Genomic DNA, 252,587 nt, shown 5'->3' with positions numbered 1-252,587 from the left:
ACCGGAGACGGCTTCGGCAGACCCCGAAATAGATTTCAGATATTCGGGCTGTTCCCTCCCCGACGTCTGACTTGCGAATTTTGGTTTAGAGCGACGATTGATTTTAATCAATCCAATTAACGATTGATTGTGGCCTATCAAAGCGCATTGATGGGGTCCGTGGCGATTTTTACTTGTCCAGAGGCGGAGGTTTTATATTCGATGTTGAAATTGAATGTATTAGGTGATTGCACGTATTTTTAATCGACTTCGAAAAAGGAGGAGGTTCTATGTTCGGTTGTATATAACAGGTCAATTGAAAAGTCCCCGGCCTACCATAGTAAAACACAGTTTTTTGGCAAAATTAGTTTTTTTTATTCAAGATAATTACTTTCAAGGGTGATACACCGATTATAGCGACCCTCCAACTTTTCGATACCATTTTTGTAGTACGATATGTCCTTTGTTTCAAAATAGGCCTCAGTTTCGGCGATCACCTCTTCATTCGACGAAAATGTCTTCCCACCAAGTATTCTTTTGAGATCTGAGAACAGGAAATAGTTGCTGGGGGCCAGATCTGGAGAATACGGTGGATGTGGAAGCAATTCGAAGCCCAATTAATGGATTTCTGCCATTATTTTCACTGACTGGTGATATGGTACATTGTCTTGGTGAAGCAGCACATTTTTTTCCTTCAAATACGGCCGCCTTTCGACGATTTCGTCCCTGAAACCGTCCAATAACGCTATGTAAGAGTCGCTGTTGATGGTCCCGCCTTTTTCAAGGTAGTCAGTGAAAATTATTCTATGCGCATCCCAAAATACAGACGCCATAACCTTGCCAGCCGACTGTCGCGTTTTTCCACGCTTTGGAATTCGGATTCGCACGATTGGACTTCGGAGTGAAATGATATAATATGTTTTAAAACGACAACGACGTAAATGTGAAAATAAAAGAGTAAATTCTAACAAAAACGAAAACTACAAATTCGAAGGATAAAATTGAAAAAATCTGCATTGCAAAATCCAAAAATTAGATACTGTTTTTTAATGTTTTTTGATTTTATTTAGTGGTTTAAGCAGTGGTAAAGGCGACAAGACGGTCCACCTACTGTAGTGATAGTCGCGGGTTCGAATCCTGCTGGGGCATGGCCGTAAATTTATGTTTGTGATTGTTTAATATTTGTGATTGTCTTAAGAAAGAGTGCAAAATCCGACAATGAAAATGATTACAGTCACGCCAGTAACCAGACTGGGTAAGACCGGATGTCTTCTGGGATGATTTCTAAGTTGGTCACTCGCCAGTCCGTAGGCTTATTGCCGAGGACCGTAGTTCAGAGCCTACGTTAAACTGTAGGTCCAGTCCAGATAAAGCGCTAGTTGGCAAAAGGAGACTTCAAGATATTGAAAAAAAGTATTTATATTGTGGCGACCGCCACGACCCTTTAGGCCACCACCAATTCACCATCAACAACTACAAAGGTTGGCAACGCCGGTGGATTGGTACCATGCAATTTCCAGGGTATAAAAGACCATCACGACGACGTCTCGCTCTCTTTCGTATCACCGTCCCCCTGTAACAGTACCACTTCCACAGCGCTACCGTACTTCCTTCACCTTAACCTAATATCCTGTCAATTATCCCATCGACCACATGTATCAATCGTAAGTTAAAATAAACAACTTTGATTCAACCAGTGTTTTTAGTTCCCGTGCAAATTCCTTCCAAAAATAGTAGTGAGTGTTCTGACAAATAATCGCAGCGGCAGTCACACATTTCGACCGATTGACCGACCCGACGAACATTCCTACAATATTGTTTTTATTATTTATATATTTTATCAATATAATATAATGTTTCAATAAAATATATTTTTTAGATTTTCCGCGAAAAATATTCCCGTTAGTGGCTCTCTCTGTAGATCTGAGGCGCATAATTTAGTCACCACTCTTTATATGGGAGACCGCTTCCTATATATATCTGACTATTCTATCGATACACTTCAGATGAACTTTTATATATTAAAACTATCTTAAAAACTCCGTCTCAGAAGCTCTGTGTCATTTTTTATTTTTATACCCATACGAAGTAATTGAAATTATTTGTAATGCAAATTACAAAAACGGATCGCTTCCATGCAAGGAAGTATTTAACTTTTTAAACGCACAGCGACCGAACGAGATCAATCAATATTACGTTAGGTTAGATTGGTTTTTAATATCATCCGAAGCCGCCGTCAACTAATTCCGTTTCAATAAAACTTTTCCGGGCACTCTTATATAATAAAACAACTACGTGAAAAACTTTTCAATCTAAACGCCTAGTCTGTCACCGTCATAGTGCCGAGGAAAAAATAACAAGTGAAGAGCGAGAGGCAATTATCCTCTGCTTCCTCTAGATCTAGTTACGTGGGACGTTTGGACGAATTATCTCGTAAGGGCTTGTTAGGAACCACTAAAATGGTTGTTGCTTAAATAATGAGCGGTAAGAATGTAAAATTAAGTGCTTGAACATATTCTGTTCTATCATTTTTTCATCAGGTACGTTTGTAACCTACTTCATGTTGCAATTTCGACGTTCATTGATTTTGCTGTTCTGTTGACGTTGATAAATTTTCTGCCAAAGGCCGTAACACACTTTTGAAAACTTATGGCGAACCTTCTCCTACATATCCCAATTGTCGATTTTACTTTCAACGATTTAAAAGTATAGTTTATACAAAGTAGCAGCGAACTAACGGCATCAAGATGTTTAACGCATAGCATGCCGATATTGGCAAATTCGTTTTAGAATCAGTATATGAAAAATCCGAAATTTCTTCGTTCTCAACTAAACTACTTTTTGATAAACACGCCGCACCTAAGTTATATCAAGCATTTGTAAATATCTCGAGTACAAAATATGTGTAAACACTAGAATCCTTAATTTATAAAATCCCCAGTGTTACCAAGTGCAATTTATTACTTAAATAGCATTCGATGAAATTTGAGAATTTTTCTGACTTTCTTTTCTTCATAGAGGTATGCATATCGACTCTGAAGCGGAATGCCCATGACCATAAAGCCTTGCTGTTCATTTTATGAAATCAGCAAGATGTCGAATGTATTACGAGCTGGTAAAATCGAATGCAGATACAACAATAATAAGTAACAGAAGCAAAGTAATCTTTTTGTATGACAACACTTGGTCGAACGTTCTAAGAGTTGTGCAATATACACTGTTGCAGCTCGATTGGGAAGTTCTGCTGCATTCAGCTTACCCATCAGACATAGCTTCTTCTGGTTACTAATTGTTGAAATTTATATAACGTGACTTGGCTGGCAAAATATTTAGAAATGCTGAAGAAGTAGAAAAATGGATCGATGATTGGGTCTTATCACCATGCTCCTAGAAAGATGGGAAAAAGTTGTAGCAAATGATTTTAATTAGTAAATGTTGTACGTAACAAATTCATCCAAAGTAAAAGGAGATCAGAATTCATACAATCACCTAATATAATTATTGGAAATAGAAATAGTTACACAAGCTTTATTCTTTCATTGTTAAACGTATCTAGGCAGTATCATACAAATAACACCAGGTGTCCGAAAAGAAAGTTTATAATTAGTAGATGATCAAAGAAATAAGAGATAAGAGATATATTCTTCAATTAAATGAATGGATTCTATTTTTCTAAGTAAACCAAAGTTTATGTTAATTAATTGTTCCTATAGTATCTGGGTGCATCCACAATACTTCTGACTACTGATATTACTGATTTTATTCTGAAATACGTGTGTTATGTTGATGTTACTCTTCATAGAATATTCCCATAACCAAATTCTATAGGTCCATTCGAGATTCGAGCTGTTTTATTTCGTTTCTCTTTTAAATATTTTAAAGTCTCTTTTTTACCTCGTTGAATTTCTCTCTTTCACAGTGTTTTATGTTTTTACGGATAATTATAGATGTTCCTCTATGTGCTTTATCATCTGGGTGTTTTGTGTGATACAGCTTGTATTTTGGAGTCCGTAAATAATTTCTATCCGTAAACATTTTACCTTATAAAACAGCTTTTGGTTGCTCAGGTCCAAAATCGTCTATACTTATGTAATATATTAATTAAATAAACTGATTAAGATTGACAAGTTTGTGAACGGTTGTCCGAATTGAATGGCGGGTATGTGTTGATTTCGAACAATATCGCCAACATTTCTGAATTAGACTTTTTGATCTAAAAGGATTTATGGCAAAAATTAACATTCTTGGGAAGTTCGGAGCTATCGATTTTCGAGGAAATTAAGGGTCCAAAAAGGCGTTTTATTTCGGCGACCGCTTGGTAAGTCGGCCCTTTTTGTTCTACGGCCTAATTTAATATTCGGACGATATTTCAGGCATCAGGGAGATAGGCGGCGTCCGGAATCCCGAGTTTAATTTATAATAAAAAGTGTCAGAATGTACGCGGCAAACTTGTAATAGTCCATTGTCGGCGGCGTTACACAAAACTTGCCGCAAATGAGAAAATATAATGGGCCATGATTATAATAATTCCTGTATATTTTATTCATCAGGGATCTGTTTTGAGTTGCTCACTTCGTTGAAGAATTTCAGTCTTTGTAAGTTTGTATTTTACCATTATTGTAATCTTTTATGATTGTTAATAATTTATATAAATTAGAAAATGTGAAGGCGTTAAAAATACAAACATTTTTATTTTAATTTTACAAATAAAATGTAAACAACTCGACAGCAGGCTCCATAATGAATTAGTTAACTAGTTGTTATTCCGATTTAAGCAATCACAGCAAACGACACGCCATTCAGTTATGGGACGACACAACAAGTAACACCAATATTGAAATATTAGAAAAATTCCAGAGAAAGGCTTTTAGGAATATTCTCAATATTCCTCAAAACATGAGCAATAGGTCTCATTGCTCATGTTGCTCATTGCTCAATAGGAGCAGCTCAATAGGAGCATAAATCTCAATTTGAGAACAATGAAGCAGCAAATAAGTCAGTATACGATAACATATTAGAGTAGACTTGCTCGATATACAAACGAGCTGGCCCTTACGCTGAGTGGAGTGCACCCACAACAGCACGCGAGGCTTAAAATATGCGACATCTTCAGTTCTAGCAATACATTCATGTAGAGGGATAAGAGCTGAGCCAATAGATTGAAACTCTCTAATAAAAAATACTTCTTCATCATGACAATGCAAGCTCTCACACATCGGCTCAAACAAGAGAATATTTGAGCACTCAAAATATCGAATTGATGGGTCTTCCGCAGTACAGCCTTGATTTGGCACCCAATGAATTCTTTTTGTTGCCATCCGTGAAGAATAAACTGCGTGGTGAACGATTTTCATCGTCCTAAGAAGCTATTCGAAATGAAATAAATGCTTTGAAAATTGGTGTAAGAGTTTGCAAAAGTGTATCGATCATCGTGGCGAGTACTTTAAAAAATAATAAAAATATAGTCGCAGCTTAACTGTTTTTATTCCTATTCCCGAAATATAAATAGTGACCCTCGTATATGTTGTTGACAGCCAGCACTAGTGCGAAAAATTATGCCGTCCCTGCGTCAAGATCACTATCCAATTTTACCGTAAAGGTCTTTTCTCGTCCCTGGTGTGTTCTTTCCAGCATACCCACTCGTACTCCGTCCGGTCCAGTACTCGCGTCCACTCATTGAAATGACCATCTAGTCTCTTAATAAATTCGCTTCGAACATCATGAAAAGAACCGAAATAGCTTTTTTCACAACGCATTACTTAAGAATTAACCAGTGTCTTGTCCAATATTCACCGTTTCCAATGTGACTTGTCGCCCAAACACACAAATATGATCGCCAATGGTGAATGTGATCGAATGAACGAAGCAATTTTAGCAACTTCCTTGCGCAGTCTCAGAAAACAAAAATAGGACACAAAAAACACAAAAACTACAATTTTGCTTCATCTCATTTTACAAGAGGCGACTTGTGTGCTAGGTCGCGATTCCTCGAATACAGCCCGTAGTCAGGACCCTAAGGGTTGTGTTATAGATGATGCCGAATATATTTCCAGTTGGAGTGCGTAAAAATGTTAAATTCGTGTTAAACTCGTAACCGATTTTTCCTTCCCATTTTATCCTTGTTAAAAATGTTAAAAACAGAATGATGTCAGATTCATTGGAGTTAGTGTATAAAATTCGATTTCGATTGACACTAGTGGGTCATGTTACCAAATGCTTTTATCACCCAGTCATTTCTTCATGTTTTAAAATAGGAAATAGTGACACGGCGTTAAATCTGTTGAGATTAACCATTGAAATTGATGTTGTAGAGTTTCCATATTTTTCAAACCTTTCCTTGGGTTCTTTGGACAAAACCTGCTTAATTGGCATACGAAAATAGCTTAGCTTGCTGCCAATGGCTGTTAAACACAAATCAACAATGCGGCTTGCTCAAACTCTCGCTGTAGTCTATTAATATATCGTAGTTGTTGAATTACTTGTTTAATTTAATAAATAATTTCCAGAACGCTGGTTTAATAGTTACAGTTCTTATAGTCCCAATAAGTCCCAGTAACCAATAGTCCACTTATAAGGACTTTCCCTTTCCCAAGTAAACTGGAGTCCAGGTAGTGGCAATAAAATATTCTGCCAGAAAGACCCAAAATACTGTCATAAATCTATAAAAAGGCAGATGTTATGAAAATGGTATTATTTAAAAAAATTAATATATATAATAATTTTATAAACATATTTACCCTGCGTAGAAGAACATGTCCACCAGTAAATATCAATCATCGTCAACTCCCCCAAGCAGAGCATGTTAAATATCTTGGTATGCATTTAGATCGACGCTTAACCTGGAAGAAGCACATACTCTCTAAACGGAAACAACTAGGACTAAAATTATATCAAATGTACTGGCTCATTGGGCGCAAATCCAAGTTATCATTAGATAACAAAGTATTGCTGTATAAGTCTATACTCAAGCCCATTTGGACATATGGAATTCAACTATGGGGTACCGCTAGCAAATCTAATATATCCATCATTCAACGGTTCCAAAATAAGGTGTTGCGTGCCATTGTTGATGCTCCGTACTATATTTCAAATAAAGTGATACAACGCGATATTCCTCTAGAACCTATAACGAGTGTAATCCAACGTGTTTGTGTGAAGTACTTCGAAAGAGTGTCAGTGCATCCCAATGTACTCGCTAACCAGCTAAATATGCGACGTGATAGTGAAGTGCGTAGACTAAAACGTTTAACACCACCTGATCTGATTACTGGACATATGTAGAGTTTAGAATAATCATTAGAATAAGACTAATTAATTAAGATAATATTTTATACAGAAGATTGCTTAATGAAGTGATTTTCTACATGCCATGTATATATAATATAAACAGAATAAATACTTATTGCCAATAGGGCAGATTGTGGACTCACGAAGAGTAATAAAAAAAAATCTCTCTGACATCTTCAACAGTAGTTGAGGTCAGTAGTGATGCATTTAATATTACTTCGTGAGAAATTCACAAAGTCACTGATTACTAGCCTCGTATTTAGGGAGCTATAGCGACCTTGAGGCCTGTCGACTTTACATTTTAGAATAGTGGCCTACAAAATACCCAGAAAATATTATTCCGGATGATGAACAAGTGCGGGGTTCCAGCAGCGTCCACTAGTAAACGATAACGAATATCTGGCAACCCCGAGACATTTATCTGGGATATTATTGAGGGGCACTTTCGATCATTCAGTCACTGACCATCGTTCAGTTCAGACATACCGCTATCGACTGTCCAAGCCTGTATAGGTAAACCCAGTAGTTTATCCATTTGTATTTTCACATTTTATATTACATCAATAAATAATGCGACCTACCTCTATTCACCGACCCATAAGCATAAGCCATAAACATAGAGCCATACATCTGGGAGAAATAGTAAAAACATTTCTAGGAAAGAGGATGATGATTTTATTGTTTTTGGAAACAGGGACAGTGAGCTATCTCATATTGTTGGGAATGCCCAAACCTAGGGATGAATCTATCTTTCTTTCATAATTCCTTTATCCAGTTACAATTCTATTCATTCTGTGTTATATTTTCTTAACACCTCAGCTCATACACCTGCTGGCACCGTTTCTATTTCCAAAGTTATTGTATCGACTTATGGATTATTCGTTTACGCTCACTTTTTTTCGAAAATATCGATAAAGTGTAAGTAACGGGACATAACCGGAAAAGAATCAGACGTCTTCTTTTGTTGGACATAAGAGACTTATTTGTAAACCTAATATTAATGGAACACTCCAACATGAATGTGTGTTTCTTACGGCATCTTCTATTTCCCGAGAGAATAGAAAAAAGATCTATTTTAGGGCCGAACATACTGAGCCGTATAAGAAACAGTCACTTCACAATGAAAATATAACGATTTTCTGCTTTAATCGATATCTAAAAAAATATATATTATTTCCGTCACATAGTGACAGAGAAAAGCCGTGAAAATTGTTCCGTTCCATAGCTTCGGTTATTCGCTGTCACTCAAACGTCTCCGCCCATTCCGAAGGAAAGATATCGACAATTATGCTGACCCCTTCCAGCCGTTGGAAAAGTCTAAAATTAGTTTTTATTATCATTGTCGATCGTCCTTGTTTTCTTAACATATTACTGTGTGCTCATCGGCCATAGCAGCTTCTAAATAGATTTTGTACATCATTCAATGTGACATATATAAAATATATGACGTGGAGTCGTTAGTTTTTCTGGGTTGATGTTTCGAGTTGATTGAAGCTCAATTTAATGGAGAAAATTCGTTTTAAAATGTTGTTTTTTCCAATGTATTAATACATTATTACTAGTTGTTACCGACTAATTTACATTTTTTCTCCATAGTTACTTAAAACTATGTACTTATTTAGAAAGACCCATTGGGCTTTGTTTAGTCTCTAATAAAACAAAAGTTTATTAACAACCATTCAACAATTGATCAGGTCCATAGAGTAACAGATGTTCTTAAAAAAGCATACAAGTTAAAAAGTATGCTCAGCTATATTCTTAGATGTAGCACAAGCCTTCGATAAGGTTTGGCACGAAGGCTTTGTTCATAAACTACAGAAAATGCTACCAAAACAACACACCGAACTATTAAAATCGTACATTATAACCAGAATGTTTAGAGTCAACATTCTTGAGAAGAAGCTTACTCTATAATAAAAGAAGCTAAAGCAGGTGTACCACAAGGAAGTGTACTGGGACCTATGCTTTATCTACTCTAGCCTTGTGATATACCACAAATGGAGAATATTATGATGCCTACATTTGCTGATGATACTGCGACTATAGCTGTCGGAGACAATAGTGAAGAAGCCTCACGAAAATTACAACAGGCAAGTGACAATCTAAATAATTGGACACAAGCTTGGAAAATAAGTATTAATGAAAGTAAATCTATACATGTGCAGTTCACCTATAAACAGACCGTACAAGCACCAATAACATTAAGATATCGACAATTATGCTGACCCCTTCCAGCCGTTGGAAAAGTCTAAAATTAGTTTTTATTATCATTGTCGATCGTCCTTGTTTTCTTAACATATTACTGTGTGCTCATCGGCCGTAGCAGCTTCTAAATAGATTTTGTACATCATTCAATGTGACATATATAAAATATATGATGTGGAGTCGTTAGTTTTTCTGGGTTGATGTTTCGAGTTGATTGAAGCTCAATTTAATGGAGAAAATTCGTTTTAAAATGTTGTTTTTTCCAGATGTATTAATACATTATTACTAGTTGTTACCGACTAATTTACATTTTTTCTCCATAGTTACTTAAAACTATGTACTTATTTAGAAAGACCCATTGGGCTTTGTTTAGTCTCTAATAAAACAAAAGTTAGTAGTGCTTTTCAGTGTATTGCACTACACAACTACAAAAGTTCATACGGTTTGGTTCTCTTGAGTTTGCATCCTAGTTTAGTGTTGTCCAAAGGCTGCAACACTTCAGTGTTTACATGGGAGTGGAGTCTTTCCTTATGACTTGTTGCGAATCTCTTAATTTTCTCTATGATAGTTGGAATCTGAATGTCTCGATGTAAGTAACTGTTTATGTAGTATCTGGATGCATCCAGAATACTTCTCAGGACTACATGCTGAAATAGCTGTATTGTGTTAATATTACTTATTAATTGTATTCTGTAGGTTCATATAGGTCTTAATAATTTAATTAATAGGTAATTTAAGATTTTCTTCCAAATACCCACTACATTTCTGCATTTTAATTCTAGTTTTTGATATATTCCTTTTTGATATGGTTTTTGAATGAAGTTTTGCGTTAAGAATCATCCAAAGTTACTATTGTTAAACTATCGTATGGAAAAAAAAACATGAATAGTGTAATTCATATTTATTAAGTGTGGAAGTTGAAAAGTTTGGTTGAATTTAATTTGTACTGATTTACTATCGTTGACTTTTTTCTCCATGCCTTGATATATTTGTTTATATTGTCCCTATTATAGTTTTTTGGCTTTTTCTTCGCTATTGTCTCCAATAGAAAGTAGCGCAGTGTTTTATGGAATTTATACATGAGTTAAGGATTTGTCGAAGTCCAAGAATAAAGTTTAGCGAACTATGTCTCTTTATAGGGAAAACATAAAAATACATGTACACATAAAATAATACATAATTAATAAAAAAATACATCATACACATTTTTCCTATCAAAATGGAATTAAAAAAAGTAGAATAAAAGTTATAATGGAAGGCAAAGAATCAAATACCAATCACAGGCAGACTAATCAGAAATATTTTGGTCAGTAAAATCAATAAAAATGGCGAAAAAGTGTCTAATATTACTTACAATATCATCAATGAGAGCCTGATTAGTCTGTCTGTGGTTGATATTTGGTTATTTGCCTTCCATGATAACTTTTGTTTTAGTTTTTAAATTCTATTTTAATAGGAAACAATGGGTAGGTAAAAAACAAGATATACTCTAAGAGGCCATACCACAAAGAAAACCATGTTAAACATGAAACATTTTTATTTTATAAACATATATATATATATATATATATATATATATATATATATATATATATATATATATATATATATATATATATATGTAATTTTTGTATATACATTATTATGCTACTTATAGCACAATTCACACATTTTACATTTACAAACTCCATATAAAGTAAAATATACTTAAAACATTCTTCAACAATACTTAGTATTATTTACTGTTAATAATATTAACATGCATTTATATGAAAATTTCTTAATGATAATATTTTATATAAAATACTGGAGACACCTTGGCATATTGACAAACACCTTACGGTATTGTTTACATTTAGTAGAATAAGCGCTTTTTGTCTCCCATTAACTCTTTGTTTTTGAAACGTTTTGTGTATAAATATTCGGAAAGTTGACGTATCATTAATGACACACAGAACATACAGAGGAAATAAATGTATACGGAATATATTAAATATCTATTGCCTAGCATGTTAATAGATGTTCTTATTCAGGCCACCATTAGAATATAAAATTTAGATGATGAATATTTGTAACATTTTCTTTTCGTTAATTTTTTATATGATAATTGTTGGACCACTGTTATTTTGAATACGGTATAATTTAGAATGTCTATTGTTTCATATGTTAATAGACTATATTTTTATTGACGTACAAAAATGTAGACGTATTATTTTATATTTTATATTACGACACACTATCTATATATAAAAAAAGGAAAATGAAAGAATTCTACAGATTTTAACCTAGCCTATTCCTAAAAGTTATATATAAAGGTATAACTGAATCACACTGTATCTTATGAATTTGAGGATGCCTCAATTTCATCTAGCTCACAAGCCTTTTGTTTCATTCTGCGCCATCTTTATCACACATCATTTCAAGTCAATGTTAAGTGTTTAGTTTTAAGACCAAAAAGACTAAAATATTGTTTCATTATATTTAAAAAAAGTTTGATGGTTTATCTAATATTTTAATTTAATTCGGTAGTGTTTTGTTCGATAGAAAAATATGTTTTATGTTTTTTCTGTCTTATAACTAAACACCTTATGCCTTTTTTTAATTAATATATCATCTAACAGTACCCCATCCTAATGTACATATTTACAGATTATTATTTTTAACATAATATAATCGCACATTATTTTCTAACCCCAATTGTTTAGTGTTAACGCTAGGGTAGAAAATGTAGTAATTAAAACAATTAAACATGAGGTAAAAACGTGAAATTTCTTATGATTCAAAACATTATTTTACTATTTTATATATTGATGGGTAATTTCTTTTTATTCTTATTTAAGTTTATCAATATATAAAATATATAGAAACACTACTAGTTAGTATAATTTTATGTAAAAAATTATTTAAAAAAATCATTAGAAACTTCATATCACAATTAAAAGATACCTACAAATAATTAATATTTTTATACAGGGGAATCTATTGTACGGTGATTTTTTGAAGTCTCGGGTTTTAAAATAAAATTAATTGTCTATGGCAGTCCAAGGATCTCTTGCCAATTCTAAACTGAATTTAGTTTATGATTCCTATAGAAAAATTGGTTTTTTGACCCTATTTATAGCCTATAAATAGGCTTATAATTAACATCTATTTAGATCTCAATCTTATTTTATATAGGTAAAAGTTGCTGTAGGTGTTCGAAGTTGATTTCAGTTTCATGTGTGTATGAAGCTTGTTGAAATAAAATGCGATATTGTTGACTACTCAACTGACTATGTACCTTGACATTGACCAAGATTTGGTTATGCCCATCACCAAACCACGTGGCATCTACCAAATTATTTTTTCGTACCTGATATTCTCAACCTGTGAATTTAGTTAGACTTTTTTAAAATATATTTTTCCTTGTTATCAACGAGGGATTATCTGGACTGGATCTAGTGTTTAACGTGGGTTCCGAACTACGGTTCTCGGCGAGTGACCAATTTAGATATCATCCCAGAAGACCTTACCCAGCCTGGTTCCCTGAGTAAATGGGATCATTTTCCTTGCAAATTCATTGCATCACAGGCCAAATATCAAGTTTATTGTTTCTTGTTTTGAACACACCAGTTTGGGTTTATTAGCAACCATTCAACAATTGATCAGGTCCATAGAGTAATAGATGTTCTTAAAAAAGCATACAAGTTAAAAAGTATGCTGAGCTATATTCTTAGATGTAGCACAAGCCTTCGATAAGGTTTGGCACGAAGGCTTTGTTCATAAACTACAGAAAATGCTACCAAAACAACACACCGAACTATTAAAATCGTACATTATAACCAGAATGTTTAGAGTCAACATTCTTGAGAAGAAGCTTACTCTATAATAAAAGAAGCTAAAGCAGGTGTACCACAAGGAACTGTACTGGGACCTATGCTTTATCTACTCTAGCCTTGTGATATACCACAAATGGAAAATATCACGAAGGCTACATTTGCTGATGATACTGCGACTATAGCTGTCGGAGACAATAGTGAAGAAGCCTCACGGAAATTAGAACAGTCAAGTGACAATCTAAATAATTGGACACAAGCTTGGAAAATAAGTATAAATGAAAGTAAATTTGTACATGTGCAGTTCACCTATAAACAGAACATACAAGCACCAATAACATTAAATAGTACTATCATTCCATACAGCAACAACGCCAATGAATGAATCTTGATGGGAAACTTCGCTGGAAGGAACATATAAAGAAGAAAAGAAAAGAACTGGAATTGAAATATAGGAAAACGTACTGGCTAATTGGAAGAAAATCACAATTATCAGTACATAATAAATTGCTATTATATAAGCAAATACTCAAAACCTATATGGACATACGGAGTTCAATTATGGGGATGCAAAGAGTAACATAAATAAAATACAAATTTTTCAGTACGAAGTCCTGAGAGGTATTCTATGTGCACCCAAATACTATAGAACTGATTACCTATATCGAGACCTTCAGATACCCACAGTCACGAAATCAAGAGAATTGTAAGGGGACATGGGAAAATACTCCATTCTCATGAGAATATTGAAGTATTGTAACTTTTGGATACCAACAGAACAGGATACAAACTCAAAACAATCAAACCATTTAATCTTGTGTAGTGAGGTGCATATATTAAAAAATACAGCAGTGATATGCCTAAACATTCTTACCAGTTTTATAGTTATCATAAAGACAAATTGTAGGTTAGACAGAAACGACTAGTAACAATGTTTAATACATTAAATAATAAAAAAAATTGTTTTTTGGAGAGATTTACCTTTTTCTAGCAGTTTTCTTACCAGTTTTATAGAATTTTTTTTGAAAAATGTTTCATACTCTCACTATTTTTTAATGAATATATTAGACTGTGTTGGATACAATATATTCCCCTATAATATCTGTTATTGTTTTCTTATCATTGTTATTCTAATTCGAGAGAGTCAAATTATCCTGAGTATATTTCCATTTTTCATGTTTTGCTTATATGCTAATGATACTGTAACTTTGTCACAAGGGATACAAATGTTTTGATACAATTAAAAATAATGACATTTAATTATGACTGTATTGCATTAAACTTCATCATATTTGTTCTATAATTTTATTTGTTTGTTAATGATATTGACTATATATTAATTGGTTTTTTTTGTTGGATGATTGTTGATGATCTAAAAATGACATACTTTTGAAATGACATTTAAGACAGCAATTATTATATATATTTCAAGCTTAAAGATATTGAAAAATACTATTTTCAATCGAATATTTTTATCTATTATTTAGTACGTTAAGGGGGCATTGTAGTCTAGAGATTTGTAAAAATCTTTTTTTTTCAATATTTTCAAAGCAATTAATAAAATCTTTTAAGAGAATTTTTCGGAATTTAAATTATTTTCGGGGCTCTAGCTGATTTGGTGGCATATAAAAACCAGATAACTTAAATGCGATTTTCTCTAAATTTAAATTCCGAAAAATTCTCTTAAAGGCATTTTATTATGATTAAGCTTTGAAAATTTGAAAAAAATCGATTTTTTTTCAAATTCCTAGACTAGAATATCCCCTTAATGTTCCGTCGCCATCGACGTACCAATCTACAGACTTAGAGTAATTCGTTGACCTGTTGCATGTGTTTAACCAAATCGGCGCACACAAAGTCCATATCGTCTGTGTCCTTCAGACTAGAGTTGCTGATCGTGTTGGAATCTTTGTTAAGCTTGTTGTTGCCGTAACTTTGGTTTAGGCCCGTCTTAAAGAAGCGCAGAAATCGACTTTTGATCGAGGCGCAGCTCGAGTGCGACTGATCGGATATGGGCATCATCTCCCGATTAACGCATCCTTGACTAGCGTCAACCCTGGACGAGGAGAAGCTCGTCTGGCTGGTCTGGGGGCTGAGCTTGGCGAATTTGGTGGACGATTTCATCCACTGGCGGTTATAAGAAGTTTTCGCATCGACCGTTAGGGGATGATGCTGCACTTGCCCTAAAAAATTATCCGGTGCCTTTTTCGACGCTAGGCGGAGCGGTGCCGCCGCGTAGTTCCTGGTTCGGTTCTTGCTGGACGAGCAGAAGTTGTGAAATGTTTTCTGAAACAAAAATTGCAGTTTTAGATGTTAGTATGTCGATGGTTCAGGTAATAATTATCAGGTGATTGCATTTATTCTGATCTTCTTTCCGTTATAACAAGGAATTTGTTGAGAAAAATTGGCACAATATAGTAGGCCTATAAATTAGTTTTAAAATATATTTTTTTATTTGAAGTTTTATTGCGTTGGCCGCTACTTTTTTCCATCTTAGAGGAAATTTGCTGATTTTATCTCGAAAGAACGATGTATCATTTATCAACAAATTGATTTTTTACATACAGTATCTTAAAATGAAGATTTATATGTCGGATCTGGTAGTAACCAGAAGGAGCAATGTCTGGAGAATAAGTAGGATACCTCTTCGTTCTTTTTCATCGTATTTGCAAAATGTGATCGAGTTTAGTTATGCTGAAAATTAACACTACTATTTTGTTGCTCGTATTTCGGCCGTTTTTCGCTCAATATTCGGCTCAAATACATCAATTGTAATCGATACCGATCCCCATTACACGCTTCGTCGAGTAATGCCTTAAAATCCTTATCTTTTACTATATGGTTTTTTAGCGTTTTTCCATTTTTGCCCTTTTCTGGAAAAACCACAATTCCATCACTGTAGATCATTTTTGGGAGAGGAACTGAAGAAAATGTTTTTTTTCCAAACATTATTTTTATATTTTAAAGTCTCCCTTTTACTAACGATGATTTATCTGGACTGGATCTACTGTTTAACGTGGAATACACACGACGGTCCTCCGCATTAAGCCTACCTACTGGCGAGTGACCAACTTCCAGAAGACATCCGGTCTTATCCAGCCGGGTTTTCCTGATTTTCCTTGTTGGATTTTGCACTCTTGCCTAGGACATTCATAAATGTTAAACAATCACAAACATAAATTTATAACCATGCCCCAGCAGGATTCGAACCAGCGACTATCGCAACGGTAGGTGCACCGCCCTGTCGCTGTTACTATTGCGTCAACCAAGCCGGCTTACCAAACATTTGAAGTTAAATCTACACCATTAAACAGATTTTGCAGAGGCTAGAACAATTGGTAGTCTAACAGGGCCAGGTCTGGTCTGCACGATGGATGTATTAAAATTTACGAGCTAATCTCCCTCAATTTGTGCTAAGCTACTAAAAATGTATGCGGTATAACGTTGTCGTTATGAAGGACAACTCTTTTCCTATTCCAACACATGTATTGAGCTTCTTTCTATTGTTATCCAATCTTATATAAATATAAATGTTTAAAAAGTGTTTTATTTCGAGACACCTTGTATTACCTTAAACTATATTTAGACTGGACAATGCCCTTATATTGGCAATTCTCGTTATTTCTTGTTATTTCTTCCTATATTTCGTTGATACAATAAAACTGAACGATTGTAAGGACGCCGAGCAATTTCTTCGGTGTTGCTTTAATTTAAAACAAACACGAAACCTGTTACACGGTTCTGACGTTGTCCTGATGAAAATACCGGTGAAATGTACACGGGAAATATTGACCGAATTTATAGACTTGGTAATCAGCATCGCTCGCTTTTATTTACTTCTTTTTTCTCTCCTTCAATATTGAACTTTATGCTGTCTATATATAATTTAATGTTGTTCTTGCGTTGTCATTTGTCGTAACTAACATTTCAGTTCGTTTATTATTTGAAACAAAAACATAAAATGCTTAGTGTAGTTTTTTTTTGTTAAACTACTGTAAATATAAGATACAAAACATAAGTTATAAACATGTACAATATATAAAATTATTAATAAAAACTTTTGTTATTTTGTATGACGATGGGAAATTTGGGTATGAGACAAAAATAATATTTTTATTTGCATTGCAAAATATATTTTCTGCATTCATATATTGAATCTAGGGGGCCACAGGAGCGACAAGCCAGGTGAGCGTATATACCAAGTTACAGCAAAAATCGAAAATAGATATAAAGGATTCTGGGACGAAGGCATGATGTGCGATTACTGTTGGACCCTAATGCGTGTGTAGCGACCTTGAGGTATATCGAAATTTACATCGTGGAATAACGGTCAACAAAGTACCCAGAAATATAATCCCAGATGTTGAACACGGGCGGGGTGCCAGCAGCGACAACTAGAACACGAAAGCGAATAGCTGGCGGCAATCCCGAGACGTTTATCTGGGATGTTATTGAAGGGTATTTCTAATCATTCAGTAACCGACCATCGTTTGGTTTAGACGTGCCACCATCGACTGCCCAAGCCTCGTCTCCAGGTAACACCGCTGCCATCCGTTTTATCTATCTTGTATTTTCTACATTTTTTATATTACCAATAAATAACGGTCATATAATGTAAACACCACTGTTTCGTTTCGTTTTACCTCCGTTCACCGAGCCATAGCAATTTACCCTAAACGTGAAACAGATCGCAAGTAGTATAAAGGACTAAGTTCAACCAGTGTTCATTTCGGATATATACTTTTTAATTCAATAAATGACCGTTAAGAGTTAAAAATAATAAAATAACGAATTTATTGAATATTTTGGAAAAATGAACCAATTTATATAAATTGGCTGCGAATTTGTTTTCAGGCCTCTTTATAAACAGCTTTTGGTTGCTCAGGTGCAAAACCGTGTACACCTATGTAATTATTCTAATATACGTTATAATATACAGTAAATATTATTTCACTTCAAGCTAATAGTTAATATCTAAGAACAAATTTAATTTAATTTAATACAGTTTTATAGAAATTTAAAACTATTTAGAAAACTTAACGCCAAATGATGCAACGCAATATTTTCTCTGGAAAGCAAAAACAAAATTAAAAAACCTCAACAACATAATCCATCCATTAAAATTGACAACAATACCTGGGCTAGGAATGATAAAGATAAAGCGGAAGTTTTCTATAAACATTTAAAGATAGTATTTAATCTGTATTCGTCTGAAATATCCGCGATAGAAGAAAATAACATAGTTGACTTTCTTAACATTCCATTTCAACTTAAACGATAAAAAATATTGCTCCGTTGCATTTCTCCATATTTCTCAGGCCTTCGACAAGGTGTGGCACACTCGACTGCATGTTAAATTGAAAAAGCTTTTACCCCATACGCACTTTCAACTGCTGAAATAATACCTCATAGACAGATATTTTACTGTCAAACAGGGTGACGAATACACTGACCTACACCCAATATATTCCGGGTCTTCCGCAGGGCAGTGTTCTTGGCCCATTATTATATCTATTGTATACAGCTGACCTACCGACCTCAGGAAACTACTGTTGCAACATATGCTGACGATGCAGTGGTTTTATCATCACACGAGGATCCAATATCAGCCACAAGAAACCTCCAACTTCATCTTAACAAAGTCGAATTGCGGTTGAAAATGTGGCGTATCAAAGCAAATGAGACAAAATCTACCCATATCATATTCACCCTTTGTAGAAGAACATGTCCCTCCGTAAAATTGAATAATCATGAACTTCCGCAAGCAAACAACGTCTGGGATATATTTCGATCGACGTTTGACGTGGAAAAAACATATAGTGACAAAACGCAAACAGCTTGGGATTAAACTAAACCAAATTTCTGGCTGATCGTAAATCTAAATTATCATTAGATAACAAAGTTTTTCCGTATAAGTCAATACTTAGGACCATTTGGACCTATGGTATAGAACTGTGGGGTACTACTAGCAAATCTAATATACATATTGTCCAGACGTTCCAGAATGAAGTGTTGCGAGTCATAGTCGATGCCCCATATTACGTGTCCAACAAACTGATTCAGCACGATATCAGCATAGAACCTGTAACGAGTGTGATTCGGAGTGTTAGTGCGAAGTACTCTGAAAGACTATTAGTGCATCCTAGTACAAACAATTAAATGTGCGCGATGACAGTGTAGTACGTAGGCTCAAACGCAAACTACCATACGAACTGATTAATAGACACAGAGAGTGAGATTTCATATTCTCTAGAATAAGTTAGAATAGTCTTTAGAATAAGCTAGGATGACTTTAAGATAAGTTAGAATAGTATCTAGAATTAGATTTAGATTATAAGTTGTACAGTAGGTCGGTCACTTACTGAAGTGATCTTCTACATGTCAGAATAGTTATATTATATAATGTAAATCATATATTAATACTTATTGCCCACGGGTAGATTATTGACATTCTACGAGATTAATAAAAAAAAAGTTTTGTGAATCACTGATATCATTTTGGAACAACTTAATAAATTAATACAATTGAAGCAGCGTTCTTAGTATTAGTTAATAAATTGCAAGAAGTAATTTAACAATTATTTCTTACGGGAAATATTAATACTTTTAAAACTAAAACTAAAAGTGATTATCTCGAACGGTGATTGTTTTGTCGAATAAAAGTTGATGAGAATTCAAAGACGATGGATTCAGGACGGTTTCGAAACACCTAACAGATTCTTTGCACGTCACCAAACCGATCACGTATTATCGTTTAATACCTCTAGACGTTTAAAATTATGGAAGTTCTCTAAAGTAATTTTTACAAAAGCTCCACAGGCAACTTAGCCGAACATTTGTTTAATAAAAAAAGTTATCGAAAACAAAGACGGAAAGCTCGTTCTCCTCGAGAACCAATTACCGAAGAGCTCGCAATGGCAAGATCAATTGAATAAGCGTAGGGTCCTCTCTGGTTTTTCTTGATGCAAAAATTAAATATAAATGGCTTGCTGGAGATAATTAAAAACTGAGACAACACCGCGGCGAGCTCTGGAAATTTGCCGGGCTCCCACTTGCGAAAATATTGAACATTGGAGTGTTTAACAACACTTTTGTAATTTATCGGCAAAGAAGAGAGAAAAAAAAAACGATCAGGTTTTAATATCACTGAAACGAGTTCGGTGTTATTTCTAATGAATGATTCAATTTTATTTTTAATCATCGTGTTTAGTACATTTAAAAGAAAGTCTCTAGTCTGATCTAACGAAAATACAAGTATGAGAAAGGATGAGTAGGTAAAAACCAATAATACTTTTGAAATATTCCCGTTGACTTCAATGTTAAATAATAAATTGAGTAATGATAAGAAAGATATACAACAGAATAAAAACTATTTATTAAAAGAAACGATTAATTCATATACATATAACAACCTAAACGAATATTTCAATACCGATAACTACTTTTACTCAAAAGAAAACTATTCTGCTATTTTAGCTGCTGCCGAAGAATTGAAATAACTCTGTATAATACTTCTTGTTTTCAATCCAATCTAAAAGTTGGCCAAAAGCTTTTATAGTTTGCGCGTCAGTCTACACTTATAATTGTAATGGGAACGTCCTGATCATCCTCGATCATGCTGTCAAGTGGTTCAAATTATGGAGGTTGCAAATCAAGCTCCTGAAAACCCAGGCCATCATTTGCCATAAGAAAGGTTCCAACAATTCTATGGCTGGATAACGTCACGTACCTAGGTCTTCACTTCCGGTTCGGTTGGCATTCCTAAATCCAGAAAGAAATCGAGAATCTTAAACGTTCCATGGTTTGTTAAAAATAATCAAATTCTCAGGGAAACTGACACTCCAGAAATCAAGCACTTTATAATCCTTCCACAAACAACTCAGCTCAAGTTCTTCTGAAAACGTGTTTGTTCGCTAGCTGGTTTTGGAACATGCTTAACACCGCGTCACCGTTAACCTTCCCTTTTCTCGGCTGAAACCACTTCATCCGTCGCTGCAGTTGCCCTCATGCGACAGCATCCAGTCGTGTGCTAACTCAAGTTCGCGAATCTATAGTTAGGTTCACTATCAGTTTTTTCACTATCAGTTGGCAGGTGCCACATCCCAAAATTGAATGCAGTAGCAGTAGTGATCTACAGGAACCAACTGTGAGGCGGTTTCGGTTCAGTATATTGGTAAGCCTAGAAGCAGTCCCACATATGTTAATAAGTCTCCGCGTCATGCATTCCACCTCATTCCATGCATTCTAGTTTTAGGCCAGAACAAAAAAAAAACAAAAAAAAACTCATCATACTCAGTGTCCATATATTCCTCGTATATTCCTCTATCCTTTATCGTATATATATATATATATATATATATATATATATATATATATATATATATATATATATATATATATATATATATTCAACAAAATTTGCAGCAAAAAGTTTAAAAGTTCAAGAAAATCTCAAACTGTCGCAACTATATATGATAGTTAAATGAAATGAATAATAGTGTCCAAATATGCACATTTTGAAGATGAAGAACCGAAAATCCATGTTAAAATGCTTTAGGATTTATACTTTATGAAATATGTGACATAACAGAAATCCACTTATTTTTAGAAAATATACTTCTCATTATATAACATAAAAACTATAGGTACAATTACTAATAATTTATAATAATTGTAAGCAATTTATTATACCATAAATCGATTCGCTGTAAAACTATTCATAATCCTTGTAATTTTCATTATTCTGTTATATTGCTTATATAGCTACCTTATATAGCGTCTTTCAATGCCTGTGCCTGTAATTTATGAAGTACACGTATAGTATATGACACTTCTTTTCTTTTAGTCCAATCTAAAACTATAGTATAGTTTAAACTATAATATGTATACACTGTCCCTATCTTCCTCCTTATTATCAGTCCGTTTAACTTCGTTCCATAAAATAATATCAGCTGGAGTACAAGCAATGTTGGGATTCACCATATTCAATAAGTTAACAACATCTAACGACGCACTGCACTAGGATCACAATTGCTCTCTAATTACACTTACAAAAACATTGTCATCTTCAATATTGGCCCAAAAAAGATTGTTTCAACATTTCTGAATAGTTTCTTTCTTGGTTAAAAACATTCCTGGCTATATGAAAATTTAAATAGCTTCTCGTAGTATTCTTTGATAGGGCATATCAAAGTGGAAACATTCGGTGGTGTAATTTGGTACGTCTTATTATGTTCTGGTCCATTTTATTTTAGTTAAAAAGAAATAGAATACTATATGATGCATCGAAATATGTATGGTGCGATATGTTGCCAAATGTCTGCAAAATTCCCCAAAACATTAATGATAATAATTAGAGGTTATAAGCTGGAAAACGTTGAAAACCTAAAGTCATATTTGATGTCAAGCAGAATTGGCTAAATTCGGAATCCATCTTGATGGTAGATTAAATTGGAAACATCATGTTAGACAAAATGCAAAACACAATATACTGGTTAGTCGGAAGATTGGCAATTCTCAACTTGATCTAAAATCAAAGAGGTTGATTTATAAGACAATTTGGATCTATGGGGTGCAAATATGGGGTTGCAATAAAAATTCAAATCAACAAGTCATCCAACGCTGTCAAAACAAGGTTTTTCGATTGATTACCAACGCTTATCGCTACGCAATCAACGAATAACTGCACGAGGACCTGGAAATCAAATGGATTTGCGAAGTTATCCAAGATTTCGCATTGAAACATGAAAGAAGATTACTAAATCATACTAACGTGCAATACAACTGCTGGACAGCGCGCAGGATGTTAGGAGATTGAAGCAAACCAAACCATACGAACTTATATAAAGTGTATATCTTTAGTGTAAACTATAGCTATAAGTTATTATAATTTTATAATTGAAGAATACTGACAATATTGATGTATTTTCTCGCACCCATCTTGCTTGTGAATTAATCCAAGTACAAATGAAATGTAGTAATAAATTAATTGATAATTAAGATTGTACTAAGCGTATCTAATAAAAATGTTATAAAAATGTTTGATGTGACAACATTGCGACGTTCTGACATCATAAATTTTGATAACGGATATAGCCTGTTTTATTGGACGCGCTATGTATACTTATTTATAAGTCTAATTATATTAAAACTATAAATTAAGACTTAATTTTAAATAAATTCTTAAAGGGCCGAAAGCAGCAGGAACTATCCGGTAAACATCTTAAACGAACTACTTATTGCAGAGTTTCTATTAGGAATTACAAAGTTTCTGAGGAGGAAATGAGATTTCTCTCGGCATCGCAAAATTGGAACCATAAGCTATTATTATAATAGTTTAATAATGTGCAATTTGTTCAAAATATTTGTACATAGAAAATATTAAATTATACATGAAATCCTAAGCAAAATATTAACTTAATATACCTTTAATTAATTTTAGTTGTAGTTTGTGTGCCTTTGAAATTAATCCAGTAAAAGCAAACTAAATTATGTAAGAACAGTTATTTTGTTAGGTGTTCGAAGAAGGAAGACGGAATATGGTCTAGCTCTAGTTAATCCAAAAGATAATTTCGTTAATTACAAAGTTAACTCTAATAATCGTTAGGGCGTTAAATTTTCGAAATTTCAAGGCAAGTTAAAGTTAATTGTTCAAAATTAAGCTTCCAAAACGTACACCTGTTTTTTTATTAGGTTACAAATGTTAGATAAATAATAATTACTAAAGAATTAGTTATATTTATTGTTACTTCGGTTTTAATGAAGAAGAAAGTTGTGACTTAATCTTGCAAGGGCAGAATCAGCACTTATATCTTAAATATCAGTAATGTGTTTCTATAAAGATCATTTGGTTGTAAGTATCTACTTTAATTACTACCTCTTTAATGCATAACGACACGTATTGTAAATACGTGTTCACTATAATAGCCAATGAACATCATCAACATTTATTGCTGGTTTATAACCTCTAATTATCATCACTAATATTTTGAAGAATTTTTAAGACATTTGGCAACATGGCCGACCCAAATCGCATTTCATGGGCTGATTCGGTTACATGTTCAGACGCTTCAGACAGCATTAGTATTTCTAATCGTGTATTAATTACTGTATGTAGAAGAAAAAGAGAAAAAATTGTAAAACTTATTTTGTACTTCAGAGAAATGCCTTTTTAACGTACCTATTATGATATATCTTTCTCACTATAATTTTCCAGATTTATCCAGAAATGTATCCAGATGGTTGTGAAGAAAATGTAACTTTATGCTTATATTTGTCCCGAAAGTTTTATTATTATAGTTACCTAAATGTTTTTACAACCAACACAAAACTCCTTCAAACTTCTCAATACCCAGCTGATAAATGTATTTATAATTCTTCCTTATACAATGTTTTGAGGAAGTGTTTTATTGTACTTAAACTGTTATATAGTGAATTTTACTGGAAACTTGTAATATAATGGTAATATAACTCAGTTATTAGGATATCTTAAGACATGTTTTCAATATACTGATTAACAAGACTTAATTACTTTGTTTCTATATATTTATGGCAGTGTTAATCATATTGCAATATTATAAGTGAAATAATTTGTGACTTTATTTTGATACATTTTTAATAAGCTTGATCTATTACCTAAAAATTCTATTGTATTTTATATTTATTGGTGTTTTTAAAGAAGTTTTTCTCCAGCAAGTGTAACCGTATAAATTTGCTCAATTTAGTTGAGGAAGTTTTATATTGTTTTTGTGTCTGTTTTCTTTGCCTGACTCCAGTCGGAGAACGGAAGCGAAAGTAGAAGTGTTGTTAAAGAGAAAGGGAAACAGAAAGTGATATTGTTTGATATTGGAAATAGTAATAGGGTTTAAAAAAAGTTTTATATAATGCTAATTTTCATGTAGTTCTGTATTTATGAATTTAATAGTTTCTTTTTTAAAATAAACATGTCCAATAGCAGAATAATGGTAAATATAATTATGATATTTTTTGTTCTTGTTAAAATTGGAACTCAATGGTGCCATGCTATTGCGATTGCTAGTGGCTTAACATATTGACTGGTGTCACATCTGATATGTGATATATAGCCATCATATATTCAAATAAGTCTTGAAACTAAACTACTTCAGCTATAATAATATGTACACTAAAGTGTTGTGTGATGCTGTATATTTGTTTATATTATTAATTGGTTATTTTTACTAATTTTTGTCTCGTGAACTTGTTTTAACTATTAACAGATATATTAATATTACACAGAACTGTTGTTTTCTGCAAAGACCTTCATATTTAATGAAGTTTTTAAAATTAATTTCCTAATAAGATTTCTTTCATCATCATGCATTTTTTGTATAAATTAAATGTAATTATAAATTAGTTAAAAAAAATTTATTGCGCAAAATATTTTGAAGCTCATATTCATAGAGAAAGATCATATAATTACTATGTATAGATACTAACACTAAGACATGATATATAGCCAATTATCCATCATACTTTCCAGATTTAGTATACAGAGATTGTTCTTTAATTTAAAATTAAAACAAAAACAACTCGTGAACAAGTACTCTTTTGATTATAATATTATTGCGAAAACAAATATCTATCATGTTGTTCAGTAAGTTTTTAAACCATTAAAATATTTTTTTCTTATCGAGTGACAAAACTTCTTGAAGAACCTGGAATTGGTTGGGAGATAAGGTTTATATTTACTAGAGAAAATTAAAAAAATATTGAAAAATATACGAGAAATTAGGAAAGTGTATTACGTCGAAAACTAATACATTTATGGCACTAAAGAAATATGAAAAAGGGAACAGGCGCTATAGACAATTTTGATTATAATTGCCAGGATATATATTGTGTTTTCAATCAGGTCGCAGCTTTTATTTATATTTTATTTACATTATGTTTTATTTACATATTTATAGTTAATTATTTTTATTTATATTGTAATATTTCACTCTAATAATCATTTAAATTAAAAAAATATTTTTGAGAAATTACGTTCGTGTTTTATTTCAAATTTAATTCGTCAGTAAAATGTAACGTCAGGGGTTGGTCACGTGATATATACGAAATCCTCAACCAATGCAATGCCTTCCATATAAAATCTTTTCATTACAGGTGTCTGCAATGGTTATATAAATTACCAATGAAATGCAGCGAAATAGCGTTCTCAGCGACTTTCTGCTAAGACCACGCAAAATAATTCTGAAATTGTATGTATTAAGGGAGTCATTTTTTTATTTTCTTTTGAATTTGCTTCTTCAAAATTAGATCTACTAACTTAGGTCGCAGAACTACCAATACGTTTGTGTATTCTTTGAAAAACTTATTGGGTGCCATAGTAAATTAATAAATTTGCTTTGTTGAAACACTTTGGCTATCGCATAATTCCTCGAAAAGTTCCACGTTAGAATTTTCATTAGTTTGCATGTTTAGTTGTAGTTTGACTGCCGAATAAGTTGTTGGACCATCCTCCAACATCGTGGCCAAAATCATTGACATTAAAAACGGTTTTCCATCTATACCAGGACCATCTAAGAAAAATTCGGACAGTTCCATTGTTTACTGCCTTCATGAACGTATCGTCCGCATGTTTTCGTTGCTAATTTATAAAGCGTGCGTTACTTTGAACGGTTTCTCGCAATGCCTTGGAATCGTATTAGTTTTCGGGTCTCAACTCTTCATTAAATGCGTTGTGCATTGGTAGTTGTCATTCCTAATTGTATTAATCCTTTGATGAAAAGCACCAAGAACATGTCCTTAATTCAAATTAATGCTTCATTGTGAATGTCTTCGTTCAAAACAATAGAAACCCATTGACTTTACTTATTTTCGCGCCAGAAAACCAATGTTGTGCTCCAAAAAGCATTACAATAAACACACTTTTTGAAAATATTTTGTTTAAATGTTTGTTCCAGTTCTAACTGAATTTTAATTGCTCAGACATGACAACGATATACAAATAATGATATAATAAGCTATACTTATCATAATTTAAATGTGACATCTGACATAAACCCAATCTAATGTTATCTTTAACATTAAACGTTACGAGACGAAAAAGTTTAGCTATTAATCTATAATAGAATTGCATTAGACAAAGTAGAACATTAACAAAGTTTTCCATAATTTTACTGAAAATACCGATAACGAAATATCAAGTTTTCTTCCCTCTGAGAAAGTAGGACATTAATACCGTTCTCCATAATTTTACTACATATACCGAAACGGTTGATAACGAAATATATGCGGCATTTATTTTTTCAAACTCGTGGTATACGATAGAATCACAAACATAAACCCAAACTTATAACAGGGGATTCTCGGTTATTTGTAGGCAATCTGCAGACAAATCGCAAAACTTGACAATATCGAGATGGGGAAATGAAAAAGTTAAAATAAAGCAATCCGACCTGATACGTAACGGTTTCTAGTTGGATTCGCCCAAAATGTTCCACCGATCCTAACATAAAAATGTAATTTGTAGTCCTTCCCTTCTATAAAAAATGTATAAGATTTCACCGGTCATAACCGCCAGCCAGTTTCCATTTTTTTTCTATTTTTATTTGTGACAAATTTCATTAATACATTTACTTACATTTTGTGGAAAGTATTAGAAGTACGACTTCATTTTAACCAATTTTTTTTGTAACCTTGCGGATATAGTCCATGGTTTTCTATGATTTTGTGTCATATTTCAGGTAAAAAACGAATGCTGTTGCGAAGGAGATCTGCTGCAAATGGAGAGAAAGTTGTTGGCGAATTTATATACATCATTCAGTGTTGTGGTGACGGTCCGATATTTTCTTGTTGTTTATTATAGCAATCTAGCGAATTAACACTAATAAGCCTATTTGTTTTTATCCTAATTTACTATGATTAAAATTCAAAATTACTTATACTATGATAGACACTTTGAGCTTAACATCTAAATCACTATTTTTAATGTGCACCATGTTTTTCTCCTAGAAGAAGATCAAATAGCTTTATTCTCTTTACTCTTGCAAACTATCATTATCTAGGAGTTGAAAACTTCAACATTAATGTGAACATTATGATGAAGCCTCTGTTCGTGTCTTTAGTTATAGTCAGTCAGTAGTAGTTATGGACAGTTGCTACCTTCAGATCCCTATGTAGATTATTGTTAGAAATGCGCCATAAAACGTTAACGATAGCTTGCAGTACCTTGCTTTAGAATCTTTATATGATATTTCTATTGCTTTGGCTGGTATATCCCCACAGTTGAACACCATAAGTCCACACTTGTATCAAGACTTGTTAGTTACACAAAAGCTACTTCAGCTGAGTGTAACAGCAAAGAACATGCCAATATATTTAGCTGTATTTCCATATGGGACTACTTACTGTTTTATATATACTAACCTGTCCTTGATTATTTTGTTGCTGAAATAAATATGCACTAATTTATTTTTATTCATATTCATGCGTCGTTTTTCTGTCCAGCATTGTATTTCGGCAATAGCTGCTTGTAACTTTACGGTTGATTCAGAGTTGTTCAATAACATTTTCATTAAATGTAGACAAGTGTACAGAACTAACTGTATATGTGGTAATACTGCAATAATTGTTTTACTTATGTATTTATGATTATACTATTATGTTATATTATTTAAATCTTATTTAATGGTACTACGAAACTACATCAATTCGTTTTTATCCGAAGCTGACTATTGACTTTTTTATTTATTGGCAAAATACAAAAAAAACAAAAACGAATTTAATGAACGTTTTCATTCAGATTTTGTTAGCAAAAGGCAATCTTTTTAAAATTATTAAGCAAAAGGCAATGTAATAAGGAAATTAATAATTAGGTGTTGCTTGTTATGGTAGATGAAACAAATAAATATGATTGCAAAAGGTAAAACTAAAAAAAATTGCAAAGCTAAATTTAATATGTATATTGTTCAATTAAGTATTTAGAAAAATACATAAAAAGTAAAGGAGGTTTCGGAATCAAAATTGTAACATGTAATTACTATATTCAGTAAATTCAAATATTCTATTTTTAAGTACATTTCGGACAATGATTTTTTAATTTATAGTTTCTTACTTTATAATATTTAAAGCAATAACAATGTACAATTAGAAAATAAGTCATCAGTTGTTAGATTAGATATTTGTTTTTGATATATTTTGAAAGTGTTTTATACAAGTTTTAACTAGTAGTAAAATAAAATATTTTATTAAAATTGTATTTTTTAATTTCCTCTTGTAGAACATAAATTCGCATGGCGCGCCTCACCAAAGATTCGTCAGCAAAATGACAAATGTCACACACTAAATTTTATATTAGTTAACTAGTGCCCGCCTTCTTTTGATAATCGAAAGAGACTTATTTGTGCAATCATTAGGAGAATGATCTACGGTAACGAGTGGCCAGATACTATCAGTTATAAATACAAACAATCGTTGTTGTTTTAGATAATGTAAACAAATTTAAAATTTGCTTAAAAAAGTGTTTTTTTATTTGTTTGATAAAAATACTTCAGAATATATATATTGTTTTAAAAGATGTTCTTGTTTAATTATCTACATAAAAAAATATTATGCATCAATTAAAAATTTCCGTCAATATGGGGTAAATATTTTATATATTACACGTACAAAGGAACACATACGTTTTATTATTTTATTGATGTAAATTTTTTTTTTAAACAGCGAAAACAAAGCCTACTAAGATCAGTGAATTAAAGTATGAATTGTTTCAACATTCAGCTTATTCAACTCATTCGTTTTCAGATTCAGCTCCCTCAGAGACTTCTCCCACAGCATCACCATCGGTTTCTACAAGTGTTTGATAGACTTCGACTGCAGATTTCTTTGAACATATGTAAGGACACAGAGTTATCCGTTTTTATTGAACTATTGTGTATATAAGTTAAATTTTGTGAAACTGTATTAAACAAAAAAACTATTATTTTTCTTAAAAACTGATTTATTTAAGAAAAGGCGATACAAAGTGACACTGAGGGTTCGTATCTATTAGAAAATAGACCCCCGTCCCACTCGTTCACCATTCAGTTAGTAAGATAACACCTCCTTCCTAAAGAAAAGTCCACAGGGATGTACGTGGTCGTTATTTCGTCTGGACAACTTCTAGTTGTTATAAAAAGTGTTTTTGAGCATCGAATGTATATTCGTCCGCCAGTTTGCCTTTGAGAACCTTCAAAATGGCATTGTTTCTACTCAAAATTCCATGGTATCCTTCTGAAATGGTTTTTCAGCTTTGACAATTCCAGATTCCAATAGTCTATGGCTAAATAAATTGAACAATCCGCCTTTGTGGCCGCTCACTCCGAATTGCAGGCTTCTGTAGATTATTTTAATCCACAGAAACGTTAGTCCGCCTTTGGTTGCCTTACACTTTGAACTGTGATGCGTGTGCTGGACGGAAAATAGGAACTAGGACTGTTTCTCAAAGTTTGAATGTTTCTTACTTGGAATTGTGTATGGCTAGTGGCCATTGAGCACCTTCAATCAATGTTTTGTGATCTTACAGCTTCAACTCCGATACTCTTGACCGAATTTCACTTAACTACACTAAGAAAGGCTTCGAGTAATTGCGGAACGATTGCAAATCCAACCTCAACCTGTCTTCTTTTCATGATTAATAATTTGATTCTGGTTAATTGAATGAACTCAAAAGAGAACAGCCTTATGATCTACCCGAAATCATACCGACTGCGTCAACACAATTTTGTGAAAGGGTATTAAACAAAAAAAAACTATTATTTCATTTAAAAACTGATTTACTCAAGAAAATAAGAGGCTGGTTCAACGGCGATACAAAGGGACACTGATGGTTTTTATTTATTAGAAAACAGACCACTCCGTTTCAGTCGTTCACCAATCAGGTAGTTTAAGTAATACTAACAGTAGCAGATGGCTGGATAGTGTGGGTCGTATTATATAACATATATTGTGTAGTTACATTAACTTTTTTTGGCATTATGTAATGAATTGTGCATCACAAATTTCCTTAACAGTTATACGTTTTCATCACTCTTTAATTTATTTAAATAGTTTCTTAAGAAAACATTTCCAAACTATTTCGTCTATCAAAACAAAAGCAGATGTTTATACTATGGTTTAAAAATAGCCCACTTTTTTTAGATTACATACCGAATCGAACCTAATTAAACACATTTTAATATAAATGAACATAAATTCCATTAGATTTTTTTTTATAAAACTTCAAACTTCCCCAGTTTGTTTGCCGGATGCCGTTACGAAAACAATGTTCACTGTTCTAGGGTGAATTAGAGATGTAATAAAGCTTGAAATTGGAAATAACAGCATGGAGGCACGAAAACGGCGATAAGGAAACGTAAATATTGAATGTGTTTATTGGGAAAAATCGCTCTAAATTTCGCAAACTCAATGAATGATACTCATTCAATTTTCCATGGCTAATTCATGTTAATCCCCTGAAGGATACGGTCGAATTACATTTGCATTAAAATTATATTTGAAGTGCATATATATAATGGATTCAGGGAGAAGGATTTTTTTCGTGTTTTTCAAATGCAATTCATTCTTATAAAATATCAAACACTAACAGGTCAATTGAAAAGTCCCCATTTGAAATTTGGAAAATCCACATTTTTTTTTGGCAAAATTAGTTTTTTTTATTCAACATAATTCTCTTCAAGGGTGATACACTGATTATTGCGACCGTCCAACTTTTCGATACCATTTTTGTAGTACGATTTGTCCTTTGCTTCAAAATAGGCCTCAGTTTCGGCGTTCATCTCTTCATTCGACGAAAATTTCTTCCCATTATTTTGAGATCTCAGAACAGGAAATAGTCACTGGGGGTCAGACCTTGAGAATACGGTGGACGAGGAAGCAATTCGAAGCCCAATTCATGGATGTTTGTGAAGCAGCACTTTCTTTATATTCAAATATGGCCGTTTTTCGGCGATTTCGTTCTTCAAACGGTCCAATAACGCTATGTAATAGTCGCTATTGATGGTCCTTCCTTTTTCAAGGTAGTTAATGAAAATTATTCCATGCGCATCCCAAAATACAGACACCATAAACTTGCCAGCCGACTGTTGCGTTTTCCCACACTTTGGAGCGGGTTTATCGTGTGCAGTCCACTCGGTTGACTGTAGATTGGACTTCGGAGTGAAATGATGGAGCCATGTTTCATCCATTGTCACATATCGACGCAAAAACTTACGGGTTTATTATGCTTGATTATCTTCAAACACTGCTCCGAATCATCAACTCGTTGTTGCTTTTGGTCAAAAGTGAGCTCGCGCTGCACCCCTTCCTTTCGTACCTTTTTCATACCCAAATATTTGTGAATAATGTGATGTACACGGTCAGTTGATATCTTTAGAGTGTCTGCTATTTCAGTCTATTTCAATTTACGGTCATTCAAAATCATTGGAAATAGGTCTCAAAGAAGATACACAGTATTTCAGATTGCAGAATAACATGGCCACAGAGGGTAACGTCTTCCTACCTATCACTGAATTTCAATAAAATGGAATTGTATGGGATGTGGTAAAGAATTATCACAATAAATATACAGATTGAGAAAGATGTACCAGCAATAACTGTTTAGATATGTGGAAAGGATTGTCTGAAGAAATTGATAAATGGTAGAATTGTGAACTAGTGTTAGGTTAGAAATTAACACCTTATCTATTATCTTGAATAGTGGCTCAGAATTGGGTTAGGTTACTGGTTACTAGTAAATGCTGGTAATACCAGGATAGGGTGATGAGAGGTGAGTGTATAATTAATATAGGACTACTGTAGAAAATTGTAGAGTGTGAAAGATTTATGTGCATAAATATGTGTGTAATTGTTCAAAATATATAGGAACATTTGGTTGAAATGTAGGGAGAGAGAATGTATACTAATTGTTTTGCATATATGGCAAATACATTAAAGAGAATGCAATGATAAAAAATAATTTTGTGAAGAAAATTCTACACAGGTAGTAACAGAATAAACTAAGGAGAAATACAGTAATATCAGAATGACTTGACAAGGAAATACCGCAACGAAAGAAATAAGAACCAAACATAAATATGTAAATATGCTTTCTAATGAAAATAAAGTAAAGTACATTACTTGGATATACAGTTTTTAATTAGTTGGATTAGGCCTATTAGGGGATATCAAAGGTCGTTTAGAAAAGAGTTAAATGTAAATATAATAAAATAACTCTAACCTGAACTAATGTGGTTCATTAATTAACTTTAGTTTAAGTCTTTCGATAATATATGCATTAAATGTACTATAATGTTCAAATTAAAATATATTTCATAACATTTTTGTTTCATTATTTTATGTACATAAGAATATTGTTATATATCAAAGCTAAAATAAACTAAAAGTCAAAGTTAAATACGGCAACACTGCGACGTTTTAACGTCATAAATTGAGATTACCTAAGTTCACTACTATTTTGGACATATGTGCCATTTTGATCGATTTTGTTTTGTAATTTCTCTACTAAAACCATAATTTCGTCACTATACCTATGATATTGTGATATTTTCAGGGTTTGGCAGTATTTGTCAAATACATATCTTGTATATTTTCTTTCTTATATGTCTGAGTATGTACCTTTATATTAGTCTAAGGTAATTTAAGAATATAATCTATTAGCTTACATAAAAGTTATATTTACGATCTATTAAGTAAATCAAATGACTTGTAGGAAATTAACTGGGATAAATATAAACACATGTCCATCTCGAACGTTATCCCCACGTGTATGAACGATTAAAAAGGGGCGAATATTGTCGTCATTCGAACCCGATATCAATAACACTCTTAAATAGGTAGGACTGCGTTTGAATATAGCGAGGATTTTACCTTTTTATTTAATAGCGCACGTCTCCATTTAAAAAAAGCTTCTTTTGGGCGCCTTTCTCTCTCCATAAATATGAACGAATCGGGTGGTAGAAAAAGGTAAAAAGATCCAACCTTCTGAAACACGAGACTGAATTATAACACTTTCTCGGCCACAGGACTGAAATACTTGGAGGAATTCCTTGGAGACTAGAACTAATTGCTGTAGGTTTAGATTATCTTCAGGGCAACAATTGTTACTATGGCGAACCGGATTAGATCGACTGAAGCAGTGAAATTTGAAGCATTTTACTGTTATGCTTATGTTTATAATTAAAAAGAGCTTAGAAAAGTTTTTTAAACTGTCACCTGAAGTAGATGGAACCATTTTGGTGTCATGCTATTATTTTAGTTACAAAATGCGTTGGATTCAACAAATGGTAGGCAAATAATTCAAAATATTACAATCCATGTCTTAAAGGTAAATTACAAAAAACATGAAATAAAACCTGGGAGTCACAGGAGCCGCAGTACTAATAAAACATATTCTGATTTTAGTGTTTGTTGTTGTACAGATCCCAAAAATTGAGTTATTCGACATTCTAAACAATAATAGCAAAAAGCTTACCATTCTTGAACGCTCTCCAAATATAAAAAATATGTTCATATAATATAACACAAGTTTGTGCTCATTAGAATCTATAGAAAGATAATTTTCTTTAGCAGATTTTATTAATTCCTCAATGAGAGACTATTTGTTTGTTAATACATTTAAAAATCTAATTTCCACGGAGGGCAATTCGTCTTTTATTGAGTAAGACATTAGCCGAAAGGTCCCGAGCCTAATATAGCGCCAGTTTTATTGCATTAACCGCTTTTTCAGTTAGTAGATAGATAATAAGTTTGTGAGCAATTTCGTATTTTAATTTATACTGCTTCTTGATGGGAAAACTACCACTCACGCGAAGCAATGGTTTGAAAACTGTTATAAGGACTCTTCTCCATCAGAAACAACAATAAAACGTTGGTTTGCTAACTTTAAACGTGACACCGATAATGGGGTGGTAACACCAGAAAACATCAAAAAAATCTGCAAAATCGTTTTGAGTGATCGAGAAGTGCAGTTGCGTAACTTAGCTAAGATCGTAAAGATATCAAAATAACGTGTTGGTTTTATATTGCATGAGCGTTTGCTCACTGCTGACCAAAAACAATGAAACGTTGATGATTCTGAGCAATGTTTGGCCATGTTCAACAGGCGTATTTTGAGATTACGTTGATGAACAAAGCTAATTTTAAAAAACGCGTTTTCTTTGTTATGTTCCGGATTTTTCAGTTCATGTGTTAATAGGCTGTTCTGCGTTAGTCTATTCTACTTATATAACTTAACATATAACTCTATTATGTAAATTGTATTTTTTATTTAAAATAAAAATAGTTAAAATACTGTATATTATATTTTAAGTATACGATTTCAAAGTATTTCCTATTTTATATACGTGCGAGACACTATGTTGTAATTTGTATTTTAACTAAAATGAAGAATGTATTTTGCCCCGCTCTGAACATACCTGGGTGAATACCTTAAGTCTTTTTGTGTCGAAACAAGCATCATAAAATGAAAATTATTTTTCAAATAATAAATGGTATCACGAAAGGATTAAGGTCAGGGCTAAATCTCTATTTTATTCGAGAAAAATGTGTATGTAGCTTTGTGTTGTCGTGATTGAAGACACCACTTTTCTTATTGACCATGGCTATCTTATGGTTATATATGTAGAATAAAAATACTATTTCAATGCATAACTATTTCATATTATTTTATTTGATTTAAATTATGATTATTTTCCATAAATTCTAATTTTAAAATCGAGCCCATGGCCTCTAGAGGATACCAACTCAATACTGACAAAGTCGTAGGTAATACCACCTGACGTTATTTCAGCAGTTCCCCCGTTGGATGTCTTTTGGTTCACCGCTTCGATACAGTAAATAGCTTTAGAACCAGAATAATTAACCTACAATGAAGAAGAAATAGTTGTAGGGGAATGCTCGAAATCTTAAAAAACTACTTACATTGTCTTTTCTAATCACGAAGATGAATCCTAGTTTGTTAACTTCCTCGTTAAAAAGCAAATCGCTTTCGATGGTTCCAGTACAGTCTCCTTCTACGATAGAGTTACCGCTGGTGTTGTTTAATTTGCTTGAGAAAATGGTTGGTGTGGCGGATACCACACCGACGATGAAAAGAAGTGCAAAAATCGAACGCATGTTTAAGGAATGTTGTCGATACTATCGATTTTTAATTGTAGAGGGTCTTTTATACTTACGGTATTTGATGTTATTAATATTTCTCAAGTATCAATTAAAATTATTACGCCTACGAGGCATATTAAAAAAATAACGAGTTTTTACTTTTTAAAAAGAATTTTATTTATTCAGTTGCATATTTTTTTTAATACAATTAAATTTTAGTCTCGTTTAAAAAATAACCAATATTGATAGATTTCTTGTGGGTTTACGATGTGGAGTTTTAAATATTCCTCGACCTCTTTTCCTTTAAATTTTAAATAATTCAGATCCCTATGCCGGAATCCAAAAATCTATCAAAAACCTTTCTCTTGTCAGAAGGTATCAGTTCTGTACAATGTATAGCACACAATGATAACTGTCACAACGAGCGCGACATTAGTTTCGAAATTTTGAAATAGATTTCCTCTAAAAATATTTTTTTGTTATGAGGAAAAAATTATATTTGAAATAATATTCAGTTATATGTGTGACGTGACAAGTTCGTAAATGTTAGAAGTTTCTGATGGTATATTATTTTAATTATTTTGAGTTACAATTATACTTTCCAATGGTGTGCACTTCGTCAACGTAATTACGAATTGGTAAAAACGTCGGAAAATTGTTTATTAGCCTTCTAATAACTTCATAAAAGTTAATAGAAATAATCAAATTCGAGTTTAAGTTTAATTTCTTTTGCTTATTTTAATAATACTGGTGGAGCTGAAAGTCATTATCCGGTTTTCTTTTTTTTTGCAATGTAATGATTTGACATATATGTTATTTTATTCCACGGATATCAAGCTTCAACGATATACATGTTATATTTTGCGAAAGTAATACCGTCATATTTTACCTCTATTAAAATATCAACTTTCGTGTATGATCGTAAGTCATCTCTGAATCGAATAGTGATGGGTTATGAAAAGTGGATTTATTTTGAAAATGCTAAGCGTAAAACAGCATGGTTATCAGTTGGTGAAGCCGGCCGATCGACTCCAAAGCCAAATCGTTTTAGATGCAAGACAATGTTCTGTATTTGGTAAGACCACAGTGGCGTGGTGTATTATAAACTATTGAAACCTGGTGAAACAGTTGTGGTGTTGCTCAAAGGACAAACAGTTTTTATGAGATGCATCCATAAATTGTCTGAAAGATAGGCAAGATCTATAGAATCAAATGGCCAATACCTTGAATAAATAAATGTTTTTATTTTCTGGAAAGTAACGTAGTCTTTTTCGAAGAATCCTGTAATGACTTTCCGGTACATCTGGTAGCACTGCCTGTGCAGCTAAGTAATTATTTTATTCTTGTTACAGTCAATTTAGTTTTGCAAGTGAGCATAAAGTCAGTACATATTCATACAAAATTAGAATACCAACCGGACAGAAGACAAAGTTTGTAACACTAACAAACAAACTACATCTCTCCAATAAAACAAAGGAATCTATTAATTGCAATTGAAAAAACATTCAATAAGGGCCAATCAAATTCTATCATGGTCATATCATCAAATATACTTCACCATGCCACGGAGTAATTGAAACATGTGTTATGTAATACGACCCAGACTATCCGACTAACTGTTTTTTTCTAACTACCTGACTATGAATGAGTGAGACGGGTTGGTTTGTTTTTACCCTCAGTGTCGACTTGTATCGCCATTCAACAAGTGGCCGTTTCTTTTCGTAAAATAAATAAGGTTTTTAAATAAAATAATAGTTTTTTTTTGTTTAAAACTCTTTCACATCTTATTATTCATATACATTGATTCATTTTGAGAATAATGTCACTAACGTTCGATGTAATGAGGGGAAACATATTTAGCTTTCTAGGTAGCTTTCAATTATCAATTTGGGAATTGGGAAATACCTAGTCAGGCTGCTTATTGTTTTATTTCATTATGATACTGAAGTGCTATAATCAACTACATAGAGATAGAGCTATATATAGGTATTTCTAGTAAACATGTAAAACATCGTCGAAAAAATTGACATGTGCACGTTTTAATGAGTAATTTATTTAATGTAAATGTGGGAGTCAAGTGTTGATAATTGATAAAATACTTAAATTTAGTTTGTTTTCTTTTAAATTGTATGCAATTACGTGCCTATATAGAATAACCCACTCCTATATAGATTTAACTTTAAACTGATAAAAGATACAAGACCAGGTTGATAATTCAATGACTTCGTGAATTGCCTGCGTAGTAACTTTAAAATGATGCCATCAACTGCCATCTATTAATAGACTATTGAGTGATTTTGAGCAAGCTGCGTTATTTAATTGTGTTTGACTGCAGGCAGGTCCTCGAATTTTAACAAAAAAGAGAAAAATGTAAGTTTCGTACACTAATCAAACATTTTTTTGCGTAAAACCAAGGGAACTTTTTGCACCATCAATTTTAATGATTAAGAAGTAGTTTACTGAGTTCCATTGTGGTTATACCAGCATAACTGACGCTATGATGTTCTGATCATTACCTCAAAAGAGGTCAAATATAAGAAAAGCAATTTACTGAAAACGACAAAACATTCCTCTGATTGTTAACAGAGGGTATAAATCATATCTGTAGAAAAAGGGGCCACAATTCTTCAAGATTGGCAGTTACCTTATGCCATGTGAATGGGAAGTAAAAGCCATGAAATTGATAATGAATGATGATGAAAAAAGATGAATTAGTTATTAATTATTTAAAGTTAAAGTTGGTTTATAAAGATATTCTGTTTATTTTTGTTGATTTTTAGCGAGTTATTATGTAAGGAAGTGTTATTTGGCCGTGGATAAAAAATATTGCTATCCAGAGCAACTGTGGAGTTTTAAAACACTACATTTTATATGAATAATTATAATTATAATTCGTACAAAACTAAAAGGTTGGTAATTGTTAACTATTCCTGTTGCAGTATTTGAGTGTAACAACATTCAAGTCATTAAGCCTTATTTCTGATGAGTTCAGTTATATCAGCTTCATCTATTATTACACAATATCAATTTTAGAATTTTACAAATATTGCTCAGTAGACAAGTCAGTATATTTTTTGATGAATGTTTTTTTTTTGAAGAACTATTTGTAAAATACTTAAATTTAAATTCTCTAAAGTAATTTTTGGGAAAATATTAAGAACACTATTATCTAAAATGGGATTATTGGTACAATGAAAATTGACTTATATGTTTAAAAATAGCTCTTCACAATTTATGACTCGAAAATATAATTTTAAGCTGATATTATAACATCCTTAATTAAGTAAAATTGGAGTTATTTTTACGACTATGTTTATAACAACAATGAACAAAAATACTAGTTTCTTATTAATTTTCCCTTATTTTGAAAATAGACCGACATACGTGTTTTATGACCACAAATGTTACTTCACCGTCAATTTTTAATACTTTAATGTCTCGTTTAAATCAACGAAGGTTTATCTGGACTGGACCTACAGTTTAACGTGGGATCCGAACCACGGTCCTCAGCATTAAGCCTACCGACTGGCGAGTGACCAACTTAGAGACCATCCCAGAGGACATTCGGTCTTACCCAGGCGGGTTACTGGCGTGACTGGGATGGTTATTCCTTGACGGATTTTCTTGCTTATAACAATAATGTTGTCAATAAAGATATTTACAATTTCAATCACAAACATAATATACATCCATGATACAGCAGGATTCGAACTCGCGACTGTCGCAACAGTAGGAGGACCGTCCTGTCTCCTTTTCTCCTGCACCAAGGAAGCCGGCTGAGCAAGTAAATTTTATTTCATAGTATAAGTTCACCTTACGGGGGTAATGTGAAAAGTTCTTGATCTGAAGATGAGACTTCGATTTTCCGTTAAAAATTATTTCCTCCGGTATCAGTTCTATCTTAAAATATTGAAAATTAGAGGTAGAAATTAGGTGGCACCATGTATTTTGATCAGCGATACCTATTGGTAAAATGCGAAATATCGCTGTAATAAACCTAACCTAACTGTTAAATTTGATAGTTAACATTTCATGTTTTTTCATTTCATTTTATCAGAACTTATTGGACGAGACCTCAGCTTAAACTGCTGAAGTCAGTTGAACATTTAATAGGTCAATTTTCTCAATAAATACCTTTTTATAGTGAAAAAATTATCAGATAATATGTGTTTCTTTTGTTCAATATGCCCTGGTTGTTTTACTATAAAAGTTATATTGTTGGATCAAAACATAACCCTCAGATGTCTGTTTTTGAAATTAATTGGAAATTCTCAGCATTACAAAAGTGTTTATTTTTGTTTCCTTTCAGTTCTACGATACAGGAATATTCAGTAAGAAGTTCGATGCATGTTTGTAGGAGCAATATACTGGCAGTAGAGATAAAAAATCAGAATTGATTCGGTGGAAGAGTAAACAAGTAAACAGAAAGCAAACAAGACAGTTGATGGTGAACTGAGAGAGCATGGAGGGCATAACACAGGTAGAGAGAAAAAGGGGAAGAATAAGGACACAGAGAAGAAAAACCAAAGCAAACCTGGGATAAATGTATCATGGAAATACTTCACAACAGAGGAAAAACCTCGTCAGAAGCAAGCTGACAGAGCAGAGAAAAAATGAGCCGAGTTTTTACATGGAAAAAGAGAGAACATATAGTCTATTCAAAGATATTTTGTACTTACGCCATACGTTTCATTCGGTTTTAGAAAATGTTTAGGCTAGTTCTAGTAGATTAACTTTTCATCGTGACGGAAAACTTTGAATATTTTTCATCGCATCTGAATACCTGGAAAATCTTTATTCATCAACTGCTAAGCTGTCTCAAAGTTATTTGAATGTTTTCTTCGAATTATTTACGTATATGACGTAACTGGTTGGGCAAAAATCCCGCTACCATTTTGATTGCGCGCCATCTTGGTTTTGTGACGTTTAGCTCAGTTTCGCTTTAACCATTGTGTTGTGTAGACGTCCAAATTTTATTATGGATAACAAAAACGAGCAGGAGGAGTGACAATATTTATTGAAAATAATCGTTCCATTATTGGCACTCAGCGGAAATTGCGTCAAAAATATCCTAATCCTCTAGTGTCTCACAAAACCACAATTTTCGACAGTACGGTACGACAGCAGACAGGCCTCGTTCTGGAAGACAACGGACGTCTCGTAACGCTGAAAATGTGGCTCTGGTGCGCGATAGTGTTGCAGAGTCTCCAGAAACATCACTTCGGAGACGTGGTTCCCAGTTAAACATTACTGCACACAGTTAAAGGCGAATTTTGAAAACTAATTTGAACATGTTCATGAGTACAGTAATGGTACAGTAATCCTAAGGGTGTGTGGTGAAATTGAAGATTTTTCGTCTAAGCTGTATAGTACTGCATGGTGTGGTATTCATGCTGGGAACATAATTGGTTCTTTTTTTGAAAATGACCAAGGTGTTGCTGTTATTGTTACTGCTGAACGGTACCAAGATATGATTCGAAGATTTCTTGCATCTGAAAGGGAAGAGCAAGGACTAGAGAACATGTGGTTTCAGCAAAATGGGGAATTGAAATTCAGCATTTAAAATCAAGAGTGTATGGGAATAAGGCCCAAACGATTCAGGAAGTCATGAAAAATGCCTTAAACAGAGGCGAAAGTCGCATAGCGAATCGAGATCATCATTTAGTTGATATAATTTTTCAATCATAACAAAAAAAATATAAAGACCAAGTAAACTTTCTATGAAAACCAAACTTATTTATCTTTTCTTTGACCGAAGTTATAGGCAATCGAAATGGTAGCGGGACTTTTGCCCCACGCTGCATTTAATGGGCTTCGTGGGCAGTTTTTTAAAATTAAACAACAGTCGTGAATGTCGAAAATATAATTTTGAGCTTTCCATTTTTAGCGTTTGCATACATTGAATAATTCAATAATACCAAGTGGAAAACGGTTGTTTTGTGTAAATTAATATCCAAACCGTCGAATTTAACAGTTGTTTGAACGACTTGAGTGTATTACCATACTACTAATGACATACTATTAACTTCTGAGCCCTATCCCATATCCTGACACTATCCTAAGGATTGTTGGAATACAATTTGGTTAATGACAGCTATAAATCTCAACCTGAGGCAATATCATGGATATGAGTCAAACATTTTCCATTTTTGAAGAAAAAATATAATCCTGATTACGAAAAAACGAGCATTGATTAGGCTCCGAACATCTAGTATTATCTATCTATGTTATCATATGTAAATAAGATTATATTAAAATAAAAATTGTTCGCAAAAAAATCCCATTATTATTTGAATTTGCATTATTTTTGTTATTCAATTATCACCTGCTAAAGTCTAAATGATAACAATGGAATTAAATAAATTAATGATTCAAGTGTTTACTTGTTGAGTGTTTTCGATGAATTTTTATTGTATTACATCTTACCCATACATTAAGCTATGGCGTATTTATCGTAATATATTTTAATATTCAATTATGAATACATAAATAAGTCTCTTATGTTGAACAAAATAAGAGTTAAATAACGTAAAATATATGATTTAATATGTCAAGTATTCAACAATTGTATCTGCTTCACACATTTTTTGTTTTATATTATTTTTCAGTTTCTGATTTGTTTCCTCTCCGTCCTTGCTTTCCATGCTCTTTTTGTCGGTCTTGTGCTGAAAGCTGAAAATCAACTGAGTTGTCTCTTCTCTATCTATTCATCTATTGATTCATTTCTGCTGATTGTATATTTTTTAAATATTTCTTTGACAATCTTTGACAATTTGTTTGATATTTCCTTTTGTTTAACGAATTTGCTATTGATAAGGAAGTACAAATTCATGGTTCTTCCAATTGTGGCATTAATTTTCCTCTTTTGGTTTCCATTATTTTCGATTTTTATACTCAAATATTTATATGCACACTTGTTCCACTTTCATACCTCGTTTTGGATATGTGTTATTTCTGGCTCTCCTAGTGTCATTTAATGTTCTCTCAGTGCCATATTTTGTTTGTTGAAGAAGGTGGATCGGTCTATCAGTTGTTATTGAACAAATCTTCAAAAGGTCCTACCAATACTTTTTTTTCCAAAGTTTTATACCCTATATGTAGACCTGTTTGGTCCATTTGACATCCCTTTATTATTTCATCCATTAATATTATAAAAAGGGTTGGGCTTAAACCTGCTTTTAGTCATGCTTGAGTTTTGAAGTAGTAACTCTATTTTTGAGTTAATTTTTTAAGGAAGCCGTAAGGAATTGATCATAATGAACTGCTTGCATCTAGACAAACTCTTAATTCGACTCACTGCTATCAAATACTAAAACTATTGCTATTGAAGCTGTCAAGTAAACACTAGACCACGTACATATTTTGTATGTCGGCAAATATTAACTGGGAAGTTTTTAAATTTTCATCCACTGTATAGCCCACACTTTGCCCTATGCGATTATCATTTATTCTGTTCTCTGCAAAATACTTTTAGTTGTGTAATCCTTGTAAGAATCATTTAATTCAGTTTTTCATCCCGGCATTTTAGAATTTCTACAGTGACGGACTTATGGTTCTACCAGAAAAGGGACAAAGTTAATTGATCAAAACGGCCTAATTTCAATAATTAGAGTATGAAATATTTATATTTCAATGACTGATAAAACCCTTCAAGAGAGATTACTTTGAAGTGGATCAACTAAACTTGAAAAAATATTTCACTCATAGTATTTTTATCACTATTTGGTATGTTTAATCAATAGATTATAACAAAGTGGTAAAAATAGTACAATAATAATGTTTCGCCAACGTACGTCACGTCGCCATTTTTGTATATATTTCAGCACAGACTAAACATTTCTATTTGTAAAAAAACACAAGAGTCAACGCGCTGTTACCATAAAAAAAGTTTCATTTATAGCAATAACATAACATTCAGGAGGTTTCGATAGTATAAACTATATAGATAGACTTATTGGAGACGCTTGGTTAATAGAACCAACAACAGCGGAAAATATACAAGCTAAAAAACGCACTACTGTCGATATTATTAAATTTTAGCAAAAAAAACCCGGGTATTGACATTTCTGTATTTGTATTTTATAAAATAATACATGAAAATAATAAAAGAATAAAATATATGGCTTTAGTTTTGGTTTAAATGTATAATTAAGCGCTTTTATGTGGGCTTTTATTTATTTTTCAACATGTGGCCAGGAATCCTGTGATTAATTAAAAGTATATTAATACAGTGCGTGCAGCAGGAAAGTCCAAACTTCAAAGTATCACAAATAGAAAAAAATTGTAGGAGAGCATCTACATATAAAAAAAAATTCCGGATATTATTTTCTTACGTTATACTTCTTTTACCAAAATGATTAAGTTGTAAAGCGTACAAAAGATCTATGAACTCTGATCTATATCTCTGAAGCTTGTAAAATTATATGATGTTCCTCTTTTAGTACCTCAATACCTATAGTATTGCTTTTTTTGCATACTTTTTGTTTGGTTTTAACAATGAAGAAATACTTACAAATTCGGGTTAGCTACATGATATTTATTAATAACTCAAGAACGCCTGAATAATAAATATCAAACTATCGAAACACATATAATAGAAAAAGTAATTTATTTTTAAATACATTAAGTGTGTAAGTCTGCTATCTTCCGTGATTGTCACGTTTATAGCTTATTTAAATTAACACGAGTTTTCACATTTGGGTAAACTTTTGAACCTGAAGAGATGATAATGATTCGGAACGTTATTTGATGTCCTGAGCTCAGATTTTCAATTCGTGTGTTAATTTTGCTTCAAGTTCACAAGATCCTGCATGGTAGTACACTGTAGTCTTACAACGGCTTTCAGGTGATGATGTTGCATTAAAGATCATCATGCAGAAGATTGTTACTGTTGCTCGTTGAATATCGTCGATATAATTGTGAAAAATAGCACAGTAACAATACAATTAAAATGTCCCCGCCCTGGCACATAGATGGCGCTACTAGAATTAAATCCATACGTTTTTTAGTTAGCCCTAACCGTCCAAAGATGCGTGTATAAATTTGACAGCTGTCGGATTATTAGTTTTAATCGTTAGTTTGAATGTCATGTTCATTAGTGAATTATAAAATTTTGAGGCAACTTTTGTTATTGCGAAAAAAATGGATAAAAAGGATTTTCGCGTTTTGATAAAATATAAAATAATAAATTTAGACGTGGTGAAATGAGCACTGAAGACGGTGAACGCAGTGGCCGCCAAAAAGAGGTTGTTACCGACGAAAACAAACGTAAATTGAAATTGAATGAAATAGCAGACACTCTAAAGATAATAAATGAACATATACATCATATCATTCATGTATATTTGGATATGAGAAAACTCTGAGCAAAGTGGGTGCCGCGCGAGCTCACTTTTGACCAAAAACAACGACGAGCTGATGATTCGGAGCAGTGTTTGATGATGAACAAGTGTAATAAACCCGAGTTTTGCGTTGATATGTGACAATAGATGAAATATGGCTCCATTACGTCACTCCGAAGTCCATTCGACAGTCATCCGAGAGGACTGCACGCGGTGAATTCGCTCCAAAGTGTGGAAAACGCAACAGTCGGCTGGCAAGGTTATGGCGTCTGTATTTTGGGATGCGCATGGAATAATTTTCATTGACTACCTTAAAAAAGGAAGGACCATCAACCCCGACTATTACATAGCGTTATTAGATCGTTTGAAGGAAAATTGAAAAAATGGGAAATTGCCAAAAAGTCCGCATTTGAATAAAAAGAAAGTGCTGCTTCACCAAGATAATGCACCGTGTCACTAGTCAGTGAAAACGATGGCAAAAATCCATGAATTAGACTTCCAATTGCTTTCTCATCCACCGTATTATCCAGATCTGGCCCCCAGCGACTATTTCCTGTTCTCAGATCTGAAAAGATCATCAGATCATAAGGCTAATCCTTGATTATTTCTGGCCTGAATCTAGAAAATTCATGTTTTTCTTATGATGAATATGGAATATGTCGTGTGTCACAAGGTGCTTAACTAAAGATAATTGCTCGACTGTAACTCATGCAGCGAAATACATAGTTTTAATAAAGGGAGACTTGCTAATACTTTTATCCTTGATTGTTATTTATTTTCTTTATATATGATATTAAACTAAACACAATAATAATTTAATAATAATATTAAACATAATACATTTTTTTATTCATTTTATTACGTTAATACAATTCTAATTAATGTTCAGAAGAAAGGAAACACATTATTCATTTAGTATTTTATAAATAACAACTTAATGATATACAAGAACAAGATCTCTTATTACTTTTCGATTTGGCATTATTTCATCAGCTAAGTAACATCAAAAAGTATTTTTCTCCTGCATTTTAGACAAGGATCTTAACTCAATTAGAACTTCCATAAGTTATTTCAAAAAGAGGATTCGTTGTTTAATATTTAATGCATCTCCAAAGTGATACATGATTGTCGAATATATAAACTTGAAAGATATTAAAATCATTGTTGGAATGTTTTCATTATCCCTGGTATGACGGGTTGAAACTTCCCGACCACATTTATTGGCGAAAAGCAATTTATGTCGTCCATTTGTACGGATTTATGTTGATGTTGGTTGCTAATGCATATTGGGGTTTATGTCTGTTTAGCTAAATAAACAATGACAGAGGAATGGGGTAATAAATCGGACGCAACAGAAAGGAAGGGGTTTTGATTGAAATATCCATATATTTTCATATTTCTTGAAGTTCAGGATTATGGAGCGATAACTGAAGAATTATTTTCCTGTATAATTTCCCTTAACTTCAATATACTTATTCTAATGTTGAAAATTAAAAAAATGCAACATGTAATATTGTATGCAATCCATGTTATGTCAAACATGATCAGGATTAAAAAGCAGGATTGTGAGCATTTGTTCACGATTGTGAAGGAGTATGTTAAATAAAAATCCTAATATAGCAGCATTTTGGAACTCTATTTTTTCAAGATTATTTATTAATATAATAAGGTAAAAACCCCTCGTTAAACTGTAGGTCCCGTCTAGGTAAACCCTCGTTGGTAAAAAGGAAACTTTAAAATATGTATAAAAAAAACAATAATACTTCTTTTATTTTTTATGATAAATATTCAACATCTGTTCGTTTTCAACAGATGTAATATCATTGTCATTCGTATACAATATTTATACATTATCAATATTCAGTTAATATTTTTTATGTATTTAAAACTTAGGATCGCATTTATCTGGGGTAAATAACTGTTCGTTAACAACTAAATGCTGCAAAAACTTTTTCTGTAATATACACAATGTAAAGGTGATCGTCACGAACAACACGAAGCATTAATGGATCGTCTGTCATTAGCAACTGCATCATAATATTGACCGAAGTAGAATCGCCATAACTGTTTCGAACATCGTTTGTAAACTCGTAAAGTAACATTGCAAAGTTCTCGCCCCACAAAATTAATCCGAACCTTCCGTAAACGCGGGCAATATTCGAATTATTCGAAATAGAAACATCAACAATGTTTAGAGAGATTAATTCCAACTTGTATTTCATTTTATAGCACTATAACATTAAAAACTACTACATTAAAAAATATATTTCAAACCTAGTCAAACTGTAATTAAATATTACTATATATCTGTACAAATCAATTCTATTTGTATACAATGTATTTGTGTAAGTTTTCTCCATTCTTCCGAACAGTTGGCTCAAAATGACGTCCTCGAAATGGCCCAACGGAGCTAAATCAGACGAATATGGTGGTTGCAGAATGAATGATATACAAAAAAGCAATGTAATGAGCAAAGACTTAATGTGGTGATTATAAAATAAATATTTTGAGCACAAAACTTTGACATCGTAAGATTTTAATAAGAATTCTGATATAGAAATATCATTTGATGATATCATATTATTAATTGTTGTGTTGTTTGCCACCAATCACTGAAGAACACCTTGAAGGCCATACAAAGACAATGAATTGCAAGACTTAATTGCAGAACACTCAAACTCAAACTCTCCAAGAACTTGAGTACAGAGTAGCAGTTAACAAATCAGCTGTTTCCGGTCGTTTATGTATATAAAATCAAAGAAAAGATAAAGTGGACATTATTATAGGCAACCTATTTAACGATATGAGGTTAATCAATTTAATTAAATTGGCAGCGTCATCTGTTGGCGTAACATGTAACAATACAGTTAATAATCTTATTGACTATGTTGTTACTGATGTATAAATATAGTCAATGATACTGATTAGATATTATAAACAACTTAAGGTTGTTTTTATAATCATCCATATCATATCATATCTATCTCGTCAAATATATGTTTTAAATTTGGTCTATTATATAATAGTATTTATTATAAATAATTAATTGATTTAATCAGCCGTTTTCAAAATAATGGGCGGAAAAAAGTATTGGCCCAAAAAATATTTACAACACACGATGTTATATTCGTAACCAACTTAATGTTGGAGCTTCACTGACCGGCTTCACTTTTTTACTTCAATTGAATAAAAAGGCGGCTGAAGCCGAATGCGGTGTGACGCTAATGGCAATCATGTTTTATCGATTTCGGAATATGAATATTGGTTTTGACGACTTAAAAGTGGTTATTTCGACACCGAAGACGAAGAGAGCGAAAAAAAAATTAAGAAAGCATTACTTGATGATGATCCATATAAAACTCAATAAGTATATGCAAAATTATCTGGAGTAACACAAGACACCATTTCTAATAGTTCGAAACACATGGGACTGACCCAAACTATTGGATATTTTGTCCTGTATGAATTGATGTCAAGAAATATTGGAATGCAAAATATCGAATGAGTTTTTTTTTTGATTATATAGCTACTGGTCGGAAAGTGGTCCATTACTTTTACATTAATCTAATAATATACAAATTAATGGCAAAGCTGAATATCCATGAAATGACGGAGCTTGGTGTGGTATACTATGAGAAAAACTGACGAAATACCAGCAATAACATAACAATATTTAATATTCAACAAAATTATTCTTCAGCATAGCAAGGCTCGATGAAAAATATACTTGAAATATTAAAATGAGAAGAATTATACCGCCTGCCATATTCTCCAGACGTTACTTCTTCCGATTAGTACTAGTTCCGACATCTGAGTTGTAACCTGTTTGAGTAGCGTTTCACTTCCTATGAAAATACCAAAAATGGGTCTGTTCTTGAATAGGCTCAGGAGATATATCGGTTTTTCGATATGAATACTGAACATTTTCTAAAAGGTGGGAAAAAGTAGCGGCTACTAAGGGACATTATTGTAATGGAATACATGGTACCGATTTGTAATATAGTACAATAAAGCTTAGAATAAAAAATTCATTAAAACCAATTTATAGGTTAATAATTTCGGCTTTTCATGTTTTTTTAAAGTGAACTTACTCGAATAAATTTCAAAGGCTAATCGTTTTCGTGAAAATGAATGGCCTTCATGACTTTTAGAGTGGCCAAGAAAGAGGCTTCATTGCCAAGTAAGTTGTTCCATACACTCTTGTTTAGATAATAATAACTTCAAATTGGAAACCTCAGAGGGAGCCTAACGATACTTAATGCTAAGCCAAGAGTATGCCAAGAGTGAAAATATAAATAGCGACCCCCGCATACTAACTAATAGTATCTTGTTCTAACTGAATATGTCTATTGAGCTGATGATTGATAAAGTAAGGTATTGACTTAAAATATGGAATTAAAATAGGCTTACGGTATTATTAATTAATATTAATTAAGTACGGAACTATTAAACTACATGTTGAGCTGGAAAAACCAATAAGTACCAAACCAATCATATCACTTATGAATATCTTATATGTTATTCACATTTTGGCATCCAGAGATGCATCCTACAAAATTCAACTGATACGATAATTAAAGCCCTAGGATATAAGTCATAGGCTTGACATTAATATCAGACACTACTTCATTCACTTAAAGTAACCGTACTTGTTGACGATGAAGTTTAACTTCCGATGGTATTATTACTAAGAAATAAATAGCTAAACTATTTTTATATAGATGGTTTACTTCTTTTTGTCAATGCACTAAATATAAACACTCTTTTTAGAAGAGCAGTTAATAATGGCTATTGCTATGTGCAAACAAAAATTAATCGTCATTTCAGAGAATCTAAATTATTTAAGGAATAAAATGAAAAAGCGTTAGTCATAGTAAATCAATATGAGTACACTATGCATTAAAAATCAAATGATTCATGCAAGGCCGATACGTTTAAAGTTGTACTTATCTATTTTCCGATAACAGAATAGCTGTGTATATAATCTCCAGAATTTCAAACTAATAACGTTCATAATACACGTGAAGCAACAATGATTGTGGTTTTTGCATTCCTGTTTTCTGTGGCTGTGATAACTCCGGCATCGACCAATGCCCAGGGTGACAATTATGTCACGTCCATCATTGATGGGAACTGCACAACGACACCTGACCAAGATATACTATTTAATGATCATGTTCATAAAGTAGGAATACCATTGTTCACCAGAAGCGCCACCGTGAGTAACGAAAACATTTTAAGATACTTTTCTGAGTGAAACTGATTTTGTAGTCTACTTACTATGGGGATGGGATAATCTATTGTGTAAAGGCGATAAATCAGCAGTCAGAAGAGGTTGGTGGACACGTTAACATAACCAAAGGTGGCGTTGGACATACATTTGTTAACATCGAGATGAAATCCTTTGTGAGTCATGGAATTGACTTTAGGATCAGTATCTATGGGAAATAATGTAATATATAGAAACAGAATAAAATGTGTTATATATATGTGATCCAATTGTGACTTCTCCTTCGTTAAAATAAAGTAATTTTTAGTAAATTCAAAGTATTTGTTTTCATTCCTACGCTTTTATTAACGCAAACAGTGGAAACATTATTAATATAAAGTTTATTTTATTCATATGCATTAAGCTTATGGTAAGAATTAGTGGTGTATGGTATTGCCAGGGTTGCCAATGCCGATTTATCAAATTCCCCAAAATCTAAGTCAAAGTCGTTAAATTTGGGAGAAAAATTTTCTCCCAAATCCCCTCAAATTCCACAAATTCCCCTCAAAATAATTTAACTTTATAAAACAGGTCGCAACCATTTAAATAATGTTTATATTTTATCTACTCATAACACAGAATAAAGTGTAATTAATACTTATAAATAATTAATCAATGCAAGCTTTTTGGCGAAAGGTTTAAATTTGACACTGTCGTCCAATTTCTCATGTCGTCTTCTATCACTTCTCTTGTTGTCGTCAAACACTTTTAGAAACTGTGATGCTGCTCCGTCGTATTCCAATTATCGGTTTTGGTTTCAGCGATTTGAAAATGTTGATTTTGATGTACATGACACAGAATGCCCTGGAGTCCCAAAAGAGTCCCATGACGACAATTAATGTCAAGGCTTATTGGATGAAAATCCAGCTCAAACTCTCGAAGATTTTTCAGACATGTTAATAGTTGACCATTGAACTATTGACCATTTCTAAACGTTTTCGTACGCAGGTAAAGATAGTAACATTAATAAAGTATTAATATACAAGAACAAGCATTAACTAACTTGTATTAATTAAAATATAGGTATAAAAAATCACAGACACATTGGGAGTAGAATTGGCAATGACAATGTTCGAACATTTTACCATAGCAAAGTCCATTATTGCAGCGGTTACCATGGTAATGTCACGTTGTTATGGCATTATTTTGTGGCATTTAAGGTAAATATTATTTATTTAAATGCAAAATCATAATATGAGTGTTATTAACCAGAATATGAAGGTTCAAATGAAGTTAATTATTTTCCAAAATATTATGCTTTAGCACAGAAGGCGTCTTACAAGAACGGTTAGGAAGGAATAATTAAACCAAATTTCAATTCAATGAGGTATATAGTATCGGAGATTTCGTGGTTATGTTTTAGTAACTCAGTGGTATTTCGTTCATATATATATATATATATATATATATATATATATATATATATATATATATATATATATATATATATGTATATATATATATATATATAAAGTATTAATATACAAGAACAAGCATTAACTAAATTGTATTAATTAAAATATAGGTATAAAAAATCACAGACACATTGGGAATAGAATTGGCAATGACTATGTTCGAACATTTTACCATAGCAAAGTCCATTATTGCAGCGGTTACCATGGTAATGTCACGTTTTTATGGCGTTATTTTTGTGGCATATATATATATATATATTCTCTAATGTAGTTTTCTTAGGATGTTGATTTTCTTTTGGTTGGAATGTGAACGCATATCAAATAATGAATACTTTTAAACAGAAATAATACATATTGTTGGGACTATAATTGATTTAATGTATATAAAACATAATAAAAAACAGTGACAACAAAAATATATATACTAACAATAGAAAAACATTCCACTCTGTCTTAGATTAATTCCTTTGATGTCTACTTTCCATAAATCTTGATGATAAATTCAATTCCATGATCTACATAGGATTGCATTTCTATGTCGACGTAGGTATGTCCAATACCGCCTTTAGTAATGTTGGCATTTCCACCTCTTTCTTCTGCTTTCTGGTTCATCGCTCTTATACAGTAGATTGGTATATCACCATAATAAGTTGTCTGAAAATTTACTTTTATGTAATAATACTTAGGTTGGAAAAAAGTAATTTAATTAGTAATATTTATTTAATATTATAGCTGATTTTCATCGAGTCATTGGTTTATTCAGCCGAAAGTTACGTTGACGGAAGTTTTAGAGGGACAGAGTTATGATTTTACCAGGAAAGTGGTAATTGGTTGATCAAACTATTTTTCAACTTCCTGCTTTTAACTGACGTTACTTAGGTGATTAAAAAAAACTAAAGTTGAACAATAAAAAAGACGTTGGATTCCTTCAGGGTAACTCTAAAGTATACAGAGTTTAATAACAAGACAAAAATTGAAAGAAACTCTTTGGGGATTATTGATACATCCACCGTAAGCACTTTCTTAATGATGTAAGGCTGGTTTCAAGAAAGGATTATGAATATCAGAAGTTCTACAATGACATAACTATGGTCTTACTAGAGAATTAGCGAAGAGTCATGAATAGAAACGTGAACATCTTCCCCAACTTACTATGTTCCCGTTACTCACCGTGGCGCTTCTGGTGAAGAAAGGTATCCTGGTTTTGTGAATGTGATCGCTGAAAAGCAGATCCTGGTCCGGAGTTACCGTACAGTTACCTTCAGTGATAGACGGGCCATAGGTGTTGCCTAGCTCCTGTTGGACATCTGTGGGTGCTGATGATATGAAAGCAACTCCGAAGAGAAACACTAGGACCGCAATCATTATTTTTACAAAAAATATTTGTTTATGAATAAGGACACTTTCTTTTCGTTGTTCGTATATCTGTTAATTGTTTTATTGTTGCTTATCGCGGCTATGAAGTCAAATATTACTATCAAGGCAACTAGATTATCTAAATAAGATTTTCCTTATGTTATACCTTATATATGTGTGTGTTTCGATGGCACTTGTACTGGAGAAGTTCTAGATAATATCAGTAAATGTTATTGTCGATATACTTAAAACGATATTTTGTACTAATAATAATTTTTCTTGGGATTTATAAAATGTTATTGTTGGAACGTTTCTATGAATTAATTTTGAAGATTTTTTGAAGGTTATTTAGTTGTTGTTTTTCAAATTAAGGTCGATTGCAGCTGCTATCCCAGTTCAAAGCCAATAATCTGGAATTGGTTCAATAATTATGCTGTGTATCTATGTGTGTCTAACGACCCACATTATGGACCATTTCATAATTTTCTTGAAAAGCCATATACGCGCTAACTCAGGCATGGTCTATTCATGACCTAGAAGTGTACTATCTTGATTTGTAATTTGAGGTTAGTTAAAATTTAGTAGCATTGTTGAACGAATCTAACACTAACTGTGTCCTTTATTAAGCCACGATTTATAATAAACATGGGTATCGTTCTATAAGGCTTTAGGCAAAAGTAGGAAAAGAAATAAATGGTTTGAGTTAGATTTATCTCAAATTTTCAGGTGTTTTGTCGACTTTTTTGGCTCCCAAAAAGTATAATTAGTGATAGTGCTCAAAATAGATGTAGTTACTTTTACGTACTATTTTCGCGTAAAATGTCTACATAGTAACTTTTAAGGTTTCCAATCAATTGAATAATTCAAATTAAACAATGTGTTGAATGTAGTTAAAACTTTGACAACTCTTTAATGATATAAATTTTTACTAAGAACAAAAGATGTTGTTCTAAGGATTTATTAAGTGATCATAATAAGAACATTTTAAAACTAATTCTTATATTTAGATTATTAACGTATATGTATATATAATTGATTAATTTAAAATTTCATATTTTTAACTTAAAGGACTTAATAATATTAAAAGAAAAAAAGTAACAGTAGTAGTAATGGGATCGTGGACCAACTGCAATTTGATAAGCATTACTTGGAAATTTTTATTATGTCTATCAGATACCAGAAACTACTTGAATGAGGATGAATCAATATTTTTAATAAGAGTACACAGCTGTAGCAAACAATGACATTGTATGATTAAGTTACACAAAATTCTAATCCGTAAATATATTCTTCCTAATTAGTTCGTTTAATATTTTTTATACGATTTAAAACATGGTTTTCACTATAAAGTGTACCAATTGGCAATCTACTATCATTGAGACTAACACTGACAGTATACCTAAAAATCACCCCCTTAATTCTGTCGGCTTGCCCTTGGGATAAGGGGTGACAGCTCAGTGAGAGATGACACGTGACGTTGTTTGCAATTACTTTTGCTTGTTTGTTTCAATTATTACAATTGTTTCTTGTCGACGAAACATATTATTTTTTTAATAAGAAAAACTTTTACCGTCAAATTAGTATTTGTTATTCTGATGTTTTCTTATAACGTATATCTCTGTGTGTATACATTTTTGGTATTTATATAAACAATTACAACATAATGACGATATTTTAAGCTTTACGATTATAATTTTTTTAGTTTCTATATTTGTCTTGATTTTGTGTAAGATTTGGCAAGGAATAACTTTGACGTACATTAAAATAATTTGCATTAATTATTGTTTTCTAGAAAAGATTTTACTACGAAATTAATGTTACAACTTGTTATTTTAGCAAGTAAATTTAATGGTTTTAGCTAAGTTTTAAGCTAATTGTGCTGGTATTATTATTTCTTAATAGACTGCTATTATATAAGCAAATTCTGAACCCACCAGTGTGGATCTATGGCCTGCTTTTGTATTTATCATTCTACCTTCTGAATAAAGTTACTCACCTATCATTTGTTATTCAGCATTTATTATTTTTAAATAGTGTAGGAGTACCGACACGCAAAGTGATCAGTTGGTAGTAGTAAAAATAATATTGTAAATAGATAATTAGGTTTAGGTAGGTACTCGTATTAAGCTAGATAGTGTATATATATTATAATATAAAATAAGCATACTAGATAGGTTAAATAAGGTTTTTGTTTATTTCTATTCACTTATTATAACTATTATGTACATATTTTATTTTAAAATGTTTTTTTTGTGCGAAAAATGTAAGTTTCAATTTTTAGTGAGTTCGTTATTTATTTTTTGCAGTTGGTTCAAATTTTTGTTAAAAATATTTTATTTTTCTCTTTTTAGTGTTGGATATTTACTCAATAAATCACACAGTTATTTTATTTAATATTACAATGAGCAGGCCAAGTAAAGGTGCAGCTCGTATCAGGGAAAATAGGAATAAAACACAATGATTGAAATTAAATAGCGCTTCAGGCCCCCGAAGCAGCTACCTAGTCTAGGTGATTTGATAAATGTTACTAATAAACAACAACAAAAAACTTTGTCCCCGGCGGGAATCGAACCCCTGAATCTGTTTGGGAGCTAAACGCCTTAATTATTACACCATAGAACCAGTGATGTACAGTATTACGTCTACGACGTCATATGTGCTACAGTTTGTGCTTAAAAATAAACTGCACGGCTTTTGCACTGAACAACTTCCGATTTTCCGTCACATCAGCTCAGTAATAACATTATAAACAAATATCTGATTATTGTAGATAAAAAATATGTAGTAACAGTGTACGTGCCTTAGAAATTTAAGGTTTTCCCTCGATTTCCGCCCCTTCCCTCAACAGATTCTGATTTTCTTCCAATGGGACCACCTCGGAAGTGCACTCTTTCGAATAAAAAATTTTGAAAATCGGTCCATAATTGACGGAGAAATCGGCGAACATACATTAAAAAAATATACAGCCTAACATGAAACCTCCTCCTTTTTCGAAGTCGGTTAAAAAAAATGCTGTATGCAATTTATTATACAACCATTATCAACATAGATTTCTTCATAATCCTTCCAATTTTCGCTAAATTGTGATTATCTGAAAGGAAATGGCACGGTTGCAATTGTACCAATTAGGGCGTGGCATTTTTTTGAAACTTTTAAATTCATCAGCTTGTAATTTTTTGTTTTAATATTAAGCATTGGTAGGTATCTGGTAGGAGAAAAATAGTAATAATATTGTTTTATTTTAACTCTCTTAAAAAAAACCTAAAATATATGTCTCTGTTAATATTGAATTTTACAATAATATATACACGATAATATAAACAAAGACCTTTTTGTTAATTTTTAACGTACTTTTCATGCTTTGTATCTTGTTCGGTATGTACTCTCATTCATTTGGATACAATATAAACTGCGTTTCAACCGTAGAATAAAGGGTAATAAATAATTCCATTTGTATTCGTTTAAATAACACACAGCCGACAGCTTTATACAATTAAAGCTCGCCCGTTCCTTTCCGTTCTTTTCGAAAATCCTACGTGAGGTTCGCATCCGATTACATAAATTAGTTAATGAAAAACCAACAGGATAATTTAATCTAGTTCTGGGGTCTAAACTCCGCGAACGAATCCATCAGGGTTGGAAATATTTATAATGTAACACGGCGAGAGCCACACACGTGTTACATCAAGATTTAAAAGTAAATAAGCTTTTTATACGCTTTTAATTAACAGACAAAGTTACCAATGAAATATTGTATCTTACAACATAATAGGATTGGTAAATATCACTTTTGGCTATTAACGGCCATTTATTTAATTAATATGTATAAAGCAGAAATGAATAGAGGTTTTTATACTGCTTGGGATGTATTTTACGCATTAGGATTCAATAGTAATGGCTCATCATCCTTTCGTCCCAAAATCATTGGTATCTTTCAATTTCAATTCAAGTTTTCCAGGAAAATATATGAATGTAAAACATGTATTTTGAGAGACATTTGAGCTGTAATCTTTTTTTGTACTTGTACTGTACTTGTAACTGGATAAATTGGCAATGGAATCACTGTTCGTACGTGGAACTGGTTTTAGGACATGCTATATTATTTTGATTGCATTTATACCGACGACATTCATCGAGCGAAAGTGGCAATGATCTACATGATCTTGCTGTTTTCTTCATAAAGTTGACACAGAAAATGAAAAGTATGCATTTTCATGATGCTTTGTTCTGCATGCTTTACAAACACAAATACGTATATTTGTGTCATAATTTTAACAAAAACACTTTGAATTAACTACGTTATATCTGATATTTGAGGAAAGGTTTTCAGATGGCAACCAATGTAACAGCGCAGTCATGCCTACAGGTGCGAATTCAAAAACTAGAATCAATCTTGACATATAAATTGATGATCTGAGCTCAGGGTATTAAATAATGTTCAATAAATATTGTTTAATGTTTTGATCTGGTTGTGTTCTAGTGTTGACCCAAATTTGTAAACTTGTAGATGGATTATCGTATTGTGTATAGCCATAAAAATATACGAGAAAATTATCCAAAACACACCTAACAGAATCGCTCAGTAGAATTAAATAGGAAAAAGTTTAATCAAAAACAAATATATATCAAGCATTCATTGATGTGGAAAAGACATTTTACATAGAAGGAACTGAAAGAAGTGAAGAAATAAAGGTAGTATTAGAACAAAGAGAAGTACGTTGTAAAGAACAGTACGAAAATTGAGCAGAGATAGAAAAAAAAATGTCGGAATTTATATATGGAGAACGAGGGAAAATACACTTAACATAACATACCTACACTATTTAGTGGCACAAAAGGTGTTTAACATCAATATTTATTCCAAGAAATCATATTTTTTGTTTTATTATTACTTGAGTCATGCAACTTTAAAGCCATCTATTAGAAAAAACCGAAACTACCTTTTCCCAACGTTAGATATTGTATACAGGCTTGAATATATAAAATTGTGTAAAAACATACCATGTAGGTAGGTATGAAACACGAAACACATGACAAAAGGCGTAGTGTAGCATAATACCACCAAACTCACAACTAGATCCTAGATCCGGTAACACAGAGAGTAACACTTCATAGTCAGGAAACAAATCAAACGAATTAGACTCGGTTTTGGTCTAGTTAGTAGAATTGGGCTTCTTCGTGTAAGTCTTTTTTACATAAACGTTGACAAAGTAAGCTTTAGATTCCTCTTACTGCCTTCCTTGTTTAAAATGAACTTATCCAATTGCCTAGTGCCAACAGTTTGATATAATGTATACAAAGTACTCGTTCGCAAGGAACTCGGTGAGTTTATTCCAGCTGATGTTCACATGAGAGAGTGCCGACTGAAGCAAATTTTGCCCATGGCTAAATATATATATATATATATATATATATATATATATATATATATATATATATATAGCCTGTGATTATTTTAACGAAAATGGAACTGAAAAAATTATATATTAGAAAAAACAAAAATTTCAAAATTTCACTACTATATATATGGAAAAAGTCTGAAAATATATGTATCTTGACGTGAAATAAATGAAAATGTATTTGTACAGATAGTTTGATAATATTGAATAGCAAAGTAACTGTCTAATTTTCTAACAAGAATATTATATGAAAATATATCGATAATATAATTAAACGAATATGTTGTAGACGTGTTTAACCAAGTTTTCTGATACATGCCTTAATTTCTGTTAATGTGACTAATATCATAGCTTCAGCAATTGAAAACGAAGGTAAATAATCCTTAACAATGATTACAGGCCAATGAATTTGTCAGTAAAAACCAACATTCAGAGCATTTAAAGATCATTTATTGTATATTTCTAAGTTGACACTTTCTACAGAAAGGTAAGAATCATAATGAAAGAAATTGATATCTAGGAGTGTCAGGGAACAAATGATATATATTACAGCTTGCTTTTGCAGTAATGTTTTAAGTTTGCTTAGTTGTTTGGTACATAGTAACTGAAATAATATGTAATATCTGTTTTGTTTATTTTTTTCGAGTCTCCTTTTTACAAATTAAAGTTTATCTTGACCGGATCTACCGCCATACCAGGTTTTTTTGAAAAAAAGGGAGTAATTATTGTGTTTGTGCAGTAGATTATCATTTTCCGAATAAAAATAAGCCATTGCTGGTAAATAAACACAAAATTGTTCCACTACACCACTGTCTCGGTGGTATAAACGTACTTAAAATAAAATTATTTGAAAAAAAATTAATGGATATTTAAAAGCACCTATTTTTAATATATTTAATAATAAAAAAAACAAACAAGATAATTACGGCATATCAAATATTTAATGAACGTTTCAAATAACAACATCAACATGAACAACTTAAGCGGATCGAGTTGTTTAGCTTGCCACACATTTTATTAGGTACGAAATCAATTATTGCTGACAGCTCCTGTTGGCTAACACCATTTTAGATGTTTGACGTTGGGTCTTATCGCTGATTGAAGTTCAAATAAGCAGCACATGGCGATTAGAATAATATCAGAATGTCGAAAATAAGGAAATGAATGGCCACGATAAATAACACGTTTACGTTATCACTATCAGAAATGGTTTTCAATCGTTTCTCATGATGAATTGTCTAGTAAGTTGGGAAATGTTCTCTAGGGAAATTCGAATTCGAAACATAGTTGCAGTAAATATCAATACAGGACGACTGTAATGTACATATGTTGATGTGTTTATGTTAAGACTGAATCGTATGATGAGTGGGACGTCGAGATGTAGGGGTTTGATTTATAATAGGATATATTTAGACCCTCAGAGTCGTTTTGTAGCACCATTCAACAAGTTTTCATATATTTTCGTGAAATAAAATAGTTTTTAAAATGAAATGAAGAAATGGAATGCTTTAGGAACTTAACGAAATTCATAACTGGTGCAGTTGGTAGGATTCCGGCGGGATTGTGAGGCTGTTGTAAAAGAAGACAGGTTTACGTTGGATTGGTAATCGTTTCACGGTTACTCGAAACATTCCTTGGTGAAGTTAAGTGGATTTCAGACCAAAGTATCGTATTCGAAGCTGAAACGCTACAAAAGGCAATTCCTAATCCCTAACCATAAACTATTCCAATTAGAAAACATCCGAGTTTTGAAAAACACCCCTAGCTCGTAGCCAAAAATAATGGTTTATTAGTAAGATGGGTCGATAGCTCCACATAGTTCAAAATTCGACAGAAAGCTCCAGTTCTAGAGATACAGCTGACATTTCTTATTTTATATATTTTCAGTTTGTGGGAAATTCATTTTTCGATGTTGCTACCATTGTTATCTGTCGATCGCTTCACTATCAATCGCTGCGACGGTTAATTTGATAGCACTTTCGATATAATTCGATCTGGTTAAAATAATTTTTGGAGCGTACAGTTTAAGCTTTCGTTTTTTTAGGTTTTCCCCAAACAAAATAGAATAGAATAGTTATAGAATGTATTTTTGTTGAGTCAAAAATAGTAGAGACAAGCAAGGCTAGAAAATTCGGAATATAGTTGAATTTTAATAATTTGAATTTTATAGATAGATTTGCAGCGACCGCTACGACCCTTTAGACCACGACGCATTCATCTACAGCAAGCTTAACGGTTGGCAACGCTGGTGAATTGGTAACATGCGGTTTTTCTCTTTTATCTACCCCTTGTAACGGTACCACTTCCATAGCGCTTCCGTACTTCCTTAACCTAACCTAATATCTTGTCCATTCTCCCATCCATCACATGTAGTAGTTAACACATGAAATAAACAAGTTCTTATTCAACCGGTGTTTTCTGTTCCCATGCGAAATCCTTCCACAAAAATAGTAGTGAGTGTTCAGACAAACAATCGTGTCGAGAGCCACAGATTCTGACAAGACGAACGTTCCTATAGATTCATATACATGTTCCAATGTATCATACAGCATTCTATCTCTTTTTAACTATGCTGAAATGAGAAGGAAAAAAAAACAAACTGCAATTGTAAACAAACTGCAATTGGTTATATATTTGGCGTCGTCTATGACGTGCATTGGCTGTTTTATTTGACGACCATTTTAAATTTGATCATTTTCCGATGAAATTAGTAGCAAAATGAGACTGAGATCCCCCAAGGATCTATACAGTCATGTTGTGGAAACAGGGGATCCAGCCAATATAGAAGACGCTACCAAACCAAAACCTGCGACTTAATAAAAACTATTCAATGTACAGTTCATTCTGTTAATACTGGTCGGAGAGGTAGTGCTGTTATTAGCAGTAGCAGAGGCTGTAAGGGGCTCAACCAGGAAACTCTAATCTTCTCTTAATAAAGTTGCTACTTGGATTAGGCAATAGCGAATCAAATTAGCTGGAGCAAAATATATACAAATAAAAATTACATATAATATTGAATTTAAAATAAGTGGATCTAGCCACAGGGTGCCTTAACATGAAGGAACATATAAAAAAGAAGTGTGATGAATTCATCATCAAGTTAAGGAAAATGTATTGGTTGCTTGACCGAAACTCCCAGTTATGAACCTGCGAGAAACTTATTTTATATCAGTAGATACTGAGACCAGTGTGGAGCTAGGAAATTCAGCGGTAACTCAAATAACTCCAATGTCTAAGTGACTTTCTTGAAACTTGTGGTTCCAAAACAAGCTGCTGAGGTGTATTCTGAATGCGCCTAGGTATGTTTGCGTTTGTGTCCTCCATTGTGAACTATATATTGATATCGTTTCGGACACTATCAGAAGATTTACCCATTCTCATTAAAGACGACTCCAGAATCACGTTAACACAGATGTGTCCAGACTTCTAAATGCGTCATTAGAAAGCTCAGAGGGAAAAACCCTTTTGGCCTTGCAAATGTTTGAGCACTCAGTGATTCAGTGGAACATCTATTAGTTGTAGTTAATAGGTTAAGTCAGATTAAAGTTAATTGTGAGTTGTATACTAGTTTTAATTAAAAAAAGCCTTATTACAGTTGTACGTTGCTATATGAATGTCGCTCTGTAACATCACAATAACATAATAATGAACTTGTCATGTAAAAAATACTCAAATTGAATCTGGTTCTATTACATAAAGCTTTTTTGCAATTTCCGCAAAAAATATCTCATCACAACGAGAAAAGGCTCTTTCCGACCAATTTAACACAATTGCGTATTGACTTTTTACAGCTTCCTGTACGGACTCGCTTTAACAAAATAAAATACAATTAAAAACGCTCAAACAACGGTTACATCAAAGCTCGATATAATTACCACGAATGCGGAAGACATCTGAAAACCGAGAAGGAACAACGGAGAAAACGGCGGGTGGTTCTTAGCCGAAATGAAATTGTCTGCGATACGCTGCTGGATTATTTTTCGTAGCCATGTCAAAAAGATGTTTTTTTTCGGCGTTTTTGTATGTAATTTTAAATTGTATGTATCAGACAAGTTGAGAGAATGAAAAAGTCTATAATGCCCTTTTATTGTTTGAGTAAAAAATTTTTCCGGGGGCGGTGGAAATTTAATTCGATTTCCTAATTTAAGTTGTAAACCAGAAAAGTTAAATTGAAATAAAATAAAAAGCACCCGTATATAGGCAACCAAGCATATGTGTCAATTTGACTTCTCATAGCTATTTGGTTTTGACTATAGTATAATCAGGCGGTGCTGCCAGTTTTACCTTTTATAGGCGAGAGGAATGTTCGATCTATGTAGTTCGTGATTGGTTTAAAGTAATTCTGCGATTTTCAATGACAGGTTTCTTTAAAATTTTAAACTATTATGTATTATTTCAGGTTATTTTTGTATTCAAAATAACAGCGAACTCATGTCATCGCGATGCCTGGTTGTCAAACATCCGCAAAATTCTTATAAACTGTGGTGATAATAATTATAGGTTATAAATCGGCAAACGTTTTGACGATTTGCTTATTTTGAGAAATTTCAACACGTTGCTTATTACTATATTAATCTAAAATGCCGAAGCAATTAGATAGAGTCAAAACAGATGGCGTCTCTCAATTACTTCGGACAGGAACGAGACAATATATGCATTAGCTGCACTATAATGTTAAAATAAATTATTTTTGTTTCATTGTTTTATTTAGGTTACAAATTTGTTATATGTCAAAGTAAAAGTCAACTAAAAGGAAATGTTAATTTCAAACGAATAGGAACAAAATGTAAAAAACAAAAATTCAAAAGGTTAAAAACATTTGTATAGAGAAAAGCTGGAAAAAGTAGCTGCTTAAGAAATGGTAAAAATCGAGGTGGTTCTGGGATATCTAGATCATAGTTACTACCTTAAGCGTATAGATGGAGTTAAATAAATTGTAGAAATAATAAAAAATAAGGAAAATAATAAAGAAAAAAAAAAAATATATATATATATATATATATATATATATATATATATATATATATATATATATATATATATATATATATAATTATCCATTAATTAAGAATGTCCTCCACAAGGAATGTAAAAACCTGTAGTTTTATTGACAAAATACATGAAACAAGAATATACTCTAAACTAACCAATGTAATTTGGTAATTCTTGTAAAGTGCAGATAATTTTTTCTATTTTTTCTATCATTTATCTTTCTATCATTTCATTTCCATGGGCCAGTCCGTATTAAAACACTGTATATGTTTAATTCTTCTTTTTACAGATAATATTGTTATGATTCTTTTAAACATTATATTGTATTAAATACTTTTTCTTCATATATATCCTAGGGATTAAAGTTGTTGGTGCTATAAGTATTTTGCAAGTATAGCTTCTAAAATACCTATCTATATATTTATTATATTCAATTTATTTATGAGATTTTGCTTCTTAAGTTAACTTGACTAATCATAAATAGAGGCAAAAATAAAATAAATATAGGAAAGTCTGTTAATTTTGATATATTTATTATATAGCATATTATATTATTATATAGCCTATATATTTATATAGCATAAAAATATGTTTATGTTTAACTCACCTTGAAAGCATTCCGATATTTGTTGGACATGATGTGATATAGCAATGGATTGATGCAGGTTGATAGGAAGTAGAGAACTCCACTGGTGTACATCAGGTACAGGTACATCTGGAAGTATGTATTCTGGGCTTCAGGAGAAGCTTCGGCAAGATAGACAGCTAGCAGACGTTGAGCGTGGAAGGGTGCCCAGCATACGAAGAAGGCAGCCACAACTGCAACTATAAAAGAACAATAATAAAAATATATTATTTAATGTTTGGGTATATTTGATCTCTACTTTTTTATTTCAAATAGGTTTTTGCCAATTTATTTTGTAATTTTGTTAATTACAAAATATAATTACAACAAAACTACACCATGTACATCTTTTATAACTTTTATAACGTTCATCGTATAGACTACCTCAGACTATACTTTGTATTGGTCTCTAAGAAACCCTCTGAATGAGTGTAAAACTAGCTTCAAAAGATACCATTAATAAGAGCTATTAATAATATTCTTGATATTAATACAAATGTAATTTCAATAGTATTGACTAAATACTTTTTCATTCTTTTTGCTTGAAAGTGAAGAAGAGGATCGAGAAAATAACCAAACTTTTGTAATATGTGTCTAATAGGAGTCGAGGAGAACCATTCTGTATTCTTTGTTCGCGCATCGAACTTTGAAATTGTTTTGATTGTTGGGACTTTTTACATCTTCGGGATGGTTTTGCACATAAAATGCTGAAAATTAAATGAAAAAAAAACCGATTTGAAAAGTGTTTTAGCAGAACCCATTATTTTTTGTCCGATTATAATCATGAATATTAATTAATTATTTAATATTGGCGAAACTGAAATGTTAAAACCATTATATGTCAATGAGTATCATTTCATATTATATTTATTTAATTAGCTTTTTTATATCATTTACTTTAATTAAGTATATATAATTTATCAATATATAGTAAAAGTGACAATGCGCAGGATATCAGAAGATTGAAGCAAACCAAACCATACGAACTTATATAAAGTGTATATATACCTTTAGTGTAAAGTATAGCTTAAGTTATTATTATTTTATCATTGAGGAATACATATTGATGTATTTATCTCGCACTCGTCTTGCTTGTGAATTAATCCAAGTACAAATGAAATGTAGTAGTAAGTTAATTTATAATTAAGATTGTACTCTTTGTAAATTGTAAAATATTTAAATCATGTTCTTTGTTCATATTTTATGCTTGGGTTCAACAATAAAATGTTACGGCATGCCCAATGAAAATCTAACTGTTGCTTCATGTAACATATCATATATATAGTGATAATATCCCAAATGTTTTTCTTATATTTGAACCTCTATTTGTATTCATGATAAATATTTTCTACGCATATAAAGGACTTTCTCCGAACAGAAAAGTATTTTATTTCCTACTGGTTGTTTAAGTGTTTTGTCCTTTTAAAATGTCACTTTGTGTAATCCTTCGACAAAAGGGGAATACGAAGACAAGGAATAAGAAGGCTATTGAGTGGGTGAATTCTTCCAGTATCATTTTTTTTTTAGTATTTTCTTGTGCGAAATACAATTTGCTACATTTAAATTGTTTGCAGCCTGGCAGATATCAGCTTTTAACTGTAATTATTTATTTGCAAACAAAGCTTTATTGTGTTTATTAATAATCTATTTATTCATAATTTTAAGATTAATCTTTTTTATTTACGTATATTTTTTACCTATACAGTCCTATATAATTTAGGGTAAAATCTACTTTGTGTACGTAATGAGTAATTATATTTGTATTTTATATTTGTTGTTGGTTGTAGCTTGATGGCCTGTCTTGGGATTCATTATCTACTAAATGATCTATAAAATCCTTTATAATTTTCCATTTAATCCATACAGAACATTCTAAGCATCGTTTATGAGGTCATAAGAATGCCATTAAAGCAACGATTAAAGCATAGGTAGAGATAAAGTCTTTATGACAAGAGGATGTTTTCGTATTATTCAAATGAATGCCCTCTAAACAGATATTTAGAAGAAATAAGAAACATGACAATAGAGTTAATTTAGATGGAAATTTTGTGACTTTTTTCATGAAACTATTTATCTAAGAATATAGTGAGGATGATATGTATTAATTTTGGTTTTTAATGAATAAATAATGGAGGGGCAGTAGTTCGCGGTATTAAAATGGGAATTCTGAAAAGTTGGCTTGATATAGAGTTAAGCACAAGGGACTATATTTATGCATATATTACATAAAAAATGCGAAAAGCAAAATGCGAAACTCTTAAACTCCTTTATCTCAACTAGGACGTTTAAAGTTAAATAAGAAGAAGTTTACTAATAAATTAAAGAAACAAAAGTAGGTGTATTACTAGGCAGTGTTCTAGTTCCTGTTCTTTATTTACCCTATACATGTGACGTACCATAAATAGAAAGTATTACTATATCTAGAATTGCTAATAACTGAGATACTTACTATTAGAGACAATAGCGAAGAAGCAACCAGAAAACTGCAACACGTAAGTAGTGACATAAAAAATGTGGACCCAGGCGTAGACAATAAAAGTTAATAAGAGTATATCAGTGCATATTTAATTCAGTTACACACAAACTGTTCATTTAGCCATAAATATGAAAAATACTAAGTAATGTGGAATTAATCTTGTTACTTCGTTGGAAATAGCATATCGAAAATGAAGGTAAAGGAAATAAAAGAAGAAAAAAAATAAAAGAAAGAACAAATATTTCAGAATAAAGTTCTGAGAGGGATTGTGGATGCAGCCAGATACTATTAAAACAAGTACTTACACCGAGACCTTACCATCTCCATTGTCATAGAGGAAATTGCGGGATTCGCAATAAGACCTGAGGAAAGACTGATGTTAACATCGAAGTGTATTCTTGGCCATCACTGAACTAGGATGCAGACTCAAAAGGACCAAAACGTGTGAAAGAGCAGAGCCAGTGGATCATCCTAGATAAGTATCTAGATTTAAGTCACTGTAATTTTAATACACTTTCAGAAGTGTAAGAATAACTACGTATTATAATTATTAGTTAGTAGGAAGTCAGAGGAAGCTAAATCTGGTGAATAAGCTGAATGCTAAAATAGCTCATACCTTTAACCCAGTGATTTTAGGGATGTTTTTTTTCCTTCCGAGAGAGTAGAACGTTATCTTCATGGAAATCGATATTTTGGAATGTAAACCTTCTTTTTTATCAGTGCATTGAAGGTACCATGACAAATATTGCTTTTGAAATCCAAAAAGCCAAAAACCGAGTTTAGGATGACCCTAAAGGACAAGAGGCTGTGAGGAGGACAAGGTTCAAATTTAGATTTTTTTGATAAATAAAGAATGAAGAATAATCTGGAGAATAAATGTTGCGTGTGGTTTCACCTACAAATAAATATATTACTGGCTAGTAGTAATTTAGTCTTGAGTAATCCTATATGTGGATAGAGTAATGGATGACAAGGCGAAGTAGAAAGAGCATGTAACAACAAACGAACCTTGCATGAATTTCAAAAAATGTGACCTTTGATTGTATGACAATCAGAATTAACACTCCGATGGTTATAATACACACAAAATTTGAAGCCATTGTGTAAGTATGGAGTTGCACAAACAATATCAATAATTTATAATAAATAAATAATTCAATATCAATATGATTCAAACTTATCAAACATAAGCTCTTCATGGCATTATTGATGCTCCATGATGTGTTAGGAATGATGATATCCACAATATCTAAGGCTACCAGGAGTTGGCGAAGAAATTAAACGGCTTGCGCAAAAACACCAAGATATGTTACGTCGTATATAACTTAAAAACGTCGAAGTACTACAAGTGGTCGACAACAGTGGACTTATCCGGATATTGAAGAGTTAAAAACGCTTTGAACTTGTAAAGTGGAGCTATGTGTGGAAAAAATGCAGCATTTTAAAATTGTGTGGAATGCACGAGTGGGATTATATATGTCAAACACCACATAAATTTGGGTGTGAAATTTTAGATATGTGATTTAAGAATAATAATTCAAAAAACCCGGAAAGTCATTACCGGGTTTTTTGATGACATCCCAAAAGTGACTCGAAAAGTTGATAGTCGGACGAGGCAAGGTCTGAAGTGTACGGTGGGTGCGATAGTATGTATCATCCAAGTGCTCTCAATGCTTTATGGACCGGTCTTGCTTTACGAGATGGCGCATCATTGTGCTGTAAAATCGCCTTACGGTGTCTTCAGGCCCATTCAATTTTTTTAGATCAAAGCATGGTTCAAATTGATCATTTTTTGTTAGTAGCTATTACTATTAGACCACATTTCGTAATACAATACGTCTTGCGGCCAAAACGATTTGGCCTTGGAGTCGATCGACTTCGCCAGGTGATAAGTGTGATTTTTGCGCTTAAACTTTTCAAAACAAGTCTACCTTTCATCACACGCCTATATTCGAGGCAAAAGTGATTTTTGATTATACCTTTAAAGCGGATTTCACAGACGATTTTTCGGTTTTCCATCTGCCTGTCATTCAACTGATGAGGCACCAATCTCCCCATCTTTTGGATTTTCCCCATTGCTCGCAATCGGTCGTCAATATTTTTTGGGTCACATTAAACGCTTCTGCTAATTGGTTTCAGTTTGGGTTGGGTCTTGATATAATAACTCATACGGTTTCGCATGGTCAAATTCTTTCGGCATACGAGAACGTTCTTTGTCTTGTACATCGAAATTACCACTTTTGAATTTTCGAAACCGCGTCATTGCCAAAGAGATATAAATCTACTTTGGCAAAGTATATGTATAGCTTAATCTGTGATATTATAATATTGCATACATAAGCTTTGTTGACGTGACTAAAAACAATAGAATGTAGGAATGTTCGTCTGGTCGGAATGTCTAGCTGTCGATGCGTTTGTTTGTCCGAACACTCGCTACGATTTTGTGGAAGGAATTTGCACGGGAACTGAAAACACTGGCTGAATAAAAACTTGTTTATTTCGATTGTAATTGATACATGTGGTCGACGGGATAATGGACAGGATATTAGATTAGGTAGAGGAAGTACGGTAGCGCTGTAGAAGTGGTACAAGGGGGTAGAGAAATGAAAATAGAACGAAACGTCGTCGTAGTGGTCTTTTTAGCAAGAAACCGCATGGTACCAATCCATCGGCGTTGCCAACCTTTGAACTCGCTGTAGGTGAATGCGTGGTGGCCTAAAAGGTTGTAGCGGTCGCTACAAGAACTTATTAAGCTTAGCGACATCTCTTAGAAACACCACTAATGACTTTCCGGTACACTTGATAAATACCAATTATATATAATTTACAATTAATACTTAGGATTCATTTAAATTTATTCACACAGAAGATACATCCCAAGATATTCGCTTCAGATCATTTACCCCATCATTACATCATTATGGCTTCGGACAACATTAACTTTGCTATTACACTCAATTTATTAAAATGGGCCAATTTATTTTGCGTAACCCCACGTACCCGACAAATATTGATTCTCTTCTTTGGTCTTATATTATAGAACGCACGTGGTAGCCTTATTAGTATATCTTTTTGGCTTTTTTCCTCGACCTTTTTTATAGGCGATTTGTCAATATCAGTCTGTATGTTATCTTCCGGTGACAGTGTATTTATTTTCTAGATTTATTTTTCGGTCGCCTAGCGTTCCTTTATCGAAGTCTATGCAAATGAATAATATAAAAGTTTAGGGGATTATAGTTTTTGAGTGTTGGGCCTATTAAATGTATTTCAAATATAATTAAGAAAATCAATTCTAGTAATGGAATGAGTATTCGATTAAATTAAATTTTATGCAACTAGCAATACACTATATTACGATACCCAGTTGTAAACGCTTTGGTCTTTCATTCATTATTTTTCAAGCCATATAGCTCTAAAGTGCAAACTATACCTTAAAGATTGGAATCAGATTAATTACAAAGAGGTCAAGCTGAAAAGCCACAAAAGCTGTATTGAAAGTGCTCAAAGACCGCTAGACATGAATTATTTCAAGTAAGAAACATTTAAGCTTTAAAAAACACCTTTATTCTGTAGAATCTCGGCATGTACATTACAGCCCAAGATGTAAGACCATCAAAGGCGGACTGAAGTTACACTCAGTAATAGTAGAATTTGGACAGAAGCTACAAGTTCAAGGTGAACGGCCACCAAAGGTGGATTGTTGTACCTCAATTTTTATAAGCTGCCCAGATGGGACAACGACCACGTCCATACCTGTGTGACCATTTCACTGGAGGGATGTATTATAAAATACAGCAGTACGGTCTTGACAATCACGATCATATGCAAGGTCCATCTGTTTTAAGACTATGACTGGTGACCTGAATGGTGAACGAGTGAGAAGGGGATGGTCTGTTTTCTAATAGAAAAAACCCTCGGTGCCGTTTTGTATCATTGTTCAACAGGTTGCTTCTGTTTTTTTACTGAATAAATCAGTTTATAACAAAAATTAATTGTTTTGTATTTTAAAACTTATACGCTTAAATGCTTCCGACAGCTCTACATGTTTTTGTAGCTTTCCGGGCTTTCTTTCCGTTTGGTTCTTTAGAAGGACCTTTCACAATGACATTCAGCACAGACAAAAAACTTTGCTCAATTCTCACTTCAATTTTCATGTTACTGTTCTATGCCATAACTGTGAAAATCTTTATGTAGGACAAAATAACAGAATAATATGAGTTCGTAGAGAAGAACACTAAAATATGGAAGATCGCAATAAAAACTGACGGCCTGGATATTATAATGTTGATGAAATTGATGGAAAATATCGTAATTAATATTGTAGCGACCTATGTGTCCACAAAGTACCCGGAAATATAATCCCAGATGTTGAACATGGGCGGGTGCCAGCAGCGACAATTAGAACACGATAACGAATAGCTGGCAACTTCGAGACGTTTATCTGGAATGTTATTGAAGGGTATTTCCATCATTCAATAAGCGACCATCGTTTGGTTTAGACGTGCCACCATCGACTGCCCAAGCCTGGTAACACCGCTGCCATCCGTTTTATCTATTTTGTATTTTCTAAATTTTTCATATTGCCAATAAATAACGGCCACATAATGTAAACATCACTGTTTCATTTCGTTTTACCTCCATTCACCGAGCCATATCATTTACCCCAAAATATAATAAAATATATAGTCTATTTAAAGATGTTTTGCACATACGTCATCAAGATGTTTAATGTATTGCCTATTGTAATTTGTAAATTCGTTTCAGAATCAGACAATATTTCTCATTTTATTCCAGTTAAAAAGATGCAATGTTGTCTGATTAGTTCGAACGCGTAAACGAACGAGCCTGTCAAAACCGTCTGGTTGTCAGACGTATACAAAATTCTTGGAAGCAATAGTTATAACAGGTTATAACTTTAATCTGTAAACTATTGTGGCTGTATAATTAACTGTAGATTTAGATGTACTATAATGTTAAAATAAATTATATTTGATAACATTTTTGTTCAAATATTTTATTTAGATTAGAATTTTTTGTATGTCAAAGCCAAACTGAACTAAAACTCAGAGTTGATGCGGCAACATTGCGATGTTTTGACGTTACAAATTTAAATAACCAACATTTCTCGATAAATGCCTTTCTAAAGGAAAATCACCTAGTATAATGCACTGATTCGATATGATTGTTTTTTGAACCACCCTGTATTGTAACAGTGTCAATATAGATCAAACGAAAAATTAATATATAAATGACATAATAATGCAAATATAACATTTTATACTGTATTTTAAAGGACTGAACGTTACATGTGGGGAAATATATGATATTATATACAGGAAGTTTTTCAACAATGCTACTTATCGACATTAGCATATCAGTCGATTTATATGGAAATTTGACGTCTCACACCGAGCAGAATTAATGTAAAATTTGATTTTTTTTTGACATATAGGTCACACTCGAGGTCCTGTTAGAACAATCTAATTTTTGGAAGCTTCTTTTGTGTTTTTTTTTTGCTGTCTTATTCGTAAGAATAGTAGCTATACTCACAAGATGTTTTAATTATATGCTATTTATCGTCAAATGCAAAAATAATTCCATGTATACTACTTTATCTATAAAGTATTTCACAAAAAAGTTTATAGTAAATGATTACAAACACGCAGGTCTATCGAAATCTTTATAAAAAATCAGATACTAAGATGTGGCGATATTCTATTTTGCCTTAACGACTGAAAAAATAATTGAAAGTTTTTATATAACTATAAATAATAATAAAAATTATTCTGTTACAAAAGCACTACACATACGCTGAAAAAATCAGAATAAACGCGGATTTATTTCTAACATTTTATCTGATCAGGTAATTTGTTTTTAAATTTATTTATTAAAACTAGTATACAACGAACAATAAACTTTAATTTGACTTACAAACAACAAACAAGCAACTACAATTAAGAATTTTTCCGATGAATTACTTAAGTGTTTAAACATCTGCAAGTCTGGATGTTTCCGTGTTGACGTGGTTCTGTAGTCTTCTTTGATGGGAATCGGCAAATCTTGTACGTTAATCTTATAGTGTCCACAATCATGTCACTTTCTAGATCTCGATGGAGGTTACAAACGCGTATGTAACAAGGCATTCTGTTTCATTTAATTTGATTTTTTTACAGCAACTTTGTTAAAATAATATTGGAGTCTTCGTGTCTCTACAGTCTTTGCTACTACTAAGCACTGGTACCAACACACTTCACTGAGGCATGAAGATTATTAAGATCAGAGTATGTTCCTTCATGTTTAACATGGAAGTATCAATTAATCAAATAAGATTTTAATAGCAATTAGAAGTACTTAGGGATAAGTGGGTTTATTTTATATAGAAGGCCTTTATTCCATACTCTGTCAAAAGTCTGTACAACGTCAAGGAAGACAGTAGAGCATACACCTTTATTTTCTAGAGATTTTTCAATTATATCTGTGATTCGATGGCCAATTGTTGAGTGGAAATTCTTGAAACCAAACTGGTGAGATGTTATCACCCTTCTTTACTCGAGATTAGGTTTAATTTCTTTAAGAGTTTAGACATAACTGGCATTTTAATTTAATTTTCATAATGTTGGTGGCACAAAACTGATTTATTAACTATGATATATAACCTAAATATAAGTAAAATAGAAGTGCACTCAAACGTTCGTACGTATGCAAATTGCCGAAGTGATGGCTAGGAAAAACTAAGTTACGTCAATGTTCTAAGGCCAACTTAATATGAGGAATTAAAATTTGTGTTCTTGTGTTTGCTGTAATTTAAAAACTATTTTATTACGAATCATTCTATCCTAGATTTTTATTTATCAATGATATCATTTTGATTATTTTATATTAAAAATAATATTCTCTATCTGAAATATCCCAAAAATCTAATTATACCAAACTATTATTTAAATTAATAAACATTAAAATTTGATAAAACCTACGATAAATGAAAATTCGAATATAAAACGGCAATATTTCAAGAGATTTGCTACTAGTCTACTTATCGATGATAGCATAATAAACGATTTATATGGAAATCTCCAGTCTCGTATCCAAAAAACTAAGGCAAAATCGGCTTTTTTCTCTTCCACCATGTAGATCGCATTTGGGGACCTTGTTAGCGCAATGTGTTTTTTCCACAACGTTTTATGAATGATTTATAAATAATGCCACCATAAATGATACAATAAACTCGTTTATGCTGAACTAAGGAGATTGTATGTTATAAATATATTATTGTATTAGTGCACTGATAAATTATATGAAGTTACTTCGGAAAATTTAATACTGATCATCATTAAACGTGATCGTAATAACATGAATATTCTATACAAAATCTAGCAACGCTTGGCGGTTAGCTAAACTTGTTCTAGCTTCAGACTGCGCTTTCTATGACCTTGGTCCATGTATATTTCGGAGCTGTTAGCTTTATCTTCTGCTTAAAAGGCCAGTTTCACCATATAACAGGTCAATTGAAAAGTCCCCGGCCTACCATTCTAAAATACATTTCTTTGGCAAAATTAGTTTTTTTTATTCAACATGATTCCTTTCAAGGGTGATACACTGAATACAGCGACCCTCCAACTTTTCGATGCCATTTTTGTAGTACGATTTGTCGTTTGCTTCAAAATAGGCCTCAGTTTCGGCGATCACCTCTTCATTCGACGAACATTTCTTCCCAGCGAGCATTCTTTTGAGATCTGAGAACAGGAAATAGTCGCTGGGGCCAGATCTGGAGAATACGGTGGATGAGGAAGCAATTCGAAACCCAATTTATAGATTTTAGTCATTGTTTTCATTGACTTGTGACACGGTGCATTGTCTTGGTGAGGCAGCACTTTCTTTTTCTTTAGATGCCGCAATTATTTGGCGATTTCGTCCTTCAAACGGTCCAATAACGCTATATAATAGTCGCTGTTGATGATCTTTCCTTTTTCAAGGTAGTCAATGAAAATTATTCCATGCGCATCCCAAAATACTGACGTCAAAACCTTACCAGCCGACTGTTGCGTTTTTCCACGCTTTAGAGCGCGTTCATCGTGTACAGTCTACTTGCATGACTGTCGATTCGACTTTGGAGTGAAATGATGGGGCCATGTTTCATCCGTTGTGACATATCGACGCAAAAACTCGAGTTTATTACGCTTGATCATCTTCAAACACTGCTCCGAAACATCTCAATATTTTATTGACACGCGAAATTCCTTTTTGTCCATTTTTTTTCACAATAACAAAAGTTGCTTCACTCAAAATGCTATAATTCACAAACTAATGATTGGACAGCTGTCAAATTTATACACGCATACTTTTCGGAGTTAGCGCTAACTAAAAAACATATGGATTTAATTCTAGTAGCGCCATCTATGTGTTAGGCCGGGGACATTTGAATTGACCTGTAAGTCTGAAGGGTTATACTTTACCACATTAAGGATAAATGACACATATTTGTTTTGACAGTTTGATGTGTATCATGGCAAACATTGTTAGTGTGTCTGGAATACTAAGTCACTTCATGACAACGCTGTAAAAGTTCTAGTATTCTTTTTGAAATTGTTATTTCAGGTAAGGTCAGAGAGTAAGTCATTATGGACCGACTGTGGGCAAACCTAGATTATTTACGTTGTGAAGTCTCAGTTAAATTTTTTCATTTATCTTTCTTTCCGTTGGTTGCATAAAGCTAACTTTTTAAACTGTGAAAAAAGATAGATAATCCAAATAAAGTTGAAGCGCGCTAAGATTTCAAATGTTGGATTGCGGAAATTAGGAAACGGTAAGTGACGTCAATGTTTCGTAGCGCTTCTGAGGTGTTTGTTCTTGATTTCTAAATAAATGTATTTTTAATAGTCTCTCTATGGTATATTATTATTATAAATTAATATTTTTGTCATTCTTTATAACAGTGATCAAGCCTATTACAGTGTTTTATCTTTATCATTTTTGTATTATACTTACTTAACATTTTCACCACTCGATTTTGGGCTTGAGTCTGACGTCTTCTCCTGGCTATATCGTTGTTATGGCAGGAATATCCCGTGGATGTCGAATTACTGTTATGCGAAGTGAGGGATGGTCGTTTGGCGGTGGATTTTTTCAACTGTCTGCCTATTAGGAGGTATAGAACTGTTATGATGATCATTGGGGTGACGAAAAATACTATGGTAGACACCTGAAACAAAAACATATATGTATCTTTACGTGGACAAACCAAGAGTTGAGACTCATGCTGGAGAGACTTTCGAATTTTAACCAATATTTTCTAGTGGTAAGGTGAACCATCAAAGCTTATTGGAGCAATCGGCATTTCAGGAAAGTTGAGGGATGTGCCAAAGCGATATCAGAAATTATGAAATTTATATCAGAATATAAATCTGCAGCTTTATTAATTTCATATACATCTTTAGGGAATGAATATAAAGGTGAATTCATCATTCATGACATCGGGAAATCCTTAAACACAAATTCTTTATAGTAAGGCCTTTCATAATCTGGCTATATGGAAATAGACTATAAAAGTTATTGTTTTTATGTTCTAGGGCCAGTACAAAATACTTATGTCACAACAATAAAAACGTAATTTTTATACTAAAAAAATACATCGTTTTCAAGAGAATGTAAATATTTATTTAATCAAAGAATTGGCCATTTGTATCTACATATCCTACCCATCCTTCAGGCAATTTATGGATGCCATCCCGAAAAAACTGTTTGTCCTTTGAACAAAACCATTCTGCGACTCATTTTCTAACTTCTTCGAACTTGTAAAGGCAAAATGCTGCTCTGCAAGCGCGTGTTTCATTTATGCGAAAAGTTTTATAATCTGACGGGCCAAGATCTGGAAAGTACGGCGGGTGATGTGTGTACGTTACCGTGCTAAAAAGTCACTTTACTGTGTCTTGGGGCCATTTTTAGACGTTTTTTCGATTAATTTGTGGTTCAAATTGATCAGTTGTTGTTGGCAGTTGTCTCTATTAATTATTTCATCAGGTTACTCAGGGCATTGTCTTGCGACCAAAACGATTTGGCCTTGGGGTCGATCGGCCCATTTCACCAGGTGATAATCATGATTTTATGCATTCTTTTTTGCTTTTGACTTAAGGTTTTCAAAATAAATTCATTTTTCACCACCCGTCACTCTTCGATGTAGAAATGACTCTCAACTAAACCTTTGAAGCGGCATTTCCCATCTTTTGAGTTTGCTCGACTGCTTATAATCAGTCGCTAATTGTTGCTTGGCCCTAATTTAACGCTTCTACCAATTCTGTTTGAGTTTGGGCTGGGTCTTCAACTAATAACTCTTGCGGTCTCGCATCTTCAACCTTTTTAGTTTTATCAGAATGAACGTAACGAATGGAAATCATCATTTTTAGAGCATGCTCTTATATAATTAAGTTTCTACCGGCAAACGATGACTTTCAGCTTTTACGCTTGTTGTTAGTGACATCAATTAGAAAAACTGGTAATAACTTTCCGGTCCACCTAGTAAATAACCGATGAATACGTTAAAACAAAGAAATATCTATATATCGGCGTTCCTGTTCAATTTCAACTTAATTCAATATGTATCGTTATCGATAAATCGATAATACTTACACCTTGGATCCCTAAACATATGATCAAATACAAATAATAATAAAATCTAAACTTTTCTTTAGAAATCTGAACTTGAAAATCACTTCAAAGACTACATACGAAGTTGTTAAGAATAGTTTTTATACAATCTCTATTAAAAATACACTTAAAGTTGCGCAACTTTATTATAAATTTCATTTCAGTCTGGCGGGTCTGAATCTGACTCCAGAAAGATATTAAGAATCATATTCCCATCTAATTAAAGCAATTTCTCTGGCGGCGGGAGAGAGCGAGAGAAACAGAAAGTGAATCTACAACGCTCTAAAAGAAAGTTAATAAGGAATTTAATTAGGAAGCCTGAAAGACCGACCGAACAAATCTTTAATTAATCATCTGTCTAATTGATTTCGAGAGAGGATGAGCGAGGGTGACGAACGTTCACCAGAAACACGTTTGGAATGAACCCGTCAAATTTTGATTGCATTAGTTATTAATATCTATTCCGTCAGCTTGTCTGTTATGCGCTATAAGGAATAGGACAAAACTAGAACTAGCAAATTAATTTAACTTAGTTCATACATTGCTTGCACGTATTTTGATTAACGATATCGATTTTTTCCTCGCTGAGAGTGGCGATGTTGCATCTCTTGAGCCTCGCGTCTTGTATAGCCAGAATATTTAAAAAATATTTATTTTACAATAAAATAAGCTTAATCATGTGTACTACAAGCAAATGTATTGTGGTCAATTTTTTCTCAAATTTGCACAGTGATATACGACAAATAAATGCCACGATGACTACATATGATGATTATACTGTGATGATGTTGTCCTAGATCTGTACATCCACAGTTCATCTATAATCAGGTCGCACAAAGACTAATAAATCAATAAATAAATAATAAGAAAAAGAAAGAACTAGAACTAAAATATGGGAAAATATATTCATGCTCCGTAGAAGGAAATATAAATACAATAAATAGTCTCAGAAGTACTGAAAGTGCACTCAGATACTACAGGGCTAATTACTTACATCGAAGCCTTCAGATACCAACCATCACTCAGGAAATCAAGAGAATCGCAAGGAAACATGAGGAGAGACTTAGTCCTCGTATCAATATCGAAGTATAACGTGGGGTAAAAGTCCCGCTACCATCTTGATTGCCTATAAATTTGCTTAAGGCAAAGATAAGTAAGTTTGGTTTTCATAAAAAGTTTATATGGTCATTACATTTGGTTTCGTTTTGATTGAAAAATTATATCGGCTAAATTGTGACCGCCGATTCACTATGCAACTTTAGGCTCTTTTTAAGGCATATTTTTATAACATCCTGCAACATTTGAGGCTTAAATTCTTCAATTTATTGACGAATATTGTCTTTAAGATGTTGAATCGTTTGTGGCTTATTCACATAACCTTTTGATGTCAAAAAACCCCATAATTGTTTGGTGCTGATTCGCCATGCTAAACCGCCACTTTGCACCCAATTAGCCAATTGGTCTTCGTGGATAAACGTCATTCAATAGTTGAATTGTTGAATGAGCTGTGTGTGCTGTGACCCCATCTTGCTGAAACCACATGCCCTCTAGCCCTTGTTCTTCCACTTCAGGCGCAATACAATTTCGAATCATATCTTGGTACTGTTCAGCAGTAACAATAGCTGCAACACCTTGGTCATTTGCAAAAAAATAGAGACCAATGCTGTTTCCAACATGAATATCACACCTTACACTGTTTTGTTTAATGACGTGGCCACTAAGAAGAAAATGGGCTTCATCGCTCATTATCAATTTAGACGAAATATCTTCAATTCGCCAGACAGCCAGGATTGCATTACTGTACTCAACTCGTTGATCAAGATTTCTCGGTACTAATTTTTGGATTAATTGAATTTTGTGCGGAAACATTTTCATATCAGTTTTAAAAGTTCGTCTTAAACTCTGTACAAAAATGTGTAACTGGGAACCACGGCTCCGAATTGATATTTCTGAAGACTTTGCAACACTATCGCGTACCAGAGCCACATTTTCAGCGTTACGAATTGTAGTTTTGTGAGGCATTCGATGATTAGGACATTTTTGACGCAATTTCTGAGGGGCAATAATGGAACGATTATTTTCAATAAATATTTTTACTATTTCTGCTCGATCTTGTGGCGTATATTAATCCATAATAAAATTGGACGTTTACATAACACAATTGTTAAAGCGAAACTGAGCTAAACGTCACATAACCAAGATGACGCGCAATCAAAATGGTAGCGGGATTTTTGCCCCCGCTGTTATGTTTCGTCTGTCTTCAAGTCTGTTTCGCAGTCCAAGAGAAACATTTACCTAGATTCATTGCATCTAAATCAAATTCCTTTAGAGCGGATGACGTACATTTAGAAATTAGAAAAATAAACCACCCGTTAAAAATCTTACTATTTTTTGATCGCCTCACCTCAACAATTTTATCAAAGCTCGAGTGTGGGTATCCAATTGAATTAAACAGATAAACTTTAAATACGTTTACTTTTGACAACTAAAACCATTTAACTTTGGTGAAGCATTGCATATGTATTAAATTTAGCTAATACAGCTGTTATAGGTTTGCCTCTAATCCTGTAAAAGCAGTCCCGAATAAATTGAAACTTCCGAAATTAAGTTTATATATATCTGAAGGTTATTAGAGGTTTCGGTACAATTTATATTAACATAAATTAAATCAATAAAAGCAATAATTTTGCTTGTAATTGGAAATTCAATGTATTGTAAGCCATTAGATTCATACAACAATAAATATTTTTCTAACTATAGTCTGTCCAAAATAGCAGTGAACTCATCATGTGTACGGTTATGTTGCCAAATGTCTGCAAAATTCTGTAATGAAATTATGTTAGTGGTAATAATAAGACGGTATAAATCGGCAAACGTTGTAAACTAAAAGTTTGGGTATATATATATATATATATATATATATATATATATATATATATATATATATATATATATATATATATACAAAATATTAATATCACGACATTCAATTAACGGTATTCACCTAAAAGAAAATAAATTACTTGTGCTCCAACCATATTATGATTGCATAATTATTAACAAATAAACTACACCAATACTCACTTCGAACGCATGAGCAAATATCTTCCATACTACAGTGCAGTGGCTCGAGTATTTTCCATTCTCGAATGAAACGTCAATCCCAAACTGGGCTGCCTGCGGAATAGCCAGCGCCAATGCTATCGCCCAGATGATGATGATGATTCGGATGCATCTAGACAGCTTCGACATCTTGTGAGATCTGAACGGGTGGCATATAGCTAGGTAACGTTCTACCGTGAAGGCTGTTATGGTTAAAACCTGAAACAAAAATGCAGTGAGAGACGGTTTAGCGTTGTTCTTTTCTATATATTTTAAATTCATTACGTATCTTGGATTAGTTCTTGATTTATCTGTTTGTCGATAATATAGTTTTCTATTAGAGAGTATTTATACATAAATATAGCTAAATTATTTAAATTTAATTGTATTACAACCTCAGTATTGCACTTATTTATTGTAAATCTGCTTAAGGTTTTGAGTTTAAAATATTGCCATAAAGTTTATATATATATATATATATATATATATATATATATATATATATATATATATATATATATGTCAGATGCTTGGTAACAAGAACTAATTTAAAACAAGTGTGGTTGGAATGGAAATGGAACGGAACATTATAACGCGTTTGAATAATAAACGTCTTATTAAAATAAACTATTATTACATATACATATATTTATAACAAACTAACCAAATATTTCAAACGACAATTATTTTTTAGATGGAAGAAGAATAATCAGTTCTTAATTGAAGAATGTATGAATTTTGTGCTTACATTATCGAGAGTTTCCTCTATTTCACATTAAGAATATATTTTAAAAGCTTTATCTCATTGATAATAATCTAATTAAATTCAATAGATCATAATACAAGAAATATACAGTGTGTGGGGGGACTCAATAAAAATGAAATATTATAACATATTTCAAAAGCCTTGGAAATAGCCGTCGTGTCAGCCTACCCATATGTCTTCATATAAATAAAGCAAAAACGTTGTAAGGCTTTTTATAAGACCAAATTGACATAAAAGATAATTTATATATGAATATATATATATATATATATATATATATATATATATATATATATATATATATATATATATATAAATATATATATATATATATATATATATATATATATATATATATATATAAATATATATATATATATATATATATATATATATATATATATATATAAATATACTATATATATATATATATATATATATATATATATATATATATATATATATATATATATATATATATATATATATATATATATATATATAGTCAACGGACTTTTACATGTGGTCCTAAAATTGAATATTGTCAAAGTTTTTTAAAGTAATTAGCTAGCTAGAAGAATAATAAACCTGCCGGTAAGTTGATTACACCGTCTAATATCTTGAACCCCACCAAGAGTCTCAAAATCTTTCTTGTGAGCCATATTCCGCACGATAATTTTATGAAAAAGAATATGTTAACGTTGATAAAGTATTAACTGTACTATAATACTCTAAGAAATACTATATTATTTAATAAGATATACTAATTTTACTACAAGATAAAGTATTAATTAATCTATAGTAATTTAAACATCTTTATAAGAACTCAACCACATTATCATTATCATTATCAACCATAGAGTCACGCTGACAAATTATTTGTTTAAACTTGAAGATTTATTGTGAAAAATCGATATAGTGTATTTTATTCAAAGTATTGTCCATCGATAGCCGCTACTTTTTCCCATTTTCATTAAAGTTACGGATTACGTTTCGAAAGAACGGCATATCTTTTGAAGGTACCCACAAAGCTTTAAACAGCATCAGATGAGTTTTCCGGCAGTCGTGTTCTTCTTTCCTTTAAATGCAGTTAATTATTTACTATGTATAAATTATACATACTTCGACGAAATGACACATACTGAAAAGTACATTCTACATGAAGTTGGCAATATATATATATATATATATATATATATATATATATATATATATATATATTTATATTAACTTATTAACTGCTGGCCTTATGGCTGGAGAATTAATGAAGAATATATAAAACTATTGACTTCTGTAAATTTAAACGGAATTTAGTCCGAACCAGTGCAGTGGTTTAAGTATATGGGATCAGTGATCACGATGATGATCTAGCGCTAAAGTAATAAGCAGAATCAGTCAAGTTAAAGGCGCTTTTGATTCTCTAAAATTGCGTGTGTGAAAGAGAAGAAATATCACAATAACAATCAAGACTAAAATCCCTCATTCTCAGCCTCATTCGGACGCTTATCTCGCAATCCTTCCATATACTCCAAGATTTTTCAAGGTCTTTCAAGTGCGATGCCTGCTAAATGGCAAATTGTAACTTTCTATACTAGGTATATTTATAACATCGATTTAGAAGGTAAGTTACTGGTTTAAGATTTGACAATCAGTACAAAACCGAGGATCAAACTCAAAGGCGGATGTGATGATGATGATGATTGCTTGATATTGGGTATAATAAGTCAATTGAAAAGTCCCCGGCCTACCATAGTAAAACAATTTTTTTTGTCAAAATTAGTTTTTTTTATTCAACATAATTCAAGGGTGATACACTGATTATAGCAACCCTCCAACTTTTCGATACCATTTTTGTAGTACGATTGGTCCTTTGCTTCAAAATAGGCGTCAGTTTCAGCGATCACCTCTTCATTTGACGAAATTTTTTTTCCAGCGAGCATTCTCTTGAGAACTGAGATCATGAAATAGTCGCTAGTAGTCAGATCTGGAGAATACTGGATGAGGAAGAAATTCGAAGCCCAATTCATGGATTTTTGCCATCATTTTCACTGACTTGTGACACGGAACATTGTCTTGGTGAAGCAGCACTTTCCTTTTTTTCAAATGCGGCCGTTTTTCGGCGATTTCGTCCTTCTAACAGCCCAATAACGCTATGTAATAGTCGCTGTTGATGGTCCTTCCTTTTTCAAGGTTATCAAGAACTATTCCGTGCGTTTCCCACAATACAGGCATAACTTTAGCAGTCCACGATTGTTTTCCCACGTTTTGGAATGGGTTCATTTTGTGCACTCAGATGACTGTCGTATGGACTTCGGAGTGAAATGATGGAGCCATGTTTTATTCATTGTCATATATCGATATCGATCGATCTTCAAACACTGCTCCGAATCATCAACTCGTCGCTCTTTTTGGTCAAAAGTGAGCTCGCGCGGCACCCACTTTGCACAGAGCTTTCTCAAATCCAAATATTCGTGAATGATATGATGTACACGTTCAGTTGATATTTTCAAGTTCAGTTGTTCAGTTGAGTGTCTGGTATTTCATTCAGTTTTAATTTAAAGTCATTCAAAATCATTTTGTGGATTTTTTTAATGTTTTTGTCGGTAACAACGTCTTTTGGGCGTTTACTGCGTTTACCGTCTACGGTGCTCATTTTGCCATGTCTAAAACTAAAAGCATACCAAACCTTGATGGTTGATATTCCTTGAGCAGTGTCCGGAAACTCGGCATCAAGCCAAATTTTTTCTTCAATTTGTATGTACGACAAACGTATTTTTTCCCTTCAAAAAGCAATATTTTATCAATACGCGAAATTCATTTTTATCCATTTTTTCACAATAACAAAAGTTGTTTCACTCAAAATGCTTTTAAACGGATATAATTCTAGCAGCGCCATCTATGTGTGAGGCCGGGGACTTTTTAATTGACATTGTTATTACACCAAAATATTCGAAATGCCATTTTGAATACGATAGTTTCTTTATAAATAAGGAAAGAGCTATCGTGATTCCAACAAATGCTTTTTTGCTAGAAGAACTAATAACTGAACATATAAGGTATGAATATTTAGATACTTTTTCCGGAATTGAGATAGAAGACTGTTCATTATCCTGTGGAATATATGTGGAATTATTTATATGAAGATTGACGCCCAAATAATGCTATTGTTTAGTTTAAACCCACACAAGTTATGTAACAGCATCAGACAACCGTTTTTGGACCGGGCAAAATATAACAGCGAAAATGCATTTATTTCAAGAAAATGTTTGATCCCATCAGATTATCAGTTCCAATTTTTGGGCTCTTGGAGTTTCCAATTAGAGATTCAAAATCTATATAAAAAAAACCGAAATTAATTAATATCCAATTCATTTGAATAAATACTTCTTTTATTGTCAGTTTTATTTAATAACAAAATTAATCATGTTTATTTCTCTATGTCGAATTTGTTTAAGTCCTTAACAGGAATGCGGAGGCGTTCTAAAATTCGACGGTTTAATAGGTTTAGTAATAAAATAAAACTACTTCCTGCTATGCAATATTTTATAATCGCAGCTGTCATCGTGTTTCATGTTTGTTTTGATGTTTTCGTCGCGAATTTTACTACGATCCGGTCGCTAAACGCTCATAACCTTCCAAATACAAAACATGAGTCAGAATTTTTATTAATTTCTTTTTATATTATTTGAACCTTTAACATTTAGAATTGATTTATTTAACAGATATTGAATAATTTCAAGATTGAAAATAGAATTTCATGTAATTCCGACTAATGAATGAATAAATAGCTAGTACGATGAAATGAAAAAATTTCTATACGAGATATTTACTTCTTTATATCAGGTCTCTAAAAATAGTGATATTTAGTGAAATGATAAAAAAATCGATCTCGAAACGAAAAATAGTTTATTAATTATTAAATGTTGAAAATATTCCTTGATCGTTCAGCATTTTTTAGAATTTAAAAGCAGTTGGCATACATAGTACAACTAGTTACTACAGCTCTGGTAATGTTTCCTATTGTTCTTAAAGTCCAGGTCTAATATTTCAGATCTAAACTTAGTTATAATTTAATGGATGTATTCCTATGATCCCATACTCCCTTCGCTTTTTATTAGGACTATGATATACATTATAAAATAGGCCTAGTGAACAAAACCAAAATATAATAAACATCTATAGAATACATATACGATAAATTAAAAGCACATATGAAATAATAATACTATAAAAAATAAAAATTCATAATACATAATATATTAATATAATGAGACCAAACCAGTAGATAAAATATAACGCAAAGGTTAAATATGATATGAGAAATTAAACAGAATATTGTAAATGAACTTCATGTAAATAATCGAAAAATGTATCGATGTCAGTCGAAGTAATAAGATCTTCCAGACTTTCTGGCATGCTATGTCCATCTCGAATAGACCGTAGAGCCTCACATGATTGTAAAGCATGTCGAACTGACGATCATTAGCCTATTTAAAAGGACCTGCTTATACCTATTAGTAGATAATATTATAGAGGCAAAAAATCTTGTTTAATGAGTCACAATTTATTGTGGCCCTCCAGCAAGTCCAACTCTAGTTGAACAAGATTATCCGTTTTAGTCCTCCTCATTTTTTTATAATGCGGTACAGTTTAACTCATAATTTAAGTTCATTGTTGTCGAGCAATTATAGTACTTCGACGTTTTTATATTCACTCAATTTCTCTTCGTGTTTTTTCCACACATGGTTTGATTTCTTCGTTATCTATTGATACCCTTAGATCTTTGTGAATTCATTTTAAATATAACATGGGTCGTTAACAATGCTGCGAATAATTTTTTTTTTTGGTAAGTGTGGATTATTTTGATATTGGATTTAATTGTGCGACCTCATAATTTTATAAAGAAGGTCCACACTGGCTTCAAGATTTATTTATATAATTGCAATTTATTGCGGAGTCTTATTCGTATTGTCGTCCAACAAACAAATACAATTTGTTGAGTGTCATCCTAAATATATTGACACACATTGCATACCATGAAAGAGATGAGATACAACGGAACAAACAAGATGAGGCCATTACCAGTGCTACAAAACGAGTGGAATCTATTTTTATTTGTGATATATTGTATTCAGTAATTAAATATTTTATCGCTGTGATGTCGTCATTTTGCGATTATAAAACAGTACGGGGTTGATATAAACGGGACTGGACAGACATACAAGTTCTTACTGAAACACGAAATTAATGGGATAAGGTCAATATGGACACAAACATTTGCGATGTACAGGGGAGAGGAGGCTGCCGATTTAGTCGCACATAGTGTTGGGAAATATCGACTGAAATTTACTATCGACTGTTTAGTAATTGACTAAATTTTACTATAGACTGTTTCAGCCACTATTTTTGGTTCGATTGATTTTACTATTTTTGACCAGTGACTGTTTTCAGTCGCTATTTTCGGTCCGACTGATTTTATTACTATTTACTATCGATTGTTTCAGTCGTACTTTTAGTTACTATTTTTGGTTGTAAAAAATTTACCCAATTTATGGTTACATAGATATATTTATATGTAGTTTTATGATTTTTTTCGTAGTTTGCTTCTAAATAACAATATATTGAATATTAATATTTTGGTACGATATTTTTCAAGATTGTTAATGTAATAGGGTAAAAAGATTAAAATTGGAAATGATAAATTATAAAATATTTTGACTGTTTTTATGGAAATAATAGGTAATATTTCCATTATTTTCTCGAATTTTGTTAGAAAATAATTCCGGCCAATAATAAATAAAGAACTTATATCATTTCATCCAGATTATTTTTAATTATGTCATGGATTAGTTTTTTTATTAGGTATATGTTTAATTTTTATATAGTATTTATGGTTATTCTATATCTTTAGTTTTTAGGTTTTGTTTAAGTTCTATTGTATTGTCTATATTTATTATAGCATATTATTTAAAAATAGCAATTAACACATTAAATTACAATAAAACATTTGTGGGGTGGTATTCCATTCCATAGAAAAATTCAATTTCTTTTTACAGATTCACAGAACATTCAAATATAAAAGTAATTACTAAAAGTATTACTTCGTTTAAAATTAAATTATAAATTATACATCTCCTCTGTTTCTTATACTATCGTTGGAAAATATAACCACATATAAAATAACTACCTAAGAAATTATCTCCGTCCTTTCCTCTCTCACAATTTATGCAGAAAAGGATTCGTACATCTTCGTCTGACATCAAGAATTGAAATAAAACAGTCGAACCGTGCATTTGACTGAAAATAATAATTACTATTTTCAGTCGTTAGTTTTTTATTATCTGTTTCGACTGTTTCGACTGTTTTCAGTCGGTAGTTCCCAACGCTTGTAGCACTCATTTCCCGGTATGCCAACGTGAGAAGCGATCCACACTTAAGTTATCTGGTAGCCATTGGGAGATTGACTTGAACTTTTAGTTCTCTTGTTGAGGAAGATGGCGTTGCGTGAACTGAATGACCTATTACTTGCCACATATCCTCATATTTTATGACATAACTTAATATATATTTATTTTAACTTGATTAATGACTAAGGAATCTTTTACACAAAATATTAACAAAATATCTTTATTTATAATATATGTAATATTAGTTAAAGTCACATCAACTTTGCCGATAATATTTTTTAAATTTTTTAATGGGTTAACAATAGTAAAATAATGGAGCAATAATAGTATTTGGTAATTTCATAAGTCTTAATAAATGCAAATAAAAATATGAAAAACCGGTCAGTTCAATAATAAATGTTACATTGGTATACAGAAATAACAACATTCCAGTTAGTCAGAGCCATTTCAAATTGCAACCAGTAAACAGTCTACATATATACATATTGATCAGTTAAATGTTGAAATGCACGGAATGTTATTATTTTAGCGAAATAATTTTTTTCAATGACCATGAAACACACATTGTGAAATAACTAAATTTAAATGATTTTTTTTATTTATTATTGAAACTGATCTCCTAGACCAACAATTAATTTACCGCTAACAATTATTATTACAATTTACACACTATAGACTATCCAGCGACAATCTATACTACCGTCGATCTCACACCTTACACCCTTTCACTCAAGTTACTATCACACCAGTTCCCAGGATTTTGTGCTCTTTAGTCTGCGAACAGAGTGTCGTCCATGCAGTAGCTGAAGCGCCTCTGGGGGTTTCATGCAGGTGTAGCCAGGCCAGGTAATTTTTTCCTCGACTGTAGAAAGTCACGATGGAAATGTTTATTGTGTATATACCAAGGTTTATATTGCTATCTCAGATACAAGCACATCATACAGCTCTTTATCATATAGTCATATTGGTTTGAACACCTGAATGTAGATTACTATCTTATTGTGAATTGTCATACTTAAATATTTAGCACTGTTTAAATATGATACTATAGCACCATTCAATTTCAAGACTTCAGGGTTGTTTAGTTTCTTGTTGGTAAAATTAATAGGAACGGATTATTTTATCTCATTTAATTTTATTTTCCATTGTTTGCCTCAATCTATAGCTTATAGCTAGCTGCCTGTAGTCTATTTATTGACGCTTCTTGGTTTTTTCCTATTGCTATGTGATTCACTTACCATCGTTCTTAATTATTCATCTCAAAAATGGCTGGATTTGATTTAGCTTCACCAGCTATTCACAAATGGAGATTCATCTTAAATAAGTGGCTTTTTACGACTTTTTTATTGGCTTGTTTAACGTTTGGCTGGCCAAGGCAAGGCTCATCTTTAATGTCGAAATTTTTGGAGCCAAAACGTGCAAATCAATTTACTTCGAACATTATAATGTAAGGCAGTAAATATGGCAAATAATTATGTCAAAATGGTCTTCAAGGAAATACATTAACGAATTTAAAGATATATATGGCGAGTTTTACTCTGCAACATTTAGCCTTATATTCCTAACTCTTTCTACATTTGAATGCATAATTATAATTATAACGTAACCGACATATCCAATGTAGCTTTCTTTATTGCATTCTAGAGAGTGGTTCATGTAAGAGTTTTAGCTAACTAACTTAATAATTATTCAATTATTCCTTACATTTAAATAATTGTAGAAAATGACAAAAATGTCACGGACACACATTCTTATCTCACATACAGATTTCGAAATATGTTTACGCATACTATACTTGCTATCAACTTGAACTTTTCTCTAATCTATTTGACATGTTAATATACGAATAACATTCTTACCTCTATTTAATGGTTTTTTAACGATTAATTAATAGTTTTATTAGATTATTATGATTATTTTTAAATAAATTATTACGTCAATTTTAATAAAAAAAAAACAGTGTAATTAAGACAATTCAACATTAAGCTATATTCAAAAATAATTATAATTTTTTTTTAGATGAACTGTTTCTATTTGACAATACCTTTTTTGTATTCTTAAAACAATTGCGTAAACAATACAGGATAATACATGTAATTGTTTAAATGAAACGTTCATTAAAAACATCATTAACATAATTTATATCATATTAATAACTGGTTAATATTAAGAATAATTAATTTATTTAGAACGTCGCTAACAATAAAAAAAATATTATTAATTGTAATTTTAAAGCTACTTTAATACTAATTAATGAGATTTTGCTTACCATTGTGATTCTGACAGCTTAAGGATAATGTGAACCTGGTGCTTTGAGAGTTCCAGAAATTGAACAAGATCGTTTTTGCCATCAGTTTTCATTTCATTAAAAGACTAGGTACACGAAGTGAATACCCCCGTTTTACAACAGTTGGCGCCAGTTGAAAACCGGGGTTCAAAATGGCGAACATGAATTTGAATTGTCCAATACATCTAAGTAAGTAAATATGAAACAAGCGTCATTTGAGGGAAGTGTTGTTATTGGCTTTGAATTAAAAAACAATGACACGGTTACCGGTTATTGAACCTTCTCCAAAGAAGACGAGTTTCATTGAGGCGGAATCCACGTGTTGCCAGAAAGACAGGTTAAAAAGGCGCATACTGATGGACAGTACTTTCTCGATAATATGCAATAGTTTCTTTTTCAATATCTATTTTACAGAGGAACATTTTTTCATCAGGATGCCTCATATTCATAATTAAATTGTTGCTGCGTTCGCCATATTTGCCCGATTTAACTCCCTCTGACAACCGATTCTCATCATAACATGCCTTAACATGAATTTGATCCAACGAACATGTAATACCAGTTATGGAATAAGATTTTAACAGTCTAACAACCGTACTGAAATTCAGGGATTTGATGAACTTATTTTTGCTGTATTAAAAATAATAAAATCGTGATTTTACTTTTGCCGTATGGAATAATTTAGTAACAAACACAATTTATATCATTAATACTATACGCATTTATTTTTTATTGCTTCATAATTAATATATATTAACGACCGCTTTTAACTATCCAAAAAACAAAAACAGGTAAATTTTTAATAGTTCATATTAATATTAATGTGATTTACGTGATAAGATATATATTTCTACGTCAATTTTGGACACGGTTGAAGTTAGAATAATTTCCTTTCCTTCAAATTTTATATTAAAGTGGCAATTATAATAAAAGGTGTTTTGGTTGAAATTTATTTTCGATATTTTAGGAATGATGATTTCTGATAACATATATTTACAGCTTTTCTGGGTGCAGACGTCATTTCTGATTTTTCCTAATAGCTTATTAGAAAGTTACACACACGTCCAATATATACTGCTAAATGCAGTTTTTTAGAGAGTTCAATGTAAATGCGCCAAAATAAATCTAACCTACCATTGTGGCTAACTTACTATTAACTGTACTTTAAGTCCTTCGATAATACATGTAATGCATTACATGTACTGTAATGTTAAAATAAATTATATTCGATTTTTTATTATATTTATTTTGATATTTGAGCATTATACAGAGTATTTTGTTATCAGGGACAAAATACTCTGTAATTCTATAATAATACCTATCAAATGAAGCCATTACTACTGTGCGCTTGAAAGGTAACATTCTATAAAATATTCATGCCTTATCGATGTGATAAGATGGTATGCAGAGGGAGCCAGATGTGGAGAATATGGCGGGTGCAATAAAGCTTTTCATCCAAGTGATTTTAATATATCTTTGACTGATTTTGCTAGTCAGGTGTCGAGTTGCCATGCTGCAAAATTACCTTGTTACGTCTTTGAGTATATCGTGGACGTTTTTCGATCAATGCTCAGTTCAAATTGATCATATGTTGTCGGTATTAATATTAACCACTTATTCAAGTTGTACTTTCCATATACATATCTTTTTTTATTTCTAAACACTCTTCATTGCTGCCAGTAATTGTTGCTCATTATACATTTTATTTTATTTTACTCTGCTTTTTCTATTTTACAAAATACTATATTCTAGTTGTTATTGCTACATTATCTCTGTTAACTGATTTCTAAGCCAGACTAAATAGCACAGTATAATCTAAGTTCACCTCCGAATCTATTTATTTTGATCCCGCGGTACTGCAATCTTCTCTATCAATAAATACAGTTTCTTTTTCTGTTTCTGCTTTACAAAATACTTTATTCTAGTTGTTGTTGCTACATTATCTCTGTTAACTGATTTCTAAACCAGAGTAAATACTACAGTATAATCTAAGTTCATCTCCAAATCTATTTATTTTACCCGCGGTACTACAAACTTTTCTATCAATAAATACAGTCTTTTTTATTATTAAGCTATAAGCCTTGAGATATTCAACAAACAAGATATGGAGGTTTAGTTTTTTGTCATAACTCGACATTGACTCTGGGTCAATGAAAAAAAATTATGAATGATGAATTATGAAATTATCATGAATGAAAATTCTCGTTTATTAACGAATAACTAAAAGTTTAGTCTAGTCTAGAAACACTTCCGAAAAACATCTGGATATTTGTGACATATAAGGAATAAATGACTTTCTCACATAATTGCGACATAATGGAAAAAAAAAGATACCGCAATATTATAATAACATTTCATTATATCTTAGCAAATTCCATTTTGTGTACAGTAGTATAGCATTGTTAATTTATAAACATATAATGGACTATCTAACAAAAATAATACATTATGCTGCCATCGAATTGACAACGAAATATTATTAATCGATTCTAACTGAATGTAATTGAAAAAATAATGTAAAAAAATAGAGTGGTTGATGGATATTAAAAAAAATGAAATAATATATCCGGTATATTTATTATAAATTGCTTTTACCATACATATTGACTGAAAATACTGTTTCAAAAGCGGGGTTTCATTGCTTGTTTTTTAACAAAAGAAGACGTATGACTTATTGTGACTGGCGATGAATAGTAGATATACTATGGCTATGTAATTATATTATATACTATATAATTATGGAATACAAAATATTCTTTAAGTCGTGTATTTGAAATATGGAATACAAAATACAGTATATTAACTGTGGCTTTGAGAAACTGTACTACGTGCTGTGAAAGTACCAACGATTTACAGTGTATGACTTTAGAAAGCTGACAATCGATGGACTATAAAATCTTTGTTAACAGTTTTGTGAATGGTTTACTCAGTTTTATTTAACTTACGCCCAAGAAAGATACCAGGCAGATCTGGACAAAATAATACTTATTTTTTATATTTGGGTAGCATCCAAAAATGATAAGCTATTTTGCGTTTATCGCTTAGGATTATTTTTGTGATTTTTTTTGTAATTTACCTGTGATGATAATGATGCCAGTATTGATCCATTTATTTCAGGTGATAGTTTGAAATTAGATCTAGCAACAAATTATATTTGTTTTGTTCTTAATTTAATTTTGAGTATATGATACAAAGTTATATTATTTTTGTATTGTTTGGGCTCGGCACCGACTTCACAGTGATCAGTTGGTAGTAGTTAAAATAAGATAGTAAATAGATAAATAGGTTTAGGTAGTTATTAAGCTAAGTTATGTGTATATAGTATAGTACAAAATACGTGTGGTATATAGGTTAAATACGTTTTTATTTTTATTTAGTTATTGCAACGATTATTATGTACGTATTTTATTTTAAAACTTTTTTCATGTTAAAAATCTAAGTTTGAGTATTTTTTACATTTTAGTGAGTTCTTTATTAATGTTTACAAATTGGTTTAATTTTTTTTTAAATAATAAAATAATTTTTCTCTTTTTAGTGTTAGATATTTCCTCAATAAATTACCTGATTATTTTATGGGAAGATAGAAAATAATACATTATAATACACACACATATATATATATATATATATATATATATATATATATATATATATATATATATATATATATATCGGTGTACAAATATTTTATTAAATTTTTCAATATTCAAATTTGCAAAAGTGGAAAAATAATCAGATTACATGGAGCCATCTAATATTGAAAGCAATTTCGAGAGACAGAAATAAACAGATAATAATTGTAGTTTATTGTAGTGTCCTAAAAGGCAGACATCAACACTTTCTTGGTCTATATCTTCATGACGAACCCAAAGTACGCAACAAAAATTGACAAATTCTAAGCAAAATCCTTTCTCTCACTCTCAAGCAACGTTTGCCAGTTATTATCACCTACAGTTATTATACATAATGTTTTGAAGAATTTTGTAGACGTTTGAAAACCGGACGACTTTTGTAGGCCAATTCTGTTACATGTTCTAATTTAACAAGTTATATAGGATGAAATTACATGGAATGAAAAGTCCCGGGTCTAACACACCAACGACGCTAGTCGTTACTCCATTCACAGCTTTTTCAGGTAGTACTAATCTTTAAAAGAAAGCTATTAAAATGTCATGATATTCTACTTTTGTTATTTTCAAAACAACGGATCAAAATCAATTTCGTGTTTTAATTTTACACTACTTCTTAATGGGAAAAAATACCATACAAGCGAGGAAATTACTTAAGAAGTGTTCTAAGGACTCCGCTCCATCATAAACAGCAATCAATCGTTGGTTTACTGATTTCAGACGCGGTCATAGAGGCATCGATGGTGCAGAACGCAGTGGACGTCCAATGAAGTGGCAACATCAGAAAAAATTTAAAAAATCAACAAAACCGTTTTGAATGATCGAAAAGTAAATTTGCCTGAGTTAGCTGACGTCGTAAACATATCAAAAGATCGTATTGGCTTTATATTGCATGAGCATTTAACTATGAGAAAGTTCTGCTCAAATGGATGTCGCGTTTGCTTACTGTTGACCAAAAACGTATTGATGATTCTGAGCAGTGTTTGGGCATATTCAAACGAAGCAAGCCGGAATTCATGACGAACCCAAAGTATGCAACAAAAAATTGACAAATTCTAAGCATGATCCTTCCTTATTAGGCACAATAAAACGGAATTAAAACTTAAAATAAAACAATACTCGCTTATTACAAAATACATCGCCGCGTAATATAAGCGATATTTACTGTTCTCTCGGAGGCTTCTAACCGAAAGGGGCGTCCCAGGATAAAAACACAAAAGCAAATTAAAATCAATTTTACTACCGAATACTCGGGAATTATTAATTAGGTTTTTCGATTAAATATTCCGCAGCCCATCTTAAATTGCTTTTTAGCCCTTTTTGTGTTGTTTTTTTTCTACTCTTGGCGTCGGAATACGTGTTTTAAAACTGGAATAATTAATGACTGCAGACCGTTTTATTTCCATGGACAATGGAATTTAATGGTAAAGTATTGGTTTTTAATACTTGCTAGTAAAATTGCTAATTTTGTAGGTGATATTGCTTTGACATCTGACAATCAAGCAAAGGAGAATGAGTTTGAATGAGACTAAGTTTGTTCATGATAATTTTACAAATAAGAAAGATTAACACATCCTTGTTAGAATGGTACCCAAGTGTCATATACTAACCACAAGCGACCGGAATATATATATTCAAAAAAACAATGAACATACTTCATCAATATGTTTAATTTGGGTATTACAATTTATAAATTTGTTTTAGTACCACCTAACAATATTTTCTTTCCCATTTTATTCTAGTTAAAAAGAGATACAATGTTATCTACCACATCGGCTGAAAATTCCCAAAGAAACAAAGAAAACGCTTTTTTTGATCAAAGTTGGTTTAAATCATCAACGTAATCTCCATCACGAGCCACACCATTATTTCAGCGCCGCTCTAACATTTCAATACCACTTTTGTAGAACGATTTATCTTTTGCCTCAAAATAGACCTGCCACCAGTTGCTGTTCACTCAAATGTAGATCATTTTTATTCCGGAGTGAAGTGATGGAGCAATGTTCCAGTCATTGTCACATATTGACGCAAACATTCCGGCTTGCTACATTTGAATATGGCCAAACATTGCTCAGAATCATCAATACGTTTTTGGTCAACAGTAAGCAAACGCGATATCCATTTGAGCAGAACTTTCTCATAGCTAAATGCTCGTGCAATATAAAAGCAACACGTTCTTTTGATATCTTTACGATGTCAGCTAACTCAGGCAAATTTACTTTTCGATCATTCAAAACGGTTTTGTTGATTTTTTAAATTTTTTCTGGTGTTACCACTTCATTTGGACGTCCACTGCGTTCTGCACCATCGATGTCTCTATGACCGCGTCTGAAATCAGTAAACTAACGATTGATTGCTGTTTATGATGGAACGGAGTCCTTATAACACTTTTCAAGTCATTTCCTCGCTTGTACGGTATTTTTTCCCATTAAGAAGTAGTGTAAAATTAAAACAGGAAATTGCTTTTGATCCGTTGTTTTGAAAATAACAAAAGTAGAATATCATGACATTTTAATAGCTTTCTTTTAAATATTAGTACTACCTGAAAAAAGCTGTGAATGGAGTAACGACTAGCGTCGTTTGTGTCTTAGACCCGGGACTTTTCATCCCATGTAATTTCATCCTATTTAACTTGTTAAGTTAGAACATGTAACAGAATCGGCCTACAAAAGTCGTCCGGTTGTCAAACGTCTACAACATTCTTCAAAACATTGTGTATAATAACTATAGGTGGTAACAACTGGCAAACGTTGTTTTAGCGCTTTGCTTATTATGATAAATTTCAAATCACTGTATATTATCACTCTGATCAAAATGCCGAAATCTACTAGATAGTCAGAGTCAGAAACATATTGCATCTTTAATTAGTTGCGTCAAACAGGAACGAGATGATAGAGGTCCTGCCTTGCCTGAATATTAGTATGGGTACAGTCACTAAAATATCTCAAAAAATGAAAAACAATATAATTTTGGATTCACCGAAAAGGAACCGTCCTCATACGAAGCGTTGATATTAGCTCTATCAGACATTGAATATATTTAACTGTATAAAAACATTGAGTAGTTTTTTGAATACAACATAATTTTAATACAATTATTTCAGAAGAAACTATCAGTGTCGAAAATATGCATAAACGTTCTTTCGGGGACGTAGAACATCCCTTCATATACTGTTGAGTAACATAGGATTTAAGTGGTGTAAAGATAATCTATGAAGAGGTTTAAGGGTGTCTACAATGGAGAAATAAACCATAACATGTTTTTAATGTAGTTGGAGAATCAGGTTTTGAAGAACTTGGAGGAACTACCAGTTATTGTTATGAACAATACACCATACCATAACACACTGATAGATAATATTCCAACAAATGTATTGATGTATGCTGCATTTAAGAAATGGCTTGCTATACATAAATTAAGTTTTCAAGAAACCTCCCTGAAAGTGAACTATTTCAAATTGTTTCTTGATAGATATAAATGAAATGTTTAATTGTGTTTTATGTAATTTACTTTTTTAGATATAGGCCTGAAAGAAGTTACGTGGTAGATTAGATGGCTGACTAATATAGCCACAGAGTATTACGTCTTCTATATCTATCTACGTAGATAATACGTACGAGTATTATCTACAATAACACTTTCGGTTTGGATAAATTTGATCATACACACTGAAGAAGAAATTCACAAATGGTGTTATCATGAACAAGTGTTAGGTATATTGGAAATTAACAGCCTAGTTATTTACTTCAATAGCAATTCCGAAAGTGATAGTGGAGACTTTCTAAAATGTGGGATTATGATTCAATACTGACAATTACACAGACAAGGTGATGAGAGTGGTGAGAAACAACTAAAGATGAGTATATTAATAATATTGGATAACTATAGAATATCCTATTGTAAAGCGTGAAATATTTGTGTGCATAGATATGTGTGTAATTATTCAGATATGACAAAAGCACTAATGAGAGAATGAAATGATTAAATTTAGTTTTATTAAAAAATATACATACATGTGGGAACATAATAAAATTTCTCCTTATAATGCAGTGACATCCATATGCCTTGGAAGCACTACACTGAAGGGAACAAAAACTAAACGTAAAAGGTAAATATGCTCTCTAATGAACATTACTTGTATGGTACATACCATTGTGAATTAGATAGATTATGCTTTCAGGGGTTTCACTACATAAAAAACGAGCCTAGAACTCTATCTGGTAGTTCGTGTGGAACAGAGTTCAATGTTCAACTATTGTGCCTGTATAATAAACTCTGATTTAAGTCCATCAATAATATATGCATTATATGTGTACTCTTATATTACGTAGATTAGAATTTCGTTAAATTACAAATAAAATAAATGTTAAAGTTGAGTGAGTTGAATTATTTTGGAAGGACTATACAGTTTGAGCGTCCCTTATGTTTCTGAATATCTACCGTACTCTTATAATGTCCAATGATAATATAAAATGTTTCATGTTACCTTCAAAAATGTTAAAATTGTAATAATTCTTGCTGGTTATTTAATTTATGTTTTAACGACAACAATCCATTATGTCCTCGAACTGACAACAAAACATTATTAATCACGATTCACGCAACGAATTAGCAAAAAACGAAAATAAAACAATTAATTAAGTGAATAATTTTTTGTTTTTAATATCTACGTTTATCTAAGAAAGGGATTGTGAGAAATGAAACATTTCTGCAGGTCGTTATTTAATTATATAACGGAGTAATCTAAATTCTTTAATCACGTGGTTTTTATCTAGTCTCGACAGTTCATAAAAAAAAACTCCCGCATTTATATAATGAAGAAAACGCATCTAATATAGTTTATGTTATATTAGTTTGGTTATTACAGTAAAACAGTTCGCATTTGCAGGTTGGAAATAATGGATTGGAGGGATGGAATTAATGGATGAAATGAAAGTGGCTCAAATCATCATGATTCTTAAACCTGACAAAAAATCAGGGGACGTCTCCGCTTATTATCCTATAAACTTGTTACCTGTGATCTCTAGACTTTTCGAAAAACTATACATTTGGCGTTATATCAATTTGGCTTCCGTAATAAACACGGAATAACAGAATAAATACGCAGATTAGTCAACCAAATTAAAAAAACTTAAACGATATAAAATATTGTCACACGAGGATCCATTATCAGCCACAAGAAACCACCAACTTCATCTTAACAAAGTCGAATTGTGGTTGAAAACGTGGCGTATCAAAGCAAATGAGAAAAAGTCTACCTATGTGACATTCACCCTTTGTAGAATTACATGTACCTCAGTAAAATTGAATAATCATGAACTTCTGCAAGCAGATAACGTTAAATATCTGGGAATGCATTTTTATCGACGTTTGATATGGAAAAAACATATAGTGACAAAACGCAAACAACTTAAACTAAACCAAATGTATTGGCTGTTGGGGTGTAAATCTAAATTATCATTAGTTTTGCTGTATAAGTCAATACTTAGGCCCACTTGGACCTATGGAATTGAACTGTGGGATACTACTAGCAAATCTAACATAGATATCCCCAGAGGTTCCAGAATAAAGTGTTGCAAGTCATCGTCGATGCCCGATATTATTTGCCCAACAATCTGATTCGCAATATCCCCTTAGTACCTATAGAGTGTGCGTCTGAAATACGATTAGTGCATTCCAATACACTCGTAAAACAGTTAAATATGCGCGATGACAGTGAAGTGCGTAGGCTCAAACGCAAACTACCATACGAACTGATTAATAGACACATATAATGAGATTTAATAATTTCTAGAATAAGTTAGAATAGTATCTAGAATAAGCTTTAAATTATAAGTTGTACAGCAGATCACTTACTGAAGTGATCTTTTACATGTTAGGATGGTTATATTATATAACGGAAATCATATAATAGTTCTTATTGTCCACGGGCAGATTGCTGACGTTCTAAGAAATTAATAAAAAAAACTTGTCTACAAAAATATTAGAATTTTTCATTTTTATGCATAATGTTGAAGGAAAAGTTCGTTAGTTCAGTCGAAATATCGCAAACAGTGATTAAGAGTAATACCTACTTTCTATCTCTTCACTTCCCTTTGCTTTTCCATTCAATTGTTCCAACGCCATTCAATTGTTCCAGTTGGAACTCATTGTATTCCAACTTTCTTGGTTCTCCACGTCGTTTTTTCCGTTGACATCAAAACCATCAATTTCAAATCATTGAAAACAAAATCAACTATTGTAATTGATGCAGCACCGTCACCATAAGTTTCAAAAAGCTGAAAAATTTCTTCAATTCAGATAATCACAGTAATGAATATCGAAAATGCAATTTTAACTCAATAATAGTAAATTAAAAATTATTATTTCTTGTAGATAAATACTTGATTATGTTGTTTAACACTTTGCTTTGTATTTTTACCAATATATAAAGCTGATCAAAATACATGCAGTCATCTAGTGTATTAAATAAACATTCACTAAAATGAAATGTATTTCCAAAAAGTTTAACATTTTGATACGCGAATGTCAACATGTTCACATTTAGCATTATTTAGAATAAACAGCCGGTTTTGAATAATTTTTAAACAAGCTATTTTCACATTTCAGTTACATCCGATAGATATAATGGAAATTCTAAAGAAAACAAAGCGTTTTGTTAAAAATACCGACAAAAATTTAAAATAGATATTTTATGCCACTAATTTAATATATGTATTTTAATTCGAAATTATAATACTGTGCAGTTGGTATTTATATAAAAGAATAAATTATATTTTTGTAGACAATTAAATTTTACCTTGTTTATTTTGTTAGGTTTTTCTAATTTCATTATCTTTCTGACCCGTTGACATATAGTTAATCCTTATTTAGTTAATATATTTTTATTTATGGTTATTTTAAATTGTAGTGGATTGGCCACAGTGGTCAAGACGTAGCTTTTTAATAGACAGTATTTTTACATACTCTAGAGTTTAACCTAGGCTTGAACTCAGCTTATAAACTTCTGCAAGTTTATGCATTTATTTTACAATAAACTGGATTGCAATAAAAATGGATTTGAATGGAAGAAGCTTGAATATTAGGAGATATTATAATTATTTTTATATAACTCAGTGGATTTAAAATTATAGCACCTTCACTTTTTTCTTACCAAAACACACAATTTGAAAGTTTTATCTATATAAGGGCTATTAAACACTTGAGACTGTTTCCCATATAAGAAGTATATAGTGTTATAATTTGATAATCCTATGTTAATGACAATTACAGGAAATATAAAGAATATTACGTTGAATCGAGCAAAAATAAATGGAATTAATTTTATGCCACGTACCTTAAAATATGTAAACTCTAAAGTAATTTAACATAGATTTTGATGTTTTTCACTCTATAATACAGATGTTTTGAGAGTTTTATTTTTATTGGGGAGATTAGACATATTAGCGCTTTTCCCCAAAAATATAGACTTGACAATTTGTGATTTTTGTTTTATTTCTACTAAAATTTCAGTGGTTGTAGTTGTAATTTAAAAAATAATTATTTTTTCTTATTATCTTTATATCATATATTATTATTATAAAATAATATTTTTGAGATTCTTTGTCTTTGCCCGCATATATATATATATATATATATATATATATATATATATATATATATATATATATATATATATATATATATATATATATATATATATATATATATATATATATATATATATATATATATATATATATATATATATAAAATTTACGACGTTACACCGCATACCAATTACGAAATATCTCCGTACCTTTTCCTGGTATATGGTATCCAGAAGTTAAAAATCGCCCAGTTATCTATCCTTTGTATAATATCTCTCATAATCTCCACGATATTCAACTAAATTGAACAATGCAAAACTGAACCACAAAGGCCAAAAGCATTATATTTTTCACATGTTGAAATTCTCCTTCGAAAAAACATTCAATAATCATCGTAATGAGCAATAAGTATTTGATGTGATTTATATTACAAAATGAAATATAGACGATTGCCTTAGTTGCAATTCTGTGATGATCTAAACAGGGTTGGAAAATATTTAAATTATTTGTAATTAAAATACGTAATTAATATGTAAATACATATATGTTATAACTCAATCACTTCTTAAAAATCTAATCTGTCATTGGTATTTCAATTTTCAGTTAAAGATAGATACATATGAACATGAATACATTTATTTATTAATATATCGCTGTCCCATAATATATCACAAGTTGGAACTCTGTTTAGAATTCTATAATGCAGTTTAAGACAAGCAAATTAAAATTCTATTATTTGATTAGTTGAGTATAATTAAAACTATATCGACACTAGAACTTGAATTCATAGAGGAACTCATTGTAGCACTGAAACCAATAGCTACACCAGTAATATAGCGAACTTCTGGGTCCTTAATGTTTGCAAGAACCAGAAGAGGAACGGTTGCAGGACTGCAATTGAGACAACTGTCACCTGAAATAAATGGAGTCAAATCCAACAAGTCATTCCAACAAATGATTATGAACAACAAAACTTAGATGCAAAATAGGAAAACCATAAAGAAATAATACCTGGCAGTAACATGAGTAGCATTACTAGTAAAGAAGATGATAATTTTATTCTTTTTACGAACTGGAATAATGATCAATCACAGATACAAAACGAGGTCAGAGTTAGTCAGCTTCCTAAACGATAGAAGCAAAAAGCTTACTATCTTTGAACGTTATCCATATATAAAAATATGTTCATAACTACAATACAAGTTTGTGCTCATCAGAACTTGAAAATGATTTTTTTAGTAGGTTTTATTCTAGGCTGGGGCGCTTAAATGTTTTAATGCTTTGTGCTTTTAGTGGGACCAAAGTGGCTTGGTATAGAACGAATTGTTGAAATCTGGCAAAACAGTTAATAGTGATAAGTACCAATAACAATTAATCAATTTGAACCATGCATTGATAGAAAAACGTCCAGAATGGGCTCGAAGACCTGCTAAAGTGATTTAGAACAGGTCGAGGAAGCGTTTAAAGTACGTTTCGCAGCAGCCGTACTCTTCAGCGCTTACCCCGTCCGACTATCAACTTTTCGCATCAATAGGACACGCGCTTGCAGAGCAGTACTTCGCTAATTTCGAAGAAGTTAGAAAACGGCTCGACGAATTATTTTGGTCAAAGCACAAACAGTTTCTTGGGATGGTATGTACTTATATGGCCAATACTTTGAATAATTACATTTCTCCATTTTCTTGAAAATCATGTAGTTATTCCGAAAAAAAAACGGTAATGGCTTTCTGGTACTACCTGGTAAGCCAATATATGGGGTTCAGTTTAAGTCCAAGTTCTTTACGCTTTATTATTATATGTTTCTGCGAATTTGAGCGTCGATCGAAGTGCATAAGGCAACATAATTAACTATTAACTTTTTCTAAAGTCCATTTTATGGAACATCTCGAAAAGGCGCTGGTAATATATCTAAATCTATTATCTTGTTTTATGATTCGGAAGAATCCCATAACATTTCGTTCCCGAAAACCATACAACATTTTCCCGTTTTTTTGTTAGGCATCGAACCAAATCAATAAAACCCTTCGTTATAGGGAAACAAAAAGCGGAACGTAAAAAACTAATAATATCGGAAAATTATGATGGCCTCCCCATATCTAGACGTGAAATAAAATTCGAAGATTTTATCGGTATGGAATCGATAATAATTTAATATCGACGCCTTCCAAGGAGGTTTCTAATGGAAGTGTAAAAAATATGCAAAAAAAAAGAAACTGTTAGGCCTCTAAACAATGTATTATTCATCAGTGCCGAAATAATGATTATGGTGATCTGGGAAGGTTTTATTGAAGGCTGCTTCTGGTGCTATAAGACAATATATTGTTATTTTGAGATGATACATTATACATTAGAAACGAAAAAAACTGAATGGAAATAGAAGGAATTATATTGGTTAATTGGAAAATAATATTAATTGATCGAACATAGGTTTCTATATATTACGTAAAACAATTATTTCAATAATAAAGGCTTCCCGCCTATCCGTTGAAATTTCGACGATGTATTGTATGCGCATGCTCCAATGTCCCCCATTCCTAGCTTTAATTTCAGTAGGCAACATGATAATGCACAAAACGTAGTGTGTTATTGGCTAAGGAGTTCCTCAGCAAGAAATTATTTATAGCAATCCTCTGTTCACCAGACATACAACTAAATCAAAAGTTGATATCGAAAATCCAAATATTTTGGAAACAAAAAGTACAGACGATTCTCCAATTTTGTTCATCTATGTTCAATTGAAAAGTCCCCGGTCTACCATGGTAACTAACAACTAATATACAACTAACTACAAATAAAAAAATTACACATTTTTTTGGAAAAGTTATTGTTTCTTATTCAACATAATTCCCTTCAAAGGTGATTATAGCGACCCTACAATTTTTTGATACCATTTTTGTAGTACGATTTGTCTTTTGCTTCAAAATAGGCCTCAATTTCGGCGATCACCTTTCATTCGACGAAAATTTCTTCCCGGCGAGCATTCTTTTGAGATATGAGAACAGAAAATAGTCGCTGGGGGTCAGATCCGCAGAATACGGTGGATGAGGAAGGAATTCGAAACCCAATACATGGATTTTTCCCATCATTTGCACTAACTTGTGACACGGTGCATTGTCTTGGTGAAGCAGCATTTTCTTTTTCTTCAAATGCGGCCTTGTTTCGGCGATTTGGTCCTTAAAACAGTCCAATAATGCTATATAATAGTTGCTGTTGATGGTGCTTCTTTTTTCAAGGTAGTTAATGAAAATTATTCCATGTGCATCCCAAAATACAGAAGGCATAACCTTGCCAGCTGACTGTTGTGTTTTCCCACGCTTTGGAGCGGGTTCATCGTGTGCAGTCCACTCAGATAACCGTCGATTGGACTTCGGAGTGAAATGATGGGGCCATGTTTCATACATTGTCACATATCGACGCAAAAACTCGACTTTATCATAAACTAGATAACATAGCTCCGAACCATAAACTCGTCGTTGTTTTTGGTCAAAAGTGAGCTCGCGCGGCACCCACTTTGCACTGATATGATGTACACATTCACTTCTTATCTTTAGAGTGTCTGCTATTTTATTCAATTTCAATTTACGTCTCACAATCTAAGGTTATATGCACTTATATCTCTGTATAATGGTTTAGAGATATATTAATATCACTGCTCATGTTTTTAAAGCACATTTATTCATAATAATTTCAAATATTAATCAATAATAAATATACTGTTTATTAACGACCTTTCACAAGAAACTCATTATGAATTATACATTTAGAATTTATTTAATACCTCTCTTAATGTACTTTCCAAATTCTATTTTAAATAGTGGTTATTAAAATTATCTTAAAAAACAATTATAAAGAAAGGTACTAAAACTCAATATTCATGTCTTAAAATTAGACAACAAGTCTTGGGTATGATGAATGAGTATATTCTGTTCGCAAGAGATAGTATCGAAATCACTTTCGTCGATAGAAAATTTTCAGAATTTATTGTTATTTCATTACGGAATTCCATACAGGGAATTATATTTTTTTGAAATATTTTTATTGCCTTTTATTGTTATAAATTGTTATTTGATATTTATACGTTTTTTGCACTTAGTATATTCAAGAACACTATGTTATATTAACTACTAATGGGTTTTCTTTTCTCAAGATTGTAAAAAACCAAAATTCCATACACATTCAAAATACGGAGGCCATGACTGCTGGCGTTCAAGTTTTTAGCCTATTTATTGCTTATCCGTGCAAAAAATATTGTTTATTTTGCCTAAGCAGCTTCAAATAATGCTTTTTTATACATGGTTTTGGAAATAATGAAAATTATAACTCCTGTAACGAATTACTAAACCAACTGTAACTACTAAAATCACTATACATTTTAAACTAAACGCCACGTTGACCTGCAATTTTGACATATGTCATTTAAAGGTTTAGACTACTAGGTTATGTTCAAGAAGTGGGACGTGGGCAACCGAACATTCACCATAAAGGAAGCAGCGGTTGCCAATGCATGGGGATTAGTACCATATAACCCAAGGGTACAAAATTTATGACGCTAGCGCGTCGCAATGTCGCTGCATTAACTTTGATTTTTGGTTTACAATGTTTGACGATTTATAACTTCTAATTATAATCACTACAGTTTTGAAGAATTTTGCACACCTTTGGCAACATGGGATATCAGTGCCAACCCAAGTCGACTTTTAGAGTTTTATTGGATTACAAGGTCCAAAGTATCAGACAGCATTCTCTCTCTATTAAATTAGTATAAAAAGAAAATGAAAAATTTGCAGAAAAGTTTAAATTGAATTCTATAAAATTACTATATGTTTATATAAATAGTATAAAAATATTAATGGAAACAAATTCCATGAATTGTGTTTGCTTTTGTGGAAATATAATATGAAATACGATATCGTGGAAAATAAATACTGAGCGCTTTGCCTTGCAGTCTGATGTACATAATCCACGACAAACATGTTTACTATTGGACGTTTCATGGACCCAAAAAACAATACGGCCTTTCTTTGTTCGCGCTTTCCTTCGTAAAATGGATAACACGATATCTTTTATTAGTTTAAAGGGTACAGCGACATTCACCAGTCACATCACACTTTTAACTCTAAACGCTGTTACTGAAAAAGTTCTCCACGCTCTTCTGATATGTTTTTTTTTTATATATTTAAAGCTGACGGGTCAAGTAAATAACTTGGAAGAGAAGTAAAATCATTCTCGTAAAAATTCTGATCAGGTTGATGTAAAAAAATAGGTTTCTCTAGAAAGTATACAGGATGTTTAATAAGTCGAAATGAGCTCTCTTTATTTCTCCTATAGGATGTGTTGGGTGTTAAGGATAGAAAATAATGTTGTAAAAAGTGTTATTTTCTCTCTTCTTTGTTTAAGTTAATGGGATTGTGCAGCTTACTGTTTGTAAACATTGCAATGAGGCTCTTAAATAATGTCGAACATGTATTCAATAAGGTTTTGTCTTTTGGGTATCGAGGGGTATCATAAATGAAATCTTAGGTAGCTCTCAGGTCTCTTAGACATACTAAGAAAATTATCTGCAGAAAAGTATCCAAAATGCTACCATTCATGGTAATTATCTTTGTTGTTTATCCGCATAGGCGGTAGATCTCATAAATAAAAAGAAGCAGCAATCCCGTTTAATTTACTTCTTATTGTCATTGGAATCATTTGAAACATAAACGACACAAAATAAAAAAGTATAAAATATACAATTACCAGATGGATTTGTAAGTACCATAAATATTCGAAACAATTTATGATTTTCTTGAAGGGTGCATGTCTTTGTTTTAAGGGAAAATATAACATAAGGTGGGACAAAAGTCCTACTACCATTTATTCTTTCGTTATGATTGAAAATTATGTTGGCTAAATGGTGATCGCGATTTGCTATTCAACTTTCGGCTGTTTTTAAGGCATTTTTCATGAGATGCTACAACATCTGAGTATGGATTTCGCCAATTTCATGACGAATATTGTCTTTAAGATGTTGAATCGTCTGGGGCTTATTCACAACTTTTTAGTTTAAAAAATCCCACAAGAAAGAGTCTGGTGCTGTTAAATCTGGAGATCTGGATGGCCATGCTAAATCGCCACTTAGCAAAATTAGTCTTCATGCTGTGTGTGCTGTCTTGCTCAAACCACATGTTTTCTAGTCCTTGCTCTTCCATTTCAGGCACAAGAATTTCGAATTATGTCTTGGTACCGTTCAGCAGTAATAGTAACTGCAACACCTTGGTTATTTTCAAAAAATAGGGACCAATGATGTTTCCAGCATGAATACCATACCATACAGTTGTTTTTAGTGGATGTAATGATGCTTCATGAATTAATTGACGATTCTGTGTTCCCCAAAACCGACTGTCCTGTTTATTAAAATATGTTGACGTGGCCATTGAGAAGAAAATCGGCTTCATCGCTCATTATCAGTTTAGACCAAAAATCGTTAATTTCACCAGGCAGCCTTAGGATTGCATTACTGTACTCACCTCGTCTTCATATTAAAATTTAGACGTCTATACAACACACTAGTTAAAGCAAATAGTAGCGGGACTTTTGCTCCACCCTATATTAATAAAATATTAACAAAAAACACGCTCTTATAGGAACTTTAGAGAGAACTAAGAATATTTAAGTACGATAACCGCTGAAATTCCAATATGAGTTCAAATGGCTTAAAAACATCCAATTTATCTGTTTTCGTATATATTTCTTTCTTTGTTGTTTACGAAATATATTTATTATGAGAGGACATCGAGAGACCAGTCATTTATGGAATTTTATTTATAATATTAAAATAATACGAAAAAATATCTATATTTTATGGAAATTTTATCTAGTTTTAAATGTAGTTAAATTTTACATGGTTATGTAAAATTAAAATGGTATCTAATTCTCCGAAAGATATCAAATTTAATGTATTTTTTAAATGAGATATAGTATGTACAGGGAAATAAAAAACAACCAGACACGTGCAAAATTACGGAAATTACCAAATGGCCGTGAACTCTAAAAAAAAACGAGTGACATAAATAATAGAATTCTAAGAATCTCGCACTGTAATAATATTGTTTAGTATTCTTTGTTAATTAGTGAAAATCGCATTTATTGATAAATAAACCTAATTATTCGACTTTATTATACATTTTTAACTTAAATTTAATTATATATGGGTTATGTTCTAATGAGCTCTTTTATTTATATAACATTAATTATTATAAAACTCAAAATTTGTTATAATATATCATTGCTTACTTTTATTTCATATTATTTACTCGCATAATATACATTTATTGGAAAAAATTGGTATGATATACATTAATCAAAACCACTTCAATCATTCTTTACAACCTTTTCACATCAGTGGCAGTGATAGCTGGCGCATAAACGCTCCAAACAAAAAAACAAAAAAATTCCAGAAAATAATTATGTTAAAGAAAAAAAAAACAGACGTTTTTACTTTTTTCCATCGTGTGATGCGTTACGTAGATATCCCTTTAAACTAACTACAGCAAAGAAAATTCGAATCTAGAGGAATTAGAGAAGTTATCATTAATTCTGGATGCAGTACTATTCAAGTTCGAAATTATATTGATAACATTCTTAGTGAAGCATCAGATATAATAAGCTATGAGCCACCAGAAAATAAACAAAGCCGAATTTCTGCATAGAGGCGTATGGAGTTATAAGAAATTGTGCAAAAGAAATCGATTTCATTTTAAAGAAATTCTTTTCATAATACTTTGGAGAGCATTGCTGTAAATTTCCTGAGGATAAAGTCACTTCCATATGTTTCTTTTATCCCACACTTGATAAAGAATGATTACTAAACTGATAGTTATTTCTTCAAGAAATGATTACAGAACAATAAATGGCGTACTATATTTTCCAAAATTTTTAATTGCAAACAATCTAGGAGACACGTTGAAGGAGACTAGACAATTATTAGAAATCGCGGTGACAACTCCCATGATAACATCAGAGGCCTAAAGTTGTATATCAACACTAAAGCACATCAAAACATTTCTCAGAAATTCAATCACCGAAGATAGTTTAACAGCTCTTTCCATGCTAGCTATTGGAAAACATTTTATCTCAGAAATAGACAATTTTAGTTACAAAGTTATTACCAAATTTGCAAACAGAAGCCGCCACTCTTCTTCTGACATCATGAACCAATCAACATGTATAAATCCAATGATAGAACCATTTTCGTACCAGGATCCGGGTGCCTGTCAGGCATCGATCTGAATAGGTGGTACTTAGAAGACGCTATATGTGGTGAGTATGTTACGTGCGACAGAAGTTCTCAGTGAAGCTGCAACAATGTGGCCTTCACAATTTCTACAAGGAGGATGTTTGCTATTGCTAATCTTTCTTTTACATTTGCAGTAACTGTTTCATTCGACTTTAGCAGCTCGTAAAACTCGACAGTTTGATTAATTAATTGTAAATTCCAATTTATGTTTTACATCCACTAATACTAGGTATTTTGAACGGGCAATGTATGTTTGCAAAAGAGGAATGACTACGCTAGAGCCATATCATGTAAATACGGTTGCCGCCCGATGGTTTTTGTTAATACCTCGACTGAACAGCCTTGTAAAATACAGTAGAGTTGAAGAGTTTTATTTTCACAAATCAGGGATTCTGGATGACTTTTTTTCGCAATATTTTCATCATATTTCGTAACGCTGTAGCTATGTTAAGGCTCAGAAGAAAACGTTGTGATATTTACCTATCGGTCGTAATATTGTCGCCGACATGAATATAGAATGTAATATTTGAAATGCAAAATTCTCTATTCGAAATAAACTAACTAAACTAAGCTACAACATCGTTTGTCAAGGTACTGACAGGAAAACTAGTAGACTTCTTTAAATATTTATGAAAATTGTTTGTGATAATTAGTTCTATTCCAATTAGTAAACTAATGCTGTTAGTTTCCATTAAGAAATATCACTCATTATTGCTTTTGGTCAACTTGGGGCTTTTCTCCGTCAGCCTTCAGAAAATGTGTATCACTTATAAATATTTAATAAAAAAAATTTGATAATTAATTATCAAATGGATATACAAACGTCTATTTCGAAAGAAAATAATTATATTGCTTATTGTTGGATATATAAATAATTGGGTGGGTGCGCCTACATCTGACATCCTCTGACGATGTATGTACGGTTGCATAGCCGATTAGTAGTTTCCTGTAAATTATAATAAACGCTACGGCGCATGCTCGTACTAATGCCATCCGGACAGGATGGAGATCCCGCCATCTTGATTCATTCTGTGTTGGGGCTTTGGCTGATATGTTAGTCGAAATAAATAGGGAGAGACTCAGTTGAATCCGGTGTTTTAATTGCCCAAACACCTTCACCAAATCGATTCTACACAATCGGTTCTAACATTATACTATAAAAGTTTACTAATGGGGAATAACTCGTATGGATTCTCTCTCGGCTCTCAGAGAAACATGATACCTACGTCTACAGCGAAAAATAAATACTAAAAATTTTACCTTGCAGCCTGTTATATAAGACCCACAAGGCAAACATGTTTACTACTCTGTATTTAATAGCCCAAACACAATACGACCGTTATTTATTCCCACTTTTCTCCGAACACTGGAAAATACAATAGCTTTTATTATTTTCAAGTATATATCGATGTTAAGAAGTCACCTATAATCGTAAACCCAAACAGTGTTGTTGAAAAAAAGGCACAAATATTTTTAGAAGCTATATTTAACTACAGATCAAAAATAAAACAAATCTGTTAAACATCTTCAACTGGGTTGGAATTGATTATATTAAAAATCGTTTTTAATTGAATTTATCGCGGCGGATGTAATAAATTAAATGCTTTATTACTAAACAAAATGAACCAAAACATAACAATTTTATCGTTTTTTTCTCGTTTACTAGAATGACCAGCTAGAACCAAATGGTCTTCGGCTGATGTCGCTTCAGGTTCGGGATATGATTGTTTTGCGGGCGACAGAGACCCTGGGTTACGACTGGGACTGTCGTAGTTTGTTTACTACTAGGGTTTGTGGACGGGTAGGGATTTTATTAAGGTGTTATCGTGTTCTGAGATCCTATGGAGAACCTCACACCTGTGGCAGATTGGACGGACTAACATTTTATACAGAGTCGCTTTCTGTGGGAATGGGAGTTTGTTTCTTCTGCAGAGTAGAGGAAATAATAAGCTGTACATGCCGTTTCCTTAGCAAATGGCGTGTTGGATTTGGACAGATCATTGAAATCTGCTGTCAAACTGGAGACCGAGGTATAAGACTTTCTGGAGCCAAGGGATAGGTGGAACAGAGTTTTGCTCGGGTTAATCTGAAGCCATCAGAATTTGTACCACCCTATCGCTTGGTTCAGTCGTACAATTTTATCTCTATTCTAATATTATATTATCAGTGAGTTTGCAAGTGTAGGGTATTGTGATTAGCGATATCTATTGGTGAAAATGTGAAGTATTGATGTAAAAATTATTAAAAAAGCTAACTGCTGGCTTGGTGGCATAGTGGTAAAGGCGATAGGACGGTCATCCTACCGTTGCTATAGCCGCGGGTTCGAATCTTGCTGGGGCATGGTTGTAAATTTATGTTTGTGATTGTTTGACATTTGTGAATGTTCTAGGCAAGAGTGTAAAATCCGACAAGGAAAATGATCCCAGTCACGCCAGTAACCAGGCTGGATAAGACCGGGTGTCTTCTAGGGTGATTTCTAAAGTTGGTCACTCGCCAGTCGGTAGGCTTAATGCTGAGGACCGTGGTTCGGAGCCCACGTTAAACTTTAGGCCCAGTCCAGATAAACCCATAGTTGGTAAAAGGAGACTTTAAAATATATTTTAAAAAAAGTTAGTAGCGCCGTTTATGTGTCAGGCCGGGGACTTTTCAATTGGGCCATTAGTGTCACAATAATTTGGAACTATTTCCTAGAGGATTTTCCATAGATTCTATATATTTATTTTTGAGTCACCGTAGAGAAATTTTTTTATTTTTTTATTAAATATCCTGGCCATAGAAAAACAATAGATAATAACACATGCAAGTTAGTTGTTATATATATTTATTTAAAATGAATTGACTGAAAAATCTGTAAAAATCAGGCTAACCTATCTTAAATATATTTATTTTACTTATAATATTAGGTATTTAACTTCGATAGCTTCCAGCTATGTATTCTTGTTTAAAACATATTTTGCAAATTACCGCTAAAATTTCAGATAAAATACCTTCGTGTGGGCGGGCGGAACAACTTCGGGACTCTTATGGGTTCGCTTTAGGAGAGGCTGAGAGAAAAAAAACGCTTTCAGAACTTTTCTAATATATGGCTGTTCCGTAAGTTTCGTTAGCATAAAATATTGTCATCCCTAGCGGTGTTGGTGTATACCTTTTTTATCGATAGATCCTTACCTTTTTTTGTTATTCTTCAATTTTTTGTACTCGAGATAAAGCCACGACAACTGACGTTTTGTACTTTAACTGATAGCTCTGAAAGTAATTGCAGATTAATCGAGAGCAATCGCAACGTAGCATATCTCCAGAAATTTATAAAATATAACTATTTTTTGAAACTGTTTTCTGTTTAAATTATCTTGTTGATGTTTACCGATGCTGCGACATTATATATATATATATATATATATATATATATATATATATATATATATATATATATATATATAAATGCATGGTCGGATATAAAGTTTAAAGTTTAATGTGTAGTAGGAGAAAGAGTACATATTGCAAGATGACAAGCAAAATATGTAAAATCATACAGATGCCTGAATATATGAATACTACAGTACAATGGTTGCACAACCCATGACAGTGATAAGGAACAAGATACAAAAAATGTAAGCGAAGATGCATGATATTACATAGTTGGACACTATGATATTTCTAGTAGTAGTCCTGTTACGGTTAGAAAATTAATCTTTAGCTGGTTCAGGTTCTCCAGCCTAAGATACTGGTCCATCGTCTCTCCTAGGTTGACCAACCGTCTTTGCGAATTGTATATTCGGCATTCAGTTGGTATGTGTTTGACAGACAGGAGCCACATTCGACGCACAGTGGTGGACTTATTCCCTTCATGAGAAACTCATGGGATAGTTTGCAGTGACCAATTATGAGATGCGAGAATAAGCTTAAGTTGCCTCTGTTGATGTTGGTGGTGTTAAGGCCCTGATAATACTCCTTTTCACCTCCCACAGCTTGTTGTTTTGTATTAGATCCCATCTAAGTTGGTATCGATGTCTAAAGATCCTAGTAGACTGGTTCTTCATATCTTTATCCCAGAAGTGGACGTTCTCTATAAGTGATCCTTCCCTTTTCTTGGTCAAATAATCCACTCCTTCAATTTCAATGATCCCAGAGTGAGATGGGAGCCACATAAAAGTGAGTCGCTTCTTTCCAATTTAGAGGTTCACGTGTAAGTACTACTAGCGGGTGTAGAGGTAGAGATAATTGGAGGCACTTCAAGAAGCTCATTGAATCGGAGGCGATAACTAATTGTTTGTCTTGCACATCTTGTACTGAGATCAGGGCCTTATACATGGCAGACACTTATGCGCTGGACGAAATGGCGAAAATGAAAAATGCTGCCTCCAGGTAGCCATTGTTCTTAGATCCGTCCGATAATACCAAAAGGTGGTCAGGATATATCTGCTTTAGGTTGATTAAGTCAAAGTGATTTTGTCAAAGTTTTCTGTTTGTTAGACTCTTCATGGAGAGATCGACAGTCACCAGCGACAGTCGCCATGGAGGCAGTTATATTCTCGGATATGTATATCAGTGGGAAAACCAGCGATTAACGACTACAAACTGCATGAAATCTACGACAAGAGCTCCTGTGTTGCTCTCTAGAGGGTTTGAGATTGGTGTTTGATGACAAGATATGTCTGTAATGAGATATTGATAATGCCTATATTTACATCTCAAGGAGGTAGTATATTTAATCAAAAGAAATTCACGTCTGGTGTCTAGGGAGGGGATTTCTGCTTTGCAGAGCAAATTGTCCACTGGGCTAGTGTGGAAGACCCCCAGGGTGTTTCTAAGAGCTGAGTTGTTGATTGGATTCAATCTATTTAAGTAAGAGGGGGCAGCGGAGATGAAGCATTGATAGTCATACTCCAATTTTCTTAGCATTAATGCTTTATAAATATTTAGTAAGGTGACCCTATGGGCACCCCAATGAAAGTTGGTTAAAATGCGCAGGAGATTAATATCTGCCAATTTATTATTTATTAAATTTATTATTTAAAATTATTATTATTAGTCATTGCCGACTAACTCACAATTATTGTCTACTGTGACTTAAAACTAGTTACTTATCTCGAAAGACCCAAAGGAAGATCCCTACCCAAGATCAGAGGGTTTGGTTCTTTAAATCCTGCGTCATAGTTCCGTGTTGCCCCAGAGTTTCAGCACTTCGGTGTTAACATGGGGTTATGGGACTCTTTCCTCATATTTTGTTGAGAATCTCCTGATTTCCTCTGACAAATGAAATACGTTCCTCAATAATACCTTCCTTAATAAATTAAAATGGTCTTGGTGTAAGCAATTGGTCCTATAGTATCTGGGTACATCCACAATACTACTCAGGACTGTCTGAAACACTTGTTTAATACTAAATAAATACTTGTATAATACGTATTTTCTTGATATCATTTCTAGCGAAACATGCTCAGCAGAAACGTGTTATGAGTTGTATGTCCATATAACCAATATATGTTTTATATTTTAATTCTAGAGTACTTTTATGTTCTTCTTGATATGCTCATATCAACGAAATTTTGAATCAAGATTCATCTCAAGGTACTTATTATAACATTGTTACTATATACAAGCAACCAATGTAATAATTTTGAATTTCTGGTATGCTACATGTATAGATAAGATAAAGAAAAAGACCGAAAACACTGTCTTGCGGTACAACTGCTTTTGTTTCTTTCATAGTTGATTAATATTCTTCTTGTTTAACTCAAAATAAGCTGAGATGTACGAGTTCACTGTATCGATTCGGTAACGTTTTACGGAGTTTATACCTATGCAATATAAATATTAACGTAACATAATATAAAGAAAAACAACAAATTTAAAATACCTTATTTAAAATATAAAATGAAGGTGATATTATGATTTTTTTAAATTTAATACAGCTATCGTCATAAAATCACCTGAATTAATTTTGGCCCACCAGATGTTTTCACAGAGAAATTAGTTCGAAACGACTATCCGGTGAGTAGATGGACGTAAATAGCCGATAAAATGTTCAGTTCTGACAATAAATGTCGCAATAATTAAACTCAGACATTTAAATGATCTTTATTACTTCAAGTGGTTAAATAAAGGGGAATAATTTGTGTATTTAAATCTTGCGAAATATTTGTTAATGATAACGTTGAGACATCTGATTCATTTTAATGTATCTATGTAATTTTATATGATCAACATAGATTACATCATATTATACGACTTATACAGTTTTTATTTAAATTATTTAATGTTATGTATAATTAGCTGTAACGCTATTACACTTAGCTAACAATGTAATATAAGTTCCCGTTAAATTTTGTTTAAAATAAGATACATCCATGAAGACATTGGTATATATTTAAAACATAATGTTCAATATAATGGTGCTCCAAGTTTTGTAGCAAACAAAAATAATTTATAAAATATTCTTATATTGCCCTCTTACATCAGAAAAAATGCAATTTTTTACCTATATGTCAAAAATAATTATTACAAATATGAAAATTGATCACTTCCGTGTTTTTACCATTATCTTTTTTATATAGTGCGAAAGTTTTAGGTGATTTGGACAACTAATATTTTTGTGCACTTTTCCACATAAACTCAGGTAAAATTGTGATTTTCATTTTTTTTTCAGATTTTCTTGCATAACTTTAGTTCAGATTGAGATATATCGATGGAAATATTAGCATATATGTAAAATATGATTCTAAATGTAATAGTATTATTGATTTTGTAGCAGCAGCACTAATTTAAGAAACACACATATATTGCCTTTTTAACCACAAAAAAATTTATTGTATTTTTTATCGATATGTCAAAAAGCATTACTCAAATATTAAAACTGATAATTCCTGTGTTTTTTGGGTCACATTTTTCATAAGATTTGAACTTTTCAGTTGGTTTGGGCAACCAAAATTTTTGTCTACTTCTTCCATATATCTACTCAGGAAAAATAGTGATTTTCATTTATTTTCAGATTTTCTTGCATAACTTTAGTTCAGATTGAGATATATCGATGGAAATTTTAGCATATATGTAAAATATGATTCTAAATCTAATAGTATTATTGATTTTGTAGTAGCAGCACTAATTTAAGAAACACACATATATTGCCTTTTTAACCACAAAAAAATTTATTGTATTTTTTATCGATATGTCAAAAAGCATTACTCAAATATTAAAACTGATAATTCCCGTGTTTTTTGGGTCACATTTTTCATAAGATTTGAACTTTTCAGTTGGTTTGGGCAACCAAAATTTTTGTCTACTTCTTCCATATATCTACACAGGAAAAATAGTGATTTTCATTTATTTTCAGATTTTCTTGCATAACTTTAGTTCAGATTGAGATATATCGATGGAAATTTTAGCATATATGTAAAATATGATTCTAAATCTAATAGTATTATTGATTTTGTAGCAGCAGCACTAATTTAAGAAACACACATACATTGCCTTTTTAACCACAAAAAAATTTATTCTATTTTTTATAGATATATCAAAAAGCATTACTCAAATATTAAAACTGATAATTCCCGTGTTTTTTGGGTCACATTTTTCATAAGATTTGAACTTTTCAGTTGGTTTGGGCAACCAGAATTTTTGTCTACTTCTTCCATATATCTACTCAGGAAAAATAGTGATTTTCATTTATTTTCAGATTTTCTTGCATAACTTTAGTTCAGATTGAGATATATCGATGGAAATTTTAGCATATATGTAAAATATGATTCTAAATCTAATAGTATTATTGATTTTGTAGCAGCAGCACTAATTTAAGAAACACACATACATTGCCTTTTTAACCACAAAAAAATTTATTCTATTTTTTATAGATATATCAAAAAGCATTACTCAAATATTAAAACTGATAATTCCCGTGTTTTTTGGGTCACATTTTTCATAAGATTTGAACTTTTCAGTTGGTTTGGGCAACCAGAATTTTTGTCTACTTCTTCCATATATCTACTCAGGAAAAATAGTGATTTTCATTTATTTTCAGATTTTCTTGCATAACTTTAGTTCAGATTGAGATATATCGATGGAAATTTTAGCATATATGTAAAATATGATTCTAAATCTAATAGTATTATTGATTTTGTAGTAGCAGCACTAATTTAAGAAACACACATATATTGCCTTTTTAACCACAAAAAAATTTATTGTATTTTTTATCGATATGTCAAAAAGCATTACTCAAATATTAAAACTGATAATTCCCGTGTTTTTTGGGTCACATTTTTCATAAGATTTGAACTTTTCAGTTGGTTTGGGCAACCAGAATTTTTGTCTACTTCTTCCATATATCTACTCAGGAAAAATAGTGATTTTCATTTATTTTCAGATTTTCTTGCATAACTTTAGTTCAGATTGAGATATATCGATGGAAATTTTAGCATATATGTAAAATATGATTCTAAATCTAATAGTATTATTGATTTTGTAGCAGCAGCACTAATTTAAGAAACACACATACATTGCCTTTTTAACCAGAAAAAATTTATTCTATTTTTTATCGATATGTCAAAAAGCATTACTCAAAAATTAAAACTGATAATTCCCGTGTTTTCTGGGTCACATTTTTCATAAGATTTGAACTTTTCAGTTGGTTTGGGCAACCAAAATTTTTGTCTATTTTTTCCATATATATACTCAGGAAAAATTGTGATTTTCATTTATTTTCAGATTTTCTTGCATAACTTTAGTTCAGATTGAGATATATCGATGGAAATATTAGCATATATGTAAAATATGATTCTAAATGTAATAGTATTATTGATTTTGTAGCAGCAGCACTAATTTAAGAAACACACGTACATTGCCTTTTTAACCACAAAAAAATTTATTCTATTTTTTATCGATATGTCAAAAAGCATCACTCAAATGTTAAAACTGATAATTCCCGTGTTTTCTCAGTCACATTTTTCATAAGATTTGAACTTTTCATTTGGTTTGGACAACCAAAATTTTTGTCTACTTTTTCCATATATATACTCAGGAAAAATTGTGATTTTCATTTATTTTCAGATTTTCTTGCATAACTTTAGTTCAGATTGAGATATATCGATGGAAATTTTAGCGTATATGTAAAATATGATTCTAAATGTAATAGTATTATTGATTTTGTAGCAGCAGCACTAATTTAGGAAACACACATACATTGCCTTTTTAACCACAAAAGAATTTATTCTATTTTTTATCGATATGTCAAAAAGCATTACTCAAATGTTAAAACTGATAATTCCCGTGTTTTCTCAGTCACATTTTTCATAAGATTTGAACTTTTCATTTGGTTTGGACAACCAAAATTTTTGTCTACTTTTTCCATATATATACTCAGGAAAAATTGTGATTTTCATTTATTTTCAGATTTTCTTGCATAACTTTAGTTCAGATTGAGATATATCGATGGAAATTTTAGCGTATATGTAAAATATGATTCTAAATGTAATAGTATTATTGATTTTGTAGCAGCAGCACTAATTTAGGAAACACACATACATTGCCTTTTTAACCACAAAAATATTTATTCTATTTTTTATCGATATGTCAAAAAGCATTACCCAAATATTAAAACTGATAATTCCCGTGTTTTCTGGGTCACATTTTTCATAATATTTGAACTTTTCAGTTGGTTTGGGCAACCAAAATTTTTGTCTACCTTTTCCATATATATATACTCAGGAAAAATTGTGATTTTCATTTATTTTCAGATTTTCTTGCATAACTTTAGTTCAGATTGAGATATATCGATGGAAATTTTAGCATATATGTAAAATATGATTCTAAATGTAAAAGTATTATTGATTTTGTAGCAGCAGCACTAATTTAAGAAACACACGTACATTGCCTTTTTGGCCACAAAAAAAATTATTCTATTTTTTATCGATATGTCAAAAAGCATTACACAAATATTAAAACTGATAATTCCAGTGTTTTCTGCGTCACATTTTTCATAAGATTTGAACTTTTCAGTTGGTTTGGGCAACCAAAATTTTTGTCTACTTTTTCCATATATATACTCAGGAAAAATTGTGATTTTCATTTTTTTTCAGATTTTCTTGCATAACTTTAGTTCAGATTGAGATATATCGATGGAAATTTTAGCGTATATGTAAAATATGATTCTAAATGTAATAGTATTATTGATTTTGTAGCAGCAGCACTAATTTAGGAAACACACATACATTGCCTTTTTAACCACAAAAGAATTTATTCTATTTTTTATCGATATGTCAAAAAGCATTACTCAAATGTTAAAACTGATAATTCCCGTGTTTTCTCAGTCACATTTTTCATAAGATTTGAACTTTTCAGTTGGTTTGGGCAACCAAAATTTTTGTCTACTTTTTCCATATATATACTCAGGAAAAATTGTGATTTTCATTTTTTTTCAGATTTTCTTGCATAACTTTAGTTCAGATTGAGATATATCGATGGAAATTTTAGCGTATATGTAAAATATGATTCTAAATGTAATAGTATTATTGATTTTGTAGCAGCAGCACTAATTTAGGAAACACACATACATTGCCTTTTTAACCACAAAAGAATTTATTCTATTTTTTATCGATATGTCAAAAAGCATCACTCAAATGTTAAAACTGATAATTCCCGTGTTTTCTGCGTCACATTTTTCATAAGATTTGAACTTTTCATTTGGTTTGGACAACCAAAATTTTTGTCTACTTCTTCCATATATCTACTCAGGAAAAATAGTGATTTTCATTTATTTTCAGATTTTCTTGCATAACTTTAGTTCAGATTGAGATATATCGATGGAAATTTTAGCATATATGTAAAATATGATTCTAAATCTAATAGTATTATTGATTTTGTAGTAGCAGCACTAATTTAAGAAACACACATATATTGCCTTTTTAACCACAAAAAAATTTATTGTATTTTTTATCGATATGTCAAAAAGCATTACTCAAATATTAAAACTGATAATTCCCGTGTTTTTTGGGTCACATTTTTCATAAGATTTGAACTTTTCAGTTGGTTTGGGCAACCAAAATTTTTGTCTACTTCTTCCATATATCTACTCAGGAAAAATAGTGATTTTCATTTATTTTCAGATTTTCTTGCATAACTTTAGTTCAGATTGAGATATATCGATGGAAATTTTAGCATATATGTAAAATATGATTCTAAATCTAATAGTATTATTGATTTTGTAGTAGCAGCACTAATTTAAGAAACACACATATATTGCCTTTTTAACCAGAAAAAAATTTATTCTATTTTTTATCGATATGTCAAAAAGCATTACTCAAAAATTAAAACTGATAATTCCCGTGTTTTCTGGGTCACATTTTTCATAAGATTTGAACTTTTCAGTTGGTTTGGGCAACCAAAATTTTTGTCTATTTTTTCCATATATATACTCAGGAAAAATTGTGATTTTCATTTATTTTCAGATTTTCTTGCATAACTTTAGTTCAGATTGAGATATATCGATGGAAATATTAGCATATATGTAAAATATGATTCTAAATGTAATAGTATTATTGATTTTGTAGCAGCAGCACTAATTTAAGAAACACACGTACATTGCCTTTTTAACCACAAAAAAATTTATTCTATTTTTTATCGATATGTCAAAAAGCATCACTCAAATGTTAAAACTGATAATTCCCGTGTTTTCTCAGTCACATTTTTCATAAGATTTGAACTTTTCATTTGGTTTGGACAACCAAAATTTTTGTCTACTTTTTCCATATATATACTCAGGAAAAATTGTGATTTTCATTTATTTTCAGATTTTCTTGCATAACTTTAGTTCAGATTGAGATATATCGATGGAAATTTTAGCGTATATGTAAAATATGATTCTAAATGTAATAGTATTATTGATTTTGTAGCAGCAGCACTAATTTAGGAAACACACATACATTGCCTTTTTAACCACAAAAGAATTTATTCTATTTTTTATCGATATGTCAAAAAGCATTACTCAAATGTTAAAACTGATAATTCCCGTGTTTTCTCAGTCACATTTTTCATAAGATTTGAACTTTTCATTTGGTTTGGACAACCAAAATTTTTGTCTACTTTTTCCATATATATACTCAGGAAAAATTGTGATTTTCATTTATTTTCAGATTTTCTTGCATAACTTTAGTTCAGATTGAGATATATCGATGGAAATTTTAGCGTATATGTAAAATATGATTCTAAATGTAATAGTATTATTGATTTTGTAGCAGCAGCACTAATTTAGGAAACACACATACATTGCCTTTTTAACCACAAAAATATTTATTCTATTTTTTATCGATATGTCAAAAAACATTACCCAAATATTAAAACTGATAATTCCCGTGTTTTCTGGGTCACATTTTTCATAATATTTGAACTTTTCAGTTGGTTTGGGCAACCAAAATTTTTGTCTACCTTTTCCATATATATATACTCAGGAAAAATTGTGATTTTCATTTATTTTCAGATTTTCTTGCATAACTTTAGTTCAGATTGAGATATATCGATGGAAATTTTAGCATATATGTAAAATATGATTCTAAATGTAAAAGTATTATTGATTTTGTAGCAGCAGCACTAATTTAAGAAACACACGTACATTGCCTTTTTGGCCACAAAAAAAATTATTCTATTTTTTATCGATATGTCAAAAAGCATTACACAAATATTAAAACTGATAATTCCAGTGTTTTCTGCGTCACATTTTTCATAAGATTTGAACTTTTCAGTTGGTTTGGGCAACCAAAATTTTTGTCTACTTTTTCCATATATATACTCAGGAAAAATTGTGATTTTCATTTTTTTTCAGATTTTCTTGCATAACTTTAGTTCAGATTGAGATATATCCATGGAAATTTTAGCGTATATGTAAAATATGATTCTAAATGTAATAGTATTATTGATTTTGTAGCAGCAGCACTAATTTAGGAAACACACATACATTGCCTTTTTAACCACAAAAGAATTTATTCTATTTTTTATCGATATGTCAAAAAGCATTACTCAAATGTTAAAACTGATAATTCCCGTGTTTTCTCAGTCACATTTTTCATAAGATTTGAACTTTTCAGTTGGTTTGGGCAACCAAAATTTTTGTCTACTTTTTCCATATATATACTCAGGAAAAATTGTGATTTTCATTTTTTTTCAGATTTTCTTGCATAACTTTAGTTCAGATTGAGATATATCGATGGAAATTTTAGCGTATATGTAAAATATGATTCTAAATGTAATAGTATTATTGATTTTGTAGCAGCAGCACTAATTTAGGAAACACACATACATTGCCTTTTTAACCACAAAAGAATTTATTCTATTTTTTATCGATATGTCAAAAAGCATCACTCAAATGTTAAAACTGATAATTCCCGTGTTTTCTGCGTCACATTTTTCATAAGATTTGAACTTTTCATTTGGTTTGGACAACCAAAATTTTTGTCTACTTTTTCCATATATATACTCAGGAAAAATTGTGATTTTCATTTATTTTCAGATTTTCTTGCATAACTTTAGCTCAGATTGAGATATATCGATGGAAATTTTAGCGTATATGTAAAATATGATTCTAAATGTAATAGTATTATTGATTTTGTAGCAGCAGCACTAATTTAGGAAACACACATACATTGCCTTTTTAACCACAAAAGAATTTATTCTATTTTTTATCGATATGTCAAAAAGCATTACTCAAATGTTAAAACTGATAATTCCCGTGTTTTCTCAGTCACATTTTTCATAAGATTTGAACTTTTCATTTGGTTTGGACAACCAAAATTTTTGTCTACTTTTTCCATATATATACTCAGGAAAAATTGTGATTTTCATTTATTTTCAGATTTTCTTGCATAACTTTAGTTCAGATTGAGATATATCGATGGAAATTTTAGCGTATATGTAAAATATGATTCTAAATGTAATAGTATTATTGATTTTGTAGCAGCAGCACTAATTTAGGAAACACACATACATTGCCTTTTTAACCACAAAAATATTTATTCTATTTTTTATCGATATGTCAAAAAGCATTACCCAAATATTAAAACTGATAATTCCCGTGTTTTCTGGGTCACATTTTTCATAATATTTGAACTTTTCAGTTGGTTTGGGCAACCAAAATTTTTGTCTACCTTTTCCATATATATATACTCAGGAAAAATTGTGATTTTCATTTATTTTCAGATTTTCTTGCATAACTTTAGTTCAGATTGAGATATATCGATGGAAATTTTAGCATATATGTAAAATATGATTCTAAATGTAAAAGTATTATTGATTTTGTAGCAGCAGCACTAATTTAAGAAACACACGTACATTGCCTTTTTGGCCACAAAAAAAATTATTCTATTTTTTATCGATATGTCAAAAAGCATTACACAAATATTAAAACTGATAATTCCAGTGTTTTCTGCGTCACATTTTTCATAAGATTTGAACTTTTCAGTTGGTTTGGGCAACCAAAATTTTTGTCTACTTTTTCCATATATATACTCAGGAAAAATTGTGATTTTCATTTATTTTCAGATTTTCTTGCATAACTTTAGTTCAGGTTGAGATATATCGATGGAAATATTAGCATATATGTAAAATATGATTCTAAATGTAAAAGTATTATTGATTTTGTAGCAGCAGAACTATTTTAAGAAATACACATATATTACCTTCTTAACAACAAAAAAAAATCTATTTTTATCGATATGTCAAGAAGAATTACTCAAATATTAAAACTGATAATTCCCGTGTTTTCTGCGTCACATTTTTCATAAGATTTGAATTTTTCAGTTGGTTTGGGCAACCAAAATTTTTGTGTATTTTTTCCATATATATACTCAGGAAAAATTGTGATTTTCATTTTTTTTCAGATTTTCTTGCATAACTTTAGTTCAGATTGAGATATATATATGGAAATATTAGCATATATGTAAAATATAATTCTAAATGTAATAGTATTATGTGTATGTAATATGTAGTGAAAAAACAATAACTTTTTCGAGCTTGAGACATTATTACCTTAATAATTATAAAAGCGATTAGTAAAGGTAAACATATATCAGAAAGTGGCTCTACTCATTACCATTTTTATTTTAAACCGCCGCATAACTTTTTAAAAAGGGAAACGAAACTTCTTCCGCCATGTGTCGACATGAAAAAAATTAAAACTTCGACACTATGAATTTCGCCGGCTTGATTGCTCTTTATGGAGCTTTTTTCGGGGGGAATTATAGGATAAAACTTTAATTCTCGGCTAAAACTTCGAGAGCGTTAATGACCGGGAAAAAAACCGGCTATCTCCCCTTTCTCCTTGATGTAACAGTTTTATGAGGTGTAAACTGGAGCTCTGCGAAAAAGTTGAATGATGGTCGAAATATTGTTAAGAGTATATAATTATTTATCCCAATTTTTATTAGGTTATTGAAAAATTTATTAACGTTTTCGTCAAATTTATTTGTTATTAACTAGAGTTTATAAATTTTCTATGAAATATTATGCTGTTGGTTTGGATGGATGGATTAAACCCACCGTTTTTCCCACTCATCGTTCTTAAAAACTGTGCGTGGGATAAAACCGTTTTATGGTTTGTACAGTAAGTTCATATTGTTCGGTAGTAAGCTTTTTTGCAACAATAAAACATTTTATTATTCTATATAATAATTTGCTTGGACTTTTTGCAATAGAACTTGTTGAAATTTATAGATATTATTCATAAAAACACTTCTGCCGATACTATTTTCACCTTTCTCGATGAAAATACTCTTCCAGGTGTAGATTTTTTTGGTATTGATAACGAACAGAGCTAAAACTGGCAAATATGGTCGATATTGCATGGATTAGTGTATTAATTCATTAATTTTGGAGATAAATTTTGAGTTTTGTCCAGCAAAAAATAAGCTTGTTGTTATTAGCAGGTGGGACGTAATCTCTGTACAAAACTGTTTTCTATATATAAAAAAAAGTATGTTAGGTCTATTAGGATGAAAGTAATTCCTTATACCAAGCTTTAGGTTTTTGCTTTGTCTTAAAACAACAGTGGTGGACTCAACTCACATTCATAATGATCCTTCCTAATCCTAATCCTTCTTGCGAATGTGGTTTGTTCTATTTCACAGGTCTACAATAAAAAATCTGGTAAAGAGCAAGGTCAACGATTTCACTGGCACATTAAAGACATGGCAAAAGGATACCAAGGAAAATGGAGGGTTTTAATGGTACCAGACTACTGTTGGGCGCTTCGAATGAAGCTAAAACTGGCAAATATGATAGATATTGTATTAGTTTGCATATGAATTCATTGATTTAAGCGAAGTTTTTTAAGTTGTGCCAAAAATATATACATACAGCTTGTCCACAATTTGAGTGTGATATTTAATCTGATTGAAGGTAACCCATGTACAAAGTGCCTTTTATGTATCAACAAATTGATGTTAGAACCTTTTGTGCTGAAGTACCAATCCTCATATTCTTGTTTTGATTCAAAACTGTATTGGCAGAATTCTAAGAAAAAATATCTAATGGAAAAATGATGAACAAAACTATTTTAATCTTTTTACCGAATTCATTTTGTTGATTTGTTGTTGAAGGATGCAGTGCCTGGGTCTTGCTATCTTGTTATCTCTCAGCTAATTGGCAATCCCATTAATTTACCATCATAGCTCATCTCAGATCGAATATAAAATTATTTTATACTAGATTTTCGTATCGTGTAAGCTATTAAAGTGTTAATGAAATTGTAATTGTGCTTCTTTTAAATTGATTTATCATTAATATTGGGAATCAATACTGGGATTTGCAACTTTCATAATCCATCATTCGTTGGAACAGTAATTCGAAAAGAAAAACTATTAAATTCGCTATTTTGCGTTTTTCCTTTACATCTTTTGTTGGAATCTATTGTATGTCTTCATTATCTATTAAGAAAAACCCAAATATTTTTTCCCTCATCCTCATATTAAAGTATTGCTATGGTATGCGTTCTTTTCTCAATTTACCCACAGAAGTAAAAAAATTCGACGTCTCAATTTTTTATACAGATATAAACGGGTATCGAAAAAATCTCAGATAAAATTCGTTTCGAAAAAGTTTTCATGAAGATAAGTTCGAAACGAATCAATACTCCTTCAGCAAAAGTTGATAATAGCCCATTCTTTTAGTAGTTTATCAGATACCTGAATTTTGTTTTTTAGATATTTCTTTCTAAAATGAAATATTTTTAAGATAAGTAATATAATTCTAAGAATTTTTCATATTTAGTAGAAAATTAAAGAAACACAAAGCTAGTTGGTTTTTTGTTAAATCAAAATATTTAAAATTAATTATTTTGATTTCTTCTTTTCAGTAGTTTTATGCATTACTTCAAGATAAGGTTAAAATATTATAAAATATATTTAAACCATCATAAAATACCCTAGACATGATATATGATGTTTGAAATATTTATAGTTTCATTCCTGTAATTATTACAGATAAGATAATTCTGAAGCGTTTACATAAGATTGTATACTAAAAGAAGCTCGAATTCTATATGGATTAACATTGAAAAAAATTAGTGGGCACGGTTTATATTTATTTATCTGTCTTTTGCTGAAACAAGATGAAATGGAGCTATTTTTGAAAATAGTTATTACAGGTATTGAAGTATACATCATACATGACAATCTTCTAGTGTTCATTAAATATTTATAATCGAAAAGATTCGTATAACTTTGTGATGTATAATATTGGTTCCTTTCTTGAGTGTCCTTAATAAAAGTAACAGTTACTTTCATTGACTATAAAAAAAATACGAAAAGGAATGGAAAGACGAATTGCAATTGAAGTAATGGACCCCAATATTTAAATGAAATTTCCATTAATTAGCTCTGTTTCAATTTATGTGTTTTTTATTATTGAGTTAAAGAAGAATTGTTCAACTGTCAACCAAAATCGTTAGAATAAGTATATCATAGCATAAGAAGGATATATGTTGAATTTTAAATAAATAAAGTCAATTTTACACTTATCCTCTTTTCCATCATAATTTATTATTACTTTACCAGTAAATAAACCAAGAATTGTTAGAACAAGAGCATTAAAGATAGTTTTACAACTATAAGCCTGTGCCTTCATTCGCGTTTTATTTTCGCTTAAGCTTGAAACACCCACAAATTGTTTCGCGTTAAATATTTATTTTCTTACATAGTGTTTAAAGGTGTCAATAAATTTCGGTTCATGTTATTTTTATTATTCATCATTTGACGTAGATTTATATTTTCGTGATTTTATACGTTATTAAGGAAAGCCTATATTTTTTTATTCAAACAAGCTCTATTGTACCATGTATATAGTCATCTACATCCAATAACAATAACTCCGCACATTCAGACATTCATTTCAGACGAAAACTGTTGAACTCGCTGTTTAATTTTTAACAATTTTTATATGCACTCACCATATTTAATTTTATGGTTAATTGATGTCACTAGAAACAATGTCACTTAGTAGATGGGTTTTAATATTTCAAGAAAGGTGACTTTGGTGTGAAAGACAGATAAGATTTAGATAGAAGAATAGACAAAAGAAGAACCTGAGAAAAATAACTAAACTGCATCTAACCAGTAACAAACAACTAAATCAAAACAACTAAATTAGTAACAAAACCTCTAAATCTTTATCAGACTTGTATTATTTCAGTCACTGCTAAAACTAAAAAGCAAGTAAGCTGTATGTTTTTTATATCTGATATATTATATCAGCACTAGAAAAAGAAGTCATATTGATGTCGAAGTAATTATTGATGAAAATTGAATATACTGTCAAATTCAATAAGAAAATGACGTACTTTATTTGTAGTATTGGAATATTTTTTATGAATGTATTTTAAAAACTGGCGTTGATTCAATATTCCACAAATAATTACTGTTATCACTCTATAATAACAAAACTCAATGCAGCTCTTGAAACTTGCGGTATAAAACTGATACTTAAGAGGCAATATTAACTTGCCTAGTAGTTACAATTTGTATCCAATAAACTTCTTCTTCTTCTTGTAATATCTTCTATCATTCCTGTTGGTAAAGCTTACAAGAAAATTGTTGAACGATTTTAAAAAAACTGCCATTTATACAGTGTAGAGTCTTTAAAGCATTTAAATGTATATTAAATTTAGGGATAATAAATTCATTTTAAACAATAGTTGGTGTTCAAACAAAATTGATTTTCTTCGATAAAATTGGTTAATGCTGCTACCTTTTTGATTTCTTTTTTGCAATAATTATTCTAAATAATTGGATTTTTCAATATATTTTTCATCACGTGAAGACATCAAAGGATTTTCAAAGAACATATTTTAAATTGAAGGAAAAAATAATGTTCTTTTAATAAAATCTCGTAGGTCCATCTAATTGGCATTCCCCATATATTCAACTGGTATTTAGGACTAATTTATTTCATAATGGAACGCGTTTCTTTTGATGTTACAATTTATATAAAGACAAATAATCCAGAACATGTTTTATTAATATAATTTTGAATGAAAGAACAATATTTTGTAACATTCTTCTAATATTATCTTGTTTTTCATTTTCGTTCGTAACTTTTTTTGTCAATTTCTTAAGGAAAATGCCGAATAAAACAGCAGGCAACTTATTTGAAAGCTTTACATTTACGAATTTACATAAAATCTAGTAAATACTTATTCCTATTCAGTTGCAATCCCATTGGATTCTTGGGGATTTCGGCCAAACGTCGGGGATAAGATAACTTTATAGAGTTGTTTTCTTCTAAAACTTATTGAATTTATTTCTGTTTAGATATGACAATTTTTGAGCTTTTTAAATTTATGTCTGACTATTAAGATCCTAAATAAGCAACTATTTTTTGAAGGTAATTGTAAAAAAAGTGTAAACTGATTTGAACATTTTTAAATACGCTGGTAAGGTGAATTGTTCTCGATCTGGTAAATAACTGGAACATTTTTGGAACTCAAGCAGAATTAGTGGTTTTCAAGAGCGATTATCATATATAACTGAACCATAACATCCTCTGGCTCTTGTTAAAGAGTGAATTATATCAAATTGTCACTCTGTAGATCAGATTATCGAACAATATGGCCATATAATTTATGTCTTCCTCCTTATCACTTCATATTCAATCCAATCGAATTAATATGGGGTGTGAGGAGGAATTATTAGAATGGACATGCAGGTGGAGGAGGACCACAAGCAAGAACTCTTTGAATATGGCGGAAGGAAGCATTGTCTAGAATAATATTGTCATTAAAACGAAATGTAAATGCACTACATCAGACAGAAATGAACTACATCAACTATCTCAAATACATAACTTTTTGCTATCAGCTCTAAGTTGCTCTAGAAAATTAATTTGTCAAACCCTATTGATCACGAATTTAGACATCAAGAAATAAATAAGTAAAAGAGAGAAAAGTCGAAACGGATATAACTAAACCTTCAAATTTGATATAATTTTGGTTTCCTTCAACTAGAAACCTTATTGTAATTATTGTCATGGGTATACTAATAGGGATACAGTTGTCCTGTTATTATGTATTTATTGTCTATTATTATTGAGTTTTGAAATAGCATTGTAGGAGAAAATAAGCACCATTTATAGGTTTTCTTGACGTTATTTAACCTTTTTGTGACGTTAATTTGGATAAATTGTTACTCAAACGTTTTTGTAGTAATTATTTATACATACTGACTAATATTGGTCATTTGAGTTTTGGTAAATATGCACTGTTAATTATACTGAGTTCATTTGGAGAATTCAAATTACAGTAATAAATAAAGCCCTATAAATAAAAGAAAAATAATCGTAGAAAAGTATTTATAGTCAAAATATTTACAAGTGCGGTTGGCTTTGTTTTTTGTATAAAATAGTTTTCTATTTATTCTTACGTATTCCTTTAACTGAACGCCTAATAATGTTTTAGGGTAAATTGGTATGGCTCGGTGAATGGAGGTAAAGCGAAATGAAACGGTGGTGTTTACATTATGTGACCGTTATTTATTGAAGTAATATAAAAATGTGGAAAATACAATAAATAGATAAAACGGATGGCTTATGTGTTACCTAGTGACGAGGCTTGGGCAGGCATTCTTTGTCATTTACAAAATCATTGAAACCAAAACACAAAATTGGAATATGACAGAGCAACAGTTTCTAAAATTGTTTGATGGGTTTAGGTAGTAGATTTCTTGAAATCAAACAACAAAAATAATGAATATCGAAAATCCCACAACAGTAAATTTAAAATTTTTTTTTTTACCTTTTTAACGTAAATATAACATTACAAGTACAGTTATTTATCTTCAAACATAAATAGCTTCGATATACTTCCAATATTTGCAAGTTTGACGGAAAAGGGGGCTAATACAGTGAATTTCTACTGAACACAAGTACAGGCCCTCGTAAATCGCAACTAAACAGCACCCATTGAACCGAAAACGCTTTCCTATTATCTGAAAAACGGTTATGCCTATTTTACTTTGGATGCCGGTCGAAAAAAGGGAGGAAGAGGTCCTGCGAGACCGGTAAAAAGGGCAGAAGGGCATCCGGTTAAACAACAATATCCAGATTTCATCGCGGTCTGTTCCACGGCGGTGCAGGAAGGGTCCGGACCGAACAAAATGGACCCCGTTCGCGTTCGTGACTTTTTTGATTTTATTTTTTGCCTATTTAGAGTTCGATTGAGCGCATTTGAATTTTATATGATTTTAAGTGACCGGCCTGATAGGGCGGTCGAATATTTATTAGTTACATTTCCTGTTGAAGTCCTTTCGTTTATCCGGGACAAAATCCCTTCGAATGTAACGTATTTAAGTGATTTGGGGATATATTACTGTTTATTTTTTAAGTAATTGTAGTTTTAAGTTCTTCGATAATAAATGCATTTGATGTACTCTGATGTTAAAATAAATTATATTTAATAGAATATTTGTTCAATTATTTTATTTATATTAAAATTTTGTTATATGCCAGAGCCCAAATATTCTAAAACCCAGAGTAGCCTGCGGCAACATTGCGACGTTTTCCGTGTCATTGGTATTTTGAATTGTCTATACATAGACATAATTAGACTAGATATTAAGTGAGGGCCAGTGGTTCCTCCTAGAAAATGAACTGATTTTTTGGTTTTTAAAGACAAAATGTAGGTTAGTTGGTAATGACTAGTAACAATGTAGTAAAAAAAAGTAAAAAGCTGATGTAATAATAATTATTATTAAGTGCATTCTGATCAGCGAAGTGTTAATGTACCGCACAACTGTTAAACAAAATAAAATAACTATTAATTTAGAGGGTTTTCAGATTTATCTATATAAAACAAGTTTTCCATTTAGTATTTTTCAGTTAATCGGTATACTCAATGCTCAAACTTGCAATTACGACATTAATTATTTTTGTTGTTTGATTTGAACAAATCTACTGTGGAATCTCATTAAACAATGTTAAAAACTGCTGCTCTGTCATATTCCAATTATCTGTTTTGATTTCAATGATTTTCATTTTTATACCTCATTATTATATTGAAAAGAAAACTGTTCAAAGTTACAGAAAGCAATAAATATCAGATGGAAAATTATAATCCATCCATCTTGTAGTTAGGACCTAGATATTTAAGACCTCCACCTATCAGTCGATGATTCTTACTTCTTACGAACTAACCAAAAATTAGGCTGATTATTTGAAAACTTCAAAAGCAAAGGCCAAGCAAACAAGACAATTCTATTATTCACAAAGAGCTATATTCACTAGCACAATTTTCCAAAGTTCTATTTCTTTTGTATCTTTTTAGTGTCCTGATGAAATCGTTTGCTCTGCTCTTCAGTCACATCTCTCTAGTCCCTTTATATTTCTGGAAAGTAATTGAGATGGGAATGAAGACGATATACTTTTAGACTCACTGGCGTTTTGCCTGCTTTGATGAATTTCGAATCGCTGCTTAATATTTGTTGATTTTTCTGGTTGAAAATTCCCATCCTAATAAATAGTCAGTTAGAAACATATTAAGTTTCTAATCAATAACTTCGATCGGGAACGAGGTAACGGGGTATTTTTCTCACCAATAAAATGCGCTGGTCTCTATTGGAAATATTTTTATTCTGTTGCAGCTGCACTGAATATTAGTATGGACACTATAATGAAACTCTCAAAAAAAAAAAAAAAGAAAAATAAAATTATTAAAAATTAAAAATAATATAAAATAATATAACAAGATTGAAATAATGAAATTTATGAAAACAGCAAGTGGGTTTTTAATTACAGACATAATTACTTACAATTATTTCAGAGGAACTGTTAGTATGGAATATATCCACAGAAAACTGAGGGATATGCAGCTGTTTGAGGGATATAAGCCATCACTTCAACTATTTTTAAGAAACATAGGATTCAGATAGTATAAAGATTTCTGTTCAAGACATAGATATTTCAAAATGGAACATCACCACCGTCACCCTTGGCAAGTCGCTAATGAAAAGAGTGTAAAGACAACAATGTTATAAAGTGATAGTGCATATTCAATAAAATCGAATTGTTATAGGATGTGGTAAAGAATAACTACAATAGGCATGCAAATTATACGAGCAAGAACTGTTTGAGATGTGGAAAGGATTGTCTATAATAACACTCTTCGGTTTGGATGAACTCCCTCAGACACCCAGAAGAAGAAATTGACAAATGGTGGAACTGTGAACAAGTTTTAGATTGGGAATTAACAGCTTAGTTATTAACTTAATTAGTCCTTAACTGCAGTTTAAGTCCTTCGATAATATATTCATTGGATGTACTAATAATTAGGTTTACTATTTTACTTATTTTAGAATGTGTATCAAAGCTATAATAATCTAAAATGTCAGCGATAAATGCGACAACGTTGCGATTTTTTGACGTCATAAATTGAGATGATGTGAGTTCACTGGTACATTGTATAATTTCAATTAATAACAAGTCAGACGGGCTAAATTTTTATTAACATATTTAAAATTTTTTTTAAATAACCTGATGAAAACGTAAAACATCTCTGGTTCGATCGAGGGCGACAGATTTCCCCAAGAGACTAAACATTTCCTTTAGATTTCCTTCGAAAAGATTTTTTTCCTCATCTCAAAGTGAGAAGTATTAATTTTAAACAACCTGGAGGCACGTTTATTATCACGAAAGTAAATAGCCACGTGTAGCTATATCAAAAATAACTGGAACTCGACAGGATTTACGTTGTATTTGAATTATTGCCGTGTATTTATGTAGAACGCCTCCAATAATATTTGATGGAAGTGGATTCTGAATGTTCGACGTTAATGCGAACCATAAGGAAACCTGTCTGCATTGGTACGAAACAAATTACAAAGTGTGTATGAAGAACTCTCAGAATAATTTTAGTATTTAAATAGAGGCTATATTAAATGTTTTATATATTTAAGGTTTTGCCTACGTTTGCTGGCGTGAAGTGGATTGTATTTCTGCGACAGTAGCTTCAAAATGATAAAGAAAAAACGTTCAAATATTGGCAATGTAGCACGTGCGATTTATTGTAACTATTCGACAGATGTGCGATATAAACAGAAGGATATTAAACTTATAAACAAATATCTCAATAACTTTTTTTTAATATCTTACAATTTTTGTTTTATGAAAATCATGGTACATTTGTTCAAAGTTGATACCCAAAGTTTTGAAATTGATTTTCTTTTCATAGTTTGAAAACTTAACAATGTAAGAATATGCACTTAAGAGGATTATTTGAAATTTAAATTGCTTTAGAAAATATAGCTGTTTTAGTGACGTGGCATCTAAAAACTAAATTTTAAACATTTTTGATTTATTTATTACATTGTTACCAATCATTGCCGTCTAACCTATAATATATCTTTATAATAACTTAAATGCAGGCATATACCTATCTCTAATAATGTTTACGTATTATCACTGCAATTCTTTTATTAAATGTACCTCATTACATTACACAAGATACTTTTGAGTCTATGTCCTGTTCTGGTGTTATCCAAGTCTCATGTATACTTGCGATTCTCTCGTCCCTTTTTTTGAATTTCGTGAGTGATCGAGTCTGTATCTGAAGTATCTGAAGATCTTGGTGCAAGTAATCAGTCCCGTAGTATTTACGAGCACCTACAATACTTCTCAGAAGTTTGTCCTGGAAAACTTGTGCTGTACTTATATTGGTTTTCGCGGAGTATCTCCATAATTGAATTCCGTATGTCCGTACAGATTTCAATATTTGCTTGAATATATTTTTTACTGATAATTGTGATTTTCCTCCAATGTATTGACATTTTCATATATTTGAACCGCAGTTATTTCCTTTTCATTTTGTTTGAATTGTTTGTTTATAAACACAAACTGATGTGCATATATAAGTTTTTTTAATCGATTTCATACTTTTCAGCATAATCCTTTCATAAATAATAAACATTTTAAACAGATTCAAGTAAATTAGTAAAAAGTTCCTAAAAAAATTCCTAAATTAGAACATCGCATTAATAGAGTGAGACTCCTTCGGTGAATTGCCGCTTCCTGAGCCTTCTCTGAAGCCATTGATTACGATTGCCATAAAATATTCACTTTCTTCAATTAGCCCTAACCCTCGAAAGATGCGTGTATAAATTTGACAGCTGTCGGATCATTAGTTTGTGAATTATAGCTTTTTGAGTGAAACAACTTTTGTTATTGTGAAAAAAATGGATAAAAAAGAATTTCGCGTGTTGATAAAATATTGTTCTTTGAAGGAAAAAAATTGAGGCAAAAACTTGGCTTGATGCCGAGTTTCCGGACATTGCCCTAGGAAAATTAACCATCAAGGATTGGTATGCTAAGTTTAGACATGATGAAATGAGCACCGAAGACGGTGAACGCAGTGGACACCCAACAGAGGTTGTTACCGACGAAAACGTTAAAGAAATCCGCAAAATGAGTTTGAATTACCGGAAATTAAAATTGAATGAAATAGCAGACACTCTAAAGATATCAATATTTGTGTAAGAGAAAGCTCTGTACAAAGTGGGTGCCGCGCGAGCTGAGTTTTTACCAAAAACAACGACGAGTTGATGATTCGGAGCAGTGTTTGAAGAAGATCAAGCGTAATAAATCCGAGTTTTTCCATTGATATGTGACAATGGATGAAATATGGCTCTACCATTTCACTCCGAAGTCTAATCGAGAGTCATCCGAGTGGACTGCACAAGATGAACCCTCGCCAAAACGTGGGAAAACGCAACAGTCGGTTGCCAAGGTTATGGCGCTTGTATTTTGGGATGCGCATGGAATAATTTTTACTAACTACCTTGAAAAGGAAGGCCCATCAATGGCGACTAGTACATAGCGTTATTGGACCGTTTGAAGGACAAAATCCACGAAAAACGACCGCATTTAAAAGAAAAGGAAATGCTGCTTCATCAAGATAATACACCGTGTCAAAAATTCATGAATTGGGCTTCAAATTGCTTCCTCGTCTACCGTATTCTCCAGATATTCCCCCAGCGACTATTTCCTCAAAAAGATTTTCTCAGATCTTAAAAGAACTGAGGCCTATTTTGAAGCAAAGGACAAATCGTGATACAAAAATGGTATCGAAAATTTGGACGGTCGCTATAATCAGTGTATCACCATTGAAGGAAATTTTGTTGAATAAAGAAACTTTGCCAAAAAAATCCCTTTTACTATGGTAGACCGGGGACTTTCTAGATCCATTTGACCATTTTATATTTCACCTTAAAACATAAAATAACGTTACTAAATTACATTAACGGCGAAGCAGTATAGTTACTGGACAACATGCACACAATCAGAGAATTAAAGTGAAGGAAATCACACAAATTTGGATTATATATAAGTGTTACTCTTAAATTTAGCAGTTTAAACTAGTGTAATTAAATTGAATTTGTGAAACACATACTGATGTATTATTCCAATACTCGCCTTGCTCGTGTATTAATGCTATTACAACAGAACAGTAGTAATAAATTAAAAGTAAAATAAAAATATTTTATACTACATTTTGGGCAACTTACCGTAGCATTTGCTGATGTCTCCGCACTAAATCCTTGAAGAAAGCACAATATATGACCGAAAATATACGTATCCGGGCTCCAAATCCTGTACATCTCCGGAGGAAGTCCCGAAATCAGCAGCAGCATGTCGGAAACCGCCAAACTGAACAAGTAGTAATTCGTAGCCGTGTGCATACTTTTGTTTTTCGAGATTACCACGCACGTGCTTATGTTCCCGATAACGCCGGTGAAGAATATGATGGCGTACACTATCGTGAACGGAATCACCAGTTCTAAGGGGTACATGAAATCGTTAAAATTGTCAGTGGTGTACGCGGTGACGTTGAAGCTGTCGTTGTTCGGGCTTGGCGTGGTGGTGGTCATGGCCGTCAAGTAGATATGTCTCTGTTGGTCTGCAGCGAATTGTAAGTCTTTCTCCATAGACGCCATGATGATCGAAGTCTAACTTGCTTGAGTATTCCTTAGCCTGATATTTAAGTTCTATCTTCTTATTCGAGCTATTGGATACATGATGAAGTATTTCCTGAAAAAAAAAAGAGATAGATTAATATGACAATATCAAAACTGGACACTTACTTATTACATAACTTATTAATTATGAGGTCATTTATAAGAACCACACTCAAAACAGAAAATATTATTCAAATTCGTGAGCAAATTAAGTACCATTTTTTGATTAATCTATAACAAACTCTGTACAACCTTTGATTTCTAAGTTATATACTGAAGTTGTACTTTCTAAAAATGAGTGGATTTCTGTTTACGTCACATATCCTAAAAGAATAAATCCTAAAGCATTTTAATATGTATATTTCTTTCTTTCAACCGAAAAATCTGTATGTTTTGAGTCTTTTTGTAAATTTTTTCACTGCCATTTTTACTCAAATAGTCACAGGTTAATGAAATGTACAGTATTATGAACATATTTACATTGAATCGAACGGTGGTCCAATAAACTGTATTCAACCTTTAGTTTTTAAGTTATACAATGAAAAGTGTATTTTCTAATGTTATATCTTCTATTCTAATTTATCCTAGATATTATTATATATCACTCTATGTGTCTGTTAATCAGTTCGTATGGTAGTTTGCCTTTGAGCCTAAACACTTCACTGTCATCGCGCACATCGCGCAACAGTCTTTCAGAGTACTTCGCACTAACATCTCAAATCATACTCATTATGGGTGCTAAGGGGATATCGCGTTGTATTAGTTTGTTGGAGACGTAATATAGGCATCGGCGATGACTCGCAACACTTTATTCTGAAACCTCTGGAGGATATCTATGTTACATTTGCTAGTTGTACCCCACCGTTCAAAACCTTAGGTCCAAATGAACCTAAGTATTGACTTATACAGCAAAACATCGTTATATAATAATAATTTAGATTTATGTCCTACCAGCCATTACATTTGATTTATTCACTATATGTTTTTCTCTCTGTCTGTCTGCGGAAGTTCATGATTATTCAATTTTACTGATGGACATGTCTGGAAAGGGCGAATCTGTCTAAAAATGAGGATTTTTTATGTCATATATCTTAAAAGGCATAAATCCTAAAGCCCTGTTATATGGATTTTTGTTTCTTTTATAACAAAATACACATATTATGAGAGTATATCTGTGAAGTTAAAAATTGTCACGTTTCTATATACATAGTCGTGAAAATTTATGATTTTATTCACTTTTCAAGTTACTTACTTTAACTATCATTTAAGCTATTGCAGGTTAATGAAGATATTAGGAATTATTAATATATTTGTTTACAAACAGGCCATTAATGGTGCTAACACGCCAGTTGTTTAATGCTGAGGACCTTAATACCAGATAAACCCTTTGTGTAAAAATAAGTAATATATTTGACTTACGATACTAGCGTTTTCCAATAACAGATGATAATTTTTATATATCTTCACAAATATACTAACGCCAAGGTTGCAATTTCCATTTCTATTCTTGCCAATTACCGAAATTACACCTTAGCCTCAAATTCGCCACAAGAAAAAACCCGGAAGAATTTTCGATTTATCACTATCAGTAAATCGTCGATATGCGAGCTTTCTTGCCAAATTGTCTTCCTCACACTCATCTTTACAGCTAATCTATTAGGTGGGCCCTCGTCGACCCAATAATCAAAGAGCTGACGTAAAAATAAAAGGTTTTGATGAAGAGGCTGAAAGGGACAAGCCTCGATAATGCCTGTCTTTCATGGCTTTTTCTCCATTCCTATCCAACGTTTTATTTCATCAATCGGTATTTAAAGCACTGTAAAGGACGAAATGCTTATAATTCCAAATTGATCGATATATACTTGAATTGGATTTACGCCTAAAATTTGTCCAATATTCGTGGGAATATATTAGGTATTTCTATCTTTAAGTATAAATATTACCAATTAACAGGAATGCTATCAAACGTGTTAACAAATAACCCCACTTAATATTAATCTTCAAAGTTCATTATATGTTTGTAGGTATCTGATTCTGATAATTCTTTAACTCTAAAAAGGCATTTATTGAGAAACATCGGTACAATATGTGTTGTTCAAAATATTTACCAATAACAAAATCATTTTCTAGAACTTTTTTAGCAGTATATATATATATATATATATATATATATATATATATATATATATATATATATATATATTAAGTGAAGTAACTTTTATTATTGTGAAAAAAATTGATAAAAAGGAATTTCGCTTATTGATAAAACATTGCTTTTTGAAGAGAAAAAATACAGTTGAAGCAAAAATTTGGCTTGATGCCGAGTTTCCGGATACTACCTCAGGAAAATCAATCATCAAGGATTGGTGTGCTAAGTTTAGACGTGGTAAAATTAGCACCGAAGACAGTGAACGCAGTGGACGACAAAAAGAGGTTGTTACCGACAAAAACATATTAAAAAATTCACAAAATGATTTTGAATGGCCGTAAATTGAAATTGAATAACACGCTAAGGATATCAACTAAACGTGTACATCATATTATTCACGAATATTTGGGTATGAGAAAGCTCTGTGCAAAGTGGGTGCCGCGCGAGCTAACTTTTGACCAAAAACAACGACGAGTTGATGATTCGGAGCAGTGTTTGAAGATGATCAAGCGTAATAAAGCCGACTTTTTGCGTTGATATGTGACACTGGATACAACAGTTGGTTGGCAAGGTTATGGTGTCTGTATTTTATGATGAGCATGGAATAATTTTCATTGATTACCTTGAAAAAGGAAGGACCATCAACAACAACTGTTACATGGCGTTATTGGAGCGTTTGAAGGACAAAATCGTCGAATAATCGCCGCAATTGAAGAAAAAGAGAGTGCTGCTTCATCAAGACAAGCACCGTGTCACAAGTCAGTAAAAACATGACAAGAATCCATGAATTGGACCCATCCACCGTATTCTCCAGATCTGGCCCTCAGCGACTGTTTCCTGTTCTCATGAAGATTTTGTAATCAAAATTCAAATATTGAAATAATTATATATAACACATTCAATATATATAAATCTTGTATTTAGAGTATACTTTGGCCAAATTATTTGTATACATTTTATATATTTTTGCCAAGTAGCATCTGAAGAGGATATTTCAATAAAGCTTTTAATTTTCGCCTGTACTAAATATTCTTGCTTGGCTTCTCTCGGGGTGGTTAAAAAACGGTCAAAATTTGGCTACAATTTTATATAAATGAGATCGCATTCTATGTCTCTTTTTTATGGATGTCTACTTGCATTTTCTGCCGAAATTGACACATCTCAAAGCAGGATGTATACAAAATCGAAAATACACTCTTGCTGATTTATTATATTAGAACAAATCAGTAAAATCCTGATGTTGGTAGTAACGCTATACGGAAGACATACTATAACCGTATTATCTCATTAGCATAAATTTGAAGAGAATGACGTCGTTGAGTGGAACAGAGACGTGCAGAGTGGAGGACATTCGAGACCACGTCAACAAAATTCCGTTCCGAATCCGAACACAATTCGGCACGAATCCGCATGCTGTAAACAAAAACAAGGCAATAATTGAAGTTTGGATGGCAAACAAGGACATCGGAACGATCGTTGAAACGCGAAATATGAATAGCAATGAGCCGTTTTACATGTGACTTGGATGCATCTTTTCGTAATCTTCATAATCATTAGAGATTTTCGTTAAATTGAGCGTGAGTTTTATTTTCATTGTCCGTTCAGTTTATTTGCAGTTTTTCTTCGTTATTATCTCCATTAGCTCTTAGATAAATAGGTCAATGTTTTGCCGCCTTTTTAAATATATTTATGAGAAAATATTTGTCTTGAAGTTTATTTTTTAATATTTTGGCGTCTCCTTTTCACCAACTAGTGTTGATCTGGACTGAACCAACTGTTTAACGTGGGTTCCGAACATTAATTACGCATCGGGATTAAGCCTACCGACTGGCGAACTTGGAAGATACTTTTGCACTCTTGCTTAAGTACAATCACAAATGTTAAATAATTGCAAACATAAATGTATGACTATTCCCCATCAGGATTCGAACCCGCGACTATCGCAACAGCAGGGGGACCGTCATATCGCCTTTAACACTGCTCCAACCGAGCCGGCATCTTTAGGTTTTGTCTTAAACTTGTCTCTATTATATATTATTATACTTTCTTTACTAAGTTGACTAGCTTAACATATTTCTAGCATTCTAACTAAATTTTCTACATATTTTATCAGTCAGCTATCCAGTTTCCCACTTTTTCGACATCTGGTGATTTTTTATGATTAATTTGATTGAATTGATGAATGAATGAATGAATTGATTTAATGATTTTAGCCTACTATTGTTTGATTGTTCCTAACTTACTCATACTCATACTCAATTAACGTTTGATGGGTGTACACCTAAGTAGTGGCTAATTTTGGAGAATCATAACCAGCATTCGGTAAATTGCTGCCAGCGCCTGATTTTATGACTTTGCCATCAAGAAGTGGAATCCAACAACAGCAGCCATTTTTGATTTAACCTTGGCACTGGTAAGATGTATGTTTCATAAGATTAAGAATTTTGTTGTTTATAGTTCATTTGTTGTTGTACTATTCATATTTGGATTATAAATAGTAGACAATAATGGATAAATCATCGATTTGTTCTTATTATCACTAAAACTTTTATAACACTTCTAATCTGGAGAGACATATGAGGCCATTTAGTCTAGGCGCATATCAATTCAATCTTTATCTTCATTTTGCAAATTTAATTCTAATCTATATGTTGTCCATTATATTTTAAGCACTGTTGACACTGTTAATGTAAATGTATAGATAAATACGACTTGATGTCCTTTATGTGAACAAACCTCATCAATCAGGAATTCGTAAGAACGTATCAGAGGATGAGAGGGATTCAAAACCTCAGGGAAGTATTATTGTTATTGTTCAATTGGTATAAATTTGATATAAAAGAGGAAACAATATGAAATAGAATACATTAAAACATATCTAAGACATAAAAATGACTTGGATACGATATTTCTATTAAAACCAGATAATAGCAAAATGATTGCAGCCAAATTAGTTGCTAAAATACCAATGAATGCTATATTGAGTGAAATGAGATAATATGTTACTGTTATAAATATATGACGCTATTACTAAATAATGTACTTCCAAGATGGTAATGAACCGACACACACAGCCAAAAAGGTTTAGTCTTGGTTACAGAAATATCAGAATATTAACACATATTTTCACTGGCCAGCACAATTTTCAAGCCGCAACATAATTAAACCGTTATGGGAAGTTTTAGAGCAGAAAATAAGGAGTATATATCCATATCAAACATCATTGAGGCAAATGTTTTCGTATAAGAATGATATAAGGTTACTTCGGGAACTATTCAGACCATCCACGAATTTAATTTGCGAAGAATTACAGCTGTTTTAAAATCAAATATGGTTTCAATACCTTGTTAATAAATAAATGTTGTGGATATGTCAGGTGTTCATACAATTTTGCCGATATATAAAACAACATAATTGCAGCAAAAAAAAACAAAAAACAATATCTAAATAAAGATTAATTGTATTCAAAATAATTGAGGTTATATACAATTTATTTATCTTTATCTACCACTAGAAAATTTGTGTTCTCTCATATTTTTTTTGCTGGATATACTTCATTATTTATGCATACAAAGGAAAGTTTACGACTAGCATGTCTTGCCAGTAATTTTAGTTATGAAAGTTAAATATAAACCCGTATTGCGAAATGTATCCAGACACTCCACGAACAGGTATGATTAATAAGCATTATCACAGCTTGAAAAGCAAGCAGAGATATACGACATGACATGAAAAAGCAAACAAGCATTATAATAAATTAAACAATACGATTTTTAGTTAAGTTCTCAACACCTCACTACTGGTTCAATGATTTTTTTAATCTTACCATTACCAAGAAACAAATTAACAGGATATATGTGGTCTTCTGATCTATGGCCTTTTGCTACTTTTCTGTTAAAACTATAAATTGTGTTATTATACGACTTACATGCTTAGTGCTGGTATATAGTGATTTTTTACAGAAAATCAACCTACTTCTTATTAAGATATAAGTGATAATAGTAATTTGGTTGAACAGCTGGGTAGAGTTGTTCAAAAGATGTGATAGTTAATCTGTAAAAGGTAATAGTTAGTTAGATCGATTTATTACGATGCCATCAATTAAATATGTAGTTTCCTTTTCATTATATCTGTTTGAGGAATTAACGAATATATTTTAAGGAATTTTTCTGGATCTGTTAGAGTGCATGAAGTCAGAAATATACATCTTTCAGCTAGTATATTTGAAAAACAACTTAAAGTCATCATTAATGTATATTTTCTATATAGAAATATAGAAATTACTCTTAGGTACTAACAAAATTATAGTATAGAACTCTATAGAAATAAAAATATCTGTATATATATATATATATATATATATAAACTAGCGACCCGCCCCGGCTTCGCACGGGTGCAATGCTGGTACTAAATTAAATACACTACAGAAAAAATATGAACGTTGTATATAAAAACATAGCGGCCCACTCTGACGGGCATAAAATATATATGCCTATGTCACTCAATGAAAACATGATTAAAATCGATCCAGTATTTTTGGTTCATTCACTACTGCCCTTGGCCTGCACGCATTAAATTTGGAGTAAAACAATTCCCCTTCCCCTTCTTTGCACGGGCATAAAATATATATGCCTATGTCACTCAATGAAAACATGATTAAAATCGATCCAGTATTTTTGGTTCATTCATTACTGCCCTTGGCCTGCACGCATTAAATTTGGAGTAAAACAATTCCTCTTCCCCTATACTTACTATGAAGATTTCCTGCTATCTTTGGAATATCTAAATTCATACAATTTTTATTACATTACACATTTTTAAACGCAAATTTTAAATTTGTAATATCTCCGAATTTTGTTTAATTTACATGCTGTAAGGAACCATATTGATCTATATTAATTGCACACTGTATTTAAGGTACTTAATTCGATAAGGATTAATGCCGTATTGCTTAAAATAGCTTCGTAAATAAGCCATTTTCTCACGTAAAAAGTAAACAATAAAAATGGTTAATGTGGGTTATCCCTAAAAGATAAACATATACCATCGCGGACTTTTTTGTAGACCTTTTTATGGTGTACAATACTGTAGTACATTAATTTGATCTAACTCGTAGGGTTAGGCAGCGTTTTTGCTAATTGCTAAATAAGCCTAAAAAAATAGGTTAATTTACGACATCACGTTAGAAACCTCTAAAATTAGCAATGTTGCCTTAGTATATTATGCATGTATTATACATATAAACCTTCCTCTTGAATCACTCTATCTATTGAAAAAAACCGCATCAAAATCCGTTGCGTAGTTTTAAAGATTTAAGCGCACATAGGGATAGAAAAGGCGACTTTGTTTTATACTATATAGTGATATAAATATAATAGATCCCATAACATTGATAGAACTACAGAAATATGAAAAAGGGAGAATATTTTGATTATACTTCCTTGAGCACTGGGTTCTTAATTTTTTTTTATTTGCACACATGTACTTATATTTATTTATTTTGGTCATATTTGTGTATTTATTTACAGGTTTCTATATAACCAATTTAAACTAACCCACCAAATGGCGAGTTTTCAGCGCCCCCACTGATTGAACTGGGCGAAGCATTGCCCCAGAGCTTATATATCGATAATATCTACTTTGCATTTTTATCTATCATCCAGAAAACAAGATACAATATTCGTCAATAAACATATTTGAAATCTACAGTGATCAACGAAAGATTCAATGACTTCTGAACCTACTTCGTAGGTGAAAATTAATAGTGAACCCAGATGGCTGGAAATAAGTATAAAGTTTCAAGGCGAATACGGAAAAACATCATCGATATCGCGTTGGTATCATATCGTATCGAATTATGCCGCCTGTTATGCATCGTGGCTGCATAGAAATAGAAGAAACTTATCAAGTTTAAATTACAAATAGGCCGACATCAATATCGAATGATATCGGATGCAACCGTGAAATAAAATCGACGCATTTATTCTCGTTAAAAGCTTTCCAGATCCTCAAATCTCGCTACGATATCCCGGGCGGCCATAAATAACGAATGACGTGCGCGATTGAATTTCTTTATTGTTATTCGCTGTTTTATTCGTTCCCCACGATCATTTCGAATAAAATTATTGTCGGATATATCCTATGAGGAGAACAACATTATTAGGTCACTTGATGTCTTTCCCTTATTGGCTGTCGTCCATATAATTTCTGGTTATTGAAAAAGTCTGTTTATTGTTAACAAATTAAATGTTATACAGGGGTCTAGCGCGCCTTTTTTCCAAATAATGAGAGCCAACGCTAAGCTGTCCAAGAAGTGGTGCAACGATGATAAAATTTTGACACTTGCCAAACTGTAATGTATTCCAATGAATCATCGTTTACATTTTTTCATACAAACGGCTAGGTTCTTGTACGCAGAACCCCAAATAATGTACAAAACGCGAACTGCTTACTTCCTACAGTCAGGCATGAGGGATATTATGATTTGGGCGGCAAATATCATGATATTCAGTTAGTCCTCTCTTTCACATGACTGGTTACATTATTGAGAATTAATTCCTACATATACTCAATGATAATACTATGAATAGAAAAATGCGAATATAAAGCTAAAAAGTTCAGTCTTAGTTTGAAGAATATCAGAATATCATTAAAAATCCTCCTTGGTCAGCACCATCACCAGACATCAACATAATATATTGTACCATTATGGGGAGTTTAAGAATATTAAGAAAACAATATATGAAGTAGATTACCATCTGCAACATCAACAAAGGGGAAAAAACTTCTAAAAGAGGAAAGGAAGGTAGAGGAAAGGGACAAAGAAACAAAAACGAATACATTGAAAAACAAGAAAACAGAGCATAAATAAGTAACACTAAAAAGAGTAAATAGATACTCTAAAGCAAAGTAATACAAAACACATAGTAAAAGGAAAGCAAAACGATTAAATAAAAGAGTAAACATCACTTTAGTTACCAAGGAAAACACTTACAGTCAATATTCTAATATACAATTAAGAAAAATCTTAAGAAACTATTAAGTCAAGAAAGAAAAAATTACGAAATAAAAGATAAAATAAAAGAATAAGTAGTGAAATAAAGAAGAGAGACAAAATCAGAAAGAGAATGTGTCCACAAATCATAAAAGAAATCGGATACAGACTAATACAGAGCAAATAATATGTAGAAGCTAAAAATATGTTTTATATGGCAACAAAAAAACCAAAATATAACATATCAAAACTACCGTCTTATGTAAAGAAATTCACAGTCAAAACTGAAAATATTTTGAAATCAGTATTGGCATCTGATTTTTGAATTGTGAGGCTATATTAGAAACTAATATATATGATACTAATACATAATACATAGAGTAAAAAGTAAGTATGTTCATTTACTACGTTAAAAACATTACAAAGTTAAAAATCCTCTACTAGGTGACAAAATTGAAGAGAAGCAAACCTCTCCAGTTCTTTGTGTATCTTTCAGTGAGACTGAAATGAAAAATCGAATACAATACAATTTAATTACATGAACTAAAGATATGATATTCGAAGAATAATGAATGAACTAATAACTTTTTGACGCTTTTATTTATATTAGAAGACGCAATAGTATATAAAGCAACAATCGCACTATTACCAACAAAATCCTTAAATTTAATATCGTCGTTACTAATGGATGGATATAATAGATACATTAATTATGTATGTATACATTTGTTTCCGTTCTGTTAATTTCGAAAACATCATTTCAAATAATACGGTTAAAAGTAAAGGCTTTTATCCAATATCAACAATTATGTAATGGACAATAATTGGTATAACATACAAAAAGAAAACACAAAATAAATTGGAAACAAATGGATCGTTAACATGTTGTTCGGAATTAATATTAAAGAAAACTAGTCTGCCAACTTATAAAGAATGCCAAGATATTATCTATTCGTCAACAGAGAACTAAACATAACCCGACGCCATTTTTATATTTAATAATCCATAAGAACCAAACTGAAACTTTATTTTGATTCAGTCATTGAAGTCAATTAATTTTTGTGATGAATGATGCAAGTAAAGTGTCCAGAGACTGCACCAACATCAGAGATCATCGCAAAATGCAGGATATCGCTTTGGAAGATCATCGACTGACCAATAGACATTTAGTAAAAGCTGCAGGAATTTTCTATGGACAATGAACAATCGATAAATAAGTCTCCTATGAATTGTCAGAGTTTATTTACGAAATTTGTATAAATAATACTCATATAAAGTATTTTTATTCAGCTTTCGACTATATTTACGAGAAATATAATGCGTTCAATATGATACCAACGTCTTGACCGACCTGATGTTCGATGATTTCTGAGGCTTTGACTATTCTTCACCATATAGTTTGCATCGTCGAGCCATACGGATTGAGAATTAATGAAGAAAAGAAATATTGGCAAATGACGGACGGGTTAGAGTAGTTAGACCGTCAAATCAGCCGAGCTGCAGAATTTTTTTTTCTATAAGATGAAGGGAGGAAATATCAAACAATCAAGACAAAAATTCGTCTCTTTCTGTTATTATTCCAACTCCAAGTCTTTCAAATGCGACTCAAATTCTATAAGTTTCTCTTCGAGATTGACCGAAAGGTTAATGAATCCCTCACAGCAGAAAAATCGGTCTTTTGATAAAAATATCAGTCTATTATTCGAGGCTAGAACAGTTGCAGCAGATCGTTAATACTAGAATGGAAATCCTGTGGTACCAAGAGCAACCTATAGGTTGAGGACACCATTTCGGAGTCCCGGCTATGGACTGAAGATTATGATGACTGTGATCAATAATTTAAGAAACAGTTGTTGTTAAAGTCGTAACTCTTTAATACAATTTTCGTAACCTTCAATACCTTTAATGAATTTACGACATTTTTTATCGTGAAATAACTCAAAACATTAAAAAAAAAAAACGGCCGAAACGCATCAATTATAGTCGATAGTGCTTCCCATTAATGATTTCATTAGGTTTTAGCAGCTCATAGTATACTATATAAAGCTACTCTCATCAAATACAGAGCATTATCTTGGACTTGGAACTTTTGGATCATTTCCATGTTCTTGGAGCGATTGAAAATGGTTTTTTGTATTTCTTCTAATAAACCTGCATATACTTTTTGCGTTTTACACGAGTCATCATCGAGTAATGTTCTCGAATCTTCACCTTCAATTTATTGTGGCTCTTCAGAACACTCGTCGTCTTCGGTGTCAAAATAACCACTTTTAAAACATCGAAACCAGTATACACATATTGAAGTCGATGAAGCAGAAAGCTTCAAACAGCATTCGATGACCTTCAGTCGATTTTTTGTTGAAATTGCAGTGAAAAAGTAATAATCCGACCATTTCAATGCAGTACATTTTTTGTTTGTTAAAATGGCACATACTCAAAAATGAAGCTTGTCAGTGAAGCTTCAAGTTACCTTTACCAGCTAGGATTCCCCAGTGCATCTACTGGTTAACTTAAACCCGTGTCACACAGGATTCGAACCTACGGCTATCGCATCACTGGGAGAGATCCTGTTAATTTATCAACTGCAAAATAAAGTTGACAACATATTAAGACATACGGAATTACTATATTAATTAATCAGTATTACCATTAGTATCGAGACTGAATCTGGAATAATTAAATAATAATTAAATAAATATGCTTAATGAAAAATATTTTCTCTTAAAAGAAGCTGGATGAACATTTTAGTAGAGAGTGGATATAAGTCGAAAAACCTGTACATTGATTTGATAATACACAAAGGTGTGCGATGTTATATTAGGAACGAACACACTAAAATGGGAGTAGGCTGGTCACATAGCAGGAGAAAAAAATAAGATAACAGACCGAGGCAATTATTTAATGGATACTACGTGACAAAAAGCCTCACGAAAGAGACCTAAAATAAGGTAGATAGACGAGATCATAAAGCTTAGTGAGCCCAATTGGGAGATAAAGATTTAAGACGGTCGGTTGGAGACAAGAAGGGTTTCCTGTTCTGTTTATTTAAGATCTACTGTAAATGTAATGTGTAATTTAGCGGAAATAGTACACAATATAAGAGAGCAAGGTTTCAATTATTAAAATAATAATAACTTATTTCCTATCATTCGGATAAAGTATAAAACCCTCGTTAACAAAATTCTGGTTTTATTCTGAAACTATCCATATCAACATCTATCTATAGCCGTTTCAATAATTCCTTTTATGTTGGAACTAGTCGACACTGTTGTTAAATGTCTACAAAATTCTTGATAAGAAATTAATATGATCGCTATTTCTTTTTCATTTTGATAATTTTATTAAAGGGCAAATAATGCAAATTAATGAGCAATTAATTAATTATCATCTCCAAACTTACCCTAGCCCCAATTCTTCAAACGACATGTCCTTAGAAGACATGACATTTGTCATCAATACTAGTGTGTAGTTTAAAAGTTATGGTGGTTTTAGTAAAATAATTTATGTAACTTTTATAACAATGCTCACTGTCACGAATCGATAGAAACAATAACCAATTTGAATAAATTTTAATTTTCTACAAAAAGTTTTATGACATAATCTTTTGTTTCTACAATATTCGGCTGAATGTGTTTTCATCATTTCAACACCATCATCAATCCATATTCAGCCTTTGGGGAAAATCTTCTTGTCTACCACTGAAAGCAATGCTGTTTGCATTCTTCACTAAGTTGGCATTGCAGATGTTCTGGCCTCAGACACTACCAGTATTCTATTTTTCAAATCGTTTTTTATGATCTTGATGCATGTCTCTTTCGGATCTGTTTCATCTATCTTCCATCAAAAGTGTCGATTTCGCCACAGTTGTCTGTAATGAATTCATTCACTATGCATTCGACATACATTGCAATCTGAAGCTTCAAATAATTTTCCTGAACCGCGCACTTATTTTTAAATCTTAAACAAATGACTCATTTATAATACATATAGAAATTACCTTAAGCATCGTATTTAAAAAGATGTTAAACTATAATAGTATCCAAGCCTCGAAGGCACGCAGAAAGATTAATATTCGAAACAGATGGATTTTAGTGTTAATTTAATATTTCATCTCCTCCATACACATTATATTAGACAAGCAAAAGCTCCTGCAGCTTAGTCTATTTGATGCCATTTTCTGTTTCTCTATTAAATTAGTTAATTTCTTTATCTCATAAACTTGAATTCGTACTTTAACTGCATCTCACTGCGATTTTCCATAACAGCCGATTCGTCAGTTGTCAATACTTTCAAGAATGCTTGAAGTTCTAACATCTCCTTGACGATCACCTTCTTGAACCTTAAATTAATTTGAAACATCGTTTTGCACTAGTACACAAGCAATGAAACCATCCTAAGATGTCTGACGAAATTTAATAATATTTAGGGGAACTTGTAAAGCTTCCCAAAGTGGGGGCCAGCGTATACAGCGAAAGCCAAGTACGCTTCTTTACAATCCCAACCATTCCATTGGGTTTTTATCACTTAAAGTGGTTGGCTCATGCATACTTGTAGTTAAGTGTTGTAAAACTTGATCTGATCCATTGAGAACAACGAAAAGTTGCAAAAATGTTTCTATTTGAAAAGATCACATTCTTATTAAAAAACTGCGACACTTGCCATCGGAGAAAATAGCGAAGAAGCCAAACGAAAATTACAACAGGCCACAATATAAATATTGGACCAAAACGTAGCAAATAAGTATTAACGAAAGTAGATCTGTTCATGCGAAGTTCGCGTATAATAACACCGCACATGTAACAATAACAATAAATAACAATGATAGCATTCATTCCATAAAAACAACACTATGTATCTCGGAATGAATGAATGAAGAAAATGAAGACAAGAAATTAAAATAGGAACATGTATCAGTTATAGAGATATTCCACACAAGTTTTCCAACAGAAAATCCTAAGAAGTATTGTAGGTGCACCCTGTTACTACAGGACTGATTACCTACACTGAGACCTTCAGATACTGATTGCCACTCAGGAAATCAAGAGAATCGCAAGGATACATGAAGAAAGACTTCATTCTCATGTCAGTATCCAAGTATTATAACTCCTGGACAACACCAGAACAGGAACCAGACAAGATTACACCAGAGACTAATATAGGCAGATGGGCCCTAGATATAAATTATAGGTTATTTGGCATCGACTAGTAGTCATGTAGTAAAATTAAAAAATGTATTAAAATGTAGAAAATTTTATGTAAATGGAATAATATTTAGTGCATCTTATATTTTCGTCGGCCACAGCAACAAATAGTTCTTTTTAAAATTCAAAAGTTCTTTTTAAAATCTAATATAAAGAAACCAATACGAAAATAAAATTTTAATAATGAACATATAGGCCCGTTTATTTTTTTTTGTTTCTTTTTCTGATAAAGACGACTTTTCGTTTAGTCTCAAAAAGGAATCAAATAAAACGTCATATGGTTTGGTCCCGCCTCACCCCAGTCGAACGATAATAAATTTCACTTTTTAAACCGGCAAAAGACTTTTTTCATGTCATATCTAACATCGATTCCTCGTGGCACATACAGATTTCGAAAGGCCTTGTGTCTTTATAGGAAAAAGCAATATGTAATATAAGCACTTATATATCCAAGGTCATTTAAAAATATCTAAAAAAAACTTGTAGTTACTTGTAGATATTACAATTAGGTTGTTTAATTTAGTTAAATCCACTTTAATAAGTTCTTGTTTTTTAAATAAATTATTGTTTAAAGTTGCTATTGCTGGCTATTACTTATACCTGATTGTTGATTGAGTTTTCTCCTTGAGTTCCAATTTTCAACAAATAGTCACAGGTTAATGAACATTAAAGAATATAAAGAATTTTTGCGTCAAATCCAATGAAATTATACATTGATTTCTATAAACTTCTTCGTTTCTATGTATACAATGAAAATTCTATTTTAAAAAATTCTGTGAATTTCTGTTTATGTCACATATCTTAAAGAGCATTAATTGAGATTTTTATCTTTAAAAAAATTGCCAGTTTTTCTTTATGGTCGTGAAATTTTACGATTTTTTGTCATTTTCTATTTTTTCCCTCCCATTTCCATTAAAATAAAAGCAACTTGAATTTTACGTTGAATCGAATGCTCTATACAATGTGTATCGAATAAATTGTGCACAATATTTAATTTTTATGTTATACAATGACAAGTATATTTTTTAAAAGTGAGTGGAAATCTGTATATGTCATATATCTTAATACTTATAAATCCTAAAGCATTTTATTATGTATTTTAGATTTTTTCACACCAGAATACGTATATTTTAAGACTTTTCCCTTTATTTCAGACGCTTTAAAAGTACCATGAAATATTGCAAGTCATGAAGTATTGTAATTTATCATTTTCAAGTTTTTCACTGATACAAACTTAGTACTGATCTAATACTTAATCATGAAGTACTCATAAAACTTACGCTTCTGACTAGCTTGTGTGTTTAAAGATATAATATTAAAAAAGATAAATAAGTGTTTTCTCAATGCTAAATAAGACAATTTAAAATAAAACTGCAATAACACAACATAAGTTCATATAGGTATATATCAATAATATATAATTTTAATATATTATTTAAAATAGAATATAATCAAAAGAAACATCCCATAATAAACTGAAGCCATTTGGCCTCCAATATTTAGTTCCTCTTTTAATTTATAATTCCTCTAAGTTTTTGAACAACCTAGAATAGGATAAAACAAGCATTGGTGATTAGGTACTCTGTGTATAAATGGTGAGGAACATTAATTATTCGAACGTTTCGAACTACAAATAAAAATAGAGGCTTTTAATTACTTATAAGTATCAACATTCCTGTAATAGTCTCACAAAAAATAGTACGAAGAAAAAGAACACACAAAAACACATCGTCAACATATCATTTATTTTTGTTTCATTTATTTCGGACAACACAACCGGAATTCGATGTAAATAAGAAGGTTAGAATATGCTGATTTATATACCATCGGAATTTAAATAATTACATAATTTGTTTACATAATGCTATAAAGCGACAGGTTTGTAAATATATATTTTAAATAGCACTATATCATGTGGTGTAATTTATAATTTAGATGTTAGTAAACTATGCCTGTCTAGCGCTACACAAAAAACTTCAGGAACTTAAATAGCCGTGTGAAGAAACTAGTTTTGTTATATTAACCATGTTTTATTTTACCCATTCATTTCAGAAAATGATATTAATATAATTGAAAACATTGTATTCAATTATATATCATTATATGTAACCAGTAATGTGCCATATGAAATATTTTATATCATATATTTATTAGAACTAAAAATAAAACTCTGAAATTCACCTTAAATATAATATTCACAGTAATGTCGGTAGATCGATTTTATACTAGTAATTTCTTCTTGCCTGTTTTCTTAATTGAAATTGCACTCTTTGTCTGATTTTTGTACCTTTTTTATTTCCTCTATTGCTTTTCTTAGTTTCACTCATTTTATTTTATTATATCTGTTTTTTTATACATATTATATATATATATTGTTTTTGTAATTCTTTGATATTTCTACTTTTTATAACAGTTCTTTTCAAATTCCTTTGGCCGTTTATATTTTTAGGAAAACTATTATTTTTATTTCAAACAGGTTGGATTAGATATACTAGAACTAACTGAAACAAGAAGGAAGGGATCGAACATTTGTAAAATAAGTAAAGGCATTATATGGCTATCAATAGTAATACTAAGAGGGTAGAAATGACAATAAAAGAAGACCTACACCAATAATAGACAACAAGGAAATTTTAAAAATATACAGAATGTAAGCATCTGTAATTATCGATACATATAGATAAGAAAGGAGACATGATAAACGAAAATAAAAAAAATTGGAGAGATGGAAGAAAGGAATATTTCTAGAAATTCCAAGAAACACAACAAGAAATAAATAAGAAAGGACCCCAATATTGAATCAATAGAGGATTATATAGAAAAGACACATAAAACAAAGACAAATAGAACATGGGAATATATCCTCTATTATATTGATCTTTTCAGATTTTATATTCTCCATACTTTTTAAATTATTATGGTCATCAATATCTTATCTTATATCTTCTTTCTATCCCTATTCTGATTCTAATTTGTCCTGTCTAATACCTACATTCACTCGTTTTGTAATTTACACCATATCATTACTTATTGGCTATTCCCTGAAATTCTCTCTCCTATTCTACATTTCTCAAGTTTTATATTATTTAATCGTTCTTTTTTTCATTTTTTGCATTGCAGTTTCATAAACAGTTTGTTTGTGGAGTTTTATATTCAACAAAGTAGACAATATATGTTCACAGATAATAACAAATGTTTTATATCGATAAAAGTAATGAAACTAAACTTATTAGAAACATTATTCTTCTATTATTTAATTATTATATATTTAGAGTTCTATATTCGACAAAGCTGATAATATGTATATGTTTACAGATAATAATAAATGTTTTATATCTACAAATGTTTTGAAACTACAGTTATTAGAAACGTGATTCTTCCATTCTTTCTTTTCCTATCAGACCGAGCCACAAAACACGTAGCCAAGTACAATTAGTCAGCGTTAAATAATTCTATGTTCCCACTCTAAATTAACAATTAATTTAAATACTCCAAAACGACACTTTCTAATGAACTAATTATAGTTTGTTAATTATATTTTTCCGAGTTTCTATGGACCGATAAATCACTAAATTTCATGGTAAAAAGCACCTCGTGAATATAACATTAACTGTCGAGTGGCATTGCCTCATAAGGCCGAAATATATGCCTGAAAATATTCTAAATTGAATTACTTGAGGAATTTCGAACAAATTAGAATAAGTTAAGGCAGTTAATAACGTCTTACGGGAGAGACAGATTGGAGAAAGTCGAGAAAAGATCGGCATCACTCGAAATTTATCTCCCGTTAAAATTCTTATTACCTAAATATACAATGCGGTAAAATTTGCAATGGAGAACAGGCAATTTTAATAATATTATGAACCATTTCCCCGTTACATATTTTCGTAGATATTAATTTTTATTTACATATCGGTAAAGAGGGAATACCGTATATGTTTTATAATATATAAGTAAATTGGTAATTAATCCAGTGAGAGTGTAATTAATTATCACTGAAAGAAAAACATGATATTAAATTAATATTAAGCAAACAATTGTTTTAATTTCTCGGAAAGGCAAATAATAAAAAACAATATGATTATCCATTATCATTAATTACTATATTGTTGACATATTAAAACCTATATATATATATATATATATATATATATATATATATATATATATATATATATATATATATATATATATATATATATATATATAAGGAAGCAATTATCCATTATATGTCCGTTTTTCTTTTTTTCTGACTACCTAAATGGTATCATTTTGTATCGACGGTCAACTAGTCAGGATATGTTACTCCACAATCATGTCCAGATTTGGCGCATGCGCACTGTCCGGCATGGAATGAACTATAGAAAATAATAAACTATATTGGCTTTCTTTTCTAATGACGGTACATTATTTTCGAGTTGATTGGTACAGAAGATGATCAGAAGATAATTATTATTGTTGTTTCGGAAGTAGTTAAGTCATTAATGAGGTTTGTCCATCAAGAATAGTAACAAAAATCATAGTAACTGGCTATCATTAGACATTTATTTTAAACAATAATATATTTTAGTAATGATTTAAATTTTATTTTATAGCTAAGATGTAGCTAGAATTTGCTGAGAGTGAAAGTCGAAAAATGTGAAATACAGAGAATCAGAGAAGAAGAAATTAGACAATGTTTTACTAAGATTTAAGAACAGTGTACAGTAATACTATCAAACAATTAAATTTACTAACAAAAGTAGACCTGGATCAAATAAACAAAATATAAAACCATTAACGACACCCTAATGATCTAATGACAAGGAGAATACAATGCTTTATTATATAAGAGTATAAGTAAATAAATTATTGTTTTGTAAAAATAATGATGTATTCACAGAAATTTATTTCAGCTTAAAAGTGCGAATCCGTTCATTTTAGGCTAGGAAATATATAATATGTTAATCGAGAGCTCGAGGTAGTCAATTCATTAATGGGGTTTGTGGATTAAGAACAGTAACGATAATAGTTGATCACATTTGGAGATTTTTAGGAGAATTTCACTGCCATGAAATATATTGGTGGCTTTTTCTTTTGGTTTTAATTATATTGGCTGGGTTTGATCTAAACGATATTGGTCTTTTTTATGGTAATGCTTATTTATATGATTCATAGATATCTTGTTAATTGTTCAAAAATGTAAATTAATTTAAATATGGTGTCTTTATAAAAATATAAAGGCATATATGAATTATTTTTATTATTTCATTTTATTCGATAATTTATTAAATAAAATATGTTATTTCAAATTTTCAATGTTTGTTTCCCTCCTTATATATAGATTCAATATTAAATCAATTATTTATAAAATTTGTGTATATTTATTTGTAAAAAATAACGATGTGTAATATGATGTTTTTATAAAAATAGAATGGCTGGACATATATTAATTATAATTTTATTATTTCGTTTTATTCAATATTTTTTTAAATAAAATATATACATATATATATATATATATATATATATATATATATATATATTCGACATTAAATCTAATCATCAGGATATAAAAAATGTAAGTAAATTAAGCTGTATGTACGCATGCGCCAAATCCGGAGATGATTGTGGAGTAACGTATCTTTAACAAGTCGCCTCTTCTTTCTATTAAATAAAATAATATTTTTAAATAATTTAATAGTTTTTGCCTTTTAAACCTTCCACATATTATCCTCACCCATTCAGGGAGGTCAGGTTGTTACCTTTTGAATTAATTCGTATTTTATTATCAATTTAAGGACTACGTGAACACCTGCGTTATCTACTAAGAATTGGGTTAATGGACCTCGGGATGATTTTTACCTGTATTTACTCTTAGTATCGCTTTATATGGCCCTTTAACAAGTCGTCTCTTCTTACAGTAAAACAGGACAACTAAATTAATAGTTCTTAGTTTCAGTTCGAATTGAATATTTACATTACAATTTATATATAGGACGTCTGTTGGAGCAACTTCTAATATAAAAATATTGCTAGCAAACAGCTAGTTTTTCCCCTGAGCTGAGTCGAGAGCAAGTAGCATTTGTATGTAATTGCAGTTGTATAGATAAAATTTTAACACTCTGTTTTAGTTTATAGCGGAACTTATTAGGTACGGAAAACACGCGATGTTGAATTTTCAAGCGACTGTATCGATACAGACTTTTAATAGATCCCATTTTATTTTAAGGCTACTGAGGCTTCGATTGCTCTTAAGGATATAGTTAGCATTGTCGTGTCCAATTTAAGAATAAATGAAAAATAAACTACCCATAAAGTAACAGTGGATGGGTCACCTGCGATTAAAAAACTCGACCACTTCTGCTTAGTATAAGAGTATGTGTCAAGGTACTTGGTATTATTAATAGAGGAGAAAAACGTCGCGACTGAAATCTTCCAATGCTCTGGGATGGTATGGATGGTAACGATATGTTTTGAGGTTCTTCCGAATACCCATTTCACATATTCTTTTATATGGTATAATGAAGGCTCGTAATATTCTACAAATTTTACGTGTTCCTCTCTGAGATCGTGTTAAAAAATAAATTGTTGCCTTACTTGCCCTAAGTTTTGGAGGACCAGGTTTTGAGTAGATAAAAACTAGAGATACTTCTGCCATCTAGTCCTATAAATCGAAACGACAAACAATTTCAATTATTAGAATATCTAACAATTGTTTAGGTAGATAAAACAATTATTGAGTGTGCCACTAAAGTACAAGCTGGATATAAAACACAGTCCTGGAATGTTTACGGATAACAGCAGATCGAAAACAGGCAAAATTAATCAATCTCGAGATATACCTAAATTAAATAGATGTTTTAAGTAAAAACCAAAACTAGAAAGAGAAGATAGAAAAACTAGCGAAGCCTACTGGGATGTAAAGATGGATGCACTGTTATAAATTCTTCAGGTGTTAAAGTAAATCTACCAACGACAACATTGAAAAAGTAGATTGATTGCCTCGAATGTAACGAATAAAATAAACTATCTGTTATGTGTTAGCTTGCGTTCTTTTAAATGGCATGGTTAACGAAAGTGTTATTATTTTAAGAAACAATAATCACCGCACGAATGAAGAACAGATACAAAGATGCGGTATTTGATAGTTTGGAAATATTTATCGAATAAAAGTTGAACGAAATCGATCTTTTGGGTGTAAGACGCAGCCAATACCTCCGAAAAAGACATGGATGGAAAAACTAAGAGACTAACATTATTCGAGAGCAAAACAGCGGCTGCCAATCTCCACTGTAGCAAGACTTAGTTAAGAATACTCGAAGCCCTGCGACTCCAACAGCAACGTTTGGTTGAGAACTAGACAATCTTGCTTAAATACGACTAAGGATTGATAGTGAATTAAGGTACTATCGAATAATAAATCCAAATGCACCTATAACAATAATTTGTTACAACCGTAGAATATTAGTTGGCAAGTATATAGTCTCTGCAACCACGGCCTGATTGATATTATTGGAATGGAAATACCTTTCTACAGCCTATCCAATAAAACCTCCAATATACCTCATCAAAATATATAACGTCGCACGTCGCAGTGTTGCCCCATTAACTGAGAATTGTGGTTTACTGGTTTATAAACTCTAATTATTATAATTAATACTTTGAAGAATTTTGTGGACATTTGACAACAATGTTGAACAGTACTAACACAAATCAAATTTTATAGATTGATTGGGTCACTTGTTTCACCGTATCAGACTGTATTATATCGGGGTAAGGTAAAAAGGAAACATCCGCTCCGAATTTAGAACGAATTTTAAATTTTTGTAAACTTCATTTGACAGTATATTCGACGTCATCTATGACGTGTATCGGCTGTTTTATTGTTATCAGGACTAATATCATATGTATTTAATGTTTACGAAATATTACCGTTAACGCTAATTGAAAATTGAATTAAGACTAACTTAATTTTAATCGACATTATTTTGATTTAATTTCAGTTTAAGATTTTCGTGAATATAAAATTAAGTTATAAATTTATCACACCACTTCCAAACATAATAATCGGTAAGAGGTCGATGACATAGCTCGAACCCTTAATCGTTAAGTTGAAACATTATTTCAAACTCTCTAGGGTAATTATTCTTGAATAAAATAAAGTGTCTGCAACGAAAACGAAAACCGATGAAAACTGAGTCAAAGAAATACTGCTGACGTATGTCTATTAGTTTATTTTAAAAAAAGCTGTTAGTAACGAAGGAAATTCATACAAAACCTTTTTAGGGGTAGATAGCCACACAATATTTAAATAAATTATCATTCAAATACTAGTTATTATTAGCAGATGTTAATTGCTACAATACATGTTATCACGGTTTAATAGATTAAATGTACAAATATATAAAATGCCTCAGATTTTAGTTATCACACGGGTTAAGTTGTTCGATATATGTTGCCATTTATTAAGAGATGATACATTGCAATAAATTAAATAAGAATCTCCAGAACAAACGTAAAAGTTTTTTTCAGCACAATTTCTCTTAACTAACTTCACTTTTTGGATCATATTATTGTAGTGGGTTTTCTGAATTATTTGGTATACGTCTTATAGTTTAAATGATATTTTATATATGTCTTTATAATGTCTTCTTTTTACCAATGAGGATTTATCTGGAGTGATCCCAGAAGACGTCCAGTTTTACCCAGCCTGGTTACTGGCGTGATTGGAACTATTTTCCTTGTCGGATTTTGCACTCTTGCCTAAGGACAATGAAAAATGTTAAACAATCATAAACATAAATTTACGAGCATGTCCCAGCAGGATTCGAACCCGCGATTATCGCAACAAAACAAACTTTTTTATAGAAAGTAGAAAATAACAAAAAAAAGCAACAAACTATACCAAACTATATATAACATGTATTACTAAATTTAACATTAGATGTTACTAACTAAAAGACATATTTATTAACTAGCTTTAAAATTCCCTTATCGCATATTTGATTCAATAACTAAGCATAAATAGAAAACATAAAATCGCGAGTTTCTAAAAACATTAGAAACATTATTTTCTTGTAGTCGTAAACTCTACAATACAGTATATTCATTTTTAATACTAGAAACGCCAGTTTCTTGTTACATCCTCGACATTACCCAGTTGAACATTAATAATACAGCATAAGAGTGAAGAGCGAAAGTGGAAGACGTTTCACTATTTAAACCGTCATAACTTTTACGTCACGTCACGGTCTCCATAACTTCTCTTGGATATTAAAAGTGGAAAATATTAAGAAACAGTTCATCCGTCGTGTTTTACTTCTTACCGAGTGTATGTAGTAAAAGTTTACTATAGGAAATAGGTCATATTGCGTGCAATAAACTGTAAAATAATATAAATTTGGTCAAAAACTATTTTTGTTTTTTATTAATATATTTTCTTTATTAATATCTTAGAACCTCAACAATCTGCCCTTGGGCAATAAGTGTTATTATATGATTTCCATTATATAATATAACCATCCTGGCATGTAGAAGATCACTTCAGTAGTGATCTGCTATACAAACTAATAATCTAAATGTTATTCTAGATCCTGTTCTAACTGATTCTAAACTATATCCTAACTTATTCTAAACATTGTTATATTTCAGTATATATGTCTGTTATTGTATGATAGTTTATGTGTGAGCCTATGCGCTTCACTGTGATCGCGCAAATTGTTTGTTTGCACATTGCACATTGTTGCCACAATTGTTTGTGAATACATGAATTTAAAATCATATATCTCTAGAAATACTTAATCAATGAAGCCGTACTATATAGCGTCCGAAAAGTAACGGTTCATAATATATTTTAGGTAGAAAGACAATGTCATTTGTTGACTGAGTCAAAAGATTTTGCGTTGTGAAATTGTAGATCATTTAGAAGGTTATGTTGTCACTTTTTTACTTCCGAAAAGGAAACAAATGCATTGCAGGTTCATTGAATATTGTGTGATACTTATGGCGAATCACTCATCGCCACAATCAATTTAATCAATAGATCATAGCCGGATTATTGATTAAAAGTCTGGTAGTCGAAGTCTGGAAGAATTTCACAAGCAGATGCAAAGATGGCAAGAATGTAATTCTAAATGTTTGGTGAGCTTAACTGAAGTTAATCATCAAACAGGTTGTTTAATTTAACCAAGGGCTTTCTTTGGAATCCTTCAAGAATCTCCATCGTGACAAGGTCATAGCCTGGTGCTTTTTCCTCTCTAGGGGAAACCATTGCAATCATCTCAGAACAGTTATTGGAATTGAGACATGATCGGACATTATTCCCTTGGATCGCATGGGATCGACTTCCAGATGTTCTGCAAATATATTTTATTTTCAAAATTATTATGGACCAATCACCCATTAGGCTCGAAATCAAGCTTAATGCAAAACTTCGCTGAAAGAAATATGTAGAAAAAAAAAGAGTAAAAAACTGAACTTAAAATATAGGAAAATGTATTGGTTATCATGTATCAGTTGCTTTCTAAATATATGATTACAACGAATTACATCTTGTGGATTAGTTTGCGTAAATAAAAGAGAAATACACTTCACAGCATTTTCAACACATTATTTATTCTTTCCTTATGTTCAACAAATATTAAAGAAACCTTTCATACAAAAAATAAATCAAAACGATCTCAACATTTTCATTGTCATTCAATATTATTACCCCATAACCCTTACCGTAACGCCAGAAATGGTTGAAGTAAACTAATAGCTGTCAATAATGCCACTTCGGCTTCCAGTATCTGATAATTTATTCGATATTAGAACAGTAACCCCAAAGGGTTCTTAATAACAACCAACCTTTACGATTTAGATCCGAGATATCGCAACGACCTTATGGAGATTATGAACTTTGAATTTTCCTTTATAAATTTATCGCTTTTGTTTGAAAGTTTGTGTACTTCAAGGACTCGTTCAGTCTCATTCTGGCTTAATGATATCAATTAAATTTTATTCGGTATAATTTGTTAGCGATATTTCGGTTCGGTACCTTTTTACAATATTTCTGTTTCGCTATTTGAACGTGTACGAGTTTCTTCGAGAAATAACTGGTGAATAACTCTTAACAGATAGTTTACGTACTTCTTCATATTAAAGTGATTTGGTAAAATTTACTAAATGTATTTTTTTTTTGGTAGATCAATCGTATTATATGGTCAAAGTTAGGCAAAATGCATAATTTGCTTTAATTAAAATACAAATTAAAAAATACTAGCTCGCATGTATTTCCGCTATAAAATGTAAAATACATTATTTTAACTATTTTTGTTCAAAATATACAAAATACGAATTACAAAATACAGCCAGGTGTTAGGTCATGTAAAGAACAAAACTAATTCAGCCCAGCCTACTAATCAGTAAAATATTTTAATTTCAGGAACACTAAATTTTTAAGTGTATTGTCCGAATAAACAAAAGCTTATTTGGAAATAACCAAAAGCTGCTAAAGAAAACAATCTCTAGGATCTCTACAGGTTAAAGTATTTCTTAAATTTGGATAACGTTCAAGGGTAGTAAGAACGCCTTCTTTACGAGTACTGTTACTCCTGTTACTCCCAGGAAGTATATCATATTTTTTTGTAATTTGTCTTCAACTCTCATCTGTTGTAATAATTTCTGGCAACTAACGAATTTGTAGCTAGAGTGGTAGCATGGCGCCATTTCGGCTCCCTTTATTTCAGGTGACAGTTTAAAAAACTTATGAAAGCTTTATCATAAGATCTCCTTTAGTTGTAACCAGTTTGCCATAGTAACAATCATTGCTCTGGTTTTATTACTTCAATGAATTCCTCCAAGTATTATAGTTCTACAACCGAGAATGTGTCAGTTTTACTCAACTTATTAAATAAATCAATTAATTTCGATATACTTCCAAAGCTGTTTTAGTACCGTAAAGAGAATCCATCTTGTAGAAGTGGTATATATTAACTAATGTCCAAAGCAATCTTTAAGACTTCAACCATTTTGTATGATATCGTAGTTATAAATGCTCAAATATGTTTTAAAGTCATAAGTATTTGAAATAAAAACTACAACATACCTCAGTATTTCATTGTACAAATTGCAATTTTTACGAATTACAAGCAACTAAAATATTACCCAATGCTACTTACGGTTAATGTTCATTTAAGAAATACTTAATTAAGTTCTTTAATATTAATATCAAATGGGACTCACCATAGTCTTCTTTTTCGACAGGTTTAGACAGAAATGCAATAATGTCACAAGGAACAATTTCTTTGTCTTTCAACAAGAAGAGAGAGTTAACTATACGGTTCTACATCCCACAAGACATACCTTACAGATAGGCCCCAGACTTATTCTTCTGACATTATTGCACTTAAATGTGGGCTCAATGAAACAAGTTGTAAAAGCTTATCCAGTACAGAAATTTTTCTCAATTATCAGAAACCGAAAGACGAGAAAAGAGATTTTCTCTGGGCCTAATATTTATAAGCATTATGCTTTTAATCATTCTTTGAAACTAGATGGTGTGGTAGTGACGAAAATTCTATGTTATTGATAATTCGATATCTTTTTGTTTGTCTATTTTAATTTTTTTTATTCATATCAATATTTTAAAAAATATATTTTGTTCTTACTTCTACACAACTTGATACACGAGAAGACGTAATATTAAGTTGAAAAAACCTTTGAAATACGTATAAAGAAAGTACAAGCAGTAATTTTTTATATACTGCTTTATTTGTTGAAATATACGTAAAGTCGTACGAAAAAAAAAATGGACATGTAAAATGTCTGATATAGTAAAAAAGTTGTCGATGTTCTCTCAGTTCAGGAAGTCATATAGTGTTTATTTTTACTGGCTTCCATCACAATATATTATTCTTTATGGTTCCACTTACCTTTAACGGCTTGAAAAATTGAAAAAAATGCAACCATACCTATTATATAACATAAATAAAATTTATCAATGCTGTCAAAAATAATAATAGTGAAGCATTATATACAGGGTGAACCCGATAAGTAAAAAAAAAAATAAAATGATATAAAGTCAGCAAATATTTGATTCCACAATGTTTATGAAAATAAATAACTAGGGCAATTGATTTGATTTTCAGTTTCATCTGTTCTTTGTCTAACGTGAAGTTCGCAATTTAACCAATTTTCTGTTAAGGGAAAATGTTAAAAACGGACCTGAGTATAACAAGTTTCCCTATTCATTTTGAAAACAACTTTTAACACTTCTTTTTGACATTATTTTACAAATACGTATTATTTATGTATAATAATACTCTTAATTTGAGAAAAAAAACGCACCAAACAACATTTATTACACAAGCGTAATATATTAAGGAGGCTGACAACACCAGTGACTATATATATTAATCACAAAAACACACCATTATAACTTAGAGCACGTCGCTTTCAACGGCGCAATTTCATTTTTGTTTTCCATCCCTTATTTGGTAAGGTATTTAATATACCGATTGGGTAATATATGATATTAATGTCTATGGCATCCAGCCGTTTAGAATATATATTACAAGGCTTAAATGGATAGTTTATTTACAATATATTCAAGATTTTTTGCAAAATTAAAGAGAGAACAGTTTTGTTTTTCAATTTTGTACTGAAAATTTCAATCAACCCCAGATGAGTTCATTAATATGTGTATCATACAACCTTATTATTTTTTGTGATATTTCTTTTGCATTAGTCATCCAAATATAACTTTATATACATTATTTCCGTCTCGTTGAAGATTTAATTGAATTTTTTCGAATATAAAATTCCAGACGGGGGTAACAGTCGAAGTTTTCGAAGTCAAATATACTTACTCCCTAAGAATGAACGAGAAACACGACTTCCGAATAACTGAACCTATTTCCTTCGAAAATGTGTTCGCTTTTATGCATTCTCCCTTTTATTTAAATTAAAATCCAAACAAAATTCACCCTATATAAAATTGAAAAATCCTTGGTAAAAATTGTATAAAGGGATGTGCCTGAAAATGTGAGTATTTCAGGTTAATAGCTTTGAAGATATACTAACCATTACAATATAATGTTCACGCGCTTCACTGTCAGATGGAACATTTAGACAATTACCAAGGGGATTGTGGTGAGCTAACACTCTTTTATACTTAATCTGTTCTTAATTTTGGTTTATATCGTTTTCCGATTTATAAACACTATTTATTATCGCTAATGTTTAAAGAATGTCGCGGACATTTGGCAACATGGACCACTAGTGCCAATACAAATCGAATATTATAGAGTTTTAAATGAATTTTACATGTTTGGACACTGCATTTGGCAGTATATTTGACATCTATGATGTGTATTCGCTGTTTTATTGGACGAGCTATATTTCCATTAGGTAATAATAAACACTTGTTTTTACATAAGTTTATGTTGGACCTCTTTAATTTCTGCGAAGTTATTGAAGAATATACTACCTTAAAGGAAAAATGCAATAATGGAATGGAAAAGCAATGGCGCAAAAACAAAAATAAATACTTTGGCTTGAAGAGAATCAGGCCGTTACGTCACACCAGACCCTTAAGATTCTTTAATTTCCCTTTAATGAATTCCATTTATTTGAATGAGAAACAATAAGTATATAAAAGGATATTTACTATAAAACCAGTAACAAAAAATATCTTTACAGCATCCAGAGCTATTCCTGCTTAACATTTATGGCAGTGAAGTCACCTAATTGAATTTTATTACCCCTCCGGTTTCACTGTTTTTGTTTAATTTTATTTTTTCATTAATTATCCTAATTTTAGAATATTTATCCTTGAAGACTTAGAGTAAAGTCAACCTACACAACTCGAAACTGCCGTACACACCAAGGATATTTCGGTGATTATTAACTTAACTGGTTTCATTTTCCAAATGTCACTTCTCGTACTTTATTGTAGTTACAATTGTATAAAAAATATAAAAATAAATGTGATAAAAAAACTTGGTGCTTTTCATTATGAATTCCTTCCGACAAGAGAATGCGGAAAGGATGGTCAGAAAACAGCAAGTGACGTTAATGTCTCGGAAAGCTTCTGATAGGTATTTGACTGAATATGGCGAATTTTGATATTTTATTTAAATGTTTCTGGTTGTTAACATGCATCCTATATTTTTGAGTTTATTTACCCAAGTTTCAACACTTGTAGTGTCACTTTAGGCTTTATACCAGTAGAATTCAGTCACTTTGGTTGCTGTATATTATATAAATCTTTACGGGTCAATAAATGTAGTATTTTCAAATTTCCACTACTTAAACTAGCTCGAGTTTCATATACAATACTATAATATGGTACAGGATACTATGATTATAGTAACCCTTCCACTTTTCGATACCATTTTCGTAGTAAGATTTGTGCTTTGCTTCAAAACAGGCCTCAGTTTCGTCGATCACCTCTTCATTCGACGAAAATTTCTTTCCAGCGAGCATTCTTTTGAGATCTGAAAACAGAAAATAGTCGCTGGGCGCCAGATTAGGAGAATATGGTGGGTGAGGAAGCAATTCGAAGCCCAATTCAATTTCTTTCATGGATTTTTGCCATCGTTTTCACTGACTTGTGACACGGTGGATTATCTTGGTGAAGCAGAACTTTATTTTTCTTCGAATGCGGCCGTTTTATGGTCCTTCCTTTTCCAAGGTAGACAATGAAAATTATTTCATGCGCATACCAAAATACAGACGCCATAACCTTGCCAGCCGACTGTAGCGTTTTCCCACGCTTTGGAGCGGGCTCATCATGTGCAGTCCACTCGAATGACTGTCGATTGGACTTCGGAGTGAAATCATGGAGCCATGTTTCATCCATTGTCACATATCGGCGCAAAAACTCGGGTTTATTACGCTTGATCATCTTCAAACACTGCTTCGAATCATCAACAACGTCGATTGTTGATGATTTGTCGTCGGCAACAACCTCTTTTGGGCGTTCACTGCATTCACCGTGTCTGGTACTCATTTAGCCACGTAAACAGCTAACTAAAAAATATATGGATTTAATTCTAGTAGCGCCATCTATGTGTCAGGCCGGGGACTTTCTAATTGACCTGTTTTATATAGCATCCATTAAAATTTTTGCCGCTGGTTTTGTTGTTAATACATTTTTATATAATTTTAATAACTCTCACTTCTCACCCTTTGATGCATTCATGAATTCCTTATCGTTTATGTAAATTTAGAAGTGATAATATCGTTACTAAAACAGGAACTTCCAACATTGAAAATCTTCAAGAGAGCCGAACTAGAATGTTTCTTTTTCAATTTTAATGCCGTGGAATGACTACATGATCAACGAGCTGTGATTTTGATGAGATATGGTCACATAAAGAACATCTAGTCATACGTATCCGTAACTTTACATTCACAGGGTCAACTGTGCCTAAAATATAATCAATTTGGTAAAGAATTGAATAAAATTTTCAAAATTTAAAAAAAATTTAAAGGACAAGCGCCAAGATGGTATGTACATATATTTTGTTTATGTACTTTGACTTGTAAATGGCAACATAGCAGAATCAAACGAAAACTACCGAGGTATTCCGCGTACCGGTTAGGATTCTCCAGAAATAGTCACTGGTTTCTCTCCCCTGAGAAAAATTATTTTTGAAAACGTCCGTAAGGAATTTGTTAGAATAACAATTTTACTAGAATATGGTATTAAAAAGTCGTTATTTAATGTATGCTTCATCAAGAAAATATACCCGAAAACCGACTGCAAGACGGGGCCTCGGCCAGCCTGCACGCGTGACTATAATTAACTGGAAACTTTGCCGGTTTCCAAAATTTATTTCTATTGTTGTTTGGGATTTTGGCTCTCCTCGGGTCCAACCTAATTCAAATATAATGGCTTCAATTAAATTTCGTTCCTAACGCAGTGGTTTTAAACGATTATTTGGCCCTGTGAAAGACGTTAAGAAAAATATCGCCATAAAAGAGGGTGATGAATGGACTCGGCCTTAAAAGTTGCGAAAAATGTCCGTTTAATTAGTCGGAATTAAATTCTTTTGTATTACTGTTTAGACAATTTAATATATAATTGTGAATAAGGGGCGTTTAAAGGAAAACAGGAAGCGTACGGTATATTAAAGGGACCCCATTTCTGTTAGACGAGTACAGCTAGTTTGATTTGAAAAAATCAGTTTCCGAAGCCCATCAGATGTTTTTAGAAACTTATGATGATACTACTTCGTCATATCTTTGCTATTAACTACTTGTTGATTTATATATACTGCCTTGTAGCTTAAATTTTTTGTTGGGGAAATCAATATGTACTGATTTATTTTAATTTATTTTGATCCACAATTGCTTATAAGGTATTGTATTACCGCTATAGTTGATTGTAACTTTTCGGTTGATTCAGTGTTGTTACCTCCAATTCCTAGGATTTCAGTGTCATCTACAAATGGAGTAACAACATTTTCAATGAATGTAGGCAAATCCCGAGAGTATAGCATATAAAATACCGTCGCCAAAACAATTCCTTAAGGCACACAGGCTTGTATTCTCATCAAGTTAGAATAGACATGTAGGAATGTTCGTCGGGTCGGTCGGTCGGTCGAAATGTGTGGCTGCCGCTGCGATCATTTATCAGAACACTCACTACTATCTTTGGAAGGAATTTGCACGGGAACTAAAAACACTGATTGAATCAAAGTTGTTTATTCTAACTTACGATTGATACATGTGGTCGATGGGAGAATGGACAGGATATTAGGTTAAGGTGAAGGAAGTATGGTAGCGCTGTGGAAGTGGTACTGTTACAGGGGGACGGTGATAAGAAAAGAGAGCGAGACGTCGTCCTGATGGTCTTTTATACCCTGGAACTGCATGGTACCAATCCACCGGCATTGCCAACCTTTGTAGTTGTTGATGGTGAATTGGTGGTGGCCTAAAGGGTCGTGGCGGTCGCCACATAACTCCCCTCCTAGTGGAACAGCCGTGGAACGTACCTATATGTGGTGCAAGTTCCGGAATGCACCCGCAATCACGCAAACAAACGCCCGGGGACTGCTGATGAGATGGGGATCCCAACCTGAGCGAGGAGTTTTACGGGATCAGCTGCCATCGGAGTTTTAGCAGGACGTCGTTCGTCTTGAGGCTTTTAGCTTTGTTTGAGGGTACCTGTAAATGTGTTACGTGTCCCGTTTCGTGATGAGAGGATGCTCATGTGTTGCTGGTATACATGAGGGGCTTCTGTGGTTTTCGTCCATCAGGCTAGTCTCGTGGGATGTCGTCGACCACGTGATGTTGATGAGTTCCGTTCCTCGTGCTATCCTTCCATGCACGTGTCAAGCACCTGTCGAGTGGCTTATGTTGAGTTGATTTACCTGTTAGGCACTTTGATCACGTCGGGGTCACCAATTGTAGGAATGTTCGTCGGGTCGGTCGGTCGGTCGAAATGTGTGGCTGCCGCTGCGATCATTTATCAGAACACTCACTACTATCTTTGGAAGGAATTTGCACGGGAACTAAAAACACTGATTGAATCAAAGTTGTTTATTCTAACTTACGATTGATACATGTGGTCGATGGGAGAATGGACAGGATATTAGGTTAAGGTGAAGGAAGTACGGTAGCGCTGTGGAAGTGGTACTGTTACAGGGGGACGGTGATAAGAAAAGAGAGCGAGACGTCGTCGTGATGGCCTTTTATACTCCAGAACTGCATGGTACCAACCACCGGCGTTGCCAACCTTTGTAGTTGTTGATGGTGAATTGGTGGTGGCCTAAAGGGTCGTGGCGGTCGCCACAGACATTTGCTTGTCGACTCTGAGGTATCAGAAATTATTGCAAGACAAATTTTATTTTCTTGTAGTGACTTTTTATGATATTGATGATTTTGGAAAAATGATCAATCGTGGAAAGTTCTTTCCTAAAAACATATTATAATATCCGAAATAAGATCCTTTTCCTCAATGATTCATGTTATCCTGTCAACACAATTTTTTAAATAATTTGGACATTTTGGCAATATTCATCATGTTAGCCGATATAAGCACCACACAGATATATGAAAGAGAAAGCCAAAATATTATCAGAATTTACCCAAGCACCTAATATAATGTACAATTTCTCCTTCCTCTTTATTGGATAATCTATATATTAATAGACCAAGCCAAAATTTGGATACTATTTTAAGTTAAATTGTATATGAAGTAGAAAAACAAAAAGCCAGATAGCGCATAAAAAAAAATAGAAAGACGACCACCTATATCAGGCATAAAAGAGGCTGCTGATATTTAAAATTACTATATAGTTTAGCAATTTTGTATAATTACTAAGTAATATTTTTTAACCTCTTGAAGTATTTGTAATTATTGTTTAATTATTATTCCGTGCTGTTGAAAAGCAATGGAAAATAGGAAACTAAAAGGCTAGACTAGAAAGTTTTCAATATCTGTCGTATAGACATGACTTTGTCTCGTCGACTACTGTCTGTCCGATTTCTGCAAAACTATCTGAATGATTTAAATCTAACTCAAAAGAGGATTCTCAAAATCATTAGGTTCAGTTTTTCGCACAGGAATCTCTGATTTTTTCTATCTGATCTAATTTTTTCGCCAAATCGTTAAAATCATCAATTTTATGTCTAATTAACTCCAAGATATACTTATTATTCCAATGATTCATATACTTTTAGAAAGTAAAACTATCGGTAATAATATTTACTAAAGAATGCGACCTCGAAAAAAACACCTACAAAATGAGCTTCTGAAAGGTTAATTAATAAAAATTAAACTGAATACAATGGAAAAAACAATAAAGACCCACGGAATGATATACGCACTTTTACGCTTTATTTAACACAAAAGCGATTAGGAGATGTATAAAATACATTTGTTCAATGGAGTGTAATAATACACAAAAATAACACAATGAAATAAAATCGCAGCAAAAAGTCAAGTCAATATTTTAGTGGTTGTATATTTGATGCAAAATTCAAAACTTCAGTTTTCGTTATAATGTACAATAACAAACAACCCTTATTTTTTGTATGTGTACTTTAGAGCTTATTATTTACCAACTAGGGTTTCTCTTGACTGGTTGCTACTTAAGGTAACCAGTGACCAACTTACTCACAACACTCTCAGAAGACACCCAATCTTACACAGTTCAGATTTCATTCTCTCTTGCCTTATGGACAATCACAAATATACATTTACAGCCATATCCCAGCATGACTGGAATCCGAATCACTGTTTGCATCTATAATATACAATCAATATGTGTTTGACATAAACAATGAATCTAGAGCTTGCAGAACCACCTGGCAAATAAACGTACCGCGTAAATAGAGGTGGGTAGGGAGCCGAATTGACAGGTATTTACGGTTGCGTACCTCTCTTTGTTTTTTATTTGATTTATGTTTATTTTGTGCATTTGTGGTATATGTTATATATAAATTTGTATTTTTTAACATTATTTTCCCCATCAAAACATACAATAGTTAATACATGCACAAAATTGTTGGAATGACATGAAATTTTGACAATTCCAGCTTGAAGGTTATGTACTATCGAAAAATAAAATATAACAAACCGAAGACTTATTAAATGAAGTAAATTAATGTAAACTAACAGTTGGAATAACTTGATATTCTAACAATTCCAGCTTGAGTCTTAATTCTATTGGAAAATACTCTGTAATAAAAACGATACTTATTAAATAATGTCCATTCAAGAAGTCCATGCAAATGTTATGCTATACTATCGCACATGGGATTTAGAGAGTTCTGAACTGCTTAAGAACACAAATATTATACATTTTACAAACTTATCTGTGTTAAATATATGACTTCTCTCGATACAAGAGCCAGTATAGAAAGGAAGATGAAAAGTTAGTAGAGGGCGCTGTGACTTGTATCGAGTGGGTATAAATTACCAGGGATTAAAATAAAGTCACTCTTTTGTTCCAAGGCCATAAGTGGTGCATTAATTCCGTCCCGTCCCGAATCATAAGTGATTCGTAAAAATCTGATATAAAAGCCAGATAAGATAGATTTTTGTTAATCTGACACTGTTGTAGATACAATCGTATCTGCTATTCAGAACAATGTTGGGAAAATGTATGAATGTTTACTAACTTTGATTTGTTAAAAATTATGCAGGGACAGTAACACAACCAGAAAGTCTATAAATAGTTAGTAATGCAGAATATTTCAGAGCTTGATTTTGATTTCAATGGATCCGAACTAATTATATCGCCGCCTGGGCGTATGCAGCTTCCATTAGGTTACACTACGTTTGTAATTTGCCATGTATATCCTCATTAACATATAATTAAAATTGTACATGCAAATTTATTCATTAAACACAATGGTAAATCAATAAATGAATAAATGAATCCCCGAAATATAATGTCGAACACTAAAATATATTTCATTAAATTAAAGCTTTATGGATATATAGATAATAGACTGACAAATAGTTATTTTAATTTTTTGTCAAAAGGAATGAAATGTTAAAAAAATATTGGTATTGATCACTGATGTTTTCGGCTCAAAATACCAAGGGTATAGAGCTAGAGTAAATACAGGTGTTTAAGTACTTGAAATCAGTAAAATGAGGAGATGGTAAGATGGTAGGTGTACAAGGGAGGAAATATTATAGTCAAGGCTAAAACAAAATAATCCTTCTATCTTATATTTCGAGATCAGGCACTGTTACAGTCTGGCAAATTGTACATGTTCCTTTCTGGTTCTGAAAGGTCAATGAATTCCTTCTAGATTTCTAAATCGATTGAACCCTTTGGATAGAGACGCACATGCGTCCATGTTTAGTAAGTTATTTTTTCTTTAAATTAATATTTGCCAACCAAAAGAATTAAGCATGTTAAATTTAGTTACTACTATATAATAAATAAATGAATTATAAAAAACTATTCTGCCTGAACAAGCCTAAAAAAAGCTAGCTATACAGAGAGTTAATTGGATATAGCTGAGGTAAAAGTACATGGACGGCGGTGAAGCTCTCGACCGAAAATTAAAATTATACCACGACGCATACAACTGCTACATCCGGATAGTATTTATTAATAAAAAAGTGACAAAGAAACTCAACATCTCTGAGTTTCAGCTTCTTTGTTTAGTAAGTTTGCATAAAATTTAGTGGCTTTAGTGACATTTCATATCCTTTATTCCTTAATCTTTAATTATCCTTATATCACATCCTTGTATTATATAATACTGTATGATATCCTTAATTTAACGTGAAGCTACTTTTCTCAAAATGTCTAGTGTGGACTAATAATATGTTTTCTGTACAACACTAGGACTTCTCACATTCCAATATATATATATATATATATATATATATATATATATATATATATATATATATATATATATATATATATATAGATATATATATATATATATATATATATATATATATATATATATATATATATATATATATATATATATATATATTGAATTTGCTATAATCAGTATATCACCCTTGAAAAAAATATATTTTACTATGGTAGGTTAGGGACTTTTCAATTGACCTGCTATGTATATGTATTATGGAATCCTATGGAACATCAAACTAAATGGATCTCCTAGTGAAAAAAGAATCGCTACTATTCGAATTGGTACAACGGATTTTCCAGGTTTATAAGATCACTAGAAGTACCAAGCTTTAAAGACTTGTATATTAGAGCATGATGACATACTTTGTCCAAAGTCCTAGTTAAATGTAAGAATACTTCCCCCATGAGGTTCTTGCAGTGAAAACCATGCTTTGTTTACCTACTAGGCTAACAACTTCATGGACCGACGAGTGTATGACTCGAAATCCAAATTGCTCGTCTCGTTAAGGGTAGTAAGTTTTTTAAATGCACAGCCTATCTCCATTTACAAATCGATAATCGATTTGTTATTGAATTCGGCGAGAAAATAAGCATAAACACCCTTTTTTACTCCTAAAAGGTCTTAAAACAATATTTTTATACCCCACATGCGTTTTGACCATGGCGGAGGATATTTCCGGAAACGTTCTGGATATATCCGCCATGCAAAAAGCAATCGCTCAAACAAAATAAATAGAGAGCGATTACCCGCCGCCGGGTAGGCCCACCGGCACCTTAAACAAAAGAATAACGCCACTTTCGCCCGAAATTAAGTTGATTTAACCGTCACCCGTCGAAATTACGCCCCTAACACGTAGACGTCCATAATTCTCCCTCGGCTGATTAAGTGCGGTAAATTGTAAATCAAAATTTAATCAAGATTAAGATGAAGCTTTGCGTTACGTTCTGCGCGTCGGCAACGCGATTAACCCAGACGGTTTTTGCCCGAATCGTTGAAACGTTGTTTCACACAGAGTAATCTACGTTGGCAGTTTGGTTTCGAACAGGCACAGTTGCGGTTTCTCGGGCCTGTGCTAACGTTACTTTCGTTAATGATTGAAGTCAGTCTAAAAAATCTATTATTAGGAGCTCGCAGGTATTCTGATGATTGTTGTTGCGACAAAACAAAGCGTATTTGTTGTTAACAATATAGAAATATATTGTTTTTATTTATTACATTGTTTCTAGTCGTTGCCGACTAACCTACAATTTGTCTTTACATTAACTTAAATCTAGGTATATATCTAGGAGGAGTCATCGTCCCTATCTTACTCTCTAGGGTAATAACGTTTATGTATTTACTTACTGTTTTTCAATTAAAAACACCTGACTACACTACACAAGATCTAATGATTTCATATTTTTAGTCTCCCTGTTCTGGTATTATCGAAGAGTTATATTAGTTCAATGTTGACGCAGGAATGGGATCTGTCCCATGTCTCCTTGCAATTCTTTTGCTTTCCTGAGTGATAGCCGATGTCTGAAGGTTTCGATGTAAATAATATTGTTTCCATTTGTTGTATCCATTTCATATATAACGCAGGTAAATAATTAGCTCCAATAAACTTCCTTATGGTACACCTGATTTAGCTAATTTTACTGTAAAGTAGGCTTCCTCGTGTTTGAATTTAAAGATTCTGGATTTTCGTTCAATGAGACTTGAAATTTTTTGTCTCCAAACTCTTTTGGTCCTCTAGCTCAAACTTAGTTATTGATATCTAAATCAACACTTATGAGTATTTGAAACCAAAACCTAAATTGCGATATGATGGAGCGGCATCAAAAGTGCCTACTATCTATTTCAAGTTAGTTTTGAAAAATAAGCTCCTCAGGAAAACCTTAAACGCTGCATGGTTTGTCAGAAATAATCAAATTCGTAGTGAAACTCACACTTCACATCTCAATCATTCCACAAACAACTCAACTCAAGTTCTTCTGAGTTTAGCACCGCGTAACCGCTAACCTCCCCTTTTCCAGGCTGAAACGACTTCATCTGCCCCTGTAGTCATTACTTTCGCCCTCATACCACAGTATCCAGTTGTGTGTTAACTCAAGTTCGAGAATCAATAGTTAGTTTTCGGTTTAGTGTAGCCTCACATAACCCGATCCAACTTGTCACTCCAGGACAAGTCTCCGCGACCAAAACAAAAAATATCAAAACTGTTCGATGTGACAAAAACCAGCTGGGTTATCTCCACGATTCGTTGAATCCAAATTTATCTCTAGTAACTAGGCGATATGAAAACCCTTCTTTCCATCGAAGCCATGGATGGCAACTGAAAAAACCTAAACCTACCGAACTTGAAGTAATACCATTGAAGCGATGAATGGATAGTTTTATGCAATGCAATAAAATATACATTAATCGCAGTAGTATCCACTAGAAACTAAATATTACATATTAAAATAAATCAAATCTAATTTCAGTGATTCGAAAAAGTATTTTCGCAAATATTATTAACGATAATGGATTTAAAATTTAAAGCCAAAAAATATTTATATCCAGGAAATGTATACCCACGACGAAACCGCGATTTTCGATATATATTTGTTTAATATGCTGCGAAATAGATCCCTTCGAATAACGTTTAGTGTAACGAAATAAAAGTGACATTGTCGGAGGTCGACCCTAATGCTTCTCGGATATAAAAAATATTGGATTCCTTCAGTTTCGATTTGATTTCGAATCTGAAATTCCTGTAAAAGGCCCCATCTGCCAGTAAAATATATCTTTATATATTGGCCTTTTTATTTATTTAAAAGATTTTATTAGTTTAGAAGTAAAAACTTAAATATTAGCTGCTGAAATAAATTCAAAGAGAGTTGCCATAGCATTCCCTTGTTTCCACAAATTACTTCTAGAAAAACAACAGATTTTACTCATGTAAAATACTTAATGTTAATACTTGTAAAGAACTAATAGATATTGACAGCTGAGTTGACAACAAAAGAAGAAATGTTTGCACTCCAATTCAAATATCAGTCTCTCAGAACAATGCTAATCTCATAGGGTTAAAAAGCTATGATCTACATCGTGATAACTACAATAAACGTACATGAACTGTGCGTTAACATAAAAGATCCCAAACACCATGAAATAAAAAACAAAGAAAAGAAAATTAATCATTTATGTGTAAATCACCCAAAAAATATTTGTAGACGCTCAAAAGCTTCATCTCATCCATCAGTTATCTCAATTAGTGACCTGTCAAAACAGGTTAAAAGTTTATCACTTCTTATAATAATGTGAAGAAGAAAGAATCAACTCATAGATTGCATTTAAAAGTGGACAAAACAAGAAATGATCAGAATACAAGCAATCAATGTTATCAATGTTATTTGTGGCAATACTTACATTACAATACACAATACATTACATTACAAAATGTACATAAAGTTTTATAAATATATATATATATACATATATATATATATATATGTATATATATATATATATATATATATATATATATACATATATATATAAATATATATATGTTAACTGTGCGTTAACATAAAAGATCCCAAACACCATGAAATAAAAAACAAAGAAAAGTATTAATCATTTATGTGTAAATCACTCAAAAAATATTTGTAGACGCTCAAAAGCTTCATCTCATCCATCAGTTATCTCAATTAATGATCTGTCAAAACAGGTTAAAAGTTTATCACTTCTTATAATAATGTGAAGAAGAAAGAATCAACTCATAGATTGCATTTAACAGTGGACAAAACAAGAAATGATCAGAATACAAGCAATCAATGTTATCAATGTTATTTGTGGCAATAATTACATTACATTACAAAATGTACATAAAGTTTTATAATTATATATATATATATATATATATATATATATATATATATATATAAATATATATATATATATATATATATATATATATATATATAAATATATATATATATATATATATATATATATATATATATAAAGGGTACTGATTGGAAAAACATCTAGAAATAACCCCTAGTGCTTTTCATATATACATATACGCTCATGCGTGATACATATGACAGTTTTTCATGGTCATATTACATAGCAAATGACAAGCATATGCAGAGCGTATCGAAAATAAAAGAACTCAAATTAAAATACTGAAAAATTCTTCAAAACTATTATAGATAGAACATTAAGAGATTCACCGCAAGGCATGATGAAAGGCTCCTTCATATCTATGTTAACATATAGGTGCTGCAACTCTTGACCAACACTGAAACCGTCTGATCTTGAGTAGTTGTGTAGTGAAGTGTACTAAATAGCAAAAACACTGAAAAGTGCTACTAACTTTAATTTTATTAAAGACTAAATAATGACCAATTAGTCTTTCTAGATAGGTACCTAGGTTTAAAATCCGGTAGAGAAAAATTGTAAATTAGCCGGCAATGGCCAGTATTAATATATCAATAAATTTTAAAAAATAATAAAATCTAAAATAAAAAATATTTCAATATAAAGTTGATCGTAGACTTGCTGATTATTGTTTTTTCGATTTTCACTTTATCTCTTCACAGTTGACAAAATTACATCAATATTCTAACTATATCTCCAAAGAACATTATGAACCGTGACCGTCAAACCTTTTCAAAAATGAGAATTTTCATATCGTGTTAGTGGTTCACTATTAACAATGAGTCGGAATAGTAGAAATACACCGATTTTTCGATATGTAACAGATGAAGCTATAATAAGAGATACTAAATAAATACAATTTTATTTTATATCTGCATTCGAAATAGCAAATATATACTGTTCCGTGCTGCAAGTTAATGGCGTACAATTTTCTGATATTCCGTTGCCCTTGGTAAGCTTTTAATAAAAGTTCCATCGAATATATCCGCTTTATCTAATATGATTTTTTATTTTTAGAACTATGCTTAATAAAAGTATAATTTTTATAATTTAGAACATGGTATGAGCTTTAAAAGACTAAAGTATATTATAATTTAAAGCAATTGTTCTTACTAATGTCATTATGCATGCTGCTCGATTAAAAAGGGCTAATGTTTCTTTTGTAATTTGTTGCGTGCTTTTTAAGCAATTTTTTATGTCGGAATTTGGATAAGAGACACTGCCGAACTTTGCATCCAAGCCTTTTCGGCAACAAAACACCCAGCCGGATTGGTTGGCGTGGTGGTTAAGGAGACAGGATGGTCCTGCTACTGTTACGATAGCCGCTGTAATTTTTCATAGGACAAGAGTATAAAATTCGACAAGGACAATGATCCCCGGGCACGTTAGAAATCAATCAAGAGTAAATGTCTTCTAGGATGATCTCCAAGTTGGTGACTCGTCAGTCAGACGGCTTAATGCCTAGGACCTTGGCGCACACTTTAAGCAGTAGATCCAGTCCAGAAAAATCCTAGTAGTTAGAAATTAGACTCTAAAATATTTTATATATATATATATATATATATATATATATATATATATATATATATATATGTATGTAATTGAAAAATGAAAAATATGTATTTGAAAAGTAATTGGAAGCTAGAAAAAATATATGCAAAAATTAAGTCGTAAAACTAACATTATGACCATAACTTAACCGATTGTCGACAATAATTAATAAAAATATATTTTCCAAATATAAAAATAGTTATTTGTGGGTAAAACAGCTTTTTAGCATCTCCCCTGAAATATATGTAAATCTTGTCAAATTTTATGACGAATATCAACGAAACTGTTATTTTGTTTGTAACATTTGAAATCTACCTATACATATTTTATAGATACACATTCGGATTTAATAAAACTTACGATAACATTTTTATACATTCGATATTTTATTTAAACTAAAAGCACAAACAAAAATCCAATAATTTTATTAGTCAACATATATATTGAATACTGCATACATAAATATAAGCATTATGACAATAAACTGGAATATTTTGAATTTATTCCATCTTTTATCTACATAAGAGTATTAGAATTGAATATTGTTACTATTGATTAACATATATAAAAATCTTAAAATATAAAAATCTGAACAATTCTACTTATACTTATACCATCTAATAAACAGAAACTCGTAAACTCTACGATCTATCAGGGTTTTATCTTCGTCTCAATTTATTTCTAAACCAGCCTCATTTTTCTTCTAAATTAGAAATAAAAATAAATAGAATATTGATACACTGAGATTTGTGAAAGGATAGAGCAAAGACCTCAGATTGTATCAAAATGCGTCTCATATTATATCATGGGTATAAAAACATATAATACATAGCAAAATGAAGTCGGATCTTAGAACTGAAAAACCAATCAAATTAGAGAGAACCAAAATAAAGATAGACTGTTTGGCTTTCGTAGATGACTTGGCGATTCTAACTCAAACATCAATAATCACTGAGATAGTAATAGAGACACAAAAAGAGATCCCGAAAATAATAGCAGAAAAAGTAGGTCTTTAAATTTAATTTGAGAAAACAGTGTTTATAACTGGCAACAAATTCACACCAACTGGACTGAAAGGAATACTTATATGATTCGCTGTCAAAAAACCGTTACAGCTTTTGGACTTACAAAAGACATCTACAACAAAAAAGTATCTCTAAGTATAGAAAAATGAGACATTATAACATTGTTTTGGAACGCTCATTTTGAATAGAAAGAAAGACATTGCAGAAATCCAAAAGAAAGAAAAATTATTAGAAAAGTGTTAGAGCCAAAAACACTGAAGACGGGCTAAGAGCAATTAAAGAAGTGGAAAAGTTTATCAATATATGTAAGTTTTATGGGCATATTAAAATAAAGGACGAGACATATGGTAGAATTATATGAAGCTCGCAGGAAGGCCAAGGTTGAAACAATGAAACGGATCGCTGCGATTAAGGAAAATCAGAAGGGAGCCAAAATAACACACTAAATAAATACAGGAAACCCGGAACTAGGTGCTCAAATGAACAAAAGGGAACCCATTCAGAAGGAATGAAAACAGTAATACATTAATTTACAATCATGCTCCAACAGGATTCAAACCTGCGATTATCAGTAGGAATACCGTTCTGTCACCTTGACCACTTCGCTAACCAAGCCGAATATTATTATTATTTTTATTATTTTTAATCGTGGAAGACAAGTTTATATTACCTAGCTGATGACTTCTTTTTTTGATGAATAATGGAATGTTAATAGATGTAACTAAGAAACTATACATTTATAACATTATTCTAAAATATTCGATACCAAGTTTATTTAAAATCTATATAGTAGAAATAATGTTATTAAGAACGTGGTTTTTTAAACTATGGTATGTTAATTAAAATGTTAATAGACTTGTCCTCTGTAATAAAATAAAAGACATAAAGCCTTCTAGATTAGACTCTGAACGATCAAATCACCATGTGTATAAAAATAAATAAATAATGTTAAATAATTTTATTAGTCACTCTATTAGTCAACCAATACAGTCTTAACAGTATTGAACATTAGATCTTTTCAAAATGCTAATAAAAAATTAAATTTAAATAAGCAATATTGTGCAGACCTTTAATAAATATTAATATTTAACAATATAAAAAGCATAATTCAGATATATTTGTAATATATCTTGAGACTTAATATGATATGTGTTTATTTAATTGTCATATAAAATATATTAAAACTCTTAAATCCGTTTTCTAGGAATTCTACGTATTTCATGATTTAAAATGGACATAATAATTTAAATATATAATGCATATAAAAAATTCCATAGTTTTTGTATTTAAGTATAAAGTGCTATAAGATCATTTAACATAATTGTTAATCAAAATATTATTCATCATTTTAACGAACTTTTCATCAATATTCTCAAATTAATAACATATTTATTACCGTGAAATGGGTGATAAACATGCCGGCTATTAAAAAAAAACAATCTCAGCTTTGACCTGTTAGTCATAGTTGAACTGTTTCACGTTACATTAATAAGGTTGATAGCCCTCAAAAAAAAGATGCCCAATTAATGAAACGCAATACAAAAATATACAAAGTCAGTTTTCAAATATGTTGTTCTACTATGAATTACTTTAAACAATTACCACACCTATACATGTCTCCCTCTCCCTCCCTCCCTCTCTCTCTCTCCCTCACTCCCTCACCCTCCCCCCCCCTCTCTCTCTCTCTCTCTCTCACGCTATCAAAAATTATTACTAAATTATTAAATTTCATCTCGATATTTTCTATTTTATTTAGATTTTAGATTATGTATCTTTATTTGGGAATTTTTCAGTAACTTAAAACTATTCTGTTGGATTTCAAACGAATTGATTTCATTCAAATTTTATATTTTAATTTTTTTTACAAAGAACACTCAGATATACTTTCGGTATGTGATATTATGATCCAATACTCACCATTATCTAAGACATGGTGATGACAGTGAAAACAACTAAAGGTGAGTATATAATTAATTATTATAGGATAACTGTAAAAAATCATTTATAGAGTGTGCAGAAATTATGTGTATAGATATATGTGTAATTCTTCTGAATATGTATGAAAATTTGGTTAGATCGTATAAGGGCAGAATGAATACTAACTGTCTTGCCAATATGGCTAGTGCGTTAGGGAGACTGCAGTAATATATAATTTTATCGAAAAAAATGTGCAGGTTCCAAAAAAAAGAAGAAATGAAATAACGATGATAACAAAATGACTTGATAATAAAACACAGTAACCAGAACTAGAACCCCAGAATCCCCAGTGGTAACTCCAGAACCTCCAGGGGATACCACTACATAAAATGTACATATAACTCTACTTCATACGTGCTGTGGAAGACACAAAATGTTTCGGTTAGAGAGCTACTCTGTTAGAGAAATGCAGTAATATCAGAATGATTTAACAAGACAGCAGCCAAAGAAACAAGAACTATACGTAGGCCGATAAATATGTTCTCCAATGAAATTAATTTGGATATACAATTATTTGGTGGATTAGGCCTCCAGGGGATACCACTACATAAAATGTACATAAACTCAACTTCATAGGTGTATTGGAAGAGTTCGATCTAAATATAAAAAAGCAACTCTAACTTACAAACTATTGTGATTAGAGAACCATTGCGTTAGGAAAATAGAGTGATATCAGAATGATATAACAAGAAAATGCAGCAGCTAAAGAAACAATAACTGTACGTGGAAAAATAGATTACTCTCTAATGAACGTAAAATAAATTACTTGGATATACATGGTGGATTAGGCCTCTAGGTGATACCACCACATAAAATGTACATAGAACTCTACTTCAGAAGTGCTGTGGGACAGTTCGATCTAAATATAATAAAACAACTCATAAACTTTTGTGGTTAGAAAACTATTGTGTTACAATGATATCAGAATGATTTAACAAGAAACGCGAAGATATAGCGAAGGAAACAAAAACGTAAAAAAGTAAATATGTTCTCTAATGAAAATAAAATACATTATTTAGATGTTTAGATTAGATGATACATTATATAGATATCCCAAAGCCAATATCAGCCATTTTTTGACGTGACATAGTGATGGCGTGAGTACACCTTTTTACCATATCGGTACGGAACTAAGCACCAACTAACAGTATTAAACCGTTTACATAAGACTGAATATCGGCACTGGAAACTCCGTTCCCCTTCAGACAAAATCGTTTATTTTCTTACTGCCCATCCATCAACCGTTACCTTACCACCTCCAAGGTAATTTTATATGCCGTCTGCATTCTCTCCAAATAGCAATTAGGTGATATTCTAACATTAATTAACCAGAGAATTCATGCTAGGTCGAAAATGAGCCCATTCGCACCCCGGACGCTAACAAGACGACAAATAAACGCTAGAAATTATTACGAAGATGTCGTGTTTTATACAAACAATTCCATTAGGGGACTTTAAGCGCCACCCCCAAAACTGTAATTGCTCCAAATTCGTATCAGTATTTTATCTCGCCGTTTTAAGACGACATGGAGGGGCGAGCTAGAGATACTTTCAATTAAGCAAAGAGGATACTCTTAATAACGGTGGCTGAATCCAAGTCTTCTGGAATTATTGGATACAATGACTTAGGTTAACGTTTTAATTGTATCCGTTAGTTCCTACAGATTAGCTGCAATATTATTTTAGGAGTTCGCAGAACGCCTGAGTATGTTTGATAATACAAATGACAAGTATCCATTGTACATATTGTTGGTACAAGTATCCACACAGTACGAATCAAACATGGAGAAACTCGAATACTATAAATTTATATTATCAGTTCTAACAGGTCAAAAAAAAAGTCCCCGGCCTGACACATAGATGGCGCTACTGGAATTAAATCCATATTTTTTTTAATTAGCCCTCAAAAGATGCCTGTATAAATTTGGCAGCTGTCGAATCATTAGTTTGTGAATTTTTGTCGAATGAAGAGGTGATCGCCGAAACTGAGGCCTATTTTGAAGCAAAGGGCAAATCGTACTACAAAAGTTGTATCGAAAAGTTGGAGGATCGCTATAACCAGTGTATCACCCTTGAAGGGAATTATGTTGAATAAAAAAAACTAGTTTTGCCAAAAAAAATGTGTTTTAGTATAGTAGGCCGGGTTATGGTACTATGGTTGACCTATTATAACAAACAAAATTAATTATGAATTTCAATTTAAAAAAGTAAATATAATATTATGCGTCAAGAAAACTAACAGAGAATAAAACCTGGTCCTAATTAAATATATGATGCAAATAGAATTGTTCTGAATTGAAAAACTTTTCCATTTTATACAGAAAAAGAAGTCAAATATACTTTACTCTAACAATAAAATAGAACAACTGGCTAACACAATTAAAGCTAACATTTTTTTATCATTACAAAAATTTTCTTATTTATTGTCTTATTATTTCCCACTTACGCGATCATAGCCAAATATTTTAACGCAAATTATTTTTATTCAGGCAAATACACGACGTCGTATTTTGTAATCAGTCCAATTTAGATTAATTGTTTTTAGAAATTCTGTGCCCCATAATAACCTAATAAATTGACCAGGAATTGGGAGGCCAAGGATGTCAATAATAATAGCCAATATTGCGTGCTATAAACACTTTAACGTGCTATATAAACCGACGAATTTGGAAAACTCCAAGAAAATAATATTTAATGTATTTTACGCTATAACTAATTGATACAAGATCAAAAAAAATTGAACAACACATACCGGGTGTACCGGAAAATCATCACTGCCTATTCATAAAACGTAATTTTATCTTACTGAGATCAAGCCTCTAAGTTATTCATGTTATATTCTGCGAAAGTAATACCGCCATAGATGTATACATCTTTAAAAATGTCAGCTTTCGTGCCTGAAAACTTGCATTTGCATATTTAATTCAAATTCATGCAAAATACAGTGAGCATGTTCTAACCTTAACAACATGTGAAGTGTAGTTTCCAAAATTCAAAAGTAGTGATTTCGATGTGCAAGACAAAGAACTTTCTGGTAGATTGAAAAAGTTTGAAGATGCGACAGATACTAGATGAAGACCCAGTCCAAACTCAAAAACAATTGGCAGCGAAACCGACCGATCGACTCTAAGACCAAATCGTTTTGGTCGCATGATATCGCCCTGTGTTTGATGGGACCAGAGAGAGTTAATGGTGATCGCTACCGACAACAAATGATCAATTTGAACCATACACTGATCGAAAAACGATTAGAATAGGCTTGAAGACACGATAAAACTATTTTACAGCACTATAACATGCCGTCTCATAAAGCAAAATCGATAACGGAAACGTTGAACGAACACTTAGTTAAGTTATATTATCGCACATGCCGTACTCTCCAGACTTTGCCCCATCTGAGTGTCCAAGTTTTCGCTATATATATATATATATATATATATATATATATATATATATTTATATATATATATTTATATATATATATATATATATACATATATACAATAAAAGATGCACCAAACTTGTTAACTAAATAATGTTAACGTCTTGAAAAAAATAGTTTCCAGAAAATCACATTTAAAGTTTCGTTTTTAGATGTCGCGCTAGTGCTATATCTTCGCAAGGGTACATTCTTAGGGCTTTGAAGATATAAAAAGATCTTTTTTTAAATTTCTGGATTAGAATATCCCGTTAAAAAACATTTCGAAGACAGGGACCTATATCTGACCTAACCACTCCCCACATCATCGTTACTGCCGGAAGAAAAACTAGGGATGTAAAATATTTTCCCCTTGTTTTTCGTTGTAACTTCTGAGAAACTAAGGATTATTATATGTCAGACTTGCCTCTCATAAATAGTAGAACACATCATTACAAAAAGTTTTATTAAAGGAATAAAAAAAAGGCTGTCTTGAGGTCTTTTAAAAAACGCTGTAGGATAAAATAGCTTTAAAAAATATTCAAATAAAATTGTATATATTTTAAAGCACAACGTGAATACAAAGTATTATATTATTTATGTACACGTGTGGCAGATATCGCAAAAAAAACGGACAAACTAATTAATTTTGTTGATACGGCATTTTAGTGGATATTATTTCTATATATGAAGCAAATGCCAGACCGTATAATATCAATGGTAATATGTAACGATATATAGGTTTTATAATAGAAAAAAATATCTCTTATATGATGGGATCAGTAATAATGTTTTTGTTCCTATTAAAAACGTTATTTCCCAAAGATAAAAGGTTTGTTGGTCCAAGGGCTTAATTAATATAACTAAATCTTATCACCATCATGGACATGTTAAGTGAAAGGTTTTTGAAAAATATTTTTGAAAAAAAATATAAAACCCAAATCTAGCCCCTGCCGATTTTTCTTTATAACAGTCACTCAAAAGCACAGCATTCCACAATAGTTTGATTACAAAAAGCTTGGTTGATTTAAGACAAAACATTGCTCAACAAATGTCGGCAAGCCCTGTGAATCTTGCAAACATGTGCTCGAATAATTATAATCCTGTTAATTCCCAAAAAAATAATTATAAATAACAAAGTTTCGATCTTTAAGAACGTATTCTTAAGAGACTATTTCATTATTTGAGTTATTTTCGGCGTTATAGGGACATTTCTGATATGACAATAAAAACTTTATCCATGAACATTCTCCTGTAAAAGTGTTGGAGTAGACATAGACTTTTGGGATCAGAAACTCAAAAAAATGAACAAATTCATTAAATTGGGCCTCTGTTGTTTTGAAATTTTTCTGAAATGATGACTTCACTGAAGTGAGTCTGAGGTAGGAGCTTTTGTCACTTTTAAGGAAGCTAGAGCAACGCTTAGTTTTACTATTCATAGCTTCATAGCAACGTCTTTACTAATAACAATGTTTTCGTTATTAATTTCAAAGCACTACAAAGGTTACAAACAGGTCAAACAACTTCAATGTCTTTGGATATTTGATACTTTTTTGATAGTTTTCGTTTTTTTTTTAGAGCAAAATTTTCATTTTATTTATTCTATTCAATAAACGATTAATATGGGTAATTGTTATTGAGATATTGGTAAAAAATATTTTTTTATTTAAAAAGTCAAGATAGAAATATGTTTAAACTAACTCTGCTACTACAAAATTGATCATACCATCATATTTTAGATATATGTTGATATTTTCATCAATATATCTAAATTTAAAATAAAGTTATCTGAAAATAGACGAAAATCACGATTTTTCCTAAGGATATATATGGAAAATGAAAAATTAATTGAAATTTTCGCATTAAATGAAAGATGTGATGAGAAAAGTACGGATATGGAATGATATTTTCTTGTAGTGAAAACAGCAATATAGAAATACTTATTAAACTATTTATGTTGTTAGAAAATCGATAAAACCATCACATTTAACATTATATTTTACATACATGCTAATATTGTAATTTTTCCTGAGTGTATATATGAAAAAAAGTGACATTTTTAGTTCTCCAAAGTAACTGAAATGTTCACATTTTATGAAAAATATGATAGAGAGCACAGCGATTTTTTATATATGTCCCTCTATGTTAGAAATATGAATTTTTGATATTTGTAGAACTTCGGAAACAGGCAAATTATTTTCAAATAGTCGTTATTTTAAGAAACAAAAATTATATCCTGTCCATAGAAACGTTTACTATTAAATAACTTTTTCTTGATTTATTTCTATTGATTTATTGTTATTGTTTTTTATTAAGGATTGGAAACAGGTCAAACAAGCCGTACTTTTTCAATCCCTTTCCACTAGTCTTTAAACTTTTGATATTTATTGATAATATTTTAGTTTTCTTATAGAAAAAATTTTAATTCAAGTTATTCTACTAATAAAACAATTAAAATGTAGTACGCTAGTCCAGAATATCTCCTTAATAAAAACTTATATAGTATATCCTATCTGTTGTTTCTTCTAAGTTTTTAAAAATGAACTCCGATAAATGAATACCAAAAAAAACCAAGAGTACAAGAATACGTTCAAAAATGTTTCGTAAAATGTCTTGAATGAATCTTAAACTTATAAAAGTAGACAAAGAACTTCAGAGTTGTATAACTTAACGAACGACGATATATGTTGGGTCTAATATTCCAACAATATAACATACAAAAAACAAATAAAACAATTTAAATAATGTCAGTGTCGATTATGTGACTTACCGTTATAAATTTGGGTTATTGATTTCCTCCCAGGAAAAAGGGAGCGATAATAGTCCATATAGGAATGCATGGAAGAACAAAGAGTTCTTCGTCTTCAAACAAATTAATCAAGACCACTACAATGTTTACAGAATTTGAAATGTATCTGTAACAATACAAAAATAAATTCAAATTAATTGGTTAAAATTGGTTAAAATGATTGGTTAAAAGAGAAATAATTGTTAATACTTGAATAGGACGTATAAATTAATATTTGCCAATTATAATTGCTATTAAACCTTACAACAGTTTGCGTCATTATATCTCAACATAGGCCTGGTATTGAAAAACCTTTTACAAAATAAAATAGCTAGGATCCTTTCACTAAGTCAAACTAAATTGAAATTATATTGTTAAAATAACAAATAAATTGATTAATTAAAAATAGACTTGGAACACTCAGCTAGGATCTATTCCTGAATATCGAAGCAAAATTAATTTCCAACAAAATAACTTTGCATTTATCTATAGATTGTGGGTATTTCAAGTTGGTGAAGTATAATGTTTTAATTAATTTTATAAAAATATTATTGTTTTCCCGGGAACTATAGTTGGACTCTTGTAGTGTAGAAAATAGATTTTATTGAGGTATTTGTTAAGGTCTTTAAATAAAGCAAAATAGAATATTTGACATAATAAACAAAGATTTTTAAAAATTAGGTAAAACTTCAAAATGAAATTACATATTACCAAAAGCGGAATGCGATATACCATGGATATTTGGATAAAAACAGTGATGTCAGAAGATCGTCCAAGACAGGATGATCAAACTGGCAACCGAAGACACAGGCGATATCAAAAATAATTTTAGTACAACTATAAACGGTCTTGACGTGACAATGACTACGGATATTCCTTTGGTCCTTTCTTTAAGAGGAAAATGCTATATCGCGTGACTGATACGGACTTGGGGCTACGAAGACTGTGTATGTGAACAAGATCGTGTATCTATACTAATATTGAATGGCGTGATAAGTCAGTTTGGCAGCAATTTAGTTTACGATCGAATAGATTTATAACCTCAGTATCATCTTATATCGCCATTCATTAAGCCCCTTCTTTCCATAAAATAAAATAGTATATAAAGCAAAATACAAATAATACATAAAAAATGTAATTCTCCAAATGAACTAAAAATCTGGTGAGCACTGGATACTGGATAATTCTTTTTGAAATATCAGAAATAAAACAATTAAATTTTTATCTATGTAAAAGATAATATAAAAATATTTCTGAAATTAGTACTGCTGCTACAAAATCTATAAGACCATCATATTTAGCATCATATCTTGCATATATACTGATATTGTCATCGATATACCTTAATATTAACTAAGGTTTTGCGAGAAAGCCTTAAAGCGAAAATCGCAATTTTCCTAAGTATATATATGAAAAAAGTGCAAAAAATGTAGTTCCCCAAATCAAGCGAAACATATTATGAATAATGTAATAAGAAAAGCACTGGATTTACCAGTTTTGATATTTGGGCAATTCTTTTTTAGATATCCGTAAAAAATAGAATGAAATTATTTTCTATGTAAAAAAACAATATAGAAATATTTCTTCAATTATTTGTACTATTAAAAATGGATAAAATCATTATATTTATCATCGTATTTTACATATATGCTGATATTTTGCTCCATATATCTTAAATCAAATTAAAGTTATGCGGGAAAGTCTGAAAATATATATAATATATATAAAATATATATAATATATATAAAATATATATAAATAAATAAATAAATGTATATATATATATATATATATATATATATATATATATATATATACAAAATCGGCAATCCAATCATATTTTACATATACAATAGTATTACAAATATTCAAAAATGTTAGAAACATTGTCAGAATTCGTTATCTTAAGATAGGAACAAACTTTTTCCCCTGACATACCATTTCTTAATTTATTTCGATTGTGTTTCAATAGGATAGTTTTACCCATCTACCTCCCTTTTATTATTTCATAAAAGAATCATAATTAACTTAATGAATAACGGTCTTCTGAACATCGATCACAGGCCGGTCATTAGTAACCTTCAAATATAATATTAAAGTGACTAATATCTACTTTATTATATATATATATATATATATATATATATATATATATATATATATATATATATATATATCTTTTATTAAAATGAGTTTACTAACTAATATTTAGTATATGTTAGGCACCAACAAAAAATTAATATGAATAACTCCTTTATAGTTATAATACAAACGAAAGAAAACTGGAATACTCTAGGAGAAAACTCACCACATATTACAAAACTTCTTTAGTCGGATGGAATAAGAACACAATGAAAATCGCACACCAAACCAAACCAATCGCTGCGATTTTTTAACTGAATTGCTGGAAATCGTTTTTAATATTCGGGCTCGTATTTATTTACAAAAACGTAAAGACAAAAAAAGTCTGAATTATCACAATATCCGATTATTTTCGACGGCTTATAAAAACCGTAAACAACCGAATTCATATAGATTGCTCATGTTTTTTATTATTAATGCTAATATTGGATATACCAGGTATGTCGGGAATTATTGGCATACAAATGAGTTTTAAAGGGTTTTTTTATTTGAAACTTTGTTAGAAATCGGCACAATGTATTTAACTTAAAGTATTGTCCATCGATAACCGCTACTTTTCTTTATCTTACAGAAGAGAAGCACTTTTAAGACAGATCATCATTCCTATATCGGAACAAGTAGTATTCAGAAGGGGCAAGGTCTGGAGAATACAGCGGATGGGGTAGCACTTCCCAATTTTTCCAGTTTCCAAGTATATTTTCAACGGTTTTGTAACATATAGTCGAGCGTTGTCATGTTAAAGAATAAAAATATTATGTCTTTACTCGTATTCCGACAGTTTTTCGTGCGGTGCTCGGATCAAACGCATCAATTATTGTAGACAGCGATCTCCATTGATCGTTTCATTACGTTTTAATAGCTCATAGTGAACCATATCAATCTAATCCAATCCCTAATACAGAGCATCAGCGCGGAGCTATGGATACTCAGCTTTGCCGTTAATGTTAAATCATAATCAGCTGGTTCTCATGATTCTTTCACTTTAAATCACCGTAATGAATGCATTTTTCATCACAACTAACAAACGAGACCAAACGCTTTTCAATGTATTTGGGCTTCAGTTCATACGACAGAAAATATCTAAGCTTTTGGATCAATCCCATATTGTTCAAGCGATTGGAAATTGTTTATTGTGTTATTCCCAACGATGCTGTATATTCTTCTTGTGTCATCGAGAAGTGCCTTCAAATCCGGGTCTCCAAATTTCATTGGCTTTTCAAAATGCCCTTAGTTTTCGGTGATAAAATCACCACTTTCAAAAAAGTCTAAACAAATATTGCCATGTTATAATTGTTGGAGCATGGTTGTCGAAAGCTTTATGCAGTATTCAATGACCTTCAGCCCAATTTGTCTTTTAATTGAAGTAAAAAAGTAAAATTTCTCACAAATGCGATTTACTCGGTACACATTGCAATTTTTTTATACACACTTAAAGTCAGTGAGACATTAAACATAAGTCCACAATGTTATGATTTGACAGATATGTCTTTATATTCTGCTGACATTAACCTTGAAACTACGTTCTACTATTACGTTCCATCAAAATAACAGCATTATAGATTTATAACTCTTTGAAAATTTCAAGCTTTTATTCTGAATTTGCAGCATGTATTACTTTCCTAGTTTCACCAAAAGAAAAAAGGTACTGAATGTCGTTTGTCGTTTACTGGCATATACTTACGACAAATATGCCCCAAACATAAGAACATGTGAATCGTAGTATCGACAACTAATATACGGTTATTTCAACGTCCATGATATATAACTACGTCCTGGTAGACCGAAATCGTTTGAAGATGAGGAACTGTAGGAGTTATTGGATGAGGATCCAAAATAAACTACAAAAACAATTGGCAGAAAAATCGAATTACAAGCGATAGGAAGGATAACTAAAAGATAGCAAGATGGGTGCCACGTGTATTGAATGATAGGCAATAGAAAATCGAAAAATAGTCAGTAAAATGCCACTTCAACGGTATGAAATGAAAGTATTTCTGTATCAAATAGTAACATGTAACAATAAAAATGAATTTATTTCAGAAATAATGATCCATGTTGTTGTTTATGTCAATATTAATATCGGATATATTATTTGAAGTCAAATTCGCTGTTACACTTCTGTTTTCTTCGAACAGTCAGATATATTTTTAGAACAACAGATATATTTTTAGGGAACGCAACCTTACACCAATCATAACAACGGAATAGCCTACAGGGATCCAGAAAAAAATATTATCTGATTTTCTTCGTCTTTGGATTAAACCGGATATAAAAGGAACGCGTCGGAGTTGTTAGTTTTATCATAAAATTCGATTAAAAGATTAAGTGGATTACCGTAACATTCGTAAAAGTTTAATCGGGATGGCTGATTGATGAGCGATCCAGCACGAACGTATAAAAAGTTCGCTGATCGGGTAAATGTTCCAGCAACAAATCGGTTCCGGTCGCTTTATTCCTTCAGGAACGTTGGCGAAGGCGTACACAGTTGCTTACATGTTAAAACGTTGAATTGTTTCCCCTATTCCTACAGTTAGACAAAGATAAATACCAAGTTTATCGGTAATTCCTTTCCAGTTTTTTCGCTAAAGGAAACACGTTATTTATAATGAATAGTTGAAAATAATATTCAAGACGTGGCATTTATTTATATTTTTAAGAAATTGTTTCATTTTATAGGCAATTCGGTATATTGTCGAAGGCCATATGGTTTATTTACTAAATATTGCCCCACTAGTATCTAGAAAACTTGATTTATACCATGTCGTTTACAGATCGGAACAAGAGAGGGTTTTTAAGTGTTTTAAGAATAAATTATCTCAATATACATTAATAATCATCGTGGTCCGGTGATTCGGCTACTTTCGGAACTATTCGTATATTCGTCGGCGCAATCTACTCGCCGAAAGCCGAAATGTTAAAAGTCGATTTTTATATTTTGTTTTGAAACAAAAAATAATAATAGAGTAGATACGTTTTTTTAATATTTAGTACAATATATAGTTCTTGCCTTTAGATTTGACAACACTATATGGTACTGCAAGCCAAGCGATCTTCAAAAGAAATGGCGATGTACCGTATTGCCCTGTTTAAACGTTGGACATTTATTTGTTTAACAATTAAAGCGTTTGATATGGCTTTTTATTAAGATTATTTTGACGTTCTTTTTACTTAAAAAGAAGGCCTTTTACTTTAACATTTTAGCATTTTAATAGGATTATAAAAATGGAGAGACAAAGGTAAGTTTAGTTTCAGTTGTTACAAATAGGATAAATTCATTAAATGACTTAAATTTTGTAGTGTAAGTAAATTAATATGTCAAGTTTGTAATATGACATACTTAGTAGCAAGAGAAAGGAACAGACATATGCATTTTACCATGAGCTTGCTGCACAACTAAAACCGATGACAAAAAGGATCCATACTTACTGAATTTCGGCAGCATCTTTATCGGATCCATAATATAGATGATAAAACAATCTAATCTTTATTTTAAGAATTTGGAAGGCACAGGACGATAAAGAAAAAAATATTGCTTCAAGAATTTTTCAGGGAACAAGAAGTCAAGATGCTTAATATACAACTGTATAAAGAATAATTGTCAAGATAATAATTTCCATAAAAGTATCGATGTGATCATTATCTTACGAATGAATTTTAGATAGACAACGATAACGAAAGAATAGTTATGGACAAAAAAATTATTTTAGTCTGTCTATATAAGTTTTTTTTTGTTAAGAAAGCTATAAGACTCAATATTGAAGCAAGTGCAAGTAGCCAATATAAATCTCTCTTAAGAGAGAAATCTCATCATTGAATTTTGACAAGGTAATAGACAATTATATATCTAAGTAATATCAATTATTCGTCCAGTTTATAGGCATTGCAGAAGTGCAGAAGAAGATTGCATACCATTAATTCTGAAAAGGTAGTTATTTAGGAAAGTATTGTACTTACTACAGCTGTATGATTGGTTCATAACGAAAAGTAATCTGCTCACATATCAGAGAAGAGAATAGGAGATATAATAAGAAATAAAAGAAAATACTTGAAAGGTATATACTAATAAAAACAGAAATCATTAAGTCTTTAGGTACTTAAGTCTTAATTTCAATAAATATGGTGGTGGTTTTTTAGTGGTTAGGCCCTTTTCCCATTAAATATATTAACCTTGCCTTTATTTGGAAACATGTTCTATTGCAACTTTTATTGTATTGTAATTCATTAGTAAATAGTGCGAGAAGTATAAAGTAATGTATCTACAAGGAAGTTGTTATAAAATTTTATTTATATATAATACATTTGTATTATCCAAATATGTGATAGTTTAGTAAATGTTTATAGCACAGTTAAGATTAACTGTTTCATGTCCTTTAATTTATAATTAAAAATTTAATATTTTGCTGTATTTTTCTTTTTACCACCTATAAAATGTTTTGTAAATTAATGTCATTTTACTGTTTTTCAAAGGTCATTTTTACTATATATATATATACCTGTATGGTATATATAGGTTAATAAAAAACTTATGAATATTATCATTTAATTTAAGAAATAATAAAGATGATATTTTCAGACTTTTTTATATATTTTAAAGTCTCCTTTTACCGATACGATATCAGAAGTTTGGTTATAATTAAGACATAGAGTCACCCACGACGTCCCAAGCAACAGTGAGAATATTCAAATTTTTCTAACAGTGGGAACGCACGCGTCAGCGCAGTATATTCAATCTACCGGACCACAATGATTTTTAATGAATCGTTCATAATATTTGAATCTTTAAAGAACGTTTTAGTACAATCGCCTTGCTGTTTGTTAATGTAACTTGTTATAACTCTAAATATATCAGTTGTTATCGTTACTTTTCCGATTATATCGCCTATAATTTTGAAGTTTATGAAATTTTTTTAATCTAGACCATTTACCTATTTGCTGTAATATTTGTGAGATGGAAAAGGAATTGCGACTTGAGATAATAATATAACGCATTGTATCGAATGTCTGGGAGAGCTAAGCCAAGATAAGAAAGGCACCGAGCAAACAAAAAACATGTGGCTAGCAAAATGAATATCCCATCGGCTCGTTATCGAGTGTTCCGAATAATAGTGGTGTAGGGACCAGGGCTAGACGAAGTGTGTCAGAAGCTAGACCTGATAGAGGATCCCTTATGATGGTAACCATAAACTTCAAGAAGGCCCGAGATCGTGGAAAGTTCGAGCATTATAGAGAATATTATATAAGAATCCGTAACGCATGTGTTTCATCGGCATGAGAAGTTCCTAGCTGGAAGAGTCTTTCTCTTCCAGAACTTTAGTTCAGTTTTTGTCCAGAAACCCTACACTGATGGAATTATGATTTTACCAAAATACTAACGAAATATCATAAATCGCTAAAACAAGAAAAAAAATTACTTTTGCCCCAACCCGATATCATTTTAAGCTCGAACAAAAAATATGTAGAAATAATTTTAAACACACATAATTATGTATAATACTTATTTTAAAGTATCGTTGGTATATTGTATAAAACACTTAATCTGCATATTCAAAAATGTCTTTATAAAATAACCGTTACTACTGTACTCGCCGACATAAAATATTCTAATAGTCTATAAGATACAAGCGCAGAAATAAGATAAATATAAGTAAATATATTAGAAGGACCTTGACCCTTTTCCTCTCTGGAATATTCATATATTAAAAATATTCTCCATGATATGCTTTACGTGATATAAAGAAATTCGACAAAAAAATTTACTGCCTAGAGTACAAAAAAACCGATATTAAACAAATCATGAACATTCCAACATATATAATCTCAGAATATTTTTAAACTATTGTTAAAATTTTTTCAACAAAAAAAATTAATAATCGTAAAAGACCTAAAAATTCTGTTTTCGCATATTTTTGTATGAATTGGACTTGCTAATATTTTTTTCATATTTTCAAATCTTAAGTCTTTAAAAATATGCCTTTAAAGAGCTATATTTAATTCAAATTTAAATTATTTTCGGACATATATCTCTTTTTTACATATTTTGAAGTCTCCTTTTACCAACTATGGGTTTATCTGGACTGGACCTATTATTTAAGGTGGACTCCGAACCACGGTCCTCGGCAATAAGCTTACCGACTAGCGAGTGACCAACTTAGAAATCATCCCAGAAAATATCCGGTCTTACCCAGCCTGGTTACTGGCGTGACTGGGATCATTTTCCTTGTCGGATTTCACACTCTTGCCTAGGGTAATCACAAATATTAAACAATCACAAACATAAATTTACGACCATGCCCCAGCAGGATTCGAACCCGAGGCTATCGCAACGGTAGGGGACCGTCCTGTTGCCTTAATCACTGCGCCACCAAATCGGCTATAGCTGTTTTACAAAGAAATGGTATAGTATAAAAACTTGATGAAAGCTTTTTCTATACATTATTCTATCATATAAAACTGCAACAAAATATGGATTTTTTTAATTTTAAAAAACTCGAAGATAGAAATGATAAAAAAATATGTATTTTTTTCGGTGAAAACAATATGTATTAAATAAATTCCATCATTTATAGCTGTAGGTAAAAAAGCCAAGCAGAGCAGAGCTAAGCAGCTGAGCAGATTATTTGCATAATTTTTAATACATCTGTGTTATTTAACTTACAATAACATTTCCACACATTTATATTTGTATGATGATCTGCAGATTAGTTTACGTGGAGCAGCTTTAAGCACATTTATATTACTTTTTCACATATATAAAAAGAATTATTTGATTTGATTTTTTTTCTTTTTGTCTTTGAAAGACCCTTGTGGTTAAATTTGGATCGTGGAACTGTTTTAAATAAACAGGTATGAGCCCATTTAAGAAAATAATATATAAGCCGTAAGGGTTTTCTCCGATATAAAAGCCACTTTACATGGAATACAAGCCCACCTTCCAATTTATGACCTGTAATGTTCTTTTAGGGTCATCTCGCAAAAAGGAAGGAAAGGTTTTTCATATGTTCTGTATTATATATGCATAATATTTTTCAGTATGAGTAATAATAAAAAAACCTCAATTCTTAACAATAAATAATTATTGTTTTAAACTTCTGAACCAAATGGATGTAAAAAATCGTAGGAAATATCGGTAGCTCCACTCTATTAGTCATATTTAGCTCCCTTTGACTGTCGTTATATAGCAACAAATTCAAGTCACGAAAAGGCAGGTAATAGACATGATGACTAATTTTGAAAGTTTATTACAATTCTACGTATTTACTTTACCCGGAATAAAAATTATTTCTGTAAAAAGCTGGATTTTAAAGAAAAATTAACGTTTGAAAATAAAATAAGTAAAAATAAGTACATAATAATCGTTGTAATAACTAAATAAAAATAAACAAAAATCTTATTTGATCTATCTACTAGACGTATTTTATATACACACAATTTAGCTTAATACCTATTTATCCATTTAAAATATTATTTTAATTACTACTACTACTATTGCAAGTTTTTTCCCCTGAGCTGCTAAAAGTTCAAGAAAATCAAACATTTCACATCAAATGTATATAATTTACAAATTTTTGTATTTTGATTACTACCGACTATACAAAATGAACATTTTGGTAGCCCTGTCAAATACATTTGCATCTGTATCTCTAAAAAGGTTCATAATAACACTTTTAAGTAGGTTTTCCATCGATACAATTTTGATATCTTAACTAATACGGAACATTTGACTTCAATAATACTATTTTCACAGTTGATTTTACTATCATTACCATTGTCATCAACCAAAACCATAAGATAAAAAAATAGCATGAACATGAAAACCAAAGATGAATTTTTAATACTGAAGCTGTTGTACTGAGCTACTACAACCTAGTGACTGCACTACAAGCAGCATAGATATAGACTACATATCATTTGTTTGTAGCAGGAATTACGCAGAACTAGGGGCTAAGGTCTGACAAAAAACTAGCTTGGATGCACTCAAGAGGGATATTTTACTATAGTCGCAGTACACGCCGGACATTACCTCATCTGATTAATGGTTTCGACGGATAATTATATATAATATTTACAAAATTAATATTAATGGATATGAAAAAGGTTGTTTTCATTTCGTCCACATTCTGAAGCGATATTTGTACTTCATTTTTAAAAAAAAATTCGCTTTGACACAAAAAAAACAATGCAATATAAAACATAATATCCTTAAAATCAGGAAAAGATGTAAATTAAGCATTCTTCGTAATTTTTAGATTAAAAACACAAAAAACTCCAAGAGTGTTTTTATGGTAGTCATAAACCTATAGACCATAGATCCACAGAGTCTATTTTAAACAAATGGGATTTTAATATATATATATATATATATATATATATATATATATATATATATATATATATATATATATATATATATATATATACCTAGAATCAACATGTAAAATATTATAGCGACTGTTTAAGTTGTTATTAAAATATAACAGTTCTAATACTATTCGCAGCGCACTTTATTTTTTTAATAACAGCTCTTGGTATCATGTTTGTTAAGCTTATACTGTAAAGAACATTTTCACAGATGTGTGCTTTTAAGCATATGTGTGTACGTAGTTGCCTTTACCTAACACGGAGCAAGCAAACGTAATTAGAGGAAGACTTTAAATCATATATATTATTAAAGACACAAACATATACGGTATATAAATTATATAGCATTAAAATATTTTTATAAACAATCTTAGGATTGCTACACTATAATTTAAATTGTGACGTTGTTCTTGAATTTGACAGTGTTAGAATAATATAATAGGAAGAATGTTATTTGAGTTTTTGTACATCATTTGTCTGCAGTAACGTTTCATTTTCCATCATAATAATGCATCTTTTTTACAACATTTACACTTCTTTCATCAAAAATGTGACTTATGATATAAGTTGAACCGCCTTATTCGCCTAATTTAAATCTCTTGGTTGAATTTGTTGATAATAAAGTCCTATTAAGGAAGACTTTAAAGGTGATTAAAGCTAAAAATCAACTTCAACTATTGGTTCAAATATTGGAAAACGACATTTTATCTTCTAAATTCCAAAAAAATCCTTGATATATATATATATATATATATATATATATATATATATATATACCAGGCTTTTAATCTAGTGTAGCATGTTTTGCAAAATACTCATTTATTTATTATTCTCGTACTTTTTTATGCTTTAAACTGTTATATTATCTTACATCTTACATCTTACTTTTCTTACATTATCTTTCCAACTACAAAAATTACCATGGTAACATATAATTTTTTTCATGTGTATCCCATGTTTTAAATAATTAATTAAATATTAATTTAACATAAATGGAAACTGTTTTAGCTTGTAGATATCAAAATTATTTATTACTTAGAAAACCTAATACAATAATTAGCTTTTAGTAAATTGCGATCCTTGTTAACGATTTATAATCTTCATAACTGCTTTCAAATTACAATACGGGAATGGTATTTACCGTTGTTTTTGAATTATATAAATTACTTCCTAAAATTAATCTACTTAACAGCATAATTATTGTAAATATTAAGTTGGGTGTATATAAAAGATGTCCCAACATTTACGCCTTGCTAAACAACTTGGACTTAAACTATATCAAAGGCATTGACTTACTAGACGCAAACACAAGTTATTATTAGTTAACAAAATGTTGCTATACAAATCAATACTTACGCCTTATGGAATCCGACTATGGGGTATTACCAGCATATCTAATACAGCTATCATACAACGGTTCCAAAACAGTGTTGCGTGCCATTGACAATGCACCGTACTAACATATGTCTTCATGAAGTGATAGAACGCGATGTCCCTCTAGAATCTATAACTAGTGTAATTCAAAATATTTGCTTTAAATACTTTAAAAGAGTGACCCTACAGTCTTAGAAGAGACTCCAATGTGCTCACTAATGAACTAAATACACGACGAGATAGTGAAGTGCGTAGACTAAAATGTTTAACAGCATCCCACTGGTTTGTAAGTCATACATAGACTTTAGAATAGCATTTAGAAAAGAAGTAACTAATTAAGACAATATTTTACACACGAGATCATTTAATGAAGTAACCTATTACATGTCATGTATATATTATAACCATTAGAAATGGTTTTTACATCATTTTAATAATTAAAAGAAAAACATCAACACAATTCAAAATATTACAGGAGATAGCAACCATTTTCTATTTTTGAACAATATTTTTAAAATAAATAGAGTTTGAATAATGCCTAATGCTCATATAATCATCTACTCTCTCGTTTAAGTGATCAAAACAGTGTAATTGAACACCAATTCATATTATTTTCATATTTTCTTGAAATCAAAGGTCTATTCCACCAAGACCACAACCACCAGGGTATTGAAGAAGGATATTTAACGTTGTATCAGTGTAATTTATCGACATTTATGCAAAATAGTGATGGAAAGTTTCGATACAACCTTAACTAGTTAAAATTTGCATTTTAATTTAAAGGAATGTTTTAGGTTAAAATTTGAATTCAAGAAAATATGTTCTTAAAATATACATATAATTGCAAAAATTGGCAACGTGGTTAAACCAAACTTTAATGCGCTTCAAGCTTTAATCGGACCATCAAAAATGAATAATTGGAATATCAAAGAAGCAATTTTCTAGAGATCGTATATTTTCTGAAATATTACGTACGTTGTAGCATCAGATACTTAACATAATTTCTTATATTTCCTCTAAAATTATATCATTTTAAAATAAATTTTTCCTTTTCCCTTTCATGTTACCAATACGTCTAATTTCGTATATGACATTTCGCCTGAAAGATCGTAAAAATATTTTCTTTTCCTTACTACGCGGTTTTAAAAGTTTAAGGGTCAAAAATAAAAAGGAAATATGAAAAAGGTTTCCTTACAAACAACACACATACGCATTAAAAATATGTTTTAAAAAAGCAGTTAACATATACTTATTATTTTCTTAAAATAATATATATATATATATATATATATATATATATATATATATATATATATATATATATATATATATATTTAATTAAATTATCAAAGGAGATATATATGATATGTCGTCCTCTTCACTATATTTGTAAAAGTACTTCCTTTCCATGTTTATGATTGTATATTTTTTAAATATGTAATCTCTCAGACAAATTATTACTTTATATCTGACAAATTTAAATTAATTACCACATAGTAAGTTCATGGAACGATTACTGTAGTTTTTTTCTCTTAATTTACACTCTTGAGTAAGAGTAAGTTTGATCAGCTTTGGCAACAGATTGACTCAAATAAAACAACAAAATAATGAAAAGCAAAAATACTATTTCGGACGTTCCTTGGTTAGCGTGTGTATACAATGAATAACTCAATAATATTAAATGGGAAAACGTTATTTTAGTTACTTATTTACACCGATAGTTTGTATGTTCACCAATACCCCAGTTAACACAAATTATTGGCCTAGTTTAGTAGACGGTGCTGACTCACCTCCTATATTCTCCAGACCTTAGTCCTTCTGATTAACACTTTTCCTAATGTTAAGTTCCTATAAGTTGTGACCTGTCTGTGCAAAGTTTTTTTTATTCTGGCCTAAAACCAGGTGGTGGAATGCATGCCGCATACCTGAAGAAGGACAGATCGGAAAAGATAGCAGGTTTGCTGGACTTAGCAGATCTTCTGGGACGCCTAACCGCAAGCATTTTGTGATCAAACCGTCGTGCCAGACCTTGTTGAAGGCTTTGGTTAGGTCCAGGACGACTGCTCCAAGCTTTATACGTTGGTAAAGAGCGTGATGAATGTGTGCGGCCAGACAGGCAGCCTGATGAACGGATAAGTGGTGAGCGCGAAGAAAGAGTTGAGAGCGAAGACTATTGCCCTCTCGGCAAGCTTCGAAATGGCACTGAGAAGACTGATGGGCCTGTAGTCCGATGGAGATGATTTTGCTCCTTTCTTGGGAATAACCGCTATATGTGCATGTTTCTAAGAAGCCGGGAAATGTTGCAACCTCTTGTGTTGTGCGTCTTCCCCACGAGGCATTTGGTGACACGCCAGAAAGAAGACGTGTCTCCAAATGCAGAGCTTCGCTTCTTATCAAGATACCAAAAAATAGGTCGATTCGTGGACAACCTCAAAAGGGACCTCGTTCTTTCGAGATGGAATCCGTAAATTGCCCGAAATAAGGGAAGAGTTAGTATCTATCAATGGACGATACCTTGAATAAAGTACATTGTACCGACTTTTCACAATAAAGCTCTAAATTAAAACAAAATACTTTAAAACTAATTTATATGCCTATATTGCAAAAATTATTGTAGATATATATGTCACTGTCATGTTGAAATATCATTTGAGCTGTGAAATTAAAACGAATTCGTCTTCCTTATTATTATTATTAACCTGGCGTCTATATTAATTAAGAAAATCCTCAAGTTTGTTACCCTTTTCTCGACTATTTCAATTTCCGAAAGAAAATACGACTACAAGGCGAATAGAATACAAATGAAACCAAAATAGCACTATAACTCTATATACATAAATAAAATAAAATAGTTCTACATCATAACAAGAAAATTATTACCCTAAGTAAACCAGGATTAATATTATTACACCTAATAAAGTAAGTAATATTAAAATCAAGAGACTTTATCCCAGTTAGTCACGTTTTTGTTAAGCCCATGTCATTCTTCCGAGAGATTTGTTAAAATGAACCACCCGATTCCACTTGGAAAAAAGACCACCTACTTTTTGCTAAAGCCTTATTGTAATTGAAAGTGATTTAAAAACTTGAAAGAGTATAAGAATAATAGTCTTTTTCTTTATAGCTGGGAAGTTTTTTCGAGATCCAAAAAATGTGGAGTTTTTTCTTTGGTCTGGTGTCGATTATAAAATCGATTTGTTAAACTGCTAAATTAGAAAAAATTGGGTCAAGTTGATGGTTAAAATTAAGTAGTAGATTAAAAAACAAAGGCAATATGGTTTAAATAACTATATCCATTTAATAGGTATAATAAAAAATATAGCAAAATACAACTTTTTCCTACTAGTAATAGTTTTCAATAAAGAAATTCTATCAGACTTTCGAAAAGTAACAATCCATAGAACTTTCTAAATATAAAGTGTCCATCTTTGACTGATCATGTTAAACCAAAATGAAGCTAAATTAGCCTCTAAAGTGAATCAATTGTACTGGTTAGTCGAAAGTATCTTCCAACTCACCCCAACTTGACCTAAAATCAAGGAAATTGGTTTATTAAGTCAATTTGGACCTATAGGGTGCAAATATGGGGTGGCACCAAAATATCGAACCAACTAGTAAACCCATGCAGCCAAAACAAAATTCTAAGTTTAATTACCAATTCTTATAGCTACGTAATCAAGGAAGAGCTACACGATGACTTTGAACCCAAATGTAATCTTATTTTGAAGTGATACAAGATTTCGCTTTAAGACTTTTGAAATAAGGTTGCTAAATCATAGCAATATGGAAGCAATACAGTTACTGGACAACACGCAAGAAATCAAAAAATTGAAGCTAACCAAACCATACGAACTTGTGAATAAGTAGTGTATAAGTGTATTCTTAACTTTAGCTTAAGTAGTTTAGTTTTAAATTTGTTAAAAGATGAACATGAATTGGAGACATTACTGAATGAAAATCCATGATAAATCCAAAGAAAACTATGTAAGTAATTAAATACATTATCGTCATGTATAGCTTTCAAGTGTTTGAAATTCTTTGGCATGATTCACTTGTAATAAATTTGTTTTGAAACAACCCAAGAAATTTTGACAATACATAAGAAAAAAACATCGTGTGATCACTTGTGATAAAAAGTGAAAATATTACGATAACTTAGAGACAAGGTTATTAGTAAAGCTCTGTACCTGCTAGGACTGTTAAACTGAAAGTAGACGTAACCATTAGCGGGAAACACTACATAGAACAAATAACAAGGATTTGCAGACTACTAGTCATCTAGCCCATATTTCGACCCCTCGGATTACTACTTGTATCAATCAATCTAAAATGTTTTTACCTAAATATGCATACTTCATTTTAAAAATTGGTTGCATTTATTTGTGTACTCAAAAAAAAACTATTTTTAGGCGACATTCACCAACTGTCTCCATTGGAAGGATAACGTATTGACTTTAATATTAATATAAAGGGATTTTTAAATAGATAATATTACATGTTTGAACATGTTTATCGCAAACAATTTCTTCATAACTGATAACACCATCCATTAACATTTACGAGTAATGAAGTTAAACATTCAAGAAGATAGTTCCTGTCTTGCAAAAACGAACTCCGGACAGACATAATAGCTTTGTAAGACGTTGTTCGATCGGTTTTAAGTATTTCACCTCTTTATATAAAATCCATCTAACCATAATATAAAATACAATAGTTCAACATCGATTAAATATGTAAAAATAAAGGTAGGATAATCAAATATCAGAATTAGCATAAACAAATGGTATGTAAATGATATGCCGTTTATTAATATTTAAAAATATAATTATTTATTAAGAAGCAAGTGGCTGCTATTCGAAATGAGTATACAAATTTCGATTTCAATGGCTATTTTTACTTTCATTTTCGTTGAAAAATACTATAATTTTGTTTTGGATTATACACGTAACCAAGGGCTATGCGGAAATCAACATGCTTTATTTATTTATTTTATATGGCAACAACAAAAGGTTTTCTCGCTGGTAATAAATGGGCTTCGAACTACTTTATATTTACACAGCCAAAATCCGAACAACAAGTCACAAAACAAACAAACAAGTGAATACTAAATAAGTATAAATATAAAATTGATAAAAACCACTCCCTAACAAAATATGTTTAATTCTAAAGGCAAACAAACACACATCATTTCAACGAAAAATATTGTTTGTTTCCTCGTCAGCTTTTAAATGGAATTTAATATATCCAAAATCTGAAAAACAATTTATAACTCGTGCAACAAAATAGGCAATACACGTCATAGATGACGTCGAATATATTGTCAATTGCAGTTTCTAAAAATGTAAAATTCGGAGCGGATTTTTCCTTTACATTTTATCCCGACAAGACTAAAGGGAAGTAAAAAAGATGTACTACGTAAGGCTCGTTCTGCGCATTCGTATTTGAATAATCCACATCAGTTTATCATTATTATTTATTTAATTTTACGGTTATATTTACGAACGAACGAGAAGAAACAAGAAGACTGGGCAGATATAGAAAAAATGGAAGGAATATAAGTTATATAATATAGCCTTAGGGCTTTAACTATCTCGACCATGTGCAACTACCATCTCTTTTGAGACTATCTGAATGGTAAACCAGCAGGATAGATTTGATTTATTTTCTAATAGGTAAAAGCCTGTTTCTTCGAATAAATCAATTTTTTTATGTAAATTAATATTTTTTTGTTCTAAACCCTTCCCCATTTTATACATGGTTAAATCGATAGAATTCTGGGGAGATCATAAGAATAAGAATTAATTATCAAGAAAATAAGACACGTTAGATTAGCAATCGTTCCGCAATCCGGAGTTCAGACAGAAGAGTCGCAGCTGTAGGTATAAGATCACGAAAGCTGGATTGAAGTTGTTCAAAGACCCTTAACCATTAACCATTACTATTAGTAAATAATCAAGCTTTGAAATCTAGCCTACTAGAATGTGGATAGAAGCTTTCAGAGAAGATGGATTCAAGTAAATGCGTTTCGTAGCCGTAAATTATTAGAACCTAGAGTAAACAAAACTTGGAAAAACATTACATAGAGGGACGCCATAGAAATTTGGGTAGAAACAGTGCCATTTCGAAGATCTCCAAAGGCAAACTAGTGGAGGAAGGTACAAACGATACTCAGAAACAATTTTAAAGATACTATAAGCTGTCCAGACACGGAAGGAATATTAACCACGTACATCCTTGTGGCCATTTCTTTAGGAGGAAGGCGTTATGTAATGCAGCGTTACAGCTCTATTAGTTAGTCATCTATTTTAAAACTACCTGAGTGGTGAACGAGTGAGATGGGTTTGGTCTGTTTTTTAATAAACTAAAAGGTAAAAGTAAAACTAAGGTAAAAACCCTCAGTGTCGCTTTGTATCGCCAAAAGTCAAAAAGCCAAAAAGTCGCCTCTTTTTTCTTTGAATAAATCACTGATTAATATACATTAATAGTTTTGTGTTATAAACCTGTAACCATTTTATAACTTTTATACGTCGAGCAAGAGAGAATAAACACCAAACATAAGGCAACTACTAAAATACAAAACTATGTGGCACAAAATATGTTTTTTATTGTATAAAAAATAAAATAAACATAGAAAAACCATAAAAAATTTATTTACAGTCATCATACATTACTTTTATTAAATTAAATACCGAAAATTCAATTTAACACGTTCGCTGCCGATCTGATATCAAATACTTACCCTAGAAGCGGACCACGTTTTTTCTGATTACAACAAAGAAATATTCCTAATAACGTTTTCTAACGTGTGTCCAGTCTATATTTTAATATTTTTTAACAAATAAAAAATATGTCACGCGCCAGAGCCCGACCGGCACTGATAAAATTTAATATACCATAACAAAATTATATATATAAAGGGAACGAACCAACTACTAAAACAAGATGAAAATATTCAGAAGAAAGACGAGACAAAAATAACTAAGTAAATGCTACACTACAAACAAACAAAATATATATTCCAGTAAATTGAGAAGTTAATAGAAATAATTAAAGGGCCACAACTAATACAAATTTTCACTAAAACTCACAAAATAAATAAAAACTCTATTCAGATAAATCATAAGAGGTCACTCATGACTAATTGTGTGCTCTGTTTAAACAGTAACCAGGATATCCAGGACATGTACTGCAAATATATATATATATATATATATATATATATATATATATATATATATATATAGTGCCTTTTCTTTTTTTTTGTAAATAACAATTTTTACATTGCTTTCTCATTAACTTTCCTGCTTTTTTCTTCTCGTATTTTCAAAATATATTCGCTGATAACCGCTCTGGAAGTAGGTTTAGACGGAGCCTTTAGTAACGTTTTTATGACAGACAAAAGAAAGTCGTAAATTGGAATACGATTATCTGATATTTATTGTAAAGTTAGGGCACGTTTCATATCTATCTTTCCACTTTTGGGACGAGGGGACCCTGACATATCGATATTTTTTCCCACCATATGCAATTCTGTAATACATACGAATCAAAAAGGAAAAATCGAAACCAAGCATGACTCACTGAAAGTCTTCAGATAATGCCAATATAAATGTACGCGCACACTGCTAATGCAGAGCTAAACACAAGGCTTAGAAAGAACACCGCAAATCTAACGCGCTGGAGCGTAATTGGCTTCCAACGAAAGCATCACATTACGGGCTAGCGCGTTATTGGCAGCGAACGTGTTAACTTATCTCTGAAAAGTTTTTCGAACATTTGCTCCGATAACTGGCGATTCGAAATTAAATATCTAAAAACGAACATACGTTAGATGCAAATATTACGGATCGTAATTCAGAATATTTAAAAACAACATATTTGGCACGAAATGCCAAACGGTTTTTGTCTAGTCCATCGAATACGTGTCGGATTCGTCTAGGTTCTTCGTTTTATTTTTGAAATTCGATAACCAATAATTTCGTTTTGTTTTTATTTTCGTTTCGCCCGTTCCGAAACCCGTTTTCATCAGATGACCGATCAATGTAAGCGATAGTCGCGGCTTCATTGTCGAGTAATGGAATTTACGATAAAGAGAGACGGGAATACATGAAATCAAAGTATGAACAACGCTTGGAAATTGATTAAATTAGACGGAAAATCAATTTCGATATATTAAAAGGTAATTGATGGTAATATGTATTGTATAGAATAGCGATAATAAATAATGACATATAGCAGGTGTCTCAGAAATAACAGGTCAATTGAAAAGTCCCCGACTTACCATAACACAACACATTTTTTGGCTAAATTAGTTTTTTTTTATTCAACATAATTCCCTTTAAGGGTGATACACTGATTATAGCGACACTCCAACTTTTCGATACCATTTTTGTAGTACGATTTGTCCTTTGCCTCAAAATAGGCCTCAGTTTCCGCCATAACCTCTTCATTCGACGAAAATTTCTTTCCAGCGAGTATTCTTTTAAGATCTGAGAACAGGAAATAGTCGCTGAGGGTCAGATTTGGAGAATACGGTGGATGACGAAGTAATTCGAAAACCAATTCATGGATTTTGGCCATCGTTTTCACTGACTTGTGACGTGCATTGTCTTGATGAAGCAGCACTTTCTTTTTCTTCAAATGGAGCCATTCTTCTTTCATTTCATCCTTCAAATGGTCTCCAATAACGCTATGTAATAGTCGCTGTTGATGGTCCTTCCTTTTTTGACACTGTTATAACTTAATACTATTTACAGTAATAAAATTAAGCAATAAATGTTCTGACAGTTTCTTATACATTCTGTGTTGTCAGTCTTGTAGTATGGATGACTGATTGACCGAGTGATCTAGAATGATTGGAACCAATCCATTTGACAGTTGTTAATATTCGATCTCTACATGTTTGTTGTGTGTTCTTTCGATCCAGGTATATCTATTGATATTAACCTCTTTAATTAAAGTTATTCGTACTAAAATTATTAATTTTTTTCATTGACTGGATTAGTGACAGAAATGTATAATCACAATGTACTTCACTAGAACAACTGGCAAGATATTGACTAAAGAACCATTTAAAAAAACTATTTAAATTTCTATTCCATAATGTGTAGTATGTACGACCTTTCAATTATATCCGTAAAGTAACTATGAATTTGGTCTATAGTTGAATTAAAAGCATCTTTCCTTCAACACTTCCTGTGAATCTTCTGTAATTTTAGATAGTTCTTTTAGATAGAAGCATACATAAAAGCCACCGAAAGTTGTTTATGCTGGCTCTTGGTGGCAGCGTATCTACCGTGTGGCGTTTAGTGCAATGCGTTCTCCCTCGCACGCATTGCACATCCATCTTAGCTGGAGCTGGAGAAGTGAGTGCACTGGTAACAGTACTGTTCATTCATTTATTTGTTTATTTATTTTGAGAATTTAACTTTTGGCAATTCATAGGGGTCATTTGGTTGCATACGTTTTATAAAATTTTATCGTAGTTTCTTTTCGATGGCAGTGTCATCCTATACTAAATAAACTATATTATTATGTATTAAACATCTCTGTTTAAAATGTCATCATTACCGATTAATTTGAATAAAAATTTAATTCTAATCAAAATATTCACATAAAATTTAAAGTTTTAAAATAGTATAAAATTTAACATAGATTTTATAAGATACAAGGTTCTTTTGCAATCATATTAAATTTAATAACTAGTATTTCTTCGAATTTCAACCGTTATTCAGAAAATCAAGAAATTGAAAACAAGACACGAAAATTTTAGGTATTTGTCAAATACCTAAAATTATTTTTTCGTTACCTAAAGCTTGACCTAGAACCTTGATCCTCTTTTACAATATTCGAATATTGTAAATTCGAAATAAACAGCCATTGTTCAAATATCGTTCTCGTAATAATATTTATGGTATTTTATTTTTGTTATTGTGAGTTCATTCACATATACAGACACAAACTGGTTTTTTGTGGAAAACGAATTTTTTGAAACAACTATAGTATTTCATGCAATTATACGAAGAACCTTCTAATGATTTCACCAAATTCTTATCTGACACTATCAGCCCTGTGTATATAATGGAGCGAGGCGATGTATCTATATTAGCACTGAATGGTGCGATAACTAAAACATCTGGGCATGTTGTTTTTGAGATTCGGTTTATACTAAAATAAATTTAAATATAAGTCGCCACATCTTTATATAATATAAATTAGTTTTTTAAGTAAAATAAAAGTTTTTGTTACTTTACACCACTCACATTTTAAGTATCGCAGCTGAAGCTGTAAGGCCACAAAGATCTCTAGTCAAAAACTGCAACAGAAAACATCCAAACTTTGAAAAACACCCCTAGTCCGCGATTTCCCACCCACCCTATACATTAATTATACCATAATAACCAAAAACGTTCGTTATGATCGCAAACTCAATGATCCTAGACCTAATGAACTTAATGGTATCATTAATATAATCCAATTAAACTTTTAAAACATCAATAATGACTGGCGAAAATAACGTCATTAAAAATGACTCAAACAAGTGTTTTTTTTTTTGATCTACTGCGTTTATTTTTGAAAATTTAAATAATTTCAAGCCCGAATATATTCCATAATTTTTTTTTATTAAATTTTTTATTAAAATTTTTTATTAAAAAGTAATTTTTAAAAGCATTGTAAAAGGTCAAGGTTGCTGTTTATGATGATTGTTTAATAAATGTGTACGCAAAAACTTACACTCCCAAAAAAACAAATTATAATTCATTCTTTTGGGGTTAATTTTCCTTAAGGTGTTCGAACCAATTTTAATTTATTTCCACGTCTAAATATTTTTAATTCCTTAATTTAAATTTTTATTATATTGTTATTCCAAATAATTCTTAACAAGCAGTTCAGTGAAGTTCCATGTATAAGTAAAATATACTTACATTTTATTAAACTTGAACATTTATTTTCTAATAGATTACGTACAATTTAAGCATATATATCCTATATCAAAACACTTTTAACATTTATACTACAAAGTGTAGCTATAATAATTAGATACAAATTTTTACAGATAGCAAACAAAATTATTTAAAAAAATTTGCTTACTGAATAGAGAAAATTGTTTTTTTACCTCATTTGTCGAAGAGTGTGCGTTTCATTCTGTATTACAAAAACATAATTTTGGTAAATTTTACTAACCAAATTGTTATCGGGCCAGAGTCAGAAGCTTGCAGTTCAGGGTATAGAGCTACCAAACTCAGTTGCTCAGCCGTGGACCATATGAATTTGGGAACATCAAAATTTAGGAGATCATTCTAAACTGACTACACCCTGCATCTGAATAGAAGAAGAAACTAATCTGTCAACGATACAATTGTTACAAATAATTTTACTACAACTGCTAGCTGCAAAATATGATTAAGGATTTATAGAATCAATTTTATGCATTTCATAACTTTTCTACACTCTATATATAAAAATTATGCAACCAATACGAGCGAACCTAAGGACGGAACAAAACGAAGCATATAAAAAATATATTCTCGTTAGAAACAATATAACAATAAAACTTATTCATTCACTCGCAAACTGATAATGTACACGATACAGTTTAAATATAAACAGCTTCGTCAGCCGTAATAGAAAATGTCACTTTACACACCCGAGCTGCATTGTTGCTGATAATGACAAACCCATGTATTATACACTTCATGCTTAATGCTGATTAAGATGTAAGCTATAAATAAAAAATATGCATCTATATTGAATAATATATTATAAATATAATCAAAATGGTTCTTGTAATCAATGGTTTAAAATATTGTTTTTTTAATATATATTTTAAAATACCAACGAAAAATAAGAATCATATCTAATTATATAATAAGAATCTATTATTCAATTCCGATAATAAATATCGTTCAGCAGTCAAGATGTGAACTATGTTAATGTGTGTATGTCAATTTGTGCTAAAATACTAAGAACACTACGCTGTATGATAGTAATGCTACGCAGTGATAATAATGCAACGCATCTAACCTGTCAAGTCTTATATAGTCAATTCAAAATAATGAAGACAGACTAGGAGTTTTTGAGTCAACTGTTTTGAGGCTTTTACATGATATGAGAAAGATCCAAAAAGGGAGCCTTTTCCAACCTTTTCAACATAGCAGCTTCATTATTTGCCAAGGAAAAAGGGATTTTCATTTGTAAATTGTTACTACCACAATCCCAAGTGCCAAAATTCATGGGTTAGAGAACGGCAATTCACATCGACTCTGAATCGGTATATTCATGACAAAAAACTCTTGCTGCGCATATGGTGATATCAGTAAAACCGAACGAAGCTGTTACTGCAGATGTCTACGGACGTCAATTAAATAAATTGAACGATGTATAGACGTAAAAAAGCCAACAATGGCTAGTAATAGACGCAAAGTCATCCTCTTACAGGACAATCGAATGGAAAGCTTTGCCGCATCCAACGTACCCAGAAGTGGAAGCATTGTTTATCGATATCGACAACTTTTCCCTATCTTTCAGGCAATTTACGTATTCCACCTCGAAAGAACGATGTATCTTTTGAGGCTCTCCAGCAATCGACCGATAGGTCACGACTCATATATCGAAAAAAGTAGTAATTTGGAAGGAACAAGGTCCGGAGAATACTGCGGGTGGGGTACCACTTTCCATTTAAATGTTTCCAAATATCACCGGCTTTGCAACATGCGGTCGAGCGTTGTCATGGTGAAAAAACATCGTTGTGCTTTGCACGTTTTCCTGCCATTTTTCACGCAGTGCTAGGTTTAAACGCATCAATTCTAGTTAACGGAGATCCCCATTGGCCGTTTCATTAGATTTTAAAAGATCGTCCACCAAATTCATACATTAAATGCATTCAAATCCTCATCTACAAATATTTTTGTCTATCCAGAACGGTCTTTGTCTTCGGTGTAAAAATCGCCACTTTTAAAACCTCGAAACCAACATTCACATGTTGAAATCGATCGATCATAGTTGCTATAAGTTCTACCCAGTATTCGATGACCTTCAGTCGCTTTTTCCTGCAAATTGAAGTAAAAAAGTAGAATTTGCCGCAAATGTTATTTACTCGCTACAGATTTAGACATTTTCAACGCACTGAAAAAGTTTAGTTCACGCTTCGACGAAAAGACACGTACTGAAAAGGCTTCACTTTTAATGAGGTTTCAGTATGAAGCTGATTACAAATACATCCGATGAAATTAATACACGATAACACCATCTATTGTAAATGTTTTAAAATTAGTTTGTATGCATGATATTCCATACAGAATGGCAGACACGAACATTTCGAATAAAATAAATTTGCTAATGTCTCACAGATAAAATGTTTTATGTCAATTTAGTCACCTTGGCACATGCACTATCAAAACTATTGTCCAACAACACGTAACTTATATTTAAAGAATTTCAAACGTATCGCCCACCACTGTACCCAACTTTCTTCAATCTTCTGCAAATCGAGGATCTCGCCGAAACAAGCCGACAGTTTAACTCAAAACCGTCCTTTTGTACAGTACATTTTAGGGGTACTCCAAAGTCGGAAAGGTCTTCCGTTTTAATCAGTCATGCATAAAAGATAAGACACCATAAAATAACGTTCCTAACTACGGCGAAAACGACTAGTCGAGGGCTTAACACCTTCGTTAATAGAGAAGAGGGTTTCGGAATAATATTTGGATTTTGCTCGGATTGTTTTACATGGGGTGTTTTAAAGAGATGTAGCCTTATTATTAAATGAGCCAGATAAAGATTAGTGTTAGTAGTTACGTACAAATGACTATAGAGGGCTTAATTTAATCTTGACAATCAATATTTTATATTCGACTAGATGAGCCACTGAACTTGGTATCACCTACAATTATTTTGCTAATTTTCTCCAACAATAACAATAGCTACTTCGTCGATTGTCAGCGAATTAAACCTCCTCGAGCGCTCACTGAAAGGTGTTTTGTCAGGTCTAAATCTGTACATTATTATTACAAATCAATATTTTTGTGTTTCTATTAGAATCATCATATTATCACATTTGCGGTGTTGCTTGAAGCTGCCTTACTATAAAATATAAAATTTAGAAACATTCCTGGAAGATTATTTCGTTTTTCAAACAAAATGTATGAATATTAATCAAACAATAAAAAAACATGTTCAAACATGAACAAAATAAATGTCTCCGAATGGATTAAATATTTCACATTATATGCAAATTCCGGTGAAAAATACCATAAAACAATTGATTTTTCTATAGGGTGAATAGTTTTCGAAATAGATGTAAACATTGCTTTTAAAAAATTTTTAGATAAACACATATATTCACTTTTACATTTGAAACATTAATATCTCGAACAAAAATCACTTTACCATCTTATTCGGAATACCATTTTACCCAACTACAGATATTTTTATTAATATATCTTTGTTTAAAAAGGAGTTATAAGGAAAAAAAAACGAAAATGACCAAAAATCGCGATTTTTCCTGAATATATATATGGAAAAATCGTCAAAAATTTTCAGGCCATCAAATGGATTTAAAACTTCATATTACATAAATAATGCGACCAAGAAAATGCAAAAACTGTCAATTTTTGTATAAAGTTTATAGTTTTAGAGATATGAGCAATAATGGAGTTTACATTATTTTTGTGAAAAAACATAATTTTGTTATAACTCTGAAACTTTTGAAGTGGGACCTAAAATTGTGCTACCATCTTATTAAGTAGTTAATTTTACATATGTATTGATGTTTTCATAAATATATCTTTGTTTTAAAAGGAGTTATAAGGAAAAAAAAACGAAAATGACCAAAAATCGCGATTTTTCCTGAATATATATATGGAAAAATCGTCAAAAATTTTCAGGCCATCAAATGGATTTAAAACTTCATATTACATAAATAATGCGACCAAGAAAACGCAAAAACTGTCAATTTTTGTATAAAGTTTATAGTTTTAGAGATATGAGCAATAATGGAGTTTACATTATTTTTGTGGAAAAACATAATTTTGTTATAACTCTGAAACTTTTGAAGTGGGACCTAAAATTGTGCTACCATCTTATTAAGTAGTTAATTTTACATGAGTCTTGATGTTTTTAATAGTATGTAATGATTTAAAGTAGAGTTATAACGAAAAGTCTGAAAATGGCAAAAATTCGCCACTTTTCCTGAGTATATATATGGAAAAATAGTCAAAAAATTTCAAGTCATCAAATGGATTTAAAAACTTCATATTACATAAATAATGCGACGAAGAAGACGCAGAAACTGTCAATTTTTGTATAAAGTTCATAGCTTTAGAGATATGAGCAATAACGGAGTTTACATTATTTTTGTGAAAAAAGATAATTTTGTTATAACTCTGAAACTTTTAAAGTGGGACTTAAAATTGCGCTACCACCTTATTAAGCAGTTAATTTTACATGTGTATTGATGTTTTCATAAATATATCTTTGTTTAAAAAGGAGTTATAAGGAAAAATCCGAAAATGACCAAAAATCGCGACTTTTCCTGAGTATATATATGGAAAAATCCTCAAAAAATTTCAGGTCATCAAATGGATTTAAAACTTCATATTACATAAATAATGCGACGAAGAAGACGCAGAAACTGTCAATTTTTGTATAAAGTTCATAGCTTTAGAGATATGAGCAATAACGGAGTTTACATTATTTTTGTGAAAAAAGATAATTTTGTTATAACTCTGAAACTTTTAAAGTGGGACTTAAAATTGCGCTACCACCTTATTAAGCAGTTAATTTTACATGTGTATTGATGTTTTCATAAATATATCTTTGTTTAAAAAGGAGTTATAAGGAAAAATCCGAAAATGACCAAAAATCGCGACTTTTCCTGAGTATATATATGGAAAAATCCTCAAAAAATTTCAGGTCATCAAATGGATTTAAAACTTCATATTACATAAATAATGCGACGAAGAAGACGCAGAAACTGTCAATTTTTGTATAAAGTTCATAGCTTTAGAGATATGAGCAATAACGGAGTTTACATTATTTTTGTGAAAAAAGATAATTTTGTTATAACTCTGAAACTTTTAAAGTGGGACTTAAAATTGCGCTACCACCTTATTAAGCAGTTAATTTTACATGTGTATTGATGTTTTCATAAATATATCTTTGTTTAAAAAGGAGTTATAAGGAAAAATCCGAAAATGACCAAAAATCGCGACTTTTCCTGAGTATATATATGGAAAAATCCTCAAAAAATTTCAGGTCATCAAATGGATTTAAAACTTCATATTAAATAAATAATGAGACGAAGAAGACGCAGAAACTGTCAATTTTTGTATAAAGTTCATAGCTTTAGAGATATGAGCAATAATGGAGTTTACATTATTTTTGTGAAAAAAGATAATTTTGTTATAACTCTGAAACTTTTAAAGTGGGACTTAAAATTGCGCTACCACCTTATTAAGCAGTTAATTTTACATATGTATTGATGTTTTCATAAATATATCTTTGTTTAAAAAGGAGTTATAAGGAAAAATCCGAAAATGACCAAAAATCGCGACTTTTCCTGAGTATATATATGGAAAAATCCTCAAAAAATTTCAGGTCATCAAATGGATTTAAAACTTCATATTACATAAATAATGCGACGAAGAAGACGCAGAAACTGTCAATTTTTGTATAAAGTTCATAGCTTTAGAGATATGAGCAATAATGGAGTTTACATTATTTTTGTGAAAAAAGATAATTTTGTTATAACTCTGAAACTTTTAAAGTGGGACTTAAAATTGCGCTACCACCTTATTAAGCAGTTAATTTTACATATGTATTGATGTTTTCATAAATATATCTTTGTTTAAAAAGGAGTTATAAGGAAAAAAAAAACGAAAATGACCAAAAATCGCGATTTTTCCTGAATATATATATGGAAAAATCGTCAAAAATTTTCAGGCCATCAAATGGATTTAAAACTTCATATTACATAAATAATGCGACGAAGAAAACGCAGAAACTGTCAATTTTTGTATAAAGTTTATAGTTTTAGAGATATGAGCAATAATGGAGTTTACATTATTTTTGTGAAAAAACATAATTTTGTTATAACTCTGAAACTTTTGAAGTGGGACCTAAAATTGTGCTACCATCTTATTAAGTAGTTAATTTTACATATGTATTGATGTTTTCATAAATATATCTTTGTTTTAAAAGGAGTTATAAGGAAAAAAAAACGAAAATGACCAAAAATCGCGATTTTTCCTGAATATATATATGGAAAAATCGTCAAAAATTTTCAGGCCATCAAATGGATTTAAAACTTCATATTACATAAATAATGCGACCAAGAAAACGCAAAAACTGTCAATTTTTGTATAAAGTTTATAGTTTTAGAGATATGAGCAATAATGGAGTTTACATTATTTTTGTGAAAAAACATAATTTTGTTATAACTCTGAAACTTTTGAAGTGGGACCTAAAATTGTGCTACCATCTTATTAAGTAGTTAATTTTACATATGTATTGATGTTTTCATAAATATATCTTTGTTTAAAAAGGAGTTATAAGGAAAAAAAAACGAAAATGACCAAAAATCGCGATTTTTCCTGAATATATATATGGAAAAATCGTCAAAAATTTTCAGGCCATCAAATGGATTTAAAACTTCATATTACATAAATAATGCGACCAAGAAAACGCAAAAACTGTCAATTTTTGTATAAAGTTTATAGTTTTAGAGATATGAGCAATAATGGAGTTTACATTATTTTTGTGAAAAAACATAATTTTGTTATAACTCTGAAACTTTTGAAGTGGGACCTAAAATTGTGCTACCATCTTATTAAGTAGTTAATTTTACATATGTATTGATGTTTTCATAAATATATCTTTGTTTTAAAAGGAGTTATAAGGAAAAAAAAACGAAAATGACCAAAAATCGCGATTTTTCCTGAATATATATATGGAAAAATCGTCAAAAATTTTCAGGCCATCAAATGGATTTAAAACTTCATATTACATAAATAATGCGACCAAGAAAACGCAAAAACTGTCAATTTTTGTATAAAGTTTATAGTTTTAGAGATATGAGCAATAATGGAGTTTACATTATTTTTGTGAAAAAACATAATTTTGTTATAACTCTGAAACTTTTGAAGTGGGACCTAAAATTGTGCTACCATCTTATTAAGTAGTTAATTTTACATATGTATTGATGTTTTCATAAATATATCTTTGTTTTAAAAGGAGTTATAAGGAAAAAAAAACGAAAATGACCAAAAATCGCGATTTTTCCTGAATATATATATGGAAAAATCGTCAAAAATTTTCAGGCCATCAAATGGATTTAAAACTTCATATTACATAAATAATGCGACCAAGAAAACGCAAAAACTGTCAATTTTTGTATAAAGTTTATAGTTTTAGAGATATGAGCAATAATGGAGTTTACATTATTTTTGTGAAAAAACATAATTTTGTTATAACTCTGAAACTTTTGAAGTGGGACCTAAAATTGTGCTACCATCTTATTAAGTAGTTAATTTTACATATGTATTGATGTTTTCATAAATATATCTTTGTTTTAAAAGGAGTTATAAGGAAAAAAAAACGAAAATGACCAAAAATCGCGATTTTTCCTGAATATATATATGGAAAAATCGTCAAAAATTTTCAGGCCATCAAATGGATTTAAAACTTCATATTACATAAATAATGCGACCAAGAAAACGCAAAAACTGTCAATTTTTGTATAAAGTTTATAGTTTTAGAGATATGAGCAATAATGGAGTTTACATTATTTTTGTGGAAAAACATAATTTTGTTATAACTCTGAAACTTTTGAAGTGGGACCTAAAATTGTGCTACCATCTTATTAAGTAGTTAATTTTACATATGTATTGATGTTTTCATAAATATATCTTTGTTTAAAAAGGAGTTATAAGGAAAAAAAAACGAAAATGACCAAAAATCGCGATTTTTCCTGAATATATATATGGAAAAATCCTCAAAAAATTTCAGGTCATCAAATGGATTTAAAACTTCATATTACATAAATAATGCGACGAAGAAGACGCAGAAACTGTCAATTTTTGTATAAAGTTCATAGCTTTAGAGATATGAGCAATAACGGAGTTTACATTATTTTTGTGAAAAAAGATAATTTTGTTATAACTCTGAAACTTTTAAAGTGGGACTTAAAATTGCGCTACCACCTTATTAAGCAGTTAATTTTACATATGTATTGATGTTTTCATAAATATATCTTTGTTTAAAAAGGAGTTATAAGGAAAAATCCGAAAATGACCAAAAATCGCGACTTTTCCTGAGTATATATATGGAAAAATCCTCAAAAAATTTCAGGTCATCAAATGGATTTAAAACTTCATATTACATAAATAATGCGACGAAGAAGACGCAGAAACTGTCAATTTTTGTATAAAGTTCATAGCTTTAGAGATATGAGCAATAATGGAGATTACATTATTTTTGTGAAAAAAGATAATTTTGTTATAACTCTGAAACTTTTAAAGTGGGACTTAAAATTGCGCTACCACCTTATTAAGCAGTTAATTTTACATATGTATTGATGTTTTCATAAATATATCTTTGTTTAAAAAGGAGTTATAAGGAAAAATCCGAAAATGACCAAAAATCGCGACTTTTCCTGAGTATATATATGGAAAAATCCTCAAAAAATTTCAGGTCATCAAATGGATTTAAAACTTCATATTACATAAATAATGCGACGAAGAAGACGCAGAAACTGTCAATTTTTGTATAAAGTTCATAGCTTTAGAGATATGAGCAATAACGGAGTTTACATTATTTTTGTAAAAAAAGATAATTTTGTTATAACTCTGAAACTTTTAAAGTGGGACTTAAAATTGCGCTACCACCTTATTAAGCAGTTAATTTTACATGTGTATTGATGTTTTCATAAATATATCTTTGTTTAAAAAGGAGTTATAAGGAAAAATCCGAAAATGACCAAAAATCGCGACTTTTCCTGAGTATATATATGGAAAAATCCTCAAAAAATTTCAGGTCATCAAATGGATTTAAAACTTCATATTACATAAATAATGCGACGAAGAAGACGCAGAAACTGTCAATTTTTGTATAAAGTTCATAGCTTTAGAGATATGAGCAATAATGGAGTTTACATTATTTTTGTGAAAAAAGATAATTTTGTTATAACTCTGAAACTTTTAAAGTGGGACTTAAAATTGCGCTACCACCTTATTAAGCAGTTAATTTTACATATGTATTGATGTTTTCATAAATATATCTTTGTTTAAAAAGGAGTTATAAGGAAAAATCCGAAAATGACCAAAAATCGCGACTTTTCCTGAGTATATATATGGAAAAATCCTCAAAAAATTTCAGGTCATCAAATGGATTTAAAACTTCATATTACATAAATAATGCGACGAAGAAGACGCAGAAACTGTCAATTTTTGTATAAAGTTCATAGCTTTAGAGATATGAGCAATAATGGAGTTTACATTATTTTTGTGAAAAAAGATAATTTTGTTATAACTCTGAAACTTTTAAAGTGGGACTTAAAATTGCGCTACCACCTTATTAAGCAGTTAATTTTACATATGTATTGATGTTTTCATAAATATATCTTTGTTTAAAAAGGAGTTATAAGGAAAAAAAAAACGAAAATGACCAAAAATCGCGATTTTTCCTGAATATATATATGGAAAAATCGTCAAAAATTTTCAGGCCATCAAATGGATTTAAAACTTCATATTACATAAATAATGCGACCAAGAAAACGCAAAAACTGTCAATTTTTGTATAAAGTTTATAGTTTTAGAGATATGAGCAATAATGGAGTTTACATTATTTTTGTGAAAAAACATAATTTTATTATAACTCTGAAACTTTTGAAGTGGGACCTAAAATTGTGCTACCATCTTATTAAGTAGTTAATTTTACATGAGTCTTGATGTTTTTAATAGTATGTATTGGTTTAAAGTAGAGTTATAACGAAAAGTCTGAAAATGGCAAAAATTCGCCACTTTTCCTGAGTATATATATATATGGAAAAATCGTCAAAAAATTTCAAGTCATCAAATGGATTTAAAAACTTCATATTACATAAATAATGCGACGAAGAAGACGCAGAAACTGTCAATTTTTGTATAAAGTTCATAGCTTTAGAGATATGAGCAATAATGGAGTTTACATTATTTTTGTGAAAAAACATAATTTTGTTATAACTCTGAAACTTTTGAAGTGGGACCTAAAATTGTGCTACCATCTTATTAAGTAGTTAATTTTACATATGTATTGATGTTTTCATAAATATATCTTTGTTTAAAAAGGAGTTATAAGGAAAAAAAAAACGAAAATGACCAAAAATCGCGATTTTTCCTGAATATATATATGGAAAAATCGTCAAAAATTTTCAGGCCATCAAATGGATTTAAAACTTCATATTACATAAATAATGCGACCAAGAAAACGCAAAAACTGTCAATTTTTGTATAAAGTTTATAGTTTTAGAGATATGAGCAATAATGGAGTTTACATTATTTTTGTGAAAAAACATAATTTTGTTATAACTCTGAAACTTTTGAAGTGGGACCTAAAATTGTGCTACCATCTTATTAAGTAGTTAATTTTACATATGTATTGATGTTTTCATAAATATATCTTTGTTTAAAAAGGAGTTATAAGGAAAAAAAAACGAAAATGACCAAAAATCGCGATTTTTCCTGAATATATATATGGAAAAATCCTCAAAAAATTTCAGGTCATCAAATGGATTTAAAACTTCATATTACATAAATAATGCGACGAAGAAGACGCAGAAACTGTCAATTTTTGTATAAAGTTCATAGCTTTAGAGATATGAGCAATAACGGAGTTTACATTATTTTTGTGAAAAAAGATAATTTTGTTATAACTCTGAAACTTTTAAAGTGGGACTTAAAATTGCGCTACCACCTTATTAAGCAGTTAATTTTACATATGTATTGATGTTTTCATAAATATATCTTTGTTTAAAAAGGAGTTATAAGGAAAAATCCGAAAATGACCAAAAATCGCGACTTTTCCTGAGTATATATATGGAAAAATCCTCAAAAAATTTCAGGTCATCAAATGGATTTAAAACTTCATATTACATAAATAATGCGACGAAGAAGACGCAGAAACTGTCAATTTTTGTATAAAGTTCATAGCTTTAGAGATATGAGCAATAATGGAGATTACATTATTTTTGTGAAAAAAGATAATTTTGTTATAACTCTGAAACTTTTAAAGTGGGACTTAAAATTGCGCTACCACCTTATTAAGCAGTTAATTTTACATATGTATTGATGTTTTCATAAATATATCTTTGTTTAAAAAGGAGTTATAAGGAAAAATCCGAAAATGACCAAAAATCGCGACTTTTCCTGAGTATATATATGGAAAAATCCTCAAAAAATTTCAGGTCATCAAATGGATTTAAAACTTCATATTACATAAATAATGCGACGAAGAAGACGCAGAAACTGTCAATTTTTGTATAAAGTTCATAGCTTTAGAGATATGAGCAATAACGGAGTTTACATTATTTTTGTAAAAAAAGATAATTTTGTTATAACTCTGAAACTTTTAAAGTGGGACTTAAAATTGCGCTACCACCTTATTAAGCAGTTAATTTTACATGTGTATTGATGTTTTCATAAATATATCTTTGTTTAAAAAGGAGTTATAAGGAAAAATCCGAAAATGACCAAAAATCGCGACTTTTCCTGAGTATATATATGGAAAAATCCTCAAAAAATTTCAGGTCATCAAATGGATTTAAAACTTCATATTACATAAATAATGCGACGAAGAAGACGCAGAAACTGTCAATTTTTGTATAAAGTTCATAGCTTTAGAGATATGAGCAATAATGGAGTTTACATTATTTTTGTGAAAAAAGATAATTTTGTTATAACTCTGAAACTTTTAAAGTGGGACTTAAAATTGCGCTACCACCTTATTAAGCAGTTAATTTTACATATGTATTGATGTTTTCATAAATATATCTTTGTTTAAAAAGGAGTTATAAGGAAAAATCCGAAAATGACCAAAAATCGCGACTTTTCCTGAGTATATATATGGAAAAATCCTCAAAAAATTTCAGGTCATCAAATGGATTTAAAACTTCATATTACATAAATAATGCGACGAAGAAGACGCAGAAACTGTCAATTTTTGTATAAAGTTCATAGCTTTAGAGATATGAGCAATAATGGAGTTTACATTATTTTTGTGAAAAAAGATAATTTTGTTATAACTCTGAAACTTTTAAAGTGGGACTTAAAATTGCGCTACCACCTTATTAAGCAGTTAATTTTACATATGTATTGATGTTTTCATAAATATATCTTTGTTTAAAAAGGAGTTATAAGGAAAAATCCGAAAATGACCAAAAATCGCGACTTTTCCTGAGTATATATATGGAAAAATCCTCAAAAAATTTCAGGTCATCAAATGGATTTAAAACTTCATATTACATAAATAATGCGACGAAGAAGACGCAGAAACTGTCAATTTTTGTATAAAGTTCATAGCTTTAGAGATATGAGCAATAATGGAGTTTACATTATTTTTGTGAAAAAAGATAATTTTGTTATAACTCTGAAACTTTTAAAGTGGGACTTAAAATTGCGCTACCACCTTATTAAGCAGTTAATTTTACATATGTATTGATGTTTTCATAAATATATCTTTGTTTAAAAAGGAGTTATAAGGAAAAATCCGAAAATGACCAAAAATCGCGACTTTTCCTGAGTATATATATGGAAAAATCCTCAAAAAATTTCAGGTCATCAAATGGATTTAAAACTTCATATTACATAAATAATGCGACGAAGAAGACGCAGAAACTGTCAATTTTTGTATAAAGTTCATAGCTTTAGAGATATGAGCAATAATGGAGTTTACATTATTTTTGTGAAAAAAGATAATTTTGTTATAACTCTGAAACTTTTAAAGTGGGACTTAAAATTGCGCTACCACCTTATTAAGCAGTTAATTTTACATATGTATTGATGTTTTCATAAATATATCTTTGTTTAAAAAGGAGTTATAAGGAAAAATCCGAAAATGACCAAAAATCGCGACTTTTCCTGAGTATATATATGGAAAAATCCTCAAAAAATTTCAGGTCATCAAATGGATTTAAAACTTCATATTACATAAATAATGCGACGAAGAAGACGCAGAAACTGTCAATTTTTGTATAAAGTTCATAGCTTTAGAGATATGAGCAATAATGGAGTTTACATTCTTTTTGTGAAAAAACATAATTTTGCAATAACTCTGAAACTTCTGAAGTGGGACCTAAAATTGTGCTACCATCTCATTAAGCAGTTAATTTTACATATGTATTGATGTTTTCATAAATATATCTTTGTTTAAAAAGGAGTTATAAGGAAAAATCCGAAAATGACCAAAAATCGCGACTTTTCCTGAGTATATATATAGAAAATATGCAAAAATGTGTTGTACCTCCAATTCAAGCGAACCCGTTATATTTTGTCAAAATTATGGTGGAAAAAATGGATGAAATGTTTTTTTTTTTTATTGAACGAAAATTTTTTGATTTCGGCTTAAAAGCTGGATTTAAAAATGTCTTAACAAAAGACTTGATTTTGGTAAATTTGTTAAAAGCTTTATTTTATAAGTTTTATTTTATCAGAAAAGTTATGATATTGCCATAAGAAGCACTTAATTTTATATAATTTATGATATTTTCAATACCGTAAGTTAGTTTAAAACAGGGTTACTAAAGAAAATCCAAAACAGTATGATATTTCTTCTATTTAAAGGATCACGTTAACTATTTTATAGAAAACGTCTAAACATACAAGAAAAGTAAGTTTATTATCACTTTAATGATATGATTTACGCATCCGGATTATCCATAAAACACATATGTAAGAATCTGCTTCTGGTTGTGGTAACAGCGTTCAAAAATCCATAATGAATACATAATACATAATAAATGTCTCCTTGCATCTACAATTGTTTGATGTTTTGTTAACTTTATTTCTGATACAAATTTAAATATTACGAAAATGATTTTATCGTGTAATAACCTGAAAGTGGACACGAAATTACACTGTAGGAAATGCATTTCGCGACGGTGACGTCATTCAACTGTTATATTTTCTGTGTTGGCCAAGAAGTAGTTAGAATCACCTTCCATCCCAAAAACTAACGAGCGTAATAGATATGGTGGTGAGACCATTTCTGGTAATTGAGCACAATATAGCCCTGTAGTCCCATTTAAGATAGGTACGTTTTTTATATAGTTCCAAAAGGTCGTGTCGATTCCTAAAACCCACTAAGAGGCAATTAAAACAATTGCAACTGTTCCAAAATAAGATGTTGAGGATGATTCTGAGTGCCTGATGAATGGTATATCAGAACCGTTGCTATTAGTGGATTCCCGACCTCATTCACCGAAAATTTCATAAAAATGTTCATGGGTTTCCTACCGCAATCCCCATTCTAACCGCTAAATTGCACAGTGCAAGGCCGGATAACGAGACTAAAAAAACATTTTAAAATACCTTAACGTTAAAACGTTTACCATTCCGTTATTGCCCTGCAGATAAAATGGTAGAAGTAAATTAAACCAATTTTTAAATGGCGCTAAAAATACCTATTTGGACGTGATTATTCACTATGAATACCAAAAAGTTATCGAACACCAAAAATACGTTTTAATAACAGGTCGGGGGCTTGGAAAAATGTATATAGTAAATTAACCCGATGTAAATAACTATATTTCGGTTTAAAATTGGAAGCAGTGAGACAAGAGCAACTGAATACAGCAGCACGGTTCTGTTTCTTTTTCATTAATAATATAATTTGGATTAATATTGGAATAGATTATATTTAGGATAAATGAAATTATTTTGAAGCATTATATAATTTTATTGAAGAATAATCTTCAGCCCTTTTTATTTGTCCAATTTAGTCTGTTACCTAATAGTATTTCCTTAATGACAGAAATTTTAGATGGTTAACAGAGATCCTGATCAAAGTTTGAGTTTCCCTCTATTATTTATGAATACGATCTCTGTCCTGAGTCCCTCAGGAATAAGATCATACTAGACAAAGTTGTTCACTAAAGATGGGTAATTACTAGCGTAGGGAACTAACAGATTAATTGAAAAGTCCCCGGTTTACCACTGTAAAACACATTTTTGGCCAAAATTACTTTTTTTATTCAACATAATTCCCTTCAAGGGTGATACACTAATTATAGCGACCCTCCAACTTTTCGATACCATTTTCGTAATACGATTTGTCCTTTGCTTCAAAATAGGCATCAGTTTCGGCGATCGCCTCTTTATCGACGAAAATTTCTTCCCAGCGAGCATTCTTTTGAGATCTGAGACAGAAGTCGCTGGGGGCTAGATTTGGAGAATACGGTAGACGAGGAAGTAATTCGAAGCCCAATTCATGGATTTTTGCCATCGTTTTCACTGACTTGTGACACTTTTTCAAGGTAATCAATGAAAATTATTCCTCACATGTTGATTTTGAGAGAGAAAAGAATAGAGATAATTGCTTGGATCTCTCTCTGTGTCGTACAGACTAGTTCAATTTAAATTTTTTTTAGTGAAATGGAGATGTACGTATTCCTTCTCGTACTAATTTTGGGAAAGAAACGGAAAGAGATCATTGCTGGATTCTGTTATGTCTGGAACATTTTTCAGATTAATTTTGAATGATGTCTAATTATCTTTATATTTTGCATATTTGATTTAATTGTAAAGAAAGTATTTTCTCAATCAATCTTCATCAATTATTTAACTATGGCACCCATTTTAAATTAATATTAATTTAAATCATTATTTGATTTTATTTGTTGATAACCAACAATATTTTAAAATTATTATTCGTTGAAATGTCTATTAAGGAAGTTTTAACATTCAAAAATCTAACTTTGAAAATTGAAAAATTCAGTGAAAAAGAGACATAATGGTTGCTAAGAAAATATAAATACAGTTAAAAGTAGTTTACTATGTATCAATCAATATTTTGTTATTTTTACCCTATTACACTAATAAAAAATATTGGAAATAATAATTCCTAACTCTATATTTATGGATATTAAACTATTTTATTAGAGTTCAAGCACTGTAAGGTCCCCAGGAAGATCACACTAAGCATGTTGTAAAATGGTTAACAAATAGTGGGTAAATTTGATATCAAGCAAAGGTCATCAAAATAGCGCAAAAACTCTATTAGAATGAAATACCGGAAGCTTTTTAGCATGCGTGAATACGCATTTATATACGCAGCGATATACGAGGTGCCTTCAAACATAACGAGAAATTTTCTCTATCACCAGATAAATTTCCAGTTAAAAAATAACTCACTTGAGTCACAAAAAGTGCTTATCAAACAACCCTTATTATTTAATTTCGCCAGAAAATCACACCAAGTGAATACGGGCGTGGATACGATAACTTTGAAGATAATTGTGCAGCCTGAAGCTGCTTTCGATTCCTTTCGGGACCGTAATTAATTATTTGAAAGTAAGATGGATGAGATGAGATTTTAATAAGACTATGAAGGGCTTGTGAGTAAACAATCAGGTTATTTACAAATGCCAAGACAAAAACAAGATATCGATAATCTAGCTGGCAACAAAGTCTGTTTTGTTTCAATTTTATACTACCGAACCCAGCAACATTTAAATTCTTTATGGCATTAACTGGAGGAAGGATTTTCTTTTAATTGTCAATCATTCAACAGTTAAAAGATTAGTAAAATAAACGAAAATATGTAACATTAAATAATGTATATTAATTAATCATTTAGCCTTTCAAATGTTAAGCCAAACTTGTTCAATATAAAGACAATTAAAAAGAAAATCAAAAAAATTATTTAAATATTAATTTAAAAATGTATTATCTATATGTATGTATAATGTATCCAAGTTTTCTTAAAATTCTTTTAAAAAATTAGTTTCATCTACACTGCCCTTGGGGCACAACATTGAATGCTTGCACGTGAGTAGTATTCAGTGAATTTAGTTCAAACACCCATTGTCGTGGGAAGGGATAACAAGTCAACAAAAAACCCTGATTAATAGAATAATTATTTAATAGTATAGACAGTATAATCAGGTCAAGGTAGTTCCGGAAATAGAAAAGGCAAGAAGAAGAGACCCAATTACCCTGGATTTTGTACTCTTATACCTCATAGTACTCGTACTAATCCTCTTGTCTTACCAACAGTAGATTATTGTGTAGGTGTATTTTTACTGGTCTATTAGTGAAAATGCAAAGTGTCAATATGAACAACTGTTCGATGATTTTGTCATTGCCCTACATAAAATAACAATTTTCCATTAAGTGTTAAGTTATTTACTGTATACAGGTGCCTCAAAATTACATTTTCCACATTTATTACCTCAATTTCTTCATTTAAATAAGTATGCTGCCGAAATCCTTGAACTACTTTTATAAACTCATGGTGATCATAGAAAAAATAGAAATTTCACGGTATAGGCGACCTTGGGGAAATGTTTTGTTTAGTTCAATCAACTGTAGCGCTGCGATCGCAAATTGTGATTGGCAGTTTAAATTCCAGGTGCCGCCACTAACATGAAATGTGATTGGTCGTTCAAATTGTGTGAAATCAGCATTTTCTATGGGCGTCCATTTTTATGTTTGTTGTTTGTAGGTTATGGTTTTTGTTTAGATCACGAAATTTTCGTTTTACGTTGTGCATATTTTCTGTTTCACATTAATTATTATGGGGTAATAATATAAAAATTGATGACAATACGTCAGTGTAGTAAAAGATGTAGTGTACCGGGGTAAAATTCTACTACGGAAATTAGACATCGTTTCAGAAAGAATGATCTCGCTCCTTTCCAAAAATGGATTGATCAAGTAAATAGTAGTAAGTTACCTGGATAAACCACAATGCAAATATATCAACGTCATGGTGTTTGTTATGGACATATTAGTGAAAAATTTAGAATTATCCTTCCTTCACGAACAGGTATTTGGGTAAATGCATATCCATCATAGGTTTTATCAGGTACATATAAAATTATCTATCTACTACATGTCTGTTTATATATTGTTTGTTTACAGAAATTCAAAAACTTACGAAGATGTTAGTAGTAATAAAATTCAATTAATCTACCAAGTTGTGCGTATGTTGTCAGTGTGATGTCTCTACATAAAGAAGTCTTACAAGAAGGTAATAATTAATATAACTGGATAATTAGTAGTAATAAATACTACTTTTAATTATAAAATATCCCTAAAATATTTGCAATACATTAACTTTTTAGAACAATCAGTGTTCAATCATTTTATAGTAGAGGAATTATATATTTAAATTTGATTGCCTTGTTAAGAAAATATTTGTTATGGTGCCATCAATTAAAAATTTAATTGCTACTTTTAGGGGATTTATTAACTTAAAGAAATCTATTTTGTCTAAATTTACAAATAACTACATTTGTTTAACAAATCTTAACCAAGATTGCTTAAAGATTTTTGTTGGATCTATTAGAGGTCATAGAGGTAGAAACATCATCCTTCCCCTAGTATGTTCGAGAAATTTTTAAAAGGGCTCATCATTTCAATTTTTTCACATCATTCTCCCGGAGAAAATTGTGAAGAAGATGAACACGTTAGATAACTTATATTCTTTTTTAACGGGAGATCTAGTACCACTTGAGGTTGTTAAATCACCTGTTGAGTCTATATTTTCAGTTCCAGAGAATTTTGCTCTGAGGAAAACAAAAGTCTAATATTGTATTTTAGTCTTATTTCAGGCTATTTAACAAAACTTCTGAAAAAGAGACAACATGCAATATTTGTCTATATTCTATATTAAGTAGTTCCACAGATTAAATACTCTAAAATCTAAATATTTTTAAAAAACACATAAATTTTTAGTGTTTCGACTGTCCAATCCATAATGATTTTCAAGACAAAATTTTAAGTTATTCTGAGGTTTGATTGTATTTTTGGTTTAATGAAGTTAATGTAATATCAACAGGAAAGGATTTAAAGTTTACCTTCAATATATCAAGATAAGTTAGAACTCTAATAGATCCCATAAAATTAATGGCACTAAACATATATGGGAAGGCCTTATAGAAGAATTATAGATATTATAATATTGCCTAGAATAGAGTTCATAATTGTTTTTTTTTGCTTTTTGTTTATATATATTTATATTATTTACACTTATGTATATTTGTATAGGATTTTATTTTAATAACTTAATTTTAAAATTTAAATTTGATTTTTATTTAAATACTATTGGCCAATAAATGTGACGTCACAAAATAATCAGGGGAAATGGCAGACCAATCAAAGCAAAGTATTTTCCTTACAGGTTTCTACATAACTATTTTAAACTAACCAATCAAATTCGCGTTGTCAGCGCCGCCAATGATTGGACTAAGCAAAACTTTGCCCCACTACTTACCATTGCAGTTGCACACCCCTGATGGTGATACAGACTAGTCATATCCTAATTGTCAGCTTTAACTTTAACCGTTTAAAAGTAGATATTTTGATGTCAAAATATAAATAAAGAGTTACCCTGATGACGAAAACAACTTGAAGACCATGAATTACAAATTACAGAACGAAAATTCAGCGCAAACAGTTTTCTGACTTGGAAATGTTCTACATTGAGCGTACTCAACAGACCCAATTCTGATTACAACTACTCAACCCCCCTTCTGATTACTACTTGTTTAGGATGATAGACGTTGGCGTGGAAGGCACAAGGTTTTGAAATGCTGAAGTGCAAAAATAGATCAATGGATTAATCGTTGTCCAACCAACTAACTTGATATTATTTCGATCAATTGTTCGTTTTAATTTACTACCGTATGACTTTTTATATTTTTAAAGCTGTTTAGGCCATTTTTTTTATTATTTGGCAGTTCGAACCTGATGCGATATTTCAATCACTCGCCTGTCATTAATCAAAATATCCCAGACTCCATCTTCTGCTTTCGTTGATCCCTATAAAATCCGTAATTTCGGCTTCGCAAAAATACCCCCCGGCCACAGCAGACACTTGTTCCTGTTTATTTCTCACTCGTCATCCCGTCAAGCAATGAAAGCGCATTTATCAGCCGGTGGATATCCGAAACTGATCGATATCGTGGTAGAATCACGCGTCCTCTCTTTATTTACCAAATATATTTGATATATATTTTCATGACTTGGCTTGATTTTCTTGACTTGATTTCATCGCTTGGATTGAAAAATTTTTCGTAACTGCAGAGGATAGACAAAATTATATGAACACCATACGATATAGTATATCTTGTTGGACATTGACAACACTGTTTCTGCGTAAATAGTGCAACGCGTGTATCTTGTTCAGTTTACTGGCAAGTTTTGTACCAGGTGTTCCAATTCGAAGAAGAAACATAATTTTCAAGAGAATAGAAAAATTTATTTATATAAAGTATTGATCGTTTGACTCTATACATCTTGCCCATTTTCCGGGCAGTTTATGGAAAGCATTCCAAAAAATCTGTTTGTCCTTTGACCAAAAACATTCACTCAGCCATTTTTCCAACTTGTTCAAAATTGGCGAGATGCTGCTCTGCAAGCGTGTGTCTCATTGATGGGAAAGGTTGATAGTCAGACAAGTTAATAACTGAAAAATACTGTATTTAGTTAAACTTTCAAAGATTTCAAAGATTCAAAGATTTCGTGAAAATAAATTACCAGTTTACGATGAAAATTGTCGAGAAAATCAGAAAAAATGTTATTAAACAGCTTGTACAGTTTATGTTAACGACTCATACGTAAAAAATTGATTTTTATTTATTTTCAAATCACCAGAAAGATTACCACAAATCCAACATGTTTTGATGTCACGTCAAAGACGGGGGGAAATATATTTCTACACAGTCTGTATTTTGTTTAAAACGCATTTTTTATACTATTTGGTATTCCAATTAAAGGAGGTAAATATTGTAAGATTAATTAAAAATCATTCATAATTGCGATATAATAGTGCGGTTGTTAAACAGAATACAAAAGATATAACTTGAATCATTGAAAAAGCCTGTGGTATATCAACAATATTGATATTAGAATGAAGGCACTGACCACGAAAGTGTCGTAAACCATTTACACAAAGCTGTCTAGAACAAGAACAGCGATATGTAAATTATTCGTGAGTGAGCTTAGTGCAAAAATACGATACACACGATATAAGATCTGAAAAATTACAAACTAGTGCCAATCGTTCAGCATTGGTACTCTATTCTACGGTGTTTAGGGTAAATGATGTGGCTCGGTGAATGGAGGTAAAACGAAATGAAACAGTGGTGTTTACATTATGTGACCGTTATTTATTGACTTTATATAAAAAAAAATGTGAAAGATAAAATTAGATAAAACGGATGGCAGCGGTGTTACCTGGAGACGAGGCTTGGGCAGTCGATGGTGGCACGTCTAAACCAAACGATGGTTGAACACTGAATGAATCGAAATACCCTTCAATAACATCCCAGATAAACGTCTCGGGGTTGCCGCCAGCTATTCGTTATCGGGTTCTAGTTGGCGTGGCTGGCACCCCGCCCGTGTTCAACATCTGGGATTATATTTCTGGGTATTTTGTAGACCGTTATTCCACGATGTAAAATTTGACATGCCACAAAGACGCTACAGGTGTAAAACTAGAAAAGAAAAAATAGGTCAAGTAATTCTTGTAAGTAAGTCAAGATTACCGGAATTGAATAGTATAAAAGATAATGTACTTCTTTAATTTGATTTTCACTTGTTCCGTCATTTGTACAATACTCTTCTTGTACTCACTTAAAACTTAAAACAATTGTCATAGAAAATCTTCACTGAGGGGATCTAATAGTAAGCTACATTTTACTATTTCGCTTCTACTATCTAGTAATACTTCTACTAGACTAAATTGTTATTACAGTACTTACGTACGGAAAATATAAAAAGCGTCTTAAACTGAGAGCGGATTTTTTGTTTTCATTATACTAGTTAAAGTCTCTTAAAGTTAAAAAGAGATAGAATGCTGTATGATAATGAATATAATACAAATCAGTCTGGAAAACTCAATATATGTTGATACTGGTCGACAATATTGTCAAATGTCTACATAACTCTTCAAAAAAAATTGGAGATTATAAACTGATAAACGTTGTAAACCAAAATTCTAAGTGAATGCGACAACATTGCGACGTGCTGACGTCACAAATTTTGATAACTTGCGATGGTTACTTTATTGGATAGACTATATTTACAGTGTAAAAGATTCAACTGAATTGTACTAAAAAAAACAATAATAAATTCGCAAACCCAATAAAAAAAACTATAAATAATGACTTGGGTAAGGTAACCGCACAATTAAGCGTTTAAGATAATTTTAATCATCGACTAATTGTCGCGCCATTGAAGCAAATGAATAGAACAACAGACACAAGATATAATGCACAACAGTTGTTCGGTCCAAAGCCATCCACTTGTTTACATTGGCATTGTTATATCGTCTAGGTCATGAAGTGTATGAAACATAAAAAAACGTGCATGGATATTTTTCCTCGTTCGGTGGTAAAAAACACTTCAATCGAAAATAACATAATTATTGGCAATTATTCGTAACGCTTAATTAAAACGGTATCGGACTATGTTCAAATCCGCGAAAAAATATCGATTTTTTGTCGCGAACACGTCGCTAATTTCATTCCGACCCCAGTCGAATTTCGAGCGTCTTTTTTAGGCGATGTCTGCGTTCTTTACATACTAAAAAATCTTGTTTTATTAAAAAAATTATAGGTTTCGTTAACAATGCGGTTTTAGAGATATATTAAATTTTACACGATATTAATCTCATATAAATTTTGAAGAAAACGAAGATTTGAATTATAATTATAACATGAAAATTAACTAGAAATATAAAGGAACATAAATTTAGTAATGATTAACTAATAACTAACTATAAGTATAACTAGTAATAAGGTACATTTGACTATAATCCTTTTACTATCTACTATTTCTACTTCTACATCCACTACTTTACTACTACCTATTTCCTTCTACACCTGTAATAAAAGAGCCAATGCATATCATAGATGGCATCAAATTTAGCGCCAAATACTTCTTGTCAAAATCTAAAATTACAAAGAAGCCTTCTTCCTTACAAAGAATCTTTCTACAAATGTACTAATTGGGACATGTTTACACTTATAATGCAGGAACAAATCAGTTTAAACGTAAGACTTAAAAGTATAGACGAACTTGAGCAGCAAACCCGAAATATAATTGAGCAAATTCGGTCTGCCGCAAAAGAAGCTATCCCAACCAGAAAGAAATCAGAATATGAGGTAATTTACCTTGAAATTAAGGAATTGATAAAAGAAAGACGAAATGCTAGAAGGGTACGGCACTAAACCAGAAATGCTGTAGACAAAACAATATTTACTATAATTAGTAATCAGATACATATATATATATATATATATATATATATATATATATATATATATATATATATATATATAAACAAAATATAATAAAATATAATAATAAATATAATAACAAAATATATAAAATAATAGCAATTTCATATTGAAGCTTCACCTTCCAGTACGTATTATATCATCAGAGTATGAACAAAAATTCTTCTCGGTACGTCTGAATTAGTACAAAGTATTACATTTATCGCATTTATAGGAAGTAGAAGAAAAATACGGTTGAAGGTATTAGGGTTAACTTGTGTATGATTGCTGTGTGAAGCTTATATCAATCATGCTCAATCAAGTGATTTTGACATCAAAGACAAAGAGCGTTCTGGACAATCAAACAAATTTGAAAACCAAGATTTGAAGGTATTACTCTACCAAACGTTGAATGGAGATCGCAATCGTGTGATAGATTTAAGCCGAACGCTGCGCAAAAAACAGCCGAAGACACAACAATGTTATTCCTCAGCATGAAAACGCTCAAGCACATGTTTAAAAAGCAGTGACAACATACTTATAAACATCCACCGTAATATCTAGACCTTGCTTCTTCTGATTGCTACATGTTCTGATATGTGAGTCGTGCCCTATCCGAACCGGATGTCCTGAAAATTCGCGGATGTCCTTAAAAGATGTATCATCCTATAAAGATAGAATGCAGTATACCGATTTTTCACAATAAAGACTCAAAATGAACAAAAGTCCTTTAAAACTAACATATAGTATATTAACAGTTAGTAGATTATAAAAATTATTAAACTGTTTCATCCAAATATTTATACTTTCCCATATGTGCAGACTGGCATATTAATTGCCTATTGATCTTGAACTAAATAAAGCCTTCTTATTTATGATACATATGAGAATATATACAGTCATTTCATCTTTAATATGTTGGATAAACAAAACAAACAAATTATGAAGACGAGATATCGAAAATGTTATTACATATATACTAGTAAGTTGTTCAATAAGTTCTAAAAGTAACAACTATTCATACTGTATTCATATTATTTTAGTAAGTTATATTTTCAAGGAAAAGCCAAAATTGATTAAGTTTATTTTAACTTCAATCAATTCAAGAAATAAAGGATTATTCATTTTGTGGTTTGGTTCACATCGATCTTCTAATGTTCTGCGAGTAATCCAATAGTTCTTATTCAGTAACTTCATTTCTGTTTTATTTCGAAATTTTGAATAAATTCCTAAATCCGTTAGATTTCGAGATCGTATAGCTTTCCGTCAGTTTTGGCATTGTTGTATTACTAGTTGATTTGATATTATAATGGTATTTGGTATTTAAGTCCACATAGGCTCTATAATTGACATAAAATATCCATTTGGAAGTATCTTCCTAATAACCAGCACAATTCTTTGATTTTAATTCTGATCTAACCTGATGTTTCCCATTTAACATACATCTAGTTGGATGTCGAAATACGTCGCTGATTCTGCTTGAGGAATCCGGTACCATCCAAAGATATTATTATGTATTTTCCAGTCTATACATTATATGAATCTTATTGACTGCCAGTTGTATATATTCTGCAGTCCTAGGCAGAGATAATAGGTCAAATGAAAAGTCCCTGGCTTGACGCATAGATGGCGCTACTAGAATTATATCCATATGTTTTTTAGTTAGTCCTAACCCTCAAAAGATGCGTGTATTTTTGAAATTTGACAACTGTCGGATCATTAGTTCATGAATTATAGTAATTTGAGTGAAGGAACTTTTGTTATTGTGAAAAAATGGATAAAAAGGAATTTCGCTTGTTGGTAAAATATAAAAAAAACTTGACTTGATGCCGAGTTTCAGGACATTGTCCCAGGAAAATCAACCACCAAGGATTGGTATGCTAAATTTAGACATTAATAGTTTAGTTACAATAATATAAATGTTGAAAAACGTTCAATCACCAAGAGTCGATAAAAATTTATAATTAAATAATGTTCAAGCTAGTTTAAAGTAAACGTAACTTTATCAGTTAGGAATAATTGTTCATTTAAAATTATTAAAAAGCGTATAATAACATTTATAATTCCCCGGTGCGAATAGGATACTAATAGTCTTTTGATGTTGGATCGGTTGTCTATTATTATATTGAGAAGTAAGACTTATTTCCACAAAATGTTCAGTTCGAACCCATAAATCAAAGAGAGGACGTAAATTATATTAAAATTAGGACCGTGACAAGGTCAAAATACTATTAGTGAGTTATTGTTGCTAATTATAAGCAGAATAGCGTAAATGATTTGGATTTCTCGTACGCACACTTGTTATAAGTTAAAACATTAATATAGGGTGGGACATCTGTTTACTTATGACTTATTTGCACATTGACTGAAAAAGTAGGGTTGGCTGACTGAAATTTTTAAAATGCAAATCAGAAAATCTTCTCAGACGAAGTTTTATTTCATCCAAGAGAATACGTAAAGTAAACAAACGAAAATGCCCGAGCAGTAAATCTAATAAAATTGTAATCGAATGGAAATTCGAAAAAATCGCCATTATGACTAATATAAAATATTTTGGCCTAACTAAAATATTTTCTGACGAATCCATATTATATCTTAATATATTTGCATCAATAATATAAAACCTGTTTTGTCTTCAAAAAATATCTAATACCAACTACGTATTTCTTAAAATTAATGATTATACAATTAAAAATAATATTATTAAATATTATAGTAACGATTACCAATGATGTTCTGGTCAAAAGGTTCTTCATCAAATGTTCAATGATCATAAATATAAATAAATTTTGAAGGGTTGGCAAATAGTGAGATTGTACTTTTGAAATTTACACGGTACTAGAAACATTTTTACTGATTACTTATTTTTGATATTAATATTCGCACGGTCGATAGAACCATGGACGGAAATATAAGTTAATGATAAGATTATATCATTCTGAAAATAGAGAGAGATAGTAGTTCTGGTCTATTATTGTATATACTTTTTTATGAACATTTGTTCTAACAAGACGCCCAAAAAAGTTTTAAAAAATTAGTCCTTATAAACGATATTATAAATGCAAACAATTGTCGAATTGTCGAACAACCTAACCCAATTGTTAAATGGTTTTGACATTTCTGTGGTAAAACAACGATTTATCTGTTACCGAAGACCATAGAAACAACACTTGGATGGTGATGGTCCGTTAATCCCTATTGTCAGTATTGGCTTCAAAGATTTAGAAGTGGTGATTTTAAAATCATGAAATTTAAAAATCCATGATAAAGAATAGTTCAGAAGGCTAAAACTAAACTTGAAAAAAACTAAAAATGTTGATGAATCAACTATTTCTATGCGTTTACTTGCAATGAGAGAGATGCAAAATGAGTGAAAGGAAAACTAAGTGAAAATATAATGTCAAACCGAAACGGTTTCGCAGCTTGTCATGCAAAAAGATGTTGTTTATATAGCATTTTACACTAGGTGGAAAAACTAACATATTAGGGACATTACTATATTTATTTGAATGAATGATGTTGTTTTAAAAGGGTTGTTTTATCTTAAATAGGTACCGGTATCATTATTATTGTTTTTGTGAAATAGCAATACAGTATACACGCGTCATTTCGGAACGAATGTCTATTATGGGACGTTTCTCCTCATCCAGTATAGATAGATATTGATAGATATTATAATTTCATTACTTCTAACCGACTTTTGTGGTCACAATCATTTTTTACAGAAATCCAATTAAACTAGAAAATTAAATAATCTCAATATTCTCCTTCATAATTTACACCACTTTTACACAGATTTACCGACTTCAAAATAATCAGTTGGAATTAAAATAATATTGTAAATAGATAAACAGTTTTCCCTCGATCACCCCCTCCCCCCACCAGATCGTGACTTGGTTCCAATAGGACCATCTCAGAAGTGTACTCTTTCGAATAAAAAAATAATAATTCCGAAAATCGGTCCATAACTGACGAAGAAATCGGCGAACATATATTTAAAAAATATACATACAGCTGAACATAGAACGTCCACCTTTTTTAAGTCAGTTAAAAAAGGCGATATGCTAACACCAAATATAGTCTATCGATTACCACTTCTTCAGATTCTTCTTCTTCTGGTTCATTTTCGAATACTGTCGAAATACTGTAGTATCATCATGTTGCCAAAATGATGATAAATTATTGAAAAATATATAAATATTTTGACTGATATATATATATATATATATATATATATATTGTACTAATTCTACTCAACAAATGCCTTTTTAAAGAGAAAATATAATGATCTGAATAAATTATATTTTCTATTAACCATTTTAGAGACGGTAATGTTTCTCTAAACGCATAATCCTATGATCGCCATTGAAGGACATCAACAATTTAATTTTCATTAAACTATAATGCGTCAACTATAGGAAAATATTTTTAATTTTTTTTTTTTTTAGAAAAACACACAAATGAATGTCACATCAATTGACCCAAACAGACAAAATAATACGTCTTACTACTATAACATATGCAAGTAATTTAACTAATAATAAAGTAATGTAACGAATTAACATATTTATTGATTAAATAGGAACATTAGAAAGGATCGATTGTGATAATTTTAGATGCCCTGGAAAAAATAATGTAACGACAGGTCGACACTCATACCAAAACAATTGATGCATAAAAAACCTTCATAACCGAAAAAATTATTTATCACATATTCATGTAACATATTATATAAATTTTGTTTTATATTATCTTTTAAATCACTACATAGTATAAAACAAAGTCGCCTTTTCTGTCCCTATATCCCTATGTGCGCTTAAATCTTTAAAACTACGCAACGGATTTTGATGCGGTTTTTTTCAATAGATAGAGTGATTCAAGAGGAAGGTTTATATGTATAATACATGCATAATATACTAAGGCCACATTGCTAATTTTAGAGGTTTCTAACGTGATGTCGTAAATTAACCTATTTTTTTAGGCTTATTTAGCAATTAGCAAAAACGCTGACTAACCCTACGAGTTAGATCAAATTAATGTACTACAGTATTGTACACCATAAAAAGGTCTACAAAAAAGTCCGCGATGGTATATGTTTATCTTTTAGGGATAACCCACATTAACCATTTTTATTGTTTACTTTTTACGTGAGAAAATGGCTTATATACGAACCTTAAATACAGTGTGCAATTAATATAGATCAATATGGTTCCTTACAGCATGTAAATTAAACAAATATATTCGGAGATATTACAAATTTAAAATTTGCGTTTAAAAATGTGTAATATAATAAAAATTGTATGAATTTAGATATTCCAAAGATAGCAGGAAATCTTCATAGTAAGTATAGGGGAAGAGGAATTGTTTTACTCCAAATTTAATGCGTGCAGGCCAAGGGCACTAATGAATGAACCAAAAATACTGGATCGATTTTAATCATGTTTTCATTGAGTGACATAGGCATATATATTTTATGCCCGTGCAAAGTCGGAGCGGGACGCTATGTTTTTATATACAACGTTCATATTTTTTCTGTAGTGTATTTAATTTAGTATCAGCATTGCACCCGTGCGAAGCCGGGGCGGGTCGCTAGTAATTATATAATGATGAAACACATATATTTAAAACAGTAACAATTGATATAATAATCAACTGTCAAGTATTAATGATTATGTGACGATTATATTAATTTAAAATGATATACAATATTTGGAAAGATTTAACAAGAAAAAAAGAAGATTTCAGCTTAAGACCGAGCATCAAAACTATTAAATTATAGCTAAGAGCATTTTTGAAATTAGAACGTCAATACTTAATAACAAATGCATGGATATTATGCAAACTATTTAATAACTATTCATAAATGAACTTTTTAAATTACAAATAAGACGAAAATTATAACATTCATGTTCAACCACGAAGTACAGTCATCCTGCGAATGAGAAAATTTTAATTTTAATTTCAGTTATTGTTCCTCATTGAACTGTTTTCAATAATAGAAATATTTAAAATTTAAAATTGTTAGAAGGATTTAATATTATGTGAATAAGAAATCACGACCTTTTTAAAGTTTATTTTTAACTATCAACAATTATTATAATGGGCTGGTTAGTGATATAAGGAAATATATGATTTTGTTAAATTATATAAATAGTATCTATATTCAAATAATAATTAAAATTTATTTTAAAGAAAATATTTTTGAAAATATTTGTTTGAAAGAAAAAAACCTGAAAACAACTAACTTTTCTGACTGCAAAAATGAAGTAGTGTAACTAACAAGTATGACAAGAAACAATGGAATAACCACTTTAAATGAAAGAGGAATGAAATATGCCTTATTTGTCATTATATAAAAATTGTAGAAAACTTTAGGTAAGAATGTATTGTAAGTAAGTGTCCATACTGCCATAGCAAACAGGTAAGACAAAACACACCGGAGAAATTTTCTTTAAGCTAATTCTAAATCAGCAAAAATTATTATTATACACACATTGTTTAACTTTGTCAGAAAATATGTAGTTTTATGCCTTATTACATAATAATTGTAGCAAATTTTAGCAGGAGAAAACATAATAAAAAACTAGTGTGTATATAGCCTTCAAGTAAGACAAAAAAACACTAAAAACACATTTTAAAATTAATTTTCAACAACCAGCAATTTATTATTATTAAATATTGATTATATTATTAACTATACCTTATAATATATAGATCTTACTCATTATTTTCAAAAAATAGTTTCGGCGGTCTATTAAATGTAATTACAAACTGGTGTCTATATACGCATCAAATAAGACAAAAAATTCTAGATCAATTAATTTTCAATATCAAGTATCAATTTGCAAAAAGGATTAATTGTTATTAAAAATCAGTCATATTATTTATAATATTATACCTACTTAGAGACAGGTCTTACGAAATACTCAATTTATAATATCGATTATATTATTAATTATGCCTTATTAAATATAGGGCTTACTAAATATTGTCATAAATTATTCTATACATTGCACTATTATATAATAAATGGTAGAAAATTATAGCAGGAAAAGCTACAATAAAAAAACAAATGTCAAAAACAACGATAAAAACACTGGAGAATTAATTTTGTTAAATTAATTCAGCTAATTTCAGTTGCCAACAATAAATACATTCTCATCAAACATATATTATATCATTAACTACACTTTGTTACATATAGATCTTACTATATGTTATCAGAAAATATTTTGTTTTAAATAATGATTATTATTATAAAAATGCTAAAAGAACAAAAATGCTAGAAATGTTGACCTGAAAAAATGAAGAATGAAGAAACTACACTTTTTTAAAATTAAATTTCTGGTGCCAGTGGATAGCAACAATGGATAAATTATTACTAAATATCGACTGTATGGTTAATTATATCTTATTAGATATAGATCTTATTAAATATTATGAGATTATTATAGTTTTATCTATTATTACCTAAAAATTGTAGAAAATGACAGTAGAGCAAACAATTTGTTATTACCAACAATCAACTGGTTGTTAAAAAAAATATATTATACATATTTTCTTAGATCAAAATAATATTAAAAAATGCCTACCTTAACCGAAGGATAAGCACCCAAACTACAATATTAAACACACAACAGAGAGCTCCATTCTCAACAACACAACTTTATCATCCATCCATACGAATAAAACAAGTTTTTAGCGGGGTAAACTATAACAAAAAATAGTATGCGTATCGTCTTGATGAACCGGCAAGGCAAAACACCGACGAAACAACTAAAACATCGCAAACTTTCTCGTCGGAATCGGCACGGTGTCGTTCCCACGTACGGCAGGCGCGCAATGCCAAACCGATGCGCCTTTTTCCACCGAAACACGCACGAAAAGTTGGAAACTCGCGCGGAAGTCGACTATCCAACAACGGACGAACGTACGGATCGCGAATAGCGAGGATTGCGCGACTGAAACCACCGCGGACACAGCGGACTCGCTGAAGATCACGAGGAAGTAGGTGGCCGTGACTAGTTGTGGACCATCAGTGTCGTAGAGAAGTAAATCCATAGAATAGGGATATCGTATTTATTGAGCGATACAAACATATTTTTACGATATTTTTTAAACATAACACCTTTTAATTATTTTTAATAAACCTTTTGAAATAGTTACTTAATTTTAATTTTCTTACTTAGTTTCTTAATTTTTTAGAGACCTTTAAGCATGTTAATGCTTAATTTAAAGGATTTATTAATATATCGTTACATTTTAACCGATTTCAAATAAGGAGGAGGTTCTATGTTCGAATGTATATATTTTTATGTATGTTCACCGATTTCTTCGTCAACTGCTCAACAGTTAGGAGATAGAGGATACATTTTGTAAAAATATTATGAGGATGCCCAGATAACTAATTGTATACTTTGGAGTTTTTTTAGACAAGCTAATGTTGAAAGCAGCGTTCGGACCGCTATACCCTTCAGAGGTTTTTGAGGAGGTTTTAGTAAGAGTTTGCTTATCAAAGTCATTTAGTGCAAAAGCTATTCAGTTTGTTTTTTAAGTATTAACCATATCATTCGGCAAACCGTAGAAATATTTCAGGCAACTGCCTCTGTGGTGTAGTGGTTAGAGCATTCAACTCACACACCGAGGTCGCAGATTCAGTTCCCGGTGGCGACAATGGCTCTTGTTATTGCTTTAGTTTGGTTTTATATAATTTATATTAGGAACAAAATAAATATAATTTGTTGCTCGTACCAACTTTAAAGTGATTAGTTGGTAGTAGTTAGTAGGTAGTTGATAGAATCCTGCTGGGGCATGGTCGTAAATTTATGTTTGTGATTGTCCTAGGTAAGAGTGTAAAATCCGACAGGGAAATGATCCCAGGCACGCCGGTAACCAGGCTGGGTAAGACCGGATGTCTTCTGGGATGATTTCTAGTCGGTAGGCTTAATGCGGAGGACTGTGGTTCGGAGTTCACGTTAAATTGTAGGTCCAGCCCAGATAAACCCATAGTTGGTAAAAGGAGACCTTAAAATATATATTTTAAATTGTAAATATTGTAAAAAAGGCTCAGTCCAGATTAAAACGTTTAAATAGAATTATAAGTACAAATATAATACTTTTTTTCTCAAATGAAAGATATTAAGATATTTGAAAATTAACAATTTTAACTCTGCAGATGTTCCTGAAACTAACAAATCTATGTCTTCAACTTCATGCCGTTAAGGACCAGATACTAACACCAAAAAAACTGAGAAGTGCGGTAATAACTAGTAATGTGGTAATAATTATGTATGTTTGTTACGATGGATGAGAAACGTTGCTATATTTTCGAAGGTCAATTTTATATCTATTTTCGTATTAAATGTTTAAAATTATACAAAATTTTTCATAATCATTTAATTAAGAATCTCAATTGATTATATAAGGTTTTTGTATGTCTTTTAATGAAATTAGTACTTATATGTTAAACAGTGTTTATATATTATTATAAATAAAAATGCTTAATTAAAATATTTGTCGTACCCTCTGGTGTATCAGTAGCGAAACATTACTTGCGATCTTATCTATGTAAAATCGCCTTCTATGTCTTATTATTCTACATCTCTGATGATATCTTGCGTAATATGTCTGCCAATTCCGTAAAAATTAACGTAGCACCAAAACGTGATAGTAGCCGCTGTAGTAAGCCGCATCCAATTAACCTACTAAATTATATCAGTATCTCGTTGAAAAGGTATCGGATACGAGATACAGATTGATTTAAACCCCCAGTTCAATGTCAACAACATTTTTAAAATTATATAATCGATTATAAAATCGAAACATATGAAACGACTTGAAGAAAGTAAATTTTCAGATATTATGTTATTAGATATATGGTTCTATTACAATTTAAAATAAAAATATTCTCGTGATATTTAGCCAAAGTCTATGTGAATTGCACAAGCTACCAGAACAGCAAAAAATGTAAAAATTAGGTGCTTGCATGTATTCTGATTGTTGGTCAAAATGCGAAGTATACAAGCGACCAAATATACACAAATGTCAAGCAAGCAAGAACACTCTTTCTATTTTGTTGCTTGGTTTGAAAAAATCTGATGAAGAAATTAATCAAACAATTTTAGAAACTAATTAAGATACTGCTCCGCTATATCTCCAGTTGTCGGTGTTGGTTTAAATTATTTAAAAATGGTAATTTTTATTTCAATAACAAACAACAGTCTAGAATACAAAAATTATTAGAAGATACAAACATCCCCAAGACTTTTTGGAAGAAAACTCAGCCGAAATTCTCCAAGAAAATTTCAGATAGCTAAGCAATTGATGAATCAGCTGTTTCCACACGTTTACACATGATGGGAAAGAGACATTTCCACGAGGAAGGAAAATGGCTACCACATGAATTGAAAATGGCAATTCATTGCTTGCCAGAATAAAGAAAAGAAGAACTTTTTGTGGCGCCCAGGAGAAGACATGGACACCGAAGCACAACACTCAAGGCCATAACACTAGCTGTGTATATGGTGGAGTCAGCAAGATGTTTTGTAGCTTTGTAAGTTATATGGATGGATGTGTATACTATATTTGATCCTCATATAGACAAACAGGAGCAAGCTTAGATATTGGATCATATTAGCCCACAAAATGAAAATAAGTCATCAGCACCTTGATTTAAAGACCGACGTGCCTACCACCTTCAGCTATCATACAATCTGGTAATTCCTTTTCATTTTATATATTAACACCTGCCTATATGGACCTATATAGCAATTAAATGTTACGTAGTCAACACTGCTGCTTACTTGCTGACTAGTTACTGAGTAAGGTATACATTTATCTTTCAATTTTTTTAGCTCATCTTCTGAAAATATTAATGAAGATTATCCTCATAGAGTAAATTTCACCAATTCCATTCATATTCCTACACAGACAACAGACGACATGAATCTGTTTACACATTTGACACACCTTTGATATTATTTACAGAGTACTGGCAATTATATAAATTTAAACATATTTTTCATTTATAACAGTACCCTATTCGGTAACACAAAACTACGTCATATTGCTCACTGTTTTCATATTATTTCTACAATATTAGTGCTACTAAATCATAACATTTTGCTTATAATTCATACTTTATACAGGTATTATCTGCTACCAATTTTCTGTATTAAATAATAAATAATTATATAAACTAATCCAGGAATATTAAAATTAACAAGAAAATATCACGTAACCGTTACTGCGAAAAAGAGAGACGGAAATAAAATGATTTTTATTGGAAGAAATATGTTGACAGATCGATTTTTAAACACACATTTTTTTTATTACCGACACTTATATACATGAAGAAATAAGTGTTCGTCTAGTTGAATATACAATTTTTGTACTTTTACTGGAATATTGGATTTCATCGAACACATGTTGTTTAATAATATAAACTAATTCACCTATTGAGCAAAAGATGCCACCATTGATAACAAAACAATAAAAATAAAAACTCTTAAAGCAAAAGTATTCTATGATAAAACTCTGACTGGAAGATTTCTAGTTCCAAAAACAACTAACTCTACATTTTTACTCGTTTAATTGTATAACAATTTAACCTGTATTTCAACAATGGTGCCATCTATGCATCAAATGAAAGACTTATTAAATAATTGATAAGAATTATATTAACAATAAATTAAAACCTCGTATTGTCTATTGTTTCTTCAAAATGTTATTTAAGTAGTTAAAAAACATTATTAGTTGCCAAAAAAAACTGAAATAGGTTACATCGAATGTCCTTAAGAGCTCTTCTCGTTAGATTACACTTGACAACTCACGCGCCATTACCCTTTTTCTTCTAAATCAATTTCGAAGTATTTTTACACAATTTCGTTTCTTCCAGCTGCCCGGGTTTCTATTAAATTTTTTCGAAGCTCACTATATTGAATATTAGTTAATATATTCAGATTTACTAACAAAGAGATGTAACTTAAAAATATATTTTACATAATAAAGCACCGGAGCCTACTAGGGTCGAGATTTGCCTCACAAAAAACAGATAAAACTAATTCCCATTGACGTTATGTGAATATAAAAAGAATGTTCGATATTTTGCATCGATATTTGGAAGGGATTTTAAGTTAATCAAATTGTACTAATAATTTTAAGTAATTCATTAAGAATATAAATTCTTTTTTCGTCGAGTTTTATTGAAATAGTATGTAAAATTGAAATATTTTCACGGTCCTTCAACGTTTGTACAATACGGTGTTCTTTGCTCATTCTCTCTTGTTCTATGCATAAATTCTTATCATTTTTGCATCTCTGAAATATATCATTGATATATTCCTATAATATTTGCGTTAATCGCCCTCAAGATTTTCGCCTCTCTGTCCATCCTTCCCCGACCTCTCTTAGTTCGCCCGTCCGCCCTCATGTGTTCTCACATACAGAGTTATCTTCTTTCTAAACAAACTTCTACTAATTTAGTATTGAGGTTTTTTCTTATTTATTTACTTTCTCATCCTGTCCATCTTTGTTACATCCTTAACATTTCTGATGTATTTTATTTCAACTCCTTCTCCTTCTATAATCTCTCCTTCAATATCGTAAATTGCAGTCTGTAAATTACTTTGTGCACCTCCTCGTCCGATATTTCCTTTTTATTAATGAATTTGTAATGCTATGTTAAGAGCTGCGATAGTATTTGAATGGTTCATTTCGTTTCTATGGTGTGTTTGTTGTTTATTTGTTTTGGATGCCATTTTCAGTGTGCCTTATGTAGAGAAAAGTGCGTTTAGTTTTTTATATGATCTAATAATTAAATTATTAGGCATAAGTTCTTGTTTATTGGTTTATTATTAATCGGTAGTACAAAATAACTATAATGGTTCCTGGATCTGGGAAGCGTTGTGTACCCAGATGCACATATAGGAAAGAAATGCAGCACCGTTTTCTTTTGAAGAAGTATCCACCAATTATTATGAAATAAATTTATGATTGTTACCGCTTGTTTTGTTATTGCAAGTTATGATAAGCCTATTCATATGAATAATCATTCAAATATTAATTATTATTATTATTATTTTATTCTTGGATCAACTATTTCACAGTTGCAAATTCATGCGTTTAATTAGCAATCATTTCATAGTTACTAAAAGTGTTTCTTGGTGTAGTTAAGTGGAGTTCGGGCAAAAATATCGCAGCTGAAATACCATAAGGACACAAAAGATGGATTGAAATTGCCCAACGACCACTAGCTTTAAACTATTCCAAGTAAGAAAAGTAAGAAAAACACCCTTAGTCCGTAGATTCTCAGACATGCATCACAGCTCAGGATGTAAGGCCACCATAGGCGAAATGAAGTTGTGATTTATTTATATGTAACGAATGTCAAATTTTCTATATAAGAAATCTCTTTACCGCAAAATGTTTTACTTACAGGTACCTATAGAGGAGATTTAAATTATGACCAATCAAATTATTTGAATGCGTGATTATATAGATATTTATAGATCTCGTTTTGCTTTTATTTATCATCATTCCACCTTTTCTTTAAGTTTTCTGTTTATAGTTTGTAGATAGATTGGAACATGTTTACTTGACCAGATATTATAAGCTAGCAGCTTTATATTAATAAAAAACAAGCAAGAGTTAAATTTAAATTAAGCAGCCTCCTCTCACACAAAGTAATATCTTACATGCCCTTAAAAGCAAATCCTTTAAACCAGATCTTATTGTCTAATGTTGAATGAAGAAAAAAAAACGAAGGCAAACGGAAAAAGTTTCCTGTTTTTTTTCCAAGATTTTTTATCTGAATTTTTTGTATTGGCTACAGTAAAATAAGATTTATTCTGTCTTTTTGGGAGCCTTCGAAAACGAAACAATTTAAAAGTCGAAATAAAAAATTAACCAAAGTTTTTTAGGACGTTAACATCAAAAGTAGAAAATAACTTTAATGCGTATTAAATACATCGTAACATTCCGGTATACTAAATTAAATTAGTATATAGAGTGTGCAAATAAAATTGAATAAGTTATAAGAATAATTTAAAAAATTGTATGGTTCTCAAAACGCTTTTAACTAAGAAACACTTTAAAACTTAAAAAAAAGAAACTCAACCATATGGCAATTATATGGTAAATCAGTAGATGGCCAAATTATTAGGGGCAGGACTGATATTTATGTAATTTGTAGTTAATTAGATTTGTTTCAATAAATGATGTTGCGTTTAAAAGGTTATTTTATTTTAAATAGGTACCGGTATCATTATTGCTGTTTTGTGAAACGGCAACGTAGTATACGCGCGTCATATGTCAATTGTGTGAGGTTTCTTTTCATTCAGTCAATGCCCATTAGAATGCGCGCTTTGTTTTATGTTCTTGTATTGCCTAGATATTATAACTTTACTACTTTTGTATCTAAAACAATCAAACAGTAAGTAATGTTCCGTATAATAATAATTCTTTTGCAATTTTTTCAGATTTACAGGTTGACTTTTCCATCTAACCAACCATCCTAATTTTGACTGACAAAAGTTATTTTGTAAGACGACACCCTGGTGAACAATTTGCGCCAATTGTCTTTTAGAGAGGGTTAAACACCCAGTCAGTGTCAAGGTATTGTTTGTTATCTCAGTCAAAGGCATGTGAGTCCCTATACATTGTAGAAGGGGCAATGGAACAATACCAATAAAAGCGAGTACTAGAAACACGATCATTACCGTAGATTAAATGAATGGTTTTATTGTTTTGCCTTGGCCAAGGAATTCACCAGACATAAATCCCATTTAAAACATGTGGGAACTCATCAACCGGACAAAAGAAAGAAGTGATGACCACCAAACACAATTTATTGAAACTCTCTTCAGAGAATGACATCACAACTCAAAACAATATAGTTTATTCTAGACTATATAGTGCGTCTGAAGTTGTACACATGCACAGGAACAGAAATATTTTTTCTAAATAAAGTATTCTAATTTATTGAATCAGAATACGACAATTGCATTAATTAACAATCAAGACACAATATATAGCACAACTTCAACAACAACTTCTTAATATATAATGAAAGAAAGATTTATTTCAAACATTCGCCACCAACATATGGTTATAACTTAGTTGCTGTGAAAAAATACTAATAAAACTATCAATATCTCAGAATAATGTAACCTGCAAAATAATATTACTCATTTGAATGCAAATTATTCCATTCTAAGATATTTGCAAAAAAAAATTGGCCTGCGTTAAAATCACCAGGAAAATAAAGATTCCTGTTTCTCCCTAAATGAAGTGCCGTAAACCTCTTATTGTCACTAAGAGCTGCTATCAGCTTCGCTTAAGATTCGAATAGGAAAAGTCTCTTATTTCATTTCATTTTATTAGTTCATCCACTCTATTTTCGCCAGGAAATCTGAAAAAGATACAGAAAGCTGTTTACATTGCTAGAAAGCCGATCAACTTTATCCAATTTTCGTCATTTTCAGACAACTGTATCGAAACATATATATATAAAGTAAAACAAGAATTTCCAATATTATCAATGGTTTTCTACTTCGAAATGTTAAAACCTTATTTTAACCTAAAATACTGAAAGCTGATTTGTTTTTTATATAATTTGTAATAATGTACTGTTAAGCTTATATTTTTTAGCCAAATTCATAGGGTAATTTATTGTATTAATAGTGCATCAGACTTATTGTATACAACGATATAACACTTACCGGATAAGTCTTCGGTTTAACCACTTAACGTTTAACGGTTTCTGGAAACTTGATATTTACGTTGATTTGAAACACTTATATAAGACTGGATACCTAAGAAGTTTGATAGCTGAGTTCTACATGAAGTAATAGCAAACATTTTTGAAATGAAAACCAACCATTAAAGGCGATGAAAAGTGTATCATATATGATAGTATTATGAAAAAAGTTTGTTTTAAAAATCCGGAGAAGCTTCAGAAACGGTTATAAACCCCGTATTGACGCTAAAAAAGGTGAATGGCATATTCATGAAAATGAGTTGTCAGGATATGCTGCTCAAACCTGGTCAAACTATTAATAAGGCTGCTTGCAACAACAACACAAATGAAGCAGACAATTAGAAAATGATCTATTTTGATCAATAGGAAAAGCCCCGTTTTCCAACATAACAATTATAAACCACCCAGACTACTGTATAGATAAAGTTCTTCTAGTGGTTCACTATGAGTTGAAATTTATATGAATAAATTATTTTAAGCTCGCACAAATAACATATTGTATTATGAATGATGAGGTGAAGTTGCTTGGTTTATAATTCTACACAATAATTTGAACATGTGTAAGTTATATTTCGAAGTAGGTTCCACGAATCCTTATCCCACGTATATCCTCAATCAACAAAGATATGAAGATCGATATAAAAAATACTGTTTACGTCAATTGCTTGATCTAATAAGTGGCCAAATACTTAAACAACTCCCAAGAAAGAGCTAATAAATCTAGCACATTTATTTAATGCTACACTACCTATACGGTAATTATTATATATTATATAAGATTATTATATCATTAAATTAGGTAAATCGCCCAAAGATAAAACAATAATGTTTACCAATATAATTCCTCCAAATCATATCTGAAATGTACAAAAAGTTATTCTTAAAACGCCTCAAACTAATTATTGAAGAAAGGCTCATTCAGGTTCACCAGTTTTAATTTAGATTATTCCGTATTAAACATTAAAGAAAATACTCTGATCTCAAACCTATCAAACCTAGCTGGAGTATCTCAAGGAAGCGTGTTGCGATCCGTGCTTTATCTCCTTTACATCAGTGATCTTCCCACAACATTATATAGCACCAGTGTTGTTGGAGGGTCGCTATAATCAGTGTATCACACTTAAAGGGAATTATGTTGAATAAAAAAAACTAATTTTGCCAAAAAAATGTGTTTTACTATGGTAGGCCCGGTACTTTTCAAGTGATCTGTTATAACCCTGAATGCCAAGTTGCGATTCCAATATCCAATTGATTCAGAGGTTCCAAAATAAAGTGGCGAATGCGAAGATTGGCCGATTCTCAATAAAGCAGTCTCCAGAACCACGTCAACACGGAAGCATCCAGACTTCTAAATATGTATAAAGTCATTAGACGTCTCAACCGGAAAAAAACTCCAGGTCTTGCAATGGTTTGAACATTAAGTGATTCAGAGGAAAATATGTTAGTTGTAGTAGTTTGTTAGTAAGTTGAATCAGATTAAAGTTCATTGTTAGTTGTATACTAGTTTTAATTAAAAGAAATTGAAATACAAACATGAAAAAAGGATTTATGCATGTAAGTAACTATTAAATAAATTATAGCGACCTTGAGGTATGTCTAATTTTACATCGTGGAATAACGGTCTACAAAATACTCAGAAACATATTCCCAGATATTGAACACGGGCGGGGTGCCAGCAGCGCCAATTAGAACCCGATAACAAATAGCTGGCGGCAACCC

At 31.2% G+C, this 252,587-nt stretch overlaps 4 protein-coding genes and 1 long non-coding RNA gene across 6 annotated transcripts; 2 read left to right on the top strand and 3 right to left on the bottom strand.

Moving 5' to 3' along the window:
• Positions 1–14,464: 14,464 nt before the first annotated feature.
• On the bottom strand, positions 14,465–243,033 carry PKr-C (neuromedin-U receptor 2-like). 2 transcript variants are annotated; one of them, XM_076404399.1, is made up of 7 exons: positions 242,704–243,033; positions 188,746–188,890; positions 136,973–137,495; positions 80,982–81,218; positions 76,242–76,455; positions 64,763–64,980; positions 14,465–15,572 (listed from the first exon to the last, which is right to left on the bottom strand). In XM_076404399.1, exons 3-7 carry the CDS (start codon positions 137,399–137,401, stop codon positions 15,090–15,092), a joined length of 1,581 nt encoding a protein of 526 aa, XP_076260514.1. In that variant the 5' UTR covers positions 137,402–137,495; positions 188,746–188,890; positions 242,704–243,033; the 3' UTR covers positions 14,465–15,089. The 2 variants fall into 2 exon arrangements, with proteins under 2 accessions (XP_076260514.1, XP_076260515.1); XM_076404400.1 differs by lacking the exon at positions 188,746–188,890 and having other exon boundaries at positions 242,704–242,955.
• On the bottom strand, positions 35,921–36,432 carry LOC143196590 (putative salivary secreted peptide). Its single transcript, XM_076404402.1, has 2 exons — positions 36,204–36,432; positions 35,921–36,145 (listed from the first exon to the last, which is right to left on the bottom strand). The coding sequence occupies exons 1-2, from the start codon at positions 36,396–36,398 to the stop codon at positions 35,969–35,971; spliced, it is 372 nt and encodes a 123-aa protein (XP_076260517.1). The 5' UTR covers positions 36,399–36,432; the 3' UTR covers positions 35,921–35,968.
• Positions 50,714–51,265, top strand: LOC143196591 (uncharacterized). Its single transcript, XM_076404403.1, has 2 exons — positions 50,714–50,942; positions 50,996–51,265. Exons 1-2 carry the CDS (start codon positions 50,757–50,759, stop codon positions 51,173–51,175), a joined length of 366 nt encoding a protein of 121 aa, XP_076260518.1. The 5' UTR covers positions 50,714–50,756; the 3' UTR covers positions 51,176–51,265.
• Positions 52,763–53,906, bottom strand: LOC143196589 (uncharacterized). The gene is made up of 2 exons (XM_076404401.1): positions 53,579–53,906; positions 52,763–53,062 (listed from the first exon to the last, which is right to left on the bottom strand). Exons 1-2 carry the CDS (start codon positions 53,771–53,773, stop codon positions 52,883–52,885), a joined length of 375 nt encoding a protein of 124 aa, XP_076260516.1. The 5' UTR covers positions 53,774–53,906; the 3' UTR covers positions 52,763–52,882.
• Positions 229,765–230,162, top strand: LOC143196593 (uncharacterized). The gene is made up of 2 exons (XR_013005772.1): positions 229,765–229,857; positions 229,952–230,162. It is a non-coding gene; the product is annotated as an uncharacterized LOC143196593 (long non-coding RNA).
• Positions 243,034–252,587: the final 9,554 nt, after the last annotated feature.

Source organism: Rhynchophorus ferrugineus, unplaced genomic scaffold, assembly GCF_030347505.1.
Source record: "Rhynchophorus ferrugineus isolate W39M unplaced genomic scaffold, kcgeb_rfMv2 rfM4, whole genome shotgun sequence".
NCBI classification, from domain to species: Eukaryota; Metazoa; Arthropoda; class Insecta; order Coleoptera; family Curculionidae; genus Rhynchophorus; species Rhynchophorus ferrugineus.
The sequence above is the reverse complement of the archived record's forward strand: the minus strand, read 5'-3'. Positions and strand labels throughout refer to the sequence as shown.

Coding starts and splice junctions, on each gene's coding strand:
- LOC143196591 (XM_076404403.1), top strand. CDS start 50,757: ATGATTGTGGTTTTTGCATTCCTGTTTTCTGTGGCTGTGATAACTCCG. Junction 50,943..50,995: donor TGTTCACCAGAAGCGCCACC/GTGAGTAACGAA, acceptor CTGATTTTGTAG/TCTACTTACTATGGGGATGG.
- PKr-C (XM_076404399.1), bottom strand. CDS start 137,401: ATGGCGTCTATGGAGAAAGACTTACAATTCGCTGCAGACCAACAGAGA. Junction 81,219..136,972: donor AGACATCAGCAAATGCTACG/GTAAGTTGCCCA, acceptor TTTTTGTTTCAG/GTTTTAACCATAACAGCCTT. Junction 64,981..76,241: donor TCGAGTGGTGAAAATGTTAA/GTAAGTATAATA, acceptor GTTCTTTTATAG/TTGCAGTTGTGGCTGCCTTC.
- LOC143196590 (XM_076404402.1), bottom strand. CDS start 36,398: ATGCGTTCGATTTTTGCACTTCTTTTCATCGTCGGTGTGGTATCCGCC. Junction 36,146..36,203: donor TCGTGATTAGAAAAGACAAT/GTAAGTAGTTTT, acceptor TCTTCATTGTAG/GTTAATTATTCTGGTTCTAA.
- LOC143196589 (XM_076404401.1), bottom strand. CDS start 53,773: ATGATTGCGGTCCTAGTGTTTCTCTTCGGAGTTGCTTTCATATCATCA. Junction 53,063..53,578: donor TCTTCACCAGAAGCGCCACG/GTGAGTAACGGG, acceptor GTAAATTTTCAG/ACAACTTATTATGGTGATAT.